This window comes from Phoxinus phoxinus, assembly GCF_949152265.1.
Source record: "Phoxinus phoxinus genome assembly, chromosome: 1".
NCBI classification, from domain to species: domain Eukaryota; kingdom Metazoa; phylum Chordata; class Actinopteri; order Cypriniformes; family Leuciscidae; genus Phoxinus; species Phoxinus phoxinus.
Genome location: NC_136876.1, coordinates 38,727,239 through 39,015,596, shown reverse-complemented (window position 1 = coordinate 39,015,596; position 288,358 = coordinate 38,727,239). Strand labels below are relative to the sequence as shown.

Sequence of the window (288,358 nt, the reverse complement as noted above, 5' to 3'; positions counted from 1 at the left end):
CACTTACAGCTCCTCGGCGGTGTCTGGATGTCGAATTCAGGTGCGGCAATGGCCAGTGTATGTCAACTGCGTTTGTGTGTGATGGTGAGATAGACTGTGACGACGGCAGTGATGAAGTCTCCTGTCCGCCCACCACGTGTAGCTCCACCTCTTTCAGGTGCAACAATGCACAGTGTGTGCCTCGATTGTGGGTCTGCGACGGAGATGCCGACTGTGTAGATGGCTCAGACGAACTGCCTCAGAAATGCAGTCAAGGGACGCCTAAACCTACCAAAAATCCATGCTCCTCTATGGAATTCCATTGCGGCAGTGGGGAATGCATACACAGTAGCTGGAAATGTGATGGGGGAGAAGACTGCATGGATCGCTCAGATGAGAAAAACTGCTGTAAGAAATAAGACTTGTTGATATTACATTTGCCAATTCATTCTGCTATTCTCAATGGAATGTTCCCGGGTCAATGCAAGTTGAGCGCTGTCGAACTGACATGCAGATAATCTTTGCATGGCACATAGCATGAAGGATCTGTTTGCATAGAGAAAAGACCCACACAAATTACCTTGAATAATAATAATGCATTACCAGTGTCTCATTCGTCCTAGATTAGTTTTACCACTACTAAAGGGATGATAAAGACAACTTCACAGTGCACATTTTGTATAGAAGGATAACTACGATTGACAAAAAACAATGCACATTTCTGTCCTCAAAAATGTCTTCCCCATAGAATTCCACTGTAAATGCAATTTTTGTTTCCAGTGATAATCTTTGTCTGTCCACAATGAATGCAAAATCAAAGTCATTCAGAAGATGTTTAGTGTACAGTTAGTGGGAGAAGGATTGTGGACCATTGAGATTTCACAGTGGGCAGGGCTACACAGAAGGAATTGAAACCAAGCCTTTAATAAAATGTTCCTCAAGACATCATGAAATATTTTACTTTTCCCATATGAACAGCCTTGCCCACATGCCGACCGGATGAGTTCCAATGTGGCGACGGATCTTGCATCCATGGCAGCCTGCAGTGCAACCACATAAATGACTGCAAAGATTTGAGTGATGAGCTAGGCTGTGTTAATGGTAAAACATACGAATTATGCCCTTTACATAATTAATATGCAAAACATATGCTTTAGGTGTTACTCTGATATGCATCACTTATTTTTCTCCTCTCTGAATTGCAGCAACCCATTGTGATCCACCACACAGGTTTAAGTGCCGCAGCGGTGAATGCATCGGCATGGAAAAAGTTTGCAACAAAAAACGAGACTGTAGAGATTGGTCCGATGAGCCATTGCGAGAGTGCGGTAAGTATCGCGGCATTCAAAGAGGCCCATTGCCTTTATAGACCTAGATCTTCTTGACAAGGTTTCAGAGCAAAAGCCAGTCTGTGATACAATTTGTGATTTTTAAATTCACAGATTCTAACGAGTGTCTTTACAACAACGGTGGTTGCTCTCATATCTGTAATGACCTGAAGATTGGTTATGAGTGTCTGTGTCCCACTGGCTTCCAATTGGTGAACAAGAGGCGCTGCGAAGGTAAGAATCTGAAATTGGTTCCCATACTGAAACAGATATTGAAAATCTGGCCATAGGATGTTTGACCTCTGATAAAAGACCTTGGTGCAGATCCAGTTCAAAGAATGATTTAATATGGACTTCATACTTATTTGCTTTTTCTGAGCTGGAAATAAGGTTAGAGTTTGTTCAGTAAGTCCATGCTGTCATGATTCAGTGCTTTTATGGACACTGTATTGATCCAGCAGAATGACTTCAAGCCCTCATTTTTGTTTGATTTCTTCAGACATCGATGAGTGTGCCAACCCAGACACCTGCAGCCAAATCTGTGTCAACCAGATTGGTAGTTACAAGTGTGAGTGTGAAGACGGCTACCAGGTGGACCCAGCCAGCAAGGCCTGCAAAGCTATTGGTACAGATTTTAAACTTTCAAATTGTCCTTTTCCATGGTCATATACTGACAAACTCATACTCACAAACATGGTTTTACAGGAACCATTGCCTACTTATTTTTCACTAATCGGCATGAGGTAAGGAATATGACCCTGGATCGTAGCGAGTATGCACGTGTTATTCCCCGCCTGAAGAACGTTGTGGCGCTGGACATAAATATTGCTTCCAGGGAGATCTACTGGTCGGATTTATCCCTCAAAAAGATATACAGGTAAAGAGAGGATCTTTGGACTCATGGTCAGTTTTGGGTCTCTGAGGATTGTTTGCTTGTTACCCAACAGACCGGTGCCTAGTGTCAAATTTTGTATTTCTTTCCCAGAGCACCAATGGATACTGCAGATAACTCCTCCCAACACAGCGTTGTGATTGGCAGTGGCTTAGATGCACCTGAAGGCATTGCTGTCGACTGGATCCATGGAAACATCTACTGGACGGACAGTATCAAAGGTGCCATATCTGTGGCAACAGCGGATGGAAGCAGACGCAAGACTCTCTTCAAAGACAACCTGGCTAAGCCGCGTGCTATAGTGGTCGACCCTATCCAAAAGTACGTCAAGTCCCAGAAACTCTAAAATGTAGGGGCAAACTATGTGGGCAAGTGATTTACTATGTTAAATCTTCTCCGATATGTTGTAGCTTCATGTTCTGGACTGATTGGGGCACACCAGCCAAGATCGAGAGAGGTGGTCTTAATGGAGGGGACCGCAGTGCTCTAGTTACGGATAACATTGTCTGGCCCAACGGAATAACCCTTGGTATGAACTTGTCCACTTGCATAACTGTTCAACTGTGTATAAGTGTACATTTGGTAACTTTGGTCTTTGGTCCTTTCTCATACATAGACCTTGTGAACCAGCGTCTGTACTGGGTGGACTCCAAACTTCATACTCTCTCCAGCATCAGTGTACAGGGAGGTGGTCGGCGTACACTAATCGTTGACCAAGACAAACTTGCTCACCCACTGGGTCTCACTGTTTTTGAGGTAATACTCCATTTGAACTTGTTGAAAGACCTTTCTTAGGAGGTTACCTCAATGCTCAATCAAGAATTCTTCATCTTCAGGAGAAAGTGTTTTGGACGGATGTGAGCAATAACGCAATTCTAAGTGCAAATCGTGTGACTGGAGGAGACATCACAAAAGTTGCCGAACACCTCTCATCCCCGGAGGACATTGTCCTGTACCACAACCTCAAACAGCCCACTGGTATGTTGGCTTTTATATAGCCATCAAAGTTACCCATTCAGTGACTTAGTATCCATCCAAAACTAAATTCTTCTGAACTCTGAATGTCCTCCCAGGAATCAACTGGTGCAAGGTCAACAACGGTCGCTGTGAGTTCCTGTGCCTTGCTGCCCCTCAAATCAATAGATTCTCACCCAAGTACACATGTGCCTGCCCAGACAACATGATGTTGGCCGAAGACATGAGAAAATGTATTCCAGGCAAGTCAGATTTGGTGCTTGTTGTCAGGACTGGGATTAGATTATTAATGTTATTCCTGTTGATTCCTAAATCCAACAACTGTGTTTTTATTTTGAACAGCTGTTGTCACACCAGCATCTCCTGTCAGGCCTGAAATAGTTACAACTAGTCATACTCAAGTACCTTCAAAGATGACACCAAAATCTGCTGGCCCGTCCACTACCAATGCGCAACCTTCAACCACTCCTGCTCCAGTGACCCCTAACCGACCCACACAAGCTGCCCCATTCAAGCCTTCCCAAACCACAACTAAACTTCCTTTATCCACCCAGACAGGTATGTCTTGCTTTATCCACCTAGACATTACCCTCTGTCCCGGTCTTCTCCTTTTCCTAGCAAAATCAGACAAACCTTAATCTCAAGACCCCAGAGATTCATCAAGATGATATTACAGTTTCGTTGAAATTTGTGAAAACTGTTTTCATTTTTTGTGTGATTTCTCCTTAGATGACAACTATGGTAATGTTAAAGCTGTCTCCGAACCATCATCTTCCACACCGTGGGCCTTGTACATTGTGGTTCCTCTCGGTGAGTGCTTTAGTCCGAATGCTAAGGCAAAGAAAAGATATGCTGTGTTATAAAACCTAGTGAGTTACCTACACATTTTAAGGGTTTATGAAGATGTGCTCTGGACATAGAGGCTGTTTCAATAGATAGGCGACTTAAAGTCGCGATGTAACGGAGGTATCAATAGATATTTTCCTCTGTATTGTGACATACACATCTAGGTAAACCGGAATTATCTAAAAGAAAGAAAAAATGTAGGGTGGGAACATGGTTCTATTCATCGGTTGTTGGTTGGATGGAGGCAGATCTCAATGCAAGCTTGCGGTCGAGAGGGGTGGGGTCTGTTATAAGTCTGTCGCCTTTACCGAAAGATCAAGTTGTGACATTTATGACAATTAACAATTACAATGTAAAAAAAGGGTAACATATACACAAATAAATAATTCACAAAAAAAATCAATAACATGCATTTAGAAAATGAATAAGATGAAATTCCATTTTATGTTTTTTGCCGCCTCCTAAGATTCATCCTTCTAAAGCAGCATCATATAAATCATTCACAACGAAGACCATCCCATAAAGCATTGCAATGAGCTCAGATTATTTTTTTTCATTCAAGATGGTGGACACAGCGAGTGAAATATTTATTATAAATATATTTCATTCAGTACTGACAAGGATTGAGTGTTGATTTTTTTATGCATATTAGAGCATTAGTTTAGCGACATGTTAATGGCATACTCTATTGAAATCAGTTGTGAGAGCTGTTTGTGTAGTGCGCAGTGTTGCTGCCAATGTAGAACATTATGATGCTACATGGACAGCAAAGCAACTCACTTGGTTTTGTAACGGTGCGATACTCTTCAAAACGAATCTATTCTATTCTCTTATCTTCACTTATCTTCCATCACTTTAAAACTCCTATTCTAATCTGAATGTCTTATTATCTTCTCAAAGCAATCCTGTGTTTGGTTGTGGGTGGTGCTGGGCTGTTCTGGAGAAAGTGGCGTCAAAAAAATACCAACAGCATCCACTTTGACAACCCGGTTTATCAAAAGACCACTGAGGACCAGGTGCACTTATGCAGAAACCGTAGTTCTGATGGCTATATTTACCCGCAGGTAAGATATTACAAATATCTACTGACTACTGAACACAATATTCATGATAGTAGCTTTAGCTAATGTCTTAGAACATCTAAGTTTACTAATATCCTATTTAGATGACTGTCTGGTATATAAGGTAACTGATGTGTCTAATAATAATGGTCTTATTTGGCTTATACAGAGACAGAGTGTGAATCTTGATGATGAAATATGACGATGATATAGAGGTCCATGCTGAAACTGACAACGTTTCGAGACTAGAGACATATTTGATGTCTTACCAACTTGGAAGTCAGTTCTTCAGCAAAACAACATTTGTGGAACAATGGAGATACAAACCGCCTTTCCACACAAGGCAATCAGTGCAAAAACAATCCAGGGCTGATGATTCAGGACAGACTCAAAAACACATGAAAACAAAGAAACCTCAAACAACAACAACCTCAGCTTATCGAGGCTGCTTAGCATTTCACTATATATAAATAATATAAAATTATATATAGAGATATATTTTAACAGCACTTACAAATCAAGGTTTTATTTTCATGAGATGTCCATGATAAGTTATTGTAAATAGAATATGTATTAGTATATTTTAAAGAGTTAAAATAATGTTGTCTTTTAAAAGTTTTTTTTTTTTGGAGGGATCAAAAATTACATTGCATACCATTAACGTTTTCCAAAATATTTGGTTCATATATTTTAATTAATTGAAGATACATTACATTTTAATATTTTATGCAAAAATAGACAATTTACTGTCATACGCGGTGTCAAGTTTGTGTTCCTAATGTTTTAGGCCATTGTTTACACCAATTGCAGTCGTCCTGCAAAAAAATGTTTGTGCTAAAATGGTCAACGTTACATATGAAACTGCTTGTTAACGATAAAAATACTTTCTCATATGCAGTATTGATATAGTTTCTGTTTATCTCAGCAATTGATTCCTTACCAAATTTATTGTGAATTGTCTGTGGTGAAAATGTGGAAGATTCATGATAAATAATGTTTGGGGAGTCAGGGAATTTTTATTTAAAACATATTGTAATCATGGGGATGTGACACATTTGTTTTACATTCTCTATGTGAATGTGTAAATAATTGATTTGTCTATGTAAATATGTTTAATATGTTGTATTGCATTTGTATTTTTAAGTATACAGTATTGTATATAAAGAAATGTTTTATTTATTTTTTTAACATCTAAAATCTTTGGATGATAATGAGCTTTCTTTGCTGTGTACTATATAAAATGTTTATTTGTAAGAAAAAAAAAAGTACATTCTGATTTATTAATTAATCTGATGCATTTTATAAAAAGTCAATCGCAACTGTTCTTGACCTGTGTGTAATCTTTACTTGAAATAAATATTTTGAAGATTTTACTATACCGTTTTTAATGTTGTAATTTTGTAATGACAAACATTTTCCAGGGCTGCTTAATATTACAAAATCCAATATATATCCAGTACACTTGATTGCTTCAGTAAAGTGAAGTTAGAATGAAAACTGAAAAGGCCTATGAGGATCAGTTTCAGCAGATGAGATGATCAAAATGGTCAAATCCTTGACATCAGCTAAATGTAAGCCTTCATATGGAGCACATGAGCCCCAGACTGAAAAATACTTCTGAAAAAAAAAAAGAAGCACATAACAAAGGCAGCTGTAAATGCGAACCTATAATGGACTTTTTTTTTCTTGTGACTGTGCTTATAAATGAGACCACTTTTCTTCTGGATGTATATATAATTCGGGTAGAGAGTGTCCTGTAAAACCACAAAGGAACTATAATAAAGCCATGACTTCTGGTATTCTAGGAAATGGGGTGATTTATTTCTAGGAAAAGCATTTCTAGGAAAGGCCCCACACAGCCCATGTCTCAGTTTTCAAAACACACTTGCCCCATGAGAACACCCCATGATTTACAGACATCCTGGGAAAAGTGGGCCACGGATTAGTTGGGGCCGGTGGGTAGGGGGGGACCTCCGTGACCTGTACATGTTTTTGACTACGGCAACTGCAAACAGTTCTACCTCCAACATGTTTTGTTATCGCTCACGTTTCTGGCGCTCCTTTGAGTACTGCGTGGGGCGACCAGAAAACAAGGCATGGAATGATGTAGGCGGGATTTCATGTGAATGTAGGCTACTACAGCTTTAGCATATTTTACAAGCAAAGTTCAAGGTGTGAATCGTGGTTACAGAAGATAAAAACACAATCATTTGTTTTAATCCTAATCTTTCAAATGTATCTAATCTATGTTTAGATTGGGGCTTAAAAAAAAAGTCTCTTATGTGGACTAAGGCGGTGTTTATTTGATTAAATATACAGTAAAAGCAGTAATATTGTGAAATATTTTTAGACTTTAAATTAACTGGTTTCTGTTGCAATATGTTTTGAAATGTAATTTATTCCTGAAGACTGTGATCAAAGCTGAATTTTTAGCATCCTTATTCCAGGCAGTGTCACATGATCCTTCAGAAATCATTCTAATGATTTGATGCTCAAGAAACATTTATTATAATTATCAATGTTGAAAACAGTGGTGCTGCTTCATATTTTTGTGGAAACCGTGATACTGTTTTTTTTTTTCAGGAGTCTTTGGTGAAAGTTCAAAAGAACAGATTTTATTTGAAACAGAAATCATTTGTAATGTTATACATTTCTAATGTGTCCTTGAATAATAATTTAAAAATATTGCCATATTTAGTTTATGCTCATTAAGTGTTCCAGTGTTTTAGTTCTTATTTTGCTTTAATCACAATCACAAGTGTGTCCAGAATGGCCTGTAATTGTTTTCTTCCCACCGACCTCCCAGAAAAATCGCATGTTCTGACATCACTAATGATTAGCCATAGATAATCTGGACACTCAGTTACTCGCAATGTTTGTGTGGCATATCTGTTGTGTTGCTCTGCTTTGGCAAAAAAAAAAAAAAAAAAAGGAGGGGGGGATGGCTATTTATATATTGCTTGTTTGTTATGTTTAATACTTTTAACTTCTCTTTTACTTTTATTGCGGTTAAATCGTCCTGAGTCAAAGTCAAGAATTTCACAAAACAGTTCAATGATTGAACGGTGCAACATATTCAGTGGACATAGTGATGGCCAGCCATTCACCTTACACAGCCTTTGTTGGTTTTGGTAGTTAAATACACTCAGATTTCAATTATTATTTACACAGCTGATCTCCCACTCGGTGGTGCGTTTCCCAAAAGCATCGTTAGCCAAAAAATGGTTGCAAGTTCCGTCGTTATCTTTAGTTCAACGAGTCGGTGTTTCCCGAAACCATAGTTCCAACGAACATTCGCAAACAGCATCGCAAAGTTGCGTGCAGGGAACGACCTGTGGTTAGAAGCAGTTTCTTGTTTGCATGACATGTGGACTCAATAAATCCTTATCTTGAGCCAAATAAGCAAGCTGAAATTCAGAACAATCTGTATCTTTTATTTAGAATAGCCTACATACAAATGTAATTTACGTCTTTTAGTTTGTCAAGAGATTTAAAATGGTGGTTGATGATTTCACTTTTCTAACTTTAGTTAGTGTGTAATGTTGCTGTTTGAGCATAAACAACATCTGCAAAGTTACAATGCTCAAAGCAACAGATATTACTTTTAAAGAAATTGCTTTTTAAGGAGGACTACAACAAACGGCTGGTAGCAACTACACGACATTCCTCCCGGGTAAGTGACATCACTAACCCTACATATAGGCCCTGTCCTAAATGGCACACTCCGGACTTGTGGACTTACTCAGAGTCCACACTTTAGGGACGTCATGTAGTGCAGACCTATAGGGCCCTTGGCGCGAGCACGAGGGCCCATTGAGAGGTATTTTTGGGACAGACTCGATCGTCACGCCGGAAATAGGAAGACGGTCCGGTTGTTGTTTAAATATTGTATTTCTACATTTACATATGACTCAGTAAAGCCCTGACATTCGGTTCTATTTATTTAATGAATCATAATGCGATCTTAGCCTATTATTCAGCAAGCTATTTATGTTAAATATAAATATATATTTATATTTATGTTTGAGACATCAACCACTGGTTGATGACCATAATGTTAGGTAACAACTGGTAAAATGTTCACCTAGGTCATACAAACCATAATGATATTTACCCTTGAATATTTTCTTCTCAGATGTTAACAATTGTCCGTGAGCGAAAGCTCCTCCCATCCGTTGTCTGATTGGCCTTTCGCAAGGATTCCAGGGTAGTTAAAGTGCGTGAAGCCTTCATCCATGCGGGCTTCGCGGAAGACCGCTTCAAGGGTACAAAGGGGGCGCTGCTGAGCACACTTCAGAGCGTTAAAATGATGAATGGTACGGCCTACGGACTCGTAGACTCAGCGAGCACGGCCAATTTAAGTCCACGAGACCGAAAATCCACATGAAGTGCGCCATTTGGGACAGGGCCATACATAAACATCGTCCCCGGGAACACGATTTATAGATTATCATGACAGAAAAATGCGAATTAATGACTAGAAGATAACTACACATAAGCTACATAAATTCATCAACTAACCATTCAGAAATGTCCTGTTGCTTCTACATGTTGTCAATTCTTCTTGAGTCTTTCCATCTTTGTCTCAGGTTTGAACATGATAAAAGGCTAAAAGTTTTTTCTTTGCATGTCTGTGTGAGGTAATCGTCGAGAGAAAGCAGCTCATTTGCATTTAAAGGGACACACACAAAAACGGCAGGTTTTTGCTCACCCCAGAGAATGTCTAATAAGGGGAGAAGGTTCACTCTCGCTACACTTCCGGCTTCTGACTGGTTGCAGTTCCACTCTGATTCCATATGAGGGCGCTCACAGGACGAGTGCAGGATGAATGGAGGTCTATGGAGCTATACCCCTCAAAATCCACTTTTCTCAAGATATAATTTTTTGTCTAGTAATTTGAATGTTGTATTCGAAAGGAGATGCAAAGAAATTGCACATTGCTGGGTGTTAGATTTTTTAGAGTCACTTATTTGCTTTAAAAAGTCTTTCAAAATGTCAATGACGTCATACACATCGTACGACCAGAGATACTGCTTTACGGCAATCCTTCAGTCACTTTGGTGCTTTCGCGCTCTGCACTTTATTTTCTCTCGAGGCATCGCCAGCACAGCTGACACAGGTAAACACACAACACAGCTGACACGGGTAAATACACGTGCTAGAAGAGTTTCTGCTAGAATACATTCTGGTCCCGCTTCGGATGCCATGATGCCATCAAGCGGTATCTCTGGTCGTAACCAGTCCTTCACTGACCAATCAGCGTTCATTAGCAGAATGCTAGCGTGTTATGAACAACAACAACTCAACCTGTAAGAAATCGAAAGGACATAAGTACTCGTTCATTCAATTTTTTGACCTATAACCCATGTTGAACTTGCCAAACCTACAATCAAATCTGAGATTTCTCAACAGCAATCGGGTGAAAGGGACAAATTTATCCGTCTAGCCCCATAGACTCCCATTCATTTTGCACTCGGGGGCGATCGCCCCCAGTGGAACTCTGGTGGAACTACAACCAAAATTCGGTACAATAGGACTTAATAGGGAGTGAACAGGCTCTCCGTAGACGGGCTCTGCTCACCCTCAAAAAGTGACAATTTTAACATGCTATATAAAAATATCTGTGAGGTATTTTGAGCTAAAACTTCACATACACACTCCGGGGACATCAAATACTTATTTTACATCTTGTGAAAAGGGCATTATACCACCCCTTTAAAGCACCATCTTTTAAGAGTGTGCATGTGCGAGCGTGCTCGAGTCTATGATTGAATCTGGAAATAAGGCAAAACTACTGAGAAAAATTAGAAATAGTCCTCAGATGTCATGTCCTGTCCATAATTTATAGCAAAATATCTAGCATTAATTCGATCTCGAACAGATTAATTTAAAGAAGTTATTACTCCAACACCTGCATGACATCATTAAAGGGATAGTTCACCCAAAAATGAAAATTATCCCATGATTTACTCACCCTCAAGCCATCCTAGGTGTATATGACATTCTTCTTTCAGACGAATACAATCGGAGTTATATTAAAAAATGTGGCTCTTCCTAGCTTTAATGGCAGTGAATGGGCAATTTTGTTTTGAAGTCCATAAAAGTGCATCCATCCATGATAAAAGTGCTCCACACAGCTCCGGGGGGTTAATAAAACCCTTCTGAAGCGAAGCGATGCATTCGTGTAAGAAAAATATCCATATTTAAAACTTTATCGACTAAAATAACTAGCTAGTGTCTGAAAGAAGAATGTCATATACTAGGATGGCTTGAGGGTATAAGTAAATTATGGGGTTATTTACATTTTTGGGTGAACTATCCCTTTAACCAACCTGAACGATTTGCGACAAACAGTCATGACTAGCTTCTCGATTTCTTCAACGATGCATCGCACTGTGGTAGTAAAGCAGCGAGTTCGTTGTACACCCAAGTGTAGGAGATAGAAAACATTGTTATGTATACTGTAGCCTATATATGAATGTGTAATTGTCAACCAATCAGGTACGTGTGAGTCGAGACTTACCTCAAACTTTGATCAATAGTTATAGGGGGTTCTACTCTTTACTTAACTATTTATTCTACATTTACAACTTTCGTCTTTCTATAGCTGCTGTCAAGTATTAAAGAAAGTAGGTCAGAGTCAAAGCCTAATCAACACTGAATGCTGACAGAGAACATCAAAGCAGTGAATAACAGGTAAAAGCTGAACTCTGAACTTATCCTTATGTTTTTTATGTACATTGGCCTCCTGCCATACCTATATGTAGTAAAGGGAATTGTTTACCTTTCTCCGTAATCGCAGTAGGTGCGACATTGAGTCAGATAGAGGCCAGGGGCGGCTGAGCGGATATGATACGCGTTTGTTTAGTATTGTGTAGTTAGTATAAGGCTACTAATATTACACTCATTATTGCATTAATATATATTGGTAGGTGAATTCAAGTTAATTGGGACACTTTTTCCAAGTCATCTCAATGGCAAAAAGTGTCCCAGTCACCCTGAATTCACCATATATTATAAATGTCGTTCATTATTAATAATATTGTTGTTATTATTATGTTACTAAATAAACTTTCTTAAAGCAACGTATTGTCTGAGACTAGGCTTGTAGACCTAAACGGTTATTCCATCCTCAGTATGGGCCCTGCCTGCACTACTTCCTGAACTTAAGCTGGCTCCTTTGTTTCCTGTCTGTCAGGATTGGCCAAACTGATTAATCCAGGTGTGTCTGATTATTGTTGTTGGTCAGACACACCTGGATTAATCAGTTTGGCCAATCCTGACAGACAGGAAACAAAGGAGCCAGCTTAAGTTCAGGAAGTATAGTGCAGCTGTGCACAGGGCCTATAGGCTATATAAAAACAGATTAAGATCACTGCACAGATTATAGAAGGTAGACTATAGAAGATAAAACGAAACTTTCAAAGACATCGAAAAACAATTTCTGTCATAGACGAACATTTCTTTGTTAGACAGGCTATTATTTCACATTATAGCTATACTGCCCTCTAGAGGTCTGAACCAAACACTGATCCCAAAACCACTGAACCCTTTTAATGTAGAACCTACTGAAACCCACTAAACCTTTTTTGTTGTTTTTCCCCCCACTAAACCTTTACGCCTGAAACCCCTTTCCCAGAGCCATTTTCGTTGTTCTGCCCTTTCCTATTGGACATGGGCGTGGCTTCTGACATCACACTTGGATGTGGGCGGAGTTGGATGTCCACTGCAGGATGCAGCCATAAGATGCAGCCATAGGATGCAGCCATAGACAGTATGGATGCAGCCAGGATGCAGCATGCAGCGAGCGAGCCTTACTTCCGCAACGAAGCCACCGGAAGAACAAAGACCCACGTTTTTAGCCAAAATCCAAAATATACGTTCTAAATCTTTGACAAAATAGATGGTTTAATTTCTACGAAGAAATAAATTGATAGTTAAAAACAAAACAAATCCACGATCGGAGAAGATATTTGAACTCTATGACGTTGGAGGGTCATAGGTCACGTGGCCATGCTGTTCAACAGCAGAGGAACATGTTTAACGTGATAACTACTCGACTTATTGAGATATTAATCTGATCTCAAAAAAGAAGATACTATTACTAATACAGGTGTAAACGATCATGTCGGACCTCAAGATTAATAAAAAGTTCGCAGAAAAATACGAGAAATATCGTCAGAAAGAAGAACTGCAGAGACGTAAGTTATCTAAACCTCCTACACTTGAAACACAAGCAAGGGCTGTTTACTAGACTTTCAGATATTAATAGTCTGCATTTTATAATGTGTATATTTTATGGGTTGAATATGGTGATCACTCCCTATCAATCTTAAACCTTAAATGTGCAATCGTTTATTTTTGTCTCCGTGTTGTTGTCGATTAGCTTAAGTTATGTTTATAACGATTAATATTAACGTTTGTTTGTCTTCATAAAGATAATCTAAGTAGACAATTCTTTGACTTTTCAAATAAGAAAATCCACCGTGGTAACCTTAAAGTTACTACAGTCAAACTGTGGTAAGTTATTATTACCCACAAATGTTAATAAACTAGAAAGTATATATTATGAAAGCTTGTTTTGTATATTAAATATGTATTTATATATCATAAGTTTACATTAACAACGAACAATGTTGTAGTATTTTCACAGACACTGAGATGCACAACTTGGGCTTCTGCTACATATCTCCTTTTGTGTCATACATTTCAATTTTGGAGCTAACTGTGCATTTGAATCTGTTCATTCAAATAAAGTTTAAATCTGTGTGTTTATTTTGAATGTTCCAGTGAAGGACCGTTACGGAGACCAGGATGAGGAGAATTCATCTGGCTCGTCCGACTCGGACTCTGATGAGAGCGAAGTGGTAAAATATTCAGCACTTTCTTGTTTGAAACCCCTTTGCCAACATCATACCCAGGTTTCCATGTCTTATACTCTTGATAAATGATTATATAGGAGCTGGACCCAAAGTTGGACAGGGATTTTTACAGAACGCTCTCGCTTCTGAAGAAGAAAGATCCAAAGATCTATCAGAAAGATGCAAAGTTCTACACCGAGGACAGTATGTAAAGTATCTTCACTTTATGATGTTCTACTCTGGTTAGAAAAGGAGACTGTACTGATTTCAGCTCACTGTGATTTTATCTGTGTCTTAATAAACAGCATCTGGATTAGGCAGCGATGAGCAACCGTCCACTTCGAAAAAGTCAGATAAACCCATGTTCTTGAAGGACTATGAGAGGAAGATTATCCTGGAAAGAGGAGGGTAAGAAATCATGTGTTTATAAATGATGATAGCTGTGGCTGTATATATATCTATATATATCTATATCTCTTTCAATAATTAAAGTGCAAATGGTTGGAAGCATTATGACAATCAATTATAGTATTTAGATAACTGATAGTCTTTTTCATGTTCTGATTGGGTGTATAATAAATATGATTGAAAATAATTCATTTTTTAGAAAATATGATGATGATGAGGATGAAAGTGCTGATGAAGAACTCTCCAAACAGATGCAGGAGGTAATTATAGTTAAGATATACTATGTTAAAAGCCAATGCAGAATAAAATGTTACTGATCTGATGTTATTGAGCACAATTAATCTATGCACAGTATGTCATGAAAAAAATAAAATAAATAAGTCTATCATTTTTAAGCATTTTTTTCTTGTTGAATGTTGTTTTATTTTGAAAATATTTTAATTTGCAGAAGCAAAATGGGTTGCGATTGTAGTTTAATGTTGACATTCAAATTCAGGGTTGGATGTCAAAGGGTCTGTGAAGATTTTTTTGTGTGTTAGGATCTTGTAGAATGACAGATAAAATTAAAGCGCAGTCCGTAGCGTTTGGCGCTCTAGCGGTTAATAAGCAGAACTGCCATGCGTCTTGCGGAAGAACATTGTAGCCGGAGCTAATTTTCTCTGTTTAAGTCTATGACGGGTCAAGCAGGTACTGTGCTCCTCCGCAGTGGTGCTGACCCAACCGGTCTAAAATAGTCTGAATATAAACACTTGTTATAGGTGTACCGTAGTGATTCAGGATAAGACAAAAACACGGTTTGGAAAATGGATTCATGATGCACTTGCTTATTATATAAATTTAGTACATTTTTAACACAAAGTTACGGACTGCAGCTTTAATTCAAATGGAAATTGGACTTTGTTTTTAAGATGTTTTTTCCACTCATCCAAGTGGCTTCTTCAGTATCTAAACCTGCTTCATGTCTAACATATAATACATAAGTGAATGTGTTTGTGTGTGTATTACAGAGAGCTGCATCTCCCACCTATATCCAAGAACAGAAGGATCTGCAGGAAAGGTAGATTGGAGATTGTCTCTGCACCATTATCTGTTTGGTTCAAGTTGCTGTATACAATAAGCATTGTCTTAGCTGTCTGTGTGTAATTTATACATTTGTAGAAAGAGGGGTTGTTCAGTCAAAGTGAAAATTATGTCATCCGTGTTTTAGGGTAACGCATTACAAGTAACACAAGTTACTTTTTCAAGTCATACCAATTCAACCATACTAATAAGAAAAATGACTTTAGATAAACGGCTCTTTTGTTTTTATTGCTGTGCCCTCTATTGTACAGATGTGAATTTGCATTTTCTTCAGCCTGAGACTTATTCATTTCACTTTTTGTGTGAAAGTGCCTTTACATTTGCCAAAAATAAAACTTTTTTTTATTTTTTGTAAATAAAAAAGTCCAGGCTAAGTCCAGCCCAGGTGAGAAAAGGTTATGCAAAAGTAACATAAAATTACTTTACTTAAAAAGTAACTAACACAATTAGTTACTTTTTTAGGGAGTAACGCAATATTGTAACGCATTACTTTTAATAGTAACTGTCCCTAACACTGGTCATTATTTACTTACCCTCAAGTCGTTCCAAATCTGTATGAAAATTTTCCCTTGTGAAAATGGAGAAAAGAAAGACATATGGATTGAAACTGCATGAGAGTAAATGATGACAGATGTTTCATTCATTCCATTACAACATGTTTTACTTGAGTCTGTACTTTCATTTGGCAGTTTGCGAAAGTTTGTGCAAGACAGTGATGAAGAGGATGGTGACGGACAGCTGCTGACGCGGAGAACCAAAACACAAGATGAGAAGGTGCGGAAACTGAAATTCACTTGCATGCTGTAGCTGATTTTCTGGATGTTAAAGTCAGATGTTGGATAATTGTGTAAAATAAAACAGTATCCAATCATAAACTTTTCTTTGTGCTTGTCTTTTCCTGCTTTCTGAAGGACAAAGAGGAAGCCGACTATGTGGATTGGCTGAAGGGTCAGGCAGAGCTGGACGGGCCGGAGGAAGTTAAGGACATGGTCAGTGCCTTGTTCTGGATTGAAGATGTTTTTAGGATGTAATAGTTGATAACTATAGGCTTTACTCACTCTTGCTCTTTTTTTTGATTGGATGTTGCCTTGGCTAATTTGGATATAAATCCAGAAATACCTGCGAGATTACTGGAACGACCCCCAGCTGGATGAGAAAGAGTCTTTCCTGCGAGACTACATGCTCAACAAGAGATACCTGGAGCAGGATGAAGAAGAAGAAGAGAGGTGGGTTTTGTTTGTAGTTTTGCAGAATTAAGTCAGTAAGGGTGCTTTCACACCTGCCTCATTTAGTTCGGTTGAATCGCACTAGAGTTCGTTGTCCCCCTTGGTGCGGTTCGTTTGGGCAGGTGTGAATGCAGCAATGCGCACCAAAAGCGGACCAATCAAGCGCACGCTTTCAAGCGAACTCTAGAGCGGTTCGTTTGTGGTGAGAACGTGATCCAGCCTCGAACAGACCCAACTGCCAAAGAACTGAGCATTTTTGGACTAAACCAGCTGCCGTAGTCAGCGGCGTGCCCATTATGTCACTGTTTAGCAACATTAATGTACGCGTCGCCTCCTCCTGAAGTGACTCGCCGCGTGCATTGCATAAAACTTGATTTTCAAGCTGCATCCTCGCTTCATTCTCAAATGTTATTGTTTGCCTATAGTGGTGTAGACAAACTATATAATAAACTATGACCAGGGATACAATCAGCCCACACAGTCGTCTCTCCATAGTAAAAAGAGGCGTGTTGTCTGTCGGGTTTTACTTCCGGGTGTTCTGTTGGAATTTACCCGCACGTTAATTCTGACCAATTGAAGTGCAGTTATGTAAATACGTTCAGGACACATCTGGCCAACGAGTGATGTGGATGGTGTCACGTGACTGCATTTTGGTTAGTTCATCAACTGATTCGGACCAGAGTGTGGTGTGAAAAGGAACCAAAATGCCTGAAAAATGCTACGAAGTATAATTTTTCTCCCTTGGTCCGGACCAAATGAACCAATCTACAGATGTGAAAGCACCCTAAGTAATGCAAATACATGAACAAATGATGAAAAGATGTGAGCTCTATGACAGTGTAATTCTATGTAAATGTACAGTACACTAATGTTCAAATGTTTGCGGTCGGTGCGATTTAAAAGAAAAAGAAAAAATGTTTTGCAAAACTCTTCTGCTCGCCAAGGCTGCATTTATTGGATCGTAAATAGTCAAAACAGTACTATTGTGAAATATTATCAATTTAAAATGACTAATTAGTGTTTTGAAGTGTTATTTCTGTGATTTTCAGCATCATTACTCCAGTGTTTAGTGTCACATGATCCTTTTGAAATCATTCTAATATTATGATTTTCTCAAACAACTTCTTATTATCAATGTTGAATCAACAGTTGCTTCATATTCTTTAATAAATTGAAAGTTAAAAAGAACAGCATTTAAAATGTATATATATATTTCTTTTGTAACATTATAAATGTCTTCACTGCCAATTTTAATCAATTTAATGTATAATTTCTGAATAAAAGTATTAATTTCTTTATTTTTTCAATCGTGCTGTTCCCAAAGGTTTGAACGGTAGTGTAAGTATCTCTATCTGTGAATGTTTTTAGGATCCCCACCTACAATGAGCTGATGGAGGATGATATGGATGACTCGGAGGATGAAGGAGAATCTTTCCTGCATAAACAGGAAGACTTCGAGAGGCAATACAACTTCCGCTTCGAGGAGCCTGATGCTGGAAAGGTAAAAGGATGTCAACAACATCAGCCTGATTTGTCTTTGTTCTGTTAAATGCCCATGTGAGAGTCTTCATGAAGAGCAAAGCTCTTTCTTGTGGTCATTACCCATCATCCGTCTATTTCTCCACAGGTCAAAACATATCCACGCAACATTGCCACATCTGTCCGAAGCAAAGATGACAGAAGAAAGAGGAAGAGGGAGGAGGTTAAAGAGAGGAAGAAAAAGGTAAAATGTTACTAAGTAAATGCATTACCATTTGAAACTTTGGGGTTTATTTTAAGTTTATTTTAATCATAAAAAAAGTCTCACACCGTGTCCTAACCACACGCGACACGAACCCAATAAAAGGCGTCTTTTCCATGTTAATCAGAGTTTTTGTCCTAACCAGCCGCGCCGGCTACACGTGATTTTCTAATTCTATTTTCTGCGACGTCGTGCTGGAACAACAAACACAAAGTGTGGCAAATATGATAATCGCAGGTACTGTTTATGTGCTTTATTTAATGTTCAAAGCGTGTAATGGGAATTTGAATATCATTTATTGCTCCAGCTTTGTAGCTGTAAAAGCAACAATGGATAATTAACCTCAGCAGATTCAGATCTTGAAATTAAATCTTGAAATTAAACAAATGGAAACAAGAACGTCCAAACTGTGAACAAACAAGTGTATTATTTGACAAAGATGGTTTTAGTTACTCAGTAGCCTATGTATTTTTAATGGTGTAATATTTGTGAATTTGATTATGTACTTATCCATTTTCTTGCGAGTGCCGTCAGGGTTACTCTCTGGTGCTGTGCACTCGCCGTGAGACTCCGCCCACACCCTGTTCTGATTGGCTGTGGGCTTTGATTGATTTTGACACATCGCGTCTGGTTAGCACACGGTGTCAGACTTACCAAGCCTGGATTTATTTTATCAAAAATACATTAAAAATTGTGAAATGTTATTATAATTTAAAATAACTGTTTTCTATTTGATTACCGGTATCTTTTAAAATGTAATTTTATTCCTGTTATTGTCAGAGCTGAATTTTCTGCATCCAGTCTGTTCATTTAAGTAGATTCAGAATCAGATTTGTTTAATTCCATACAATTCCCATTTCTAACATCCTGTAGGAGAAGGAACAGAAGCACCAACAGCTGAAGGAACTGAAGAACCTGAAGCGGGCAGAGATCATGGACAAACTGAAGCATCTGCAGGAACTGACAGGAAATGAGCAGCTGGCCTTCAATGACGTTGACCTGCAGGGAGACTTTGACCCCCAGCAACATGACCAACTTATGCAGGTGGGGCAGAAATTACCCATTAAATAAACTGTAGGTCTGGAACTTAACTTCATGTCAAGAGTCATCCAAAGTTACAGCTTATGATGAAAATAATTAGCATTTAGCTATTTGATATTTACATTGAGCTGCATGTACTTTCATGGACTTGATTTCTCACATTCTTCATTCTCATCTGCAGAAGTACTACGGGGATGAATACTATGGAGAGGAAGAGGAAGAGAAGCCACAGTTTGATGCTGATGATGATTTAGAAGGTAACATTGTGTCTCTTGGATGGATGTTCACATACATATTTCCTTTTTTGAAAGAAATTATTACTTTTATTCAGCAAGGACACATTAAATTGATCGAAACTGCAAGTAAAGACATTTATAACTTTTCATAAAGGTTTATGAACTTTCTATTTATTTAAGTATACTAGGTATCATATACATTTTTTATCACGGTTTCCACAAAAATATAACGAAGCAATGTTTCTTGAGCAGCAAATCAGCATATTAGAATGATTTCTGAAGGATCACGTGACATTGAAGACTGGAGTAATGATGCTGAAAATTCAGCTTTACCATCAGAGGAATACGTTACATTTTACATACCGGTAATATTAAAATAGAAAACGATACTTTTAAATACATTTTTCATATTACTGTTAGTACAGTATTTTGATCAAATAAATGCAGCATTGGTGAGCTTAAAAGTCTTCTTTCAAAAAAATCTTACTGACCCCAAACTTTTGAAACTGTTTTTGATGACGTTTTTTTTTTTTTGTGATGTGATTGTTGTTTTGTTAGAAAATTGGAACTGGGATACATGGGTGGGAAATGAGGAAGAGGATTTGGAAGAGGAAGAGAATACTATGGAGGAAGATAATCAGCCCAACTGCGAAGATCCTGACTTTATAGTAAGATTGTTTCTCACCGAGGCACACATGCAACAGCAAACTATTGTATGGTGTCCGTCAGCTTCTAATCACACTTGAATTTTTTTTAAATAGATGGATGCTGACTATGACCCAAGTCAACAGCCTGTTTCTAAAAAGAAGAGAAAGAAAGTTAGAGAGGAGAAGAAAAAGAAGACCAAAGAGGACGCCCCTCTCATGGGAAAGAAGAGGAAGAAGTCCCACTTTTCTGAGATCATCAGCAAAAACAAGCCCGTCTTTGATCCAAGTGAGTGTTTAAAACTGATGTAATGTCTAGTTTCCAGACAGGACACGCTGTCATTGGTCGAACCAAAAAAAAAAAAAATTACGCCCAAAATGTACACGCTTGTATTCATGTGTAATCCTAAAATCTTATTTGTCCTGGTCATGTTTCCAGAGGAGAAGACCTTTGAGCAGTATTTGGACGAGTACTATAAACTGGACTATGAGGACATCATTGATGACTTGCCATGCAGATTTCGCTACAGAGAAGTTGTAGCGAATGACTTCGGCCTGTCCACTGATGAGGTGAGGAGCTGCGAGCAACAGTAATGTCTGGATGATGACCGACTCTGAGTTCTGTGCTGATGAGCTGCGATTGTGTCTGACCTGGTATTGCTGTTCCTTCGGGGATAACTCTGACCAGGGTCTGAGGACTGTAATCTTCTCTCTGAGCAGATCTGCATTAAAGACCACCAGTGTAGATTAGCGTTCGTCTTACATTTAGACCGTAGAGGATTTGAGAGCTGTTTGTTTGAGCTTCAAGTAAATCTTTCATTGCTGGTGCTGGATTGTGATGAAGGATGCATAATTTATCTGGAGCATATGGTCAATTGACATTGCCAAAGCTATTGATTTAATATTAATGAATAATTACTGTGTTGGATTACTTATTATCAGTAAGATTTTTTTTTTTTGAAAGAAGAAATTGATACTTTTATTCAGCAAAGTAAAGTGACAGAAATCTTTTGTAAAATGTTCAACATCTTTACTATTTCAATTATAAATGCTTTTCTTCTGAACTTCCTATTAAACAAACACTCCTAAAAATGTATGACGTTTTCCACAACAATATTAAGCAGCAACTTTTTTTTAAACATTAATGATAAGAAATGTTTCTTGAGCATCAAATCAGCACATTAGACTGAGTTCTGAAGGATCGTGTGACACTGAAGACTTGAGTAATGATGCTGAAAATTCAGCTTTGCCATCACAGGAATAAAATATATTTTGTAATACCTTAACTGTTATTTTAAATTGGAATCATATCTCACAATTTTACTTTATTTATGATCAAATAAATGCAGCCTCAGAGCAAAAGAGACTTCTTTCAAAACATTGAACGGAAGTATTATTGGATTAAAAATCTCTCATTTATCTGTAATAAACATGAAAATCATTATTATGAGGCACAGAATTGTCTGATTTAATATAGATAACTTATCATAAATTATTCTCTGTGCCTTATTTACTAGTATCTTATTGAGGGGGGAAAAAAATCAGAAATCATCTGGCTAATATTCCATGTTGTTCTCACCTGAACCTCTTTCCATAGGTCCTGAAAGCTGATGAAAAGGAGTTGAACCGCTGGTGCTCGCTGAGGAAGACCTGCATGTACAGGTAGCGTACAGTAGTTTCTGTCATTGATATAGATAGCCAGGAACTGTTGTGAAGTTTTGGAATATATAGTGATGATAATTATTATGTGGGGGAAATACCTTCAGCTAAATAATGGGTCATAAATATTTTGAGTGCACTTTCCAATTATTTTCTTGTGATTTTATTCTTCTGCCCTGGAATACATTTTGATGCGTTTTGCTTTATTTTTCCTTGTTTAGGTCAGAGAGGGATGAACATTGTGACGTGAAGAACTTCCAGATCAAAGCAAAGAATATCAAGAAGAAACAGCAAGTGTTTGTGTCTCTGTATAATGAGTGAGTATCCCTTAAACATCCCTTTAAACCTCGACAACAAGGAATGCTTGATAGCCCGGGGCAAGCGTATACGCCGCTCGGGACAGTTGACGCATCTGTAGTGTGCCTGATTGGGCCAGTGATGCATCACGAAAGTTTATAATTTACACGTGTTCTTAAGCCTTGCCAATTTAAATATTCAAGCGCAAAAAGACGCAAAAGAGAACTCAATTCAATAGTGTGAGAAGTTTTGCTTGTGCACACATTTGAAGCTCACGCTTCTCAGACAGCGTGCGAATGCTGTCGTCTTGCGATTGACATATTCACACAAAATTGCAAAAAAAATTGCTTAAGTGAATAAACAGTTAAAAAATAAAATGCATGTGTAACATCATATTGGATCCCTGCAGCTCTTAAAGTGACAGCAGCCTAATAAACCTGTTGCGGTCTTTGCTTTAATGTTAATCGAACAACAAAAGACAAAGATAAAACATCACTCACTGCTCTTGACTGAATAACTTTAATAAGAATGAATCTATATTTAATTTATACAGTGAACACTGTATGCAGGACTATTTTACATTTGACTATTAATTTTTTCTATGTGAGAATTTCTGTAAGACTTATCTGAAAAACACGAAAAGCAGTGTTTATTTTATTTGTATTTTTTTTTCTATTCTTTTTGTTATTGCTCTTAATTTGATTATTTGTTATTTTCTTACTGACAGTTTACTTGTCTTTAACCATATTTTAAATTTATATAAGTTAGGCTAGTAGTTTTTGGTGTCACTACCTTATTTTTTAAGGTTATGGGTCAAAAACAACAAAGACAATAACTATTTTATTATAATTTTTTTGTGTTGGAGCCAGTGAAAATCTTGGCTGGGCAAGTAAAAATGAACCGCTGGGCCATAGAAAAAATTCTGAAAAAAGCCCTGAACCTCATACAAATGATACTGAGCATTGCACCAGTTTGCATTTTAAAATGCTTTTCTGAGAACCATGTTCTCCTTCCATCAAATAAGCACTTGTGTTTTAGTGTATCTGTGTTTTATTACCCAGGAACGCTGGTGAGGAGGAGCTGATGGAGTCTAAGGGGAAGGCAAGTAAGAAGACGAGGGATCGTCTAAAGCAGTCCGAGGTCAAGATGGAGAAGAGCGATCTGACAGACGAGACATCTGAAAGCCTTCCAGAGCAAGCAGACATCAAGGACCTCAAAGAAGTCACTGCAAAGGATGAAGGGGAGGATGACGAGGAGTTCCTGGTTCCTAAGAAAAAGATGAAGCCGGAAGAGACTGCAGTAACCCCGAAAGAGGGGGTGGCCAGTAAAAGGACAGAGAAACCTAAATGGCCTAAAAAGAAAACAAGGCGGCCAGGTGGACGCCTGATTTCCAGACCCATGACGGTGAAGATGGCTGGCCGAGAGTTCAGCAGACAGAGACTCCAAGCCTACGGGCTGAATCCAAAGAGACTCTACTTTAAAGAGCTGTACAGACAGAAACGGAAAGAACGAGAAAAAAAGGAAAAACAGCAGAAAAAGAGCAAACCATGAGGCTGACAATAAATGCCAGTTTGAGTTGTTCATGAAAAAAAAATGTTAATGAGTGAGACCAGAAACTGTCTTTCTAATTTGAACACTGCTTCAATCTGGAAAGTTTTCAGTTAATCATTGTTACCTGAATGTTTTATCTATATTATAAAAAAAATGTATTAAAGGGAGTTGTTGTGGTAATAAAGACAGTACTTTTAACAATCGTTTTTTCTTCATGTTTTGCTTTGGCCACTTTACTCTTGCAAATGGAAAAATATCGCACTTTAGTCTTCATCCTTCCTTCTTAAATTCCGAGTTATTTCAGACTCCCTTTTAAAATAAAGTTTCAAAGATCAATTTTATTTAAATGTATTTGATTCAATAAAGCTTTTTTGTGTGTTGGTAAAAATGAGGAATAAAACAAGTTTGCTTAGGGAAAAATTAAACCATGAAGTTGTAGCTAGCTGGTTATCCCCAGAGCCATAGAGAGATTCTCTTTCTCTCTATGGCTCTGGTTATCCCTATATCGCTTTGACAGACAAGACAAGAGGCTTTGGTGGGTTTGGGGTTTGACTTAACAAGCCATATTTAGGTGTCGCATACAGTTGCCTGACTGAAATTCTAGAGTCGCTTTGAAAAATAACCTTAAACGGTTTAGATGGGCACATAATTAATTTTATATAAGATCTTATTTTTTTATTATTTTTTAAATGATCGTGGTGAGGTGAAACAAATGCTTGAAGTGCGTAAAAGGTCTATTGAGGCTGGTTTTTATTCAGGCGCGGCTCGGGAAAGCGCGCCAAACAAGCCAGTTTGAAATCCGGATAAACAACGCGTGCATTGGGTGAGACTAGTATTTACTCTGAAATACATTGCAGAACATCGCTATATTGTACATTTTCATTGATATGTGTTTTGAGGATCAGTGTTTTAAACGGTAGACTGACTGAATAAAGAAAACATGTATTTTTGAACGCGTTATTGTGTGGTTGTTTTAGGCAGGTTTGTTTTTGAGTTGTTGTTTGTGTTTGCTCAATAACGTCTGTGGATTTTAATATAAACTAACTTTATACACCATTCGTATTAGACTATATATTTTAACACCCAACAGAGCTACTAACTAATGTTTTGTAGTGTTAAAACCACTCACTGATGTTGTACATCCAATTTGAATGCCTCACTAACTTAAATGTTTGGTTTTGTGTGAATTAAGTTATGCTTTACTACATTGTTTTTGTAAATTCTACCTATTTATGAGCATGGTTTGAATATATTTGTAAAAAATGATACTGAAATCATCAATAAGAGTTAGGCTAACTTACATTACATCTGTAGAATTTCCCACATGTTGCCAATTTTATGAAGAAACTTCGAGATTTAATGAAAAATATATATTTTTTCTAGAAAACGTACATTGCTAAAAGTAAAAACGTTAATTTTGTGGTAATGCCATGAACTGTAAAAAATCTGTAAAAAAAAAAAAAAAAAACTAAATAATACTGTTTACGAGCAAAACTGTTTATTGGCTTGGTTAAAAATACCTTTACTATTTACTTAGTCATTTTTTATTAACAGTATAACAGAGCTCTTTTTTTGTCATCTCTGCTCTAGTGTTTAATTTTTTATACATGACATTAATTGCATACTATGAGTATAGTTGACTCTATGACAAGTTGCTTGTTTTGTTCCTCATTTGTAAGTTTCTTTGGATGAAAGTGTCTGCTAAATGAATAAATGTTCTGTCATGGCATCCTATAGCTTCACCTCTTCTTTTTTTCCCCGCAGAAATATAATTAACGTAGACATGTCACAGAACGAAGAGATGCAAGATGACGTCCTTGAGAAATCCGGGGAAACATTGATCGAGTTCATCAAGAGCAGCAAGGCAGAGAACGTACTTCGAGGAGCAAGAGAAAAACTGCAGGAGTTCTTTGACCACCACATCAAGACCAAGAAGACTACAACCGAGATCTTAAATGGTATTTCTTCAGTGCTAATATTAACTTGCAATATTAACTGATGCAATTAATTAGCATTAAAAAGCAATTAATGAATATATGGTAGTCACTCGACCATGTTTGTCACATGTCCCAATCATGTTGCGTATTTAATTCCACAAGTGACATCCAGTTATCAGAAATAATTTATTTAATAAATTACTTTGTGTTTATAAAGTCACCATGAAATCAGATGACTGCACGTGAGATCGACCAATCGCAAACTATAACCATCCAATCAATTCCCCATTGACTAAATCAAGTCCCATCCGACTTTTTTTTCTTGTTCCATAAGCCGTTTCACTCGGATTTATGTAAAAATATAAAATAAGGTGGAAAAGTGTGCTGCAATTTTCATTCCATGCTGACTTTAATCTAGTTTTGATTATAATAAATCAAGGAAAAGATGATAAAAGTCATGCTAATATTACACCTCACTGGAAATGAAAGGTTTAAGCATGTTGCATTGTGGGATACTGTATTGCGCAATCCCAGTACAATGCTGAACATTTTGGCAAATGTAGGCATTCATTGTGGTTTAATGCGCACTAAACATTTGGATATTAATTTTTTTTTAAAACTTGAAACGTTTCTCTCTGTGTTTAAGATCTTGTGCATGCAGAGGAAGTGGTCGGCCACAAGCTTCTGGATTTAGAGCGGCAGAAGAGCCAGAGGGTGCAGGAGATCGAGAGGATGGAGCAGGAAGTGCAGCGGAGTCTGTCCAAAAGCCAAATCCTGGACTCAGAGCAGGAGTATCCTTCCCAAGACCTGAACCAGAACCTGCTCCCAGTATAACCACTGGCCATATTTATTTACATTACTGTAGATGTCAGGTGACCGAGAAACATTATACATTTGATGCACACAGACTTTTTGGTTGCTGAATGTGTTATTCTAGCGCATCACCAATCACACGCTCTAACTGCGTTTTTAGATAAAATCTTAATTTTTTTAAGGGATAGTTCACCCAATATGAATCTGTCATCATTTTCTCACCCTCAAGTTGTTCTAAACCTGTATAATTGGTTTATTCTGCTGAACACAAAAGAAGATATTTTAAAGAATGTCGGTGACCAAACAGTTGATGGATCCGATTGACTTCCATAGTATTTTCTCTCTCTCTATACAATGGAAGTCAATGGGCCCCTGGGCCTGTTTTGGTTACTCATGTTTTTCAAAATATCGTTTGTGTTCAACAGAAGAAAGAAACTCATACAGGTTTGGAACAACTTGAGGGCGAGCAAATGATGACGGATTCATTTTGGGGTCAACTATCCCTTTAATAAAGCATGAGTGAGTGTTGTTTCAGTTACTTTTCGATCATGCATGTTGTTTGTTTGGTTGTTCGCTGTGGTTTTTCCCCTTAACTGGTGGTCAGATTTTTACAGAAAGAGTTGGAAAGACTCAGAGATGCTGAGCAAGAAATTCAAACCCTGCAACAGGAAGTGGACGAGGACACAACTGAGGTCATTCCTTCAGCCATGTAAGCACTGGACTGGCTTTAGTTCACCTTGTGAGAGTGTATCTCTCAAGGTCTTGGTATAGTTGGGACAAAAATGGTAATCGTCTTAAAGATGTGTGTTTATAACGACAAAGGACTAGATAGTACAGGCTCTACCTGCTGAAATTGTCCAGTTCTCTACCTTTCTAAAGTTTGGGGTCGGTAATATTTCTAATATTCATGGAGGCTGCATTTATTTGACCAAAAATACTGTAAAATGTTGTGATATATTATTACTATTTAAAATAACTGTAATATAATTTATTCCTGTGATCAAAGCTGTATTTTAATCATCATTGCTCCAGTTTTTAAGTGTCACATGATCCTTCAGAAATAATAATATGATGATTTGATGCTCAAGAAATATTTTTTGTGTTATTTATTATTTATGAAATATTACAGTATTTATTATATATGATTTATCTGAGTTTATCTGTACATATTATTCATTTTTTTAAATGCATGGCCCTTGTAATCTTTAATCAAAGTAACTTCCCCTCTTGCAAGCTCATCTCTTCTCTGATGATGTGTTTACTGGCGTGAGGGCGGCCGGGGCAACCTGTCACTCACATGAGATCAACCAATAGCAAACCACAACCATCCAATCAATTCCCAATCGAATTTTTTCTTGTTCGAGAAGCCGTTTGTCTCGAATAGATGTCACAATAGGGAAGAAAAGACTATCACAACTTCCATTTCATGACAATTTTAATATTTTTGTTGAAACGGACCTTTTTCAGGATTCTTTGATGAATAGAACAGTATTTATTTGGAACATTTTTTTTGTAACATTATAAATGTCTCAACTGTCACTTTTGATCAATGTAATGCATCCACCTTGCTAAAAAGGTGTACATTTTATGCAAATAAAAAAAAAAATCTTACTGGGTTCAAACTTTCGAACGGTAGTGTATATTATTATGATAGTGACCAGGTTCACATGGTCATAGGAATTTCCAGGCTCAGAAAAGTCGGACATTTTGCAATCTTTATTATTATTGTATCAAGTCACGAACGAATGCAGAAGTCACGGAAAGTCATTGGTCCGATTGTGTGGTAGCCCTACAGTGATATGGTGAAGTCTGTATTGCCAGACTGCTTTGAAATCATGTCCACTAAAATAATTCTGTTTTGTGTTTTTTTTCCCCTGCCCATTTGATTTAGATATGTTGCTCAGCTCTATAATAAAGTAACCAAGATAAAGCTGGAGCTGGACCCAGAGCCGCACATACTCAGGGGAGGTAATCCTGACACATTTACTATATATGCGGATGATGAACATAGCAGCTTTATATTCTAGACTGAATGAAATCCCTTTTGTCTCTTGGCAGTTCACTACGGTGCGGACGTGGCAACCCCCATCAACATAGACACATCCACCCGTTCCCCCTGTGAGGTCAGCGATGACCTGTGGAGCCTGGTCAATACTGAATGGTAGACCTGGTGCACATGAACCGTGTTCGCTAATTTACTGTGTTTTTATATGTGTGTGTGTGTAACTGTGTATATATATGTGTGTGTGTGTGTCTATAGAAATTTGTTGTAAGACTGTTAATAAATTGGCCACAATCGCTGCCTTTTGCGTAACACACCACAAGATGTCACTATGCATTCACAATTTACCCCCCAGACACTGAAAATGCACTTTTTGCGCACCCAGAATGACATTTTATGATTTTTTTTAATTCATCCCTCGTTATAAGGATGTCCTGCTAATTCCATAGAGCAGAAAATCTGATCCTATGAAATGTAAAATCTTTTTTTTTTTTTTTTTTTGGAGATGTTGCACCGCACTGGTGGAAACATTACACTGAAAAGTATTGCAAAGAAGTCACAAAATTGACTCAAAATAATTGTCAAGGACACACAGCATGATTAAAAACACAGGTGTAGATGTGTTTTATCTGGCATTAAGGGAGTTATTTTTAGTTTATCTCTCGGTGTGAATAGGCATTTTGTTTGTAATTCGAACTGCCTTTTCATTTCAGTCTTGGTGTGCTCAATTTTTTAAAAGTGTTTTTATTGTACATTGTTGTAGATAGTATTGACATGTCAATAAAAACGGGTTAGAACTTTTTTTTTAACTCCTTCAGACCTGAATTATGTTTAAAGTTTCTGAAAAATATAAAAGTACATTTTCCCAGCTCATGAGGCTTCTATAAATGAGACCAAAAAAACTGTTTTGGCTTTAATTGGATTTTTTTTTTTTTTTTTTTGTCCATTTCAATGGACGTCAGGTCAAAACAGGTGTACTTCACAAAAATGTACCAACATAAAATTAATAAACATAAAAATTGTTGGTATATACTTAAAGCTTTTTCTCAAGGCCAAAAACTTTTCAACAGTATACCATTTCAACTTTAATTTTGAGGTTTTTGTTTTACAGAGTGCACATTGTTTGTAACAAACTAAATATCTTAGAATCAATCGATATGGTCATGTTAGAGTCATTTTATTTGTGCACCTTTCTTTTTTTAGATCAAAAACTTGAACATTTCAACTTTAATTGTAAGGTTTTTGCTTTATACATCGCACATTTGTTTATTCATAACAAAATAAACATAGGAATCAATCAATGCATTCACGTTAGAGTAATTTCCTGTGTGCATCTTTGAAACAATTTCTGTTAACGATTTACTTGTATTTTTACAGTACATTACTGGCAGCACGGTTGCCAGCAAGTTACTGTGTTTCGATTTCCAGTAACTGTACTGTAATTCACTTTACAGTACACAAGATCAGTACTGTAAACTTACTTTACTGTATCTCGTAATTTGGTCTGCTGTAATTATACGGTATTGTACTGTAATATCTATATTGATACATTACTGCTAAATATTATTATAATTTTCAAAATAATTACTAATAATGATAATATTATGTTATAATAATATAATATGTAGTTATTAGGAAAATATAGGCTATAGTAGGATAAATACTATGGAAGTCAATGGCTACTGTCAAGTTACCGCCATTCTTTACAATATCTTCTTTTGTGTTCAGCAGAATAAAGAAACTCATACAGATTTGGAACAACTAGAGGGTGAGTAAGTGATGACAAATATAATTTTTGGATGTACTATAGCTATAAAGGGATAGTTCACCCAAAAATTTTAATTAGCCCATCATTTACTCACCCTCAAGCCAGCCTAGGTTTATATGACATTCTTCTTTCAGTCGAATACAATCTCAAAGTTATATTAAAAAATGTCCTGGCTTCCAAGCTTTATAATGGCAGTGAATGGTTGTTTCTGTTTTGAAAGTCAATAAAAGTGCATCCATCCATGATAAAAGTGCTCCACGCGGCTCTGGGGGGTTAATAAATGCCTTCTTAAGCGAAGCGATGCGTTTGTGTAAGAAAAATATTAATATTCAAGTTACGCTTTAGATTTAAGTCAAATCTGTATGTTCATTTGGCTGGAAGCTAGTCATTTTACTTTATAAAGTTTTAAATCCGGATATTTTTCTTACATCTCCATCTTCCTCATCACTCCACATAAAGTCAACATCTGAGATATTTCCATCAGCTATATGTTCAAGCACTTCAAGAACTCTATATTCTGCATATGAACAAGTTTCAAAAATATATCGGTACTGTGATATAGATTTTTTATATAAAAAAAATTCAATCAGCATTACTGGACTTCAGTTACTGGAGTATGATTTCAGTGACAGGCTTTTGAACATTCTCTAATGGACCGACACATTTGAAAAAAATCCTGATTTAAAACGTGCAATTCTGCAATCGATTTTTAACTTATTAATAAGTTTAATCTTTCTACTTTACATACAAACTATAAAATACTGGCAAACTTATTATTATTTTTTAAATAAAACAATAGAACATTTTGCTTGCTTCTGTGTTTGGAGTGAAGTGCTGCCATGCTTCTCTTCAATGTAGTGTTTTTTTTTTTTTTTATAATTACTACATGCAGAGCTTTACTGCCATTTGATTGGATGACAAACGAAAAGGGGTTGACATGTGATGTCCATTGTAATGGATGAAGGGTCCGAGTGGGTTAAGATTAGTCATTTTATAAAGCTCCTGTCTAAATATAATTTAAATATACGTTAAATGTAAATATTTTAATAGATATTTTTAAATATATAATGTGTGAGGATGTGGGATATATAACATATATTCAGAAAAGGTTTCATTTTCATCCAGAATGATTTTATATAGTATTGCAGAGGTTTGTGCAAGTCATGTTGTTTCCTCATCTTTTCTTTACTTTTACCACACTACTTTCACTCTTTTTAAATATCACTATTTTGGGATATTTGATTTCTGTCAGTGCCTATGGATGGGTATTCTTTCAAAAGCCTAGTCATCCTACTCTGTTTCGTGAGCAATCGAACCTTTACTTGTCTAACTTCAAAAATGAGTCACATTGTGCCCTTGAGGTGCAGAGACGAGCCTTTTCAGCTTCAGTAAACATCCGGACTGGCACGAGCTTATGGCCTTTATTCTGTAGGGGTTTTCTGCAAAGACAGAGCAGTGAGAAAATGCTGTGTGGCTCATGTCTTGTGAAAGAAAGAAAAAACCACAAAATAGTTTAGTTTATGTTTGGTTAACATGTGGTGTGGGTGTGATTGAGGCAACTGGAAATCAGCTTGACTCACTTTGAGAAACTTTTTCATTTCACTTGAGCAGCATTTTTGTATTTACATACACTTACATATCTATATTTTGTGGCACTCTTGTTTTATTTTTCATGGGAAACAATGAAATATGTAGAAGCAAATTCAAATCTATGTAGCGCAACAAGTCACATTTGCTAAAAAAGACGAATTGCAAACATTCAAGAAAACACTAAGCTTTTAATTAATGCACTTATAAAAGATTTTTAAGGCTCATAATTTAGGATCAAGAAAAAAATACATTTAAACATACTAATGCATCGTTTTCCGTACAGACACATTTTTACAGAAATGCAATATTGCTTGAATGTCAGTGCTGTTTTTATCACTGCAGAGTCAGACTGCTACACATAAATGTTGGCATTCCATACAATAACATACAAAACTTTGATACAATATTTATAAAATATTCAATATTTATATAGCTGGTTCCACCTAATGTATTGCTCCAATTACTGTATAGGAAAATATAGACAAGTACAGCACACTGGTCAAAGAGAGCTTTAACATGAAAACAGTACTCTCTTAGAAAAAAAGGTTCAGCGGGCTTTAATATAGAACAATAGGGATCTTGACTCAATTTTAAAGAAACATTTATGACTAAAAGGTTCTAAATAAGGAGAAAACAATTGCATAATACATTCATGTTTAAAGTGTAGTTTCACTTTTTCTACTAACAAAGTATGTTTGAGCTGTTTAATTCATAAAATTTAATAGAAGTTAAAAATTAAAGTAATTCAAATTAGAACTCCTAAAAGGTTCTATGTATGAAGCACCTGACAGAACCCTTTAAGGTTCTATAGAACCTTTTCTTCTAAGAGTGTATTTCCCAAAAATACCATTGTAAGAGGAAACATCTTACAGATTAAAAATAGTCACTTGCCTTGCAGTTTTTTATTTGTGTGTATATGTATTCGTAAAAGTTCCCGAGCACTAACGTGCTTGTGTGTGGCGGCATCAACCCGTCATTTTCTTTGCGTCTTTTTACCACAAAGTCTCTGAACATTTCTTCTGTTATTTGGAGGTGAAAATGACTCGTTACGCAAGCTCATTATTTCTGGAAACGCACATACGAGGCTTGTATAACATCACAAGAGTTCTTTTCAAAGCATTTTCAGCTGTATAACTGTAATTTGCTGTTTAAAATCCTATTTTTAACAAGAGACCGTTGCTCTTGTCTTGCAGAACGTCCATTTTAAACATTGGTATTTGTCACAGTAAGAAAATAAATTCCACTTATCTGATCTACCACGCTCTCAGGCAACCTCATGTTTTGCTTTAATGCAACTGTGGAGGAAACCAAGCCCCAAACATGACATTTTTGAGTTCCATCTCTCCAACTTCTCCTGCTTTTATTTCTAAGCACCTCAGACTTGTTTACTTGGCAGTTTTATAAATATTCAAACCAGGAGAAGTTAGACTGTGTCCGATGGAACTTATTGCATTCTTCTTCCTCAGCTCTTTAATATCCTGGGGTAGATGGCTTTAATAGTGGATGGTGTGATGTTCCCAGAGGAGACCGTCGTCTCCAGGCCCTCAAGTCTGTGTGACGGCACCTCTGCCTTACTGGTGCTACAGTCCAGGAAAGGCATGCCGAATTTCTTCACTTGTCCGTCTTTTGTTAGCAGACAGTAGCTGCAGACGAGTCTCAGAATGGCTCTCCGCATGTCTTTACTAGTTAGGGTGTAAATGATGGGGTTTAGAAGCGAGTTGATCATGGCAATGCCCAGAAAGTAGTCCGCTTTGAACAGCACCTCGCATCTTTGAGCAGGGCAGCAGAAGTCCAGCAGGAGGAGCACAAAGAGTGGCAGCCAACAGGCGATGAAGACGCCGAGAACGATGGTGACCGTCTTCAGCAGAGCCAGATACTTCTGGGATTTCTTTGCCATACCTTTGCGCTGAGGAGCGCAGCCTAAGCGCTGGGTGTTGGATTTCACTATGCGGAAGATGCGCACGTAGAGCACCACGATGGCCAGCAGCACCAGGGTAAACACGGTAATGCAGAAGAGGATGAAGCTCTTGGCGTAGAGAGGCAGGACGGTGGAGCATTCGTCCAGGTTTCCTATGCAATTCCAGCCCATGATGGGGAGAATGCCGAGGAGCACCGACAGGACCCAACTTGCACCAATCAAAACGAACATTCGGCCACGCTTGGCCCCCTGATACGGCTTCATCCGGACCATCGTGACATGCCGCTCGATAGCTATAGCCAGGAGACTGATGACAGACGCAGAAAGAGTGATAAACACACCGCCTTCTCTAAGAAACCACAGTACTGGAGTCATTTTGAGAGTGTTTGCCCCCGAAGTTATGATGTTCACCATGTAAGTGAAGCCTGCTAGCAAGTCAGACAGCGTCAAGTTGCCCAGCAAGTAGTACATGGGCATGTGGAATTTTTTGTTCTTCCATATTGCCACCAGAACGATGCCATTTTCCACCACAATGAGAAGACAAATGATGAGAAACGCAATGGCCTCGGGTTTCAGTCCATCCTGGTATTTGTTCTCTTTCAGCTTTCCGGTGAAGTTGTAATGGGCCACGATGACGGCGTTGCTCTGATACTCCCGAAACCTTCGGAGCAGGTAACCTGGAGACGGGGTCATCGACGGCAGGGTTGGAGCAACGGCAGCGCTGGCAGCGTATGAAGCTTCCATTCTTCCTACTTCTTTTGCTGTCCTTAAAAACTTTCCTTACGGATCTCTGTTAAGCATGTAGTCCCTCTTATTGCCATATTCCACCAAAGCACATAAAATAACTCTCTGGAGGATTTAACATGGCAGTAATATATCCTGAAAGTGTGGCAGGCTCATTTGTGTTGAAATATTCACTTCTTTTACTTCGTGATGTTCAAATCACAGCTTTGCTATATCTTCCAAGGCCACCAGAGGGAACTGAAATAAAGCATTAGAAAATTGTTAAATACTTATGACATTAGAATTTTTATTTTATTTTAAATTAATAGTAAAAACAAAACAGTCGCAGATAAAACAATGCAGATGAACTGAATATTTAGCATTTATCATATTTCAAATTTGTATGATACTTTCATGGTCATCTTTATTTCAGTGTAGACAGTAGATACATTTTTATCTAAATTAATGTATTACGACTCTAGAATAGGAAGAAAACAGAAATAATTTAAATAATAAAGTAAATTGTGTGTATCACGGGAATGTCTGGTGGGGGTAGACAGTAAAAATCTTGTTTTTAACAGTAGACCTACTGTATTGTCTGCATACATGCAGTAAATATTGTTTAATGGTAATATAGCCTACCAACCTTTTTGTGCTATTGAAATAATTTTTTTTATTGTAAAATGTTGCCCTACTGATATTCAATTTTTACAGATATAAAAACATAATTTTAATATTTTACTGTAGAATTTTGTAAGAGTTAAATACACATTTCTAAAATATTTTCTCTTGTCTGTGCATTTACAAGTTAATCTTTCATAGTAGCCTATATGGCATCGAAACCTAGTAAAATAATTAAAAGGTTTACCGTAGCATTTTTCCACCGTTAAAATTATTAACATGTTTACATCGCAGTGGCCAATAGGACAATTCAAACGACCGCAAACATTTTCTGCGTAATAATCGCAATACTATTCAGCGTATTGACCTCGTTTACGCAATAGTAGGCTACACAGAAGCTTTACTCTAAATTATTATAAATAGCATATAGCTGCAGTTTTATAAAATGGCTTAATTTTAAGCAACAGTTCTGTGACTTCACGCAAAGTCCGCATCCATTCAAAACCATGCACGCGAGTTCACAGTAAACCCAGTTCTCCTAAACTGACTTAAATAGTCTCGCTAATCTATATTCACATGTAACCTCGCGTATTCGTGTAAATAAACGTACCTTTTATGTTCGTAGCTGTGTCTGTATCTGTAAGTGACAAATGCTCCTCTGCTCCACTATCCGCATGTCCTGCGCACTTCTGACAAGGCTTAAGCTTGGATCAAGACTTGTCTTGCAGTGGGCTGGTCTTGGCATTCAACTCTTCTCTTCTTCTGTCTGCTGATGCAGCACTTATCATGGGTAATGAATTGCTCTGCTAACTTGGAGGTAGGCTACTCTGACATTATAAATGGCTTTTTTTCTAGATCTTTATAAAATGCACAATTCAGCAAATGTGAATCATTTTCTTTTTCTGAATTAGAAGCATTTATTTATACTTTTGTTGGGCTTAATAATCAATGTTATGTGGAAAGAAATATTGAAAATAATGATTCAAGAATTAAGTGCATTTAGTACTTTTTACTTGGTGATGATTTTAAATGTGTGTGTGTGTGTGTGTGTGTGTGTGTGTGTGTGTGTGTGTGTGTGTGTGTGTGTGTGTGTGTGATTTAATACAAAGAAGGAGAATAAATAAATAAAATAATTATTTAATTTAATAAATAGAAACGCAAAATATGATGTTGTCTGAAACACATTAAGTTGATTTGATGTGTGATCTGGGGCCAGCATCCTTACTTGTTATGACCTATGGTTGGTGCTAATAGAAAGTTAAAATGAATAGTTTTGGTTTAATTTAAGAACTACTAAATTCTCAGAGTTTGTAATGCAGGATGCTGTATTGTCCAATGCAGTATTGCCTTCCTTCACTCTGACGTGCAAACAGGCACACAAACAAGTTGCATGACTAAATAAATAACCTTAGTCATTATAATTGTGATGCACACGCATGTAAAACATGAGCGGTCTTGCAATTGCATAGGAATTACATAAAGCACCGGAGAGTGTGAGTAAGCCAGAAGCCGGATCTTGCTTTCTTAAACAGGAAACTCTGTCATTGTACCTCGAAGGGAGAGGGATTTCCTTGAGAACCACCTATGAGGTCATACTGGGCCGTGCCGAACAAAGCACTCAAGAGGAACACTGTGTCCCCTCCGAGCAAACTATGGAATAGGACAGCCACTCGTTTTCCAAACAGAATAACTTGAAGAATGTATTATGCAATGCCTTTACACAGACGATGAAAACATATGGAAGATGGATTCTTTGTTTTACGACATGAAATAGGAAAAAGTAGCTAGCATTGCATTCTTTAATTTTTCCTGGCAGAAGTTAGGCATGTGGGAGAAGTCTGTCTTGTTCACCTGTTCACAGGGCAACAAGGGCACATATTTTCAGTGCTCTGCACATTCTGGTGCTTTCCAGTGGGTGGCCGGAGTGCCAGAAGTGAACGGAGACTTGCTTTATCAGTCCTTTTTTTTGCTTCTTGCCCTCAGGGTCCGCTAATGGCATTATCAGAAGGGCTCCACCTCCTTATGAGAAGCTCCAGCCAGCAGACAGACTCATCGCTCCTGCTGTGTCTGGATATCTTGGGCTCAGCATGTTACCTACATTTACACACAAAGGCCTGATAATCGAGCACTCAACTCTGATACTCCCCACGGAGACTGTTGGCTCACCCCGATTCTTGGCTCCTGTTTCAGACACTTGAATGTCTGGTGCTCCTGTGATGCAGATGTGATTGTGAAGGTATCCCGAGAAGAAGTAGGTGCAATTCAAGATGGAAGTTTATATCCCCCCCATTCATTCAGTGATCATTTCGGCAATTTGCAGTTCCCCTGTTGAGGCTACCAAACATGCATAACTCAGAAAGCATTTGCTTCAAGTAAAAACTTAAAACAACATATTTTTTTAGGTTTTAGTTTTTATTATAATAAAACACCCTCTTTAAAATGAATTAAAAAATAAAAATAAAATCCCTCTTGAATGCTTTGATAGATTCCGCTGGTGAAACTGCAATGCTACAGTTAAACTACATATACAATCTTGTTTGTTTGTTGTGCTTTCTTTTGTCTTTATTCGTCACTCATGCATTGTCATGGACTTCAATGGGCCATTCAGTTCTTTACTGTTGTGATGACTCTCTTATTCAATTGACTGAAATTTCATCAGTTAAGTGTTCAAATCATCAGTTAAGTGTTACAAAGCTTGAAATCACAAGTTTTAACCCACATGATCCAAATGAACTGTCGGGCACTTGCAGAGATGTTGCCTAAATCAATCAATTTGAACTTCATTCTCTCTGGCAAAATCGCATTAGCTGAATACACAAACTTTAAACAGCTCAGCCTTTTCTTCCAATTCATTTTATTGTTGTTATTTGTGGTTGAGTGTGATGGAAAGAAACTCCCTTAATTAAATGCTGCTATGGTGGTGTGGGAAAAAGGCATTTCAGTAATTAAACTCGCTGTGTTGTCGCACAGAGAGACTCATTGGCCACTAAAAAATTACTGAACTTGTGACAAACCAACAAACTTTTAGATGACCATTAAATAAATGCATTATTCCAGCTGTGCAGGCCTTATTTGACCCAGTTGTTTTTCCAACTTATGATGCATTTATGTATTTGATACGCCCTACATATTCAGACTGTGATCTCATCTGTGTATAATCAATGCTTATCATAGTTTCAATAAAATAGGTGATGTGTTTCCTGCTGGAGAGAGTTCAGTTCAGACGTTATATGCGTGTCTTCTTGACCTCGGCTTGGTGGAAAGGCTGGACCTATGAGGTCATGAGACTTCCTGTGTCCTATGAGGGGGTGGGTTTGACCCTGCCCAACTGTCTAAAGCCTAAGATACCAGAAATAACAACAGACCTGATATATTATGTTCTTGCAAGTAAGCATAACTTGTTCTTTTAAAGCAATAAATATGTGGATGAAACATTTGAATGTCTAAATTGAATTTGAAAAGTTCTTCATGGAACGGAAGAGGTCAAGATAAGTTTGAGTTATTTTTCTTTATTAAAAAAAATGAGTTATTAGTACCGTAATAATCAAGGAACTGTGCTGCCTTACCAGCAGGCGCAATGATATTACAAACTTAGTGCCGGTCATGTTGGAAGTTACCTAGCTGGGGACTATTTTCAGGCGCTGCGTAATATCATTGCACCAGCTGAACCCGTAATACGGCAGCACAGTTCCTTGATTGTTACGCAGGAATGAGAGAATAGTTCCTAGTCATATTGGCCTAGAAAATCGCAACTTTTCATTTTCCGTTGGTCTTAGTACACGATGTAACTACAGAAGAGTCAAGTTTTTAATAGGAAAAATATCAAAACTCTTTGGCCATTTTTTTGAGAGAGATGCTAACGGTCTAATCAGATTCAATGATCTATGCTAAGCTATGCTAATAGTGCTACCGCCAGACCCCGAGATCGGCTGAATGGATTCGAAACCAGTAAAACTCAACCGTTTAACTCTAGGGGAGTTAGAAAAAGAGCCTTTTTCCAAAAAAAATGGAGTGTTCCTTTAAAAGAAAATCTTGGATTCGTTTCTCTTCCGTTGCTTGTTGACTTTCGCTCTTTTGGGACTCATTTTGAGGCCACGTTGTCTGTCTCCAAAGCGACTCAACCATGTTGTATTCAGTAAACAGCCCTTGGCCAGAATGCTGGTTAAACACAGTGAGCCTATCACAGCCACAACCAACTTTGAATGACGGGTCCTTTTGTTATTCGAATTTGCCCCCTATCGTGACACTCAACTGTCGTCTGCTGATGGGGGGATTTTGTTTGACAGACAGTAACGCACAAAAACAAACCCTGTATGAAAATATATTGGTTTAGTCTGTCATTTTAGTGTTTGCAGCTTTCTGGAGTTGAATTGCCTTGCTTTAATAAAAAAAAACTTTCTTGAGAAGTTTGTAATCGAGAGAACGACGGCTTGTATCGACAGGTCTCAAGCTGTAAAATTTTGATGACAGTTGAATGCAGTTTTCATTGCCAAATCTGAATTTCCATTTCTGCAAAACAGAGGGAGACTAAAGAGAGCGTTTTGTGGCAATTGATGCTGTTGTGGTCAGCAGGGATTTCTGGAACAAATAAACACAGGAAGAAACGGCCATTTGGGAACATTTTGATTATACTCAAAGCCAACATGTATACTATAGACTTTATATAGTGCAACAAACCTCATCATTTCCTGCATGAACTTACTGACCAATTCTTCCCACTTGAGATTTGAAGTGAAACAACATAAACCTCCTGTTGTTGGTTACCGACTTTCATTGCGTTTTATTCAAGTTTTAAACATGTAGTCAGATACAGTCTTGGACACAACAGTGATAGGGAAAAAAAATCCTGTCATCATTTGTTCATTCCCTTGTTGTTATTCACTGTTACGCTCTGAAATGGACTATGTATGCATTACAAAAACATTCCAATGGTGGCACACACCATTGTTTCTCACATTTCTCAAGACCAAACGTAATTTTGGAGTTTTCCCTTTAATTATATGGAAAATAGTGTAAGTAAATGATGACAGGATGACAACACCTTCCCCCATTCTTTCTCTTTCTCCTCTTTTCTGCCTTGTTCTCTATCTAACACATTCTCTGATAAGCCCTGGAAGTCACTAGAGATAATGCGCAATTCCTTTCCCATAAATATACAATTGCCGCCCTTCTCCATTGACAGAATGTTTTCCCATTCTCCAGTATTTCTCCACCACATTGTCATTTTGGATTTACATGCTTGTTGACTTGAACTTCAACAGTAACGCAGTGGTCTATGACGCTGTGCAGTCCAGCAGCCCCACAGCTCCACACATCTGGGGGCTGATATGAAAGGCTGTTTTTTTATTTAGTCATTAGTCTGGGATTCAGTCCTATGAACGAAAGATGGAGGGAAATTTCGCTTTCCCACATTCAAAGCGGGGGATTACAGAAGTGGGATGGTTGTGACTCATGAGAAAGCTCTCTTTAAGAAGCCTATAAACCCCTCTGAAAAATCATGCCTGCCCTTGAAGTTGCAGCTTATGAAATGATGGTGTTTCTCTAGCTGTATTAAGTATACATTTGTTCCAGTTTGATGCTGTCACTGTACTTTATTTGTGTCATATAAATAGCATACTGTTTTATAAGAATATTTCAGTCTGTTTGGAAAAAAAGTTACATTTTGGTTATGGTTTGAGTAGACCTATGTTACCCACACAAACTTTTTCTTACAGTCTGTTAATCTTGACATTAAGAATAAATTAAAATTTTGTTGTGATTGAATATGCACCTTTAATTATATTGTCATATGAAAAACCAGCCAGGGGTGTCCTTTAACCTTTAACCCACGGAAAAATATGAACCCGTGGCTGCGGCAACAAATTAAAGTTAGCACAATTATAGTAGCCCAACTTGGCAACACTGGTTGATGGTTATTTTTGAATCGGTCAAAAATGAAAAAAGACTCTCGTTTCAATCAGGGAGTCAGTTTTGAACAGTAATGGCTTTGAACGATTCACTAAGCGAGTCTGATTTAAAACGTTAAATCGTGAGCGATTAAACATGCAAATGCGTAAGACCGGAAACGCAAGCTCATGCAAAAAAGTTTTGCATTTCGCTGCATTACAAAGAACAAGTTTGGTGAAATCTGACCTGCGAATTCACATCACAACCAGTAGAACATTGGCTAGAAGACTCTTAACTAAGTTAAAAGAATGCATATTTTTGCAGTCAAGTCGAGTAGATTGGATATTTGTACATTTTGAATGGATTACTATTTGTTTCATGTTGAAATCATGTTTATTAAAAAAACGCTGCAAAGCGTGAAGTCATATCAGTCACGACTGTTGCAGTGTCCGAAGAAATTTTGCATGCTCAAATTCTAGCCTGACCGCGGCTTTAGCCCAATGTATACTTCAGTTTTTACGCATAATCGAGGGTCCACCAGCATAGTACGCATGTATTGTATGTGCACCGCCCAATTTTTGTAACCATCGCACACGCGCATTGAATTTGTTTTGCACTAATCAGCTGTTCCACTAGCTGGCAACACTGGCCCGGGCCGTTGTTTTACAGTAGAAAACGAAACTAAAGAGACAGAACAACAACAACAACAACAAAATACTGGTGTGGCGAGATGCTCGCATTGACAAGCACTTGTGTGAGGGGGTTATAAGATAGCCGCAACTTTAGTTTAAAAGAATACGAAGACATTTTTTCAGTCATATAACTTCCGGAGAAAAACAGCGCAGACACTGGATAAAGATGAAACTTTCTAGAGCGCCATGTGTGGTAAAAAATGACGTATACTTATGCAGACTTGTCAACTAGATCTTATATTTGTGTCGGATATATATTTTTTTTGTCATGTTTGTGACACTTGTCGTGGTCTGTAGTCCTGCTAATCTCTGAATTTCTCTTTACGTGGTTGCTTATGGAATAAAAGAAGACACAAACTATGGGAAAAATCCATTACGCAATGTTTTTTTTTAGATATTAATGCCATCCACCCCCACAGAAGTGCTTGAAAGTTCACATGTTCACACATGGTCCTTCTCGTTTTTTGAGTAATTTCCTCATAATCAGATCCAGACGCCAAATGATTTGGCACTTGAGGCTGTTTCAGCTCCAATGACTAAGAATATCTCTAAAAAAGAATAGTTAATTCGAGAAGACAACTAGGGGGGTCTGATGTAGTAGAGAGATCAGATATAAACATTCTTGAGAGGACTGGTATATATACACATTGTGATCTAGAGTTTATTTGCTCAGAGAAATGAGAAATGAATCACAACAAAGATCCAAAATGACGTAGAAAGCGTTCACAGCTTTAAGCACTGTGAATATAAATTCACACAACATTAGGGGCCATAGATGGAGTTGAAATACACTGTTTAGGCTATTCTCATCCAAATATCCTGTTTTGTTTTAAAAAGATGGCAGCTCAAAGATGAAAACCTCTTCAAAGTGGTTATAAAGATTCTTGAGCGGAGCAGAAATGGGGTGGTTGGTAAGTTGTGGTTGGTTCAGAACACTGACTGCATGAATCAGTCAATATTAACAAATATAAACATTACATTCATTATCTAACATAATCACATCACTAGAAACTAACAATGTCCACAGGCTAGGTTAAAGAATGGACTGGTGCAGGTCCTCAATTTAATCGTTCTTTTAGTTTTAAAGTGTATGGTTATTAAAGAGACATTTTACTCCAATCAAGATGACAATCACAAAATTTTATTTTTATGATTTTTACAAGATGAGCTTTAAGCAATTACACAAGAGAGTCTCATTATCTGCCCTGAACCCCTTTCAAAGCATTTAAGGGCAGTTTGTAGGGTTGGTTCAATCAAGTTACATTTATTGGACTTCATGAAAGAAAGGTTGCAGACTGTGGCTTGATATTCCTCAACATAAACGCAGATTAAAAACATTTCTTTCCAATGCATTCTGATGGATCTTAAAATAGGCTATAACTTTTTTGAGCTAAGCCTTACAAATATTTTCAAAACTAAGCATGCAGTCAAATCCCCCAGTAATGCAAAAGTACAGACTTTTCTTGAGTAACAGTTGCCGTTCCAAATGAAAGTTTGGGAGGTCCATGTTCAAGTATTCCCGCCTTAAACTGCTTACCTCACCCTCCATTACCCAGTTTTACATTTAATTTTGGGTGGAAGAGTGGATTTATACATTGCTTGTGTCCCGCTGATCTGTACGTCAAGCCTTTACCCTGTCATAGATTATATGAACATATGAACTCTGTGTAAGAAACCTCATGATTGCCCATGCGGACTATGGACCAGGGCTCTATCCGGTCACAACAGCACTGCAGCAACAAGAAGTGAATTACTCTTCCTTTGGTGGCATTGATGTTATTGGCTGACTCAAGTGTGCCTCTGGAAATCATTAAACCTTGTAGTCTGAGTGAACTGTTCATTAACAAAGAAAAAAATAACTCCGCTGGTTTGCTATTTGGCCAATCTCTGCGACGAGGATAATGTGGGGAATTTTGTAAAATACACAAAAGGTGTGGGCCTACTCTCTCTAAACTCCTTTTCGGGACTTCTTTGACTTTAAAACTGGAATATTGCCCTACACTAGTGAGATCCTAGCCTGGCTCCGCCCTCCTACGTACTTCCACTCAATTTTCATTTTCCTTCAGTACTAGGTCTGGGATTGTGGTATATTCTTGTGTTTTCTCCAGTCAATTTTTTTTACCGGTCCAACCAGAGAACAGAGGGAGTGGCTGAAAACGATGACGTTGAGGTTGTGCGCTAGTTTGAGTCGTCATACGTCACTACCAAACGCTAGCGATTGGTTATGGCAGATCCAGAGTGACTCAGGGCATGATCCAATAGTTTTAAACTTCAACAGAGTACCCACCTTCAAGGAAGTTAACGCTTGTCAATGGAGAGAGGCCAGACTCTCTGTATGAATGAAATGTACGAGAGTCTGGTAAAACCAGGCTAGTGAGATCCAGCCTGGCCTTCTAAATCTCAAAAAAGTTTGTTTCATATGTTAAAAAGTGATACACAAGCCACTCACAATGCACACTTTTTAAGAAAAGGCCAAGTCTTAATTTGTGCTAAATCCTGAGATTATGCCGATTGCAGGGATTTATTGTGGTGACATTGCTTATCGTAAAAATGACTGTTTATCCTTTGATCATTAGGAAGTAAACTTTAAATGTGATCTCCCAGCAAACAAAAACATTGCTAACATTCCCATTAAGTTATGAACATCAAAATTGCCTGTTTTTAAATGTTTTAAAAATGCTTTTTCTTGGTTGCATGAACGTTAAGGAAGCCTTCTATTTGATCATTTTGCAGACATTATGGGATTGTTACTTTTTAATGTTCTCTGAACATCCTGAAACAAGCAGTACCGTTTAAAAAAAGTTTGAGCTAAAATGTTTCAGAAAAAAACGTATACAAAACAATGTCGAAATAACGGTTTTGGGCTAATGTTTTGAGAACATTATTAAAGATAACTTTGAACAACCGCCCCATTAACTTTACTGGAAGAGCATTTGTTTATAACTTAAAGAGAATCTTGCCAGAACGTTAGCTAAACGTGTGAGAATGTTCCCTGTTAGCTGGGCTATAGCCGGTGTGGGCTAACACATGCTAGTAGCTTAGCATACTTTGCCAAATAAAAAAGAATATATAGCCTAACCTGAAAAATACTGACCAAATTTAATTACATGCTAAATTAACATGCTTGATTCATAACATATACGTTGCTTACAGTTTCATTGTAACCAATAAAGACGAAAAGAATATGTAAAGATATTATTTCATAGTTCATTAGGAGCAGATGTGCTTTTCTGTGACTGCTGTGGGAGTGTTTACATTCGTACAGAGGCGAATTAGGAAATATACTCAGCTGGCAGACAGGACTGGAATGCTGAAGTCATTCACATAATGTCTTTATGTCAAACATGCTTTAAGATGGAATATAAACAAACTCCATTAGCTGAGAGGCTAACATTTCCTTGAATAAATTGCATTAGTGGAACAACAGACCGGGGCTAGTTGTCCCACTGGCAAATTGGGCTATATCTATTTAACTTTAAGGTTTTTAGTTTTTTTTTAGAATTGTATATATATTTTTTGTAAATGTCAGCTTGGGGCGAGTATTAATATTTTTGTTTGTTAGCTTTTATATTTTATGCAATTTCATTTTTTGTTTTGTGCTGAAAATTGTGCTGGAAAAAAATCGAATAAATAAAAAGCCAACAAAATGCTACTAAATTTCCTGGACGGTAGTTTTGTAGCCAAGATTTTGAGTTATGCCTTCTGAAATTTAGTTTAAACACAGTACAGTTCCCATCAAAATGTCTCTGAATGTTGTCTTGGCGTTAGACTTCCTCTGGCCACATGCCATGTTTATCATTTCTTTTTAACTTTTCTTTTTGCCAGTGGTTTCCAAGCTTATCTGGACTGTGTTAAGTTAATTGACCAGCTGGCCTCTGCTTAGATGCAGATGTGCATAGTGATGATGGGGGTCCTTATACAAAAATGTGAACCCAAGACTTTGGTCTTTCTTTCTCTTCTTCCTCCAAACTTCTGGGTCTTTAAATAGATGACCTATTTTTCTTATGAACCACATCACTCAAACCCACTATATCTTCATATGAATGGTTCTCAACTGGTGGGTCACATGTCTGTTCTCATGGGTTTGTAGACAGCAGGGTAAAACATTTATTAATTTTTTTTAAACAAATTTAACTATAAGCATGCATAGATTGTACATTAATATAAACAGGCTTTAAACCGGAGGAGAAAATAATAATAATAATCCAGATCTTTTGTTGTTGATGTCGAATGTCATGCATCCAGTCAAACTCTACTGTATGTTTATGTAATTTGATCTGTCAAACACGAGCGTGTCACCTGACATCGATCTTCATCGTAATGTTTGACCAAAAGACATTTTTGTTTTGGGTTGCCACTTGATGTCCATTGTAACATCTGAGTCCTGAAGCAAAACCACTAGATCATCCTTACCCTCAAATTGTTCTTCACAGCTAACCACTATGACAAAGATAAACCTTCAATAAGCAATAATAGTAATGGACACATTGACACTAAAAATACTAGTTAGTCTATTCTGTTGGCCATAGTATGTAAGCAAATGTAATTTTTCCTTTCCTAAAATGTATTTGTCCTTGGGGGGTTTAAATGGCAGTCAGACATGTTTAAAGTGAGCAGACAGAAGTGGCCCTGTAGGATTTCCTGAGGAAACCGAGAGAAATGGGGTCACTGAGTTTGTTGTTTTAAATTTTTGTGGACTGGCATCTGTTGACCGAATCTGTCAATTTCCGAAAAAATTAGGCACTCTTTACCTGAAACTGAACTTTCACCTTATGGTGTCTTTTCCAGCTTGTTTCTCAGATGGAAGTTTGCCTGTTGTCATACTTTTTTTATACGATATAAGTTTGGCTGTGAATTCTGGATATTTTTTAGATGGCACCTCGTTATAAAAATCAGAAACAATCAGATCTTTCTTCTCTCATCTCAGGTGTTATGAAGTGAAATTGCGCAGGCAACTTCCATTAGGTTAGTTGCCAATTGATGTACCAATTAATAGTTTGTATACGAATACTTGTTGCAATGACCAAAGAGCTCCAAGTGGAAACACAATTCTCATGTGTAACAGGTGAAGATGTGAAATCTATCACAAATGTGAAAGTTAGGTGCTATGAGAGTGTAATTCATTCTCACGTTTAGTTCAGGCTGAGGAACTGACAAACCATATTGTCCATGACCCAACACACATGGTGTGATCTAAACATCCAGTTCATCCTCATTTCGTTAAAGAACATACATTTTGCAAAAGCACACCAATTTTTGCCTATGGTGATTGTTTAGATTTGCACAGTGTTCCTCTTCATGTTTTGGTAAACCATATGCTTACAGGCTGCTAAGTGATCAAGGACTTTAATTACTCTCAAGGTTTTTATGTTGTTGTTTTTTTTTTTTCAGAATGACCATGACCAACTAACCGTATATTAATCTGCTTATATATAGCTACTTTCCATATAAATTGATAAATGGACATAATTTGATTTTACATACGTAATTGTTTTGTTAGGAGAACAAGTCCACATATTGATTAGAGAGACCTGAAACAAGCACAGCCATATATGTAATCAGTAAAAATATTAAATTCAGATTTTAGTATGAACAGATGTGAATGATTTAAATAGACACCATTATGTAGCTATATAGCTATTATCCCCGAGAGTACAAAGCGTGGGCAAAACAGTCCCCCCCTCCCATATAGATTTTCTGAGAAATAATGACAGAAATAAATGCACTGTTAACAACTTCTGCAAAAGCGACACACGTGATATAGGTGTCACAGTGCCTTAGCTTTAGATGCTAAATGCGCTTGTGTTCCACTAAATGCAACCTGTTACTGAGCACAGTTCTCACGTTTGTGTTTGCGACGCCGTGCTGCGAGTACTTGAACCTTTTGCTTTTTAAAACTGTGGTTTTCAGGGTGGAGTAGCTGTGACTTTCAGCACTCTTGCTGTGGCTAACTATTTTAGGTGCTAGCATTTAAGTTATGTTATGATTCTAAGTTATGATTCTTAGTGACTTAGTAACAATGTACTAAGCAACAACACTGGCATGATATAAAAAGCAAAAGCATTGTTTTGTGTTTTAACATAACATAAAATAATACCACTAAGATATAGAAAACTACTCCTTACTGGACAGTATTTCAAATTTTGCTTATCAGCATTAGGGAAACAGGGAGTCAGATGCTATCAGTCTCTGAGCTGATAGTGCTAACAGTGAGGATCTCCATACACCGCTGTTATCGAGTCTGTTATCAAGAACATCCTGTTATTTCTCAGATTTTTTTGTGTTTCCTTTTTTATCTGTGGCTGATTGTGTTTTGACCTCTTGTTTAGGCTCCTGCGCATACAAGGCTATTTCCTCAAGACTTACTAGATGCTGTACCCACAAGAAAGGTAATACTAATTTATAGAAGCTGCATTCACACAAACATTAAACACCATCATGGTAACACACATGAAATTTTAAACATGCAATAAACATTAATTTAACAACATTAAAGGGGTGGTAAAATGGCATTTTCAAAAGATGTAAAATAAATGTGTGTGTGTGTGTGTGTAAATCGCTCGTATAGGAACTGTTGTGAGATGCACACAGAGTGACTTTCTATTGTATGTGAAAAGATGGATGCTAAAGTTTGAGCAGACTCACAAATGTATATACATTTTAGGGTTCCTGATGTAACAAATGTCACATAAAACCTAATGCACATAAGTTAACTGATTAGAAGAAAACTATGAAGAAACAGTTATTTCAAGAAAAATACATCAAATGTGAAGGGTCACGCAGGGAATTGTGGGAATGTCAATTTACGTTTTTTCAATGTAAATTATAAAACGAGTTGTTCTTTTTCACTTTTCAAAACTGTAAATTTAACGGTATTTTATAGTAAAATTACATTAAATGTACCATTAGATCTATTACAGTTATTTACGTATGTAGTAAGGAAACTTTCTGTTAACCAATTAACAGTCTTTTACCGGTAAAATCACGATGTAGGCAATCTCTGAGTATAATGGAATAGATTTGCGTTCTATGTATAATGTTTCACAGCCCCATTTGTCACATCACAAGAGCTTGAAAATGCGGGCGCTCTTTAATGTGTCCACACGTTGAGTTATTTATAAAAACAGAATGCATTGTGAACTGCAGATGTGTTGGAGAAAGGTGTCGGCGCTTTCGCTATACTAAACACTAAATGTTGAAATTAGTGAGAACCACACATCGGTTCATTTCTTCTCAGCGTTATGCTGGCATTAACCTCTACGTAGCCAGTAATTTAGTAGACCCCGGGATCCCCCAGATATTCATCTCTGTCTTTAATGGGGCAATTTCCCAAACCAGTCTCCACCCTTTCCATCCTTCTCACCCCTCTTTTGTTCTCCTCCCTTTTCTCGGCCTCTTGCTCTCTCCTCCTTTTTCTTGGCCTTGCGTCTGTTCTGTTGGTTTTGGGGGGTTGTAGAATGAGGCCTGTCATTACATGATGTCTAACGGTCTCTAAGAAACCAATCCCTGCTGTGTCCTTTAAATTTGAGACGACTCTGAAACATATGGAAGCCTGGATGAGCGACAGGAAGCTCTTTTGAAAATAACTATAGAAATATTGCTTTGATGCCTGTGTCGCTTTTGTATCGCAGGAAACATTTACTTACCAATGAGACTTATTCCATTACAGACACAGAAAAAAAACAGACACTCCACATCACATACATTCCTGTACTTGCTTTGTTTGTTTCCAGAACCACAATCTGAAGGAGATCTTGACATGGTTCAAAAAGAGAGACTGTTTTTACAGTGCCATTTTTTTTTTTAAGTCTGTATATATCCTTATGTTTTACTACAGATTTTAGTCTTAACATGGTATAGGAAAATTTTCATCAGCATTGCGATGTTTTTCCCCTTTATGAAGTTCCCCTTTTCCATACAATGACAGATTTTAGTGACCAAGAAATGGCGCTGTAAAAGTGATCCATGCATTATATTCCAAGTCTCCTAAAGTCCCAAGACAGTTTTTTCTTTTTTTGTAAAGTAAGAATAAACTTTCATGCTGAATGCCGTAATTTCTCAAAATGGAAGTGCAAAAATAATGTCTGTTCCCAAACAGGTTTCCCCAAACACTCCCATCGTCTGCCATTAGATGTTTTGATTTTTCAGTCAGCAATTTTTTTGTGTAGCAATCAGCCGACAGTTTGTTTATTTACAGTTGTCTCTGCATGTTAAGGAGGTAAATGTCATTTTAAAATATTTTAACTTTAAAAAAAATACACAAGCTATCAGTTCTTATGCACATTTCTACATTTGCGCAAGTAAGAACTAATGTTAATTGTAGTTAAATGTCAAATCAGGCCATATTTGAATCTGTTAGGGAATTATTCATCATAAAAAGTTCATAAATGACATAAAATTTTGGTCTGTTCATTCGCTGTTATAAAGACACACAATACTTTTTTTAAAAACCTTGACAGCAAATATCCCCATTCACTTTCATTGTATGGAAAACCTGTAACGTCTCACTTCAAAGCTTTGTGAATTTCACTGCCAACTTCCTCATCCTTTTGTTTAGTAGAAGTAACATTGTAAATATCGAATAAGCCTGAGCTTTCAAAGGCCTTTGCTCGTTTCCACAGAAGACACTCTTATCTAAATTGCTCCTTATCCTCAATTGACATAGCAAGAATCCAGAATGCATTGTGCTGTAGAAAAGATGAGTTTGCAGACTGATAAAGTTCTTGTTCTGGATATGAGCTGCCACAGGATACTGGGGGGTCACATGGATTGTTCTCGACTTGGGTTTACTTCCTTTGATCCGAGGTGAAAGGCAGCTGTTGTGTCTTTCTTCAGGTATTGCAGCTGTTTGAATTCAACCTGGCTTTCTGTGGTTGAGTTTAAAAAAAAAAAAAAAAAAAAAAAAAACAGCCAACGATCCTTACATGTTACTTAATTTAGAGGAAGCAAATATCGATGTATAGAGTAAATAATAATGGCAAATGTTGAACATGTAATGAAAAACCCTACAGTCCGATTGAGGGAAACATCTTAATGTTGTTAATCCTGGTATTGTCTGTAGGGATAATAATGTAGGTCATATAATTATGTTGCTTTATGCTCTAAAATCTTGTCTGGACAGCTCTCCTGTCAGCAATCGTGGACACGGCTATCATTGATCATCTCAGGCATGTCACAACATAGAGAGATATCCATAGCTGGGTTTTCGATATCTGAACACTCTCAACCAAACCCTTCCACCGGATCTTATCATGTCTTGTAATCAAAAACTCATATCCTCAAATGGTCCCCACGCTTATGAGAAAAAGATTTCTGATGGTTTCATGCACCAAGTTGTTTTTTATATCAGTCCTGGCTCCACCCCAAGGCAAAATAAAACATGACTGAATCTGTCTGCAAATAATTCAAGAATTTTTAGCTTAAAGTGAACTAGAAGGTGTGACTTTGATATCCAATCAAGTCACCAAAAATAAAACATGACTGGCTATATATATATATATATATATATATATATATATTTATATTTATATTTATATATGTATTATACTCAGGATGCAAAACAAAACTGTAGAGAGAACAATGAAAAAATTAATTATTTCCTTATACACAAAAGCTACAAACTTACCATACAGTAAGTTAGTAAAGTATATAGTGTGTATATATTATAATTTATAATTTTATGTAATTCTAAAATTCCTATATATATAGTTTCATATCATTTTAAATAAATAAAAATAATATTTAATTTTATATATGTGTGTGAGTGGTGTTACGGTAACTAGTAAACATCACTTCTTGGTATAAGAAAAGAATTTATTTTTCATTGTTGTCTCTATAGTTTTGTGCACCCTGCATCCTGAGTAATTCAAATCTTGAAGGGCTGGGGTAAAAAAAGAAACATACTTTTCTGCATTTCACACAAATGCACAATCTCACCCAATCTGTGGGAAGCAGCTGTGGTTGTAGGCGAGTGGTGGCGAGGTCATAAGGTCAGAGGTGGTGGGCGCAGTGCCAGCGCGCAGGAGCGGACGCTCCAGTGCGTGTGGGGCGTCAGGATCTGACACAGCTGCTTTGCTGGAAATGAGCAGAGCACACTTGAGTTTCCCCGTCACGTCCTGACTCTTTGACACCACAGACCTTGTGCATCTTTAACCACTGTTTATGTATATATATATATATATATTTTAAACTCTGTTACTGACTAAAATTAAAGTTTTCCAAAAGGGGGTTTCACAGAAATTCCAGATGATCCATTTTGGGTTCCGCAAAGAAACTTTTAGTGATCAATTCTTACCAGAACAAGGTAAGTGACCGTTTTAGTGACCGTATTACATGATCTAATGTATGGAGGTTAATAAGCAGTGGTGAAGAAGCAGCACACACAACCAAAGGGGATTATAATTACACAACAGAAACAGGCGATGAGAAAGATTTTGGTGTGTGTGAATCACACATTTGAGATTTCTGACAGTCTCTTGAGTAAAGAAGGTGCTGCCACCCTCAGACCACTGCTCGGATCTTTCTGTGATGCTGACTTTGGTCATTTATTAATTAGACAATTTTGAAGTTATTTGTATTAGCTGGTTTGTTTGGCCACTTGGCTAATTAACAGAAGTAGTCAATGTGGAGTATGTATTGTAGTACATATAAATATTGTAAATGCTATTTTTTGCATTTACAATAGTTGTAAATATTGTATATATTGTAATACAATTGTAAGTAAATGAGTAAATATTGTAAATGCTATTTCAGAATTAATAAATCCTCTCATTTATTATTGTTAAATTATATTTCATTATATAATAGAACACATATTAGATATTGAAATCACATGTCATGGACCATTCATTTTGAAAAAAGACTGGTGTTGTTTTTTAGTTGTTTTTTTTGGTTACCACTCAGTTTTACACTTTTGCCCATTTTTCTTTCACCTCCGTGTTTTTATTTATTCTATTTCTGTCCATTTACTCTAGGCTAGCAAATGTTTGGGGTTGGTAAGTCTCTTATGCTCATCAAGGCTGCATTTATTTGATCAAAAATACAGTAAAAACTGATTTGTGTTATAATATTACAATTTTAAATAACTTTTCTATTGTAATATATTTTAAAATGTAATTTATTGATCAAAGCTGAATTTCAGCATCATTACTCCAGTCTTCAGTGTCACATGATCCTTCAGAAATCATTCTAATATGATTTGATGCACAATTATTATTATTTTTTCAGGAATCTTTGATGACTATAGAAAGTTTAAAAGAACAGCATTTATTTAAAACATTTTGTATAACATTATAAATGCCTTTACTGTCACCTTTGATCAATTTAATGCATCCTTGCTGAATAAAAGTAATAATTTCTTCAAACTTTTTGAACGGTAATGTACAACTGCACTTAACTTAATAATGCCTTAACACAAATTCAAAAAGAGATTTTTTTATGACGTAAATCTATAACACTATAAGACTAATCTTACTAAAGAGACAGCTAAGAAACATACTTTTAATATAATAAAAGAAAATATGATAGACTTCTCAATATCTAAGTTGGAAACTTTATGATTTTTCATGATGTGCAGTTACGGTAAGCACTATAAATAAGAACAGTATTTCCTGGCCAGTAAAACTGAAAGTGATGCTGATAGTGGAAACAGTGTGGAGATTCATTAAAACGCACTTGTCAGTTTCATCCATGCTATTTTCAGAATTGTGTGTGGTTGCTATGTCATTGCTTCTGAGTGGTTTTTACCTTGTTGCTATGTGGTTGCTAGGGCATTCTGGGTGGTCTCTAGGTGTTAAGTCAAAAGTTTTTGAGGCCTTGTGGTTTCTGAACTCAAACTTTTTAAATGATTTAAACTCAATTTAGAGTAGCCTTTACTCATTTGAAGAACTGTGACATACTAACTTTTGTCTTTTGTTTTCTCTTTAGTATGAATGTGAAAGTTTTCCTCTGCAGTGTCCTTCTTTAAGCCTTGGATTGGCCCTTTGACCCCCCCAAGCACCAGTTTGATTATAACCCGGACACATTTTAACGGCACTGTTGCGGTCAGCTGTTGGCTTCTGGGATTTCTCTGCGCAGAGCTGAAGGGAAGCAGCAGGATTTAACCATGTTGTGGTCAGGAGGAATGTGAGTGTAGTGCCTGGGGCCCCTGCTCAGGAATGCTGACCACTAAGAAGGACACTTATAGAATAACTATGGGGGAAAGAGCAGTGTTTAACATCTTATTCTAACACCTCTTTATGCTAAAAGTGACAGTCAACACAATTATAATGTTACAAAAGGGCTTCCATTTCAAACAAATGTTCTATGCATCAAAAAATCCTGAAAAAATCTATCACTCCGAGTCCTTACACAAAAATACAACCATTTTCAACATTGATATTAATCAGAAATGTTTCTTGAGCAGCAAATCAGCATATTAGAATGATTTCTGAAGGATCATGTGACACTGAAGTCTGGAGTAATAATGCTGAAAATACAGCTTTGATCACAGGAAATAAATGATATATTGTGTGTGCGTGCGAGTGTGTGTGAGAGTACTATGGCAATGGCTCCAACATCTTTTGACCTCTTCACTTATAATTTCTTATCAACCTATTGGCAACCTACCATTTTCATTATGTAACATGTTTCCAATTGAAAGAGAAAAGAAATGTACGACGGGGCTTAATTCTATTCACCTAAATTCATTGGATCAGTGAAAAGTGGGCGTTTTTCCCCCAGAATTGTGCCAGACTGAGTTTGCTAAAACAATGCTAGCTATGTGGCTATTAATTAACATGCTTTTGTTTATTTTCTTTTTTTGTCCTCATTAATGAGAAAGAGTAGCTTAAAAGCTCGATTTGTGTTTTATGCATGAGAGAGAAAGTCATAAAGGTTTGGAGCAACATGAGTGAGTAAATGACAAAACTTTTGATTAACTTTTTGAACTATTCAATTCTTGTTATGCAGGTTCAGGAATTTTCTCAGATTTCTGAAAACCAACACGTCCTATAAAGACAAACAACTCAAATTCACAGAGCTCAGATACTGTGTAGCTATCTTCTATCATTTCAGTAACTAGACCACCATCATCGTGCACTACGGCAGGCTTTACCACCGGCTAACCCTGGAGCAGAGGCTCACCGGTATTTAAAATATTTTTGCAGCTCCGTGAGCGATATGGCCCTGAACCTCAGACTTTCAACACAATAGAATTGAGTGTTTGTGTATCCGAGGCAGTTTTTCATCTGTGATTTTTCTGGAAATATGATTCCTACCTTACTGGCGGACAAACAGGCCCAGGCTGTTAGTTTTGAAGTGGTTGCTTTTTGCCAAGGCCTGGTAAGCCCGTGAAAGGATGTGTGGGCGGATGGAGAAAGAAAAAAAGAGTAATAAAGAAAAAGAGACTGAGAAAAGAAGGAGAGCGGAGCGCTGCCAAGGAAAGCTTCCAAACTCACTAGTCAACATCAGTCATTATTCTCAAGACTTTGATGTCATTTCTCCCTGTTTTCAGACTGTATAGGACAGGCGCCCGTGTCCACATGAATCAGGCTTGGCTCTGTAAAATAATCCTCAAATCATTTGTCATAACAATCCCAATGATTGTTTTCAAAGACAGAATCATAAGAACCAGCAGCAACAGCAAGAGTGATGAAAAGAGCTACTGGCGGCCCTCTACAAGTTAAACTAAGATCAGTAGGCTAATAATAAGGGTAGATCTTAGATTGGTTTCACAGTTTTAAAATGAGTATGAAGACTTCAGATGCAAAAGCCGTGCCATCTGAAATTTTCTTCTAGAATGATCATTTTTATCAAGCTTGTATGTTTATGTTCAGTTATTTCACTTTAATGGCAATGAAAATGGCCTTGTCATTAAAGTGAAATTACTGAACTTAAATATACGAGCTTGATAAAAATGCTAATTTTAGAAGAAATTTTCAGATGGCACTAGAGCCTTTTGCATCCGAAGTCTTCATATATATTCGTTCAGTTTTATCAGAAAAAGATGAACGTGAATCTGGCAACGCTTTCTTGCGTTGGTGCTATATCGCAGCAGATCGGAAATGGCGCTTAAATATTATCGCTCTGTCGCGTTTGAAATGAACGATCACCTTCACTAAACCTAACCGATAGTGTTAACCAAAGCAAACGTGAATTAAAAACACATTTGCTGTTGCAACTAATCAATTTTAGCTCCTTCTACAAGTCTTTGAGATCTTTATCGTGACTCGTTCACGAGCGCTCTGAATCTCAAGTGCTCTGTAGCCTACCAGGTGAGCTAACGAATAAGTTTACTAGCTGGTAATGTAATGCAAGTGTCAAAATGTATGAGTTTACAGAATATGAACTTTACTAAAAGTGTTTTGAGGTCTTTGTGCAAGGTTTTATTAATCGATAATCCTTCAGTGGGAGATATTTTCTCCTGTTTTATCTCCAACCAAGCAAAGTCTAGGCTACTATAAATATTATCACTCAGAAAAGCAATAGTGCACCTCTCAATAATAAGCTGCACGATTCCAGGTGTCGCTCATAGCTGTAGTATTAATGGTGCAAGATGAATTTCTCAGCACCATAGTGACACTTAAAAACTGCATCATGCATATTGAAGAGATTTCTAAGAGCTGATTACTCATATTACTCAGTCATATTTACAGTCATTCATCTGACTTAATCACATTTCTAGTATTTACTTAGAATCAAGTGTTGACACACTTGACATCTGCCATTGTTTGATGGTAAATATCTCAACAGTCAACAAAATCTGTTTTGAAATGGCCTTTGCTTTACATTTGCGTTATATTAGAGCATTTTAGTTAAAATATAGGAATTTGAGTATAACATGACTAAAATGTGAAATGTAACATGGTGCGTGATGAGTTACATGCTGAACTTTAACTGCGTAATGTTCCTGTTTGAGCTTCAACCACATCTGCAAAATTATGATGCTCAAAGTTTAATGCAAAGGGAGATTTTATTTTATTTTTATTTTACAGAGCTTCGAGACTACGACGAGCTTCTTCCCGGGTTGGTGACATCAAAAACCCAAAAATTTACATAAACCCTGACCCCGGGAAGTGAACACGCAACAAAGGGGATGAGGCCATATTGGGCTGCTTTAGAGAAGAGGAAGGGTTGCTGTCACTGTTTTTTACACCTCAGACATAGTTTGTCCTAAGGCTGACAAACTTTGAGAGGTTAAAATTAATTTGTAAATAATGTTCCTGAATATTATAACATCAATGTTTGTCGGTGCGCTGCACATTTTACGGAGAACAGCTTCCAGAAGAGAGTGTAATGCTATACACACAAAAGCTTCTCCTGAAAGATGGAGCGGCTCCCATTTTGACAGAAGACAGAAGTCTTATTATGTTAGCTGATGTAAACGAGGGCAAAGCCTTGCCTCCGCTACTCTGCTAACTAACAGTATTGATATAGTGTTTACTTTAGCTTTTGTAAGCTCTTGGTTTTGTGAGACTATTCACCGCCTCTTAGGAGATTATCCATGATTTTGTGATCAATTACTGTTAGTATTACCTAGTTTTCTGACAATAACGATCAAATGGTAGATAACGTCATGTTAGAAAAAACAACAACAACAACATACTACTCTGAAACGTCCTGTGAAGTGATCTGTGCTTGAAATCCATTCAGCACAATCATCGTTAATAAACATTGTCAGGGTCTGAATCGGGCTCGAAATGGTTAGAAATTTACGCCATCGCTCATATTTACATCTGAGTAGAGTTCACGGTTATGAAGGGGCGTGACATTTCCCGAACACGCGCTACGCGCTGCCAATCACAACACACTGGGCCAGGTAACCAATCACAGCATATTTTGTAAGGAGGGGCTTCATCAAAAACGATGCGTTCAACTAGAATGGGAAGAGAGGAGCTGTAATACATAAAAGATGTGAAAAATAATGTGTTTTTTTAACAATCAAGCATGAAAACATATAGTACACCCCAAAAACAAAACAAAGACTTTGTGAAAGGGCATAATGAGACCCCTTTAATAGCTGCTTAAGGTTAGGGGTTTGTTCCAATCACTAACCAACCATATGATCAATAGCTTTAGCAAGAGTTGTTTGCATTCGCATGCTTTTCAACAAGTGTGTGAAAGTTATGGGTTTCATTTGTTCTTCTAGGGTGAACATGATGAAATTCTCCTCTAACCAAAGCTACCCAGAATACCTCAGCACATGCTCAAAACACAATGAAGACACTGTGCGGTAGCTATATCCTGCCCTCATAAATCTGCCATTTGGCACATTGCAAATCTGCTGTGGACAGTTTAAGCCCATCTCAAAACTTCTAAACAAACTTTCTTTTTCTACTTCGCTGCCAGATCAATCCATTTGGATTTTAAGACGCTATTGTCTGGAATGATTTTGAAATCATTGTGAATGCTTGAGTGAAGCGTTTTGGCATGTTCACTCTTCATTATTTACTTCTAAAAAATGTGCCCACTCACTCATATCTGACAGGTCTTCCCACAATCCTCAGGCTCTTTCCAGAGAAATGTGTATATGCTGTAAAGTGAATGTGTGCAGTTTGCACCTCAAGGAGCCAATTTTGCCTTATTTGACCCTTTAAAAAACTCTTCTTGGTACTGTGAGGTTTTATTCAGTCAGTTAAGACATATCTTTGACAAAAAAACAAACAAGTTAACATACCAGGACAAAGCAGAAGAATGCCGCCTCAGATGTCTAAAAAAAGTTTTAATAAATGTTTGTTCACTGTAAAAAATGATTGTAATTTAATTGTAAAAGACTAAAAATGTGACAGTAAAAACCTGTTAATTGGTTAACAGCAAGTATACTAGGAAACTTTACATTTGTAACATTAAACATGTTTACATTAAACTTGTAATTTTACAGTAAAATACTATTAAGTGTACCATTTTTGAAAGTAAAGAGAACAAATCATCTTATAATTTGCAATGAAAACCCGTACACTGACATTCCCAGAATTCCCTGTGACACTTCACATTTGATAGTTTTTAAATGTAATAATTGTTTCTTCATAGTTTTTTTCAAATCAATTATGTATATCAGGGTTTTATGGTCCATCTTCAGTTGTTTAATGAATGTTTTAGCGCCATGTATGTTACCATGTTTTGTGTGCATGACACTGTGTGCAGCTTCTATATAATTACATCATCTTGTGGAAAAGTTGTATTAGATTCATCATGTGGTTTTCTCTTTTCCTCCTGTTATTATGGTGGATGTCAGTATTTGTAAAAAGTACATCGATTTTAGTGGCATTGTGGCCTTGCTAATTCAGCAGAAAAGGCTGTTGAATTTACCGGATTAAAATGTGTATATATTTTTTTAAATTTTAAAACAAGTTTTAAATTCTCAAATTTACCGGTTGTTCTGTAAATAGTTTTACATTTGTACTGTATTTTTTACAGAAATATTCTGGCAAACACTGCTGCCAGTTTTATTTTGTAAAAACGACAGATTGTTTACATGCTTTTTGATGCTTTTTTAATTAATGCATTAAAATGGAATCTAGAAATTTCATAGGGTCCTAAAAATGCATTTTTTGTCAGCTTAATAAGTTGTTGTTGAAATTTTTTTATCATTTCAGTTAATTACATGCTTTTTAATTACTAACATTTAATTTTAGTATTTAGGATTTTGAAGAAAAAAAATGCAATTTAGGAATAATTAAAACGTAGCCTATATAATAGGGCTTCACATGAAGTAGCCTACCTATTAAAAGGTTATCTAACAAAACATTTTTCCAGTATAATAGACCTTGATTTATATGACATGATTTGTTTGCTTTCTGGAGTTCACCATGTTCTTAACTTGTCAGCGCCGTCATGAAATTACAGGCTGGTGAAAACACATCTCTCTCCACGATTTCTCCTTCGCTGGAAGGCATGAGAAGAGACGCACTGCGATGAGACCATTGCGTCTGTTTTTGCCAGTGAGATGTTTTTGAGAGGCCCGATGCACTGAAAATGAATAGTAGTGGCCGTAGGAGGGCATCTGCACGACTGATTCATTTCAATTCACTTACGTGGGAGAAACGTGTTACCACTTTCCCACGTGCAGATATGCAAATTGTCATTTCAAACCTGTTTTCAATCGGCATAACCATGAGCTGCTGCCAGGAGGTTTTGTGTGAATTCCCATGAATAGCTGGAGAGTCGCTGGGCAAGTTGATTAAACAAAGCCTTGGATGAGATGGAGCTTTGCTTGTTCTGACCTGTCCCAGCTGTTCTGGGTAAAGATTAGATAAATTAAATCTGTCATGTGTCGATGTCTTTTGTGGTTTAAATGATAAGTGTATTAAGAGTAAGTTCTGCTTTGTGAAGAAGCTTGACATTTATAGTTGCACAGCAGGCTTAGCCCGATCTCATGAAAGTGCGTATCTATACCACGAATGTTATTTCTCGTGCCATTTGCGCCAAAAATATTTTTTGCGTGCATATGATATAGGCTACGCAGTTTTCGCGTGCATATGATTCGCACTTCATGGCGTGTAGTAGCCTACGCACGCACCCCCGAGCCCTAATCCTCGTAGCATAGGCCCATATGCACGCAAAAATTTTTTTTTGCCGTAGCCTATAAATGGCACGAGAAATAACATTCGTGGTATAGATACGCACTTTCATGAGATCGTGTTGGCAGGCTAAGAAATGTGGCCAGCGTGCTTTTCAACATTACATGAACATTGAATATACATTCACTCGTAATAACTGTCTAAATGTGATTGATTAATCGGTGCACATAATTCTAAAGAAAAACCTGCTTGCCTAATCTTTTAGCAATTCGCAACAACTCGTTCCACCTTTCTATTTTGTCTGACATCATCTAGGCCACGCAAGCGATTAGACCATGTTAACCAACGGCCGAATAATAAAACCTCACCTAAAGGTCCTGACCTCTTTTTTTTTTTTTTTTTTTAGATCCTGTCTCAGCTGGAAATACATTACATTATGAAAGTAAAGTGCAACATTTTGCGTTGGCATTGAAGACACAAGATTGACTCCATTTAATTGTGCAGTTAATCAATCTTATATTATATTATATTTAATTACATTAATATTTAAAAATATTTTTCCATAACAAGGAAATTCACATTTTAGTTGCAAGAGCAAATTTACTTTTTGGTCTGTTTTTCTCTCTTTAGAATACATTAGCTTGGCCAGTGTGACATATGCATTTGAGCTAAAAAAGCAATATTTATGAAATTGAATTGCTGAAATTAACCCATAATAAAAAAAAAAACTGCTTTTGAGATTTCAGTCTTTCCTCGTTAAAGCAGAAATTCTCAGGCATGGCTCAAGTTCCTCACTTTTTTAGTTTTTTTCCAGCCGGTAAACATACATTTTTTTACAAATGTTGCGTGATTTGAGGTATGAATCATGTCTGTGGCACAAATGGTGGAGGTGAGTTACATGGCAAAGTTTAATATACGGTTAGGAGTTTTTTTTCTTCAAACCACCAACTTGAACTATGAGCAATAGTAGTAATACTTGCCATAGCCACAAGTAAATGTAAAGGTCAAATAAGGTTGTTGGTTTTTTCAAACTTCTTCTGCTCTGTTCCCATGCAGCATAAGAACAAATCTTCTGACTCATAAAGAAACGCTGCAAAGTAAACTTCAATTAATCACACAGAAGCCAGACCGATTCATTTTCTCACACTGCAGAAGTGCCCGAAGGCCTCAAGACACTTTAATGAGTGAAGGTCAGTTCATGAGTTTGAAATGAAATGAATCAGACTGGTTACTTTAATAATTTGTGATTCCCCTGACTGCACAGATTCAGTGATGCACTCATAAATAGAGCACACGTGTGCAGCGTGAGTGGATCTTCCCGCAGGATAACAGTTGTGGGAGCGTTTCGGAAGCACAGGTGAACGGGGGTCAGGAGCAGTTGTTTTGGCCATGTGGAAACTATGCTGAGCTACGGAGAGAATCAACCAGACTCCAGTATCGGATACTGACCTCTGCACATCCACCCTGCCCTGGGGGTCGTGACCTTCGGCACACACTGATAGCAGCTGACACTCGTCCTTGTCAAGTGTTACACAGGCCACACTCACAATCATTGTTACATCAACAAATGTAAGTTTGTAAATGCACACTATAAGTTTTTTTTTTTTTTTTTTGCTTACATAAATACGTTATTGTGGCTCTCTGGAATACTTGATTCTGATTGGTCAATCGCTGCATTCTACAGTCAAATATTGCTTTATAATGATGCTAATCTGTGCAATTTACCACCATACAATAATAATAACATTATATTACATTATACATTATTTTATAATGTATACTAGGCTATATAAATGAAAAACGATTTATATAGTATAATAATGTTATCATCAATTTATATACTGAATATATATACAGTATATATATATATATATATATATATATTTCAGTTTAAAGCGTATAGTGTATATACATAATAGTTTTTGTATAAATTATTTTTTGATTTTATATATATATATATATATATATACAATAAATTATTATAGGTATAATAATAATAAATTATTATAGGTTTATTATATATATTATTTAATATGTTATGAAATTTTTTTTATGAAAAAATATATAGTATTAGTATATATATATATATATATAAAATATTATATACATATACATATATACATATATATATAATATTTTTGATAGTGCCATTGTCTATTCAACTGGACCAGCATGACAGATACATTTTTTTAGCCTGATTTGAGCCCAAAATATATATATATATATTTATGATACCATTGTTCATATTTTATTGCTACATAATGTAGAGAGATTCATTCTTTCCTCATTAAAGCAGGCATGGCTCAAGTTCCTCATTCAATGTAACTATATGTGATGTTTTCACTATGGTCTCTTTCTCCTCAAATAATAAAATCATTTCAACTGAAAACAGTATTTAATTTCCATTTATTTATTGTACTAAGTATTCGCTGTACAGCCAGATGTTCTTGTATCCGGGTCCTGATCACCCTGATAGGGTTTATTGTGCAATAACATCTGGTTCATTGCCGTATCTTTGTGGTTCATCAACATCAGAGTGCGTGTCCGATAAAGGTTAGGTTACCCACAACTGCTGTTATCGCGTCTTCTCTCGCAGCCCTGATGCTTTAATTCTGCTCCACCAGCGATGTTCTGAAGGTTTATATGATGGATCGGGGTTTTATTCCCTGAACTCAGACTCCACATGAAAGAGACGGTGGCTCAGGCCCTGCTGCCAGTGTTTGTTTACTGGAATGAGAATAGGACTCCACTGGATCTAGATTAAAGATAGAGCAAAGATTTTCTAAGAGTAAGCATTTCTAGTAGAAGAATAACATCTCTGAAGGCAAGAGATTCACAAAGAGTTTACAATAGCATATTACAATATTATACAATGTTAAACAATATTCAAATGTTTTGGACATTTTTATTGATGCATTGAAAGGTCAACCCCTTAAGCCTTTAGTTTCACAGAAAACTATTCATCCATCCATCCATCCATCCATCTATTTCATGCATGCATCGCTCTGTCCATCGACAGAGGTAACACTATCCTATAATCATTGCCCTGGACCTTCCTCTGGAACCAGGATCACAATAAACCATTGTATCTCATTACCAATCAGCAGTCCCTTGTCTTTTCACAATGACATCAAACCACATTTTACTCCGTTTTACCCCATTACAAAAATGAAGCATGTTTACGGAATTGTTGTAGTGTTTGCTGCATTCATGAATTTTCTTGAATTTATGTCATATAAAATTGATGGTGAATTTAGATGAGTTCACTATTAACTAGGAGTTTTCCCTCAATAAACTCCTACTTAGTAGTGGTTAAGTTTAGATATTGGGTAGGGTTAAGGGAAGAATATGATCATATAGAATAAGGCATTAATATCTGCTTTATAAATACTAATAAACAGCCAGTTTGCTCGTAATAAGCATGCTAATTTAATAGTGAATAAGTGTACCTAATCTAAAGTGTTACCCAATTTATTTCTACTATACATGCATATATAAATATATATATATATTGATGTTTTATTGCAAGAAAAATACAAACAAAATTATAAATATAGCTAAACTTATTAAATATTTAGTATTAGGTAACTAAAAATGTTTCATTTGTCTCCTTGAAGTGATTATCACAAGTAGGCTATCACAGCTTTGTTAAAAAAAAAAAATTTTAATGACTTTTAACAGTTATTTTCCAGGCCCTATTTTCTTCCATTATACCATTAAGTGCTTAGTATTTATGGTAAATACAATCCTGTGCAGGTGTGTCTCTGCAGTTACTGTGTGTGTGTGTGTGTGTGTGTGTGTGTGTGTGTGTGTGTGTGTGTGTGTGTGTGTGTGTGTGTGTGTGTGTGTGTGTGTGTGTGTGTGTGTGTGTGTGTGTGTGTGTGTGTGTGTGTGTGTGTGTGTGTGTGTGTGTGTGTGTGTGTGTGTGTGTGTGTGTGTGTGTGTGTGCGTGTGTGTGTGTGCGTGTGTGTGTGTGTGTGTGTGCGTGCGTGTGTGTGTAGATAATGCAAGACCACACGTCATAGTGACTGATGTCTGATTAAACACCCTCTTCTGCCCAGGAGCACTTTATAGTGAGCAACAATGGGAGAGTTCAGACGAGCAGACGAGAGCAGAAGTTTTTTTGTTAATTTTTTCTTTTTTAAATTACTTTTAACAGTTATTTTCCAGGCCCTTATTTTCTACCATTATACCATTAAGTGCTTAGTATGTTAAATACAATCCTCTTCAAGGTGCGTCTCAGTTACTAGTGTGTGTGTGTGTGTGTGTGTGTGTGTGTGTGTGTGTGTGTGTGTGTGTGTGTGTGTGTGTGTGTGTGTGTGTGTGTGTGTGTGTGTGTGTGTGTGTGTGTGTGTGTGTGTGTGTGTGTGTGTGTGTGTGTGTGGATAATGCAAGACCACACGTCATAGTGACTGATGTCTGTTTAAACTCTCTTCTACACTTTACAGTGAGCAACAATGGGTGAGTTCAGAGAGCAGCCGCGAGCGGAAGGTGAGTGTGTGTGTGTGTGGGCTGTTAACAGTTGTCAGGTAAATGAGGAAAAGCCTGAAGCAGCAAATCAAGAAGTGTGCACAGAGTTTAACAAGAAAATCCATCTGAAACTGTCACCTGTCACACTTGAATGTGAGTGTGAAAAGCACAGCTGTGGGATTCGTGTCATCTTTTCAAGTATGAAAACACCTGTTTCTCTGCTGATACTCTAGCATTGCATTTTTATGTTTTCCTCATCTAACACACTCCTTGAATTGGGTGGGTCAGATTAATAAGGCATGTGAGTGTGAATGCGCAGTGCAAGATCCTCCAGGAGCAGAATTCACAAATGCTAGTCAGTTTTTTTTGGATATATGACAAGGAAACTGTTGCTCTAAAACTATTGCAGACAGAGGTCAAGGTTTGGCTCACAAGAAACGCCAAGCTCGCCTCTGCTGGTGGATGTCGGAAGAACCTGACTATAGATATTTCATTTGTAAATATTTTTTAGTGTGTTATTTATTTATTATAAGTTTCATGGGAGCATATAAAGCAGAGTGCCAATTTGTTTCATTACTTTGATTTTGATTTCTTTTGAACGAGCACCTGGATGTGCATAAACTAAAGTAAAATACATCGTACAATTATTAACAAATAATCGCCTAGCAATACCATGTTGCAGCTAATGACTGTGGGTTCATTTTCTAGCTTCAAAATAATTCAATTATTCAATTGACTTCAAATAATATTGACTTCAAATAATAAGATACTGTTTAACATATGATCATGCCCTTTTGTTTTTAAACTCGAAGATATTATCACACATGATTGGTCGCAGACAAATCAGTCTGTAATTAATCAGATCGAATGTCTTTACAACAGAGCCTTGAAGATTTTAGATAGAAAGCGAATAAGAGACCATCATTGTCAGATCTTAAGTAGGCTAAATACAATATTTGAAGCGTTTCTCTTTTTGTCTTTCTCCACTATGTAAAGTTTGAGTTTAAATGTCTAAATGGTCTTGCACCTCAACCCTTATGTACATTTTCGGAGAGATTGAATGGCTACAGCAGATCCAGAGCGGCGTCTAGTGGAAATTGTAAAATTTTATTTTTGTAAAACATATTTTGCTGTCCTTTATCTCTCCTCTCAGTGAAAGGTGTAAAATTATGGAATTCATTACCTGAATATTTAAAATCTGCTGCAAGTTTTAATTAAAAGAAGAAGAAGCCACTAAGTCTTGGTTAATTCAGCAACAAACGTGTATGTTTAGTTTTCTTTTTTTTTCTCCGTTTTTCCCATTTTTCTCTTTGGATTTGTTGGCTGTTGTAACTGTAATTTATAAAAGCTCTTCTAAAGACAAGTGTTGCAAATGAGCTTTGCACTATGATAGGCTACACGCATTGGATGGCTTTTGTCACAGTTTCATCTATGTTTATTGTATCTGTCGCTATGCAAATAAAACATTAAATAAATAATATAACGATGTAATGTATTTTAAAATAAAACAGGAGTTTATAAAAAAAAAGTCCTACCAGGTATTTTAGCTGGAGCTGCATTATTGGATATTCATAGTATATTTTTTAGATCCATTATACCTATATAAAACTTCAGTTATGTCCTAAACATTTTAAAGTACCCGAAATAAAAATGTTTTAAAAAAATAATAAAAGTAAAGACTTTAGAAGGGCTCCTCAGTGCTCTTGTGATGGCGTCGGCCAGTAGTTTCAACGGTGGTGTTTTGGTGACACCTACTGGTCATTTTATTGAACAACATGAACGGGAAAACATTATCAACTAGTTAGACATTTGCTAAAGGAAATACCAGGATAAATAAATAAAACTGACAATCTTTTTGTGACAATGATCCAGAAAATGAGATTAACATAGTGTGTGTGGCCATACAAGTGACATTAGCAGACATCAGATATCCACATCATTAAATTTGAGTTCACATCTTAAACTTGTGGGTAAATGTAACAATATAAGTTGTTTCGTAACATGGGAGTTTATGAAAACCAAAGAAATAAATAGCATGCATTACGTCTTTATTTCAGTATAAGTATTTTAGCTGGAGCTGCATTAATGGATATTCATCAGTCACATTATACTTGCACTATGATAGGCTATCAATCTTCAGTTATGTCATTTTAAAGTACTCCATAGAAAAAACCCAAGACATAATAGTGCATACAAAATGTCAAGGGCTTGTTAACATTATTTGTTATTATTTGGTCACATTATATGATGTTACACCCATTTCCTTGTCTTTAAAAAGGTGTACAGAAGCCGTATGAAAAAGCTGGACAGGTTTGTCTGCTGTCTTCAGTAGCCCAGAGTGAGACATGATGTGACATGAATGACAAACAAGGCTATGCCTGTAATGTGGCATATATGAACATTTCTTCTTGGTTTTTATTAAAGGGATAGTTCACCCAAAAATGACAATTCTGTCAGAATTTACTCAACCTCAAGTTGTTTCAAACCTGCATGAATATCATTCTTCTGCTGGACCCAAAAGAGGATATTTTGAAGAATGTGGGTAAACAAACAGTTGATGGTTGATTGACTTCCATAGAAATAAATAAATAAATACAATGAAAGTCCACTGTTTGGACGTTCCTCAAAATATCCTCTTTTGTGTTCAGCAGAAGAAAGAAACTCATACAGGTTTAGAACAACTTAAGGGTGAGTAAATAATGACAGAATTATTATTTTTGGGTGAACTCCCTTTAAGAAATAAGACTCGTTTTGTCTCTATTCAGGTCCATTTCTTTTAACAAATTTGAGGTAGGTTGTCACAGAGGGAATGTGCTGGTTATTGACGCTGATTTGAGAAGAATAATCTTCCTTTTTATATGAAATAACTCAAATAAAATAAAAAATCATCTTGCACAGCAGCAGAACATCTTAATTGTGTCACAAGGTGGCGCTGTGTGTTTAGTCTGTGTGGAGTTTTTTCTTCAAGGCTTCCTTCACAGGGACGAGCAGTGAACGAGCTCCGAGGTGAGGTCAGCACTTGTATGATTCATACCATCTGCAAACAGACATATCTTTTGAGGGCAAGATTGGGCAACATGGTCTACGGTTAGTGGGCCTAAGTTATTTTTAACACAGTAACGTTAGCCTAAAAAAAAAAAGCCTAGGCTAGCCTACCTACCTACGTGCCGTCATTTCTGGCTAATCAAATTTTAGGCTAGTAAAATGACAATCATTCGTGTTGTGTTGTAATAAGAAAAACGTTAAACGAATCTGCCAAACAGAAAGTAGGCCTATATGCTAACTTTATAGCCTATAAAACTAACAGGTAGGCCTATAGGCCAGAGCCCGTCTACGGATTACTTAGTCTATTAACGTTAGACTTTCTCTAGTTAGGCCTATTCGGGAAAGACGCCATACTTTTTTGTTGTTTGATGTTTTATCCCGAATACAAACTTTTTCAGAAGGTTTTAATTTTGTAAATATGTATTTACAATGTTTACGTCAGTTGATGTTTCTGTCGACACCCTATAGCCTATTTGATAAACTTCCTTCAAGCCTCGTTTTCATTCGCGATTTTAGACCTAACATGGTTCCCGATACCGAGAAAGAATCCAACGAATTAGCCCTAGATGTCTGTATTTATAAAGTGGGATCTTGCTGTCACACTTTCTACTCCAATTAATTAATTTCTTTATGGTGTGTTTTTAAAAAGTATTTTTCTTTCAGTTAGGCTTATTAAATCATGTTTTATTTAAGGCTGCAATCCTGTATAACGTGGTGACAACTTAGGCTCATGTTCTGAGAATTTTGTTTTGTTGTTTTTACCCAGATATTTCAAAAAATATGATGAAATTGTATAATTTTGGAGGACAAAATTAGGTTGGTGTTAGAGTTAACACACCTTCGTGTAGGCTATAGACCTATGACTTTTGTCTCTGACTTTAGTTTAGAAGCTAACTTCTAAAGAAAACTTGAATATATAAATATATCAAACTAAAATATTGATCGTATTAATATCCCTTAAGTATATATCTTTTACAATCCCGTACATAGCATAAGTCGTGCCATTTGTAACCTATGCTATTGTCGTCTCTATATAGGCGAACAGGAACACCACACCATCATCACCACACCACCACATTAAAACACATTAGGCTATCTGTGGAACTGCGGCGTCGGGTTTGAATTATCCCGTTTTCGCGTCCAAAACCATCCTTCATTCATTTCTCTCACTCTCTCTTTCTCGCTGGGCCTGTTTCCAATCCGAGGACATGCGTGATAGATTTGTGAAATCATGCCCGCCCACCTCATCTCTACGCTCGGTGCAGGGCTCCGGTATCAATAAGATTATATGGGCAGGAAATGTAGAAATGCTCAACCAAGAGCTTCATCATTGAACAAACGGCCTTCAGCAGCCAAATGCGAGCGAAACATTGTCTCTCTTTCATCTGAACGACCCGACAGTTTTATATGATATAGGCCTACCTAATTTTCACCATGTCATTAAAGAAAACTACTTTTAAGTGCAATGGGAAATGCGAGATATTATTTGTAAAGAGCAAACATATGTGCGAAGATAATATAGCCTATTATAAATCTGTTTCTTATTTTAGCCTCGTTGCTTCAAAGCTGGGCGAGATTTCTTTTTATTTCTCTTTTTTTATGCTCTCTGTTCTAGCTTTCTTTATAGCCTATAGTTTCAATTATTAGCTATTAGCCTATTATTGTATTATAATACATTGCAATAATTTAACTAGCCTACCAGTTACACTGCAAAAAAAAGATCAATAAATTATGTTTACATTGCTTTCACACATCAAAATAAATTGAGCAATTTACATTTTTTTAAGTTATAAAATATTAAACTCAAGTTTTTTAAGTCAGTTTATTGCAATTTAAGTTTAAATGACTTAAACATCCAAGTTGATTGTACTTACAAATGTAATAACTTATACCACATTGGGCAGTGTGAAAAAAATACACGTTAGTATAGCCTACATGCATGTCAGGGATACATGTAACGTTATGAATTTATAGTGTCCTAATTAGACATTTTTCATTAAACTTATTCGATGTTCGTAAAAGCTAGTGAAAAGATAAATAATCATAGGCTAGACTATAATCTTTATGTGTTGGTGAATTGTGGTAATTTATTTCTAATAATTCCTTTCTGTTAATGAAAAAGAAAGAAATCTGTGCCCTTCAGTGACATGATATCAATCATGGATCTTTCTGCGGGCAGATCCTCTGGTAGAGTTGCCCTGTTTTCATTGGAGTGGAGCTTCTTCCTGAGAACTTCGTCATGACATCATCGTCATCTGATTCCCGAACAGCTGCAGGAATCCAGTTGCGTTGGAGTGGACGATGGACATTGCATGTGCGCGCAGCTCTCCAGACCTCCTGCGCTCGAAAATTGAGGATTCCTGTGTGGCCGGATTCAATTTGAGTTGTTAGCGTGCTCGTCTCTTTATAATCCATCTTCCAGAGTGATCTGAGGAACCAGGAACAGACCTTTCCGAGTGTGTGTGTGTGTGTGAGAGAGAGAGAGTTTAAGACTCGCGCGTGGCATCTGTTTGTTTAGAACCAATCTCGCGCCTCCAGCTCGTGGATTATGACCCTGGACACTGATTTAATGGATGACCTCTTTGTCGATGTGGTTGGAGAAGGTGGCAAGGAGTCTGGAGACGAACATCTTTCGACCTCCTCTCTTTCTGCCTCCGACCAGGTGCATAACAAGGGGGATAAGGACCACGTCCCCTCTTCCATATGTCCCTCAAGTTCGAGCAAAAGCCCTTCAGTGAAACCGCCCTATTCCTACATCGCTTTGATCACCATGGCGATCCTCCAGAGCCCGAAGAAGCGTCTCACCCTCAGCGAGATATGCGACTTCATCAGCCACCGCTTCGTGTACTACCGAGAGAAGTTCCCAGCCTGGCAGAACTCCATCCGACACAATCTCTCCCTAAACGACTGCTTCGTGAAAATGCCACGCGAGCCGGGTAATCCCGGGAAAGGGAATTACTGGACTCTGGATCCCAATTCATCGGATATGTTTGAGAACGGAAGTTTCCTGAGGAGGAGGAAGCGATTTAAACGGCAGCACTTCAAATTTGGGGTGTTCAGGGATCAAGCGCTGCAGCCGAGCGCTTTCCCGAACCTATACGGCGCGTACGGGCTCAGCGCGTCATGCACGCACTTAGTACCGGGTCTGGATGTCTACCCGTTCGGCTTCCATCAACCCATCGGGGTACCACCTGTTGGCGGCATTTTACCGGCTCTATCCACGCTTTTCTCGAGGAACTCTGTCGCAGCCAAGTCTTTCCCGCAGTCCCAAACAGTGGCCATCGAGCCTGTCTCCCCTGGCCTCGCCTGCGCATTGGCCCCGACCTCTCCATTCGCGTCCTCAGCACTGTTTAATCCAGTGGGCTTCCCTCGGGTCCTCAATTTTCAGTACGAGTACCAGAAGCTACAAAATGTACACAGCCACGTGGATTTGTCCACTAAACACAGACACCTGGCTAGTGTCAATGACTAATTCAGTGCATATTTGGACACGAAACTATAGGCCTATTTTTTTCTCAGGAATTACTTCATTTATCCAGAGCATCGCGTCGAATGTTTGCGAACATTTTAACGAACTTTTGAGTTTATTTTCTGTCAGGAAACCATTCAGTGAATGTATTTCTGTTACATGCTGAAAATGATTATTGATGCATGTTATTTTGTCGAAATGATTAAATGTCGAATGATTCTGCTTGCCTATTTAAATGACGAATTTCCTTTTCGCGTTTTGACGGAAATAAAACAGACATTTTTAAATGCACAGTAAACGTCGTGATTCTTTATTTATTAAATTAGGCAATTAAAGAAATGTTTATTTTCCTTATAAGCTACAACCAGAAAACGTCATGTCTTTTTTTTCTCATTATTAAATTAAATTGTGATTTACGTGCAAAATGTATGCTGTAAATCCTGCAGGGTAATTTTTCACTATTTTGCAGACGTGTCTCACGCAGGGTCAAACAATTAAATAAGCAACCACCCCAAAAAAGGTAAGATCAGGTAAGAAATCGATTGATAACATTTTGAATTTTTATTATGAATTTTTATTATGAATAATCTCATTCTCAGTAATATGAATTGTCATTCATAAAATAGGCAATTGAGACGCATATAGGCATACATTTAAACAACATTGTGTGTCAGAAATAAAACCAGGGCTTAGAAAGTGACAATGCCCCACTTATTTAAAAATATGAGGGTATGCCCTTAGAGCTCTCCTTTCAGTTTCGATACATAAAACTGACAATCAGGCCTGAAATATATAAAAAACATAATTATCAAAAGTGAATAATAGGAATGATTTAAAAGGGAATATGGGTTTGTATTATTTATTGGATGGTTTTTGTTATGGTGTATTTTGCATTATATAACACCTCCTGTATTTAATTTAGTAACAGCCATAATTATTTATATTTAGAATTTACTTTAATAAACTGATTTAATTTGGCGTTTGAAATAAATGGATGGCATGCTGTTTTCTATGGTTAAAATTATGACCTTATAGACGTAAAATTTCTCTGAAAATCATCTGCAGGGGGAAATTGTGTCATTTCTGACCAACCACAGAGACTGCATAAAATGAATGTTCATTTATAGCATATCTCCGTCATAAATAATCTAAAGAAGTTTAACACGTGTCCTCTCATGTCGGTTTATTTGTTTAAGCTTGTTAAACGGAAATAATCAACCAGATCAGTCTCAAATGCGCTTTACAAATACACAGTATACTCGCCTGAGCTTGAGCAGATTTCCATCTGAACACACACTGTAAATAATCATCTCCAAACGCTCAGCAGAGTCTTGACAGCTGCATGTGCCGATGTGCGCATGCTCAGGTGTATATTAGTCTGAAAAATCATTGGACCCTGTTAATTTTCAATTGTCGATTTCAAAGATTCTACACAACAAGCATACAGACAATGTAATCACATGACCGCATGTCTTCCTTTTATTTCTTGAAATTATTTAACAGATTTTTATTTTTTTTAATGATTTCATAATGATCAAATCATTTTATCATCAAATTCATAAAATGATTAAGAAGTTATATTTCTACCGGGAAACAATAGACCAGAAAAGACCAGGGAAATAGTTAAAACGAATAGTAGGCCTATGTGTTTATCTAAATACCAAAATATTTATTTATGAATGCTTCACATCTCGCTGAGTTTTAATTGTTTTATGCATTATAATGAATTTGACTGATATTACTATATAGGCCTATTATTATTATAACGTTAAGGAAATGGCACCTAATAATGAGTAGCCTATAGGCTAAAAAAAAAAAGCTCAAATTAAAATGGTCTATTTATAAAGTAGCTATATGCATTTTATGTTGCAGAATGGTGAATTCAAAATGAAATAATTATTTTTAGTTAAAAAGTCGAACTTTAATCGCCGATATTGACAAACGGTGTTTAGGCATGGCTCGGAATTTTTAAAATTGAACTGTGGTTTGGTGTTTGACATCTTCCAGCCTTTCTCTTTTAATTTAAATGATTGGACAAAGAGCTTGGTAACTAAATGCACTGGATTCATCTTAGAGAGAGCGAGAGAAAACAAGCGTTTAGAGCCAAAACCAAAGTTATAAGGCCAACCTGAGATTGAATTCCCTGCACCTGACAAAATAAAGGAAACAAAAGAGTGTGTCTTTGAGTTGTGTGAGCACAAGAAAATTCACCAGTGTAAATGTGTAGGCTAACAGCTGTCTTTAGATCGCCCACAGAGAGATTCCACTGTTGTTGGCTTTGAATAACTGCCTTTATTTAGCCGCGTCCCAGCAGAGATATAGAGACAAATATTTATTTCTACAATGACCATCACAGCATATGTGTGACCCAGCTCCCACATCTTGCTTAAGGCCTATCGTCTTTCCCATCTGTCAGTTTGTTTTTCTCAAAAACAGTCTGCAAGATTATATTTTCCCCAGTCAAGCAGTCGTCTAAGACCCATAACTTAAAACAAAATAAAGGCATTTCATGTACGAAGACAGAAATCATAATAAGCCCTGCGTTTGTGGTCTGAAATTGAATACGTCATCTGTGAAAACTCTGCTTCACGCTCCATCAGTGTCACATTAAGCATATTAATAATATTGTGATTGTGATGAATTGCTATTTATATGACACCCTCCAGCAGTGCTGCCAGCGCGATCGCTCGCATGAGTCCCGAGCTTATTAGCGATGATGTATTATAATTCATATTTTACCCCCCGATACGGTTTGCTTTTACAAGGGAAAGAACGAGCAGGTTCGGTTTAAAGGTCTGCTTGTACCTGACCCGAGAGGCGCTTTCCTCTGTTTCCTCATGCCAAGTTAAACAGGATGGTTAAAATCATTCCTCAAAGCCTGTACCAGCTCGTGCAGCTCTCCTCTCTTCTCCAATCACGCAAAGCAAAGACGCAGAGCTGCAGCGGTGCTCTGTGGGATATCCTAGTCTCCTTCCAACCAAGAAGCATCGTGAAGAGGCAAATTCTGTTCCCTCGACATTTTCCTGAGGTGTAGGCCTATTTTGTTTGCTGCAAAGGTAATAAATTGATTTAAGGGATGAAACTATAGGTCACTTCTTTAGATCACATTTAAATGTTAAAGTAGCCTACCCCTATAGGCATTTGTATCCATTAAAACTAATCTTTGATCACCAAAATTGCATATTTAAGGGACTGTTCGTTATTTATTTATGGGGCCACCGGAGGAGTTTTGAGATCAATAGTCAAAAAAGACTTGACCCTCCCTTCGCCAGCAATACATTTTTCTATGACCCTCCAAAATGATTGTGAAAAAAGGCATGACCCTCCCCGATCATTTATTGATTATTACTTCTGTACTGGTTTGCGCTTGGCAAAGATGTTCAGATATCTCTGCCTCTACACCAAACGTTCATTAAAAGACTCCTGCACACCCGCCTTTTTCAAACTGGCGCAGCGCTGACTCGCGGTAGAAACTGCATGATTTGATTTGTTAAACATGAGGATTATCCGACTGGCATCGCCGCTCACTCTAACGTTAACCTAGATAATTGTTCGCTGTTCTTAGGCGCATAACCAAGTGTGTGTGCGGAGTGTGTAGCGCGCACTGCATGACATGGAGGCGCCGATGCGATCAACAGTGGAAACAACTTAAAATACTCTATTTATGGCCATACAGAAAAGAATAGCCTAATGCATCAGTCGCAATACTTTTATTTGTGTAAACTCACAATAACAAGAAAACGTTTTGCTTTCGTAAAATAAAATAAAACAATCAGGGTCTTTCATGGTCTCCGTGAACTGTAGCGCGTCAAAAAAAAAAAAAAGCAGAAACATATCGTAGGCTATATAGCATAGGCTACTAGCCTCAAATATATGAAAAAAATATCTATATAAAGCTTGATATGTCCACTTTTAAAAACGAAAAAAATCAAATCGAAAGCAAATATCATCTGATGTAATCCGTATGAAAGATGCATTTCTCTTAAAGGCGCACTTTACAGCGGAGATGTATGGAGACACTGATTTAGAAAAAAAGAGTTTATTAATAAACAATTAAAATGCATCGTTATTTTTAAATACATATTTATTATCATTAGCCTGTTTTTGCGGCAAGATTATACATGCGCTTGAGCGCAGAATGGGCTATATAATATCCCATGCAGTATTTAAGCAGAAATTAACGTGCGACTAGTCAAATATTTAGTATATGGCAACAATACATTTACTATATTTGACATTATTTAATTAGTAAGTATCCAAAAGTATTTTGGAAACTATGATAGGCCTACATTTTTTCATGATTTTTTGATGAATAAAAAATTCAAAAGAAAAGCATTTATTTAAAAACGAAATATTTGGTAACATTACACATGTTTTAATGTCACCTTTGATAACTTTAATGCATCCTTACTGAAAAAAAATTCTGACTAGCCAAGTAAACCAACACATTTTTGAACGGCAGTGTACATTCAGTAGGTTATTATTTATTGCAATATAAACACTGTCAGATCAACAAGGTATCTCTTCATTTACCAGTCGAAGACGGAGCAACTTTCTGCTCTTATGTTTACTCCGTGCACTGTCAAGGTCTTCATCGTATTTATCGGTCTTTGCAGCAATTATTTTACCGCAAATACTGCATCGCACGCTGTTGGCATCGAGTCAGGAGAAATATACCATACTTTTGATCGACTTTTCCACATCTTTAAGGTAGCCTATTATGTGTGTGTATCGCGTCTCATATGAATATGTGCGCGGAGAGTTTGTGTGTGTGTGCTCGCGTCTCATATGAATATGTGCGCGGAGAGTTTGTGTGTGTGTGCGCTCGCGTCTCATATGAATATGTGCGCGGAGAGTTTGTGTGTGTGTGTGTCCTCGCGTCTCATACAAGTATGCGCGTCGAGTTTGTGCGTGCGCGCGCGTCTCATATGAGTATGTGCGCGGTATCGAAATCTGGAACCGAACAACATGCCATTTTTCGATACTCGATAGTATCGAGGCAATTCGGTCGATACCTAAAAACTATCGAGACTCGGTACCCAGCCCTAGAAAAGACCAGGTATAAATGCCCTCCGAAACGCATTCGAGACGGATTTGAATCCGATCGCTCAAACCACTTCAGGGGAGGTCTGGGCCACATTCCAGACAAAACTGAACAAGTGTAAATGCATCTGGTTGTTGAAACCACATATGTAAATTGTACTCCTCCCAAAAAATGCAATAAAATAAAAATAAACGTGAGAGCGTGTTATAGGCTTTATGTCATGTTATAGCCAGACATGACGACGCTACTGCAACACGCAACACTGCAGATGAGCCAACGTGCAAACTATTTGAAGAATTGAAGATAGGATTTAAATCCGTTTTGCAAAAACGCATTTATGCGACCACACCAGGTGTAAATGGAATCGTTTTGATAAATCAGATAGCTATCCGATCTGAGAAAACGCATGAAGTGGCCAGGTGTAAACAGCCCTAATGTAGCACGCGTTATTTGTGTTTGTTTTCAGACATGATAGCCTAACAGTTGTTTTATACTTGTCCTTATGCGATATCACAATTTTTGATCGTGGATGATTTAATATCTCCACGATCTGCTTTTGAAGAAATGTGGTAGTATCGCTATCACACACACTACAGCGCACATTCTATCAGCTGCAGTTCTGGCGCCTCAGTCTCAAACTCGACGTAGGCTACATCGACGTAGGACACACTCACAGGACACTGCTTGTGATTCGCAATCACAAAAGTTTATTATTTGCTCGTGGTAAACATTTCATTGGCGTTCTGTTCTGACATGATGCACTTTTTCTGAGCGCGCGCGCACTGTCAAACAGCGCCAAACTGGACTTGATCTTTCGCGTCTGATTTTTGTTGGGTCAGACCCATCTGCTAGCTATGGGGGGACCGAGACTGAGAGAGCTACATGGAAAAATATGCACAAAACAAGCCACTTTGAAAGTTTGTTGTTTTCATGAATACAAAAGTTGGGTGACCCTCCCCCTAGACTAAAAAAAGTTGGATGACCCTCCCCTCAACAAAGAATAAAAAGGCATGACCCTCCCCTATTTTCCTCCGGTGGCCCATTCCATAAATAACGAACGGTCCCTAAGCGTTTTTTACTTGAAAAAAAAAAATCATACCTTAAAATAGCGTGAATATACACCTTTACCTCATTTAGTAGGCCTATACACGGTTCTATGAATATGCAAATTATTCGCCCCGCCTCCACGCACTCACTCGATCACACGTTGACCTGATTGGTTACAAGGTTTGTGACGTCTGAAACACTCGTGATTTCGCACATGGTTTGTCTTAAAGCATATTAAAACACTATATACATATAAACCACATTAAAAGCTTGATTTTTTTCACCACAGCGGGACTTAAAGCAATGATATTCAACTTTTTTGCCAAATGGAACTGCACTAAGCTATTTTTTGCGGACACGTGAGACTTCAGATTTATTAGCTGCTATAGGTAGCCTAAATAACTAAGAATAACAAAGTGTAGTAAACGGTAAAACAATTTTGACATTCAGTCAGCATAATGGACTGTTTTTGTTCAGCGAAACTGTATGACACCAGAAGCCTCGCACATTCAAGAAAATTAAACCGGTATGTCTCTCACGTAAAAAATTATGAGGATATGCTTCTGTAAAAAAATTATATATTTTTTCTTAAATTCCCTCTGTGGAACTGCACATCCCATACTCCCATACAGCAAGATCCATCAGACAATTGAGTGCAACAGTCAGGTTCCAGAAGTAAAATCTTCATTCATTTTCTCCATAGGGAAATTGATTTTTAACTATAACTTCTAAACCTTTAAAGGCAGACTGCTCGAGAGCTATTAGGTTGTTAATTGATAGCATTTTCTTCTGCTGAAGCCTTCATCAACCATCAACACCCCCAAAGCTTGCACAGTCCTATTGCACGTCCTGGTCTATATTTCATTCAGTAACATTAGGCCGTTTTGATTTAAATGCTGTTTAATGTTCGCATTATTTTATATATGAATCCATTTACATTATGATATAGTTTTGTTTCTGCTTCTTCTTCGCCTGTGTTTTCATCAGGAGTTTCAGTACTCTTTCGGGAGATGCGTAATAGCGCCCCCCCCCCCTACCGTATAACAGTTAAAACACGGAAAGCTGGAAAATTCCTTCAGTGCCGGGAAGCTTCTCATAAATTATGGAAATTTTCGTCAATGGCGAGGAATTTTGTAGTTTAAAACCATGTGGTGAAAAACAATGGCAGTGAAATTTGTGGTGAAAAACTACATTACCCATGAAGCTATACAGAAAATTCCACCAATCAGAGAGTCAAAACAAGCAAAACGCTCCAAAATATCTCTTTGGCTCCGCCCACTCCCATGAAGCACTGCGAATGACGTAATGGAGTGTATAGATATGTATAGATGCCACATTCGACCGCTCTATAGACCAGTGTTGCCACTTATGTCGTCACTTACTGTGAGTGGCGACACGCTGACCGTTCCAACATGGCGGTCGCCGACGTGTCTCTGGAGCAGTCGAATGTGGCATCTACGTATACATATCTATGCTCCAGACCACCCACTCCCATGAAGCATATAAAACTGCAAAGCTTCATGGGATGTAGTTCATTAGCCTACTTAATAACACCTTGTATTGTTTAGTTTAAAATTAAAGTTTATAATCCAATATGATTCTTATGATTCTGAAAAGGGATAAACACTGCTTGTGTGGAATTAGGCAGGTCATTCCACCAGTGATCAGATTTGAGACTGGTTTTACAATGAAGGATTTTTGTTGTTGTTGCTGAAACTAATCTCAAATTTCACAAGATCCTTGTTCAAGCACAGAACACACTCTCTTTTGATCCATTAACATTACAATACAAATGCAGGTGCTCGCCTAAAAGCATTCCGACCGAAACAATAAAATAAAAGCAACAAAGTGTTGACTTTTGGCGCTTTATCAACTAGAAGCAACACACTGACATATTAAGTAAAATGTCCGAGACCCTCCCCTCAATGAAATCTGATCACAAGTGCACACAGGAGACACATTTGAGATGCATGAAAACACCCAGTGTAAACAGCAATCTGTCTCAGCTGTCCACTTATGATCGGCTCACCAGAGATGGATGTTAATACCGGGTGTAAACAAGTCTTTTTATAATCTGACACGGCAACATAATTGTCCTTTAAAGGGACAATAATGATCTACTACAAGAGACTAGGACAGAGTGATCAGAGCACATCCTTAATGACAGGGAAGACTAAGAAGATGTTGTGTGATGTCACACAAATGACCAGTTCCGCTCACACACACTTTCATGAGCACCACACACACACGCATGTGCTTTTCCTGGCAAAACGTATGCCGCTCTGCCTCTCCATTTGCTCTGAATTGAGTTATAAATCACCCCACACCTCCACCCTTCGCCTTTCGTCAGTGGGCTTGTATCCTTTTTCCAGAACCAAAGGGCCTCTGCTCACTGTTGAGCCAAACTTATCTGAGGGGTGACCAAGTAGTGCACATGCATTTGCGTGCACATGTATGCCAGTGTGTTTCAATGCGTATGTATGTGGGAAATGTGTGCATGCGTATGCCCCCTCCCCATTCCCACCCCAGCTGGTTTCTTTGCCAAAATCAATTTGCCAGTAGATGACAGTGAAATACTGCAGGAAAGCCACCCAGAAGGGGAATGAGCTAACACCTCAGCCATGCTGCTTCACCAATGGGCAGAGCAGATGAATGAACGGCAATGGGAAAGATGGAGAGAGAAAAAAGGAAGTGCAAATGGCCCATAGGGAAAGAAAATGAGAAATTTAATTAGGACTGCTTAATGTGTTCATGTTAAGAAGTGGTGTATGGTTGTCTGCTAACCTCTGAGGCACCCTGCTGCTTTCATGCACATGGAGACCTGATGCTCACGCTTAGTGCATACTGGGTCAAGAAACCTGCTGCTCTAAAAGAGCATATATCATACTAACACTGTAGATTTCGTTCTGCAATGCATAGTAAGCTGTGCACAATGAAATGTGCTCAAATATTTAAGTGTTATGCATAAATAAATATAGCAGTACTGTTTAAAAATGGTTTTTAGTCACTTTTTAAAATGTAAGTTCCATACACGTACATACAAATGGACAAACACAAATATGCGGAAAAAAATAATATACAGACAACTGACAGGCCATCTCAAATTTTACACACAGATTTAAAAAAGTTACATTTTAAGTCAAATGTCCTAACTTTATTCGGAACAATAAGATTACTGCAGAATCCATAATAGCACAGCATATTCACACTATTTCTAAATGGTAATGTTAGTGTTAATGTATGGACTGGCCAAAGCTAAAATTCAAATGTTAAGTTTTCTCAAGGTAAACAATTATTAAGTAATTGTTACTAAGTAACAAAATAAGAGGTCATGTGACAAAAATGTAATGAAAAAGATGATAAAATATAACCTACTGCACATGCAACATTCATTCATATATACTTTTATTTTATGAGATAGTTGATTTGTATAGTTTGCTGACTTCACTATTATTCTAAATCCTAAATCTAATATAGTAATATATAATATTTAATGAGTAGGTGTTTAATTTCTTAAAGGCACTGTCAATAATTTTAGCCTTTAAAACTAATCTTTGATCACCAAAATGACATTTAAAAGTTTTTTCCTGTGAAAAAAATTATTCATGCCATGAATGTAACTCTACACATATACGTGGAGCCATGAATATGCAAATGAGCCCCGCCTCCATTCACTCATACAGGCTCGTCTACAAGTCGATGTATCAGGATGGTAATGCATTATGTATCTCTCTACAACGTCAGACACATAACGGTAATTATTATGATTAGCCTTTGGCTTGACTACTAAACAGCTAATAATGTGTTGCTAATGTTACACAAACCATGTTCTCGTTCGCTATCTCAAAGTCAGACAGCTGCTTTCTAAAAGTCAGCATCCTTAAAAACCCTTTGAACAACTCAGAACGTAAGTGGAGAAAGACATATAGTTCATCATAACATCGTAATATACATTCACATATACATAATTCACCCGCTATATAGCTAAATATACCAGATTTTTCATATCAACAGAAAAATGTACCAGGATAACTTGGCTTCTCCTGAGACAATATGCTAAAGCCCGCCCCCCTCGTGATGTAATTAAGTTAAGTTTGTGACTTAAAGGATAATTCCGGTATTTAACACCTTGAGTCTATATTGTAGTTTGTTTTGGATGAACAAGAGTGGTGGACAAATTTTTTTTGACAATGGTTCCTCTCTCGAGTTTTTGACTATAATAGAATTGGCCATGGACCCATTTAACATTGGAGTCAATGGCCATGTCCGAAAATGTCATTAAAACAGCCAATAATGTTCGTTTACAAAACTGTTAAACTCACCGAGTGGTTAGTGGTGTTCGTTGATTATTATAAACAATATATCGTCGCAATATATGATTCCAATCCGTTTATTTTTGCTATAGTGGAACTATTTTTTCAGACACTTCACAACCGTGTAACTTCCGCTCAATATTTGAATCTGAAGCGTTAGCACACTTCCGACCACTTGATGGCGATAACCGATGTTTATGTCTCGCGGGACACTCACGGTCACAGTTGAGTTCAACTTCATATTGCACTGGTCAGTGGTCACGTCTTTCAATATGGTTAGAATTTGTGCGGTCAAAAACTGCGGTAAAGAGCTCTGCTCGCTAGCCTTATGAGAAACGGAGCAAAAAGACTACATCGACCAAATGTAAACAGCCCCCTTTCCGTTTCCGGTAGCGCATTTATATTAACGAGCACTCAGTCCTTCAACAAAATTCAATGGGATTTTACAAAATGACGAATAAAACACGACAGAAACTGTATTTCGCAACACTTTTTGTTTCTGGAACATCAACGAACACCACTAATCACTCGGTGAGTTTAACAGTTTTGTAAACGAACATTATTGGCTGTTTTAATGACATTTTCGGACATGCCCATTGACTCCAATGTTAAATGGGTCCATGGCCAATTCTTTTATAGTCAAAAACTCGAGAGAGGAACCATTGTCAAAAAAAATGTTGTCCACCACTCTTGTTCATCCAAACCAAACTACAATATAGACTCAAGGTGTTAAATACCGGAATTATCCTTTAAGAAACACCAGCAAACCGCCTTGTCTTTTTTCACTTCAGTTCTAAGGAGAAAGCACTCAGCAATGGTGTTGACTTACGAATTTGCACATGATTGGTTTTAAAATATATTAAAAACAACACACACACATATATATATATATATATAAACAACATTCAAACCTTTTTTTTACCACAAGATCACCACAAGGGGTCTTTTATCATTTTTGAAAAGTCTCACTGTGCAACAAAACAATGTGGCGTATCTTGAATGAAAAATGTTTCTCAACTAAAAATTTAACAAAAGCATAATAACATCCCATGATGCTTCCCCCCACCCCCTCCAACCAGAGTTGCACAATTAGCTGATTTCTTTGTGAATGAACTAAAAATCTGCTGTCATGTAATCAGGAAGAGAACAGGAAGTATAATTAACAAATGGGTCAGAGGCTACAGAACTGGGTTAATGTGCGTTGCAGTCTCTGGTTACTGTTGCCGTGTTTTTTCAACAGGCCCAAAGCTTGATTATGCCGACGTGGTGATGGTCAGGCTGCCTACGATCAGGTGGTTTATTCGAGATCTCCTTCACCCTCAGCCGCTGGGTGTTGCTATGGGAACGACATGAGGTTTGAGGACCACCAGCAGCGACTGGCTCTTAACCTCACCAATTCCTCAACCTTTGGTTTGGTTTTCCGCTCTTCTCCCGTTAATGTCTGCAGCGGCGTAGAAGAACTTGGACCTGGACTTTTTAAAAGGCATTGGAATGAGTTATGGAAGGGAAAAATCATGAGCTGGCATTCATAGTGGACACTTAGCCAAACCTCACGCTTTGTATCAGAAGAAAAAATGATGCTTATTCCCTTCTGATCCTTAATCCAATAGACCAAGCTCAAAGGAAGCTGCAGATGATTTGGTGTACAACATCTTTTCTCTGGTACAATCGGCCTCAATCCCTCATTTTTAAAAATGCCTGTTCTCCGTCGAGGCGTGATATTAATACGCCTGCTTTTCTCTCTCTAAGCGTGACCTCATTGAGTTGAAACATTACACCATGTTTTAGCGAATTGATTACTATGAGTATCAGCAAGTGCATGAAATGCCAAATGCCGCCCTGCCACCCAAACCGTCAGCAGGGCGAGCATGCACTTCATTTCTGCGCTGCCTGCCTTGGTGGTCTCTGGTGTAAGCTATATTTTACCCTCGCCTTTCTTTTCCCCATTTTTTATAGCAAACAGAAAATTGTTCCTAATTCGCTGTTGCTAGAGGGGGGTAATTTGTGGCTTTTGGCAGAGTGTCACAGGCCTAAAATTTGAAAAAGCTGCTGTGGGGAAGCTGTTTTTTACGGCCGTGCAGGACAAGTTTTGGCAGCGAGAGAGCCAATCACTTTTATATATCAAGGAAAAAACAGAATTAAGGAAAGGAAGCGCTGGGACTAAACAGAGGGCAACAAGACTGTATTGATCTCTGAGGAAGGAAGTAACCCTTGTCTAACATAGTTATCTCCTGTTTTATACGTACTGAGGAGGCTTTCGCAGCTGGCGCATTTGATCTTGAGATATTTCCGTGAAGTCTCTGAGGAGATCAAGAACATATGGGAGTTAAATAGCCTACAACATTAAGTGTAAATGAATGAATTTAAACTGTTGAACATGAAGTGTGCGGTAGCTCCAAACTAATTACATTTTCTGGGTCCTGTTGAAGACGATGGGAAAAGTGCAGGGAAACTGAACTTTTTTGATCATATTCTTTAGAATTCATAAAATGAGCTTCAACCTGTTCAATAGTTCTTCATTTTAATGTGAACACTCTCAGTGTTAACAACGGCAATGTTTCCAGTATAGGGCTGATACATTTGTTTTAATAGCGATGATCTCGATTCTTAAAATTCTTAAGATTCACGAACAAGTGACTCTTTTGAACCGGTTCTTTTTAGTGAATATCGATACTGTACAGCGCAACGACTGTAGTGCAACAAACTGTTATCTACAGGTCATTTTCATAAATCATTCAAAAAGACTCAGGAACGCAGGAGTTACAGTGTGAATCAGTATGACGAATCCTTATGAATCCTTATTATCCTTATGAATCCTGAATGAACTGAATTAGTGAGAGTGGTTATTGAATGAACATTAAATTTCCAGCGATGGACCATTTTAATATAATAGCCTATGATGGAGTATTGATATACTTATTAACGTGAATTAATAACTGAACTGTTGATGAGTTTAAAAGTTTACAATAATCTTTTATTAAAATATTATTGTAAAATACCAGTTTAACATAAGCGATAAAATGCAATTTAAAACTTTTAAACTTTAGACTTTAGTATATCTATTACATAAATTTGCACTCTAAAAAATTATGGGTTGGCTCAACAACAGAAAAATTAACCCAACAGTTTGCATCAATTTCTTTGAGTTATGACAACTTTGAGTGAATTTACGTTCAACCAACAAGCTACATTGAGTTAGAGGAACTTAATAAATTGTAGCATAAACAAAAAAATGTTAAGTTGATTACTCAAAAAATTTAAGTCGCTCCAACTACCAGAGTTGTAGCCCTGGAACCAAGTAATCTTATCTATTTCAGTTTAAATAAACAGCTATCATAGCACATACTAACATAACTTATTTAACCTGTATATTTAATGAACATGATATTACTTGTCACTCTTCAGCACAACCACAAAAACTACAGAAACTCTTTTAAATGTCAAACATTAAACACTAACAGGTATTTCCCTTCACTAAAAACAAATAGACCTATGCAAAGAATGCTGGGAACTAGAAATCCACTGACCAAATTTCATTAAGTTACTTCAACATTGAAAAAAGCCAATTAACGCAGAAATTTGAGTTTAAATTACAGACGATATTAAGTTGATGTAATGATCAACATTATTATGTCAACAGAACTCTACAAAATAATGTTTGCAACTTAAAAGGTTCAATTAAAACAATAAATTAAAATTTTTAACTTGCAACCATTCATTTATTCTGAATTACTTTTTAGAGTGATAAGTTGTTCTTATCATTTTAATAATTTATATTAAACTGTAAATGTAAACTGTAAAGTAATTTGTTATTTTAATCATTTCAATTTGGTTATGTGCCAAATGTTTGCAATTTACAGCAATAGCTGAAGGACAATTTATTTCATTGTAAATTAAATACACCTATAATGAACTGGAATCAAACTGAAATCAGAATTGATTTAAGAGGATTTCTTCATATCAGTGCCTATAGTTTGCAGAGGCTCTAAAAATGTCTTTATAGTTATTTTTGGTTTATTCTAACTCAATTTCCTTCTCTTTAAATACCTTGTTTTCCATTTTGTCTCCTCCTTGTTGTACTCTCTCCCCTATATTCACTTTCACTCTTCGGGGAATGCTGAAGCATTTCAACGTCTCCGACTGCAGCATGGTTTTTCACTTTCACAACACTACGTCATTACCCTGGGTGTTTAGTCACTTAAGGAAGGTTTAAAGAGAAAAGAGGGGGGAAAAAAACAGAAAGTTGTACATTAACTCTACATTACCCAAAGGCACTATAAAACCTGCACCCTGAGCAAAATGTGAATAAATAAAACCTGCGCCTGTCAAAGATCTGGAACAGAAGAGTGGATGCGAAGGAGGGGGGAGGGGGGGCACCATGTTGAAATTAGAAGCACTAAACTCGGAGGGTGTCTGCTGTAGACTGTGAGACCTTTAGACCAGTTGTTGTGTGCCAGTAACTAATGATGTTGGGTGTATTGCCTGCCAAGCCAAAAGTGTTTGAGTCTTAATAACTCATTTTGTTGAATGACACAACGCAGTTGCCATTCGGAATGGGAACACCATCATAGAATACGACACTCCCTGTTCCTATACAGTCATTGGAGGTCTTACAGCTGCGGAGAACATTCAAGAGTTGAGGAAAAGTCTTCATCTAATCTAATCAAAACTCGACTGATACGTCATGTTCAGTCATTCTCTGAAATATCACAGTTTCTTCACCGCGTTGAATTAAGCAACTGCACTGCCAAAATAATAGCAACTGTTTGTTGCATTCACACCCTCCAAACATCTGTTTCTGGTGGGAAATTCCATGGGAAAGTTATATCACATTCAGAAACTCGTTGGCCACAGCAGAAAGTTGGAAGAACCAATACCTTTTATATATCGTCTTTACACATAAAGCAGTTTTGTTCTACATTGTAGGCAGTTGAAGCTCTTTTGATGGATGGAAGCCCTGGAGGACGCCGCAGGTGTTGTGTGGGATACATCTATCACATGCCAAATCAAACCGAATTTGTTCCTCCTGGATTGAGATGGATGGAAAACAGCATTCCTAAAGTCGTGAAAGAGAGCGTGAGAGGGGGGCCTCCATGTAATAAAGGGGAACGTTTGACCTCCTTATCTGACTATTAGGTTTACCCGAGAGGTTGAGTGGAGGAGTGAAGACCAAGGAAAGGTGAAATATGCATTAAGCGTTCCATGTATATGGGGTGGCATTATAAACTACAGACTTTGCTGTGTCTTCTACTAGTGAGTTGTTAGAAATATCCTAATTGGACAGTAGCTTTAATGGCATTTTAAAATCTTAGAAGGCACACACACACATGCTGCAACTATTATTATTATAATATACTTTGGGTTTTAAACAAACCAACTGTGTCACATGACAACTCGCAATAATTCGCATGAGATGGTGAAAATTGTATGATATTGCACAAATTGCCTTTTACGAAAAGATGACTTTTACAGTTTTTTACAAAACCACTTGGACGTTTTCAACTCATCTCATGTAAATTATTATTTTCAAAGGGACAATAAAAGGGTGGATTGTTTTGATTTCATCTATCTATCTATCTATCTATCTATCTATCTATCTATCTATCTATCTATTTTTTTAATCTATCTATCTATCGTTACATTTAGAAATACATTTACATATTTTTATTTTTATTACATTGTACAATCTTTTTTTTCTTATTCAAAGTTAGCGTCACTGAATGTATTTCTCAGGGGCAGTAAATATATCCTCACAAATGTCTCGCGTTTACAAATCACAGAAAACCCCAATTCCTTCATGGCTCACCTCTTCTCTTTCTTTCAGTCCTTTCCTCCCTTTTAACCCCCCTTGGGGAGGTAAAAACCCAGACCTGAACCACGCTTCTCTCTTATTTAAGGGGGTCAGGTCGAGCTTATCGGTCTCCCGAGAGCTATAAAGCGGCCAGGCTCGTGTTTTCTCTGCGCGCCTCTGGATGAGTTGCGGCGCGTGAAAGGCTCGCGCTGTGGGCACGCGGAGGTCTCGCGCGCAGTTAAAATGAAACAGTGGCTGTGGAAAGAAAATATAAATACTTGTGCGGCCTTCGGAGTATTTGACTCCTGTGAACCTGTGAAGTTCCGGGAGGATATGCTCCGTAAATTTCCTTATTTTCGCTATTTTCCCTGTTAAAGCTGCGGTTCACACTGGTAAAGAACGTGCGCGCGCACACGTAAATACGGGCATGACAGGTGTCGAGCGCGCGGAAATGGATTGCAAATGTAACGTGTATGTTTCTGTTCTAGCTTCGACTTTTGACAACAAAATTTTAATTGTTCACAGAAGATTTAGCTAAATCTGAAAAAAAATCTGAAAAAAAGAGAATAAGTATAGTATATAATATATAAGTATATAGCCCTATACATTTTTTTTCTTCTGTAAAATGGACCTGGGTTCATGAGTAAATGCCTGCAAAATCATTTTAAATAAAATAATGGTCTAGTAGCAGTAGATCTCTGGTGGTCTTGAGGTATAATGATGGCTCTGCAAAAAACACGTCATTTAATGGCCATTTGAATGGTTTTAAAATTAGGGCTGGGGTTACTTTAGCAGGCAACATTTAAAATGTAATTTACCCTTTGAAAGTATAGCTCCTCTTTATTCCACCTCATTATGCAATGATGCTGCTCGATATAAAACACCTAGAAAAAAAAATTCCTAATTTACAAAAAGCTAAGCTTTCGCGAGAAAAAAACAAAACAAAAAAAAACACTGTGGTATCATTTCAATGTAGCCGAACTCTACGATTACAGATTTCGCAAATTGACTCAATTATTTATCAATTTCAAGCACGATTGGTAATGAGGATGGAAATGAGGATCTTTTTTTAATCCTTTAACTGTTATTTTCTTACATCATATAGGCTATGATAAGGATACGAGAAAACTGAATAAAATTGTAATTAAAGAAAATATTTATTTTATATAATTCTTTATGCATTTGTTTTATATATATATATATATATATATATATATATATATATATATGGGGGGAGAACAAGTATTTGATACACTGCCGATTTTGCAGGTTTTCCTGGCATGTAGAGGTCTGTAATTTTTATCATAGTACACTTCAACTGTGAGGGACGGAAAAAAATCCAGAAAATCACATTGTATGATTTTTAAATAATTCATTTGCATTTTATTGCATGAAATAAGTTGATCACCTACCAACCAGTAAGAATTATGGCTCTCACAGACCTGTTAGTTTTTCTTTAAGAAGCCCTCCTGTTCTCCACTCATTACCTGTATTAACTGCACCTGTTTGAACTCGTTACCTGTATAAAAGACACCTGTCCACACACTCAATCAAACAGACTCCAACCTCTCCACAATGGCCAAGACAAGAGAGGGATCAGAGATAAAATTGTAGACCTGCACAAGGCTGGGTTGGGCTACAGGACAATAGGCAAGCAGCTTGGTGAGAAGGCAACAACTGTTGGCGCAATTATTAGAAAATGGAAGAAGTTCTAGATGACGGTCAATCTCCCTCGGTCTGGGGAACCATGCAAGATCTCACATTGTGGGGCATCAATGATCATGAGGAAGGTGAGGGATCAGACCAGAACTACATGGCAGGACCTAGTCAATGACCTGAAGGGAGCTGGGACCACAGTCTCAAAGAAAACCATTAGTAACACAGGCCATCATGGATTAAAATCCTGCAGTACACGCAAGGTCCCCCTGCTCAAGCCAGCGCATGTACAGGCCCGTCTGAAGTCTGCCAATGACCATCTGGATGATCCAGAGGAGGAATGGGAGAAGGTCATGTGGTCTGATGAGACAAAAATAGAGCTTTTTGGTCTAAACTCCACTCGCTGTGGAGGAAAAAGGATGAGTACAACCCCAAGAACACCATCCCAACCGTGAAGATGGAGGTGGAAACATCATTCTTTGGGGATGCTTTTCTGCAAAGGGGACAGGACGACTGCACCGTATTGAGGGGAGGATGGGGCCATGTATCGCGAGATCTTGGCCAACAACCTCCTTCCCTCAGTAAGAGCATTGAACATGGGTCGTGGCTGGGTCTTCCAGCATGACAACGACCCGAAACACACAGCCAGGGCAACTAAGGAGTGGCTTCGTAAGAAGCATCTCAAGGTCCCGGAGTGGCCAAGCCAGTCTCCAGACCTGAACCCAATATAAAATCTTTGGAAGGATCTGAAAGTCCGTATTGCCCAGCGACAGCCCCGAAACCTGAAGGATCTGGAGAAGGTCTGTATGGAGGAGTGGGCCAAAATCCCTGCTGCAGTGTGTGCAAACCTGGTCAAGAACTACAGGAAACGTATGATCTCTGTAATTGCAAACAAAGGTTTCTGTACCAAATATTAAGTTCTGCTTTTCTGATGTATCAAATACTTATGTCATGCAATAAAATGTCATGCAACTTAAAAATCATACAATGTGATTTTCTGGATTTTTTTAGATTCCGTCACTCACAGTTGAAGAGTACCTATGATAAAAATTACAGACTTCTACATGCTTTGTAAGTGGGTAAACCAGCTAAATCTGCTGTGTATCAAATACTTGTTCTCCCCACAGTGTATATATATATATATAAATATATATATATATATATATATATATATATATTTATATATAGCCTACTTACATATCCCATAGAAAGAGCAATAGAGATATGGCCTGCCAGCCCGATCTCATGAAAGTGCGTATCTATACGACGAATGTTATTTCTCGTGCCATTTATTTGCCAAAAATAGTTTTTGCTTGCACTTTATGGCGTGTACGCAGCGTAGCATATGCAGACAAAAAACATTTTTGGCGTATAATTGGTACGAGAAATAACATTCGTGGTATAGATCCGCACTTTCATTAGATCGTGATGGGCCTGCTGGACCACAGAAACGTAGTGAGTGTAGGTTGGGAGTGTAGACATAAGATGTAAAGAGAGGAAATGTATGTGCTGATGAATGGGAGGGTGGTCAGGGAATGAGTGAACGAGGAGGTAGTTAGAAAGAGAGGTGTGGAAGGAGAGAAGGGGGGTGAGGGGGGGAGGGGGAGGGGGGGTTAGATAGCACATGTTGGGAGAAAGAGAATGTTTGGATAGAAGAGGGGAAAGTCACGCTAATTTATACTCGGCTAATTGGAACCAGGGCAGGCCCTGCACCTGAGATGCATTCCACACAACTGCATCACGGGAGAGGGACGGGGGGCAAGGGAGTCTACGTGTGTGTTTGAAAGCGTAGGGTGGTGTGTGTATCTCCGAGTGTTTTTGTTAAGTCAGAGGTCAGGTTTTTTTTAACATGGAGCAAAAGGTCAGCATCAATGGTGTCTTTGTTATCTAGCATCTCACAGCGGTCGGAGTGTGTCGAGAATCGTTCCGTCGTGACGGTCGCACAAAGCTACTCACAGTCAGACCACCCTGCTTTCGCACACACACACACGCTCATAAAGTTTCTCCAATCAGTTTGGAAAATCTGGAGCGCACAGTCACTATTATGATCTAACGACCAGGCCTTTATAGTGGCAGATGGACATCATCATGCTAAAATTCTCACTCAAACATGGATGCTTAAGTCATAAAGCAGATTGCCAGATGTTAAGAATAGGCTATATCACTGTATCAGTCCAGCTGGCATGAAATGAAGTGCCAACTTTGGTTTTTGTTTGCCATCTCGATGCTGAATAGAAGCGTCTGATAGCAATTTTAACCGTTGTACAGATGATCTATACAGTGGTGATGATGTGCCTCATATCTTGGCTGGCATTAGACATCTGTCAAGGAGGCTTTGAGTTGTGCATTAGTCAGTCTCGTCTCACACACGCAGCTATGCAACCTATCAATATCCTGAGCTGTGAACGGATGGCCCGGCAGCGTGTACACGCTCACTGAGTACACACATATAAATCCCAGGAGAATAAAAGTTAGATAAATAGATGTGTGGAAAAAAACCTAAATTCCATTAAAAATAAAAACATGAGCCGGGTTGAAAGACAGCGGCTGCAGTCAGACATATGGGGAGCATATTGGTCACAATGCTATATCCCCCTCTCCTTTTTTCTGCTTTTTTCACCTCTCTCTGGAAAGGGAAGAATTGAAACAGAGATTCAGATGTGGCGGAGAGTGTTTTGTTTCCTTTGAGAAGGGCTGCATCACTCAGGAAGTTCAACAGGTTTTTTTTTTCATGCTCTTTTGAAGCTATCTTTTCCAGTTTCATTGGCCATGACAGACAGCTCGGTAGTTTGACTTCAAATCACTGGAGAGTGAAGGAGCGTCGTGCTCGGTTCATTAGTGGTCGCTGCACAGACGCAAACTCTCTTCGTGTCTATTCCCAGTCTATTCCCGACTCAAAGTGCATCAAAGAGGCCGCAGCACGTCTGCTTTTTCTGCCTTTCATGACACACACACGTACGCACGCACAAACATGCCCATTTTGCCCCATTTCTGCACAATCACAGGACACTTTGAGAACAGGTGAAATAAAAACAGACTGTGAAGTCCAGATACATGAGGCCAGAAGGCCACCTTTGGATGCAAATTTGAAAAATAGCACAAATAACATAATTAATAAAATAATGTCAAATAATTCTATATATATTAAATTAAATTAATACAAAAAAAAAAAAAACATTATAAAAAATAATGTAGGCCTATATAATAAATAAATAATGTTGTAAAATCAAGCAAATAAATACATATAATTTTTTATCAGCCAATATGAAACAGGATTAAAGTCAATATGAAATTGTGTTCATAATCTACATTAGAAACAAAAATTTCAAAAGTAATTTCGGAGAGAATTTTTCTTTCATTAAACATTTGAAAAAAAATCTCACGTATAAAATATACCTATGAATTGTTCACCGAATAATGTGCATTAAAGTTGTGATGAACCAGAGAGCCAAATCATCCATACTGTGATGTACATCAGAGTGAAAAGATGAATAGGACGGGGTTTAATTAAATTAAATGATTGGATTTGGCGGAGTCAATCACTTCGCCAGAGTGAATCTGTCTTTTCACTGGAAGATTGAGTAATGACATTGATTTAAAAAAATGAAAAAATTCAACACCATTATGAATCAGTCATAATAAGACCAATAACATGCATTTAGAAAAAGAAGATTGAATTTGAATTTAATGCCAACATTAAGAAAAGTAATTTTTTAGCTGGGTTCGAGCTTTCTTACATAAATGAGGAACAGTACAGATGAAATTATCCTGAATTATTCCCCCAGGCAAATTGTAGCCATTCCTGTTTTCTATTTGTCCCTCCTCCCAGTCTTCTGCTGGATGCATGCTTTCAAAAGGACCACAGTAAAAAACCAGAGGTCTGGCCTTTAGGCCCAACTCACTGCCTTTCATTTGAGATTTCAGATGAAGGACGTAATTTTCTCTCTTTCTCTCTGCCTCCCTCTCATCATTTTCTGTCTTCCTTTTATTGGGTGAGGAAAAACTTGGGGTTTGGGGTTCTTGTATGATTAGTTCACGCAAAAATGAAAATTCAGTCGTTATTTACTCACCCTCATGTCGTTCCAAACCCCTTTCCTTCTGGAGCACAAAAGGAGATGGTTAAAGAATATTTACACAGCTATCTTGTGTCAAACACACACATTTTTGGGGCGAACTCTTCCTTTAAATGAAACCAAAACTGGTTTCAAACCCAATTGCAGTGTTTCTCTCTGCCTTGACACCAGATGATCGCTGTTTCATAGTACTCTTTAGCTCAAGGTCTCGCGTGTGCATGTCTTGCATTTGAAGTAACACAACTGGATAGTACTTCTGAACACAAGTTCTAAAGTATATAATAGCCAGAGCATCAAAGAAAATGTGTTTTACTGGCTTTGTTTCTTGTCACTTTTTTTTTTTTTTTTGGTTTCCTTACGGTACGGGTCAACAAGTGCTGTATCAGCCTCTCGATCAAACATATCCATTAAAAAACAAAGCCAGCCCTGGATGATGTAATTGCCCCATTAGCATTTCAGTCTCTCTGGTTGTCAGATTGACATTGGGTTACGAATTACATGACGGTATATCCTAACAGACCCGACTCTTCCATTACGCAAGTGTGCGGTCGGGCCAGGATTAAGGCCCTGATCCGCTGTGTTGGACAGGAGCAATCCTGGTCAGATCTGCATTGTATTAATTCATCCTTGAAGCGGGATCCAGATCTCTCGCTGTGTCTGGTAATGGGAGGAACAGTATGCTTGCTTTGGCTTGACCCCGAGCCGCGATCAGACCGCAGAGTGGTGTCCATTACAAAGAGCAGTGAGCTCTCTGTGCTATGTTCAAACACATCCCGCAAGCCTGCACTTCAAACGCGGGCCGTACCCACTCACCAGCAGCAGCATGTCAGTTAGTGAGGCCCGCGCAATTAATCAATTAAGGGCCTGTACGGAGCGCAGCGAGGCCCCCGTCCTGCTGTGATTTGAGGGAAGGATCATTAGTACTCGCTCTTGAGTCACTTTAAGATCACTCAAGTCTGCATTCGGATGAGGTATGTGCGGTAAAGCATTGCTTTTCATGGCATTAGGCTCTGTTAGAGGTTCTTAATGATCTGCATTGTTTCTGAGCAGTGTCAGGGTCTTGATCCAAGTAATTGGTTTGAATCAGTCTAATGTGCCACTTACTGAGTGAATCATTTTGATGACTCATTCAGCCAACCTTGATTCAGTGAATTGATTCAGTAAAATGATCAAGTGGAGACTTATAGAACCACATTTAGAAACCTAAATCATTCAAATTAATTGACTTCATCAATACATTCACAATATGAGGCAGATTGCAATAATTTTTTAAAATGTATTTAGTTATTTGGATGCAACATCATGACCTGATTCTTTAGGGTTAGTTCTGTCATTACTTACTCACCCTCAAGTCGTTCCAAACCCATAAGACTCACTAGGAACACAAATGAAGATCTTTTTGAGAGATTTCTGGACCTCAGTTCCGCAACTGCACTTTTACGCTTCAAAAAATTCATAAAGAGATTGTAAAACTAATCCATATGAATTGAGCGGTTAATTTTCTGAAGGGACACGATCGCTTTATGATGAACAAATTTAATTTAGGCTTTTATTCACATATAAACATTGATCAGAGAACATAAACAGAAGCTCAACCGGACCTGCTTGACGCGTGTGAACAAACCTCATGGTTCTTCCCTTTTATTTGTGCAGTTAAAAAAAACATGTTAAGGTTTCTAAAGACTTCAATTTACTTTACAGTCCAGCTGAATGTAGACACTGCAATGTAAAGGTAAAGTGCTTTTGAGAGCAATACCTCATAGCTATAGACTTCAGTTGTTCACAAATGTAATAAATAAACACCACCATTTTACGCACTGAAATGTTGCCAGTGCCCCATAAACATTAAAAGTTTGATTGTGTGCGTATAAAAAAAATAAGCACTCGACGTGCTATTATGAAAGCAAACTTTTGTTGGTCCATTTTTATTTTGTAATTTGGCCAGGGCTATTATCAATGCTTTATAGGTTGCCTGAAAGCCACACACACTGTTACATACTGACTCTAAACAATCACTGCTGTGCACACACACACACACACACACACACACACACACACGAAAACAGCACTAATAGGAAAAAGATGAGGGGACTGCAGTCGGGTGGAGCGCTCCCTCTCTCCTCCAGGGCTGGGCGCTGGACATCAGTGTTCTTCAGAAGATTCACGCTGTTTACAGTCAATCAGCAGTCGTGTGCTGTGGCTAAGCAGCGTGTGGTTCATCTCCAGCATCTCTTTGATTTATAGTATGTTACACATGTTTTATATTTTTTAAGGCTGTTTTCTTTTTTTTTAAATGAAGCATTTGAACAATTTTGATGCATGAAAAATAATTCCATCTAAAACCTGTTTTGGGTTAAACAAATTATTAGTACTCCTAATAAGCTACAATAGCATCCCCATAAAGGTTTATCCTATAGTTCTGAAGTTTTTCTCGATTTTTGTTTTCAGCACTACTTTTTTTTTTTACATGCCTGTTACATACTGAAACTCGAAAGATTACAATATCGTGCAAAAGTTCATTTATTTCAGTAATTCAACTTAAAAGGTTAAACTAATATATTATATAGACTCATTACATGCAAAGTGAGATATTTCAAGCCTTTATTTGTTATAATTGTGATGATTAACGCTTACAGCTTATGAAAACCTTTTCACCTTTTCTAATTTTGAATTTGGGGTTTTCAGAAACTGTAAGCCATAATTATCAAAATTATAACAAATAAAGGCTTGAAATATCTCACTTTGCATGTAATGAGTCAATATAATATATTAGTTTCACCTTTTAAGTTGAATTACTGAAATAAATGAACTTTTGCACCATATTCAAATTTTTCGAGTTTCAACCTGTACTTCTATCTGTATTTTCACAGTATTACAGTCAAGTTACCATTTTACTTTACTTGCCAAAACAGCATTTTATTAAATAAAATGTTTGAGGGCACGCACATATGATGTCATCTTAACAACAGTCTGTGTGGTTTATGTTAAAGAGAGAGTTCACCCTAAAAAGAAATTGAAGCCATCATTTACTCACCCTGGTGTTGTTAGCGGGGGTGTCCATTCAAAAGAAGAACAATGGCCAAGGTCAGATTTTTGTTAAATAATACATTTAAATAGTTTTTTCACCAATCCCTACTTCATAAAAAACGTGTTGCATCATTCGGTGATACTTTTGCATCTTTTTTTTAAAAGCTTGATGCTGGTCGCTATTCACTGCCATATGGACGAGTGCGAGGGGATGTTTCTCCTTAACTTTTCCTTAAGCCCTTAACTGTCAGTCCCATAAATCTCATAAAAATTATAAATCTTGAATACTTAAGTTTGGTCTCTCTTTTTAAAGGACACACTTGACAGATTATTGTAGAAGTATATATATATATATATATGAAAGTGAAAAAAAAAAAAGTTATAGTAGTTGAAGTTTATGAAAATGTAAAATAAATGTATTTTTATTTTATATAAAAAAAAATATATATATATATATATATATATATATATATATATATATATATATATATATATATATATATATAAAACATGTTTTACTCTAAAACTTAGTCCAAGCCATAAATATGTGTTCCAAATGTGAAGTTTATATCTCAAAAAATTTGCTTTAAGTGAAATTTTGTTTGGGCGCAGTATTAAACTTTCCACTAGATCCAACCAGACTCCTTTGGTGACTCTTCCATTTCAATATGGTTTGAGTGATGTGAACCATATATTTCCATAATTTTCATACTATTTATGAAGTAGACATCCTATTCAGAAATAATACGGGCAGTTTGGCAGTATATGATTTGAATTCGACCTCTAACAAACACATAAGACATACGGAAAAACACGGATACCTAGCTCACCACTGCATCACAAATGGAGAATCTATCATTTTTTCTTCATTTAAAATATTTTCAGACCTTTTTTTTTTCCTTCAAAAAATAGAATGGATGGTTTTGAACGCATGAAAACAAACTGAGGTTTCTATCAATATTTCATGATTTTTCATGTTCAATGCTATTTTTTAAACATGGAAATTTCTCGGGTAAAATTGTAATCTTACTGTATGTTATTAATTTAAAAATAGAAAGGACTAAAAAAAAATAGCTATATTTATAGGCTAATTGATCCTGCAGCGTCTCAGTCATTTGCAGTTTGCTTGTTTTCACATTTCCGGGTTTCTCAGAAGCGGAAGTCGTCATAGTTGGGTAAACTTAAAGCCTAAGTGAATGAGAGACTACATTAAATATATATATATATATATATATATTTGTGTTCCCATTTGCTCAAATAGCAAAAGAAAAACTCCACCATAGTGTTTTCATAACTTTCAAAAGGAGGGAAAAAAATAGGGAGAGATTGATAACTGGAAGTGAGAAAGATGTCAACTTCACCATCACTCCCACAGCCGCTATAAGTTAGCCTATTAGAAACACCTTCGCGTTAGCTAGCTAGTTTCTTGTAATTTGTTGCAATTGTAATTTAATACAAAGTATAGTGTTATATGTAGGCCTACATACATTTAAAAAAAACATTTAATAGAAAAAACTTAGCAGGATTTACGGTGCTGATGATGACCTTGAAAACATCAGTCATAGTCTGTGATTTTGAAAAACGGCTGCGCGAGCTAACGACTAAAAAAGATGACTTGCGCTCTGTGATAAAAAAAATTGTTATTCGGTTTCGTTCGCTTCGTCTTTCTCAGCCCACAGGCCGCGATCATCAGAGAGCAATGTCGAGGCGTCTGCAGTTTGCTTCTGCTCCTCATTGAGTGCACCACAAGGCCCTTTATCAACAATATCTCCGCTGAGGAGCGAGGCGGCTGCATAACTCATCCTTACTGTATTAATGATGGGCCAGTTGTGACTCCGCGAGACTTTGGCCAGTGTTACGCATACCGGCACAAATCATCACGGTGTCAGTTCTCAAGGGCATCGGGTAACTTTGAGAGCTAACCATATCACCACAGCATTCACGAAAAGAGCGTTCACAAGGTTTGTGGTGATTATTTAAATTATTATTATTTATTATGTGAGGGAACAAACTAGTTTTGGTATGTTTATATTACTTTCCCTCCATATTTCTAGTGTTTTTTTCTTCTTCATATTAATCCATAGTCCCCTCCTTTTCATTCTTTCCATTGCTTTCTTTTACACATTTCTTCCTCATTTTCTCATCTTTCTCTCTTCCTGTCCTCTTCCAGACGCATGTCCAATAGGACAGAATAATATTTGGACAGGTGTTCCTTTTTAAACACGTTATCCACAAGTCCAAGTACGCAGGGGACCGCACTACATAATTCCTGCGCCGTTTCTTTAAGAAGATGGATCTGAGGTTAAAACATACAGTACTGGCTGAGTCATACACAGCCTGCTATACTGTAATCTATAGAGCACTACATCCGTAATCCCTGACAATAAAAATCTGTTTAGCACCAATTTTCCTTTATTTTTTAAACGTTTTTTTCCCCCCCTGTTTCAAACAACTGCAAAACGCCACATCTGGAAGACAGATGTGCGTCCCACAGCAAGCTCTCTCTCTCTCTCTCTCTCTCTGCATAGAAACATGAGAGCAGGCTTGTGTCTCTCTCTCTCCCTGGGCGGACCACCCACATAAGGAAACGCCTTGCTGTACTGAAGGCAGAAATACAGGGATGGGTTTTTTTGATGGATGGGTTTAGCAGACTATCACTTATGTCAATGTCAAAAACACAAATCTGCTCTCGCAAAAGAGGGCGAGAGAGAGAGAGAGACGTCTCTGCATCTGTCTGTCTGACGTCTTTCTGCAGTGGCATAAAAGCCTTTTCACAATACTCTTGTCTGCGCGTAGCTTCTGAAGCTGTTAAAAGACTGAGTCTATGGACTGATTGGGTTTCTCGTAGGTCTTTTTTTCTTCTGTAAAGAGACAACTTTTCGGTTTAAGCTGATAAATCCCACACAGATGACATGTGGCAGACAATAGATGTATAATACATATATGGATATATGATACGGTGGCACCTAAACAGTTTTGGGACACATAAGCAGCACTTAGATGTGTATGAATATCTTCATATTAAATAACAAAACATGACATTAAATGGCATTTGTTTTGAAGAATGATATAGCACAAGCACATTTTTAGTCAAAACGTTTAATATATTAAACAGCTTTATTGCACACCTTCCAGCCAATCAGAATCGAGTATTCAGACAGACCATGGTGTAATCACAAATAAATATTGGAATCATTTTTTTTGTATATGCCTATATGGCCATGTGTGCGCATGGGATTTCATATTTGAAATATTTTTTCTTGACTCCAAACGAATGACTGAAACCTGTAATTGGAGACTCCAAATGTGTGTATAAATAAAACACGCAAATTAGTCACACCATCACTGATTGTTTCCATTATGCCGTTTTATTTTTCATACTCCAGAACAGCTGCAGAAATATTTGAACTGCAAACCAATTAAGTGACAAAAGTGCACATTAAAACGTATACGCTTATATGAGGAGCGTTATTCATTTATGATCATGCATTTGTTCCATAGCAGCTGATTAGTGCAGCAGTGACCTAATAAAAACACTTATGCACCTAGATCCAGAGACGTGTGCAGTCTGTAAACAAATTCGGACTTTATAGTGTGCTTCGAGTTCAGTCCTCACTTCAAAGGAAGCACTTCAGGATTAGTAGTGATACAGGGAGTTTAACTTGTGTACGTGTGGAATAAAGCTTTTTTTGGTGACAGTGTTAAGACAGTAATCTTCACACCATTCCTCTACAGAGCTCCGAAACAGATGCTTATTCAACTCATCCGGCTTTTAAGGCAAACAAGCTTTAGTGCAAAACGAAGGGTGCACACAATAAGAGAAGAATCTCAAAGACACATCTAAACCCTTCTCTTCGTTCACCGTTAAAAATAGTCTTGCTTTCGGACTCTTTAATCACTCAAATGTTTGGTAACACTTTAGAATATTTTTCATGAATAACATTAACAAACATTATTACATACGCCACGCTTAACAGATCAAGTTCGTGCACATTTATAGCTGGAATCCCTTGTATATTACTGTATTTTTATTAGATTTTTTCATTTATGCTTATATTACAACTTGTATATTGGACTTTATGCATTGGATTATTAATTAAAAAAATCCTACAGATAAACAAATAATTTATTTTATATAGACTGAAAAATCTGTCTAAAATGAACATTTAAGGATTTTGAAAATTAAAACGTAATAAGGTACAATTTTATTTAAAAACAATTATATCCTGCACTATTTCTGTATCAGAAATTAGTGTGACCCTAAGACTTTGAACTTCATGTTAATTTTTCAATTAACAAATTGTTAAGTTGTACTGGAGTTTGTTTTTATTCAACTAGAAGCATGCAAAAGCATTTCATAGTGTTCAGTACCCGATTATATATTCACATTGGAATGAATAAGAACAACTGATCTGTTTTTGAACGTTTCATGGTAATGAAAAATACAATAAGCTGTTACCAAAATTCAAGTGCTCAATTGGTCTTTCGTTTCCGCCTACCCATCTCCGTTGCCACAGAGCCCACCGTTGCTCCCATGGCCCCTCCTAAGGGCCCCCCGACGAACAACCCCACGAACGACCCCAGTAAAGCACTGCCCCTCACCATATTCGGGAGCCACAGAAGCCACCCGACCACGCTGTCCCACAGCCAGTGTAAGAGTGAGTCGTCAGGCGTGGAGACGCAGAGGTCTGCGATTCCCTCAACCACCAGATCGTCCACACTTCTCTCTGCTTCGGCCCTTATTCCCTCCGAATCGCCTTCCCCTCGTTCTCTTCTGCTTCTCAAGATCTCCTCCTCCTTCTCTTTCACTCTCCTCTCTGCCTCCTTCAAGAGAGGGCAGGTGTAGAATTGCGTCCCGCTGTCTTTGGCCATCTGGTCCACCTTTACCAGCAGCTCCTGCACTTCTGCGTTCGCTCCTGCCCGCAGCGGGTGATGTCGATCCCCGCACTTCTGTACGAGCTCCAGTAAGTCGACCCGTTCTGTGCTGAGATACTCATCCAGTGAAACGTCCTCGGGCAGGCGGTCCATGCGAGTGAAGAGCACCATTGCGTGTTTACTAACCGCTTCAGGACCAAACACCTTCTCGATGGTCTCCAAGATCTGGAGCTCCAGGTTGCTTGGCCGGTGAACAGGGACACAGAGCAGGAAAGCGTGGGGCCCCGGGGCCGATAAAGCCGCGCAGAGTGAAAACTGGCGGCGGACGTCCTCAGCGGGACGCTCCATGCACAGGCAGTCAGGTGTGTCCACGACAGCCACCTGCAAGGAAGAAACAGGACCTTTCAATAAACATAAGAGAAGAACACTATGTGGATACAGTCAAAAAATAATAGCAGAGTCCACACCACAACTATAACGATAATAACATCAAGAAACAATATCGTTGGAATCACTTTCAGAATGATTTTTTCCAGCTGATGATTGATAAAAACATTGACAGCCAATCAAAACCAATCTTGCTTGAAAAAGTTTAAGCATTTAAAGAAGCAGACAATAAAAGTGCAGTGTGCGCTTATAATAAACAGAGCAATATCGTCAGCTGGTGTGGACGCTTAGTTTATCGTTATTGGTGTGAACGGGCCTTTACAGTGATTTTACCATGGTAAAGGGATCTCAGAAGTACAAGGTGTAATATAGTTTAATAGATTAAGGCCACTTTCACTTGCATAAAATATTTTATATACTTTAAATATTTTAATTCTTTTAATATTTTTTACATACATTTTATTTATAATATATTTGGTAACACTTTGCAATAAGGTGCCATTAGTTAACATTAAAGCATTAACTAACATTAACTAAAAATGAGCAATATATTTGTTGCAGTATTTAATTATATCTGTTAACATTAGTTAATAAAAATGCAACTATTTATTGTTAGTTCACGGTAGCTCAGGTCCATCAAATAATAAACCAACAACTTTTAATATTAGTAAATGGTTAAATTAACATTAACTAAGATTAATAAATGTCTTAGAGGTATTTTTCATTGTTAGTTCATGTTAACTTATGTATAATAATGTAAGGGTACATTTTTATTAGTTTCTCATGATCTTTTTGAATCAAAGGTTTAATGGTACAAAGGTTTTATATTTGTAGACAATTATAAATAATGCTAACATGTGAAATTTATAAAACTAAAAATGTAAAATTTCATTGTAAAATTTCCCAGGTGGCATCTCAGTTTTCAAAACTATTGATTTTATAATTGCACTTTTCTAAAACAACCAACCAACCAAACAAAAGGCAGTTAAAGTTTGCTAAAAGTCAGTTACATTTGTATTATAACTGTTATGGTTTACGATGTGCATAATATATAAATATGAACAAACAAAAATGTTACACAGACATCATGTTATGAAATGTTTTTGATATGCCTAGTCACATAATAGGAAATCACATACTTGCCTAGATGCAACTTTATTTCTATGACATTTTTTAAAAACTACATGTGCAGGACTGAATAACCCACCTGTCGTCCTGCCAGCGTCCCGCGTCTCTTCTGACAGGCAGTGTCTGGAGTCTCAGGGCCAGGACAGTCGGACTCAGACGTCGGGCCGCCCAGGATGGCATCGACCGCAGTGCTTTTCCCCGCACCCGCTGAGCCCAGCAGCACCAGTCTCAACTCTAGAACCACAGACAGAAACAGACAAACCGAGTTATTATAGACAGCCATGAGTTTCAAAGAAACCACTGTCCTCTAATATAATAACTTACGATAATACTAGGACATTATTCAGTTTATTTATTTAGATTTTAGTTGTACTCTTGAATAAATAATGCGAGGGAAATGGGACCATGATCCCCTGTCGTGTTAGTGGTTTTATGAGTGTTAATGCAGCATCTCATCTATAAAATTAATACATTTAATTACTGAAAATTCCACCACAATACTGGCATTTTCAATCTTTTATAATTTATCATTGCATGCCAAATTCATTTTTACAATTTTTCTTGTCCGCATTTGCAATTATTTACAGCATTTTGAGTTTGATTTTAAAAATCTTCTTATTCAATATTATGCATGAATACATGTACATAATGTATCTTCACACTATATCTAATAATACAAACTGGATTGTTGTAATGTATAAGAAACATGCAGAAAATAGGAACAACATTAAAAGATAATTTAAAGCCTTGTAGGCCTACTGTTAAATAATTTTGATTTACAGATTTGTAATAATTTAATTATTACAAATCTGGTTTTAGCTAAGCAACAATAATTATTTTAATAATTATTTATACCAGTATATAATAATGTGAAAGCCAATATTGTTAGCATCACATAATTGATGCAATACCGCCACCTAAAGACTGACCTGATACATAACACCTTTCATGATACGAAACATCCGTAATGCAACTTAAAGGGATAGTTCAACCAAAAATGAACATTCTGGCATCATTTGCTCACCCTCATGTTGTTCCAAACCTGTATGTGTATGAGTTTCTTTCTTCTCCTGAACACAAAATTAGATATTTTTAAGAATATTGGTAACTAGACAGTTGACAGTAGCCATTGACTTCCTATGAAAAAAATACTATGGAAATCAATGGCTACCGCCAACTATCGTACAGGTTTGGAACAACATAAGGGAAATGATGACAGAATTTTCATTGTTGGATGAACTCTTCCTTTAAACTGCAAAATTGGATTTGCTAAAGGTTGTGAAAATTAAACGTTGTGATTGTGTTATAGTTACACCCGTTTCAAATCACAAATGAAGCTCTGTTGTCAGAATATAAAAGTGTGCTTTTTATTTTTAGTAAGGCCATTTTCTGAAAAGTATCTTCTAAAAAATTGGTTCCTTTTTACTTGGGATGGTGAAAAACACACTGTAAGATGCTTTTAGCAAGAGAAAAAAACATGTTTGTCTCAGTTTCAAGCATGCAAGTAAGAAACAATTAAAAGGACAAAATGACGTCGTCATGGCATATTAAGTGTGGCACAACTTAAAAACACTTTCAGTATCAGTTTACTTTATGCATTTACTACGGTATTTGCTTGTACTGCAAAAAAATAAAATAGCAACCTAACTTTTGTAATCTTGTTTTGTTTCAAGCAAAAAATATAATTTACCTAAGTGGCAATCTAAAAAAGTCACATTAGTTTATTTTTTACAGTGATACTTTAAAGTACTTTAAAAACATCATAGTAGGCACATGCCTAAAAGCAAAGTATCTGGTACCATGTCCACAAAAACCTTGGTGATTTGATTTAGTCAATCAGATTTTAAAAAAACATTATGCCAAACCTCGTTTCTTTGGATCCGTCCACCCTCCTTCACTGCTTTCTGGTGTTTCTTTCTCCTCCTGGTGAATTTCATCTTGTGTTGTAGTTCCCTCCATAGTCTGCACCTTGAAAGGACACAACAGAACATAATGTATTGTGCAGTATAGACTATATGAATTGTCATCTAATGGGAAAATAAGGGGGGTGATGGAGGACATCATTCCATCCACATGACTCAGCAGAGAGAAACTGCCAGAGAAGCGCACATTTCTCATACCTCAGCTGCAGTACAGCACCTTTCAAACTGCCTCATTTCAACTGACAGCTTAAAAACAGCCTAAAACTTAAGTGTTTAGCTTCAACTGAAAGTGTGGTGTCTGCTTTTGATTATGTGAAAGCTGATAAAGAAAACAAGCTTGAAAAGCTTACCTTAAACTGAGAAATTGATCTATTGTGTGTGTAGCGTGAGCTTATGAGCTGGCCTTGTCTGCACTTCCTGTTTCTCCTCCTGCTGTTCAGCCAAAACACTGCTGGTAGTGTGGCTCTGCCCGAACATGTGATGCCTACCCTCCTCCTCTCTGTCGAAACACACCTCTTTTAAAGAGACGTCTTAAAGGTGTGCCTGTTTTCATGAACATGGTGGATAAATGGCTAGTTTTGAAGCATTTTTATGGTCTGAAACCACAAACAGGAAGTTGAGCACTCTCACATACCTTATACTTCAAACATGTGCATGCTCAATGTTTTCCCTGTTTAGCTTCCGTCCTGTCATTTCACAGGGTTATTAAATTTTGCGGTAACAAACGGTTCTTTGGAAAGTGGCTGGACAGGAATTTCTGGGTTAAAAAGGCTAAATATGAACGTATCAAGTAACAAAAACTCCATTTGTGTTCTAGTAACACATGCAACGTATGTGCATAAATACAATAATAGGTATTTACATTGTAATAAACTGCCAAAGAACGAAATGTTCCAACTAACAGAAGACAAACAGTTAAATGTTTTAGTTTTTTTTAAATGGACCCCAGCATTTATTTGGACATGTAGCCTAGTCACATGCATGAATCTATTTACATTACAGAACAAAAATATAAAAACAAGCTGCATTTATTTTGAAGAAAAATAGCACAAGCTCACTTGTCATTCAGGGTTAAAATGATAAAACAGTGGATTAACTGTTTCAAAATATAGTCATGATGTGGGGGATAGTTCACCCAAAAACGAAAAATCTGTCATAATTTACTCACCCTATGAATTTCTTTGTTTAGCAGAACATACATTATATTTTGTAGAATTTTGGTAACTAAGTGGTTTCAGTTCCTATTGATTTCCATTGTAATGTTTGTCCATATATTTGAAGTCAATGGGAACTGAAACAGTTTTAAACAGCATTCTTCAAAATATCTTCTATGTTCTGCATAAGAAGGAATCTCATATTACAGGTTTGGAACAACATGAGGGTGATTAATGTCATTTTTTGGTGAACTATCCCTTTAATGGAAAAATATCATAGTCAATGTGATGAACTACACACATATAATTACTCTTGAAGTTTAAAATCTGATACAATCTAATACACTGAAATTCAGAAGTCTGGAAAAGTAATTTTTTGAAAGTAATCTCTTAATCTCACCAAGGCTGCATTTATTTGATAAAAAAAATACTGTAAAAAAGTAATAAAATTAAACATTATTACAATTCTGTTGTATTACAACAATTCTATTAATACAACTGTTGTAATATACTTTAAGATGTAGTTTATTCCTGTGACGACAAAGCTGAATTTTCAGTTGTTTTTTTTTAGTATTTTTGATCAAATAAATGCAGCCTTGGTGAGATTAAAAGAGACTACTTTCAAAAACATAAAAACAAAACTTTAATGTTTCCAAACTTTTGACTGGCACAGTACGTACAAATATTTTTACCGTATGTGCACATCAGGAAAATTCATTTATAAAAATATTTTATAACTACAAACCCACTTTAGATCTTTGAGATTTAATGGAAATAAATCGATGCAAAATGCAAATATATTGTACTTATTTTTCCATCTTCTAAAACTACCAACAATCACTTGTTTAAAATGATCACTTTAAAGGTGAACTAAATTGTTGGAGCAGCAAGTAATTATTTTATGGCTACTGATACCCATCAAGTTGGACACCGCATCAAGCAACACTTCAGTTGATGCCACTGTAAACTATATTTGATAAAGTTATTCAGCAACCGAAAGTGAGCTATAACTGGCAGGTTAGCAAGATGTGATAAGTATTAATCTGATCATGTGATTTCAAAATGAAGGCTACCATGTAGTGAGACCGGGGTCTTCATGTCATGTAAGTGTACATTATTATAAAAATATTTGTGAAATGAGCTATGGTTTCTTAAGGTATAAAACATTTCTAAAAGGAAAAAAAATAATACTTAGTGCACCTTTAAAAATTATTTTATACATGCTTGTCCTGTAAACGTGCCAGAACTTGAAAAGGGGTTGGACAATGAAACTGAAACACTGGCCAATATAGTGTTGGAGGTTTCATGGTGGCTAATCTTCACTGATTCCACATTCCATTAGTAAGAGCAGTGAAGAGAGTGAAGCTTGAATTAGCAGAGCAATAGCACAGCTGTACATAAAATATTGCAATACACACAACATAACGGGAGACATCAGAGTTCAAAAGAGCACTGATTGTTGGTGCGCGTCGTGCTCCCTCGTCTAATGTTGGTTTCAATGGTGCAGGCAGAGAACATCTTGGGCTGTGGACAACGTGAAACGTGTATTGTTCTCTGATGAGTCCTTGAGAGTTACGGTGTGGAGAAGCTTAACACCCAGTCGTGTTGCTTCCCAGAGTGAAGAACGGGGTGGATCAGGGTCAGTGATGGTTTGGGCTGCGATATCATGGCATTATCTACTGTGCTTGATGGGCGCACCACTGCCAAGGCCAAGCGAACCATTCTGGAGGACCGTGTGCACCGAATGTTTCAAACACTGTACCCTGAAGGGCAAGACTTGTGACAGAATGGTTTGATGAACATGAAAGTAAAGTTGAACATCTCCAATGGCCTGCACAATCACCAGATCTAAATATTTTGAGCCATTTTGAGGAGAAAGTCAGAAAACGTTTTCATCCAGCAACATCACATTGTGACCTGTCCACTGTTCTGGAAGAGGAATGACTCAAAATGCCTCTGGACACTGTGAAGGACTTGTGTCTGTCATTCCTAAGATGAACTGATTCTGTATTAGCTGCAAATAAAACAAATATTGCAGTCTAAAACTTTCATTGTCCAACCCCAGTATATTATTACAACATTTACATTACAAAAATACAATATGTAAGACATGAAATGATGATAGCGCAGTTAAACTGCAGTTGATATAAATTAAGTCAATGTTAAATTAGAAAACAACAACATTGGGCCATAAAACTAAACTGCATATATTTGTATAAAACATAAAAAGCATGTGAATTTGATCACATATACTCACAAACACATCTTTAAACAGACCTTGACATTTTGAGACGCCAACACAAACACGAACGGGAAACTTCAAAAGTGTCCTCTAAAATAGTATTTTTTTTTCTAACAACAATAAAAAAATTACTAACATTTTAAATACAATTTTTAAAAACATGTCAGAGATTATGAATGTCCTTTGATCAGAAAAAGTAAAAAAAATCCAACTCTGGTCCTCCGTTTGGTGCTTCTAGGAATATGTCCAAATGTAACCCAGTCTCTTTTAAGTGCCTTTTAAGAGATTCATAGTCCAGGCATTATGTAAGCGATGTTGTCCAAAGTGTTTGACTGCAAAAAAAAAAAAGTAAGTGAGTGTCAGCAGAAGAGTTGAAATCATAAACTGTGCATTTGAATCGCAAATAAGAAGCTTTTGTAAACATTTTGTAGAAAACAAGTGAATTGTTGGGGACCCCAAAATAAAAAAAACTGCAATGTGTGAAAGTGTGTCTCACCAGGACGTTGCGTGGACAGCCGTTGAGCTGGGGAACTTGTGCTGTCAGGCAGGTTAATGGACCAAGAGCACATAAAATAGAGTCCAACAGAACCGAAAGACTGCCAGACACCGCCACCATCCCCTGCAGGACGAACAGAGACGTTTATGAAGATGATCTACACTGATGAGACAAAACATTATGAACACATGCCTAATATGCCTGTCAGTCCTCTGTGTTGCCAAAACAGCACCGGCCCACTGAGGCATGGACTCTACAAGACCCCTGAAGGTGTCCTGTGGTATTTGACACCAAGACCTTAGCAGCAGGTCCTTCAAGTCCTGTAGGTCATTAGGTGGATCAAAGTGGTTGGTCCAGCACATCTCACAGATGATCCTGCTGAAAGAGACACTTCCTAGCCTGGTTGACACCAGAGCCTTCTCAGTTGTAACTGAGAGTGGGTCTGGGGAAGGTTAATTCACAGCCCATTTCCAAAGGGGTGTCACCAACGGGCGTCGTTTACATGCCTCTGGGCACAATTGGGTAGACCTAAAACCAATCAGAGCGATCGTCATCGTGTAAAGCTCGCCTCAACGTTTGCGATTGGTGTCTCGATTTGGAAAAATTGGAAATGGGCTTGAATGGGCTCTTGGCCAGACGGACTTGCAGAGCAAATCTCAAATTTGCCGGAAGTTGCCTACAATGTTTAGGTATGTGACACATGTCAAATTTACATCCACATGAATGGCCGGACTCAGGGTTTCCCAGCAGAACATTGCCCAGAGCGTCACACTCCCTCCATTGGCTTGACATCGTCCCACAGTGCATCACTTCCACACCAGGCAACCTTCTTCCACTGCTTTAAAGTCCAGTTCAGACATTCGCATGCCCATTGTAGGTGCTTTCGTCGGTGGACAAGGGTCATCATGGGCTCTCTGATTGGTCAGTGTCTATGCAGCAGAGTGTGTTGCCACTCTGGTTTGTGGTTCGTCCCTCCTCGAACACTGCTGATAAATCCTCATCACTGCTGACCAAGAGCGACACACACGCCTCTCCATTTCAGAGATACTCTGACCCAGTCGCCTTGCCAAAACTATTTGGCCCGTGTCAAAGTCGCTCAGATCTTTATTCCTGCCAATTCTCCAGCACCCAACATGTTGATTAGGAGAACTGATTGTTTGCTTTCTATCTAATCTAACCAGATCTTAATATGTGGCCTAGTTAGGAGTTGATCAACGATATTCGCTTCACCCGTGACTAGGGATGGGAATTGAAAACCGGTTCCACGCGAGAACCGGTTCAAAGATTTATGAACCATCGATATTGTATGCCCTCGACATTAACGAGTCCTCTTATCGATGCTCCTGCTCCGAATCCCAGCCATGGTATAAACAGACCGGCCGCCAAAGCGAATTTTTGTCCCGCCAAAGTCTTATTTGATCGGTGAGTAATGTAGATGAAAGAACGAGCAGAGAGAGAGCGCTCCGGTCGCGCGCGCGCACTCTTTCTCTTCGGTGCCAGGCGAAAGTATAAACAAGGCTTCACCATCTTGCTCTCTCTCCCGTATTACTCTCTCGCACACATATTAATCAAAATAAATCGACACGATGGTAAAAGGTCGGAAGACCAAAGTTTCATGTGGAGCATTCGGATATTTTTTCCCCCTGAATTAACGTTGCCGCTGGGTGTGAATTGTACTAAAATACCTTATCTTCTCTGAAAAGCGTTCCGCACATTCAGCTGACATAAACCACACTTTAAATAAACTAAAAAACCTATCCAGTGATGAAATCTTTTCTGTGTTGAGACAAATCTTGTGAGATGTCCTAACTGCCGGGATAATCACACAACGCGTACACGTCCGATAATGACACGTCCAATTCGCGAACTAATGACTCCTGAACCGATTCATTTTAATGAATGGTTAAAACAACTGATCTTTCCAACACTGAACTCACGAGACGTCTGAATTGGTGTATAACTAATCAGTAACACTTTACAATAAGGTTCCATTTATTACATAAAAAGTACAGTAAGCTTACTTAAGTGTAAGCTTTAAAACAAATAAAACCACTTGGGTTTTTTTGTCGAAAAAGCATATGACTACTTTTTTCTCCACACAGTGCTATCAGGAATCGTTAAAGAATCGCATCGATAAGCAGAATCGTCAGTGGCATTGATATTGATAAAATCTGTGACTGCTCATAATGTTTTGGCTCATCATCAGTGTATATGTGGAAAGCCCTCAAAAAGGGACATTTTTGTAACACAAACCTCCGTTTCCTGAAGTCGGTGTCCAATCAGAGACAGCGACTCACCCAACAGCTGCAGGTGAGCTGCTGCATCTATGGGGTCCACATCAGGCACCCGCACCGGAGACAACGACATACCCAGAGACGAGCGGCCCTGAGGGGCCAATCCTGCTCCTAAACTGACGCCTTTACTGGAGCCTGAGACAAACAGATACACAGATACACTAAAGAAAGGGCTCAAGAAATATGTCGATACATGAGAAAAAATGAAATGTGTAAGATAGATAGCTGAGAAAAACTGATCAGCTTTGGTCTCACTTTTACTTTTACTGTCTGAAGTTGTTAAGGTTTTCCGCTTGACCGTCATAGCTTCGGCTTTATTCTGCTTGTGCTGGAGATATTGAGCTTTCTGTCTCCAAACCTTCAGTGTCAGAAAGAGGACGGAAAGAGAGGATATGCAACACTGTCCCACATTTGACTGAAATTACCAAACGCTGCCATTAAGTGTTTAAAGTCAACATAAAATTACCCATTTTACTTGTTATTTCCTTCAGATTGTGTCAAGATGTGCCAAATTACTTGCTACTTTCAGTTTTGTTATTGTGACCTAAAACTATTAAAAATGGTTTTCGGAAATGTAAATAAAGCTGAAATAAAATATAAATATTAGATGAAAAATATTGCCCGTTTTGCAAAATGTTTAGAAATGCTGCCTGGACAACTAACTGAAATAAATGTAAGTTTAAGCTGATGTACTAAAATTAATTTAAATAAAATAAGTTTGATCAAATAAATTAAAGCTAAATATAAATAACACACACACACAAAAAAAAGACACAAAAGCACATACAATTAATACAACTATTAATAGCATATAAAAAATACTAAAATTACTCTGGCCTCTTTATGGGCATTAACCAGCATTACATATAAAATAAAATAAAAAGTTACTGACAACTTATACATTATCCATTACAATAGCCTAAAACATTGACTAAATGACCATTAGTTAACATTAACCAGTGGACAAGGAAAGAGATGGAGCAAGTTACATTTTGATAAAAGATACTAAAGACACAATAATACACACAATGCATAATAACAACAAGTCATTTTTTTATTTGAAATCTATAAAGTAAAGGTAAAAGGTGCTGACCAGTTTGTCTTTTTCAGGCAGCTGTTTCCACACCTCTGCGAGTTTCTTACTCAGCTCCCCGAAGACTGAGGCGGGAAAAAGAACAAATATTCAACCAATCACGAAACAGCACAGATGATTGACAGATCAGGTGCGGAGAACACCGGCACTCACCTAGTCCAGGCTGCTCTGCGTTGATATTGACCCTGTACTCTTTACAGAACACCTGATAGGCTGTCATGTTCTTCTTCTTCGGCTGACAGGATGGAGGACAGAACATTAAAATGACTGCCAAAACCAAACCTCAAGGTGGTTTCACTGGTGTAAGAAAGAGATTTAATTTACCTTGTCCTTGTCATGTTTCTCTTTCTCCTTTTCCTCCTTCTTCTTCTTCTTCTCGCCCATCAGTTCAATGCTTTGATGGTGATGGGATGAGGTGGGTGGAGCCATAGCGTACATGCCACCAGAAGTGCTGTGATTGGATGAGCTGTGAGAATGGGAGTGGCTTCTAGACTGATCACCTGATTAGCAGAGAGAGACGAGTTTAAATTCAGTAAAATCAGATTTAGAGTAACCACGGTGAAATAAAAAACAACAATCAATCAATTTTAGCTTTAAGGCAAGACACAAAAACATTCACTGCATCCAAAATCACAACTGTCTGAGTAGTTACTACATTTGAATTTGAATTTACTTCGCAACCGTTAAAAAAGTCTGTTCTGTATAGTATGAATATGGGTATTATGAATGAAATTTGGACGTACTACATCTGTCATGTAGTTACTGTCATGTGATCTCCCAGCGTCACTTCACTGTCATTCATAAATCATCTCCCGTGGCCTCATGGGATAGTAAAGTGTCCATCGTATGCACGCTTCAGAATCTCGCTGGAAGTAGTAGGTCATCCGGGGACTTTTCACCTACTGTTTTTTGAGTACTGTGTATTTGGACATACTACTCTGTTGGCGTACTGTTTTTATTTTCGCATACTATATAGTGGAGATTATGATTTCGGACATAGCAATTGTTTTTCATGCACTGGTACATTTTTAGATTTTGTGCTATCATAACATGTTTCAGACTCGTGGAAAGAAAACATCAACAATACACTTTTAAGTGTTTATTTTATTACACGTTATCTATTTGCATCTGAGTATTTTAATTACAATTCACATCTTGTAAATGCCATTTTCTCAAAAATGAGTTTTTTTTCCTTATGCACTGAGCCAGAAATCTCCAGCATTTACATACATCAAACTTTCCACAGAGGGTTAAACTTTGTTCATATTTTATTTGTCTAAATTTATACCTAAAAACATGATGAAAAGGTTTTTTTTTTTTTTCTGGCTTTTGACAGTATTTTCTGATGTATGGTGTGATAAAAACAGAAATCCCCTCAGTAAAACCCTTTTGACTCTAATATATGTAAACAAAATGAAACAAGAAGTTTGAACATGGCCTTATCCAGTGTTCAGATTTCTGTTCTGGACATTTATGCAAATTAGTGCACATTTAATTAACGCATATTTAGGGTGTGTTCACACTTGTAGTTCAGTTCTCTTAGTTCTTTTGGTCTGGACCAAAATAAAATAAAATTGGTGGTTCTGATGCCTGTACTGAACTCTGATGGGCAACATCGTGACTATGACAAGAAACAACAGTTATGCTTGAGCATTCTGTTCTTTTTAGGGACGCATCTTGTGACGTCACGTCCTGTTTTTGGTTCGTTTAGTTATCTTTGGTCCGTGTTTTGTTAACAATTCATTCGAACCGCACCAGAGTTAGTTTGAAAGCAGACCGAGACGCATCTTTTCAGGTCTCGGTCCGTTTGTTTGTTGCGCACCAGGGTTCAGATGGCAGCGTTCACATTCACACTATCAGAGCAATCGCACCAGTTCGTTTTAATCCAACCAAACATGCCAAGTGTAAATGTGAGTGTGAACACAATATTTCAGAAACTTGTAATACAAAAAATGGTTGCAGTTCTTAATGTAATCAAGCATCGGTCTAATCAACCAACTATATATTAGTTAAATGTTTTACCCGGTTCACCTGGGGTGTCTTGCCTTAAAGAGAGTCAAATGTGTCTCACCTGGACAGCTTTTCTTCCCTCCACTTCCTTTGCTGTGTTTCTTCTCCCTGGATCCTTTCTCTCTGTCTCGCTCTCTATCCTTTTTCTTTTTGCTCTTCTTGCTCTTTTTCTTCTTTTTTGAAAGATGTGTGTACGAGTCGTCAATCACCAGCTCGCCGGCCTCTAGTTCTCCTCCTGAAGATGAGCTGTCTCCTCCCATGCCTCCGTAATGACCTGATGAATACAAACAGAATAATGATTGGTTAGTGTCTGTGAGGGTTTCAGTTGTTTGTTTTTTGAAAGTTTCTCATTATACAGACACCATTAGTAAAGATTGACCAGTATTGGCTTTTTATGACTGATACCGACACAGATTATGTTTCAGTTAAAGAAAAATAGATACAGCAAAAAAAAAGAAAGAAAGAAATTGGTTAGGTTTTTATGCAGAACTGATTTTAAATGTTGTTTTATTTTTGTTTGTTTGATGCAATAATAAATACATGATCAGAATATATATTTTTAAAATATACAATAATAAAATCTATTACTTTATTTCCTTTAAATAAAAATTACTACTATTGTTGATATTTACGCCATTATATTTACAAGTTGTTGTTATTCATCTAAATCTAAACCAAGGCTGCATTTATTTGATCAATCGTACAGTAAAAACACTAATATTGTGAAATATCATTACAATTTAAAATATCGGTTGACTATTTGAATATATTTTAAAATGTAATTTACTCCAGTGATCAAAGCTGTATTTTCAGCATCATTACTGAAATCATTCTAATATGATGATTTGGTGCTCAATAAACATTTATTATTATTATCAATGTTAAAAAGAGTGATACATTTTTTTTTCAGGATTCTTTGATTCATAGAAAGTTCAAAATATGTTTTTACTGTCACTTTTGATCAATTTAATGCAATCTTGCTGAATAAAAGAATGATTATTTTTTCAAAAACAAATCTTACTGACCCAAAACTTTTGTCTACACATTTCTCACTTAAAGATAAATGGTTATTATTCAATTGTTATTATAATATTATCAAATATCATTTAATTTAATGAAACTATACATTGAATCAGTTACTATACATGTTATTGGGTGCTTTGCTTTAAAGATCCCCCAATCCCATATGAGTAGACCTGATATTAAAGAACAGATTAAACTGAGAAGTGTAATTCCCCACTCACCCACGACCTCCACCTCTTTCCCCACTACAGGCAACGGCTCTCGGCTGTGCTGCTTTTTCTTGGGTGGCTTCGGCATCATTTTGTCTTTGTCTTTCTCCTTCTTCATCCCTCCTTTCTTGGAGCTGGAGGACGAATGATGGCCTACCACGCCCGAAGAGGAAGAAGAATGGACCGGGAAGGACAATCCCTCGTTCGTCCCGACACCTTCGTTCTTCTCTTTTGAAGAAAGGATGAGCTTCATCTTCAGTCCTTCAGCTTCACAGAGCGTCAGCGGCTCTCCTTTTCCAGCTCCTCCGTGGAACAGCAGGGACTTCGAGGAGGAGGAATGCTTTTTCGACAAGGACGAGCCGGGCGGACGCGAGTGCGAAAAGGAGTGGCTGCTCTTGGAGCCGCCGTCCTGTTTGCGGTCTTTGGAGGAGTGCGAGGAGGCGTGGGGAGGGTAGGAGGGTTTTTTGTAGAAGTGCGGGGTGGGGTCGGTGCCCGTGGCCAGCGGGGAGGTAATGGCCTCCAGGAGGCCCATGGCTGTGTCTGTGGAGTGGGACGGGTGAGAGGACGCCGAGGAGGAGAGGGAGGGCGGGTGATCTGAAGATTTGCGCTTCTTCTTGTGGGGCGGCTGACCAGAGCTGTGATGGTCTGTGGGGAGGAGAGTTTAGAAACTATTTTAAAGCTGTTTTGAAGCTGAGCAAGTTCATAAGTCATCAGTGTTCAAAACTGTCTTCTTAGCTTACCCCAATTCGTAACGTACGCTTATAAATATGATTTGGTATTTGAGCTATAAGACACGTGCATTTCGATTTCGCTTATCGATTCCTGCGTGCGCATTTTAATATGACTTTAAACCATTCATGTGCAAGAAGACCCGCACGCTGTTTTCCAAAATGATGTGCGCACAGAAAGACGCCTGCCATACTGAATAGTGTGCGATACTGAACTGAGTTCTCTTCAACGTCTTTTTGTATTTGAACAGACAAATACAAACAAAAAATACGTTAAAATATCCTTGTAAACAGTCAGTTATGTCTTAAGTGAACATAAACAGCTGACAATGATAACGCATGTGTAAGGATCTGTGCAGCTCTTAAAGTGACAGTAGCCTAATATTCCTGCTGCCGTCTTTACAATAACATTAATCAAACAACTAAAGACAAAGCTGTTCTTGACTGAATAACTTTTGTAACTATATTTGTAATGTATATTTTATTTATAAAGTACAGTGATATTTTACATTTGATCACAGTTTCTGTACCTGACATTTTTTTTTTCTAATTGAAATCGATATTAGGAATCGATAAAAATCGGAATCGGTAAAATTCAAACGATACCTAAACCTATTAGTATATGGCGTGTGCTCAGTGTGGATGCAGTTGCTTAGAATTAAAACTTTTTAAAAATTTGCTTTAAATCGAGAAAGGACTAAACGGCAGTCATCGGGGAATCACCTGTTCAGTTCAGCACTGGAGCTTTAAGTATTTGAATTAGAAAAAGTACTAACAGTGATCATAGGCACGATCGAGCACCTACAGAAAAACACAGGATATTCTTCATTAATTTTAACCAATCAAAAAAAAAGATTGAGATTCGGGATCTCTCTGATTGGTGGATCCTACATTGGGTCCCAGCGGGTCAACAAACTGACACAAAAGCATGTGCTTTCTGTTTTTTTTTACACTCAAAGTAATTAACTACAAAATCATCAGCTATATCAGCGAGAGAGCGACTCACAACAAAACTCTTGGAAATAATACAGGGTATATGCAGGAATCCTGAAGTTAATTTCATTACCTTTTTAAGACTTTTTGAAGACCTTCTCAAAATATTTTAAGACCTCATCGCCACTTCAAGTTAGGGGTGGGCGATATGGCAAAAATATCATATCACGATTTTTTTCAGAAAATCACGATTCACGATTTTATCACGATTTCTTTTCATGTTGGTTTTACTATTTTTCAAGTGACTGAGCATTACAGACAAACTAATGGCCCTATTTTAAAAACAAAGCCTTAGGTAACAAAATAAAAAAGAATGACAGACATTTAGGCCAAAGTGGCGAAGATAAAAAATCTTTGTCATTATTTTCTGTTATTAAAAATTAAGAACAAAGATTTTTACAACTTAATACACAAATTAAATAAACAGTGCATTATTTTTTTCAGCTACAGGTGTATTTAACAGCATTGAAGAAAGTAATTAAATGAACAAATATAAAATTAAAACAACTTAGACTTCACTCTATAAATTGTACATTGATTCTTATTAAAGCTATTAAAGTTCTCAGTCAAGAGTGAGGGATTTGCTCTTTGTATTTTGTCGTTTTATTAACAGGGATAGTTCTCCCAAAAATATTAATTGTCATCATTTACTCTCTCAAGCCGTTTCAAACCCGAATAAGTCACCCTCTTCTGTTGAAAATACGTTATTTGGAAGAATGTGGGTAACCAAACAGTTGATGTACCCCAGTGACTTCCATAATAGTTTTTTTCCTACTATGGTCAATGGGGACCAGCAACCGCCTGGTTAGCCACACTCCTCAAAATATCTTCTTTTGTGTTCAGCACAAGAAAGAAATTAAAACAGGTATTGAACAACATTAGAGAGTGAGTAAATAATGACAGAATTTTTATTTTTGGATAACTGTCCCTTTAAGGACAAGCGGCAGCATGTTTACTATTAGGGCTACTGTCACTTTAAGATCTGCACGCAACGAGTCTAATATACACACATTTGACAAGCAGATTTTTTTCTTAATTTTTTCTACTGTTCTTTCACTTTAGACATAACCAACTTTGTTTATGTAAACCTTGAGTGTATTTGACAGTATTAGAGCAATAAGACTCGAAAGATAACTTAGTCCAGTAACCAGACGCTGTTAGACAGGCTTTTAGTGCATGTGCGCGTCGGGTGTTTGCGCTCAGAAAAGCGCTCGCTAGAACAGCGCATCAGCAGCGAATGACATGTTTAACCGGCAAGGCTTTAAAGCACATGCAAATAATACATTTTTATGAACTAGTGTCCAGTTCGTCTGCATTTCATGTGAATATACGTCGCGCTGTACAGTATGTTGAGACGGAGGCGCCAGAACTGCAAACTGATAGAATGCACGATCCTACGATATCTCTTCAAAAGCAGATCGTGGAGACATTTTAATCATCCAGGATAAAAGAATTGTGATATGGCACACCCCTACTTCAAGTTCTAATCGACAACAAACCTTTAACTTAATACAACAGTTGTAGTTTGTGCCATGTAGAGGACGATGACACATCACCTAATAGTTTTAGTTTTTTTATTTAACATCACCTAACCGCGCGTTTCGCAAAATACGTGACATCACCTGTATGCGGCGATCTGATCTCACTGACCGACTACGCCGTTGTTTTTTATTAGTAATGGGGAGAAAAATTAATATATTCGTGCATACTTTTTGGAGTCAAACTCTTTGGACAAAGCTTGAACAAAATTTAATACCTCATAAAATCGGGATTAAGACTTTTTAATACCTTTTAAGGGTCTTAATTTTCCCAAAATGGATTTATCAACTTTTAATACTTTTTAAGACCCCGCGGACACCCTGTAATATGTGTTTTTGCTTGGTTGGTAATGTATTTGCAGTCCATGTGTTTCTACTCACGAGAGATTAATTCATCAAGTACCTCGGTAGTCGGTACACAAATTTTCATCAAGTATGTAAAAGTATTCATACGGAAAAAGAAATCTGCACCTATAATAGTAAATTTGTTAATACGTTTATAAAATGATTAAAATTTTATACATAGTTATTATATTTGTGACCCTGGACTACAAAACCAGTCATAAGTCGAACGGGTTTATATAATAGCCAACAATACATTGTATGGGTCAAAATTATCGATTTTTCTTTTATGTCAAAAATCATCAGGATATAGAGTAAAGATCATGATCCATGAAGATATTTAGTAAATCTCCTACCTTAAATATAAAAAATATATATTTTTGTGAGTGAATGCAGCACAATCGCGAACATAAATGTACAACTTTAAAGGCGATTTTCTCAATGTATAGATTTTTTTGCACCCTCAGATTCCAGATTTTCAAATGGTTGTATCTCAGCCAAATATTGTCCTATCCTAACAAACCATACATAAATGCAAAGCGTATTTATTCAGCTTTCAGAATTTTTTTTAAACATTTACCCATAAGACTTTTGTGAAGGTTTTGTGGTCCGGGTCACATTTAATAATTATTAATATTTTTAATGTCATTTAAAAATGATTTAACAACAAACATTATATATATATATAATATTAGATTATTAATAAAATGTAACTTCTAAAAAGCAGCTAAATATAAAAACATGTACAATAATATAGAAACAAAAATATACAATTTTAACGTAATATAAAGATAAAAAAGGCATGAAATTGACTAAATCACCCAATTTTGTGTTGGCTGTTTATTTTTTTGTGCTTAGAAAACAAATATGCTAACGTAAGACTACTGGAATCAATGAACAACATTCAACGTAATACACTATTTTGCATAATACACACGAGAAGCCATTAACTAAGTAGCAGCCCATGAAGAATGTTTTATGTTTCTGTAGCTTTAGAGGCTTGATTTCATTTAGAATGATCCCTTAGAAAGTAACATCTTTTAATTTGGGATATGTTGGAACAGAGCTAATGCTGCCTATAAAACAAGACACAACTCCTCACCTCTGTGATAGTAGTCATCACTCAAGTGCTTCTTTTTTTTCTTGTGAGAATCTCCTCCTAATAGGAAAAGGTCAGAATCCTAAAAAGACAACAGTGCATGTTGAAACAGGCATGATATGTAATGTTAGTGAGGAAACAATCCACACATGGTTACTGATCTAATACTGCAGCTACAATGGGAATGCTCTGAGTAGGGATGCTCTGATCAGGGTTTTACAGACGATACAATTACTGATAATTGTTATCTAAATCGGCATACGGATTCCCAATTATTGAAAGGCGCACTGTGTAACTTTTGTGTCAATAGTGGTTAAAAGACAAAACTGCATGATTTTTGCATTAGAACATTGTTTTGGTTGTGGTCCGGCTCTGCATGACTAAGGATGATTATGATCCTTCACAATAGATAATGCTTTACAATGAACTCTACATATAGCAATTTATCGGTTCAATAAAACGAGTAATAAAAACACCATCTTCACATTTACAACATTTCAAATCCCTCAGTTCTCTCCATCTCTGAAAAGGAAAGCCAATGTTGATTCTTGTTTTATTACGAGCTCTGTAGCGTTCTCTTTTTGCTAGATGACTCTCCTCTGTTCAGAGTTTTTTTTTTTTTAACGGGGTGATTCGCCGGAGGTTGGAGATTTAGCTGCTGCATGTTCACCTTTCTCGCTCATTGTGACACCTAACCTTTCCACTCACACACCATACACACGTCAAATACACACGTAACCGGAACAACTTCCAGCGAAAACCATCCAGCCTGGTCTAAAATATAAACTTATAATAGACTTACTATAGTGAATCAGGGTGAGACAAAACGCATTTTGGAAAAAGGATTGTTGATGTATTGACTCATTATTTAAATGTTGTTAATTTTGAACAAAAAAAAGTTACATAGTGTAACTTTAATGAAATAAACAAAAATATACATTTTAAAAAATACATTTTTAAGAGGCTTAATAAAAACAAGTAGGCTTACACAAAATATGATCTATATTAAAATACATAACATTACGCAACTACCACTTTCAAGCCCCAGAAAGGTAGTAAAGGCATCATAACAGCATCTCCAACACACGTTCACGAGAGCACCATGACGCATGCGTGCCGTGTTGACGCGAGAGCAGATGTTGTAACGTGAATGTGTGTTGGAGACTAATATTTTGAAAATAAAGTGATAAATCATGTTTTTTTGTGCAAGCAAAGCACTGAAGTAACTTAATACAATTAAGGTTAAACCACTGGAGTCACAGTGGTCTTCAGTTTCATGATCTCTTCACTGCCTTTCTGGGGCTTGAAAGTGGTAGTTGCATAGACTGTCAATGGAGGGACAGAAAGCTCTCAGATTTCATTCAAAATACCTTCATTTGTGTTCTGAAGAAGAACGAATGTCTTACTGGTTTGGAACGACATGATGGTAAGTAATTAATTACACAATTTTTAATTTTGGGTGAACTAACGCTTTAATAAGGGGAAACAGATGCTACTGTTATGGGCGTTTTTTTATATAGATCTGCAAATTGTATCCCACTTTGTAACCAACATCATTATTATTTTACTTACACTTGCAGAAGACTACATTTTTCATCTTTTCTCGACACTTTTAATACTATCGCGCAGGTGATGACAGGAAGTGATGCTGAGGGCCTCACTTAAAGGGGTGGTTGATTATGATTTCACTTTTCTAACTTTAGTTAGTGTGTAATGTTGCTGTTTGAGCATAAGCAACATCTGCAAAGTTACAACGCTCAAAGTTCAAAGCAAAGGGAGATATTTTCTTTTAAAGAAATTGCTTTTTAAGGGCTACAACAAACGGCTGGTAGCGACTACACAACATTCCTCCAGGGTTAGTGACATCACCAACCCTAGAATTTACATAAACCCCGCCCCCGGGAACGCGATTTATAGATTATCAAGACAGAATATGCTAATCAATGACTAGAAGATAACTACACATAAACTACATAAATTCACCAACTAACCATTCAGAAATGCTGTCTACATGTTGTCACTTGTTCTTGAGTCTCTCCATCTTTGACTTCGTTTTGAACATAAAAGGCTAAAAGTTTTTGAAATTTTCAGTGCATGTGTGTGTGAGGTAAAAGGACAGCTGGGAGCAGCAGCTCATTTGCATTTAAAGGAACAGACACAAAAACTATGCGTTTTTGCTCACCCTCAAAAAGTGACAATTTTAACATGCTATATAAAAATATCTGTGGGGTATTTTGAGCTAAAACTTCACATACACACTCCGGGGACATCAAATACTTATTTTACATCTTGTGAAAAGGGCATTATACCACCCCTTTAATAGAAAATAGAAGGCTTTGTGTCAGTTTATCAGACAAGTTGCGAGTCATAGGAAGTGAGTATTAGCCGAGTGATCGCAGCATCCCTAAGCAAGAGTCAATGACAAGTACCCTGAGAGGGAAAAACACAGGTCCAAATCCTTCTCAGACCAGATGTCATATCTAGCTAGGTAACATAACATCAAGTTGTGTGTTTTATTAATATCATTAGAATCTACAAACGGCAACACAGTTACGGAACATATATACTGGTAAAATCAATGGATGGCAATAATTCTTGTCAACCCTTTTGTTAATAAGATGCAACTTGATGTTGGGTGTTACCGTAAGTCCCTGCTGTTACCTTGTGGTGTTTCTTGGAGGTTTTGAGCACCTGCGCTGCGATTTCTTCTTCCTCTCTCAACAGATCTTTATACGAGCGCCTCTTCTCTCTTTGGCTGCGACCAGCAACAAGACCGACCTCTCCTTCCATCCCCGAAATATCTACAAGAAATGCAGTTCCGCAAGAGGATTTCAATGCACATGTTTGAGTGTATTAACATGCTTTTGTCTGACAATCATTACCCATCATTCCTTTCTTCTTTATTTCCTCAAAGGCCATAGTCATTCTTGGTTCTTCAGGTGGGACTGGTCAGTCTTGTGACTCTAATGCACAAAAACAGATTAAAAACATCAAGCTCAGTCCAAAAAACACTCTTGACTAAAACAAAAGTATTTAAAAAACAAACTATCTTCAAAGACCTTTCCAGCTTAGGTAACTAATAATTCTGTCCATTAAACTTGCGCTTCGGTATGTACTAGTTATCTGCACTACTTTATTGCAGCCCAAATGTCAAACTATAGAATTGTTTTGCATGAAATTTGATTATAAATATTGTATTTTTCGGTTGGTCTTCGGGTTTAGTCTAATACTTGTATAATTATCTACCACTTTTAGAAGTCTTTTAGTAATAAAAGTGTATTCCACAATATATATTTACTTTTGTCGCTGACAGACAAAAGACAGAACAGGTAAGATTTTAATATAAAAATAAATTCTCAGCTTTCAAATTTTGTAAATTTTATTATGAAATTCAAACAATGCCATTTTGGCGTTCTTAAAGGGACAGTTCACCCAAAAATGAAAATTCTGTCATCATTTGCTCACCCTCAAGTTGTTCCAAACCTGTATGAATTTCTTTCTTCTGTTGAACACAAAATAAGATATTATGAAGAATATGGGTAACACCAAACAGATGATGGGCACCATTGACTTCCATAGTATGGCGAAAGAAAATACTAAGGAAGTCAATGGTGCCCAACAACTGTTTGGTAACACAAAGTATTCATAATAATGTTCTTTTATGTTCAGCAGTAGAATGAAATTCATACAGGTTTGCAACAACTTGAGGGTGTGTAAATGATGACAGAATTGTCATTTTTGGGTGAACTGACCCTTTAATGTGACGTGACAGATAGACAGACCTGCTGTTCAAGTGGCACATGAACCATCCATTTTACTACTATTTATTTACAGCACAAAATAAAAATGAATGAACATCAGAGGGTATGTTGAAAAATCCAGTAGGCCAACAACTTACTGAATGTATCACGTCTCAAGTAATCGCTCAATCAGTGTTTCAACCACGGATAAAACAATGTCACGTAAAGTTACATTTACCTCAGAAAAGCCATTCAGTATCCACAAACTGTAATTCAATATCGATACAAACCCCGTCCCCAATTCTCACTCCAAGCTGAACTCAAAAGTTGGCAGCCCAACTTTGTTAACACTTTATTTTGATGTCTTTGTTACACAAGTTACATGTAGTTACTATAGTAGGCTAATAGCTATAGATTCTGCATAATTTCATAATGTAACTAACCCTAAACCAAACCCTAACCCTATAGTAAGAACATGTAGTCAATTAATATTGCTCAGTAATTAAATCATGTATAATTACACTGTAACAAGGACACCTTAAAAAAAAGTGCAACCAAGATAATTTGATTATGGACTAAAAGCCACAAAAGTTTGCAATTACTACACAAATAAAACTGAATTCAATAATATGATGCTCAACATATTAAAGATGAAAAACCAAATCAATGAAAGGAACTAATACTGGAAAAACCATGGGGGGAAACAAAACTCATTACAAAAACAGTTCTTCGTCTTCTGATTACGATAAAAGGTTTCTTCTAATATAATAATGTCGCATGCAGAAGTGCTAAAAAACTCTGAAGATGTGCTACTGAGAGCACACACACTCATTAGTGACAGATCAGGCTCAGCAACACACATCAGCTTTCCTCCAGCCGCAACTTTAGTCAAGCTTCCAGTGACATTCGCCGGAATCCCAACAACACGAACGAGAAGATCTGCCTCCCTCAACACTCATTATTGCACATTTCCCGCCTACTTTTGAAGAAATGCACACTCACACACCCCCTTCCCCTCGCTTCATCAGGATCCAGCGCTTCCCCGTTTCAGCTCAAGTGTATTCGGGCAGCTGCGGACGTGTCGCGCGTCTCTGACGGATCGCCCAGCGCGCGCAGACCCGCGGCTGCGGTGCACATAGGCCGGTATCGGGTTACAACTCGATTAACGGAGCGTTCTCACCATGCAATTTTATGGGGGTTTTTCAGTACTGCAAAAATGGCACGGAATGCATGCAAGTTATATGCAGAAATCAGAAGTTTAGTGCAAAAATCAGTGAAATATTACCTCGGGTTGGTTGTGGGTTTAGTTGGCGCGCGACGCCATCTTTGATGGGAGTCAACAACAAAGCAGCCAAAGATGAGGAGGAGGGACTTTGAGACCAGAGAGTGTATCACAACAATGAAAGCCCTCTTTTTTTACTAACCAAAAAAACTGACAATAAAAGTATGAATTAGCGATATTTACTATATAAAAACGATATGTAAATTCACAGCTTATACTTCAGTGTGTATTGTTACATCATTGCATCAAAGACAAGAGTCCACATACACTCTTAACATTATGTAATTTATTTGGCTGTCTTTCAAATAGATATACAGTAAACCGTGACACAATAGGCTACCATAAAGGCATAACAGAAAGGAATTGTTCCAGGAACAAAAGTAAAAGGCAATTCATCATGTTCTCAGTCAAAATTGAATTTAAATAACCAGAATTACACAGTTGAGTTATACATGTAGGCATGTCATCATCATATATAAATAGTTTCTCCTATTTTCTAAACAAAAGCCACAGTTGTCCCATCCTCTCACGTCTTTTCTTCCATCCATCTCTACCTGTCTCCTATATTCTGCATCTGAATACTGAGAGACGTGAAGCTGGCCAGAAGGTCCGTCACCTCGTCCACCTGAGGATCACATGAAAGAATTACAACGTCCCTAAGATACAATGATATCAAAGACAGAACGGTACTTAAAATCACGAATTTGTCGGTTATCGGCCAGAACATGAATATAATGATCAGGCTCAGCGTATCGATATAGGCCAGAATTTCATTATCAATGCATTCCTTTAAAAGGGTTCATATTTATTATTTAATCTGTTTCCCTGAAGTAGAACCCTCAGAACGGAGCCGCTGACTTCTGAGTACATGCGCTCTCCAGCTTGACCTTAGATGTGTGTGAGCTGTACCTGCTTTCTGGTGCGGGTGTTCTGCAGCTGGTTTGAGATGTGCTCTAGTTTCTCTCTCTCCTCACTCTGTCCCATTATATTCAGATATTCCCGCAGCATTTGAATGATCTACAGACATATACGGAGATCACTGGTTCATTTTCCAATACAGCACATATACAAGCATGTACAGGAGCCTAGTATAATATATTATTATATTATATACTACATATTAGAAACCTTAGTCTGGCTCATTAATATTAATTAACATTATGTTTGCCATGTAGTCGTTAACAATTACATTTATGCATTCGGCAGAAGCTTTTACCCAAAGCGACATTCATGGTAGACAGCAAGACTTCAAGAAGAATCAATATGGCTTAGGACCATAATCAAATGAGATTTTGTAAATAAATGTATATAAGCAAATTATGCAAGGTCCGTAGGGCCCCCGAACCACCAGGGGGGCCCTTGCTCTCAAAGATTATTTAAGTAGCATATCACTTTATAATGTAAACATATTTTTTATAACATGCAAATATAAATGCAGATTCAACTAAATGCAGCGGAGTCAAGTGGATTATTTTTTTCTTCTAATACTTAATGATTTATACTTATTTAATAACTGTTTTGGACTCGGACATCATGCAGTGCGGCATATAAATGACATGCGTCTTGGTGCAGAAACAAATAAGAAAATGTGGCAAGAATTAATTTTTTAAAATGTTACAAAAATGCATATTTAGTCTTGACAAACCAATAAATTCATAAAACAACAACGCTCAAATCCAGATCTCCAGGTTCAATATTAAGTCAACTGTGTTTCGTTAGAAACCCCCCATGATGAAATGTAATTTTCAGTTTGTGTCAGTACCAATAATCAAAACGTTCTTGTGCGTGGTTTAATGCATAAGAAAAACACATTCCCGTACCTGTCCTGTGAGTTCTGTCCAGGCTTTAAAAGCAATGCCTATTAGTCAAAAGTTAGTACATTTAGATAATTATTGATGTATTTACATAGGTTTACTTAAACTTTCTTGAGTAAACTATATTTATCATGCTTTAGTTTAGTTATTGAATCATGAATTTGGAAAATCATTTCGACGGGGGCCCCTTCAGAGCGGTTCGGTTCTTCGTAAATGCTTCTCTTTAAGGGCTCCCTGAATTTTGAAAATTAAGAAATTTAACAGCCATAAATATTTGTTTTGAAACGTTACAGTTGTAATGTAAAATAAAACTATATTATTTTCATTAGATACATGTTTTTTTTATATTTCTTATATTTTGATTTAACTTTTTTTTTGTAATAATAACAATTATTATTATTATTTTTCTTAGCCATATTGATATATAATAAAACATTTTGGCTATATTGTGCATCCCTACAAACAAGCAGAGCAAACCAAGTTATGACAGCCACTATTTAAAAAAGCTAATTGGAGTACAAACATTGTCATTTTAAATTTTTTAGAAAAATTTGTCATTTACAGGTTTGTATACAATAATAATTGAAACTTTTAAAATCATAGTAATGTGCCAACTGACTGTAGTTAACCACATTAGTTGAGACATTTTTTGTCCTTGAGAAAATTTGCCATGTAATGTTCCCGATGTATATTTAAATGAATCGAATCGCAAGCTTGTGAATCGAAATCGCACTGAATCGTAACATTTGTGTCAATACCCAGCCCTAGCATTAAGTTAACAGACATGTGTTAATGACCTGTGTGACCTCTCCTCTGAGGGTTTCTAGACTACGCGAGTCTCCCTCTTGTAAGATGTTGAGCTTTGAACGGGCAAGATGAAGAGGAGTCCTTCCAGCGCGGTCCAGAGCATCAACACGGGCACCTGAGGGAACGTTCATAATGTACATTTATTAAGAAAGATCTCGGATGAATAAGATTTAGATCTATTGGTTTTTCCGTCATAGATAATCAATCGTACCTCCTCGCAGTAAGGTAGTGATGACAGGCACATGGTTGGTGCAGGCAGCTGTAAAAGTCACAGTAAGCTTATTTCTTACAGCTTTGAATATAGATTTAATTATACATAATGATGCAAATAAATATGTGACCAAACAAATTTGCTAATGCACATTCTTACCCAGATGCAGTGGTGTGTTTCCGAGGCTGTCTCTCTGGTTTGGGTTAGCACCATAACTCAGCAACAGCTGAACTACATAGTTAAAAGTGGAGATGGAAAGAGAAAATGGAAAATGTTTAAAGAGGACCTATTATGATTATTAAAGGGATAGTTCGGCCAAAAATTATATTAAACCCATGATTTACTCACCCTCAAGCCGTTCGAGATGCATATGTCAATCATTTTTCAGACGAACACATTTTCAGTTATTTTATAAAATGTCTTAGATTTTTCAGTGGTTATAATGTCATGTTATGGGGACCAACTCCTTCAAGTCCCAAACATGTGCATGCATTCTTCACAAAAGTAATCCATCCGGCTCCAGGGGGATAAACGAAGGCCTTCTGAGGGTAATCCGTGCGGTTTTGTTGTAAAAATATACATATTTAAAACTTTATAAATGATAATAACTGGCTTCCGGCAACGGTCGACGCCTGGAACTTCCGACGTAGGACGTAGCGTAGGAAGCGTCGTGACGTAGAACGAATGCTCCAGAGAGCAGAGCAAAGCAAAACTACACTCAGGATTTCCGCGATTTAAAAAACGTGTATTTAAAAGAAAATGTCGTTCGATATTAGAGAAGAGGATTTGAGTTCTACGTCACAACGCTTCCTACGCTACGTCCTACGTCGGCAACCATCTCCCGTGAACGCCCGTCGACCGTTGCCGGAAGCCAGTTATTTTAATTTATAAAGTTTTAAATATGTATATTTTTACAACAAAACCGCACGGATTACCCTCAGAAGGCCTTCGTTTATCCCCCTGGAGCCGGATGGATTACTTTTGTGAAGAATGCATGCACATGTTTGGGACTTGAAGGAGTTGGTCCCCATAACATGACATTATAACCACTGAAAGATCTAAGACATTTTATAAAATAACTGAAAATGTGTTCGTCTGAAAAATGATTGACATATGCATCTCGAACGGCTTGAGGGTGAGTAAATCATGGGTTTAATATAATTTTTGGCCGAACTATCCCTTTAAGTCTTCATTTTGTTTTAGGGGTCTATTAGAATCGATTTTCATGCTTCCATCCAAATTCTATACATCGCCTCTCTTTCAAATGGGCGCTGATTGGTCGACTGGACCAGAGTGTTGTGATTGGTCAACTGCTTAGAGTGTCTTTCAGAAATGCCACGCCCCTTATCATCACAGTGAGTTGCAACACTACTAACACAACTCAACCAGGTCTCGCCCCTTTATCTTGTCTATGCCTTGGGCGGGAATGATTTAAATGAGGAATATTGTGACGTGTTTGCTCCCGGAAGAAAACTTCATAGAAAACTACTCTCCATAATTAAGGTATTGGTACATTGGAGAATTGGTTGATATACCAAGGGGGGCTAGCTTCTCTATGGAGAGACAGAAAGCACTCAGATTTCATCAAATATTTTCATTTGTGTTTTGAAGATGAACAAAAGTCTTACGGGTTTGGAACGACATGAGGGTGAGTAAATTATGACATACTTTACATTTTTGGGTGAACTAACTTTAATATCAATCAGTTTTGTCTGATCTTACCAATACTCTCGTTGCCATTGCAGGAGGAGAAGTGTAAGGCCGTCCTGCCCTTGTCATCAGCAGCACAAGGATCAGTATCATCTTCCAGCAATCTACGAACTAGAAGGGGACAAAAGGGAACAGACTTTAATTTCACTGTGGATCAAATCTTAGCATCAAGTGTGTCCACTACTGTCACGCTGATGATTCTCACCCGTGTCAACATCATTGGAGTTGGCAGCTTCTCTGAGCCTCTTCACAGCTTGAAGGAGAAAACGATACAAAATTGGTTAACAGAACAGATCCCGGTGAAGACAACTGAATATAATAATAAAAACAATCTGTTTTGATGATTAATGCGTTCATAAAATCACACAAATGAGGATTTTAAACACTGAATTATAATATAGTTAATGTATATAATTATATAATTACACATGGAAAAATACAAACATCACAGAAAATAAAACAGCTTATATATAGGCTATATACACACACACATACATACAGTACCGGTCAAACGTTTGGAAATATTACTATTTTTAATGTTTTTGAAAGAGGTCTCTTATGCTCATCAAGCCTGCATTTCTATTTTAAATAAATTCTGTTCTTTTTTAGTTCTGATAAGTTTTTATCTATCAAAGAATATGTTTCCAACATTGAGAATCAAATCGGCATATTAGAATGATCTCTGAAGGATAATGTGACACTTAAAACTGGAGTAAGTAATCTGAAAATTCAGCTTGGCATCACAGAATTAAGTTATATCTTGCAGTATATTAAAATAGAGAACCATTATTTTAAATAGTAAAAAAATATTTCACAATATTCTGCGTTTTTTCTGTATTTTTAAATGCAGCCTTGATGAGCATTCCTGTTCCTTCCTGTTACCTATTTGTGTGGTACAAAATAGTCTGATAATTAACCAACATTTACATAATAGGATATAGCACCAAGAAAAAATATATCTTTATTATTAGATAAGATGTAACAATTGCAATGTGTTATTTTGTGACATTTCCGTTCATGCACACACACACACACCATACAGGTCTTTTCCAATGGGCCCCATGTTCCTCCGGGCTCTTCCCAGCCGCCTCACTCTGCTCGATGTGATCTTGCCCGGTGAACTCCGCCTCGCCATTAGCAGTTCTCCGGGCTTCCATAACAGGTGCAGATACCGGAGCTCCGCGGACGGTCGGGTTCGGTTGAGTCTCAGTGCGCTCAGCGTGTCCAGACGCGAGATACTGAACCCGACCGCACCTGCAGCAGCCTCCATCGGCGTCTCACCCTCGCTTCTCTCGGGGTCTCTCACCGCAGACCCGCTCGCGACCGTGTACTCGCCCTCCGAACTGGACCGCTCGCCGTCCGAGGCAGCGGCAACAAGTGGGCTCGACACGTCCATACCAATAAGGCGTTTACTCGACTAATGTCAGCATGTACCAACAGAATGTAACTGTATCTGTTGCACAAATCTAACGCAACATTGTCGCACAAGCGCTATTCTTCAAGACTGCATTTCAAGCGAGGTTTTTAAATAAAGAAACGGAGCTGCTTTTGCGTTCATTGCGATTTAATATTGTGATGTCGAAGATGAATCGTTCCGTGTTCTAAAAGGGAGTAAACTATGAGCCCAATTGAGCCAAAATGGCGAAGTTTCAATGTTTTGCGTTTGTATTTCAGTAAAACACGCCCGCATTGCTTAGTCTGCATTCATCCTGACCTAGATAGCCAATCAGCATCGATGTTGTTAAGGAACTCGTCCGTTCAGAGAACGTATGGTGGTAGCGACTTGATTTCCTTAAAAGGTGATTTCCTACTTTTTATTTTATAAAAACAAAGAATAGGGGTTTGAATTCAATGGCTTCAAATAATAAATAATAAATTTAAATAATTAAATGTTTATTAAAATATTTAAACAGGAGCAATATCATGAATTTTACATGCTTAGCTCTCATCTGACAGCATCCTACATTCATGAAACATTCGTCAGAAAATGTGGGATTTTTTTCTTATTACATATTTACTAATATTAGGTTTTATTTCAGAACCAATGTTTTCGATTTTGAAAACTTCTTTCCTAATACTCTTTTGTCTTTTCAATAACAAAATGACTACAATAATGCTTTTCTAAACTTGTTTTATTTTTTCATGATACAATGCAATGTTTATTTTTTATTATACGTTATATAATTTAGTTGTAATACTAAGGTAAGCACAAACACATACCTTTCTGGAATAAATTATTTAGAGATGGGATGTCTTTATTGTAGTTATAAATATATAAGTACATGCATGTCAACACATGAAAATACTTTATATAACTCTAACAATAGTATAAAAATATAAGTTATACATTGTACTGCAACACCAAACCCAACACCATAAAACAGTAAATAAAAGCTAAACTTTGGCTTATAAAAACTACGGCAAGGTAATACTCATTATTTCATTGTCATTTAACCGTATGTTTGATCATAGTCTGAGCGCGCTGGATGTGGGATGTTTTCTATAAAAATGTAAGTAGATTCCATGAGAAGTGGGAGGTAGATGAACAGATGATTTTAAAAGCAGAACAGATTCAGTCTTTGGTACCATTAACGCCCCTCAAAGGTCAAAGTTCATTGTAGAAACGACTGCAGCGGCAGCATGTTTCAGGTTTTCAGGAACTGATTCAGGAATATCTCCCTGATGATCTGCCATGAGTCCCGCCTCACGGGCATGTTTCCATAGGTGGCTGTTTCCCACAATGCCCTGCTTTCTTAAGTAACCTTGGCGGCAAAAGAGGGGTGGGGTACGACTGGTGAGGGACAGAAGGAAACAGGATTCTGAGGGAAAAGGACACATAGAAGCACATAATAAATGATTAAGTCTTGCAAGAACAGTTGCACATTTTTTTTTTCTGGCATTTACACTTCTATTAAAAAATTTTGGGTTGGTAAATTTTTTTTTTATGTTCTGAAAGTCTCTTATGCTCAGCAAGGCTAAATTTATTTGATAAAAAATACAGTAAAAACTGTAATATTGTGAAATATTATTACAATTTAAAATAACTGTTTTTGATTTGAATATATTGAATTTATTCTTGTGATTTAAAGCTGAATTTTCAGCAGCCATTATTGCAGACTTCAGTCACATGCTGAATAAAAACATTAATTTCTTTAAAAAAAAAAAAAAAAAAAAAACTTTACTGACCCCAAACTTTTAAACAGTGAGTTGCAATGTTCCTAAAACGTTAAAATGTCCAGTTTTCTTGTTGTGATTAGAACATCATTTAAGGTTATGGTAATGTTAGTACAGCATTCTCTTAACCTTATTTTTTACTTGCAATATAACATTCTTTGAAAAACCAAATACAAACTTTTGTATTGTAAAATATCCAGAATGTGTAAATTCAGTGAATTTTATTGGCACTCAAATGTCTGGCATTTGTGTACAGTACGTACTGACCAGCATAAAAGGCCCTGAGGTCAGTTTGGAGGCAGTGCTCGAGGAAGCGTCTGAGAGGTTGGCTGTGTGATATGGGCTGATCCCATTCAGTCAGGAAGTCCTCGACCATGTGATGGATGGCCCCGGGTCGCGGTAGAGGCCAGCCAACTGGACGCTGTCTCATATCTTTCTCTATAGAAACAGAAAGCACATTTATTTGAATATTCCAGTACATGGCTGTGGGACATCAAGAGAAAGTCCAAAATATTTTCTCAAAAACACCACAATTTCATACAATTCGATCAACAAAACATGCTCGAGAAGCTCTTCACCTGTAGGTAGTGTGTTGTAGTAATACAGGACGGGATGGAGGAAGTTGGACCTCCAGGCTTTGGTCCATTCTGACTCAGCCCGACCGGGCCCGAGCGTATCAGTGCGGTTCAGTCCATACTGCATGACCAAGACCAGAAGACCATGATCTGAGAGAGGCCGACCAGATAGAGCAGACAGCTGGGGCAGAGCCTGCAGGGGAAACTCCTCCAGATATTCACAGTACGACCTGTGGAAGGAGGATTCAGAGTAGCCATATTTCATTTGATATATAATTACAGCCCCTTCAATGCGTCATCGAGGATAGTTTTGATATTCCTTGAGTTTTGTGTCCACTGGGCGTTTAGAAAGACTTAAACTACTGTTCAAAGTTTGGGTTTGGAAAATAATACTTTGATTCAGGAAGATGCATTAAATTGATCAAAAGTGACAGAAATATTTTGTAACATCATAAATTTACTATTTCAAATAAATGCATGTTCTTTTGAACTTTCTATTTATTAAATATTCCTAAAAGAAAATGTATCATGGTTTCCAAAAAAAATGATATGAAGCAGCACAACTGTTTTTCAACATTGATAATAATAGTAAATGCTTGATCATTAAATGATTTCTGAAGGATCATGTGACACTGTGAAGACTAGAGTAATGATGCTGAAAATTCAGCTTTGACATCACAGGAATAAATTACATTTTAAAATATATTACAATAAAAAACAGCTATATTAAATTTTAATAATATTACACAATATTACTGATTTTGCTGTATTTTTAACCAAATAACTGCAGTTGAGCAAAAGTTAAAATCTAAAATCCAATTCCAAAATTTTGAACAGTAGGGTTAATTGAGTATTTCATCAGCTGAATGATTGACACCCAGATACGACATATTGTCTCTTGAAACATCTCTTACCCTCGCAGTAAAATAATGTCCCCAAGAACCGCAAACATTTGGTACGGTCCAGAGGCTTCGTTCACCCTCTTAAGGATCCAAGACTGCAGCTGACTGATGGGTAATGTTGTAGCAGGCCAAGCAATGTTATGGTAACGTTGCTCCAGGATTTTATGAACAGCACGCACTGTAGTAGCAAAACAGAAACTTTAATATGACCTCCTACATTCTTATGACGTGAAATGTTATGGTTAAAGGATAATTCCGGTATTTAACACCTTGAGTCTATATTGTAGTTTGTTTTGGATGAACAAGAGTGGTGGACAACATTTTTTTGACAATGGTTCCTCTCTCGAGTTTTTGACTATAAAAGAATTGGCCATGGTCCCATTTAACATTGGAGTCAATGGGCATGTCCGAAAATGTCATTAAAACAACCTTTAACATTAGTTTTCAAAACTGTGCAACTCACCGAGTGATTAGTGATGTTAGTTGATGTTCCAGAAACAAAAAGTGTTGCAAAATACAGTTTCTGTCGTGTTTTATTCGTCATTTTGTAAAATCCCATTGAATTCTGTTGAAGGACTGAGTGCTCGTTAATATAAATGCGCTACCGGAAACGGAAAGGGGGCTGTTTACATTTGGTTGATGTAACGTTAGTCTTTTTGCTCGCTTCCGTTTCTCATAAGACTAGCGAGCAGAGCAACTGTGCTCCGGGACAGTAAGCGAAATAAACAATCAAAACCTTGAAAATATTGAAAGACGTGACCACTGACCAGTGCAATATGAAGTTGAACTCGACTGTGACCGTGAGTGTCCCGCGAGACATAAACATCGGTTATCGCCATCAAGTGGTCGGGAGTGTGCTAACCATAGACATCATATATAATATCAGATTCAAATATTGAGCGGAAGTTACACGGTTGTGAAGTGTCTGAAAAAATAGTTCCACTATAGCAAAATAAACGGATTGGAATCTTATATTGCGACGATATATTGTTTATAATCATCAATGAACACCACTAACCACTCGGTGAGTTTAACAGTTTTGTAAACGAACATTATTGGCTGTTTTAATGACATTTTCGGACATGCCCATTGACTCCAATGTTAAATGGGTCCATGGCCAATTCTTTTATAGTCAAAAACTCGAGAGAGGAACCATTGTCAAAAAAAGGTTGTCCACCACTCTTGTTCATCCAAAACAAACTACAATATAGACTCAAGGTGTTAAATACCGGAATTATCCTTTAAGTAATGCTTACCGGTGTAGCGGAACCCATGAACAAATCCACCAGCAGACGATCGATAATCTCTGGAGTGGGCTGCCGTACCCAGGACAAACATGTTGGGCGTCCCTCTGCCTTCATACCAGGCCGTTACTCCTGGCAAGCGGCCTCGGGCACCGCTGCTTTGGGGCGGCCGCGCAGATCTGGATAAATAATGAAAACACTTTGCCAATCTGAAAATAATTCACATTCAGAAACGTAACTGTTCAAATCTTACCCATCAAAAATGGAGAAGTTAAAACGGAAGCCCAGGCAGCGGATCACGCGGTCGTACGGCTGTCTGAGGGAGAAGTTATCAGTGTGGTAACCAGGCAGATTTTGACCGGTGACCTCTGAAATGTTCTTGCCATTCTGGTCATCAAGCAGTTCAGTAAGAGTTAAATACAGCGGCTCCTTTCCCACCGCCGATGTTCGACTTCTTTTCTTTGCTGTTCTTCTTTTCCCACCATCTTTTCCTCTTCGGACAATGGCGATATCCTCCAGTCTTCCCTCTACTAGACCATCTAGAGATTTCAACTGGTACGTGTCTAATAGCTCATTATTCACTGCCCTAAAAAAACAGAAATGTTAAGGTCACCATGAAATCAAAATGGACAATACTTGAATTCAGAACGTTGCAGTGTTTATTATAAATGATTTATCCATGCAAGTCATAATTTAAAAAAAAAAAAAAACATCTTTTCTCTTCATGATGCGTGTCTCGATGGAGCCGTTTACACGACACCATTTTTAACTGAAAACATTCCGTGCGTTTTTGGCCGCTCATTTACACAACGTTGGCGTTTTGAGGGCCTGAAAACACAAACATTGGAAAATGGGTTTCAAAGTGCGAGTTCTTATAAACGATACCGCTACCGTCTCCATGTAAACTATAAAAACGTGTAATTTGTGAAAACGTGACGTCATGCGCATTACGTGTTCAGTAGGCGCACAGTGTTTCATGTGACACCGCCAACTACTGGCCTGGCAGCTTAATAAAGTGTTTTAATCGTTTTCCCGAATCCTTGTGAACTGGGATTGTTTTGACAACGTTGTTGCCTGAACGTTCTTTCTGATTCCAAAAGCCGTTTTACTTCGATATACTTCACAATATGGAAGAAAAGCCTATCGCAACTTCCATTTCATGCTGACTTTAATTTCAACTTAAAATGTGTAAATTTTGACTTAGGGTGCGGTAACATTAGCCAAATTCCGTGGGCAAAAAAAGGTCTATTGTAATAGTCAATAGTATAGCGATGTATGAAGTAGGAATGTGTGAGATACTGCAGCTAGCCGATATTGGAAATAAGTTTACATTTTTTATTTAGCACATTTATGTGTTGCTTTATTATTTTATTTGTCAAAGGCTATGTTCAAATTACTGTCATGTTAATGTTACATTTTTAAAAAAAAAACATTATTTTGAAAAGTGTATATCTGGAGCAGAAAACAAAATCATTTAATTTCGCCTCAGATTTTGCATTATGTGTTCACTCGCTGTGACAAGGTGAGAGAATATTTTGATTTAGAAGCAAATAGAAATAAAGTCCTAATTGTCCTATGAACTCACATTCATGAGGGGGAAAAGTCAGAATTATAAGAAGTTCATAAGAGGTAATTATAACACAGTGAATTTGAGAAGTTTTTGTTGGCTAAACATGAGCCAAGTACGGCATGTTCCTGGATTAACATTTTTTGGAATGTAACATTCATTGTAATCAGGGTTGGCAGGTTTGTGGCCAAGCAAAAAATAGCCCAATATGATTTTTTTTCATTAGGGGCTGAATTCTCCGCTGTTTTTGTATGTCTGGGGTGGGGTGGGGTGGGGGGATTAACCAACGAGAAAAATAAATAAATAAATCAACCCACAGCAGCAACTTATATGTAGCCCAATTCCACGGGACTTGGCAACACTGATTGTAATCATCCAATCAGTGCCCTCTGATTTTAGTGAAAGGGTCACGGATAGGTTTAGTGCTGTGATTAGTTGAGAAGAATAGAAGAATAGTTGGTTGCAGACTTGAAAACATTAATTTAATGCATTTTGCAAAAAGTTGGACAGAGCAGATTAAATACCTGAGGTCCCCAACGTAGTGTGTCTGCCATGCGAGACGTACTGGGCTGGGACTATACAAGTGAATCCGGCTCGCTCTTCCCAAGATGCTTTGGGCCGTCTCAAAGGCGGAGTTTCCTTTGCCGAGGATTAACACAGCTTGTTCTTTAAACTCCTCGGGATCAGTGGGAATAGACTCATAACCCTCCACCAGGTCAGAGCCAAGAAAATCCACCTGCTGAGGAACCCAAAGGCCTGTAGACACCAACAGGACACTATAGAGACCAAACATAATGAAATGACATAAAACATGTTATGAAGGCATATCAGAGAGCACTTGAAAACATTATTAAATAAATAAATGAATGTAGTTACTATACCTGCACTGATAATTGACACCATTCTGATCGGACAGGGTGTAGCCTCGGTTTCCATTCAATTCTGATGCTTTAATTTTCCCTATATCGGCTCCATATTTAACCTTCAGCCCCAGCTCTTTCTCAAACATTGAAAGGTAACGTGGGAAGTCATCAGCATTGGGGTAAAACTCCCGGCTTATTCGTTGAAACAGGAGGTCGGGCCTGTCACTCAACAGGGAGTTCCAATCATGACGCAAGTTGAATTCCTTGTTCCGCCTCCCAGTGTATATTTTATTAATGCTGATGAGCTTTCTGTGCCGAGGATATCTGAAAGGAATACAGTAAACAAAAAACAATGGTTCAGTTTCAAGAGAGAAAGTTATCTCTCTGGCTCCGGGACAGAAAGTAGCCCATCTGGAGCCCTGCAGGACCAGCTCCCAGCACACAGTACTCATGGCTCACGGTGTTGTTACGGCCATGAAGAGCAGCACCAGAAGTGGCCAGGGACAGGACACACAGGAGCCTGGAGAGAAGCTGAATCACACTCATGAGGCCTTGAGGGATGGAAATAAAAACAGCAGTTTATTAGAGCCATGTGCTCTATCTGTAATACAAGGTTCCCCTTTAAATCATTACTGATAATTAATCATGCATTTGTTCGGTTTTATTCAAACTAAATTAACTGCAGATGGTGATGATTATGGCTTACAGCTATGAAAACATTTTCACAATATCCTAATTTTGAATTTGGGGTTTTCATAAGCTGTAAGCCATAATCATCAAAATTATAACTAATAAAGGCTTGAAATATCTCACTTTGCATGTAATGAGTCTATATAATATATTATTTTCACCTTTTAAGTTGAATTACTGAAATAAATGAACTTTTGCACCATATTCTAATTTTTCGAGTTTCACCTGTATATTAGGAGAAATGTTTTAATACTTTCATGTTTAACAGGTTATTTAAAAAAAATTCCTAGTAATATATTATGTTTACACGCTGTTTAATTTGTAATGAAAATGAATTAAAAGTAAATCCATAAATAGATCCCATGATGAGAACCCCTAAAAGGTTCTATATATGAAGCGCCTGACAGAACCCTTTAAGGTTCTAGAACCTGTTCTTCTGAGAGTGTACTAACAGCTAACTCCATCTGTGTCATGTGTAATCATTTCAAGTTACTCTCCGTGTGTTTCCAGCTTCTGCTGTGTTCTCTGTATGAGATCTACCAAGCGCTAGAGGAAGAGCTGGACAGGAACGCTGACCATCCTTCCGTTCAGCCCATCTACTTCCCTCAGGAGCTGGCCAGACTGGAGTCTCTGGAGCTGGACCTGGAGCACTTCTTCGGTCCCCACTGGAGGAAGAGAATAACAGTGCCTTCCGCCACACACAGATACACACAGAGACTGAGAGAGGCGAGTGTGTCAATCGTCTCTTTACGTGGAATGCATGAGGATGTGAAATTTTAGCATTCAACGCTCTTGCGTTCCAGTGAATCTCATTCTAACTCAGCGCTCTCTGTTCCCTTTAGATTGGCAAGAACAGTCCGGATCTTCTGGTGGCACACGCCTACACGCGCTATCTCGGCGACCTCTCCGGAGGCCAAGTGCTGGGCAAAATTACCCAGAAGTCCTTGGGACTGAGCGGCATCAAGGGAATTGTATTCTTCTCGTTTCCCGGAGTGACGAGCCCCAACAGATTCAAGCAGCTGTACAGGAGCAGAATGAACAGCATTGAGTTAACAGAACAGCAGAGACGGGAAGTGCTGGATGAGGCGACCAGAGCTTTTGAGTTCAACATCGAGGTCAGCACTGATATCTTCTTTTATAAATAAATATATATATATATATATATATATATATTTAAATAGAGTGTGTGAGAGTTTTTGGGTCAGTTAATAAATAAATAAAAAAAAAATATATATATATATTATTTTATTCAGCAAGGATGCATTAGATTGATCAAAAGCAAGATATTTGTTATAGATGAAAATTCAGCTTTGCCGTCACAAGAATAAATTACATTTTAAAATATATTAAATTAGAAAAAATAAGAACATTTTAATATTTCACAATATTAGTTTTTATTGTATTTTTTGATCAAATTAATGCAGCCTTGGAGAGAATATATTTACTTCTTTGAAAAACATTAAAAAATATTATATGGATGGAGATAGAATGATAATCCAATAGATAGATAGATGGATGGATATAGAACAATAATCGATGGATGGATTATAGATAGATGGAGATTGAACGAGGGTTAGATAGATAGAACGAGGGTTAGATAGATTGAAAGAGGGATAGATAGATGGAGATAGAACGAGGGATATAAATAACGAGGGATAGATAGATGGAGATAAAACGAGGGATAGATAGATGGAGATAGAACGAGGGATAGAAATAACGAGGGATAGATAGATGGAGATAGAACGAGGGATAGATAGATGGAGATAGAACGAGGGATAGAAATAACGAGGGATAGATAGATGGAGATAGAACGAGGGATATAAATAACGAGGGATAGATAGATGGAGATAGAACGAGGGATAGAAATAACGAGGGATAGATAGATGGAGATAGAACGAGGGATAGATAGATGGAGATAGAACTAGGGATAGATAGATGGAGATAGAACGAGGGATAGAAATAATGAGGGATAAATAGATGGAGATAGAACGAGGGATAGAAATAACGAGGGATAGATAGATGGAGATAGAACGAGGGATAGATAGATGGAGATAGAACTAGGGATAGATAGATGGAGATAGAACGAGGGATAGAAATAACGAGGGATAGATAGATGGAGATAGAATTATAGATATAGAATAGATAGATCCAAAAGTAATTCAGTCTAGACATTCTTACAAGAAAATAAGGTTGAAAAAGAAAAGGCGCGACTTTAAAAGTGGATGCAATGTTTTTATTTGCCATTTCAAACAGGTTTTTGATGATCTTCAGAAAATGCTGAGCATCACAGAGGAAGCTTCAAGTGAGCATCAAAAAACAAGTCAACAATTGGGTAGAAATAGCACATGTATACGGTAATGTTTTGTTACAATCTTGCTTTTTGTTTGTTTAGGTGGAAAAGGAAATGACGCAGCATCCACAACTCCTACAACCTTCTTTAACTCTCCGATGCTCCAGTTTGCATTCGGTGTGGGAATCACTCTGGCAACTGTTGGAATGGGAGTTTATGCCTTTTGATTCAGAACATTTTATACTCGTCTGTGTGTAACATCTCAATGCCACGTCGAGGTCAAATCTAACCGAGATCTTTAACCAACACTAATCATGCAGATTATAAAACATGCACTCAGTCATAAATCAAGCACAATTAAGTTATCCAAATATTCATTTTTTTCACCCAAATAGTTTTAGACATAACTTAAAAGCATCATGTCAGCACAATTTTCCTTTAAAATATTTAACATTTTAAAACGTGCACTTACATTTACACATTTGGCAGATGCTTTTATACAAAATTTAGTGCATTCAATGATTTTATCAGTCCATCAATGTGATTTGTGTGTTTGTATTTGTGAAAAATGTAATAAAATTTAACTTAAAAATCAATACTGATTTGTGTTTTTTCTGCTAAAAGAGACCATAATATTAATTTCTTAAATTGCTTTATTGTTTCCATACAAAATTTCATATCTTTAGTTTGACAAGTGACATTAGATTTGTGGTGAACCATTTGTTTTCACTGAAAAACCACATTAAGACAGTAAAGCATAGTGTTGCTATGGTAGCATTTGAAATCATAGCAAGCTTTGACAGAGCAAGATGAGAATTACTCAGTAAGATTAATGAACAGGACATTTCAACAGCAAGAGTCTCCAACACAACTATGTACAATAAATCGGACTTGTATATCACTTCTGCGGAGGCTTCAGCCTGCACATCTGCGTTCAGATCAGATGTCCGCTTCTGCTGACAGGATTGTGTGTGACGCAAACACACGACGTCATCTCTCTACTTGACCCTGTAAAGAACCTTCCTCTGCATGCGGTGCTGCAGCTCACCCCTCCTCATCATCAGATGAAGGACCTTGTGAATGGCGTGCTCTGGGTATTTCTGTTCAGAGAAGAGGAGAATTTAACATTACACATGGACAGTGAAGAATGGTGATGTGAGAAGTTGAGCTTCAACTCGCCTGTTTGGTGAAATCCTGTATGATGCTGTGTTCAGACACCTGGGAGCCGATGGCGAAGCGTCTCTTCAGCTGTTTTTCTATGCGAGAGATCATCTCCTGATCCTCCTGAGTGGTGAATCCTTCCACACCTAACGTTACAGACATACAGCATTTATAGAGGCTAGAAAGGGCAGGGGCTCAATAACAGTAATCCGGCTGGTGTTCTGTGATTTATTGAACATTTTTGGTACAAATTCCACTGTTGTAAACAATGTACAACATTGTAAAGCTCGTGATCATTTATCTGGCCAACATAGTTGAGGGTTTGTCAACAGAGAATGATTTGAGTCTTAGGGCGCATCAGATACAACAGGCTGAAAATTACAATAGATATACCACTGTTTATCAACAAACATACTTTTGTGGATTTATAGCTGTAGTAGAGCTGTATTTCCAGCTATTAATGAAAAAAAGTACACGCACAATTATTCGCTGTAGCAATTTTTTAAATTAAAAATTATAATTCATTTTTTATACTGAAACTTTAGGTCTATAGGAAATATATGGAAAAAAAATCAATTACAAAAAAATCTTAAAATTGACAAAAATATAAGTGTATTTAAAAAAAAAAAGTGAAAAATTTATTTATAATTTTATTTGCGCCAAATTAGGAATGCCATATTAAAAACCTATTTATTATTTGTTAAATTTAACTACAACTTTAAACGAGTGGTTTAGAAAAGTTTTTTTGTGTCAATTCGAAAAGTGATTTATATATTAACATTCATTTACAATGTACATGATTTCTATATTATTTTTCAATTATTAAATTACATTATTTTTAGGGGCAGTCATAACCCTCCATAGGGATGTACTGTGATATGTAAGGCTGTCAAAATTAACGCCTTAACATGCGTTTGTTTAAAAGGTGTTAAACATAATTAACGCAATTAACACAGCATCCATTTTTTTCGTCATAATATGGCTACAGTTAGATTATATGATCACACGTTTATTCGTGGAAATGCTTTTAAACCATTCAAGCGCGACAAGACAAGGCGCCGTCAGTGACTCTCCTGTCTGTGTGACACACACGACTCGGCAGATAGGAAGGGTTTACGTGAAGATTGTTTCAAGTTCACTTAAATTAAAAGTTTTTAAAGCCTAATAAAAGCTTTCAATTATTCTGTAATGATGAATGGCTGTAATTAATGTTTTAAAAAAATCTATTTCATACAGACATCAGTATAGAGCATCACAGTCCCGCCCACAGCCCGAGAGGGCTTTGGTGCCGGAAGTAAATTTCCCATTCATTTCTCCCATTGACTTTTGGAAAAATCCGTATCTAAAGAGTTTTAGAGCATGTCTGAGGATAACCAGCTATGGCTGAACTCATAAGCATACAACATATCATTTCGAGTAAAAAAACAAAGAGAAAATCCAAAAAAAGGCAAAGGTACAAGACTGTGTACATATTTTCATTTCCGAGCGAAGGAACTACTCATCCCATAAACCACCGCGCCTCACTGAAGTCGACTGAAGCCAACCGCGAAAGAGCCTTTTGAGTGAATTTTATATAGTAAATGTGTAGTTAATAGCAGTTCTTTCAATAGTAATCGTGTAAATAAAAATAATAGTGTTTTATATAGGTATTGTGTATTGAATTTTATATTTATCATCGTGTATTTTATATTGTGTGCGTGTGTGAAAGCGGTTAACGATAACGTTAGCAACATGGTGCAGCTCAGTCGTCAACACATGTGTGTTCAGTCAGTGTGTAACGTTAGTTTGTGTGTTTATTTCAAAACTCTTTATGACACAGGACACTCTGCTGACAGGACAGGTTGAGGTCCATGCTCATTTTCATGAAGTTATAGTTCATCCTTAATTGTAATAATTTAATGTATTTTCTTAATATCCACAACAAGTGAAAATTAAAAAGTGATGGTCAGCAAACCAGAAAGTGCACAGCGCCACCGGTCTGATGCATGGACCGCTGCATGGTCGAGATATATCCAGCTGCAGACCCGCAGCACCACCAGTTTCAGAACCCCAGCGCCAGAACCCCAGCGCCAGAACCGGAAGTGAGAGTGAGTTATTTACAATGAGACAAGCATGTAAACGATGACAGAATTTTCACTAATTTGAAGAATGTTAACCCTTTCACACGTAAGTTTAAAATATTCTAATTGACTCCCCAGCGTGAGTTTTTCAAGGCGACCGTTATTTCGAATCTGTCACTTTATGGTTTCCAAGGTGACGCGTCACTGCTTGTCACGTGACACAGCGCAACCACGACACAGCGCAACCACAACACAGCGCTGAATGAATGATGATCTGCTTTTATGTAATTTTTCCTTTTTTATTCTAAATATTCATTACTTTAACTTACATATTTGTTGAGTCTCTTTTCTGTCTCTGCTTACTGAAAAAGGTGTATACATTTGATAAGCTACCATTGACTAAACATTGAGGATTAGTCTACAATAACTACAAATTAATTTAATATATATTCCTTCTGGAGATTCCCGAATGTTTTGTTCAAATATTTGACTTGCTGTATCCACATTATAATATAGGATCTACAGATGTACACTACTCTGCATTGTGAAAAGCAGTGTTAAGGTCCAGCACACTTCTGAATGATTGGTGACAGTTTTCATAATTACTTTAACAATGGTATGTGTCACTTTACAATAGTTTGTGGCATTTTCTCTCATGCTAGTTTACAATTATTTGAAATACCTGATTGGTAAGTGTCAATTTGTGGTGCACAAACAACATACTCCTGCTTGTAAGTAGTACCACTTTAATAAGAACATTTTACTAAAATAGCTAAATAGTTTCTATATTCTTGTATAGTTACAAATGACAGCTTAACTGTCCTATATACAAATAGAAATAAATGTGTTATCATAACAACTGTATTTACAATATGTAGGTAAATACATTGTAAAAATTATTATAAAAAAAGAACCATAGTAAATATAAATGCATACAACGGACCACGATATTAAAAATATGGTGAAGCCCAATGTTTCTGTACCTTAATGTATCATTATAACATACGTATTAAGTATGACGTTTCGTGTGTAATAAAAGTATACCGTTTCGTGTCTAAGCAAATTACGCTCCAAAACGCGCTACTCGGTTTAGAACGTAAGCTCCGCACCTCACTTCCGGTTCTGGCGCTGGTGTTAGAACGTAAGCTCCGCCCCTACTTCCGGTTCTGGCGCTGGGGTTCTGAAACTGGTGGTGCTGCGGGTCTGCAGCTGGATACTATAGGCATGGTCTGCTCTTGGACCATCATATTCAGTTTATTAACTTGCCATGAATTATTACACAAATGTTCAGTAAATGCATGAAGAGGTAACGTTATGCCTAGGCTTAATATTGTTTTGACAGTGGCATCATAAAATGCTTGATATGACTCATACCATATGAAGTCTACAGTAGCCTATCTACAGTGAACGATAAGTAAGGGATAATGTAATTAATATTTTGTGTCAAATGATTGATTTATTTGGTAGGTAGCCATGTAATAAGCGGGATAATGTAAAGCGAGGCGGTTGTTATAGCCTCCGCTTCGCGTCGGGCTCATAATCAGCCTTTCGCGAGTTGTATTCGCTATAACAACCAACTCGCTATACATTATCCCGCTTAATACATGGCTACCTACCAAATAAATCAATCATTTGACACAAAATATAAATTTAAAAAGGAATTTATTGATTTAAAAACGATTTATATGGCTTCCGCTAAAGAAAACAGTCTCTACTGTTAGAATCCTGCTTCCATGGCAACGCTCTGTTTTTTCACGGACCTTCGCGGGGTTTACATGACTTCCACCAATCAGATGCATCACTGTGGGATTGTGGGATTGTTCAGGATTGTGGGTAATGAAGTACTATCCAAGACATCGCGAATAAAAGGCATTTATCTCAAAACAAGGTTAGTGCCCCATGAACTTTTGGCGTTTATATGAGCATATACAATCGCTTAGTACAGCCGTTGCTGGTTTTAAGTCTACCATGTATGGTTATGTTTTTATGGCTTATATCCCAACTGTCAATGGAGAAATTGTATTGAATTCTTACTTCCGGCACCGGCTGTGGGCGGGACTGTGATGCTCTATTAGTATGATACTGGCCTTCATTCATAAAAAAAAGATGCCATTACAAGAACTATTTAACATGTCCTGTCTTTGTGTTGTTTCTACATTCATTTGAAGAGTAACTGTGAAATTATTACAAAATTAAAAACTCCAATGTTTACAATTGCGATTAATTACAGACAAATATGCAATTATTTAGTTCTATTCTCTGCTTTAGAGACCAACACACTTACCGGAGAGACTGCCGGACATAGCCGCGTCTAGCGTGGACACCTGGAAGAGTCTCAGAGCCTCGTCCACCTCTTCCTCTCCAGCGATGGGCTGCAGCTTCATCTTAGCCAGAGACTCTGCAATGCGCACCACGGCCTCCAGCTGCCTGCAGGACGACAAATGACCAACCACTTTATAATAACATAGCCAAATAAGCATACAGACTGGTGAATATGCCACTGGTCTCATGTATAGAAATATACATTTTGAGGGACAAAATAGGTAAAAACAGGTTCCATATTCCTGAATTGAGTTGTTACCTGACAGTGATGGGGATGGACGCGCGTCTGTCAATCTCTCTCTCGTGTTCCCTCGCTCCGCTTCTCATCACCACATATCTGTTCTTCAGTTTCTCTGCGGCGGCCGCAGACAGGCGGGGTCCACACTTCCTGTTTAAGAGTTGACAACGCATTTAATTCTGATGACAACACTAGTTATATTTCCATCCAAAGCTGTGAATTTAACTTGTGCAGAAAACGGGAATATGGCATAAAACAGGGAAAATGGCTCAAAACATCTGTAAAACAGAACTTGCTGCACTCTGGGAGGCCACTGTGGCTCTTTTACCTCCATCTTAAAGGATTAGTTCACTTTCAAAAAATGTTTTGCTGATAATTTACTCACCCCGATGTCATCCAAGATATTCATGTCTTTCTTTCTTCAGTCAAAAAGAAATTAAGGTTTTTGAGGAAAACATTCCAGGTTTTTTCTACACAATGGCCTTCAATGGCAACCATCAATCCCAATGTTCAAAATAAGGGTCAAATGTCCGTCTCAATGCAGCTTCAAATGCTGGACATGATCCCAGTCGAGATATAAGGGTCTTATCTAGCCAAACGATCGGTCATTTTCTAAAAAATAATAATAATGTATATACTTTTTAACCACAATTGTTCGTCTTGTGCTGGTCTGCGACGCACCACGTATTTCGTCATCACTTTGGAAAGGTCACGCAAAAAAAAATAATAATAATTAAAACAAAGATGTCGGACGATTTTGAAGTTGGAGGAGAGAGTTTTTCGCCCTTCCCTACTATTTTGAACCGGAGTACACAGACAAATAACTTAGATAGATGGCGTGAACGTGACCTTTCCAACGTGATTATGAAATGCGTGGCGCGTCACAGACCAGCACAAGACGGATTGTGGTTAAAAAGTAAAACATTTTTTAGAAAACGACCGATCGTTTGGCTAGATAAGACCCTTATTTCTCGACTGGGATCGTGTCCAGCATTTGAAGCTGCATTGAGACGGACATTTGAACCTTCTTTTGAACATTGGGATAGATGGTTGCCATTGAAGACCATTCTGTGTAGATAAATCCTGGAATGTTTTCCTTAAAAAACCTTCATTTCTTTTCGACTGAAGAAAGAAAGACATGGATATCTTGGATGACATCGGGGTGAGTAAATTATCAGCAACATTTTTTTAGAAAGTGAACTAATCCTTTAAATGACTTGCATCTCAGAGCACAGATGAAACGCAATAACATCTGCGTCTCACACGCACGTCACACACTCCCTCCGTCTGTGTCATGTTATCTTGCATTAAACCAAATCATTCTGATGACAGACTTTGGCTCAGGCATTTCAGAATGACCGAACCAACATTTGAGATGCTGTGCAATAAAATCGGTCGCTGGTTAGCCAAGTTATCCAATCACATCCACTGTTGAGGCAAAGTCACGTGAGTTTTCTGTTGAGCATCGAGGGATTTGTAATTCCATCATAGTTTATACGCATGTCTTAAATTGTCGGTCTCAATTGAGTGCATGTTTTTTATGCACATTTTTAGAATTTATGTGCATCTTCGCGTTTCCGTCCAGCGTTTTTTTTTTTGTGATATCCCAAAATTCCCATAAAAAAAAGTGGATGGAAACAGCTACTGATGAATGAGGCTTCATATTGCGTTTATGGACTTGGACCCAGACTTACACTCTCGCGTAGGCGACGTATTTCTTCAGCGTGGCCAGCGTAATCTCTCCCTCGACTCCCTCCGTCTGCGTCAGAGCGCTCAGGTGAACGTTCATCACATGCCGGGCCATAGTCTACATAAAAACACACAGGCATGTGCATTAGCTCACAGGAAATCATTTAAACATGTAAAACTCTTCAATGAACTTTAGTAGTCTATAAGCAGCACCATGTCTCGCTGTTGGTCGTGATGGTCTTTGATGATGAAGATCATGTCGAATCGAGACAGAATGGTGGGCATGAAGTCAATGTTGTCCTCTCCCTTCGTATCATCCCAGCGGCCGAACACAGAGTTGGCGGCGGCCAGTACCGAGCAACGGGAGTTCAGAGTGGTGGTGATGCCAGCCTTTGGGTGAAAACACAAAGAATTGATGAGTCTGTCTGTTTGAAGAGGCCGTAAGCTGAAGAAAGAGTGGATGTCTATTGGTGAGCACAATGCAGTGATTAATGTCTGGTACCTTTGCAATAGAGATGGTCTGCTGCTCCATGGCCTCATGGATGGCGACTCGGTCATCCTCTCTCATCTTTTGAAAAGAAAAACAGTCATAAGCATTTCATAAGACTGCATACACACAACATTTAAGTTCAGGAAATCCAGACTGTTAAGAGGAAGTCCAACCTTGTCAAACTCATCGATGCAGACCACTCCGCCATCCGCCAGCACCATGGCACCCCCCTCCATGATGAAACCACGAGTGTTGGGGTCTCGAAGAACCGAGGCCGTCAAACCAGCGGCACTGCTGCCTTTACCAGAGGTGTAGACCTAACCGACAGAGACAGACGCTTTAATCGGATTCTCACACACAGGAAACACTTTTATTCATGCATTTAGCAGACGCTTTTATTCAAAGACACTTGCAAGAGAGGAACAAAGCATAAAAAAAAGATTTATGTATATGAAAAGAAAATGAAGACAAATTGATTAATTTCAATTAAAATTGTTAAATATATAATGCATTCCATATTAAATGTTTCTATATAACATTAAATATAAATCGCTTACAATAGATTATAAAATATACTGTCATAATTCTCCATTAAAGGAAACAATTATGTGACTAAAAGACCAATGAATACTGATTACCTGCACATACATATATTATTTTTCATAATTTATAATAAATAAAAATGTTATCAATATATTTTAAATGGTAATATAATACATGTTGTGCATGTCATGCTATTTTAAATATACTTGAATTTAATAATATTGTAATATTATATACATAAATTATACAATACAATATTCCTCATGTCATATATATGCATGTCATGTAGTTTAAGAAAATATGAACATAACATTTAAGAATTTATATTAATTTATTATTAAATACATGACCTATAACAATAATAAAGAGTAATATTAATTATGTATTATTATTTACTGATTTTCATAATATACAAGTAAAAAAATAAAAAGATTTTTTATATTTATATAAAATCCATTTAAAATATTTTTTAACATACATACACATGCATACATGAATGTATAACTATTTAAAGATATCTGATATGTGCAGGGTGTTGTATAATATATTAATGTAAATAATTCCTTGGCCACAAATCTTTTATGACATGGCAAAGAGCTGCATGAACATTCTTAAAAAAAAATGCTCCTTTTATGTTTCACGTATAAAGAAAGTCATACGAACGAGATGAGGGCAAATAAATGATGGTCCATCTTTATCATAATCTTACCCCAATGGGAGAACATCTCTCCACAAACTTCAGCAACTGAGACTTGGCCGTGCCTGGATCTCCCAACATCAACAAGTTAATATCACCTCTGCGAGTCAGGCCATCAGGTAACCTGACAAAAGCCATTTTGAGCAAATTAGAAAGGTGGCGAAAAAACAAACTCAATGTGAAGAGGAGGCTTCTATGTTGTCTTACCTCTTCCTGGAGCCCCCAAACAGAAGACATGCTATGGCCTTCTTCAGGTCATCGCTCCCGTAGATGGACGGAGCGAGAGAGCGAGCGATGGAGTCGTAGACGGAGGGAGAGGAAGCCAGAGCCCTCAACTCCTCTTCCTCCTGAGGGGAGACTGAACCAGTGGCTCCACGGCCTGAAAGATGGCGAGAAGGTCATGAGAATGTCTAAAAAGAGATGCAGTTTCAACCCAAGACAAACGCTTTCCCATAAAGCTTTGCACATGCTCACCTGCTCCTTCAGTATCCACTTCAATGCCGACCACACGCAGGTACGCTGCTCGGATGCCCACACCTGCGCCCTTATCACGACCTTTGGATTTGGTTTGAGCCACCTTTTTGATGGAGTAGATGCCCATGACGGTTACTCTGTTGCCTGGCACTACACGGTCACACAAGTACCTGGGAGGTTAAAGTCAAGGATTAGACACTGCAGACAAAACAAGCATAAAGACAACATGAAGCTGTGGGCGCGTGCATCCACCTGTCGCAGTAGAGCTGCATGTGTCGTGGCATCTCCCCGTGGGGAACGGCGTCAGGTGCTTCCTGCAGACGCTGAGTCTGGAAATCCACACACACGCACCGGTCCGGAATGATGAAGTACGGATCCACAGGGCACTTGACACGGCCCGCCTGCTCGCTGCGGGACAAAAAAAAAGACAGGAAATTGGTATTAAACTGGGTGGTAAAATGCCATTTTCACAAGATGTAAAAAAAAAAAAAAAAAGTGAGTGTGTGAAGTTTTAGCACAAAATACCCCACAGATATTTGTATATAGCATGTTAAAGTTGTCACTTTTTGAGGGTTTGCAAAAACGCACTGTTTTGTGCCTGGCCCTTTAAATGCAAATGAGCTGCTGCAGAAGGTGGGGTTTCAAGAGCTTGTGTGTGTTAGCAGCTGCGATTACCTCACGCACACACACTAATATGACAGAAACTGTTCTGCCTTTAATGTTAAAACGGAGTCTGACAAAGATGGAGAGACTCAAGAAGAAGTGACATGTAGAAGCAACAGGACGTCTCTGAATGGTTAGTTGATGAATTTATGTTTCTGATGTGGAGTTAACTATCTTCAAATATGATATTCCGTCATGATAATCTATAAATCGCTCGTATAGGAACTGTTGTGAGATGCACACAGAGTGACTTTCTATTGCATTTGAAAAGACGGATGCTAAAGTTTGAGCAGACTCACAAATGTGCTCTTATACAACAACTTTTCCTCTTCTCAACATGGACTGGGTGTTCCCGGTTTATGTACATTTGAGGCTTGCTGATGTCACTAACCCCGGAGGAATGTCGTGTAGTCCCTACCAGCCGTTTGTTGTAGTCCTTTTCTTTAAAAGCAAATATCTTCCTTTGCTTTGAACTTTGTAAATTTGCAAATGTTGTTTATACTCAAACAGCAACACTACACACTAACTAAAGTTAGAAAAGTGAAATCATACTTTACCACCCCTTTAAAACATGCCCATTCTCTGTATTTTGTAGGGCTAGGTTGATAACATCAATTAATTTAAGCGTTACACATTATTTGTTGTGCACCTCCCACCCAAAATGCACAATCTTTGTACGTACTTTTGATAAAGTCACAGCTTCCAAATTCTGGAAATATCACGAAAATTCAAACAAATACCATTTCGGAGCTCTTTAAAGTGACATCGCTGTAGCCGCCTCATTTCAGGATGCAGTGCGATCTAAATGCGTGTTTAATTTAAGGGGCCGTTTGCACGACACCAACTACACTCGGAAAGCTTTTTATGCGTTTTGGCCGTTCATTTACACGAAAGTGACGTTTTGAGGGCCTGAAAACAGGCTTTAAAGTGCACATTCTTGAAAACGATAGCGTTATTGTCTGTGTAAACTATAAAAACGGTGACGTCATGCAAACACGCTTCACCTGTTCAGTCTATAGGCACGTAGTGTTTCTTTACAAAGTGACATCGCCAACTACTGGCCTGGCATGAGTAATACAGCGTTTTTAGTGGTTTACGACGTGGATCCGTGTGAACGGGATTGTTTTGACAACTTTGTCGTCAATGACATAAAATCTTTAACAGTCACTTGTATACACACACTACTGGTGTAATGATTTTATTGACGATCTTTATTTGAAGCATCAAGTCACTATTTTGATCACTTCATCAGTGTTTATATCCAAACAGAACGCGGTTTTCCTATTGGCTACATGCCAGCTTCTCTCTCTGGATCAGCGGCAGCACTAATGCAGATTTTAATATTCGCTGTGATCGTACTTGTCAAAGGCTTAAAAGACACAGGCAAATCGTTGTCATTTAGGAGTAAAATCACGTGGGTGTCAAGATTGCGATCTTTTAACGGTTAAACAGATCCTGCAGCTCTAATAACACATCTATAAGAGAATCAATAATACTCAGTACTTAAATGTATAATTACACTGTAACAAAGACACCTTAAAATAAAGTGTAAATGTCATACAGACCATCTTTGTACTGATAATAATTGGTCTCATGATATTTAAAATTATATGTAGGCCAAAAAGCTATATGTTTTACAGACAAGTTAGTGCAATAATATTTCTAAACAGAATGAAGTGTGTTAAAACTACACTGAGTATTTGGCAAGATACTCACGTGTTGCACTTGCGGGGCAGAGCGTAACCCTGCAGTCCCGGTGGCAGAGGGATGTTACTGATGACCGCTCTGCATCCGCGGCACTGAAGACACACTTTAGTGGCTTTGGCCCTCACGGCCGCAGAGGATATGATTATCCCGGGAATCTTCACGAGACGCGACACCTGCTCCGACTGCAAAAGATGATGGAGACAAGTAGAAAATAAACACTAAAATGTAAATAGTTTTCACTGTAGATGTATGGATGTTGCGCACTAAGGCACAAATTAAGAGTAAACAAATACTCCATATCCATCGGTTTTCATTTTTAATTGTCAAGTTAACAGGTTATTTTCTCACTTTCAGGTTGCGGATGGAGGACGGGTGGGCGTCACTCTTCAGCATGACCTGTATGTCCTGTACGGTCTCTTCTCCTAGTGGCCGTGGACGTGTGACCTCATCAGCCACTTCCTGCGCCGCCTCCTCCAACTGTCAATCACAGAGTAACATCATTAAAGGGAAATCCTTATAAACAACAATGTTAAACTAGTGCTTTTTTTTTTCCATTTCATAAATATAACACCGCACCCCGGAAAGTCACAATCACAATAGTAAATTAAAGTTTTATTTGTTATTTTATAACAATAATGTGTAAATAGACGATTATTAATGTATTACTGTAGTTTAAACTTCCTATTAAATATTTAATAAAAAATTGATTTGAATAATTACTTTAAATCGTATCCTAAAAACAAAAATCCAACTGAAGTCTTGCAACATTTCCAATAATTATATGAAAAGTTATTCTGTCCTTACCAAAGGCAAATTGTCAGTAGGAAGTTTGTAAAGACAGTCTGACAGATCTTCATCAAAACTAGACAAATCCTCCATCTCCACCTCAATCCAGTACTCTCCCAAAGTATAGTGCCTCTTGAGCTCATCTCTGAGGAAAAAATTCATTTAACAATGGATTAGAGTATTAGAATGATAGAAATAGCAGATGAAGATGATAAGCAAAAGCTCAAAAAGGTGCGTTTTATGTACACAGTTCACTATATTAGTGCAAATGCAAAGTAGCGTAAGGGAATCATTAATTTTAATCGATTTGATTCTTTCGAACGGTTCTGATCTATGGTTCTGATCACTGAACCGACTCAGAAACGATTCCGTCATACTAAACATGTTCCAAATCGGTTCTACTGAATCACTCAGAACAGAACGATGCATATCGCTCGATAACTCCCAAGATAAATATACAACAAAATGAATATGGATTATGGAAAAAGTGGATATAATAACGACATAAATATATAATGTGCAACGACTACACAGGGAAACGGTAACGTTAGTTACACATTGTGCAAAACGTATTGTGAAAAAAAAAAATCATCACCAGGACGCAAGCAAACACATCTGGTATCACAATAACGTTACCTGTATTTGTAGGTGAACCCAGTGCGATCGGTGCCGACCCTAAATTGTCTCAAGAACTCACGAAACTTCTTTTTGATCTGGCTGCGTTTCAGGACCCCCTCATCGCCAATGCCTTCCCCTCCACCGAAACTGTCACTATAGTAAACTCCTGGATCATCAAATCCCGACATTTTGCAAATGGTCTAGAGTTGACTCCTTGTAATAAACGATTAATAAGATATCACTTCAAAAAGTGCTGTGAAGTCTAACGTTTTGCTAATATTCTGTCGGTCAGAATCAACAATGTGTTTCCCTGACACACGCGCGCTGACTTTCGCGGCAAAACCTCTAGCCCTGCCTTGCGCTGAAGCCAGACTCCGCCCTCGGTGTCTTTTCCGTCCCGCTTATTGGTCCACAAGCAGCTATGACGAGTTGCGTCACGAAAAAGGCGCTAGCAAAGCGGGGCACTGGCGGGAAAAACACAAAGCAAAGTGTAGGGACCGGAACTAGTTGTCCTGCTTGGCGCGGAATATCAGCATGGTTGAAGACTTGTTAGTTTACGGTTAACAAAACCTTATTAATATGGTATTTATTAAATAAATGTTAATAATAATACATAGTCATGTCAAATAAAAAGTAACATAATGGCGAAATTATTGTTGTGTATAGTGGAGACCGGGCTAAAAAACCACAATGACATACATTCAGACAAGATCAACTATAAAAATAGATTTGTACTGTAATCTCAGAATAACAGTATTTGGCATTGAGGATGTAATATACATTTATTACAGTATTTATCAGCCAAAACATTGTTTTGACTATTGTAACCTTCGGCTATACATTTTTGTGGTTTCATGAATTGTTCAGTGTTCCTTAATTGCTTTATTATTTATAGAATAAAAAATCCTATATTAGGCTGCTGTGACAACATGCCCCACTCTTGGCCTGTTGCTTGAAGAAATTTTGTAAATGATAATAAAATGGGCTTTTTGTTTATTAAACGTCAAGAATTAGGTTTCATTTTATAAAACTAGAAGGGACAGATAATGTCTAAGATCTTGTAAATAGTTCATTAAAAGGTCATAATTCTGCAGGAAATAACTAAATGTTGTGTGCAAAAGTTTTAGATATAGCAGAGGAGACATTAAATGACATCATATTTTTATTTTCTTTACTATATTTTTATTGTAGCATAAGCATGATCTGTACATGATTTTGCAAACAACGTCTCAATTGAAAAAAGTCAAAGACACTTTTGGTATAAAGCTGCTGTACAAGACTGCTGTAAGGCCGTGTGTCCACCATGAGCGTAACGAGGCGCTGAGCGTTTTCAGCTGGCTAAAAACGCTTGGGTGGACACACGGCCTTAAAGTAGCAACTATTAATCAGAGAAAACATTTATTCTGCCAATACCGAAAATATACAAGTACCCCTTGACCTTCACTGATCTCAGTAGCATAAGAAGAATTTTAAGAATTTTTTTCTATGATATGTAACTTCAGCCTCACTCTAACAGTCAACCACTTTGTCCGTTCTGTCTCTGACATTAGGAAATGACCCCGTGCTTCCTTCCTGTCTGTATGAAGGCATCTACGGCACGATCAATGTCCTCATCAGTGTGAGCCGCAGAGATCTGGACTCGAATGCGGGCTTTTCCTTTGGGAACGACTGGGTAGGAGAAACCGATCACATACACTCCTGATGACAAGGAGAGAAAAACACTGTTTTAAACTGGGCTGCTGGACTATTCATTTAAATGGACATGACATAAATGCCCGAATTCTCACCCAGTTTTAGCATGTCGTCAGCCATGAGCGAAGCCAGCCGAGCATCCCCTAGCATCACAGGACAGATGGGATGAGCTGTGCCAGAAATGGTGAACCCTGCCCGGGTCATGTTGTTTCTAAACCTTTGGGACAGATGAAAAGATGCACAATAGACCATTGTGTTGAGAACTGCCATCATTAGCTCAGTGAACTCTAAAAATCCTTTCTTCTTAAAAGCATTCATACATTCATACTTTCATACTGAACCAGCAAAAGTCAGCTCATTTAGTTTTGACTGCAAGGCCGACTGCTGCTTTGAAAAGCATATTCTGTTAGTTTTAACCCTGCTTATCTCCTTTCCACAAACGATAGATACAGTGACACAACAGTGACACAAGCTAAAGGGTGTAACCGAATCTGCAGTACAAACATTGCGGAATGTCAACTCCCACCTCCAGTCCTACCTCATGGTCTTAGCGGCCATGGACTGAGCGATTTCATTGGATGCCAGCAGCAGCTCCACAGCACGGGTGGCACAGCCCACCACAGGAGGGGGGAGGGAGTTGGAGAAGAGATATGGGCGAGAACGCTGTCTCAGAAGCTCGATTAAAGCCTTGGGTCCGACGGTGTAACCACCTGACAGAGAATCAGAAAAATATATGTTTGAAAGCACTGAAATTGCTTCAGCCTTCTTAGCAAAGGAACATAGCTTATGTCGGGTAAAATCACAAATTAAATAGCAATGTTTTTGTTTTGATTTTTTTCTTTGATTTTTGAGTTAGATTCGCAACTTTGGGTGAAAACAGCTATTGTAGCTTGACTATGTAGGCTTAATTGTTTAGGTGATGTTTAATATCTAGAAATGCAAGACATACGCACCAGCTGCACCTCCCAGTGCTTTTCCCAGAGTGGAATTGACGATGTGCACTTTGTCCATCACACCCAGCAGCTCGTCGGTTCCTCTGTGGGAAATAAATGCACAGATGTCCACTTGTAAGATATTTGTGACCCTGGACCACAAAACCAGTCTTATGTGTAATTAAAAAAAAAAAAAGCTGAATAAATAAGCTTTCCGTTGATGTATGGTTTGTTAGGATAGGATAATATTTGGCCGAGATACAACTATTTGAAAATCGTGAATCTGAGGGTGCAAAAAAAAATCTAAATATTGAAAGAATAGCCTTTAAAGTTGTCCATTTATGTTCACGATTGTGCTGCATTCACTCACAAAAATACAATTTTGATACATCTACAGTAGGAAATGTACAAAATATCTTCATGAATCATGATATTTACTTAATATCCTAATGATGTTTCACATAAAAGAAAAAAAATCAATCATTTTGACCCATACAGTGTTTTGTTGGCTATTGCCACAAATATAACCGTGCGAATTATGACTGGTTTTGTGGTCCAGCGTCACTTATGACATGATATTTTCTCACACGGTTTAAATGAGTCTTTAAACATAAAAACATATAACTGCCTCAATATTTTAGGAGGAAGGTCTTTTTAAAGCAGTGGTTCTAAACCAGGGGGCCTCAACAAACTTCCAAGATAGCCTCAAGATAACGTAATTATTTAAAATAAGACAAAACAAGAATTTAAAAAAGCTAAAAACACACACAAAAAAAGATTTTCTTAGTATTTGGTTATTTTTATAATGAATATATTTTTCTAGTCTCTAAAATATTTTGTTGGGTAGAAATTGTGAGTGGGGGGCCTTGAAGTAAAAAATGTTGGCTTCAAGCAAAACGTATACCATCGATTAACAACCTCGTAGCTCGAAGTCGGCCTATTTTTAAAGGTTTATAGGTTATCGTTAAAAATCAATTCCCCTATGGAGAAGTGAATGCGATGTTTCCTTTAGGAATCAAACTGTTGCACTCTATTTTTGCAAGTGCGCTACAAAGTGTTTCTTCTGTCTACTCACCGGCCGCGAGCGCCCATGAATCCTGTGGCATGACACTCATCAATGAAAACCAAAGCTCCGTACTGCTCAGCCAGACCACAGATACCCTTCAGAGGAGCCACATCCCCATCCATGGAGAACACGCCGTCTGTGACCACCAACCTCAGACGAGAGGACTGTGGGGTAAAGTGAGAGAATCGACACTAAATTCTCCAAAAATGATCTAGCTCCCCTATATGAACATAAATCAAATGCAAAACTAAAAGTTATGCAATTTTTGATTACAATTACATCATGCAGTGTAATTGTTGACAAAAGTTGACTAAACATATCAAGCTGCCACAGTAATTTTATTACTAACTTTATTTTCAAATCACCATGACCTCTGATTTGCATGAAAGATATTTAAGGGATAGTTCACCCAAAATTGTTGTCCTCAAGTTGTTCCAAACCAGTGTGAGTTTCTTTCTTCTGCTGAACACGAAATAAGATATTTTGAAGAATATGGGTAATTGACGGCACCCATTGACTTCCATAGTATCTTTTTTTCCTACTATGGAAGTCAATGGGGTCCATCAACTGTCTGATTACCCATATTCTTCAAAATATCTTCTTTTGTCTTTGACAGAAGAAAGAAACTCACACTGGTTTGGAAAAACTTGAGGGTGAGTAAATGATGACAGAATTTTTATTTTTGGGTGAACTATCCCTTTAAGTCATGAGAAAAATCCAGTGATACCTGTGATTCTTTCAGCTTTTCTTCCAGGTCATTCAGGTCCATGTGCTTGTAGCGGAACCTCTTGGCACGGCACAATCGAATGCCGTCGATAATAGAGGCATGGTTAAGTTCATCAGACAGCACGGCATCATCAGGACCCAACAGGACCTAAAAAGAGCACCAATGTATTGAATTGGTGAAAATGCAACTGTAAAATGTTTACTTAGTATATAATATGAAGATTGGTTAAGTCACCTCAAACAGACCAGCATTGGCATCAAAGCAGCTTGCATACAGAATGCAATCTTCTCTTTCATGAAACTGGGCTAGCTTCTCTTCCAAGATCTTGTGGAGGCTCTAGAGAACAGAGATTAAAAACAAACATTAAGGCATCAATAAGCATTGCTATCGATGTCAAATACATTATTTTCCCTCACCTGGGTGCCGCAGATGAAGCGAACTGAACTAAGGCCAGCGCCATACTTCTGCAGGGCATCTATTCCAGCTTTCACCACCTCCGGATGACTGGATAAACCCAGGTAGTTATTTGCACAGAAATTCAAAATGTCTACAAAAGAAATAGGGAGGCGTGGGCCATCAGAAGATGAAGAGGAGCAAAAGATCAAATCCTATTTATTCACAGACATGTGCATATGCTGGACACTTGCTGGATGCTTTCCTTTACTATCCAGTCCGAAACATTTACAAGAATAACAATTAATTTAAAAAGGTTTGTCCACCCCAGTATTGAGGTACTAACATAGTTTGTATTATTAATATTTAAATTAGTTAGGTAAAACATTATTAAAACCAAAAGTTGTATTTGTTAACATTAGTTAATGCAATGTGAACTAACATGAACAAACAATGAACCGTTGGATTTTTTATGTTAACAAAGAATAATAAATACTGTAACATATGTATTGATCAGTTAGTTAATAAACTAATGTTAACAAATGAGACCTTATTGTAAAGTGTTACCGTTCATTTTTATTTAGACATTTTACAGTTTATTTTTGTCACTCTTTTGCCATTTTTAAAAATGTTTATATATTTTTTTATTAATTTTTATTTCAGGTTTAGTTATTTAGTACATCGAGATAAACTAAATGAAAATGCTCAATAGTTTCCCCCACATTTTAGTCAAGTCAAGTCAAGTCACCTTTATTTATATAGCGCTTTTTACAATACAGATTGTATCAAAGCAGCTTCACAGTGATAACATGAAAATAATACAAAAAACAATTTCATCATCGTCCACCTTAAGGCAGATCTATAATATTGTTGAATATTAAATGTCCCCAACTAAGCAAGTCCCCAACTAAGCAAGCCAGAAGGCAAGGCAACAGCGGCAAGGAACCAAAACTCCATCAGGTGACAGAATGGAGAAAAAAGCCTTGGGAGAACCCAGGCTCAGTCGGGGGCCAGTTCTCCTCTGGCCAATGAGTGAACAGTGTATGATTATGATTCAGGAGCATTACAGGTCAGAAGTTCAAAATGAATCAGAGTATTTGTCCAGTTCCGTTTGGTTGAAGTCGGAGTGGAGAGGAGGAGAGAGGATTTTAACCTCTATATGTGATTATAAATAAACCTAAATAAATAAAGTTTAATTTTGACAAGAATATATAGACATTTCCCCCACAGTTTAACCTCTATATGTGACTATATATAAACCTAAATAAATAATTTAATTTTGGCAAGGATAGATAGATAGATGATAGATAGATAGATCGATAGATATTTCCCCCACAGTTTAACCTCTATATGTGACTATTTATAAACCTAAATAAATAAAGTTTAATTTTGACAGAGAAAACAAGTGTGTAGCGTCCTAAGCATAGTCTTCTTTTATTTAGAGTAGGACATTTTTAAAATAATAAAGATTTAAATCCCCTTGCCAGGTTCCTACTATAGCAACGTACAACTAATCATAACATTCTGCCCTGAAGTATAAGTATTTGGCTCGGTCACCCAGGGTTGCCAAAAACCTGCTGCTCACCGCCTGTGCTGCCGTCCACGGAGATATGAGGGCCCTGTTTGGAGCTGATGACCCGCTCCCCCTTCCATGTGCCCGCGGCGCGGATAGAGTCCAGCTCGCTCTCCAGGACACACCGCGCTTGAGCCGCAGCCGCGTACGGTCTGCTCGCGTTAGCAGCGGCGCAGGGCTGCAAAACACTCCTCAACGGAGCCCTGAGGCCACGAACAGCTGTGCGAAGTGACATTTCTTCTCACACTATCACAGCAAGTAGTACAGTAAAAGTACGTGGACTGGACTTGACGGCGGATATATGTAATTCACATGGGCGTTGAAACATCAACCAATCAGACGCATTTGCGTAAGAGGGCGACACGCTCTTGATCCAATGGAAGAGCAGCTGAGGATTCTGCATTTTTAAAGAAACAGACTAGACTGACATATTGTGTAACATCTCAGTTCCCCTATAATGTAAAAAATAAATGGTTATTGTCGGGAACTACAATTGCAATGCATCTGATATGAATCACGTTTCAAAAAAGCTCAGAAAAATGCGAATGCGCTAAAACAGTAAAAGCAGAATTAAATAGATAAGACGAATTGTTAGCGGGAAAGAGGCGAACTATAACTTCCTGTTTGACCTCTACTGTATGTGCAACATGTCATATACGCGGGAATATATCTCCCATTTCCCGGCAAATGTCAGAGTTAGTCAGTCAGTCAGCTCTCTACAGTAGAGAGAGAGATATTTTTTTTTAAAACTCGTGTTATGAAAATGTTGTCAGGAACACCTTTTTAAGCTTTTTAAGACTGTCAATTACATTTTTTCAGTTTATTCAGTTTGGACCTTTGTTCAAAGTTTCTTTCTTTCTTTTCTTTTTCAGGCTTTAGCCTATATGACGGCTTGCAGTGGAGTGAGAGGGGAACACTTTAAAGGGTAAGTAATTATTCTGAAAATATTATGTTTTATCTTTATAACAAAAAGTCATGTACTTGTAGCCCACACATAAACAACACTGAGTAGTTATTTATTTCATCGTTTTGGTTATATTAAGTTTAGATTAATAGATTGAATACAAATTTTCGATTAATAAGTGCACCTCCTATAATGTTTCTTAATTAAAGTATAAAAATGTACATTGGGTAGACTGATGACGTGAAAGATATAATGTTTAATATCTCGGGAATTCAGCCAGCACAAATGTTCGTTTTGCAGTGTAACTCAAACAATGCACAAAATAAATAATTTTTTTGTTCATGATTACATGAAGCGCTACTTCACACAAATCAAACAAACCTCTTGTCGTAATCTGAAACGTCATAAAGTTCCGGGTTAGTTATTTTCTGTGAACGTTACGCAACACAGGAATACATTTGGATTTCCCGCGGATAGGGAACGCCCACCACCATTCGCGGGAAATCCAAATGTATGTGTTGTGTTCACAGGAAATAACTAACCCGGAACTTTAGAATCTAAAGTTTAGATAACAAATGCGAATGGAATTCTATATGGAAACCAATAACACAGGTCAGAATTATTCTGTTTCATCCACTTTTGTATTATCAATCTCAAACTATAATGGCTTTGATCACCCGGACTGTTTGCTTCTTGTAGCCTACCTGTATTTAACCAAATGGACGGCATTATTCATAACTTATAATCGCAATTTAAAGCGTTTTTATGCAACACAAAACGTGTAAACAATGAAATACATTAACGAATGTTGATTGAAGCAAGTATAACCCTGTAGATATAGATCAGAGCCATATTTGATAATGATTACACAAAATATGTCGTTTTCTAATAATTATCCTAATTTAAGTATTTCTTACCACAGATAGGCCTGCCATAATTAAATGCCTATGGACGGTTCTTTTAAGAAGAGCCTGGACATTCCTGTGCTGCGGCGGACATGATAACTCTGGTGTGTAACTATATTCTTGAATATATTTAAAAAGTTTATAAACGCATTGAAAGCATTGTGAAGTCAGGCAATGTACTTATATAATACATAAACAGAGATTCAGCTCTCAGTTGAAGAAACAGCGCCACCTCTTGGTTTGAGCACTGTACGACCATGGAATTACAGTGAAGATGGAGGTACAAGAAGAACGGTTTAGGTGAGACGCTTTCATTCACTAAATGGACAGGCTTTTATTTAAGTGAAATTAATTGCATATGAATTCATCAATTTTGAGTGATTCAAATTGATGACATTGACATCACGTTGAAGTGTTCCACTGTACAATGCTAATGGCCACTCCAATCATTCATTCCATACAGAATACTTGGATCAAGGAGATTAAGAGGATTGGCCCCCTTGAAATCATCGCTATCCCAGACACTTATGTCACAAATTCGTGAGAGGAGCCGATGTTAAGACGTGGGGCAGAGTTACTGGCGCTCTCGCCACGTGTGTGCACAAGGAGTTTTGTTGCGTTTGGTTTAGTCCAAGGCATCACAGGAACATAATCTTGTCTATTTGATGGAGATAGGGAGTCCTGCCAAGCTGTTGGGCCTAAGATTTAATTTGGCCAACAGTGAAAAATGAGATTTCTGTAGATAAATGAACCAACTATTCATGCACATGCACCTAACAAAATTCAACAAGATAATATTTAAGGCCAGTTAGTTAGTACATTTATTCTCTTCCAAAGAAAAAAGAAAATCTAAAGAAGCCAAAGTATCCAGCTTTCTTCTAGATCTGCTGTACAGCCGAAACAAACGTTGTTGCATTATTTTCCTGTTATCACTGTAAAGCTGGGTAACGCTTTAGATTACAGCCCGGAAAGCACTGTGTAATTAAGAGGATTTTACAGTGTAACTTTCTGTAATTATAGTGTACCTATAAAGTACTTGCATGTAAGTATAAGGGAACAATATGTAAAGTTTTGGGAATAAGGGGATAACAACCAGGAGAATTAAACAAATATTTATACTGTAAGGCCCAATCCCAATTCTACCCCTTTCCCCTTCGTCTACCCCTAACCCTTCGCCTTCCCCTTCCCCTTGACCCTTGAAACAGAGTGGCAAGGCGTAGGGGTGAAAATATTCCCCTAAGAAATGGGACACCACTACTACACCGTTACACGTCATTATAAGTCGTCGCCTACGTCACAGGAGATGCGCCGATGTTTATCACAAACTTCCAAGATGCACAGGACTTGTTTTCTGTGGTGTTGTATTAACACGTTGGAGGTACAGACCTATGTTTGTCCTATTTTGACCTATTTATTTATTTACTGTGTGAAACTGTGTGAAATACGACATTGTGTGGCGTTCATGTGCGTTCAACTCATAAATACGATCTTTACGAGATGACTTGAACGCACCAATAGCTTGTGTGCTTTGTTCGGGGGAGAAGAGATTTTTTTACAAACGTTTCTTTGAAGGAACTGACCGTAAATATGAACACAAGATTGAATGTAACATAAAGCAAATCATTATTTGTCGTTAAAATACTTATTAAAGTCAACAATTCTTACATTTATGGTTTAATTTTTTGCTTGGGCAGCCATTTTGCGTCTGTAGCCGGTGTATGCAGTGACACTTCTCATACCCCTTCGTTTGAAGTGTGGTCCCGAAAAATCTTCGTTTGAAGGGCTATCTGGCCCTTCCCCCTAGCCCTTCCCCTCCAGCCAAAAGAGAATCGAGACAGCCCTACCCCTCCACGTGCACGAGCAAAACAGAGGGGAAGGGGTAAGTGAAGGGGTAAGGGGTAGAATTGGGATTGGCCCTAAGTATTATAGAACTAAGGGGTACTTATTCTACTATTATGATACAACAATCTTACATTTGGAAGCAATTTAGCGAGAACAGACACTGCGTACCTTTTTGAAATAATGGTGAACCAGTACATACTGTATAGCCTTTAAAAAAATTACAGGGTACATATCTATGCAAATACAATAAAAAATAAATAAAAAAATTATAGCAAAAGTGCAGATGTTTAAGTTTGGCCTAACATGTTTCAAGGCAAGAAAAGCTAAGACTATTGCAATTTTTTTAAATACTGGGAAATATATCTTGTTTGATGTGGTTACAGGGCAAGTGGTGCTTGTATAATAAATAAAGGTTTCCGAGTCAGTGATATAAGATTGTGTATGCATTTTTATTGTACTTACCCTGTAACTACATGCAACAAGAGGGTAACAAGCACCACTTTAATTTACGGCCCGCAATGTCACATTTACCCTGTAACTACATGGAACAAGAGGGTAACAAGCACCACTACATGAAACAAGAGTATCTTTCCCCAATATTTAAGCAAAAGTTGCAATAGTTTTAGTTTTCAGTGCACTTTTGTTAAAAATATTACTTTATAAAATAAATGCATAGATATGTACCCTGTAATTTTTAAAAAGGCTATACAGTATGTACTGGTTCACCATTATTTCAAAAAGGTACGCAGTGTATGTTCTCGCTAAATTGCTCCCAAATGTAAGATTGTTGTATCATAATAGTAGAATAAGTACCCCTTAGTTCTATAATACTTGCAGTATAAATATTTGTTTAATTATCCTGGTTGTTACCCCTTTATTCCCCAAACTTAAAATATTGTTCCCTTATACTTATATTGTAAGTACGTTATAGGTACACTATAATTACCGAAGGTTACGCTGTAAAATCGCTTTAATTACGCAGTACTTTCCGGGCTGTAATCTAAAGCGTTACCTAAAGCTGCTTTGAAACAATCTGTATTGTAAAAAGTGCTATATAAATAAAGGTGACTTGACTTGACACAAGAATAAATGCTTTTGATGTTGGAGAATCCAGTCGCTTACACTTCCTCCTTCTAACACTTTCCCAGCCATACAGAAAATCAATCGGACCAAACCATTTCTGACCAAACATGAGTTCATATAACGGGAGTGCTGTGTTGACTGATGAACCGTGGTGTTATATGCAAACAAAAGCTGCTTAAGGAGTTGTAGTCACTTGCCTTTCTTATCTGGAGTCATTCACCGTCCTCAGGGTGATATCGGGTGGTACGACTCAACTGGATTCTATAAACGTCACATAGATGTTTAAACAACTCCTAATCAACGACCATAATGCTAGGTTTGTTCATGCATCATCAGCAACATGAAGAGGGCATTATAATGTCGAATTGCAATTGTGAGGAAAAAAAGGCAGAATTGTGAGAAAAGTCAGAATTATCTTTTAGTTTTTTCCATGGCTGAAACCAGCTTTAAACCTGTTTCACACATATGGGAGAGCGGGGCACAAGATAAAACTTTTTGACTTTCTCAGTTTGTGTTTATCCACTTGGGGTTCAGAGTATTTGTTTTTCCCCACATTAATTTCCCACATGTCTAGTACTCTATTTACCCTGAAATAGTGGAAGTGAAATAGGTGGGGCATGTTGTAAGAATGACCATATGAAAGCTTAAAATGCCCTCTGATCTAATCAAAGACAAACTAAGTATATTTTGTCAATAAAATACAAATAGTATAACTTTTTCATATAAAATAATGGCATTTTTTAATAATAAAAACAACGCAAAACACAGCTATAGGCTACAGCATATTAAAAACATAATAACATAATAAATAATATATGAACTATGGCTCTCAATCTGTATTCACCATTTCTCATGGTTTCTCAATAGAATTAATAAAAGTATAGAATAGTATATAGTTCTAATAAAATAGGGCCACGTGTTACTACATTCCCCCTGCGCAACTGAGATTCAAACTCTGAGGGACGGTTTCCCGGACAGAGATTAGGCCGAGTCCTAGACTAAAATGGCCCTTTAAACCACATTGACTGTGCGACAGAGAGTCGAGTGGTTATGACGCAATCGTTAGCCTATTTTTACAAAAACGGCTTCTACGGGGCCATAACGTAAGATACAAGGTAATGGAGCCTTTTATACATTGTCGTGTTTCTTTAGAAATAAATAATGGACAAACGGTGTCTTTAAACGCCTCAGATGTAAAGTTATTCGCTGTGACGCCAAAATGAATGGGAGTCAATGGAATGCTAACAGCAGGTGATGGCTTGTTAGGCAATGGCGGCCCCTGGGGAAGCTTCAGTTTCCGGCTGTTGGATTACCACCTTGGGTGGACACACAGTATATGGCTGAGGGGCGGAAATATGCTAATAGGGGATTGTCCGTCAGCGGGCTGAGGGTGAGCAATATGACATCATATTGCTCAGAAAATCCAAATGGCTTGATTATTGAGTGTTTAGACTTTTTGAGGATAAAAAAAAAGGTGTGAATGTTTTTTTTTTCATGGTATGGTGGTTGTGTCCAGACTGTCCACACACTGCAAAAACATTTAGATTTAACATTTAGATTTAGATTTAACCTTTAGATTTAACATTTAGATTTAGCATTTAGATTTAACATTTAATATCTAGATTTAACTATTTTAAATATCTTTAAGTTGACAAATATTGTTGTAAATGTGCTAAAAAGTGACGGTCAAAAATTCATGCCAGTTTTTTAAACATTGTTTGAAGCTAAATGTGACAAAATGTTGCAGTTATTTTCAGCGTGAGCCGCTTTACAAACGGCGCCCTAGTGGTGTAGTCTACGTGATACGCAGGTATACGCCGTATACCCACTAGGAAATGCCAAGTATTTCCGTATACCCACTAAAAAAAGCGTGAGGATACGTAACAACTTCGTTTTGTGACAGAACTTTCACACTTTCATTCATAAATTCACCGCGTCTGTGTTTGCAATGGACATAGATCAAATCGCGTGAATATTAAAAACTCAAAGAGACTGCAGTTGTTCAACGCGTCTCTGGGAATGAGCGCTCAATGTGTGCTCTACACACACACACACACTGAAGCAAGCGCGTGCTTGTGTCAGCGCTTCACTGTAGCTATGAGGACATGATGTAGCTACACATGACACATGAACTTCATCACAGAGCTGCTATGAGAGTCACTTCATGAGAATTTCACCATTTGATTTGATAAAACTATCGCCATTCATTCGTATCACACACACACAGAAACTGTGATGTCTTTACGACAACCTGTCAAAATAAAAGTTCGGTATAAACTCAAAGAAATTATGAAAGAAATTGCACAGTAAAATGTACTGTAAAATAATAATAATGATGAAATATATCAAAACTTATTTTAAAAAGGAATATCACACAAGTTTTCATACATGTTTTAATTTAAACAGTAAACTTGCCAAAACAATAACACCATTTTCTTTCAAAAGCACCATTTCTAAAAGTAAATTTGTATTTGTGCCTATAATGTTTTTTTATTTTTTATTTTTATTGTCAGCTGATAAAACCTGTGCTTCAGGGACCATATTCATATAACATCTAAGGCTAAATGTAGAAAATCAGTCCAGTCTCCTCAGCTGTAAATGTCATTGGCTGTTAAAGTCTTGTGTTGCTTATAATAAATTGACATGTTGATAACACTTAGTCTCATAATGCTCTCAATTACATGTCGTTGCATACTGTATGCATTAGTGAGTGTGGTGGTGCTTATGGGGTGATGAGACGGGTTCGGGGGGGGGGGGGGGGGGGGGGGGGGGGACGGGTCACAGTATACTCACTACAAAAAACTAGACTACACCACTGCTGTCTTGCAGGATATGGAGCAGGGTTACACAGGCGGCTAAACCCGGTTTTACCAACACATTCTCACTCCCAAGTCGTCACATATGGACGCTTGGCCAGGACCCCTTGGCGTCACTTTTTAACGACCTGGGCGTACCCTTAGCGTCAATTTTCAACGTGCAGGGTAGTCCTATAGACTTCTATTGATCTATCAACTGGAGCCTGCGGCGTTGAAATTTGACGTCTTGGGTAAGCATAACGCAGCCCGTTGTCTGCGGTGAATGGGTCGAGACTACAATAAATAAAAAATTAAAAGGAATAGGCTACAATAAATGATCTATGGCAGGGCTAATCAAATGGCAGATCCCAGATCATCTTTATATGGCCCTCCAACTGGTTTTTGATGTTTAAAACCTCTCGCAATCTGATATCAAACTGCCCTCTGCTCAAAGGTTTAGCGCGATTATAGGCAACAGCATTCAGCGATGAGTTTAACAACGCTCATTTTGGCGAGCAACAGCTTTCAGCGGTGAGTTTAACAACGCACATGGTGAGCAACAGCATTCAGCGGTGAGTTTAACAACGCTAATTTTGGCGAGCAACAGCTTTCAGCGGTGAGTTTAACAACGCACATGGTGAGCAACAGCATTCAGCGATGAGTTTAACAACGCTCATTTTGGCGAGCAACAGCTTTCAGCGGTGAGTTTAACAACGCACATGGTGAGCAACAGCATTCAGCGATGAGTTTAACAACGCTCATTTTGACACTGCTTTAAGTAGAGCATGCTGGATAACGTATTTTTATCGAGTTTTGTTGATGTTAATAAATAAATATAATATGCTACGATTGTGTTCAATTAATCAAAGTTTTGTTTATTTATTGATTTATATTTATTAAATCCTCTTAATTAATAACGCTGACGTCACTGTATGGGGCGATCCCAAGGTCCATTGCGATTTACCACTCGGTAAGTATAAGAGTTAATTAATAGAGATGGATACTATTCTTAAATGTACACATTAAAAACTTTTGAATCAGGACAATAACTTGTGTTTAGAACATTTAGACGTGTAAGGTGACAATTATTTATCATGACGGTAAATTATAGAAGACATTATTAAAAATATAGCTTGCTAACGTTACACCAAATGTGCAGGCTAGCAAAGTTAGCTAATCAAATACTGAAAGTTAATTTTTGTTCAAGTTCATGCATGCAAGGTACAATTCTAAGGGAATGTAAGATTTCCAGTATTACATTAGCCCACAACTATTATCCAACATTATAACGTTAAATGTTCAGATGAAGAACGGTGTTGCCAGATTGGTTTGTTTTACAGCCCAGTAATTGTTTAAAATCCACACAAAATGATATAATAAACACCCAAATAAATCTATAATAAACTATACAAATTAATTCATAACTACAACCTTGTGGCTCATCACAAGTTTTCAATACGAAATAAAAAAATGTGTATAATTAATGTAATAAGTAATGCTGTCATAACGTATTGACTGATTCATATATAATATATATTTTATATATTTAAAAGTTCTACTGTGGCTTTGGCTTTTTTTGGGGGGCGAAATAGAGCAAAACTTGCATTATTCATTGTTCTGGTCTAAAATGTAATTAACAATATTAACTTCTTGTTTATTAAACTGTATAAAATAAAATCAATATCACATACACTCTAGCCCATTCTGGCAACACAGATGAAGAGAATACTGGTGTAAAATGTTCAAATCTGTTTGTTTTTTTCTTCCTTTAGGTCCTTCAAATTTGGCAGCTTCAATTTTGTTTTATTCTAACCCCCACCACATACACACACAGTCACACACACACTCAAACAAAGGCACTTTTAAGAGCCACGTCCGTCTTGTTAACCTCTCTCTCTCTCTCTCTCTCTCTCTCTCTCTCTCTCTCTCTCTCTCTCTCTCTCTCTCTCTCTCCATATATATATTTGTTTTATCTGTCCATCTCTTCGTTGTGAGTCTTTCTGTCTGTTTGTGTTTCTGTCCATCACAATGTCCAAGATTGATTCAGAAATCCAAGAACAACTCATGATCTTGGATAACCTGGTTGATGATCAAGAACTGAAGGATGAGCTTCAAAGTCTTGATGACCTTATTGGTGAGCTGCAAGAAGAGGAGGCAGCAGCACCAGTGAAGATACCTGAGCCGAGGGTGGAATGGAGAAAAAGAGACATTACTGGAAATATTGTCTATGCGAGGCCAAGATCAAGCAGGAATCAGTCAAATAAGGGTCAGTATTGTTTTTCATTCAAGATATTTTGAAGACCTACATTGTTTAGGCACTTACTGTATGAGTGTATCAAATCAAGGAATGTATGTATAGCTTGATATGTCAGGAAAACAATCAAACCAGAACCAATCATTTGATTTTTTTTTACATAAAAAGTAGATTTATTAAATATGTCACTAGTCTTGGATAAAGTGAAAGAGACACATTAAGGCTTATATATATTTGTGTAAAGCAGTAAAAAACTAGCAAGTTAGCGCATAAAAATAAGTTTTATTGTGGGCTTTATTGACATTGTCAGGAAATCTTGTCAATATGGTTATGATGTCAAACGAGCTAGCCTGCACTAAATCTCTTGCAAGTTATTGGTATTGGCAAGGCTGTGTTTGAAACAGTTTGTTCTTCAGAGTGTGTTGTCAATGGCCAGCCAGCTTGTTTCTTTTTAATCTGCTTCTATATAAGCATTCCTATTTGCTGTCATCATCTAGTGACACCTACAATAAATGTACAATAAATATGTGAGCACTTCAGCACTTTACTTACGATCTCGGTGCAATAGGACAACGTGCAATATACATACTAGCACCTTAGCTTAGGCACTATGCACTTTATACAAATTTCAGTGCAATGGAGTAATGTGCAACAACCACACTAGCACTTTAGGACTTGCATTTTAATCCATGGAATTGTGTTGTCAACAATGTCCTTTGTATGTTTTGTGATTGTGATGTCTTTGGTGATGTTTTTATTTATTTACTTATTTTTATGAAGCAACTCTGCACTGTGCCCAAGCTGAATTTCCCCTTGGGGACAATAAAGTTAACCAACCAACCAACCAACCAACCAACCACCTTGTATGCAGATAACTGACAGTAATTGGACTGTCTCAGTTAGGGTTTGGGAAATAAAAAGTGTACTAGTATTTCTCTCTAGCTATATGTTAAACAGTGACCTTGCACCAATTTAGGCTGGTAACCAGGCCTTGGGACAAGTTGTAAATTTGAATGTTATAAATGTTGATTTGTGTTGTGTTTATCCTCTACAGCTGATCACATTCGGAAGACTAATCCCCCCTTCATTGCTCCTGACACAAACTGTGAAGTGGCCTTTACTCCAGAGACTGTTGGTGTGTACTTCATTGTTTCCATTAGCCCTTGCATCTGTGTATATATATATATATATATATATATATGACAGTGGGTTAGAATGTAAATAAATGTTTCTATTTTAAAATTGGCTAGAATACTGATCCTTTCACAGCCAAACGCACTTTAATACAGAGTACGCAGAGTACACTTTAATATTGTAAAAATATATATGTACATAGAAGGAAATTATTGTTTTTTAATATTCCTTACCATTTACAGAGTGTTTTCTACAAGATCTCCAGCACTCACTAAGTGAATCCTCAGGTGATGAGGCATCACCTCTTGAAACCCCCAAACTTCTGGCTTCCTCGAACTGGAGCACACGACAAAGTCTCTTTTTAGAGAGGTGGAGGGCAGAGAGACCCCGTCTGGTGAACACTGCTGCGGCACAAGAAAATGTGGCAACACACATCTGCCAACAGTGTGGGAGAAATCCAGCTGCTGTCCGGTGTTGTGACTGTCGACCACGTCCCTATCTCTGTGCTGAATGTGACGTCAGCATGCACACCAGACATGTCCTCCACAACAGAGATGCCATGACTGCTGGATTCTTCCAGCCATTGCCTCCAACAACTTTCGTGGTGGATAAGGCTCTTTCCCATTGTGGTAAGTTCTGGTTTGTGTGTGTACAACATATATCTCATTCTCAGAATAGTTATATTTAAATGATGCCTTTTTGTCTGATGATAATGATGATTATTGTTTTATCTTGAATATATGTGGATACTCTGTGTTTTCAGTCCGGCTTGTACCTGTGGAGATGCCTGACAAAATCTGTGGTTGTTCACCAGAGTCATTGAGGGTTAGTCCAGGAAAGATTGTTGCTTTGGTCACAATGAATGGTAAGAATGTGAAGAACTTTATTTTGTCCTGTTTGAGAAGCATCTTAAAAAATAAATATCTATCCATACGCGACTCCCTACACGTTTGACATAGATATAAAACTTAAAAATATATATATGAAGTATACAAAGTAATGTATAAATTCTACAAAGAACCCAAACCCTGATTAATCAGCTAAGGTTTACATTACAGTTGATGTGTTTTTGATATTTCCAGGACGACATGATCTAAGTATGCCAGAGTTAATTTGTGAGGCATGCCAAGCCACTTGGACTGCTGGAGTCGCTGACCTAAACCGAAGTGACTACTGGCCTGCAACCCTTCAATTTGCCACAGTTTATGCCACAGATGTCTTTTTTTCATTTGAAGAAATGAAGATGGCGGCACCAGGACTGTCCTGCCAAGCATTTCTAAGAATGCTGAATCAGCGAACTGTCCGCTTTGGTCGTGTGAGTATTGAATGTACAGTATCAATCCTGCAGTGTTGGTGATATCTTTGAGTTGTGGTTTGATAAGCTGTTTGATGCTAATGTATTTGTTGTACATTATTAGCTGTTTGTTTCCTTATTTTTAATAGACTGGCCAGATCTCAGCAGACAGTTTTCAGAAAAGTTTTTTTGAGTGGGAGGCTGTGCGATTTGAGGTGGACAATATATGCAAGGAAGAACCCTTCAACTGTCCTGCATGCACCCCAGATATGCTTGCAGTTTCAGTTGATGGAAACCGCAAGCATTACCGTTTCAAGAATGCTGCTAGGTACACCAAACTGTGTATCACAGTGTTTGTATTAATAAGAAAAAATAGCTGTGAACCAAGTAATCTCAGATTATAAATTATCATAAATTGTTGTCCATCATCAATTGTTGTTTTTTGTTGTTTTTTTTTAGATCTGAGGAACAGGCCATCTTTGAAGGCGTCTTCATAGCCAAGGACGAAGACGTGAAAAGATTTGTGGACCACATTCACAACACAACCAAACATGTAAAATTATAGATGATAATTAGACTACAGGACTATAATAACCTCTTTCTGAAGAGTTTGTTTAGGAGAGTCTTATTTTCGTCAACCATTTTCCATATTGTAGGTCAGTGGAAGAGGTGTTTGTGGAGGGGAGTGGTCAGCAGCCAGAGAGACCTCCCAAAGATCTGCCAGCAAGGTAGACGAGGAGGGATTGGAGCTTGCGGTGTGTCGGCACGGAGTCCTGCTCTGTGCCTTAAATATGTATAGGGGGGAAATTTTTGCCTATCCCCTGTACCTGCAAGAAAAGCTGGCCAGTAGGCAAATCACTTTTTTTTGTATGGATGTGACCTGCAAATATTGGCCTTACCTCCAAAGAGTTGCAAAAAGCTGTCCAGAGCTCCAGCACCTTCTTAACATGAAGCCATTCCTTTCGGTATTTCATGCCAAAGCCCATGATTTTAAATGCGAGGTAAAGAAATGTTGCTATGTGATAAATGGTAAATGGACTGCATTTATATAGCGCTTTAACAGACCCATGGCCAACAAAGCGCTTTATATATTGCCTCACATTCACCCATTTATTCACTCATTCATACACTGACGGTGTCAGCCATGCAAGGCGACATCCAGCTCGTAAGGAGCAGCTGGGGTTCGGTGTCTTGTTCATGGACATTTTCATTTTATTCTTAACCAGGTGAAATGGAGTGGGGCATATCAGGACGGTGCTGGTTTAACACTAGGGGAGGAGGTGGAACAGTGCAATGCCTTCCTCTCTAGGATTGCAGTAACCACAAAGCATATGTCAAAAGCAGGTAAGATGACCACATACTGCACTAGTTACATCCTTACATAATAATAGGGGGATATGGTAACATCATATTTTCTGTGTTTGCAGGACGCACAGACATGCTGACTCTCATGGCCATGCGCTGGAATCAGCAAAAGTTCAAAAATTTGGCTATCTCACTGACCCGCCGATATCAAAAGGTAATGACATCAGTAGAATTCATTTTAGATGTCCAGTATTGCATGTTAGCAGTGTATGAAGCTGTGCATTGAACATTTGGTTCTTGTTTCTTACTATTGTTTGTTATTGTAGACCACAAAATCTCTGCAAAGCCAGTTACAAAACCTAGAGTCCATGAAAGCCGAATTGGCAGTGACAGCGAGCCAATTGGAAGACTGGGTGAATGATGTAAAGGATTGGGCTGACGGTGAGGAAATTATTACTTGTAATACATTTAGTCACAAATAATTGTAATTGTTACTGGTATTGTAAAGTGCAAACCACACCTATTTATTCTCAGCATCAACAACAACAACTACAAATGATGCTGATGCTTTGGCCAGCAAAATTGAGGTGCTGGTAGCCAGTATCAAGAGACGTTCCCAGCGTCTCTACAAAGATACCGATGGCAACAAAGGTCGTGCCAGAATACGCCGCAAGATCAGGGAGGAGAAGGGACATCTGACATCTGTTGTGGAGAAATACAACAGAATGGTTCCAATCACAGAAACTCTTTGCCTGGAAACCATTCTGTCTGGTGAGACCGCTTGGCCATGGCAGCTTCCACACAGTGGTACAGTATGTACACTACTCTGTTGACTGCTTCTGACAAATCTGATACATAATGACACATAACCCACAATGCTTTAAATCTCATTCCGTAACCCCATACAATTTCAGAGATGCTTTTAAGGTTGATGTTTAATACAAATTATTTATTTATCATAAATGCATCCCAGACTCTGTCGATCTCAGGACAAAGAGAAGGGCGTTTGACATCATCATGTCAGTAAGAAGACTTGAGGAGGAGCAGAAGATTCTTGTTGCAGAGATGGACCACCATTGGAAATCTCTTTCAACTCGTTCCAATACCCTCAGAGAGCTGTCCTGCTTGTGTTCTAGTGAGACAATGAAAAGTATGTATTTGTAATAAATTACATAAACATAGGGTTGCCCTGACCAAAGATTACTATTAGGGGGCAGCCCTAATAAGTATACACAAAAATGATGACTGTTTATACATTTTCCAAGGCTGGTCTTATATATATGTGTTCCTCTTTTAAGATTCGCAATGTGGCCTAAGTGAAGAGGGTTTGAAAGGTCTGCAGAGCATCATCCTCAGAAAGCGGCATCAAATCAGACAAATGAAGGTGCAAGCAAGAGACTGTTACCTGCAAGTTTTGTCTGGAGCAGAGAGCATCAACTTTTTGTACAGTGCTTCAGCTGATGAGTACGACAGTGACTACGAAATATCTGATGATGGACTGTAATCTACAAGACTGTAACACCTTTCATACTTCTGGACAATTACCTTAACTATGAATATAAAGCAATTAACAACATCTGCTGTGTGGGGTACTTTATTTCAACTTTTTAGTAGAACTCTATGGTGCTGTATAACAATTGAGGCATGGGTGAAGCAGATTATGAGGAAGACATTTTTTTCCCCAACATAATATTCAATGTGCTTTCTGTATAATCTAGTACAGGTTTCATAGTCAACTGATGGGATTCTCTGGTACTCAAAACATTTCACCACTCAATTGTGTAGATTCATCAGCTGTGACCTGATTAACAGTATAATGTTACAGTTTTTCTGAATTGCTAAAACACATTTCTTGAAACCATCACTCACATTCTCTAAACCTTAAACACAAAACCACATTTTCAAACCACATTCAGAGAACCTCTGACTCCAATGCAAAATCAAACAATTGCCTCAAAACCATAAATTAAACAATGCTCTCAATCATAGACACAGTGAGTCAATATTATAAACACTACAGATCATTCGTTAGACACTACAGTACATCAAAAAATTAAGAACACAGAATCCAAAGCATGCAGTTACTGAAAAAAGTATATTTTGTAACTAAGTAAACAAATTTTGCAATTACATAGTAAAAGTATAGTAATTACAACTTACAGTAGTAAGGTGAATAATTTGTATACTGTATGCACTGCAAGTATTGTATTGTACTGAATATTGTATAGTATTGAATGTCTGTATATTCAGTACTTGCATACTGTGAAAATACAGTGACCCGACTGCAAAAGACAAAAAGGTTACAGTAAAAAACTAAATGAAAAGCATTATAGTCACTCAGAAGAGATGTGCAACTGCAGAATCAAGGTCAGTGAGAGAGATTTATTCTGCTTCAGATTCATGTCTTCATGTTGCGTTCAGATTGAGGACTTTATTCACATCACAGACAATATCATCTCTGCAGGCAAAGGGAAAAACCCTAAAGCAGATCCAGCCTTGACAACATTCTCCACACCTTCCCATATTCCTCCTTGTTCACCACCTCTTACACTCATACTCTTCTTCCTCTCCCTCTTATATTGTTTCCATCCATTGTTAGTATCAACATTCAGTGCAACATTTTGAGTCAATTTTGCCACTCTGAACTGACTTGTATTATGTACAGTCCAACAAATTAGATTAGGCTATTGAGAATTTGGGGGTATAGTGTTTTAGCAATACAGAAAAAGTGTATTTTACAAATTTTGTAAAATATTACTGTAATTTTGTATTAATGTTTATATAAATGTGCCTCAATACAGTTTGTTGTCCATGATGAAGAGAGTATCTGTATAGGTTTTACTGCCCTTCCCACCCCCAGGGGTCCCGTAGTACCCATGAAAGAGCAAAAAAAAAAAAAAAAAAGCACATTCTTCAAAGTCTGCAAATGCAAAGTCTGATAAGCGTATCAAAGTGAAACTTGGTAGGACAATTATTTAGGCTATGTTTAATACATAATGTTGGACAGAGATGTCTGGCATACATGGAAAGGTGTTATAAAAACATTTTTAAAAGTGCCCACAGTAAAATACCAAATTTCAGCCTGGCTCTCAAATATGTCAAAGAGGTTTGTATAATGAACATATTTGGATGTCCCTTTGTTCATTAAAGATTGTATTTATTTAATTATATTACTAGACGTTTTTAAACTACATTACCCATAAGCCTCTATCATTGTGTCGATGGGATGTGCGCTGTAAATTGTAGTTCATTGAAGTGTGAAGTTACACTATAGGGTTAGGTTTAGGATCTCGGTAAACGTGTACTTTCTTTCAATATAGCAATACCTCATTGTTAACTGACAGTATTACTGTCGTCAAAACGACAGCAAAACATAGGTTGCGATATGGAGCGCTTTTTATTCTGACCTAAACATTAGTCCAACCACAGCTTGTCCTGCTGGCGCCAAGGAAACGTTAAAGCCACGTCACACTGTCCATATATGGAATTTACAAGCTCTTCCTACTTTTGATGTAAGCAAATCCAGGATTTTTTTTCACTGAAAGAAATACAACAACGCTTAATTTCCCTGATCATGTATGTATAAGTTCTGCAATAAAAAAATAATAACAATTAATTAATTAATTAATAAATAAAAACAGGCTCTTCCGACCGAAGATAGGCTATGTAACCCTACAGGGATGTTATAATTACAAAAAGAAAAGTAGCCTACTCTTTATAGTTATTCCAGCATGCAGTATTTTGTTTTAAACAGATTAAAATGCGTCTGTAACATTTAAAGATGATTGCACACACTTTGTACTATTTCCCCAAATGTATTGATATGCCAAACTATTTAAAGACTTTAATTTTTATTTTCTTTAAAAAAAAAAAAAAACAACCCAGGAGCCACCAGAAAATACATTATTTTCTTTCCTTTGAAGAACACATTGCCCCCAAAAATAAAAAACAATATATATATTTACATGATTCATTTGAAATTATTTTGCTGTGAATAAATGCAAGGCAAATATAAATAGTTAATAACAATTATAAGTATAAATGTTAAAGGAATTAATATATAATATTGTAATTGAACATTTCAAACAGGACTACAACATTTAAGTGACATTTTAATAGCTTTAGTAGTATTCTGTGGTATTTATTCATGGCTGGCATACCAGACCAATAGTTCAAGTAGACTGACTTATACTAAAACAACAAAAAAAGCAAAAATAATGTCTTTGGGAAAGCCATTATGACAAACAGTACTAACTTTGTCCCTTTTGATCTCACACTTCCTGGCTGTTGTGCAGTTCTACCAGAAAGACTCGGGAGGCAAAATAGTGTAACAAGCATGCATTTATTAACAGCCCAGCAAGCAAGTATTGAGATATAAAGTTCTTTGGCATTGGCCCCGTGCATAGCTCGCAATCCGAGGGTACGGAATCTGCATTTCCTGCCTAAAGACGAAGGCAGGGGCGCAGCCGACCCCCTGTGAGGTATGGGGAGGGACCATCCTGGTGGAGGTGGGGAGGATGAAGGTGAATGTATGTGTAAGCATCTGCGAACTCAGACATGTGTACACATTTTTCTTACTACAAGTTTTAGAACACGATTGGATAGATGAGAAGGTAATAAGTGACGTAACAATTGAGTCTTCCCGGCAGAACTTACGCTAAAGCTTTCATTTCATGAAAATTTTAAACACCATTAAGAAAATAAACACAAAAAGAGACTGGGTATTGGACAAAAAACTTTAATGAACAAAAGCAATGAAAAACAAAAACAAAAAAACCCTCAAAAATAAACTTCCAGGTGAGAGTCCAGGTGACTAGGCTGTCATGCTGAAAGCTGGTTGGGATCTGGGGACTTAGGCATAACATGTTGGAATTCACTGGCAGGCTCCCATGTGTCATCCCAGGTTTTGCCACTGTAAAATATCATAAGTGCACAAAATTTCATTAGAACACAGAGGAAAAAAATAAAAAATAAAATCACTGTTGGGTTAAATTTAGAGAGTTCATTGAAATGTATTGATGCTTGTTAAAGTAGCATTAACCCTGGTAAAGCCCAGTGGTGGAATGTAACTGAGTACATTTACCGGTACTCAATTTACTTAACCCTTCAAAGTCTAAGGGGTTTTAAGTCCGCCTGGCACTATGTTGACATTTTGGCTTCTGGAATGGTCAATATTCATAGCAGAGTGAAGAGAGACATATTTCTGGATTCTATAGATTCTCAGCTACAATGTGGATGCATTGACAACACACTTCTTGAGACACTTGTATGTGTTCTAATGTGATATATCATCAAGAAATACAAAAACAGAAGTTAAATATTTTTGTTTTTATTATATAAAAATATAAAAAATAAATTAATAAAGGATTTTACAACAAATATTTATTCCTCAAAGGCTTTAGAACACCTGCAAAAAAAATTGGGTGAAAAAAAATATTGGTATAAAAATATAGGCCTAAGCGGTGCTGGGTGGAAAAGGGCGAGCGGTCGGGGTCCTGGGTTCAGCAGATGTACTCGGCTGCTCTGTGGTTTCCGGATTTAGACTAAAACACACAGATTTTGTCATTAGTTTAGATTACCACATATCAAAAGTTGTACAGCCTTTCTTATAATGAAATAAAGATTAGCTAGTCATCATCATGTGTGCATTTTTTACATCCAAGTCATAGGACTTCTAACTACAAAATTATTACTGGAGCCTTCATCATAGTATTATATGCACAGAGTAAATACAATGTCTAAACCAACCAAACCCCCTCCCATGTAGACACATAGTACAGGCCTTAGATAAGGCTTACTGCACCATTATTTATAAAAAGCTACAATAAAATTTTACCTAAAAAACATTACAATAAAATGCACAGAGTAAATACAATGTCTAAACCAACCAAACCCCCTCCCCATGTAGACAAATAGTACAGGCCTTAGATAAGGCTTACTGCACCATTATTTCTGAAAAACTACAATAAAATTTCCCTAAAAAACATTACAATAAAATAGACAAGCAAAGTAAACGAAATAGCTTATAAATGAAGATGGACTAACGTTACATGCGGCCAAAACGCACACATTATTTGATGGCACTCATTATTTGATTACTGCTCCGTTATTTCTGAAAAGCTAAAATAAAATAATTCTACTAAAAAAACGATACAATATATAGGCTATTAGACAATATATTATCAGCAATATAGCATTCATAATACTTACTCCTCAAATGGATCGATTCCGTCCAAGATTTGATCCTCTTCCTCCGAATCAAACCGATCTGGATCAGATCCATTCTCACTCTCATCGCTGTCGGCAAAAAGCATTTCAGCAACTTGCTCGGCAGAGACTCTTCGTTGTGCCATGTTTTCTTTGAAAATAATCTTGCCAAGTACAAATAAGCGTATCTGATATATCTCCAAATGTGCGCGTCCAAAGACCGTGTATAAAAAAGTTGCGTCAGCAAACAATCCGGCTATCACAGGTGGAATTGATTTCAAACCCCTCCCCTTTTTTACGTTCCTGGCCCATCTGACAACGTCATTTTTTGTTTTTGGTCTGTGATTGGTTCACACACAGATCTGTGATTGGTTCACACACACCAACAGCATTTTATATCATTAGATAGAATAAAGTACAATTTCCTTGTTTTGCGGTAAAATGCTATAGATTTGCACTAAAATACGGAAGGCTTATCATTCGCGAAAGTCAACACTGTCTATGCAGACGAATGTCAGCTTTTTCATAAAAAAAAAAGTAAGTTAATACCTTAATCCATTCCAAAGTTATTAATAGATATGTCAGGGGTGCGCACTTTGACGCTCTAGAGCGTCAGTCGACTTTGAAGGGTTAATAACAAATTTGAGGTACTTGGACTTAATTGGTGTATTTTCATTTAGCACTTTTTTATACAACATTGCATCTCACAGGAAAATATGGTACTTTTTCCTAAACTACAATTGTCTGGCAGCTCTAGTTACACAATTTTCCATACAGTTTCTGTACATTGTGAAAGCCATGTATTTCCAAATTTACTGATTTCAAAATGTTTCTGATTAAGTTGTCATTAGCGGGATGAGGAAAATTTTATGTCATATACGACAGTTTAGAACACAGATCTTATGTTTGATGTTCTTATGTTCCTTTGAAAATAAAATTTCCAGCACATACAACAGGATTCTCCATCGTAGAAAAACTAAATTATGACACATAAACACAAAGAGTTTCAGATGCTGAAAGATAAATTTATGTGTGCATGAATCACTGCTACTTTTGTAATGCATTACAGAGTGGATGTCCTGCAGGCTCAATAATAAGCTAGTTCAGAGCTAGAGCTAGCCGCTAGAGTACTTACTAGAAACAGAAAACATGATCACATCAGGACTATTTTATTGTCCATACATTGGCTGTCTGTCAGCTAATTTGAGAATTCTATTAATTACTCAGAAAGTACTGAATGGTCCAGCTCCTCATTACCTATAATCCATTGTGTTAATCACAAAATTCCAGGAACTTACAAATATAATATTCTAAATGAAAACAAGGAGGTAGATCATTCTCCCATTTGTCTTTAAAATGATGGAATAGTCTTCCGAGCATTCCAAATTAGGACACACTCTCTCAGTCCAGACTAAAGACAGTCCAGATATTTGTCTTTAGTCTGGACTGAGAGAGTGTGTCTGAATTTGGAATGCCCCGAAGACTATTCCATCATTTTTCATCATCGGAATGCATGTCCTAAAGGTTACAAGGGCCTACCTGATGGATCTAGCTCTTCCAAATGCCTTCACCTCATTGCTATTTTCTTCTGAGTACTGACAATCAACCTCACTCCAGTTTCTCTAAAGACTACCTCAGAGGATGATTTACTGATGGGATCAACTACAGGACCAGGGAGTTTTCTCTTGCCACAGACAACACTGACATGAACTTCCATGCTGCTTGCAAGAAACCAGTTGTACTTTGCCTACATTGTATTAGTCATGGAATGGACTAATTTGCATTGCAATGGAATTAAATAATTAATAAAACATAACTTACCACACAGTGCAAGGCAACCAGTGGACTCTCAATTCGGCTTTCCCCTAGACACACAAACACAAGTAATAAGTATTCTAACTGTTTAAGCAATCAATGCATAGGCCATATTGTTGTATTATCTTTGAAAGGTCAGAATCAGTCATTGAGATAAGAAAGCAGCCTAACAGAACATATTTTACCTCATTTATCCGTTCCCCTGTTATACAATCAAAAAGGAACACCTTCTGCCTACTACATTTTCGGCAACCTGAAATAATGAAAAAACAAGGAAAGTTTATTAAGCCATGAATGCCATGCTTTGTAGCTGAATCAGTCCATATTTATAATTTCACATGTGAGGCGATATGCAGTCCTTTCCATTCATGTCAAAGTGAATTTGTCCCTGTTTATGTCAATAAAGCAAAAAGTACAGGATTGGTTTTCCCAAAGTCCTCTTAGCTTAGGTCAGGGTTTGACATTAACCAACGCCCTTGGACATTGGCCACAACTAAATAACTAGATACTGTGAACTGGCTACCAATGATTCGGTAAGCCGATGAATCTAATTTACATTAAGTCAACTGTGACTGGGAGCAAATTTATTAACAGTGTAGAGAAAGTATGTACTATGCAAAAATTTACCTTTTCTTCTGTTCTTCACACATGGCCCCTCCAGACTCAAAGACGTGGGAATGGAAGAGGCAGATGGAGGAGAGACAGAGGCAGAATAGTGTGAAGAGGTAGAGGTGTTTTTCCTTTTCATTTGTCGCAAAGACAGTGGAGGTGGGGAAGAAACTGAAGGAAGAATAGTTGTAAAAGTAGAAGAGGAAGTAGGAAAGAGAGAGGTTGGAGAGAGTTGGGAAGACAGAGGAACAAGGTCAAGAACAAATACTGTCTCAGACTCCTTGAGAGTCGCGGTTTGATTCTCCTCCTCCGCGGTTTGACTCTCCTCCTCCGCGGTTTGATTCTCCTCCTCCGCGGTTTGACTCTCCTCCTCCGCGGTTTGATTCTCCTCCTCCGCGGTTTGACTCTCCTCCTCCGCGGTTTGACTCTCCTCCTCCGCGGTTTGATTCTCCTCCTCCGCGGTTTGACTCTCCTCCTCCGCGGTTTGATTCTCCTCCTCCGCGGTTTGACTCTCCTCCTCCGCGGTTTGATTCTCCTCCTCCGCGGTTTGACTCTCCTCCTCCGCGGTTTGACTCTCCTCCTCCGCGGTTTGATTCTCCTCCTCCGCGGTTTGACTCTCCTCCTCCGCGGTTTGATTCTCCTCCTCCGCGGTTTGACTCTCCTCCTCCGCGGTTTGATTCTCCTCCTCCGCGGTTTGACTCTCCTCCTCCGCGGTTTGACTCTCCTCCTCCGCGGTTTGATTCTCCTCCTCCGCGGTTTGACTCTCCTCCTCCGCGGTTTGATTCTCCTCCTCCGCGGTTTGACTCTCCTCCGCAGTTTGACTCTCCTCCTCCACGGTTTGACTCTCCTCCGCGGTTTGATTTTCTGGTTGCTGTGCTGCTGAGGTTGCTATAATACAAGTTTACGTTCATTTAAAATCTGTACATATTAACAAAGAAATATAGATGTATTCTAAATATTCATAATTTCTAAACCAAAACATTACTTACATTTTGTCAAGATAAATTCATAGGCCCTCCGCATCTTTTCCAAAAAATTTTTAGTGACAGGAGTGGGGTGCAGATGAGTAATTACTTCTGCAACCCATTTATTCGAAGCCCTTTTATCTGGCTTGCCAATAAATAAAATCGGCTTGTATCCCACAGCTTCAAGTTTACTCACCTGAAATGAACAAAAGCAGTAATAACACATTAGTTAAACCCACTGAATTATTCGAAACATCAGTACAATTTTAAACAAGCAATTTTAATTTAAGAACATTTAATGGAGTTGGAGTACAATGCAAGAAAATGTGTCGTAACATGTTTCATTATGATTATTTTAGAAGAAACATTACTCTTGAACTGAATTCAATCAATGGCCAGTTTCAGATAAAGTCAGAGGTACTCCTGCAGTTTCTGCCATTGCCATCATGACTTACTTGACAGAGAACACAACTTATTGTTACTCTTTAGCACAATTTATAGGTAAAGATGGATTCTTCTATGTATTCAATAATAAGATGTTTTTAAAGGCCAGATCACATTGGTACTTGTCTGATATTCAGTATGAGAAAAACACAGGCTTTCAACTTCACTTCACGTAACACTAATTTATGAAATATTAACATTTTTACTTACTGCAATACGGGCAGAATCAATTATACGCCCAGCATTTCTGCTTTTGAGGACAGATTTCCCCCACTGGCCATCCAGGGACACCAATTTTTCTTTTATTTTATTTTTGGTGGACAGGCTTGCAAAACAGACATGGCAAGTTTTCCTGCTTGCCTGATTGGGAGTCTTGCAGAAAGGGCAGGGCCTGAATTTGGGCCTTGTCATGACTAGACACCAAATATACACGAACACAAACAGACAGAAAGACTCACAACAAAGAGATGGACATATAAAACAAATATATATATATGTAAAGAGAGAGAGAGAGAGAGAGAGAGAGAGAGAGAGAGAGAGAGAGAGAGAGAGAGAGAGAGAGAGAGAGAGAGAGAGAGAGAGAGGTTAACAAGACGGACGTGGCTCTTAAAAGTGCCTTTGTTTGAGTGTGTGTGTGACTGTGTGTGTATGTGGTGGGGGTTAGAATAAAACAAAATTGAAGCTGCCAAATTTGAAGGACCTAAAGGAAGAAAAAAACAAACAGATTTGAACATTTTACACCAGTATTCTCTTCATCTGTGTTGCCAGAATGGGCTAGAGTGTATGTGATATTGATTTTATTTTATACAGTTTAATAAACAAGAAGTTAATATTGTTAATTACATTTTAGACCAGAACAATGAATAATGCAAGTTTTGCTCTATTTCGCCCCCCAAAAAAAGCCAAAGCCACAGTAGAACTTTTAAATATATAAAATATATATTATATATGAATCAGTCAATACGTTATGACAGCATTACTTATTACATTAATTATACACATTTTTTTATTTCGTATTGAAAACTTGTGATGAGCCACAAGGTTGTAGTTATGAATTAATTTGTATAGTTTATTATAGATTTATTTGGGTGTTTATTATATCATTTTGTGTGGATTTTAAACAATTACTGGGCTGTAAAACAAACCAATCTGGCAACACCGTTCTTCATCTGAACATTTAACGTTATAATGTTGGATAATAGTTGTGGGCTAATGTAATACTGGAAATCTTACATTCCCTTAGAATTGTACCTTGCATGCATGAACTTGAACAAAAATTAACTTTCAGTATTTGATTAGCTAACTTTGCTAGCCTGCACATTTGGTGTAACGTTAGCAAGCTATATTTTTAATAATGTCTTCTATAATTTACCGTCATGATAAATAATTGTCACCTTACACGTCTAAATGTTCTAAACACAAGTTATTGTCCTGATTCAAAAGTTTTTAATGTGTACATTTAAGAATAGTATCCATCTCTATTAATTAACTCTTATACTTACCGAGTGGTAAATCGCAATGGACCTTGGGATCGCCCCATACAGTGACGTCAGCGTTATTAATTAAGAGGATTTAATAAATATAAATCAATAAATAAACAAAACTTTGATTAATTGAACACAATCGTAGCATATTATATTTATTTATTAACATCAACAAAACTCGATAAAAATACGTTATCCAGCATGCTCTACTTAAAGCAGTGTCAAAATGAGCGTTGTTAAACTCATCGCTGAATGCTGTTGCTCACCATGTGCGTTGTTAAACTCACCGCTGAATGCTGTTGCTCACCATGTGCGTTGTTAAACTCACCGCTGAAAGCTGTTGCTCGCCAAAATGAGCGTTGTTAAACTCATCGCTGAATGCTGTTGCTCACCATGTGCGTTGTTAAACTCACCGCTGAAAGCTGTTGCTCGCCAAAATTAGCGTTGTTAAACTCACCGCTGAATGCTGTTGCTCACCATGTGCGTTGTTAAACTCACCGCTGAAAGCTGTTGCTCGCCAAAATGAGCGTTGTTAAACTCATCGCTGAATGCTGTTGCCTATAATCGCGCTAAACCTTTGAGCAGAGGGCAGTTTGATATCAGATTGCGAGAGGTTTTAAACATCAAAAACCAGTTGGAGGGCCATATAAAGATGATCTGGGGTCTGCCATTTGATTAGCCCTGCCATAGATCATTTATTGTAGCCTATTCCTTTTAATTTTTTATTTATTGTAGTCTCGACCCATTTACCGCAGACAACGGGCTGCGTTATGCTTACCCAAGACGTCAAATTTCAACGCCGCAGGCTCCAGTTGATAGATCAATAGAAGTCTATAGGACTACCCTGCACGTTGAAAATTGACGCTAAGGGTACGCCCAGGTCGTTAAAAAGTGACGCCAAGGGGTCCTGGCCAAGCGTCCATATGTGACGACTTGGGAGTGAGAATGTGTTGGTTTTACAGTCTATATATGGTTTCACCACAGATTGTTTGAGTCAGATTCACAATCGAAACTCACAGATCTTCACCGCGAGCATAACAAGTTGATAAATTACACCATCAGACACTTTTGACCGATTTTAATTTTAATATCGATTTTATTAATATCTAATATTGGTATAATCTTGATTATACATACTTTGTCTTCTGGGTGAATTCAATCTTCATAAAACAAGAACCATAGCCTAATCCCATTTCATTTAGAAATGTCTTATCGGATATAAAGTCCCTTTTTAATTTCTTTAAGAAAATGTCAAACCCTTTGAACTCAAAGGCGAAATATCATCTGTTGTGAGGAACCTTTGATATTTCATGATGACAAAAAGTTATGTTGTGTTGATTTGTGTAAATCTTGTAACCTCTTTCTGGTTGAGTGTGTGGTGGATTTGGTTTGACACTCTCCATGTCTGATTAAACTTTTTAAACAGGAACCTCACTCAACCAGAAACTCCCCTGTCAAGAGACTACCCCTTATAAGTCTTCATTGGTTCACACACACAATCGACATAACTTTCCACCAACAGCAGAACTTTTCACACGCCAGCTCCTCCTTCAGTCAAGTCAACCGGGACATTTTTAATTCTGCACGGCAGAATTCGGAATTCGGAATTCAGTCAAAGACAATGACTGACATGGAAAGCAATAACGAAGGTGAGAATTTTGTATACTTTTTACTGCAGCATCTTTATAAACTCTTGTCACATGGGCACTTTGGCATGATGGCACTTGACATTTTTTTCTGCTTTAGTCTTGATGTGGTGAGTTTAAAGGTAGCCTAGGTAGGTTATATCATTGCATATGTGAGTACGAAGAAGTCAACATTTTTTTGGAAAGGTGTGAAAGAAATGATAGAGAAGGTCCTTGATTCTTTTTCTTTTACATTTATTTCCTAAGGAGATCAAGTAAAAAAAAAAAAGAAAGAAAGAGAATTTAAATATATGTATTCTTCAAGCAAAACGGCTTATTTCTTTAAATTGGAAACGTATTTGTGCACCAAGTAGCCTATAGGACGTTGGCTAAAAGAAATGGTAACAAATATGTCACTGGAAAAGAAAAGTTTGGGGACCTTTCAGATCGTTCTTAAAATGTGGTGGACTTGGAAAGGTGTTAATAAAAGATGAGGTATAGAATAAATGTAAAATACTGAGAGGCTGCATGTTTCTTTTCTCTTTTTTCCCTTTTTTTTTAAACTTCTATTTTTCTGTTACATGGAAATGTATATGTTCATGTGTAGCCTATAGTTAAAATGGCAAAAAACACATTAAGTGGGCTATTTAAAAAGTGTTAGGACTATTTATATGTTAAATTATGTTTTTTTAAACTTATGCGCAGAGTGTGGCGTCATATTGTGTGTGTGCGTGTATAGCACAAAACCCCACTTGCAAGAAAAGAAAAGAAAAAAAGAAACACCACTCGCAGCCGCTCTACCACCGTCAGTGTTACTAAGTACAGACAGGCACAAGACACTAGTTTTTTTTTTTTTTTTTTTTTTTCATTTCTATTTCCTGTTGCTGTGAAGGCTCATGACACTAGTTTTTTTCATTTTTTTTATTTCTATTTCCTGTTGCTGTGAAGGCTCTCCAGTGGCCCACATTATAGAACTTCCACATATGATCAGCAACATATGAACCAGATTTGGTTTTACATCAATCACTTTTTGCGGATAACAAAAAAAAAAAAATAGGGAATCAAAACAAAAATCTCAGTGACTTCTCTTAGCCTATACAGCATTTCAAAATGTCCAAAAACCTGTCACTATGTTGAATGTTAAGCATGTTGAAGATTAGCGGACAGGCTCACAAATTATAAAGTGATCAGCTGTTTCCTCAGAAAAGCAGAATGCATGGGTTCAGTCTTTAGCTGGCTGGCACGCTGCCACTGGCATCATGTCACGTGACCCCCTGGTATCACCTTTTCTATCTGAACTGTAACTATTTGCACACTCAGACTTGAGTATTACATGTGATGAAAATTTCCTAAAATGGAATGTGGAGAAGACCAGGAGTTGATAATTGATTTGAGAAGAAATGAAGAAGTGATACTAACAGACATTTAAAGGCCAGAAAATATTTGGGTGTCCTGTCCATTTGGACAGTAAATTTAACTGTAAGAAGAACAGTTAAGTTTTAACAGTTAGTTTTTAACTGAACTAAAATCAAGATTATTATTTTTGAGGAAGTTGAGTTAAATTGGCATTAAGATGCTTCTTAATTTTTAATCATTTTTAATATTCCCCTTGTTCTCTTTTCCACAATAACCTCAGGTGAATCAGGAGTAAGGCCAATACCCGCCTTTCTGATTAATGTATTATATTTTCGTCAGTGATACTACATCCCCAGCAGAGCACTGCATAACAAAACACTGACCGATTCCCTGATAGAAGACAGACATTATGTCTTCTGAAGGTCATCCACTGTATTTCTAGTGGACTTAAAAGTTAAGATTAGTGATCCCTCAGTGTTCTATACAGAGCGTTTTAGAGGTTTAGAGTTAGTTTAGACAGCAAAGCATTGGCCAAGAGCAGAAAGGCCCTCCCTCCAGGCTTTTTTTTAAGTTGCGAGGTTGCGAAGCTTCATTTTTTCGCTCAGTCTGAGTTTCAGAGTTTCAGAGCAGAGCTGCGTGACATCGCTGCTAACAATCACGCGAGTCGCACGCTCGCAACTGTGTGCGCGTATCTCCGCAAAGTGGGTGTTGTAAACTCAGCTCTGAAAAAATAGTCTGCAATAGGAGTGCAAATTTAATGTAATGTAATAAGTTTCGCCCTTTCGAACCTCAGTTTTCAGAGTTTCAAAACTTTTTTTCACCTATTCGCACACCCGTTTTCAGATCACGGGTTTCAAGGTTTCAAATCTGGAAAACAAACTATACAGTGGGAGAACACTGACAGATTTGAAACTCTGAAAAATTGCGCAACATCGTAAAAAATGTTTTGCAGTTCTGAAGAAGGAAATCTCAAAAACAACATAATGTTTGCAGAGATATTCTTATTTTTTTACATTTTGCAAGCTTGCAAATCTTATTTTTCGATCTTGCAAAACTTTTTTTTTTAAGATTTTGAGTTTTCGAACACTTAGTTTCAACCTTTCAGAACTTTATTTTCAGTTTTGAATCATGGCAGGATATTATCCCATAGTTGGTGGTGGCTGCCGAGTCATTTCGCCGTTGACAGAAATGCATAAATCCGAGTCTGGGGACGTGAACAGCAGGAGGACCTGTAAAAGGCGGCTGCTGTTTGTTCGGAGTTCGGTGACTGTCTACACTGTTACCCCTTACTGTAGAAAAAGCCCAAATTCTTACAATATCATACCATTTTCCATTAAAACAGTAATATACAGGAATATACCTACAGGAATATACTGTGAATTAACAGTGCTCAAAGTCGACACTCAGAGGCTGTTTTCCCAATCTCACCCTATACCCTCATTCACTATTGCCTACACTAGTTCACTAGTCCACTTGAATGAAAAGAAGTGAGTGAATTGAGACACTGATGAACACCTGATAAGCAGAATCACTGAAGGACAGAGAAACAAGAACAGAAAAAAGAGAAACACAAGAACTACAACTGACTTCCAGCCACACTGAGTGTGAAACCAGTTTAACATTATTTATTTCAAGTTATTGTTGAGAATGAACAGGGATTTAGTTGATAATAAAGTTTGTTGTCACCATGATGGAGATCAGTATTTGCTTTAGTTGGTGTCTTGTACCTTGACTCTAAAACTTTGTCCATTCATCTCTCTCTGGCTGTTGTAACAGTGAGTTTATAAAGCTCATTTGCTACAGCAAGAAAAGGTCAAGGGGAAGTTGATCAGTTGTTAATGGATTTGTGATGATGTCATAATCATTTATGAAATTTTGCTTTTTTTTATGTAAGCTTTGAATTTATGGATTTAATACCATATATCTGGTTATCTACAACATGAAATCCAGCAATATTTCTTAAATCAGGTCAATTGAAGAATTTTGTAATAATATAGTGCATTAAAATTGTAGTAACTCCTGCTTAACTCAGGCACATACAGACATCAACAATCAGCGTATGAATCTCAACAATGGTGACGATCAAAAGTTTAATATCACAATGCATGCTGGGTACCAGGATAGTATAAAACTCCCAGCATGCTCTGCTGCATGCTTAATAATTTAAAAAATATATATTCCCACCATTGTTGAGATGCATGTTCTAATTTGTGATATCTCTGTGTTTCTACAAGACTGCGTAGCTCTTTTCTTTTTGGTTATGCATGTGTTAAAAATAAATTAGTCATTGTTGCTGTTGTTTTACAGTGGTGGTAACGTAACACTTTTAATTAACAATTAAATTTTGAATGAGTGAGAATTAACTCCTTAGTGAATGCCTATATCTTGATTTTGTCATGATAGTAAATCTAACCGCAAACATTCACAAATTGTGTGTGTGCACAAGTGTGACTTGCAAAAACACAGCTCAGGTAGCAAGAGAATAACTAATGTGTTGGCATCAGCAACCTAACTAAAGCAAACACTGATCTCTATAATGTTAACTTCAAATCAAACATTTTCAATTAAACATCTCAATAACTACTTCTGTAGATGTATGACAGAAATAAAGTCAAACTGGTTAATAATACGTGTAATAATGTGTAATGGCTGGAAGTCAGTTGTAGTTCTTGTGTTTCTCTATTTTCTGTTCTTGTGTTCCTCTTTCCTTCAGTGATTCTGCTTGTTAACAGCAGGTGTTCATCACTAATGCTCAACAATCACTTACATATTCACTTCATTATCTCACTGCAACACTGCGTCAATGTTACTTTTTACTCTTTGTAGTGTGGATTTTCCTGTGGGGTTGAAAGGGTTAACAGTGTAAGATAAAAAGACACACCCACGAAGAGTATTTAAACAGTAATAAACTGTAAGTTATATAACAGGTTTATACTGGCAACACTGTTGCCAGTAGTTTACTGTAAAATGTAGTTTTTTGGGTCACCATTGAGCTGAAGAATAGAGCCTGTGCTTCAGTCCAGCAGAATATCTAGAAACATTGATGATACGCTGTATGTTGCTTTATTTAACAGGCGGTGACTGTGTAATTGCTGGTCAAGTGGAAATCTTTTTTTGTACTTAAGTTTTTTAGTGGTTTCTAATGAAAGTTCTTAACTCTTTTCTGACATTATTAATGCATTACACATTTTAGTTAATACATTTAATGACAGTTGGTCAATTTAAGGCAGTCGGTTTCTGCAAGTGCATGAAATTAGTTTTAACTCGAGTTTTAATTTATTGCATTTTACAGTAACAAACTGTATATTACAGTAAAGAACTGTACAATTAACAGTAAATTACTGGCAACAGTGTTGCCAGTATTTTACTGTAAAAAAACCCGGTAAGGTCTAACAGTGTAGGCTACTACTCTGCATAGCCTCATGAAACACGCTGATGATGCATGATGTCTGTGTGAGCAGTTGTGCGGCGTTATGGACATTTTGACAGGCAGGTCACAGGTGGATGAACATTTTTGGTCCTGAGACTTACAGAAGATATTTAATATTTTTCAGAAGATATTATATTTTAATATTTAAACCACTTCTATTGGTTGCTATCAGGATGTGAAGAGAGTTTCAACCAGAATAACAATATAAAAATTGCCTACCGCTTTAAATGGAAAACAAACAATGTGAGTGGCGCGGCAGGATTTTGAGCAGCTTTGTTGCCGTAGCTGTGCGTTCACTTCACCCATAGAAAACATGTAGGGATTTAAATATTAAACACGTGGAGCGTCTTGTCGAGTGTGCGACCCTCTTTATGCTTTGTTTTGCTCATTTTGGAGGCACCTGGTTAAAGGATATTAAAAAAAATCTTACCACACAGGTATATTTGAATGTCTCTGGAGGCCTCTAATAAGAGTCTGGAGACTCCTGTGCTGCCATGAGACTGGTATGTATCTGGGTTTCCAAAATATAATTTCATATATAAATTATATAAGCATTACAGATCAGTTAACTTGCAATGTTTGTTCATATTACTCTTTTATAAACACCATGAAAATGAATTCTGTATGTGATGTCTTAGGAATAAAACTATCAGAGGAAGAAACACAACTAATGCCCATCATCAGTGATGTTCCTAGCTCTGCCCATCCTTGGTTTTGAATTGAGGAGAAGATGATGGAGTTTCGGGTAAATACACGATTATTTCTACATACAACAAATGGTTCTTTGGGTCATTGCTCATGGGCACCTATCCATCTGTCCCCACATGTCATTAGGAGCACCTGTTTTCACTTTCTGGAACAGCTCTCATGGAAAAGACCTTCCCCAAAGATCCACCTCCGGTTCATTCATTTCACTTGAAATGGAAAATTGAGTCAAGTACTAGTAAACCTCAATTTAAAAAAGAAAAGAAAAGAAAGAAAGAACAAAAGAATGGCACTGTTATTCTGATAATACTTAGCTGTAATTTCATGAGTATTCAAACTTGATGAGTTTTTTTTTTAAATTAAAGTTTAATGTTAAACTTTTTTTTACACATGAGAACAGATTTTCATTTTTAGCCCTACTGTATTTGTGAAAGGCCCCAGCAATGTGCATTTTAAAAATCTGGGTATCACGTTTGGTGAGCAGGTTAATAATGTTGTGAGTAACTTCTTCCCGTCTTTGGGCTGTTAGCACACTGAAATCTCAGGTACTGATCTGGAGCATTGCACATGCTTCTTTTTGTTTTATTTACTCTGACACTTAATGCCTGGGTATTGCCTAGCACTATTAAGAGGGACCATATTTCATCTACACTGTTTCCTCTTTACTGGTTACCACTCCAGTTAGAGTTAAAGGATAGTGTTGCGAAATACAGTTTCTGTCGTGTTTTATTCAAAATGATGAATAAAACACGACAGAAACTGTATTTCGCAACACTTTTTGTTTCTGGAACATCAACTAACATCACTAATCACTCGGTGAGTTGCACAGTTTTGAAAACTAATGTTTAAGGTTGTTTTAATGACATTTTCGGACATGACCATTGACTCCAATGTTAAATGGGTCCATGGCCAATTCTTTTATAGTCAAAAACTCGAGAGAGGAACCATTGTCAAAAAAATGTTGTCCACCACTCTTGTTCATCCAAACCAAACTACAATAGACTCAAGGTGTTAAATACCGGAATTATCCTTTAAGGTCTTGTGTTACAGGGATGACATATTTTTGTATAGGGCAATCTGGAAGTTAGGATTTTTCCATTGGCTTTTAAATTATTGTAGAAAATAACAACAAAAGTGAGAGTGTAAAATTCTGAAGCCTAACCGACAGAAGTAAACATGTAAGCTATAAACAAACTACAGCATGGTGACATATGACTTCCAAAACTTTACACATGACTTCCAACAACAGTCTTTATTTCAAAAGCAGAGTTAGAATAGCTTGCAAAATTATGATTATAAAGACAATGAGGCTGTAAAAGTGGAAAAGTGCATAAATTAGTTTACATGATGACTTTTTACATTTAATGTTGAAAACCTTAAGATATTTTTATACAGTTTATTTTGTTTTATGCTTTATGTCTAGGCCTATCTAATGTTATTGTGCACAAATTTTGTAAGCACATTTTATTTTTGTATTAAAATCTTATGTAATGAGATTTGTAAAAAGATATACTTCTGAAACTGAATGCATAATAGAGCCAGTGACAGATAATCAGGGTAGTGTGGTTTGATTTGCAACTCATGTGGTAACAAAACACCCACACAGTGTTTGAGTTGGTTCAGCAACTTATTTCTTACTTTGTTGAATGGCGGTTGAAACTGCAAACTTCCGTTTGAATAAAAATGAAATGAAAGACGTTTCTTTTTTTTTTCCATCTCATAACAGCTACACTAATTTGACTCTGAAGTCATCAAAACACCTAGGAGTACATTTGAAATATCGTGGAAGCCATAATACACGGGAATCTCTTCTTTGATGGTCAAAGGATGTATGTCATTAATTCAAGGCTTGATGAAGGTCATGAGACCGAAATGTTTGATACTTTTTACAAGTATTGATAGTGTACGGGATTTCCTTTTGTTTTTTAGATTGATAATTCCAAATATCCTGCATATTCTCATTGGATTTTATTTTGCAAGTACATGCAGCACTTCCCAAAAGCCTACTGTCACATGACTCATTATTTTAAAAAATCGCTGCATTGACATTCAGAGTAAGCCAAACAGTTCTTTAAATGTGAATTAACATTTACATAATTAAATTACATAATTACATTTACGCAGTTCAGTTCATTCAGCCTTTGTGGTTTTGTTGTTATTGTCAGTGCAGTCAGCAATAGTGGTGTTCGAATTTCTTGCACATATTACATCCACTTAGGTCCATTTAATATTCATAACAGGTTGAAAAACGCCATATTTTATGATCCTATGATCTCCTCAGGAAAAGATTAGCCTACTTATAAGATAAAAACCTTTGCAAATTATGGATTGTGTTGTATTCACATGCTGTTTTCCTACAGATTCATGCATTCATTTAAGGTCGTTTAACATTTTTATTCATGTCCGTTTATTTTATACTGCACTGAAAATGGCATTCAGAGCATACTTCTACATGCTTTGTTGTTCATTTAATAAACTTTGGAGTTGAAACAGCATAAACCATAGACTGTGGGATAAACAGGTGTTATACGCAAAGTTTTAAAAGATTGTTGGGAGTACAAAAATAATGGAGGAAATAGCTTTGGATGGAAATATGAAGAGTGGATCAGGGAATGTGGTATGGAGAATGAAAACATAAGCTCTAATATACCATTACATGGTGTGTCAGTGTGGAACTTTCCTGATCCTATCGTTGAAATGAGATTATTAGAGGCTAGAGAAAAAGCAGAAGGGTATCAAAGCAGTAATGAAATCAATGTGTTTTTGAGAGAAAGATTTTATTCTTTTATGCAGATATTTACAGATGGATCTAAAGATCCAATAAATCAAACAGTCGGTATAGGAGTATATATCCCGAGATTTAAGACCAAAATTAGTCTAAGATTAACTGATAAACTGTCTGTATATTCTACAGAGTTAATTGCAATAATAGAAGGACTACAATGGATTGAACAGACTAAGCCAATTAGGACTGTGATCTGCTCTGATTCATCGTCAGCTCTTAAAAGTATAATATCTACAAGAAGTGACAGAGAAGATTTAATGATGGAATTATATACATTATTGTACAGATTGGAAACAGAGGGTATTACAGTGTACTTTTGTTGGATACCGGCACACATTGGAATAGTAGGGAATGAAATCGCTGACAAATTAGCAAAAAAGGCATTAATGAAAAACTTAGTGGATATAAAAGTTCCATTGGGGAAAAGAGAGATAAAATCAGTGATTAAAAAGGAACTAGTAAACAAATGGCAACATAGGTGAGGAAATAGCAGAACAGGGAGATGGTATTATAATATTGAAAAATTTGTAGGAAAAGAAAAGTTTTATGGAAGGTACAGAAAGGAAGAAGTAATGATATCTAGATTAAGATTAGGACACACAGGATTAAATTCAACACTTGCAATAATGGGTAAGCATGAAAATGGTATGTGTGATGAATGTGATGTTTTAGAAACAGTAGCATGTATTTTTTAAATGTAATACGACGAGCAACGAAGTCAGTTATTTAAATAATATAAAGGATAGACCAGTAAATGTCACGGATCTATTGGGAAAGGGACTGAGGGATGCTCATATATATGGGGCTGTTTTAACTTTTTTAAAGAGTAGCCTACAGGATTAGAGCATAGGATATAATGGGGATTGTGATGCTTTTGCTCAACTTGAAGGCTGAGGATCCCAGGGCGGAAGTTGGAGGAGCTGAACACGCAGCGCCAGCAGAAGGTGGGTGAGGCATTACATCCACAAATAAAAGGAGAGAAAAAGGGAAGGATGGTATATAAAATAAAAAGGAATATATAGATGCATCACCCATGTAGGATGTACAGTAGGTGGCGGTAATACTCCTATGGAGTGAGCGGCCAGTAACAAGAAGAAGAAGAAGAAGAAGAAGAAGAAGAAACAGGTGTTATCAACAGGGGGCGCGATGCTGCATATTCCCTCTCAACCAAAAAGCAACCAAAGAAGAGCGACGCCCAAACATGCGCGGGAAAATCCGTTTCTCAGCAACAGGCAACGTGGTCATCTCTCTCTTCAGGACTTATTAAAACAACGATATTTAACTATTATAATGGCGCTCTTGATAAAAACACAGAAGAAAATAAGATGCCGAGTAAGGCCATTTAATTCTGCCGATATTTTCACAAAAAGAAGAGAAGGGAATGAGTGGAGTTCATTCATTTCCTTATTGCAACAGCTGGCAGAACTGAGAAGGGGGAATTAAAAAGGTAAGCATTTATTAAACATAATTACGTTTTTCCATTATTGGATTTATTCAATTAAAAAGACATACAGACACTGTGAGCACGTGTTGAACTTGAAGTTTAGCAGAAATGTAACTTAGGTCATAACTTGTTTGTGATTTTTATTTATTAACTATGTCCTCTTTAATAATGTAAATATCTTAACAAATCAGTGTTTCTCAATGGGACTTGTATGGGCAGGCTATGCAATTCTTTGGACGTTGATTGTTACATACATATAGAATAAATGTTGCGGAAGCGCATATTCGTTAGATCTCGGAAGAGAAACCGGCAACTTGAAGAAACAAGTGCAATGTATGCATTTTTCCAAACTATAAACACAGATTAACTCTAAACTGCAATTTGCAGCAAAATATCTGTTCCCCACCAATATATGCTTTTACGTAAATATTTTCCGTGGCAGCGAACGTTATTCTGGCCAGTGAAAACATTTCTTCATAAAATGCATTTAGTCATTTTAGATTTTTGATGACATAAAAAGTTAAGTGCCGTTTGATTGGTTGTATGTAAAGTCATCTCCGATTGGTCAATGTGAAACGTTTGGCTTGATTCGGAATAGGGCGCTATTTCTCTTTTATCTTTATATGTTAGAATGGTAGGAGTAAGTTAACGTTCGTAGGATACTAATAAGAACTAAGCCTTTATCTTTCGCGGTGTGTGTCACTCACTACTAGCTGCTGCACACTCGTGCACGAGTTTTTTCTACTGTTGGTTGCCATGTGTATGCAAATCCCCCAAACAGTGCACGCACCAGGAAATGGAAAACTGCGAGCTTTGACGTATTATAGTGGGGTAGGGGCTCGAGCCTGGTAAAGACAGAAACACATGGAGGAAGGAAAACAGCCATGCCGAATAATGACATTCTGCAGGGCGTAACTCAATTTAATAAAAACTGAGGACATGGCAACCTCAGACGTCAGAGCGAAGTACAAAACCAATTTATCCCTCCCCATTCGAATTTGACGCGCGATCGGGAAAAGTTAGCTTGGACCTGTCGCCTTTGTAAATTAAGTTTATAAAGGACACATTGACACAACGATGGCTTCGCCAAATACTAATAGTATGGAAACCAACACCAGAGGTGAGAAATGCGTTGTTTTACTGTAAGCGCTCTTCTGATGAAACACCGGCGCGCGCCCGCTGCTCATCTTCCAACCTGTTTCGTACTGGAGATTCTCCGATGTTGCTTAGATCAAATTATCGTCCACTATAACGATTTCGGAGTTGATGTTGCGATTTCACAGTTGATGTTGCGATTTCACACTATTAAAAGCAACATGAACATCGATAAAGAAGTGACTTGTGGACATTAGCGAGCAAACGTCTCGAGTTGTCTGTGCCAAAACACGACGACGCCGCCTTGATGGATTCCGTTAAATAGAAGTTATTATAACCTAGTTTAAGTCTAGTTCATGGTTTAATCTATTTTAGAGATGTTTAGTAACAAACAGTGGTCAGTGCTCAGATATAATTATGATCTTGTTGTATCGCAGGTGGCGTGTTTGAGTGTGTCTGGAGGCCTCTGCGAAGAGCCTGGAGGCTCCTGTGCTGCAGGGGACATGAGGAGTCTGGTGTGTATCTAAAGGATTTCTACAGTACCATTAGGAAACACTTCATAATAACTTCATTAACTAATATTGTATAGACTATATGCTGAATAGATCAGCAGTTAATGAATGAGAATAACAAGTAACAATTTGTAAGTAAGTAACAATTTGTAAGTAAGTAACAATTTTAATATTATGTCAATATATTTAATGTGTGGTATTGTATAAAGTGTTATATATTAAGATCCCACTTTATAAGTGTCTTTAACTACTATGTACTAAAATTTCAATTAATCATTTGATACAACGAATACACTTTTTGTGTAAACTTTGGGTTGTCCACTGGTGAAGGATAGGATGATTATCTCCCTGTTTTTTTTAATGAGAAATATTTCAGTGTCTAGAGTTCCTAATGTCCTGTACTGTCAACTTTTGTGTATTAGAATTGGTCATAATTTTAATATGCAGCATGCATCAAAAGGGTGTTTTTTACTTCCTGTTTAAAAAAGCAATGCAAAGCAATGTACTGTAATGTATAGAGGAATGAAAATATGGAATGATTTACCATCGGATATATTTTTTAACAAGTAAAATGAGATTTTAAAAAATCTTTAAATTGGGGTCCGGGGCATACCCCTCGTAAAAAAAATTATGTACATTTTAAAGATAAATTCATCAATCTGGTCCACTTTGAGTCCCCCGAATCCGCTGTTAAAAATAACTAATCCAACTGCCCGAACCTATGATAGTCTCTGATTTAAATATCTGCATTTGATCATTACACTTATTAAAATCCTCAGTGTTAAAGCTAGGGTAGGTAATCCTGTTCAGAAACATTTTTTTTATGGGTGAAATGGTCCTTCCATTCTGATAGTAGTCAATACATTATGTGTTCAGAAAAAGAAATGAAAAAAAAACTCTGACCAATCACTGCCATTCGGTGCGAATGTAAAGAACCAATCCGATGCCTTCATGTCTCGTGCCCGAGCACCACTGCGTGCACAGCCCTGCGTGCACTAATCATATGTCACCGTTTCCGGAAACATTTAGCTCACTACACCGACTAAGCAGGAGTTTGCGGCACAATGGCAGAAAAAATGCAGCCAAAACTACCAATACCAGCTTTGCTTGTAACTACTCGCCGTGACAAAAAGGCTAAAAAAAGAAAGTCAGAGGCAGAAAAGGCTGCAACGAAACTGGCACTTGATAAAGCCAGAGGACAAACTCGTGTCAACATTGGTTCAGCATTTGAACGGTGGAGACAACTAAGGAAGCTGAAGGGCCTAAAAAGCGATGCCGAGGTTGCGGTCTTTCTGCTGGACAGGTAATTATTTGTTTTGTGAATGTGGAATGACGTAGCACTGACAGGAGGGGGCGGAGCTTAGAAGAGGTGCCACTTTCAAATCTGTCTAGCTCTCCAACATTACCTACCCTAGCTTTAAGCATAATAATAGGGTAAAATATCACTCTGAAGTAGGCTGCTTTAAAAATAATATTTATTTAAAATAAGTTATTCTTTTGGCAAAATTACATTTCCTTAATAGCCTAAACAGAATCCCTTCAAACTTAAATTGTCAATGTTTCATTACATCACTGTTGGAAAACACTCCTTTAAAGGTAAATTTGACGGAGGCGGCCGCCTCATAATTCTTTATGCAGGAAAGACCCTGATGTAATTAAAGCTAGAATACATTTCTCGAATTACATCTATAATTACACTGTTGACCTTCCCTTAAACCTAACCAGACCACCAAACCTGTCCCTAACCTTACCCGCTCACTAGCCTAGCAGCGTTTTGCAAAACAACATGAACACAATAAACACATTGGCCCTCATTTATGAAAAGTGCGTACACCAAATTTCCAGCGTACACCTGGCGTACACCCAAAACCACGGTGATTTTGCGATTTATCAATATGGACGTTGGCGTACGGCACGCTCAAATCCTACGCCAGCTCAGGAGGTGGTGTACATGTACAAAATGCACTGACAAACTAAAGATATGATATATTATGACCCACTAAAAAAAACAACAACATAGAAATTATAAACTTCAGTGTTTATTTTTGTGAGTTAAGCCCGGCAGGTGCGCACGGACTGGGTTCAGTAATGAAAGGCTTTCAATGACCAAAAAATAATTCAGACTGACAAAATAATTAAAATGACATTCTTCTTCTTTTAAATAATAATAATAATACAAATAATAATAATAATAACAAAGACATTCTTCTTCTAAATAACAAGCGCCATTAATAATAAAAATCATAATACTAATAATAAGAATATTACAAATTGTCATGCAATTATTCACATCATCATCACTTGTACACCCCATTACATGTGACGTCATGCGAAATTCAACACTAATAGTTTCAAAACACGTGCTGTAAAATAATGCATTGTGATAGGTAATTTGCTCAACCAACCAGCGATTTAAACTGGATTTCCACCGGAGAAGTTTCTCCTCTTTGCCGTCTTCCGTGTGTCCATGGCGTAAAATGAGGGCGTGGGGGAGGCAGAGACGTGAATATATAGGGGCGTGTTAATCTAATGACGATCGTTTTCAGCCGCGGCATTTATCAAGAGGCAGGTATTGTTCAGCCCGATCTCATCCCAAGGCGTCATATACTGACGCTTTGACAAATCGTCTACATCCAACGCACATGGCACCCTTTAACGTAATTATGAGACGCAGATAGAAATGGGCCAGAAGGCGCCTCCTAGCGGTCTAACCCTAACCCTACCCCAGACCTAAACCCAACCATAACTGTGCGTGTCATATTGACGCTAAAGGGTGCCATGTGCGTTGGATGTAGACGATTTGTCACAAGTGTCAGTATATGACGCACTAGGATGAGAATGTGTTGGTATTGCGTACACCTGAATTTCAAAGGTACGCACAGCTTCATAAATCAGGCGGTGAAAGGAGTGTAAGCATAATCTTACGCCAACATATTAGAGGTCTGCTACCCGACCCGAGCCCGACGGGTCCCGAAAAATGTGCGGGTTTCGGGTCGGGTTCGGGTTAATGTTTATGAACAGCCTCGGGTTCGGGTCGGGTTCAGGTTTAACTAAGAAAAACTAAATAGGCTATATAGTTTGCGTGCCGTGTGCTTTGCCTGCTTGCTGTGTTGTGGTGACCGGCACGCGAGAGAGAGAAAGTACATACGTGCGCAGATGTGCAATATGTGCATACACACAGACACACAGGCTCTCTCTCTCAAATATAATGATAAATAATAAATATATATATATAAATTAAATTATTTGTTTTATTTTATCATAATCATTTATATCACAAAACTGCATGTGCTACCGCTCTCGCGCGCTATTTCAATCACAATACAGACAGACAGCAGACGACAACAAGCAAACCATGAGTCTGATAAAGCAAAAAATTACTGAGGGAAAACTTATGACAGTTCCAAATGATGCAGGAAAAGAGTTTGAGGAGTGGGTGCCGGTGAACGTGCCCCTCGGTGAAACCGCAGATGGAAGTTATGCAATACTCCAGCCGCAACCACGACATGGAAGAAGAGCGGGATCTCTTGGGTTGGTGGAAAAACAACAGCGGTGTTTTCCCCTTACTGTCAAAACGGGCCCGTAGTATCCTCAGCATCCCTGCAAGTGGCAGCAGCAGCAGCGAGAGGAACTTCAGTGCAGCTGGACTAACTTTCAATCAGAGGAGGACGGCGGTGAAACCATCAACTGTCGATGCTGTTCTCTTCCTTCATAACTCATACTGAGAAGCAAAAATGGTATTTGCTGTGAGAAACAGAATGGACCTCGGGTTCGGGCTTAATATTGTAAGAGCCGCGCTATATTGGTCCAATGAGGGTTTCCAATAACACGGGAAGGTTTCTTGCGCGTTCCGTCTTTCCAGCATCTCAAAGTAATTTGGGTTAAATGCAATACATTTCTCATATGTATTTACTCGTTATTTCATCTGACTCCATAAATGAAAGGTTTTGATAATATCTATGCATCACTAAAAGTGAGCGAATGTTTGATTATTACTTTTAGACTTATTAAATGAACAAGGTCAAAATCAGTTTGAATAATCAAATGTAACAATTTATTAAATCAGGTATCAGGTCAATTGTATAATCAATTCAAAGATAATCAATATAAAACATGAATAAAAAGAAGAGATGCGAACCCAACCTGATGCAAATTACATGAGGCTGGAAGTTTCGGTCACTTCCAGCCATCACGGGCCAGTCTAGATACAGAAAAGCCCTGATTCCTCTGCCGCATTCCATTAAATAGCCAAAACCTCTTTCATATGTTAACAATGGGAATTTACATTCAGAGTTGACACCTTTTGGGGGTAGGAGACCATTTGCCAGAGACAACCTTCTTTTGTGTGCCAGTTTCTCTAAACTTCTCAAAACCTGATTTCTTTTTGTTTAATTTAGTTGGAAATGAGACATTTGTACCACTCACTCTGAGACATTTTAAATGATACTAAACATAATAATCATTCACATTAAACCACATATATATTCTTGTGTGAGTCTTTGGTGTGAGAGGGAGTGAAACTGTATGGGGTAGGTCAGATGGTAATTTCCAGCAAGGTCCTTTGTCCAGACCAGTCTATCTCTCTAACCAGTTTCTCCAGCCTTACAGTCCCTCCTTGGCCCCGTGGGTCACATTCGGATGAACACTTACGGGGTCACAGTAAGGCGTTTGTTGTAATCCTTGAGATGTAACTCAAAAAGTGTCTTTGCAATGTTAGCATCTGTAGAAGCTCAGCGGGCTGTGTTCACCTGCAGAACACCTGGTCTCACCAGGTGTATGTAACTTGAGTTCAGCAGGTGGATGAATGCGTTCAGTTTTTTCTTCTTGTAATCCTGTGATGTAAGCAAAGTTCATAGAGTCAATCTGGATATTTGTGACTTGTTCAGTTCAGTGTCATTCCTCCATGGAGAAACTTCTGCTTCCCTGGCACCTTCTCCACAATGATGATCTGACCCTTCTTGACCAACCCTGTCACCTCCAGCGGTACGGTGGTCTGGGCAGACCTCAGTGGATGAAGGGGTTCTCCTTCGATCCACACTGCTTTGTGTGAGACACCTGAAAAGCATCTTAAATGTCCGCTTCACAATTGAGCACATATGAACTTACAGTCGTAGGGAAATGCATAGGAACGCATAATGCAATAAAGCAAAATCATGTCATGTTCAATGTAAAATACCATGTTCATGTCAGCAAATGTGAGTGGTACATCTGGTCTCAAGTGTTCCTCAAGGTCAGGTAGGGTGGTCCCATTTTAAATATCCAATTCTTCACTACCCCCGTGATGATATTAAATGGTAGTGGAATTTAAATATTCTTGGTCTGCCTTACTCAACGGAAATGCAGCAAGAGGTCGGTGTAATCTAAATAATAAAATCGATGGTACGCATCAACAAACCTTGTATTCACAGTAATAATATCTAATCAAAATCATGAATCAATACATATATAATAATCATAGTTTGTTCAGTAATCAGTAATCTTCCAATGCATAATACAAGAATGGAGATTGTTCATTTCTTGTAATAGTGTTTGTGTGTTTGTGTGTTTAGTCATTCAACAGTTTGGTGTTTGTGTGTGTGTCCTTGGGTGTGTGTATGTGTGGTTTTGTGTGTGTGTGTGTGTGTGTGTGTGTGTTTCTGTGTGTGTGTGTGTTTCTGTGTGTGTGTGTGTGTGGTTGGCTAAGTCACAGGACAGGGTTGAATTGTAACTTTTTGTAATTGATTGAAGCGTTCACACTTCAGATCTAGTTTGTTTTTTATAATGTGTCTGTTATTAGAGGCATTGTTGAGAAATCATGGGCCCTATGATTTTCCAACCACACCAATAACAATCAGTTAAACATTTTGAATTTTAATAGCAGGTCTGTCTTTGCTTTAGAATTTGTATTATCAATTTGTGACTGTAGCCATTCATGTGTACGTTATAGTGTTTTCCCATGAGTTAGTAGTGTGTACTGTCATCATGGGATCAGCTTTGCCATCCTATGTGTGTGAAGCTGTCTGGATCTGTTCAGTGTGATGATGGACAATAGATCATTAGTGAAGTGTCACTTTTGGGCTCTTTGCCATCTTTATCTTCCTATGTGTAGTGTTCAGCGGTAAATGGAGGTGTGTGTTCAGTGTTCATGCCTAAGAGATGGGTGGAATCTAATCTGACAATTGTGTTGTAAATTTAGATCCAGTTCTAACTGGGAGGCCATAGTTATGCAGTAGTGTGTTACTGTGATGTGTGAGTGGCCTCTTGAGTTGTCTTTTCACCCATCTCCAGAATTTCAGGTTATATTCTACAATCCCGCTGTCCTGCTTTTGGTGCAGGTGGAGTCCGGTCCGTCCTGGCGTCCGTCCTCCGAGGAATTTCAGTGTTAAAACCTGAGACAGAAACAAATGCAGAGAGAACCACAGTTAATTCAGATATTTTCAATGGTTTCAAATTTTTAATTCCTGTTTTCACATGAAACCGAGTTTCATTGACCAGGTCTAAATTGTTGCTGTTGTTTCAGCGCAGTGTGTGACACCAAGGCTGCTCTTGGAGTTCAGTCTTCACAGTCTGCTTGTGTCATGAGCATTAGAGATCCCAGTTCTGCTGGGGAAATCTTCTGGATTCATCTGAGTTTTTATCCCTCATATTGTCATTGTAAGTTGCTCTCATTACAATCAGATCTGTGGGCAGAAATTTGTTCACCTGGATCGGTGTTGCCTGTTTTATGGTGTCATTCACACATTCGGTTAGTGCAGATATTTTTTTGACCTGCAAGAATCTGTGGTACCCATCTGCTGTTTAGCATTTCACACCCTCCTCGTAAATGTACTTCTCTGATCAGATTAAATTTTATTTGGCTGTTACCTGTGCCACACTTCTAGTCGTGTTTGCAGTGGTAAAGGCAAAAATAAAGATATACCCCCCTCCGGTTTGGCACTGGGGAGCCCACAAATGAAATTCAATTTTAAGGATGATATTATATTTCGAGTTATAATACAATCGCTATATTTAAAAGAATTCAGATGTTAACCTATTAAGCCATTTGCTATTGAGCTGCTACCCGACTAGCAAATGACGCTAATAGCTGAAGACCTTGAGTAATCAAAGTTGTCAGCTCAGTGAGCGTTTTAGATGCTTTTGAGCTTTGGTTATTTGCAGAGTGCTGTTTTCTGTCAGAGTGTGGTTGTCTGCGTTTTTTGAAATAGGGTGGAGGTCTGCCTCTGTCCAGGGACCAACACTTTTCCTCTGTATGGCCTGTTTTGTGACAGGAATTACAGAATCTGCTCAGTTTGCCACAGTGTGGCTTCCTGGATTCTCCTGCAGACGGATGATTTTCATGACATTCTAACACCGCTACCTCACAATGCATTTGTTTTCGTGACTCAATTCGTGTTGCCCAGCCAACTATACCTTCAAATGTATTTTGAGCTGGAGAAGCACCATACGTGAGCGATTGCTGTATACGCGGACCTGCATTTGTAAGCAGTAAATCAAGGAGAGTTACATTGTTGTGGTTAACATTTTCAATTCCAGCATACTCCTCAAAAAGTTCAAACATATTTTCTGCATATGTCTCAAACGATTCTTCAGGATTCTGTTTCCGATTGAAAATCAGTTCCCATCCAACAGGACTACAACCACGCAGATCACGAAGGCATTGTTTGAGTCTATTAAAGATTTCACTCTCAGGCTCATTTTGACACGTTGACTGCACAATGGTGCCTGTCATCAAAACCTGTGGTATCTTGTAGATCAAAACATCTGGAATTGAGCTGATTACAATTTGCCAAATATCTTTTGGTTCGAGTTGAAATGCATGTTTTAGACTTACAATGCGTCGCCACCAGGGTTCGAATGGCCCTTTCAAAGGGAATGGTCCGATCTCTGCTTTAAACAAGTTACATTCAGTTACCGTTAAAGGACGTCGGATGCTTGACTCTGTGCCGTTTGGGTGCTGTATCACCTTAAGGGCTGAGACAGGCACTCTTTTCAAAATTTGATCACGTGCTTCATCTGTCTGAAAAGATACACGATTGTTAGAGCAGGCTGCCTCATCTAAGAAGTGCACATTTTTTGTCCCATCGCTGTTGAGCGTTATGGGAGACTTGGACTTTTTAGCATTTAGCTTAGCCTTAAGATCTGCAATGGTGTCTTTGTGATTTTTACACTTTTTAGTCAGGGCTAACTGTTCAGATAGTAATCTATCTAGCTGTGTTTGAAGATCTTGAATCTTTGCCTCTGACATTTGTGCCTCCGCATTTTTTGAATGCACTTCTTCACATTTAACCTCCATAAGCGAAGATAGAAATTTGGTTGACTTATGTAGCTGTTTATAACTTATGAAGTTTAAAGCCTCAATTATCTCACCATGTTTTGATTTCTTCTGCTTACTACCCACTGTTTTCCACCAAGTGAAAATTTCATTGTCAATAGTGTCTATGGTAAGACCTTTTCTACTGAGTTTGCACAGTGTAGGCTCGACCTTTTCGGCCCATAGTTTAAACAGGACATGTTTATTATCCATGTTCCAATTTATATTTGCTTAATTTCACAATGATGGAAAGGGTTTTTCGTTATAGAATTAATGAGAAGCGCGTTCGCTGTTTCTCTTTTTAGATTTCAAATGCCTATTCTTTCATTTTTAGTCTCTTTAAAGACTACGTGTAGGTAAAATTATTATTTTAATGTTTAATTATTCTCTTTTGACTCTTTAATAATATTTTATCCGCTTAGATTTAGGAGACTATATCACTTAGAGGTCCTGGTCTTTCGCAGGTCTCTCGACACAAACTCGCCAGTCCTGGTCATCAATCAGAGGTAATTGGTTATATATCTAGGATTTGCCGTAATTCACACGTACACAATAAAAGATACTTTTTCATAACCTTCTTGAATGCCCCCTCAGGAACTTAATCCAATCATTTACTTTAGTAGACAATTATCTAAAGTAACATTAAACTACGAACAGAGGTATGAGCGTACCCACATTTAGATTGATCAAATAGCTTTTGCTATTTCTAAACGGAAATTAACCCGCTCCTGCATTCAAGTATACTTGCAATGATGCCAGGTCTCAGCCTGTTGCTGATCTGGTCGCAGAATTGTGGAAATATACGAATCCAATAATATATTTAGGAAAAAACAACCTCAGAGTCATTTAGAATGAATTCAAACGTAACAATGCATAAATTTTGTTCAAGATTCAGAGTTACTGAACCCTAATGCGCAACGTTCTCTGGAACTTTGAATATGAGAGTTTTGTTGTTTCCGGATTAATAAGATGCGCGTTCGCTGTTTCTGATTTTCAAATTCATTGCGAATCACATCATAGCATGGCATAGACACACGTGTTTAATTCAGTTCAACACAGGACACATGGCCTAGAGGATATCTACAGCCTTTACCTAAGTGTTTCAAGTACACTTACAGTAAAGCAATCCCGTGTTTAAAGAATAAACTTAAATTTAGCCTATGCACATTGTTGTACAAACGACTAAATTGTGTTCTATGAGCATAATGCGTTCATACAATTTCCAATTTGAAAATTAACAGAATTATTGCATGCTTTTTAATCTCATATGTGTTAAAGTTCAAGCTTTCAAATGTAGTTTATCAAGATTAGTTTAGGTTTAGTATAGGATATTAATGCTTTCAATGTGACTTTGGGCCTAAACCGGTGGGCCGGCAACACAAAGGGTTAAGCGTTTGGAAGCAGCATGGACATATTTAGCTTAGCCTAAAACTGATTTTTAGCCTGTAAACCATGTCATCCTATTTTTTCCAAACTTCTTTGCTTTTCATAAACAATTAATCGACCTGCCTTTTTATTTATAAAACGCGTTTTTCGATCGTTTATAAACTTAGATTTTTATTTCTGTTGTTTGCTCATTCTCTGTGTTGCTGGTTTGTTTACAAGCCAATGCAACAATGGCAAAAAACATGCGGCTGGTTTTAAAACGTTTAGGCATTATTTTTTTTCGGTTCTTCGTCGAGTTATTCATTATTTGGAAGATGTTATTCCAATTTTAGGTTTTGTTTCTTGTTGCTTAGGCAAACAAGGAGATCTTTAAAATCTATTCAAGTGTTTTCATTCTTCGTCTGCGCTGCTAATCTAATCACGTCCTCACACGTGTTTCTAGACAAAGAACCTTCCGACCTGTAACAATGCAAACATTTTCTCAAACACTTCTAAAAAGGGCAGAAAAAGTTGACTTACCACAGCGGCGGAAGAAAGAGAAGATGTTCAAACCTCTGTGTTGATTTTAGATTCCCAAAACTTTTCTGGAAAAGACTTTGCTCGCGAAATCCATCTGAGATCACGTCTCGGGGTCACCAATTTGTAAGAGCCGCGCTATATTGGTCCAATGAGGGTTTCCAATAACACGGGAAGGTTTCTTGCGCGTTCCGTCTTTCCAGCATCTCAAAGTAATTTGGGTTAAATGCAATACATTTCTCATATGTATTTACTCGTTATTTCATCTGACTCCATAAATGAAAGGTTTTGATAATATCTATGCATCACTAAAAGTGAGCGAATGTTTGATTATTACTTTTAGACTTATTAAATGAACAAGGTCAAAATCAGTTTGAATAATCAAATGTAACAATTTATTAAATCAGGTATCAGGTCAATTGTATAATCAATTCAAAGATAATCAATATAAAACATGAATAAAAAGAAGAGATGCGAACCCAACCTGATGCAAATTACATGAGGCTGGAAGTTTCGGTCACTTCCAGCCATCACGGGCCAGTCTAGATACAGAAAAGCCCTGATTCCTCTGCCGCATTCCATTAAATAGCCAAAACCTCTTTCATATGTTAACAATGGGAATTTACATTCAGAGTTGACACCTTTTGGGGGTAGGAGACCATTTGCCAGAGACAACCTTCTTTTGTGTGCCAGTTTCTCTAAACTTCTCAAAACCTGATTTCTTTTTGTTTAATTTAGTTGGAAATGAGACATTTGTACCACTCACTCTGAGACATTTTAAATGATACTAAACATAATAATCATTCACATTAAACCACATATATATTCTTGTGTGAGTCTTTGGTGTGAGAGGGAGTGAAACTGTATGGGGTAGGTCAGATGGTAATTTCCAGCAAGGTCCTTTGTCCAGACCAGTCTATCTCTCTAACCAGTTTCTCCAGCCTTACAATATGTAAATGTAATTGTCGGGTCGGGTTAAATGATCGCGGGTACGGGCCGGGTTCAGGCTTCAGTTTAAAGCCTGTGCAGACCTCTACAACATATACACCCGTTTCAAAGCAAGATTGATAAATGAGGGCCATTGTTCCTAAAAATGGAAAAATGTTTATGCAAGTGCATAGTAGTTAAAGACACCTAAAATACAGTGTGACCCATATTCATTCTAAACGCGTTGAAAAACTGTGGCAAAAAGTAATTGATATGTAATGTTTTACCAGGAATAAAACTTTCAGTGGAAGAAACGTCACCAATGTTTAATGGCCAAAGCTCCGTCCGTCCATGGTGAAGATCCTGATGTTGTTTTCTTCACAGAGGTGAGACAAATGAATTGTGACCTAGATTTCATTTGCATGCAGTAATGTGAATGTATCTGTTAGAACAGTCACTGTGCTTTTCAAACCTGTCCTGGGAACCCCCTACAAGATGTCTTCCTCATCTAACACACCTGATTCAAGTCATTAACCCTATAGCAGAGGCCGTAAGACTGGAATTGGGTGTGTCTGATGAAGGAGACATAGGAAAAAGTGCAGTGGGATTCCCCAAGAGAGGTTAGAGAAGCACTCAAGGGCTGTAACTAGTATTCGAATGATCACTAATCTATTGATTATTTTTTTACGATTAATCTAATTATTTTCTGATCAGTCAATTAAGCTTACTTATACTACAGGGCCGTTGAATGCTTGAATCTGATTGGTTGACGAACGTTCTGAGGTGTGCAATTATTTTCAGGGAACCGCACGGCTAAAGTAGTTCCGGCAGGTCTTGACCGCATTACAGTTCCATATCACTTCGCGTAGTCAACTGTAATAACGGAAAAGAGGATACAATTCATAACAAGAGACACTGCAGCCCCGTGCGCTTGATCTGCAATTTTCAATGTCTAACTTCACAATCAATGGAAACATGCAGTTTAATTTTAATAAATAAAGTAGGCTATACAGTCCTATACATAATGAATAAAAAAATAAACTGAATATTTAAATAAATTGATAGTCCTGTTGCACGGGTTTTCGTAATTATTGAAGATAATATAACAAATAAATAAAATTGATAGGCCTATAGCCTACTTGTTAAAAGGGCTTTGTGTTTCATTTATTAGTCTAGTCTACTGTCACTAATAGAAAAAAAGAATGAACGAATTAATTAAAACGAATTGAATTAATAAATAAATAATAATATTGACGCACATGCTTCTCTCTAAGGCCGGTTATGAATGTAATTTGATACTTATGACTGATCATGCACGCGTTTTCAGCGCGTTCAGTCTGTGTTCACAGCGGTGTTTAAAATCTGCTGCATTCACAGTCAGAGAATGTTTCTAGTCGTTAAGTGTGTGTCCAGCATTACTCTGCTATCAGCGGCTCAAACCTCCGTTACTAACTCTAAAATGACGTTTTGGAATTAGCAACGGAGCATGGGTTTAGATGCGCAAGGAATTAGTCCTACATACAAGAGCGTTTTAATGACAAAAACTTTACAAACGTCTTGAAATACATAATCTGAACAATATTTCGAGGTGTGGTAACTGTAGTATAAGCGGAATAATTGACTCCAGGCCGTTGAATTATTATAAAAATAATGCAAACCCGAGGTGTAACGGCCACTCCGCTTCGCGTCGTGACCGCATTACCACCTCGGGTGTGCATTATTTTTATAATAATTCAACGGCCTGTCGTCAATTATTCCTTACATAAAGTATGTAAAAGAAAAAAGACACTCATTATGGAGTAGGGCTTCAACATTGACAAATCAGTATTGTTGATAATTTCTCTATTGTAATGATTATTATTATTAACTGTTGAGTATAGAATGCATAAGAACTAGTGCTGTTTAATTAATCTCACACTTTTTCTGTGATTAATCGCGATTTAAAAACATTAAAGTTAATATATTTTTTATAATGTAGTAATTTCACAGATAATCTCCAAATTAATTTAGAAACAACAAAAAGACTATGTTTTGAATCTTTGTTTAATGACATCTTTTTATTTTTGAATTGAATCACTGATGCCAATCCTGCTATTGATGTCTCTATGAAATAGATTATTTTATTTTAAACGATTACAGCCATTCGTCATTGCACAATAATTGAAAGCTATCAAGTTTAACCTATTAGGCTTTAAAAAATACAATGACTCTTAATTTAAGTGAGCTTAAAACAATCTTCACATAAACCCATTATAATAAATGTAATATTTACTTGTGCCCTTCCTACCTGTCAGGTAGGAAATTTACAGAAATTGAATAAAGCTATCAAACGGTCTGCACTGTATAAATGATAAATATTATATTGTATTATTAATCCTTAATAAAGCTACAAGCTTTTTGTTTTTGTTTTTTTGTTTAGTTTTTTGATTAACATTAATGACATATCAGAGCAGCAGGTTTACAACACCGGTATAATGTAAACGTTATTTAACTCATTTAAGACTGCTTTTATAAAAATACTGGACAAAACGGGCATTTGGCATAATTGTGTTTGTGTTATTGTTCGTTCAAGCGCGAAAGATAACTCCATACTATTGGATGTCTTTCTGTGCGCTCGAGCCGTGTGTGTCACATGGCCTCGTTTACACTGCAGGTCTTGATGTCCAATTCTGATTTGTTGCCTATATCCTATTTTTTTTTCAACCATCCGTTTACACGTTCTTTCAATTGTGACCCATATCCGATTCACGTGTTTACACAAGGGGTGGGAATCTTTTACCATCTCACGATTCAATTCGATTCCGATTCTTGAGGTCACGATTCGATTCAAAATCGATTTTCGATTCAAAAAGATTTTCGATTCAAAACGATTCGATTTTATCCATAATGATTTCTAATCATGTTTCGGATCATGATCTACTCTCATCTGCTTTGCTATACAGAATGACAAACGGAGACATTAAAGTGTCTTTTTCACATTTATTAAGTTAAATTCTCAGGGAAGTGCCTTTTATCAAAAACATTGTTTGGTTCTCAATTGCTACTCATTAGTAGCTAGCTATAAAATAAGTTGGAACAAAAATAAAGTGCTTCTTCATAATACAAAATGGTTGAAAATAGATGCATTTCCCAGGAAAGTTGCAGTTTACCACAAATATCATGTAGAACACAACTTGTGAAGACAAAAAAACATCTATATTTCACAGTCAGACTATATAGTGAAAATAAAGATAGTATAGAAAATAAAGTGCTTCTTTCAAAATGAAAAATAGTACCCCTAAGCTACCTGGCGATGAAGCAGCGATAGGCCGAGTTATTTTTTTTTGCCCTCTCGGAGTTGGCAGGGAGTTTTGTGAAGCACTGCAGTGTGCGTTGTCCTGCAGCTGGCGCCTGACTGTACGTTCACACTGCCGCCGACAGCTGCAAAAAAAGCTATGGCCGCCCAGTCAAGGATGCTTGTCAAAAAGTTGACGTCTCTTGTGGCTGTTCAAACACATGAGCGTTAACACTACGAAAACACAATGTTTTCGACTACATCTGGAAGTGGTCGAAAGTAGACAAACTCAAAGTTTTAGACCCTGTTTAGTGCTGTCCCATTGTTATCCGATAGACCAAAGTGTCTCTGCTCGTTCTTATATATGCCCTGTCAAGCGCGCCCTGTTAAACTGACAGGACTTAAAAACACATGCAAATGATACACTTTCACTCTATGATGGTTAAACTGTGCAATGAATAATTTTTTCTCGGAACTAATGTTTTGGTAGGAACGAAAGATCTCCCTCTCATCCATATTTGCTTCCTCTTTGTTTTAGTGATTTGCCGCTCACGTTCAAAAACCGGCTGCGTGGTGACGTCCCGTATAGGCTAGTTACAAAAATGGAGGCGAACAGCCAGCTGATTTTATTTATTAATTAAATCGATTCTTGGACATTTCAGATCGATTCTGGATCGTTGCAAATGAGAATCTAGATTCTTCTGTGAATCGATTTTTTGGCACACCCCTAGTTTACACTTGCCATACTATCTGAAAGATCGTGCATGCTTAAAGGGGGTTCTTGCACAGATGGACGAACGTGAAATATGCTTGATGCTAGGGATGGGCAAGAGTGATCGAGTACTCGATAGCCCTGACTTAAAAAAAAAAAAAAAAAATATTTTTTCTGATTGTTTATTGCGGCATTTGGGCCGGTTCCTGAGGTCTGATTGGTTACCGTTAGAGAGCACGCCTTCCAGACCAGCGAAATAAAGTGAAACTGGATTTGAAAATGCGCCAATCTATACATAACATTATACTGAGAACACTATTGTAATAGAATTTTGTAAATTCGTTGAGCTTTAGTTTTTCAACGCTGTTAAAGGAAGCTCGCTCACATGTTACGCATCAGACTAGAACGGTCAAGTTCATGTGCACATTCGCGTCCTTTTGTGCAGATGTAAGTTGCAAGATTAGCCTACTTTTATGTTGTCTATATCTGATTAATCACAAATACAAGATTTTTAATTTAGTTTAATAACCAGCTAGCAAAAAACTGCAGTTTACCGACCGTACATTCACTCTTCAGTCTCAGCTCCATTGCCAGATGGAAGATGGTTGTTTCTAGTTATGGTTTGAAAACGCGCAGTGATGACTGCAATCACTTTCTATCATGCAAAATAAAATTAAGTGCAAGATGTGCAGCGCCAACAAAAATCTTGTTGGCAAGTTTAATTTGCTATTATTCAGTGCAAATACAACAGGCCAAACCTCCAAACAAATACAGTATTGTATTAATTTATAAATAATCCAATAATAAACTGTTAATAATGTAACTATTAATAATGTTAACATTTCTTAATAAAATTCATTTGAAATTTAGGGGAAAATATAGGAGAAACTGGAACCACACGTACATACGGCCTTATAATCGTGTTAAGAAGTTATATTTCATCCTAACATTAATATAATTAGTCAAGTATGTTGCATTAATTGTATTAGGCTATATAATCCATATATACTTAAAACAATAAGTATATAATAAAATGATTAAATACAATTTAATTTAATCTTCAATGCATTCTATCATATACAGTTAAAGAGTAAGAAAAGCAGTATTATATCTTCAGCTGCAAGCTTTCTCTGAATAACGCAGAGATACAAGTGTGTACATCTGGCTCATGAGACAGCGCGTTTATATTAAACAATTTTATTGTTTGTTGGCGTGGACGCTAATATATTTATTTTATAGTTATCTTTGTAACACTTAACACTAAGGTTTAATTTGTTAACATTAATAAATGATGTGGCGTATTGTTCATTGTTTGTTCATCTTCGCTAATGTTAATCTCATTAAGATCAAAATTTGTATCCGTTTACAGTAATTAATGCACTGTTAATAAATGCTGTAAAAATATATTGTTCATGTTAGTTAATGCATTAACAAATGTTAACAAATGAGACATTTTTATAAAATGTTGCAGTGTTACAGTTATCGTTCTTGGATTGAATGGGTCGTAATGCCCATGTTCTTATTGCTCATGATCTCTTCACCTCTTTTCTATATAGATAATCATTTTTGATGAATTGATGACCAGTAAAACTGCAGAATTCTTGGACGAACATTTGAAGCCAAGTTTAAAGACTGAAGATGGATGTACTTCCCCTCAAATCTGCTCGACATGTCCGTCCCACTGACAGAATGTGATGTGTGCTGGTCAAGGTACTTTATTACTACTGTGCACTCAGGAGAACACACCATGCACAAGCTTTTCAGTGACTGACCTTCCGCTTCGAACCTCTGGACAGCGCAATCTTCACTTTTGCCAAACTGACAAAGGCTGTGTATACTTTTGGATCACCTTGAATGTCCAGAACACTTGTTTGAGCCAAGAGGGAGTTTGATCTAGTGCACAAAACAGACCCAAGTTTGTTTAGATCAACAGCCGCTCAACTTGAAGAGAACAAAGCACTGTACAAGTGAAGTGTCCTTAAGATATAGACGGGTACTATTGTTTTAAGTATTGCTTATTGTTAATAACTTATTTTGATTAGCTTATGCACATTGGTGCATAAAAAAAACTGCATGATTTTTTTCACACAGAAATCATGATTCATCCATAAGTTCATGCTTTTGATAATTTTTTACCTGTTCTATCTCCCTGCAGCATATATTCTCTGACATTGTTTTACATCTTGTAAAAAGGGGCATAATATGTGACCTTTAAGATGCATTTTGTTTGAACGGATCACAAGTAGACGAGGGAGACATTCCTGTTTACACGTGCTGTCAGCGCCGCCGCTCCCACCAGGCGCATCACGCCTCATGGTAGGGCACCAAGTGCTGAGGGGGCACCAAAAAAAATAGCCTAATGAAAAATCAATAATTATAATGCCGATATTGTTTCAGTATAGAAATACAGACATCCCAAGTTCTTGGAGTCTCCCGCATATTGATACTGGCTCACTGATCCCCGGCTCACTTTTGTGGCTGTTCAAACACATGAGCGTTTACACTACGAAAACAATCCGGCCAAATGCGTTTTCGACTACATCTGGAAGTGGTCGAAAGTGGACAAACTCAAAGTTTTAGACCCTGTTTAGTGCCGTCCCATTGTTATCCGATAGACCAAAACGCATCTTAATACCAGGTGTAAAGAGCCCTAGAGAGCGAGCTTGAGCAAAAACCCTTATGGAGATGTTTTATGTATATCATTTCCTGCATATAATAATAAACATTCTCTACATTAATCTCTTAAAGGGATAATTCTGTCATTTACCTTTTTTTGTGTTTGTGGAACATTTAAATATTTAACCCTTTTGGTTAACATTCACTTTCACTGTATGAAAAAAAATAAAAAAAATAATTTGTTGTACGCAAGTCGCCAAACAAGGTTTTTACCAAACATATCCCGATTTAAAAGAGCAAAACAGGAGTAAGAGTTTATCTGTTTCTCAAATCTAATGTAATTTCTCAAAATATATGTTATGTTAATACAGAAGAAAGTCATACAGGTTTGTAATGACATGCAGGCTGAACTGTCCCTGAGTCACTCAGAGCATGACGGTTTACGTTCCACCTCAGGATTGGCAATGTAGTTTATATGTGGAAATATCTATCTTCTGAAACTTGAGATCTAAAATAATGCCTCCAAGTAGGATTTTAGGTGAATCCCTAAAACCTGAAGTTGCTAGAGGCATGTGATTTTTTTTTTTTCTTTTTTTTTTTTCAGGGGTGTTGCAACAATCATTTGCTCACATTATCTGAGTTTATAAAGAAGGCATGCGGTTTAGTGTCTGTCATGACATGAAGTGTTTTGATTTCTCACTAAGTGCCTACACTGGAAGCTAGTAACAAAGCAGTCTACACAGCAAATCAGCAACATTGCATGCCCATTCGCTATCAGTGATGACAGGTAATGAGTTTTTAAAAATTATTTTATTATATGGGGGTTTCTTAACTAAACTGGTTGTTTTGTTGGATTCAGCTACAAAATATGACAAGCAGATTAAAGGGATACTTCACTTTAAAATGAAAATTATGTCATCATATAATCACCCTCAAGTTGTTTCAAACCTGTATGAATGTCTTTCTTCTGCTGAACACAAAGGAAGATATTGAAGAATGTCGGTAACCAAATAGTTAACTGGTCCCATTGACTTCCATAGTATTTTTTTCCTACTATGGAAGTCAATGGGACCTGGTAACTGTTTGGTTATTGACTCTTCAAAATATCTTCCTTTGTGTTCAGCAGAAGAAAGAAATTCATACAGGTTTGAAACAACTTGAGGGTGAGTAAATGATGACAGAATTTTCATTTTAAAGTGAAGTATCCCTTTAATTTTGTTGTGAAAATCAATTTTACAGTATGAATAGTGGCTCATGCTCTCTCCCATTGGTTTAGATCTATTAGCACTTATCCTTTACATGCACTTAAGCTTCATTGTGCCGCCTTTTGCTAATATTTATTTAGACAGAAAACTAACATGACCACTGGTTAATGTGACTGTTTTTTTTGTGAAGTATTTAATCTAGTATATATATATTTAATTAAGTTGCTAATTATTTAGGTAAATTATTTTCCAAAAAGAAATGCGTTAATGAAATACTGTGATATCCTTTAAGAAGTTGGCGTTAAAGTCTTGTATTGTGTGGAATGGTGTTTGTTTTATTTAAATTTTTTTTGTCTGCAATGTGGATTTTGCAGCCTGAGTATGTTACATGTTTTGAACAATAAAGTAAAATGATCCGAATCAATTGTGGCTTTTATTTATATTGCACTAGAGGTCAAGCAGCACATGCAAATCTTTTCTAACAGGCTTGCCTCAGGTTATGTTCGCAAAACATGCTCAGTTGGACTTATTCAGCAATTCGTTAGTGTACTTATACAAATATACAGGTGGTAGGTACTGTGCAAACGCCGAAGACTCCTCAGACAATTGCTGAAGAGACAGAATATCATTGCTGCATTGGTTACCTTTACTTTTATACTTTATTGTCAGACAAGTCTGAAATCTCTTGCATAACGGTGTCTGTTTACAACAACCAAACATACATTCGACATACACTTAAACCTCCCACATTATACATTCAATACTTACAATACTCTTGATTTCTGATTAAGTGTTCTGTTCAACGTTAAAAGCCTGATGCACAAAAGAGGGTTTCAGCCTCACTTTGTCGAATCTTGGAACTATGTACCTCCGCTTTGATGGTAGTAATTCGAACTCATTATGCAGGACATGATTAGGGTTAGAAGCCATATTATTAGCCAGCCTTAGCAAATTGTTATAATAAGCTGACTCAAAAAGCTTTTCAAGAGGCTGACCAATCTTTGAACAGATTTTAAATTGGAGTAAACAACTTTGTTTTTAGCATTACAGACTTCTATACCAAATAGTTGCAATATTGCAGTACACATTACCACTGACCTAAAGAACAACATAAGAAACTGTTTTCTTACTCCGAATTACCTAAGACGACGAAGTAGATTCTCTCCTTTGTTTTTTTTACAGAGTATTGATAAGATCTTCCCAGGATAACATATCTACAATCACTCCAAAATAGTTGTATGTCTTAACCAATCTGATTTTCTCATTATGAATAAAAACAGGCATTATATCAAATGTTGACCCAATTACAATCTCATTATTACAGAGCATTAATCTCACACCACTCATTTCAGACTTGTCTGACAATAAAGTATAAAAGTTTCACTAATAGATTAGAAGTCATTAACAGAACATTCTCGAGCACTATTCAAGTACGTTTTAACAAAATAATTATACACACCAAAAGATAAAGGTGACTTGTATGTGTACCAGTACTCCATATACAGAAAACATGCTGTGTGTGAATATATAGTTAAACACATTTCAAAATAACCTTAATTTTATTAAATATATTTTAACATAGCCCCTAAAATGAGCTGTTTAAGGTTGATTACAAACACTAATAGCTCATATACTAGAGCAAGGGTGGCGAACGTAGGTCCTGGAGTTGAACTTTGTTAAGCCCTAATCAAACGAACCTGAACAAGGTCTGAAGTTACTAGAAAGCTAAAGACAAGTGAGTTTTATTAGGGTTAGAGCAAAACTCTCCAGAACTGATGTTCGCCACCCCTTCTCTAGAGACATACAGAGACGGCAGGTTTGCAGACGGAAACCACAATTACTGTAAGAAAGAAACGTAAACCTACAAACTTCCATTTTTCTATCTGTAAGAGCCACTTCCTTAAAACAGTCTAATATAATACATTTAGTCTATACACACAACGTCTTTAACCTCAACGATCAAGTTCATGTGTGAGACCGTGGAGGCTTTCTCCATTAAAGGGTGAGAAAATTACCTCTACAACTGAAATGACTGTACTGAAGAAATATTTCATAAGATGGCATCTGTAAAATTAAAATTAGTGTAATATGAAACATCCACATAACCCGCACCTAAAGTTAGGTTCCTAACATGGTTAGAAATAAACCCAAAATATACACAAACTGAAAAGTAAGCACATGGTTATTAACTGAAACGCAACTGTTTTATCCAATCCAGAGCTACAGCTGTGAACGGCCGGGGTCGTGGGGTGACGCTTTTACTGAAGGAAGACGTTCGGCTGCTTTCGCTCTCTCCGCTAGGAACTTATCGAACTCTGAGGGCGAGAAAGAGATGAGACACTGAAATTATGTCATGTCATTCACACATCTGTTGTAAGAAACGCTGCTTGTCTAGATTTAAATAGGACTTGAGACAATAGGAAATGCCATATGAAGAAATGCATTTATGAAGTCTAGAGGCAGATTTGCTGGGTTTGGAAAGTACCAGAAAGTGAGAAAAGATGAATCACCGAGCTAAGCGTTTTCAGATTGCCACTAAAAGTTAAGATGCTACACAGAACGTACTAAAACCACAAGCAGAACCAACAATCCCACAAACTTCCGTTAAATAGGAAGTAAAGATCACGAGTGTGTAGGTGTACAGTAGGTGACTAAAGGACATTCGGCAGGTCTGACACGAGCTGCAGCGACTGAAACTCTGACAAGAGGAAGACTGGATCATACAAGACAGAATGGGGTTGGGGGGAAAAAAACATTAGAAGTTGGCCACTGATATAACTTAGCATGCAGAAGAAAAGATGAGTGAACATGCAAATTTAATCTTGGCATGTTGCCCAGATGGACTGAAGTTTTCTTTTTACACATTGTCTCTGTTCATTTAAATCTGCGTTGATTTAAATGTGGCAAAATGCATTACTTGCTGCTTATAGTATACGGGATATTGATCCCATAATTGTACTAGTCTTATTTGTAGCTGAAAGCATTATCATATTAGCCATACTATTTCATAAGCATACAAAAAGAAGAGTACCTTCACTAGTCACTCCCTCTGAGTCATCTTCCTGCAACACAAAGATTTCAATACAGTAAACAATAATCGGTGTTTTAAGATTTCACTTTCTTCATAAATTTCTCTGGTTTTATTGCTAGTTTCAGTGCAACATTTCGTGACATTCACAAATCTTTCAATTATATATAAAATAAATAAAAAGTAAACAAGATTCAAGTCTTTGATTAATAGCATAGCATATTCAAAAGAACAGCATTTATTTTAAATAGAAATCTTTTGTAACATTATAAATGTCTTTACTGTCATTTTAGATACATTTAATGCATATTACCAATTAAAAGTATTAATTTCTTTCAAAATAAAAAAATCATCGTACTGACTCCAAACTTTTGAACAGTAGGTTTATAAGAATTTTGATATTTCAAATGTTGTTTTTAAACATTACTTATATATATATATATATATATATATATATCCGATTCCACTTAACATACACATACACCATATACACACACAATTGTTAAGTGGAATCAGAATTACAACTGTTATATCTTTCAATTCCCATTCTTAAAGCGTTTAAGAGCGCTTCACTCACATCATCCATGTGAAGCCATTGTTCAATGTCATCCATCACTTCATTCTGATTGACAGGGATCTGACAGCAGAAGAAAAAATATGAATTTATTCACTTTAGCATAATAAAGTACAGCTATCAGTTCCAAACCACACCCATCTCAAACAAGCTTTACGCTACTTTAAAGTATGAACGAAAAATATTTATGTTTCGGTTCTGAGACTAGGAAATAAATATGGGAATGGGCACATCAAAAATAAGTCACTGAGCAGGAATGGATCGGTCAGGATCCAGGCCTGAAGAACAGAATGAACTAAACACCAAAAAGTCCCACAGAACCTTAAGCAAAAAAAGATAATAAAGCTCAAAACATGCAGGCGACACAAAAGCAAGACAGCAGACACTCATCGTTTACCGAAGGAGAAAAAACATTGACATGCTGAAAGAAAAAAAAAAACAAGCCCAAAACAACAGGGTACACAAGCTCAACCAACAGCACGTCACACACTGCAGTGACTGTCCGTCTCATCAGCCAATCAGACCCACCATTCCCTTTTCAAGCATCCAATGTAACTGAGGTGAGCTGCCGAGGGAGGTGGAGTCTAGGCTTTCGTCCTTAACATAGACAGACAACCGTTTTAGGTGATGGACACATATCGTGGAATCCAGTGGCAGGTGAAAACAATCACAGGAACATCCTGACTGCTCTCTCATACATTAAAGAGTATGTGTGTGTGTCATAATCTCTTATAATACAAAGAGGTGCTATTTGAACACCATTTCAAACATGAAATCCTTTCTGTAGGATTCAATAATTCAAAGACACTTACCGCTTCAGTGTCCTGTCGCTGTCTTTGTGTGGCTGCCAGTCCCTCGAGAGCTGCACAGCTTTCTGGACTATCAATAAATCACAATTGTAAATTGCTTTGGATATAACAAAAAAAAGTAATCTCAAATCATGCAAAATGAGCTTCAGAAACTTTCTATAAAACACACTCTTTATTTAAATCGCCCCCTATTATGCTTTTTACGGATTTTACCTTTCATGTAGTGTGTAAAATAGCGGTTTGTGAATGTAAAAGGTCTGCAGAATAACAAAGATCAAAGTGCATGTCAAATAAAGTTATTGTCCCGCAAAAGAAACTGCCTGAAATGAGTCGTCAGTAATTCCAGTCTTACTTCCTGCATGAACTCACATAGGTTTGTAACAAATTTGCATAATGCCAGTCTATGGTTTTTATTGGCTGCATGTAGGGTTGGGAATCGGACACTTGTTATAAAATTAAAATTTCGATTCCTCTTATCGATTCCTTTGTGAGCATTTCAATATGACTTTTCAAGCGTGAGTTGACTTGGCAAATGTGTTTTCTTTAACACATCCAAAGCGCATTCACAGAAAATTTAATTTTTATTTGATTTTAAAACATTAAATCGCAACACGACTCGCGCGCTGTTTTCTGTGCTGCAGGCATGTGTAACTATATTGGACAAGTCTTAAGTCTTATAGCCCCTTTCACACAGCGCATTGATCTTGGGAAATTGCTAGAGTGCACGCAAACACGTCCCGGGACTGATGCCGGGATGGGGACCTAGTAACATTGCCGGGATCAGTCCCGGAACGCGCCCTGTCATGTGAACAAAAGCCAGGATCAATGCCGTAAGGGGTGTGTCGTAGTGATGACGCACGTGCCATCGCGCGATTCTGTTGTTCTTAGAAGAAAGTTTTTGTTCGTCATCAACAAAGAAAGAACGAAAAAATGTCTGCATGATGGTACGCGATGCGTTAGTGTCTCATAGACCGTAAAAGAAATGGACACAGCGACCCCATAGGTTTCAACGGAGAAAAGTGAAGCCCATTAGAAGCACTCACTTCCTGATCGCTGAGCGAACTGTGCAGTCTCAAACTGAGCTTGACGACGTAGATGTGACGTGAGCAACCTGTCTGACAGCTGTAGGTCTTCTAGTAGCTGTGCCGAGAGAAATCTGAATCATTCCCTTCCGAATCTCGCAGAGACGGAGAGCGTGAGTATTAGCTGTCCATGAGCTAGCAGCAGGAGCAACTTTATGACTCTCTATGGGCTTCTCCCTTGACTTTATCGGACTTTATGCCTCCACGTCCCCCCGATTGCTTGCGAGCTTCTCCGCCTGTCTATACGGTAATTTCTCGACTGTGCGACAGAGTCGCGTGGTTATGACGCAATCGTTAGCCTATTTTTACAAAAACGGCTTCTACGGGGCCATAACGTAAGATACAAAGTAATGGAGCCTTTTATACATTGTCGTGTTTCTTTAAAAATAAATAATGGACAAATGGAGTCTTTATACGCCTCAGATGTAAAGTTATTTGCTGTCAAAGTGACGCAAAAATGAATGGGAGTCAATGGAATGCTAACAGCAGGGGATGTTCTGCTACAATGGCGGCCCCCGGGGAGCCTTCAGTTTCCGGCTGATGGATTACCCCCTTGCTTAGTCTACATGTTTTAGACGCGTATCATGTTTTAGACACGTGTCATTACGGGATGTGTGTGACCGCACTCACAGATTCCGGAAAATCACTGACAGTGTGAATTCTTTGGTATTTTCAAACCACAGACAAACGTTCCCTGTGTAAGGGTTCTTTTAGCCTGTTGAGTTTTGATCATGGTATTCAGCTACAATGAAATGTTTTGCAATAAGACTAAATGTGAATGATAACTAAGGTTGTTGTTTTTTTTGGCTTATTGGAATCGAAATTAGGAATAGATGAGCAGAATCGAAATAGGAACCGGAATCGTTAAAATTCAAACGACACCCAACCCTCGCTGCATGCAAACAGCGTTTACTTTGACCCTCAAACACTGTAGTTGTAGCTGAGGCCTGGAAGAGTTTTGTCGAAATGTTGAGAAGATGCCGTTTTCAGCAGCAGCAAAAAAAAGGAAAATCAACTTTGCACACATTTCCAAAGGACAATGACTCGTGCTGTAATTTATACAGTAATACAGACGCCATTATTAACTTTCATATGTTGTAGAAAGTCTTTTCTCTTTAAAAAAAAAATCCCTCAAATCAGGGAGTTCCAGATCCCAAAACGTATTGGTCAAGACAATAAAGCCGAGATCCCTGCAGAACATCCAACAATGCCAGTCGCAGCTTCCACTTTTAAACCGTTCATAACCAATGTAGTCCAGTCATTTTATGAAAAAAGGTAGGACAAATTGCAACAGAAGCAAACTCAACTGATTTTGTATCCTAGATATGTCCTGAGTAAGGAAAAAAAAAAGCCCAGAAGAATCCCATTAGGGGAATGTTTCGAAAAAGACCCAAATAAAAAGTGTCTGGATCAAACAATCAAATTAATCCATGTAGGAGAAACAAAAGGAAATCTTTCTTACCTGAGTGACAGTTGATTGACAGTTGAGTGGACCTTGAATGAATGACTGAATCTCTGCCCCTTATGGTGACATTTGTTTGTCTCTATAGTCTTTTACTGTTATATGTCAACATTTTCACCTGGCTGTACTCAATGTTTAGATATGTTGTGTTATTTATGCAAATTAGCACATGCATAATTAGATTATGCTCCATTTGCCCATGTTAACAAACATTTTAAAAAAACTTGTAATACAATTTTGTTTGTCTTGATGCAAGTAATCAACTCAGTAATTTTCATGGTGATATCTAAAAGTTAAAATTTCTACCCTATTCACGTGAGAACAAGAATGAATAGGCTACATTTGTGTCTTTTTCAAAACTTTCCCCTAATGGGATTCTTCTGGGCTTTTTTCCCCTTACTCGGGACATATCTAGGATACAAAAACAGTTGAGTTTGCTTCTGTTGCAATTTTAAGGTTGACCCCCATTTTGTCTTAAAATGACTGGACTAATGATCTCAATCCCCTTTCTTTTTGGCTCATCTTCAAACTCTTGCTACAATTATTTATCTTCTCACAGTCACTTTCACAAACACACTACCCACTAGTCTATTTTTATGTGTCAAACAAGGATATACAACTTGGCTAATGTTTCCTGGTTTTGCTCATATTATTTCTAATAAAAATATACTATAATCACTGTGTATCCAGTGCTGAGGAAGCCTCCAGAGATGCAATTCAAATACGGTTATTATGGCCGTTTGGTTTCTGACATGCGCTGTAACCCATAGACCAAATCACAACAGACTGAGCCGTCTGACCAATCAGAGCAGAGTAGACCAATCACAATAGATCTGACTAATCAGAGCAGAGTAAACCAATCACAGCAGAATAGACCAATCACAACAGACTGGGTCATCTGACCAATCACAGCAGAGTGGCCCAATCACAACAGACTGGGCAACAGATCTGACCAATCAGAGCAGAGTAGCTCTCGGAGAGGAGGGGTTTAGAGAGAGATCGAATCCTTTATCCAATAATTTCAGACATTGTGAGAAAAGAGGTGATGCTGCAATGTATATTATGAGAAAATGAAAGTGTTTTTTAACGTTGGACAAATGTACATCTATTGTAGGAGACTTCCAAAACAAAGTTAGGAACCTTTAAAATAGCATAATAGGGGCAATCAATTTAAACAATCAAGTTCACTTTATTGCCAATAACTTCACTTCCTAAAAATATCACAAACATTTGCTCACAGCTCTAGTTTTTAATGCTGTTTTATAAAATTATACATATAAACTGCTTTAATTCTTACCTTTTTTGTAATGAACTGCTTTTATTTACTTTTAGCGCATCAGCTTTTGTGCCTGTAGCAAATCACGCAACAAAATTGCATTATTAACTGAAGATTGAGAATAAAATGTGAACAAAATATAAATATAAGCAAAATGGGCACTTACTCAATCCTGCCATCTGATTGGATAGTGTGGTCACTGTTGATTGGCTGACTGCATTGTGAGCACCATTTGCTGCCTTTGATTGGTTGGGAGTACCCAAGTCAATGAGGTTTGCATTCGCTGGATTCTGAAATATAACAATAAATCAAGTAAGGAATCTGCGTTTTCACCGAAATTACCCAGAACAATTTGTCCCAGGAACTTTTTTCCCAGGAACTTTTTTTGCCCCAGACCAGTTGCTTTCTGCGTTTACACCACGGTCTAAAGTACGTTACCGGGAAGATTATAAACTGCGCGCGACTGCTCCTCCCAGTCTGCGACGGACAGTAATCAGTTTTGAGCGCCACAGTTACAATAAGTATGGAGGAGATTCAAACTGTACTGCAGTTGTTTGTGATGTATTGGTTTACTAACGAGGCAATTAACAAAACGGAAGAAAAGAGACGAGCACTGCGTGTTCAGAAAGCTCGTAATGCTATAAAATTAGACGATGCGGACATTGACCGTGAGATGGCTGGGACGAACGCGCAGAAAATTTCCTGTTAAACAAATACGCTTAAAGTGTTATGTCAGGTTAAATTTGACATTAACCTGACATACACACTTTAATAAAGCTTGCACCTCGTCGTTGGTCCAGCTGTGTGTGTTTTTTTTAATTAAATTCCATATTTGCAGACAGACAACTCTTACTGCATGAAGCCACGAACCGATAGATTTTGAAAAATGCCGGTTAAAATCAAAATAAAATGCTGCGTGGAGTCATCCAATCAAAATGCGGCGTGAACACAACCAACCAGCATGTTCAGCGCACAAGTCCCACCCCCGAAAGTTCCTGAACTTTGAAAAAGTACTACCTCGCCAGCAGCAGAGCCCGTCTACGGAGAGCCTGTTCACTCCCTATTAAGTCCTATTGTACCGAATTTTGGTTGTAGTTCCACCAGAGCTCCACTGGGGGCGATCGCCCCCGAGTGCAAAATGAATGGGAGTCTATGGGGCTAGACGGCTAAATTTGTCCCTTTCAGCCGATTGCCGTTGAGAAATCTCAGATTTGATTGTAGATTTGGCAAGTTCAACATGGGTTATAGGTCGAAAATTGAATGAACGAGTACTTATGTCCTTTCGATTTCTTACAGGTTGAGTTGTTGTTGCCCATAACACGCTAGCATTCTGCTAATGAACGCTGATTGGTCAGTGAAGGACTGGTTACGACCAGAGATACCGCTTGATGGCATCGTGGCATCTGAAGCGGGAACAGAATGTATTCTAGCAGAAACTCTTCTAGCACGTGTGTTTACCTGTGTCGGCTGTGCTGGCGACGCCTCGAGAGAAAAGAAAGTGCAGAGCGCGAAAGCACCACAGTGACTGAAGGATTGCCGTAAAGCAGTATCTCTGGTCGTACGATGTGTATGACGTCATTGACATTTTGAAAGACTTTTTAAAGCAAATAAGTGACTCTAAAAAATCTAACACCCAGCAATGTGCAATTTCTTTGCATCTCCTTTCGAATACAACATTCAAATTACTAGACAAAAAATTATATCTTGAGAAAAGTGGATTTTGAGGGGTATAGCTCCATAGACCTCCATTCATTCTGCACTCGTCCTGTGAGCGCCCTCATGTGGAATCAGAGTGGAACTGCAACCAGTCAGAAGCCGGAAGTGTAGCGAGAGTGAACCTTCTCCCCTTATTAGACATTCTCTGCCAGCAGGGACTTTCCATAGGGACTTTCGGAGGGGGAAATATTTACCCGGAACTTCATTTAGACCCTGGTTCCTGCGGTGTAAACACACCGAGTACCACCCCACAGTTCCTAGGGAAAGTTCCCGCGGTGGAAGCGGTATAGATGAAACCAGCAATATTTAATATTAAATTGATAAATTCTTACAGACTGTGCAGTGCTCTGTCGGTTGAGATGTCTTTCAAATCTGAAAAAAAGAAGGGTAACACTGATAAGTTATTAAATTAAACTAATTTGATGTGGGATACACACCTTTCAAAGAATTAATTTTCATGAGTTCTACAGTCGGTCATGCTTGGTGTACAAGGATTTTTTAAATATATTTGTAATATATTTACAGAAATTTATATTTACTATGAATAATTAATTCTTTCCTAATAATATTTTTTTTTGTCTCTGATATGCCTAGGTTTTCCATGATTGTGGGAACCCTATCATTCTAAATATATATATGACATTTCATAATTCCCATAATTCCCAGTATTAATTAGGATCATCTAGGAAAATTCATTTTAATTATTTTTCATCTCTCAAAATATTTTTTTTGTTATTATAATTTTTTTGTTATGTGCTTTTGTCATTTGAATTATTATTATTATTACATATTTTTTTATATGACTATTTAGGTTTAATTAATTTTTATAACAGTTTTTATTCATTTCCAGTTAGTCATTTTAGTGCTTAAACTTATTAAACTTATTTCAGTTAGTTGCAGAGCCAATCTTTTTTCCATCTAACATTTGTATTTTATTTTATCAGATTTATTTCAATGAACAAAAAAGCTTTTACTAGTTTTAATGGTTTACACTTTACAATACGGTTTCATTAGTTAACATCAGTTAACTACATTAGGGAAAATGAACTAAGAATGAACGGCCTATAAGCTAATATCACAACAGACATCCATGCCTATTGTGAGATGCATCCAAGCATTGTTCTACTAACTAATACAAATGTGAGATTTGTTAAACGTGAACATTTTTATTATCTAACATTAACAAAGGGTAATTCATGCTGTACAAATATACTGTTCACTGTTAGTCAATGCATTAGCTAATGCTAACAAATGAGACCTTATTGTAAAGTGTTACCATTATAATTAGCATAACATCCCAGGCCAATGCAATGATTTTGTTGTCCACTGGGTGGCAGTACACCGGCAGATAAATATAGTGCCTGAGGTCAGGAGGAGGTCAAGTTTCTTGGTAATCGGGCATGTGCACACACAGTTTTTGGTTAGATGTAGCATACTATTCTTACTATTTCTAAGATAAAGTAGTATACTATTTGGAATTGGTGTTTATAGTGTGTGAAATTCTGTCAGACATGCAAAGAAAAAAGCACTTCATGATGGAATTGAAAACCTAAAAAAACGATGTGTATTTTACCTAGTTTTAATATAATAAAGAAAGACCTTTTAAAAGGAATGTTTGGATCATCTATAATCCTTTTTATACACTTTTTTAAAACATTTTTTACACTTTGCAGGTCTCCATGTGCATGACATGAAAGTTGACACATGAAATATTCTCAAACATCATCCCTCTAACCTGTGATATTGTGCAAACGTGGTGTTAACGTCATCATTGGCAGTGAGTAACTGCTCTATGAGCTTCTCCTCGGTCAGTCGGGGAATGAGCTCCACCATCCGGCCCTGCATGTCCTTGCTCATGGAGTACAGCTGCTACTGACCGCCAGACGGAGAGGATGAGAGGGCACATATATACACTGGAGGATGAGTGTGTACATGCAGGAGAAAGTAAGGGTGTGTGTTTGTGTCCGTGTCTGATTCCAACCTGTAGTAGCTCTGTGTCCGTCGGCTCGAGACTTCCAGGCTCCATCTGACTCATCATGTCTGACATCACAGATATATTATTACGCACCACCTCCAGTTCGGCCTTCAATGTCTTCATCTGAAACACAGACACACTTGAAACCAGCAGTATTCAATGCTATAGTAATAAAAACAACACTTTTACAGCATTCACATACTTATCTTGGTTGACTTGACGTTCATTTCTACATGTACTAATAGATTTTTAACATTTCAAGTTGTATAAATTAACATTAGTTAGAAGAACAAACATGAATTACAATGAGCAATAGTATATTTATTTATAAATTAACATGAACCCAGTTTGATAAATGCTAAAAAGTTACTTCATGATACATTAATTAATGGCAACGAATGAATATTAATTTAATATGTAACCACCATAATTCTTCATTGGTCAGTCACATAATTCATAATCATAAGAGTGCATAACACACACACATTATATATATATATATATATATATACACACACATTTCAAATTAGCTTTATGAGCATAACTGGGTATCACAATGTTGCCAAAGCATTAACATGTATATATATATATATATATATAAACATGTATAGATCATGTCGTGTAGCATAGTAAATAAATAAATAAAATCCATCTAAATAACCTGGTTGGAGATTATGTTTGCATTAACCATCATACCATGTAATATGCAAATTACTATATATATATATATAGTATTTTTTTTCCTACTAATGGAAGTCAATGGGATCCATCAACTGTTGGTTACAGACATTCTTCAAAATATCTTATTTTGTGTTCAGCAGAAGAAAGAACTTAATACAGGTTTGAAACCACTTTAGAGTGAGTAAATGATGACCGAATTTTCATTTTGAAGTGAACTATTCCTTTAAGCGTGACATGGTAGTTAGCTTTGCTATGTGTGTGTGTGTGTGTTACCTGTTGAGGTGACAGCGTGACGGGCGTCTCTGCGTTCTGTGGCTGTGAGGAATTGACGGAGTGACTTTCTGTACGCGCCGTTACCGAAGGCATGGACTCGACAGTCTGTTGGCATCAAGCATTAATTAATAAATCAAAGACAAGCAAAAGCAGTGTATCCTAACACTCTAGAGAGGATCTACTGTGTGCAGCTTTTTTTAACAGTTGTGCATTGCACATTTTTTTATGCATTTATAATTGTTTATACAAAGCTGGTTCAACAAGTATTTGACAATGCCGCAGTTATACCCTGTTGGGAGTGTGAATAGGGGAATAACCATTCAGTTCAGTCATGGGAAACTCCAGGCCTTTTCTCCTGAGATCCTCATACACGGTTACAATACCCGTCAAATCTGGAGAGCTGCGGAAGGCATCGGACCACGCCTAGAGAGTGAGACACACACACGCACACACACACACACACTTTTCAATGCCAGTAAAAAAGTTTTCTTTGAAAGAAATGAATACTTTTATTCAGCAAGGATGCATTAAATTGATCAAAAGTGACCGTAAAGACATTTGTATATAAATAATAATTATGTTGCAAATAAATGCTGTTCTGTCATGAAAACTCTCAGAGTGTTTGGCATGGTAATGGATATGTTTGGTTTTTGGCCTGCTATTGGGACTTGCTACTACCAATACACACAAAGACACGCTGCTGTGAGCAAGTAATGCCCGGTACACAATGTACAATGATTTTGGGCTGACCCAGATGAAAGAGGACCAATCGTGGCGATTTTTGAGGTCGTGGCTCCTGAACGGTGGTTCTACGTTGTCGTTGTTACGGTCTTGCGACAAAAGATAGTCTGCAATCATTTTCTGACGGTGTCGATTCATCTTGTTCTATTTGTTTACCACTAGCGCATGCCGATGACAAATGCATCAACAAAAACTTGACAAATGCATTCTCAACCTTGCAACTACGCTATTGAACTTTAATACATAAAGTAATGCATCCTTTCCATTCAACTTTTGGCCTGCAGCATTAGTATAATAACAAACAAATACAAAAATTGTTTAGCATTTAACACCTTTTACATGACGATACGGTTTCTTTTCATGGCCATAGGTTAAAATAAAATTAAAATTATTTTTTTATTTTATTTCCAGAAGAAAATGTGAATGGTGCTTGCAGTGGCAAAACTCACCACTCGCTGCTAGAGTGTGGTACATGATTGCATACGAGCCAAAAACCGTGTCTGTACGATGTTCTGGTGGTGAGATGTGGCTTATTCATGTTGTTCAGGTGGTTGCTAGGGCGTTCTGGGTGGTTGCTAGGAAGTTGCTAGGGTGTTTTGGGTGGTTGCTAGGCGGTTGCTAGGGTGTTCTGGGTGGTTGCTAGGGTGTTCTGGGTGGTTGCTAGGGTGTTCTGGGTGGTTGCTAGACGGTTGCTAGGGTGTTGCTAGGCGGTTGCTATGGTGTTCTGGGTGGTTGCTAGGGCGTTGCTAGACGGTTGCTAGGGTATTCTGGGTGGTTGCTATGGTGTTCTGGGTGGTTGCTAGGGTGTTATAGGTGGTTGCTAGGGCGTTGCTAGGGTGTTCTGGGTGGTTGCTAAGTGGGTGCTAGGGTATTTTTTGTTGTTGCCATGAAGTTTCTAGGCGGTTGCTAGGCAGTTGCTAGGGTATTCTGGGTAGTTGCTATGGTGTTACTAGGTGCTTGGTAGTTTTCACAGATGGTTACTTTGGGGTTAGGGTTAAGGTTAGGTAAAAACGAGTTTTTATAGAGTATTTAAAATCTCTATTAAACGAGTGCATTATAACGAGTGTTATTAAATTCCTGTTCTCTTATATACTTTCCTTATGTGGGCTTCTAGGTTGCTAGCACCTTTATTTGACACGTTCTACCAGCTTTGCAGGTCATGCAATCGGCTTCACACGGATCCCGACCAAGACGAAAACACGGGAATTTTTTTTGTGCTGTTCAGGAGCCGCGCTGCTCTGTCTCCTGTGCCACTGTTGACAAGCAAGCGCTGCTCTGTCTCTTGGCTGTTGCCGTGGTGCTGAGGGTAATGATTGAGATGCGGTTTGACCAACGTTTGCGTTACGTACAATGTACATGACCGACCGACCAATGGTGGCGTGCAAAGCAAAAACGCACACAATGAATGGCGACTGTAGAAAGCAAAAGCCGAATCCCGGACATTTTGGGCGATCTAGAAATCCCGGCCGCATTTTTTTAGGTCCAAAAAGAGGACATGTCAGGGACAAAAAAAAGGACATATGGTCACTATATTTATACTAACTTGCATCATAGCCTATGATTCAATAGGTATCATCATCGTACAGTCTACATACATGTCGTTTATTAGATCCATGTCGTACAGTGTGATTTCTAATGGTCTTATAGGATTGGTGAAATCGCACAGTCTGTAGCAGACATAAGACATGCTGCTGCTGCACAATGTAACATGTATGAATAACCCGTGGCAGATCTATACAGGTGGAGCTGGGGAAGGTGGAGGGTTTCTGAAGCCGCGCCACAACTGCTACAGCAAATCCTAACCAAGTATTTGAAGGTTGAGCAGCGAGCTCATTGGCTACTGATACAGCAAGAACCAATCAGCTGTGCCCTATAGAGAATGATGTGATTGCAACCAGATTGAGTTAAAGGATAATTCCGGTATTTAACACCTTGAGTCTATATTGTAGTTTGTTTTGGATGAACAAGAGTGGTGGACAACATTTTTTTGACAATGGTTCCTCTCTCGAGTTTTTGACTATAATAGAATTGGCCATGGACCCATTTAACATTGGAGTCAATGGTCATGTCCGAAAATGTCATTAAAACAGCCAATAATGTTCGTTTACAAAACTGTTAAACTCACCGAGTGGTTAGTGGTGTTCGTTGATGATTATAAACAATATATCGTCGCAATATATGATTCCAATCCGTTTATTTTGCTATAGTGGAACTATTTTTTCAGACACTTCAACCGTGTAACTTCCGCTCAATATTTGAATCTGAAGCGTTAGCACACTCCCGACCACTTGATGGCGATAACCGATGTTTATGTCTCGCGGGACACTCACGGTCACAGTCGAGTTCAACTTCATATTACAAGTAACAATTAATGAAGGTTTTGTTTGTTTATTTCGCTTACTCTCCCGGAGCACAGTTGCTCTGCTCGCTAGCCTTATGAGAAACGGAAGCGAGCAAAAAGACTACATCGACCAAATGTAAACAGCCCCCTTTCCGTTTCCGGTAGCGCATTTATATTAACGAGCACTCAGTCCTTCAACAGAATTCAATGGGATTTTACAAAATGACGAATAAAACACGACAGAAACTGTATTTCGCAACACTTTTTGTTACTGGAACATCAACTAACATCACTAATCACTCGGTGAGTTGCACAGTTTTGAAAACTAATGTTTAAGGTTGTTTTAATGACATTTTCGGACATGACCATTGACTCCAATGTTAAATGGGTCCATGGCCAATTCTATTATAGTCAAAAACTCGAGAGAGGAACCATTGTCAAAAAAATGTTGTCCACCACTCTTGTTCATCCAAAACAAACTACAATATAGACTCAAGGTGTTAAATACCGGAATTATCCTTTAAAGTCAGCCTGCGCCATTTTCATGTCAGTTTCATGACAGAACTTTGTATTTGTTATTTTTTTTAACCTTCTATTGATAAAAGGATCCTGAAAAAATATATCACAGTTTCCACACAAAAATTAAACTGCTGTTTTTAACAATAAAAATAAATGTTTCTTGAGCAGCAAATTAGCATATTAGAATGGTTTCTAAAGGATCATGTGACACTATTTACTCTGAGCACTAGCTGTGTTGACAAAGGGTTTATTTGCACCTGTATCATGCTCAAGACTCTGTCCTGAAGAGCCACTGGTGCGTTGTTTTTAGGCAGGATCGTTTGGACCAAAACGTTCTCCACAAAGTCTCTGGTGGACACGTAGATGTGGAACTTGTGCCCGCAGTTCTTCACACAGGCCTCCAACACCTGCAGCGAAACCAAAGCGGATACTGAAGAATGCACAATTCAAAACGTAATGTGAATTATTAATGTGCATACATGAGGAAGAGGCTTTGATGGTATTGACAATATGTTTGACACTTACACTCAAAGCCAGCATGACCTCTTTGAAATTCCTATTACCCAGAATTCTCTTCTTTATTGCCCTGACTGCATCTTTAGGTCTGCAAACAGAGCATCATAACAAAAATTATGTTAAACAATGTATGTTATACAATCTAGAAACTCAAAGCACCATACAGTTGAATGAACTATTCAGATTTGGACACTATTATTTTATGCAAATAATGACAGCAAAACGAGAGCTTTTAAATGTTAAAACAATACAGCTCGAAATAAGACATACTGTATTTGTGGTTGTGAAACATTAGCTTGTTATTGTGACTTATTAAATATCCACTGATTTATAATGGATCAAAGTACAGAATGCTGCTAGTTCAATCAAAATAAAACACTTTAATGAAATATTTTAATTTAATTTTATACTTTAATTAAATGTAATATTTTATTAGTTTACCTGCATGTCATGTGAGCATTAACCGACATCACAGAACCGTGAATATGTGCATGTGTTAAATTTTCAAAATGTCTACCTGAAAATCTCGGACAACAATTTTGGGAATCCTTGGTCTTATACAACATTCAGATGCTTTAAGTGTGCATTACGTGTCCATTTAGGTGTCCAAATACATTTGGGGAAGACAATCTATTGTCATGACTATATAAACAGAAATCTGTCGTCTCCGACAACATACACACCCTTCATCCGTTTCATTGACAATGTCACAGATCTCCATGTTGAGGCCCCAGTCCTCTGACGGGAGAGAAGAACTGGTGGCATGTTCTGAGAAAGAAACCAAGAAACTCAAAGCAATTATGTAGATGTTTGCAAGCTAACTAGTGCTGTTCTTTATCAACAGAATCCACAACACAAAATAAACTTTAGGTTAAAATCACTGAACTGACTGCCCTGCTATTACACCAGGACATTATTGTTATCTTACTCATCAGCCGAGTGCTTTATGATTCACAGCAACACTATCAAAGTTACAAGCACTGAACTTGTGTTGACATAATAGCTGCTTATTGTCATGAAGAGCCCAGACTAACTTTACAAAGAGGTCTAATACTTAAACTCCACTCATACTGGATTAGTGAAATCCCACCCATATGCTGAACCGGACATTTTAACTAGCTAACTAGTTAGTTTAGTAACTAACAAGCTAGTTTAACATGACTTGTCGTATTGTTTATAATGCGTAAGGTTACGCCCCTGGGTAGGGAAAACAGGCTTTTCAACAGTTTGAAAGGGCAAGTTCCATCAAAAGCTCCCTCCTTACACTGCTTGTGTCATTCCATAAGGTGATCTTTAAAGTCACCATGAAATCAAAATGTACAATTCTTTTTTTAAAAATGGAATATTGCAGTATTTATTATAAATGATTTATCCATGCATATGGTTTATCATACTTAGATTCATGAGCCCTCATAATCTTTAATCGAAATAACTTTGCCTCCCTCTTGTAATGGCATCTCTTCTCTGATGACGTGTTCACTGGCGCGAAGGCGGGGCCAACCTGTCATTCACATGACATCACAGAAATCGCAAACCACAACCATCCAATCAATTCCCGCTGGACAAAATCAAGTCCCGCCCTACATTTTTCTTGTTTGAGAAGCCATCACTCGGATTTACATCACAATAGGGAAGAAAAGATTTTCGCATCTTCCATTTCATGGCAAGCTGACTTACTAAACGCTAAAGGAGATGATGATGATGATGATGTGGATTACAATTCTAAAAAATGTTCCACAGAAACAAAATAACACCATTATTTGAGTTAATATTTAGGCAATCTGACCATTCAAGGATAAATCTGGGATGAGCAGAATATGGTAAAGAAAATTTTGCTGCTAATGCATAATTATGGCGTTCGGCTGGAACAAACAGTTCTTCCCCAACTAGTTGATCTGAGCTGAGATGAGACTAGTCTCGCTGCAACGACACTATCAAGCGCACAGCAAGAGGCCACCCATTAAAATGAATGAAAAGTACACCTATTCTTGTATTTCTTTGGAAAACAGCATTCATATCTGGACTAGGTTACATATAATCGTTTTAATTCTCAGATGTAAATAGTTATTTTCTAAACAAGAGCCTCAAAGAAATGGGTCAAAACGTTATTAGGATGCACTGACTGAGACGTGCACCTAGCAACTTCCAACAAACCTCCTCGTCCCTATTTGCAGTGGCGTTTGATTGACACGCAGCTCCGCCAATCACGAACGCGTTGATGGGGCGCCTCCGATTCTGGTTTGCACGAACGAGGTGTCAATCTTAGCGTAATCGTATCATTTCATTTCATTTGCTGTCATCCGCAATTAAACGAGGTATACGTGTTCTGTTCATGTGTGTCTTGCAAGATAACAAGGAGCGAGTATACAGATATATGTGATGTAACGTTAGGCTAAATATCAAGCAGTCGTATTTCATACATCAAGTAGCCTACACTTGCTGATCTGTGCTAAACTGACGCCCGCTTAAACGTAGGCTACTGCGAGTTATTTGCGACCTCATCCAGCGTGTTACTCACCTATAAGTTGACCCACGGTTGAAGAAAAAGGGTTTCCTATGAAAAACTCCATCCTCTCTGTCTCTGCTGCTCAGTGTTTCGGCTTCGGACTGACCAGCTGGAGAGCCAAACAAACTTAACCGGTTACATCATCTCTTAAAGTGACAGTAGCACTATGAGAAAACGGGGCTTTACCATGTATTCACTGTATTCTGCGTACTGTTTTCATTTGTATGCAAAACAGAATGCGTTATGCAACAATAAAGTTTTAAACCGTCTTAAACAGTTTACAGCAAGCATCATTTTGCATGTTTAGTTCAAGTAGGCATGTTCTTATCTTTCTTAAAGGGACAGTTCACCCAAAAATAAATGTTATCATTTCATTTGTTTAGTCATCATTTACTCGCCCTCAAGTTATTGCAGACCTGTATGAATTTCTTTATTATGCTGAACATAAAATAATATATACTGTTTGGTTATCAAATATCTTTATATGTTGAACAGAAGAACTTGTTTGGATACTTTAGTGTGAGTAAATGATGACAGAATTGTCATTTTTGGGTGAATTGTTTAAAAAAAAAAAAGGATTTAAACTTTTGTATTGTTTTAATCTAATTAAATAATTAACAATGAAAATTGCCACTGATATTACTCACCGATCACACTGGAAATTGAAAGATGTCACGCATTGCATTGTGGGATGCATGATTTAAGCTCTTTAAATATGTTGTCATCCAGATATTCAATGCATACAAAAAACAAAAACAAGGATTCTTGTCATTTGGAACGTCATAAATGATAAGGTGTGGTGCTCTTCAAACCAACTAAAATACAGGCCCTGCCCTATGTGTTGCCCACATGATTTGATTTGACAGTGCATAACAAGCAGTCTGGTGACCTGTCATGGTGTGTGTGTGTGTACTCTACACCACAAAAAACATTGATTCCTTTGGTGTATGAGATGCACTTTTTGGTCTAATCAAATGATTTATAGGATCTATTGTAAAAGTAGAAGGGGGTCAAGCTAAATTTTGATGCATGTCAGACTTTATCATATCTGAAATACTGCCTCCATAATATTAGTCTTTTAGTCTCTAAAGGTCAACCGCTTTCTGTTGTAAACACTACATTAAACAGGCCACAAAACTGATCCCAATCCACGCCAGGTCTTTCTGTTTAATCAAGGACAGATGTAAGAGATTTTTCTATATTAGTTTTGGGAAATGGGGCTATACGGGTTAGAAATCATCATATTTAGAAGAGTGTGTTACTAAGTCTATTATGCTCACCAAGACTCACTAAAAATGTCAATTTGAAATATTCAATTTGAGTATATTTTAAAATGTAATTTATTCCTGTGATGCAAACCTGCATTTTCAGCATTACTCCAGTCTTCAGTGTCACATGACCCTTCAGAAATCAGTCTAATATGATGATTTAATACTGAAGAAACATAGCCTTTTTTTAATTATCAGTGTTTTTAAACAGTTGTGCTGCTTAATATTTTGTGGAAACCATGATTAACCACCATTTGGGGTATAAAAAAAAAATATATATATATATTCAGCAAGATGCATTCAATTGATCAGAAGTAACAGTAAAGACATTTATAATGCAAAATATTTTAAATTGTAATACTTCACAATATAACAGCTTTTTTTTTTTTATTGTATTTTTGATCGATTAAAATAAATGCAGCCTTGTTGGGCAGAAGACACCAATTACTCAAACTTGCGCCCAGTAATAAACAACTCTTACACTGGTTGTATAGTGAAACCTCCTTCTGTGAACTGGTTAACTTTCATGGTCAACCACATGGTGGCGTATGTCTCTGTGTATTGTCTACTGAACATTTAAGGCATGCAAACTAACACCTACTGGCGTTTAAAATACTGCGGTCGGTCGTAAAGGTGAGAAATTCACATAACACGTCAATGAGATAGCCTACTATTAATGACGGATTAATAGACGTCATTTGTTCATTTCATGGTCTTATTTTTCCTTGAATACATTGTAATTTCAGATAATTACAGTGGCAAGAAAATGACAACTGAACTGTAATCGGTTTTTTTTTTTTTTTTTTTTGGCACGTATACCTGGTAAAATCTCAAAGCTTTTCGCAGTTCTCTATTGGAGTCAGAACTCCTCCTGTAATTAAACTGGTCACGAATGAGTCAGTTATGATGACTCACGGCTCATTTCTCGGTGTGAGATGCAGATCAACTGAGGAAAATGTGGATTTTTTTTGTCGTTGAAATAAATAAATACTTTTATTCATTAAGGATGCATTAAATTAGTAAAGTGACAGTAAAGACATTTAAAATGTTTAAAAAAAAGATTTCATTTAAACTTTCTATTCTGTCCTGAAAACTGTATCGGTTTCCACAAAAATATAGGGTAATGATTTAATGCAGCCTTGGTGAGTATAAGAGACATTTTTTTTGAAAAACATTTAAAAAAAAAATGTTCCAACCCCAAACTTTTAAATAGTACTGTGTATATCTTCAAACTTCAAACAGTTTTAGGAGCTCAAAAGAAAATGTAAGAAAAAAAACAAATCCTCCATGAATCCACAGTCAATAACTAACACACACACACACACACACACACACACACACACACACACACACACACACACACACACACACACACACACACACACACACACACACACACACACACACACACACACACACACACACACACACACACGAAATGAGCTGGATTTCCCTACAGCTGTGGACAGTCTTCAGCCAATCAACACAAATGTCACGGACGCTGCATCCTTCTGCCAGAGCTTGATGAAGAAGAGAAATAATCACCATCTAAACAAAATCCTGATTATGCTGTCCAGAGCGAGAGACTGGACATTCAAAATACCAGGAGATTTGATTTAATCAGCCATTTAATTCCCCGGTTCCTTCCTGCCTGTATAAGGAACCTGTCAATAAAGCCACACACGCAGGGACCTGATGCACAAGATGAGATTTGTTGGCACTTTTCCTGGGCTATGGAGACTTCACTAATGTGAAATCAGCATAAAATCAGAACATTTTTTCAATCAATTTTCATATTCAAACTTAAAAGTGCAGACTATTCTACAAGATGTGTTATCGTTTTATTCATTTTATATTTGCAACCTGGGTTTCATAATTCTGTTATTTGTATATGAATAAAATATGATTTTACCAATCTGTATAATCTAAAAGGCAATGAAGCATTTGTTCATTCATCAGAATTCCTTTTTATTCATAAGTGGAAAAATATCATTTAGAGGCATGAAAATAACAATAAGCATCAGCACACATAAAATCCTTCACAACTAAGCGGCATAACACGTCAAGTGTCTGTGAGCATTATATTAATACACATTTCTCAGTTTCACAATTTTATTTCTTTTGTAAAGATAAAATACTTTCATATATATATATATATATATATATATATATTGCATAAACACTATTTAGTTAAAACGGTGCATCACAAATACACTACCATTTGAAAGTTTAAGGTCAGCAATTTAAAAAAATTTTTTTATAAAATAGTTTCTTCAACAAGACTGCATTAAAGGAGAACTCTGGTCAATTTTAACATTGAGCTCAATTTTTAGTAAATTTGGAGTGCTGTCAATACAGAGAACAATGACAAAAATCGGTGTTGCCTACACTGTGTTATCCTATTTTTAAAATTTGCACCCTATTGACTTGAATGGGGCAAGTTTTAAACCTGCTTTTATCCTCTTATCATCATTGATGTGTCATTACAAGTGCCCAGCCATGTTGAGTGATTCCTTAAGAGTGAACACGAGTGAATCTGACTGCAGTAGATGTGAAAGATATGAATAAAAATGATGTTATATCAGCCAGCGCAAATACCTGTTTTTAGTTCCTGTTTTCGGTGGAAGTCCAAAGTAGTCGATTGTCGAGTTCACGCGCGTGATCATAGTAACTAAACCTATGCGCGTGAACTCGACAATCGACTACTTTGGACTTCGACCGAAAACAGGAACTAAATACAGGTATTTGCGCTGGCTGATATAACATCATTTTTATTCATATCTTTCACATCTACTACAGTCAGATTCACTCGTGTTCACTCTGAAGGAATCACTCAACATGGCTGGGCACTTGTAATGACACATCAAGGATGATAAGACTAAGAACTGGTTAAGTTTAAAATTTGCCCCATTCAAGTCAATAGGGTGTAAATTTTAAAAAGAGGATAACACAGTGTAGGCAACACCGATTTTTGTCGTTGTTTTCTGTATTGACAGCACTCCAAATTTACTAAAAATTGAGCTCAATGTTAAAATTGACCGGAGTTCTCCTTTAATCTAAATGCAGTAAAAAATACAGTGAAAGCAGTAATATTGTGAAATAACATAATTTTAAATAACTGTTTTCTATTTTAATATGTACTTTATTCCTGATAGCAAAGCTGAATTTTAAGCATCATTACATCATCTTCAGTGTCACATGATCCTTCAGAAATCATTCTGATATGATGTTTTGATGCTCAAGAAACATTTCTGATTATTTTTGAAAAGCTTCATATTTTTTTGGGAAACTGTGATACGTTTTTATTCAGGAATCTTTAATGAATGTAAAGTTCAAAAGACCATGCAGCATTTATTTGAAATATCTTTTGTAATATTATAAAAGTTTATACTGTCACTTTAGATCAATTCAGTGCATCTTGTTGTATAAAAGTATTAATTCCTGAAAACATATTACTGACCCCAAACTTTGAAACAGCAGTGAACATGATTTATAGCCTAAATAATATGCTAAAGCACTTTACAGTGTGGAAAGATAAACAAACTAAAGTGACAATATAAATATATCTAACTTTCAAACTGCATTTATATTGTGTCAAGCTGGGCACCACAAAACTATACCGCTTTCATCAACATTGAAGTTAAAAATGCAGATGTTAAATGTGAAAGTACACATCAGAAGCAATGGTGCATATTCACCTGGTATGCAGATCTTCTGGCTGTCTCTGTTGTTCAATTATATGGCGTCATTTTGCTAATACTCTTCAGTAGATCTAAATTTATGAAACATTTGGTAAGGTTTATTACAGTATCTCTCGTCACTTCCTGTATTACTTCAGACGATGCATAACAGCGCTCCCTACCGTTAAACAGTGAAACCTGGGAAGGCCGGAAAAACTGCATCTGAAATCGCACACTTCCCCACTATATAGACGAAAAACAGTATGTGACAGAGGAATGTCTGAATTCACAGTACTCATAAAAGAGTAAGCAAAAAGTATCCGGATGACCTACTTCCAGCGAGAATCTAAAGTGCGCATATGATGGATTGGACATAAGGATTGGACGATGGACATATCTCATGAGGCCACGGGAGACGATTTGTGATTAGGCTCGTTTGAGATGAGCAAAATCTGCAAATCTGAATCTTTTCAAATTCAAACATTTTAAAAGAGAACAATACATCACGGTTGTTTAAACAAATGAGCATTAAGCCGTGTCGTCAGCAAGTCGTTTCCCATCGCGCTCTTGATCAGCGCAGTCGGTGGAGAGCAACTGCGCTCGGACTGCAGAATCCGACACGTGCGCCTTGCGATCGCAAGAGTGTTTTGGCATACGTCAGCATGACATCAGAGCAAGGCGGACCGCACTCGGACACTTTTCTAACCGGCATGCATCTCACGCTGATCACCGGTGATCTCAAACAAGCCTAATCATACTACACACATGCATATAGAACGTAGGCTACTTTTCTATAAATAATCGAAAAGTATATATCTATCTAGTAGTCGTGAATAACTTATTCAAAGTAAGGACCTACTCAAGAGAGTATGCGATTTTAATTATAATTGATGAAAATATTTTGTATTTTATTTTTCCATTTTCAATTAATCTTAGTTAAAGTTTTAGTAATTAAGTTGTGTGAAATGTGTTTAATGAAAATGAGAAATGTCACCTTGGTTTAAATAAATAATATTAACTACGTTTAGGTTTTTTATAGTTTATTGGATTTAACATTTATTTTATTTTAAGTAGCCTAAATGTTTTGTTTATCAATTCTCAAAGCTTGACTGGTGATTTATTGTCATTTTTGGGTGAACTATTCCTTAAAAACCCAAGGACAATGTCAGTGTTTTTGGTGACACACACTGTGGTTGGCAGGTGGAGCAACCCCACAACAGATAATTTGCTCTTTTGCAAGAAGGAAGGGAGAAAATAATGTGCTAGCAAGAGAAAGAGTTACAATTTAACAACTGCTCATGGGAATACAGCACTTGAGTCTGGCGTTAGCCTTGTGCTTTTAGACAGCTCAGTGTTAATTGTGGAAATGAGGAACCGTACCATCTAATCACACTCCTCATTTTGGATATCTTCTGCATATAATACTTCATAATGTGCACATCGGTTGGTTGGGCACCCATGTACTGCCGTCTGTTATGAAATTAATGTGAAAGAGTGTTTGAAAATATTGTGCTGAATCACGGGTCTGAGGGCTTGTTTTCTTGTCACTCTGCTGCGCTACTCTCTCCTGTTTTACACCGGCGTTATCTACATGACGGAGCAGGTGAAGCCGCAGCACTCTTTCAGCAGGGTGACGCCTGTCTTTGTCACATAAGGAGACGACGTCTGCTGGGCTCTGGACGTCATTCTCTTGTCCTTGGTTTGACCTGAAAACAGAGAGAGAGAGAGAGAAATGCAGTGACCTTCTCTGAATCATTCTCAGCGTCTCTGAATACCATCGAGCACGAGCGCTGAGGTGTTTGCTGAGAACATTTGCAAATACACTGTATTGTGCTGAAATCCATCATCCAGTTGTTGTTTTTTTTTTTTTTAATTTACAAAAATAACTAGCTGTGTTCCAATCATCTGTGTATAGGGAAAAGTGCTACACAAATACATCTGAATTTAACTGAGGAACAGAGTTGAGTTGAGTCAAGTTCACTTTAGTAAAATTGAATTGAATTTAGAAGTCAGAAGAACAGACAGAGTTGAATTGAACCGGACTGATTTGAGGAGCACAGTTAAAGGTGCAGTAAGCGATTTCTGAGAAACGCTGTTGAAAGTGGATCGGACTGAGCAGCACAACACACTTGTAGCCAATCAGCAGCAAGGTGCGTATACACTCATTAGGGGGGAGGTGCTTGTGTTGCAAAGCATGTTTGTGAGTTTGGGGCGGGGCTATCAAGATAGGGGTGTGATCCTTTTGGGACCACATCCTTTTTTGTTTTTGGTGATTTCAAATATCAACAGCATTTTTCAGAAATCGCTCAGTCTGGTTTTTTGAAGCATCGAAAATACATTTTTGTCCAAAAATAACACAAAATAAGACTTTATTCAGCATTGTATTCTCTCCCGGGTCTGTTGTCAATCCGCATTCACGACTCCACAGTGACACTGCTGACGTAAGACGATGGTGACGTTATCTGGTGCGCCCGAGCTTCGTTTACTGTCTGAGGACGCGTCGCTTGGTTTACAGTCTGAGGGAGACGCGTCAGCAGCGTCTCACGTCAGCAGCGTCTTAAATGCTGAATAAAGTCGTAGTTTTTGTTATTTTTAGACAAAAATGTATTTTCGATGCTTCAAAAACTTCTAACTAACCCACTGATGTCACATGGACTACTTTGATGATGTCTTTATTACCTTTCTGGACATGGGCAGTATACCGTTCATACATCTTCAATGGAGGGACAGAAAGCTCTCGGACTAAATCTAAAATATCTTAAACTGTGATCCGAAGATGAACGGAGGTCTTACGGGCTTGGAACGACATGAGGGTGAGTCATTAATGACATCATTTTCATTTTTGGGTGAACTAACCCTTAAAGATAAAAAGCACATTTGTGACTTTTATTGCTAAATAGTATTAAACTTTCTTCTCCTGGGTCATATTCTTCAGTGATCCAGAATGGCAGGACGGCTGAAAGATTTGTTGAGCTGCGCCCTCTACTGTACAGGAGTGAATTTGCATTTCCATCAGCCTGAGGCTTATTCATTTCACTTTTGGTGTGAAAGTGCCTTTACATTTGACAAATATACATATTTTTGATATTACAAAACAAACAAGCAAGCCCAGCCCAGGTGAGAAAGTAACGCAAAAGTAACACAATGCATTATTTTCCATAAAAAGTAACAAAGTAACGCAACTAGTTAATTTATGGAGCAATGCTGTACCTTTATTTTTAAGTGTGGTAGAAAATCTGAACAGCTTGATATTTTACTGAAAAATGTAAACAATATTATCGCCCAACGATATATGAAAAGTCCTGCATACATAAATCTATAATATGTTTATTTGGGTGGAAAGCTCAGTTTGTACACTTTTATAAAGCAGCACTAAAGATTATGAAAGATTTTAGTGAGAAGTTTCAAATTCTCACCATAACACTAATTAGTATTTGACCGCTCTTTCTAAGTTAGTCAAACATTCCCAATTCTATTGACATGCATGTACTTTTGCACTATTTATTCCAGTTCTGAATTAGCTCATTAGTTGTAAACTAAAAGAAAACAAATGAAGACAGCTTATTAACACCCTGAGAACAGAATTAACATTCACACAGGTTCCTTAAATTCTCTAGTTTCCATTTTTATCAAACTTGAACAAACACTGAGTAAAACAATTATGGAGATGCTCAAAGAATGTATTATTATGTTAATTCGTGTAGAGGTTTAAGAGACTGGCCTTGAGCTTGCTCACACACACACACACACACACACGCACACACACACACTTATACATACTTTTCATGCGGCACCTGTTGGGGAATTTTGTCTGTAGGAAGTCAGCCATCTCGTTGTCTTCCTCTCGCTCTCTGCGTGAAGAATAGCATGTATCAGGGAGGCAAAAGCACAAACATAAGTCAGTATTCAATGTCAAGTGTACACAACTGTTCAGAAGTTTGAGATCGGTAAGATTTTTTTTTTTTTGGAAAAAAGTTTCTAAAGCGCACTATATATTTTTTTATAAAAAAAACAGTGATATTGTGAAATAATATTACAGGATATTTTATTTTTAAATATATTTTAAAATGTAATTTATTACTGTGATGTCAAAGCTGAATTTCAGCATCATTACTTCAGTCTTCAGTGTCACATGATCCGTCAGAAATTATTCTGATATGACGATTTGCTGCTCATTTATTATTAGTGCTAAATTATTAATGTTTCGTTTTTGCAACTCATTATTTTTGTGGAAACTGCAACACATTTTTCTTTCATTGATGAATAGCAAGTTCAAAATAGCACCTTTTTTTTATAACATTATAAATTACTTTACTTTCTCTTTTGATCAATTTAATGCACCCATGAGGAATAAAAGTATAATTTTCAAAAAAATTTAAATATCTTGCTGACACCGAACCATTACACATAAGCTTTATGCATATTTTTTATTTTCTTTAAGATATTATTTTGTATTTTTATTTAAGCCATTTTTCTTGTTCAGTTGTTGTTTGTTCCACAAAATGCAGCAAGATTCACCATTTTTTCCAGTCCCTGCAATGCAATGCAAAACTAAACAAACAAACAACTGTGAAGTGGGACACTGAACATTCACACCCAAACTCCAAACAATCAATTATTCTCTTAGCACATGGGTTTAGTGTGCAAACTAAGAGTGTTTGACAGTTTTTTGCGGTCTCTCTCTCTCTCTCTCTCTCTCTCTCTCTCTCTCTCTCCTGCTCCACCATCCACCCGTGTAATAGCAGCTTGTCATGCGGGTGACAGTGGCTCATTTATCCCATGAATAAACTGTGAGGACTTCATTCGCGTTGAGTTCTGATGCGTGCGTCACCCACACCCACACCCACACCCACACCCACACCCACACCCACACACACACACACACACACACACACACACACACACACACACACACACACACACACACACACACACACACACACACACACACACACATTTTCTTCTTTCCATTTCTTTCTTGCCTGCAAATCAATCTCTCGTTTCTCAGAATCAGAGCCGCTGGGACCGTCTGTGAGTGTGATGTGAGGTGTGTGTGTGTGTGTGTGACAGCCGTGCTGAGGTAAGGGTGGATTATTGGCTTCAAGAGGAGGGTAATTGGATTGCAGTGTCTTCACAGATGAGGGAACAGCCACAAGAGGGACAAAAAACACATTCTTGGGGCAGATAGTCACGCATGCTAGCCGGGTCGTGGCCCACGTTCCTGTCCCTGAAGGCTGGCGGCTCTTTAAAACTTACCTGAGCCTCTCAAACTCCAGGTCATCCACTAGAAAGTCCCGCGTCTCCACCAGCTTCTGGATCTGTTGAAGTAGTTCCTCCTCACGCTGTCTGTCCTCCTTTGACTTGTCTTTGTCTGCAGAAAGGAGACACGTGTGGAACGGTTAACCCAAAATCAAAATGATCATTCACAAATCTTTTTGTCATTCCAAACCCGTATGATGCTCATCCATGCAACACAAAGAAGATATTTTACAGAATATCCTGACAGCTTTCGACCTCAAACCTGGTCTGACACTAGAATATACATATTTAATATAATGCAACCGAGTCAGTAAGATTTTTATTTTAATATATTAATACTTTTATTCATTAAGGACGCATTCAATTGGTCAGAAGTGACAGTAAAGACATTTATAATGTTACAAACTATTTCTATATCATATTAATGCTGTTCATTTGAACTTTCTATTCGTCAAAGAATATTAAATAAAAAAGGTTTAATGGTTCCCACAAAAACATTAAGCAGCACAACTGTTTTCAACGTTGATAATAATCAGAAATGATTCTTGAGAATCAAATCATCATATTAGACTGATTTCTGAAGGATCATGTGACACTGAAGACTAATGTAGCTTTGCATTTCAGAAATAAATATAAGTAAGTATATTTTCAAATAGATTATAATTTTATTTTATAAACCATTATTTTAAATTGAAATATTATTTCACAATAATGCTGGTTTTTTTTTTTTTTACTGTATTTTTGATTAAATAAATGCAGCCTTGCTGAGACTTCTTACAAAAAAACAAAGACAAATTTCAGAGAATATAATTTTTTTTGTCTTTTGTGGAGATTTTCAATATCAATGTCTGCTATTTTGCTATATGGAAAATAAGAACATTCTTCAAAATATCAGTTTTTGCGAGATGGTCCTCACTGCAGAACATGAAATGCAGATCCAACTCCTCCCACCTTACATGTACCTAAACCTACCAATCTCCACCCCTTAGATCTGGATCCAACTCCGCCCCCTGGATCTCGTGTACTGCAGTGAGGTGCTACAGGTTTTTGCTGTTACACTGAAGAAAGGAAATCATTCTGGTTTGGATTAACATGAATACATGATGACAGATATGAGTTAATACCGAGGTATATCAAAATCCTGACTGCAGAGATGAACCTAACAGAACCTGAAGGTCTCAGAATAAATGGACATCACACCAGTACTGGAATGTATAAGTAACAGTATAAGACAATATTATCTGCCGCTTTGGATAAATAACCTCTTCTGTGAGTGCAAGCTTTGTATGCACTTGCGAAATGAGGTTTCATCAGTAAACAAAACGTGGTGTACGCTTCATTCGTGCATCTCCTTGGAAACAGGAGACCTATAGTGAAGTATGTCACAGCATGTGCTGAAAAGAGGCTGACATGAAAGAAGGAACTATAAACAATGCCATTAAAGAGAGGCAATTTTTATTTTTATTTTTTGGTTTCTCGGATTAGCTGAATCAATTTATTATACGCTTACTGTCCAAAAGTTTGAGCTTGATAAGAAAGAACTCTCTTATGCTAACCAAGGCTGCATTTATTTGATAAAAAAATACAGTAAATAAAAAAATAACTGATTTCTATGTGAATATTCAGTGTCACATGATCCTTCAGTAATGATCCTTCAAAATATGCTGATTTGATGGGTCACAAAGGACCTTTAATATTTGCTTTGCACCACTGAGAATGAGATCTATGTCATCTTCTGGCAATATATTAATGCTTCAGGTACAGCATCTTTTTGAGAACATACCTGGGATGGAAACCAATCTCTGGAGTTCTTTTTTGAGCCTTGTGATCTCCTTACACAACTGGATGTCATCCATCCTGAGGAATGAGGAATAAAACGAAGACAAACTTTCGAGATTTTTCTTTAAACCACCAGTCAAAATTTCTCTCTATGGAAAATAAATGCAAAAATGACCTCAAAAGCATGTATTTCACGCTCTTAGATCCACAGTATTGCATTTCGCAAAACATTTTCCAGTCAAGTGCATGTGAATACCATATTATATCAAAACAAATTTCACTGGTTGATGCCAAAGTAGTCTCTGTTCGGCAATGAAATAACAGATAATATGTTTTGCTAGGTAGTATTCACTTTGCTATTATACATACACACACAAATAACAACACAGACACATACATTTGCAGTTGTTGTCTAACTCCAGCAGAACTATATTACTGCCATAACACACAAATTTCACTTGCAGGGCTTGCGACATACTCCCATCAGAAGCTATTGTTGTAAATAAGTGAATCCCTTTATCAATACATTTCTTCAACAATTTCCCCTGCTTTTATTTAGTCTCTGCCTGTATCTCATATCTGCACAGATCTTTGCAACATTTATTTTTGTTCAAACTGTTATTGAACAAAAAACAAACCGTGGAATGACAATTATAGTGACACTTTCTCTGATTTTGCTTCAAGGCATATCTCACCCAAAAAAAAAAAACATTTTGCAGAATGTCCAAGATGCGTTTTTTCAATCCATATAATGAATGTGAATGGTGACCAGAGCTGTTTCACTTCCATTAGCTAGTTCTGTGGAATTAATGTGCATTGTGGGTAAAATTTGCTAAAATGTAGGCTACTTCTTGCTCCATGGTCTCAGGCTGCTAATAAAATCCGTTGTATCCAAGTATATCCGTGGAAATACTTTTAAATGGCAGGAATATTGTTTCACTGTTTCAGAAATGTTATTCATGCTATTTTCATGTTTAGTTCTGTTTATCTCAGAAAATACCTCATTGAGATTTTTAATTGTTGACAGAAAGTGTATGTCAGTTGCCCCATAATTACTTGATGATATTCACACACTGTAAAAAATATTGTTGGTTTAACTTTTTAAAAAAAGCAAGTAAGCTGGTTGCCTTACAATTTTAAGTTCATTGAAATGAATAAAATTGAGTTAATACAATGAAGGAGATTGGTTTAATCAACAGAAACTAAAAATATTATGATATCTGAACCACATAAATGATCCAAGTTGATTTGACAAAATAAAAAAATGGATAAATCATGAAAATAATGCATAGTATGGTATGTTTTATTGGGTTATGTCAGCTTACACTGCATTATGTGATACTATGTTGCATCGAATTATGGAACATTTACTTATCTTTTCTGTTGATGTCTAATGTATTGAACAGAAGGAATGAATGCACTGATGCAACACAGTAAAGGATACATGATATCCCATGATGCAGTGCAAGCTAACATTTTGTATGATACTGAACAACACCATTGTACTTTTGACCTCCTAAAGGAGCCACCTCAGGTTCTACCATAAAACACCTCACTCACATATATCTGAGCTCAGACTCTTTCCGGACCAGCGCATCCTTTATCCGCTCGATTTTGAACAGCTCCCCCTCGATGTCCTCCACAGTGATGGTGGAGTCAGCCATGGACACCACATCCTCTTCAGCTGTGAGGAACAACACATGAACTGTGAGTGAGGTATGGCTCACATCAAGCACATAATTACATTATGCCCATCTAAAGAAGCTATTTCGGAAACATGCAACCAATCGCTGTTACTACCCACTAGATACATTTCTCTGATTTAAATCCCATTTTTTTGTTGAATGAATATGAATATGCAAATTAGCCCCGCCTCCACTCACTCACACCAGCTCAGAATACCTGATCCACTCTGTCAACTTTGCTGTAGTAAACGCTGCACAATAGCAAACTGTGGAAATACTGGTTATTAATTCAGCCATATATTTTTTTAACCAGAAACAGATTCAGAAAATGAAGAGGAAAAGTGAATTATACAGGCTAGACTACAAGTCGATGTATCAGACTGGTAATGCGTTTTATGTATATCTCACTACATTGTCGGACAAATAACGGTAATTCATATGATTAGCCTTTTGCTTGACTATGTTAACAATTAATAATGTGTTGCTAATGTCCCGTTCGCCATCTCAGAGTCAGACAGCTGCCTTCAAACAATCAGCATCCTTAAAAATATTTGATAGGAAAAGCACCGCCCTGTTCATTGACGGGATGGGTTACATCTTTGTGACGGTAGGAGAGAGGGACGGTTTCAAACTGTGTTTTTTGAGGCAGGCTTTTGTTCATTTCAGTTTTAAGGAGAAACCAGTCAGCAATGGTGTTGTTTTTTGAATTTCGCACCAGGTTTGTCTTAAAGCATATTAAAAACACCACATAAAGATATAAAAAACTTGATTTGTTGTTGTCAACGTACTTCCTTATATACCCACGAGGTAAGGCGGAGTTACGCTATGCAAATTCCGCAGACCCATGGCATTTCTTTGCCATTGGCTCGTTTTTAAATTCTCGAAGATGATAGGCTTTCAAAGCCAAACCCCATTCGTCGTCACGATGTAACGTCTCCGTTCCCTACTCAGGGAGCGAGGGTTACATACGTAACCAAGACTGTCCCTGTTATAGGCTAACCTGCAATTTTGTCAATTTCCAGTTTATTTCCATGTAATTGTTTCCAACTTTAAAAATTCCTGGTTTGAATTTAAGCATAATTGAACTGAAATAAAATAAAAAATGTATGTGAATTGCATATTTGTAACAACAAGAAATGTAACAATGAAGTTTGTCATTTTTGTGAAATAAAAAGAAAATCCATGTAAAAAAAAAAAAAAGAATAATATAATGTAATATAATAAATTAGCATTTCAGGACATGCATGATGATATGCAGATAAACTGACAGCAAACACTTTGCATTAGATAGTGTAATATTGTTATTGTTTTTCCAATTTTGTGCCCTTGAAGACAAAAATGAAAAGCAGCATCACACATTTGTTCAGAAGCAGGGCTTCTCTTATCTGCAATCAGCTAACAAGCACCCCAGCCACTCTTCAAACCAGGCTGAAACCAGTGAGTTGGTAGTCGTGCAGCGTGTGTTGTGTATATGACGCTCGACGCTGTGCTAATTGGGCTCGTGTTATCATCACTGAACTCGGCATGAATCCGAGGGTGGGTGAGAATGTTCTGGTCACTCAGTCTGTGACAGACCAACATCTTTCATCGCATGCAGCATTTAATCAGAGGATCAGTGCTCTCGCTATTTATAGTAAGTCTCCATGATTTGTGACTTAATTGTGTGTATACAAAACAGTACAGGATGAATCTGAAAAATCAAACACTAATAAAACAAAGAAAGAACATCTACAAAATTTAACAAATTGGGCAAAAGAGTCAATTCTGACCTTGAATTCCATATTATACATTAAAGACTGTTATTTTAGAAACTGTTTTAATTAGTTTGTTTCAGTTCATAAAAAAACTTTTTTTTTTTGGTGAATAATTTCATTTGTATTCTATTTGCACAGGGATTGCTCATTCATTTTTTAACATTTCAAGGTGTTTTAGCCTTGAAAAGAACAGCAGAAAAAGCCAAGTATTTTTTGCACCCTTAAAAAGCAAGGCAGTCCGTATCCTCCGATGACTCATTTGGCCTGTCCTATGGTGCGTTCAACAACTGCAATGCCTCATACAATAATGTTCTGTCTCTATGGCAACAACACAGGCCTTCAGTTTTACACAGTTATTGGATTTCAAAACTATGGGATTGCCCCCCAAACCCAGTGGCGTCCTGGTTTAAGCCACTGTGATCCCAGATCGACAAAGAAAACACACACCTTGACAACAGCACAACACAACCATTTCTCTTATTTTACACCTTTGCATGGTAAAGTAAACAACACTAAAATGAATATGAACCACATAGTAAGCTAGTTTTCAGATATATTTACCAGAATCATATATGGGTTGTTGGTTTTGTTCAATATTTGTCATTGCTGTCCTTTTCAAAAAATACAAAAAGCATAAAATGAGTTAGAGGAACATTACTGTTATTATGATTTCTTTTTTGCACATGCAAGCTTAAAAAAGGCATGTGTAAGCATCCGGTTCATTTCCTTTGGGTAACATATTGCATCTATTAAGAGAGTCTGCTGTTATAATACTCAATACTTATCAGGTTATCATGATTTAAGAGTCCCCTGTGAACAATATCTCTCTGATATAATAGACAAACCTGATTTATGTTTGATCTTGAACAGATTTACTTACCAAAGGGTTAGTGCAATATTACTCGGCGTTACGGAGTCAACGAGAGCCAAAGTAAAGGTGATTTAGATCAGGGATTTTCAAACTAGGGTCATCGGGCAACAATGGGGGAGCTTATTAATTAATTTAGAAATATTATATTCTAGAAAATATCGACAGATGATATTTTAATTGGTTTGGGTTTTAATAACATAAAAGGCAGCATGTTGTCTTAATATTTTTCACACAGAATAAATGGGTTTGTATACACCTTTCAAAAGTTTGGGGTCGGTTTTTAACGTTTTTGAAATAAATATCTTATGCTCACCAAAGCTGCATTTATTGATCAAAAATGTTCAACTACTATTGTGAAATATTATTATTTACAATTTAAAATAACCGTTTTCTATATTTCATTACTCAAGTCTTCAGTGTCACGTGATTCTTCAGAAATCATTCGGATATGCTGATTTTATGTTCAAAAAACATTTATTATTATTACCAATGTTGTAAACATTCCATATTTTTGTGGAATTTTTTCAGAATTCTTTGAAGTATATAAAGTTAAAAAGTGCAGAATTTATTTGAAATAGAAATCTTTTGTAACATTATAAATGTCTTTAATGTCATTTTTTCCATGTCACTTTTGAGCAATTTAATGTGTCCATGCTGAATAAAAGTGTCAATAAAACAGATGAAAAACAAAAAAAATCGGCAGTGATCTTTAAGGGGTAAACTTTATATCCAGCGGTTACCAGACGTTCCTCATGGCTTCAGAGGGTTTTATCTGTGTTTACCCGCAGGCAGCTGACACCGACACCTTTCTAAGGCTGTGAAGAGCGAAAGAGATTGTTCCGATATAAAGTACATCTTATCCCTCCAATGCTTGGGCTGCTATCTCTCTCTGCCCTCGGAAACACTACAAGCTATGACTCACCTCAGCGCTGAGCAGATATTGGCTTTTAATTGCCTGACAGTCAGGGAGAACAGACGTCTAAACAAACCACATCCTCGTCCACCAGGGGAAAACAACAGGCTACTAAATCAAGAGAAGGGTTATGAGATATGTGGATTGGTCAGTGTGCTGACAGACATCGCCCCCCTGCACCCAAACGTTTTCAGATCAGTCCTGACAGTTTTATTCTCATGTGTCAGTTCACCACAGTCTCAGACATGAATTCACAGCTTCATGAATAAAAGCAACAGTGATACTCTGAGAGGGCACAGGTAAGGTGTCAGAGAGGATTCAGATGGAGATGGATGAAATGCTGCATCCCCACGAGGCTAGACTGTGTGCAAGACTGTGAACTTGAACTTGATAAGGACTATTCATATTTTTTTTTTTGCACCGTAAAATTATTTTCACGACAACTAGCACTTTTAAATCTCCTTTCTCCTTTCAATTCTCAGTATATACAAATATGTTTTTTCCTGAAATCCAAATTTAAGTTTTTTATCTTTTAGTATAAATATGTTAGGTTATGAATAAGCTGGTGTGTTCCAAAACAATGACAAAATTCACATTTAGGAGAAATAAGCATTCAAAACGTGCAATTTCTCACTTCCGCTAAAATGGATCATGGATTTTTATGACATCACCGTGGACTTCAGCTTCTCATCACATCTTCTGTCCAATCAAATGCTCAGAATCTAAATCGCCCCGCCCCCTATGCTATAAAAACCACCTGGCCAAAGCGACCGCTGACACGTCACGGAGCAATATGGGTCGAAGATGTGTGTTCGGTTGCTCAAACGCTCAAGTTTTATTTCGTTTTCCAACTGTACGTTGGTTAAGAATGAAATGGCTAGAATTTATTCACACGTCTACCATTGAATCCAACGTATCATCAGCGCTCGGATTCGCTTCGGTGCTGTCAAGTAGGATTGCTGTCTGTGAGGTAAACTAAACGCTATTGGCTATTTGAAAAGGGGGAGGAGCCTCACCTTCCGGTTTCAGTGGAAATTACGTCAAAGCATCAAACAAAGCTGCGCGTTCCAAGGCACTTCAGTGGGGCTTTAAGAGTCCTGGAAATACTATTTTGGCCCAAGATTATTTCAGATTATACAGATTATTTCCTAAAAATTTCTAAACAAGATTCCCCTGTGAACCAACAAGGAAATTCATTCTTGTCTAAGCTGTTCTTATCAGCAGTGTCTGAACTATAGCAAAATGAAAATAACGGTTCTTGAATACATAATACATTTAAATTATGATAGTAGGGGGATCAACAGCTTTAAACATTAATGCGACAACAACAGATGAGGTTGGCACATCTCCTACGCTCGAGAATCCCTTAAACCTGGAGATTGTAAATCTACGTCAATCCCTGTTGGAACAGTGGAGGCGTTGGGATCTCACACTAACTCACAGTGTCAATCAATCTTCACAGTTTTAGTCACAATGCCTGGAGACACTCCAACACCAGCTCACGCGGTCTGACCACACACACACACACAAAATTACAATTCAACCCTGTCATCGACTGTGACTTAGCCACACACACACACACACACACACACACACACACACACACACACACACACACACACACACACACACACACACACACACACACACACACACACACACACACACACACACACACACACACACACACACACACACACACACACACACACACACACACACACACACACACACACACACACACACACACACACACACACACACACACACACACACACACACACACAAAAAGTTTATCTAAAACACAATAGATCTGTTCGACCAATGGTTAAAGGAGGGGAGAAAACAGGAAAACTGTTAGTTTAATTATTTATGTAAATGGTGAGATGCAAGGATTTTTTTATTTTTTTTTATTTAAAGGTACACTGTGTAGGAATTTCTCCCATCTAGCGGTGAAATTGTATTTTGCATTCAAATTAATAGTGCTCTCTAGCGCCTCGCTTTTTTAAATGCATGTTGCAACTACGGTAGACATTATGTACCAAGAAGCTGTCTTCCAATAACACTTCCAATAACATCAAGTTTAATTTTGTTCTTCTGTTATGCTGCCTATATAATGAATGACACAACCAAGCAATGAAAAAAAAGCTTGTAATTTAGACTGTAACATTGACTTACCTGTCGAGAAGAAAGTGGGCAACTTCAGCCTCCCTTTCAAAGTCTTTCTCCTTCATTAGCTCTTTCCACCTGGGAAAAGCCATCCCCATATTTACCCTCGTTTTTTTGCTTTTTTGGCGACGAGGATTCCTTCTCCTGTGGCTCGGCATAATTATGATCCTGCATTATGAAGTACCGTGCAGTGCAGCCGTCTCAGCTGGTTTCAGTCACGTGACGCTGGCTCTGACTGAAAACGCGCTGAGGTAGGCTAGTCCTTTTTGTCCCCCTCTGCTATTATAGTTTTTCAAGATGACGGAACGACATGGATCTTGGGGAAAACAGCAGGCCAGATATATGTCATAATATTAAGTTTCTTAAAGAAACTGATTTAGATAAGAGTTACATTTTTATTTTATTTATTTATTTCCTGCTTAATCTCTCATTCCACACTCCAGTCCAGTTGGTGGCGGTAATGCACTGTTAAACTGGTTTGCCAACCGCCATTAAACCCTAAAGAAGAAGAAGAAGAAGAAGAAGAAGAAGAAGAAGAAGAAGAAGAAGGAACGACATGGAAGCCTCCATGGACTTACCCGTCCCATGTAAGAAATTCTTCGCTTACGAGGATAAGTCAGATCATTGGCAGAGGTAATTTTACACCAATGAGGACATAGTTATGAATAAAGACATTGATTTTAGCTAATACAATAAAAAAACTACACAGTGTACCTTTAAAGCATAATTTAGCTCTCCATCTCGCAGTTTCCCTGTCACTCTTGTTTAATCCTCCTCATGAGCAAAGCTGGTCACCGGATCATTGTAACCAACCCTCAGCGTTTAGATCATTTAAACCACATGTATTTTCCGCCCGCACACCCGCTGCGCAAACAGCATCAAAGTACTACGTAACATGGACTCTGGCCTTGTTGCAGCTAAACCCAAGAGATGTGAGGAAAACAGCACTTTTTATCTCATTATTTGTATTTAATATGTCTAAAGGTGAACCCTATAACCGTTAATGTCATTCATTGCATCTAAATAATGAGTCAGATTTAAAGTATTATTGTGCCCAAGGATTGGAGGAGCTTCTTACACTTTTCTATGCAGATTCTGTCAAGATCTGACAGATTTCATGTGAACGGCGGTCTTCGGATCTTACCACAGATTTTTGATATGGGTTAAAGTTACCGCTGTACTCTGAAACCCTCAGAGGCTTGTCTAAAAAAACACATTTACATTTTTTTTTATCTTTTCAGCTGGATTTTTCTGAAAGTCAGAGCTCTTTTGTAGCTGACACATGCCAAAGTATTGGAGTGGAAGTGGATTTGCATGATTCTGCCTGGAGCGAAGAGCGTTTGTTTGGAGCGAAGTCAGTGGTGTTTTATCTCTCTCTTAGACTGCAACGATACAGCTCCTTCACGAGAATAACACTAGTCTACACACTCTTAAAAATAAAGGTTCTTTCTTGGCGTCGATGGATCCATGGATTCCATCATGGAATCTTTCCATTGCACAAAAGATTACAATATTTTCACTATTGTTTAGTCTGTTACTGATCGTTTGATTTGTACTCATTTAACTGAAAGTTCATTCACTTTTATTTTACTGAAAATTATGAACGATGAATGTAAGAACGTCAGTGCGACAAACACGAAACACAAGTTGTTATTTGTCAACTACACTGTAAAAAAAAGTTTGCTGTCTTACATTTTAAAGCACAATCAACTTGGATGTTTAAGTCATTCAACTTAAATTACGTTAAACTGACTTAAAAATGTGTTAAATCTTGCTTGACTTATTTTGATGAGTTTGATGAGCAATGTAAAAATAACTTATTGATAATTTCATTTTTCACAGTGTATAACTTATAAGTACTTATGCTTTATAAGTCCTGGTTGTGGCAAATAAAGTTTATGTAACATGTCTTCTGATTCGGGATCAGACTAGAATTTCACTGGTTGCCATTTTTCAACATCGAAAGTTTTTTAATATGCACAATTATAATATGAAAATTATTTAATATGTAAAACTGTTACCCAATCATAGCAGTGGGTGTTTACTTGAATGCGGCATGCCCATCAAAAAGGAGTGTTTCAAAGAGAGGGTTAAAAACAGGATAAAATATGCATTTTACTTCTAAATTGTTTTTTGATGTAAAAACTTGATAACATTATAAGTGGACCTCAGTGAACATTATAAAAAAAAATGAAGTTCATCACCCCTTCAAACTTAAAGAGTAACCCCAGAGTGCAGTCTGGACGATTGGGGCGGGGCGACACATTAAGCCGACTCTATTAGCCTGAAGTACACTGAGGTGCTGTCAACAAGCGTTCGTTTTTAAACAATAACTTCATCTATTCTGTGTCTTAACAATAAAACATTAGCCAATAGATCTTAACTAAAATTACCATGGTAAACCGATAATAAGATACGATTTAGTTAGCATTTAATATTTCTTTAATACGGACAAATCATTCACAAAAATAGTACATAAAGGAATGCGCATGCTCAGGCTTGAATAGTCTAGGCTAGGCCAATAAGAATGCTGTATAATAGCAATTAAATTGGAGGTGGGCGGAGCGACACGTGTCCAGACTGCACTCTCGGGTACTACAACATAAAGGGGTGATTGATTATGATTTCACTTTTCTAACTTTAGTTAGTGTGTAATGTTGCTGTTTGAGCATAAGCAACATCTGCAAAGTTATGAAGCTCAAAGTTCAAAGCAAAGGGAGATATTTTCTTTTGAAGAAATTGCTTTTTAAGGACTACAAACGGCTGGTAGCGACTACACCACATTCCTCCCGGGTTAGTGACATCACAAACCCTAAAATATACATAAACATCGCCCCCGGGAACGCGATTTATAGATTATCATGACAGAATATGCTTATCAATGGCTAGAAGATAACTACACATAAGTTACCTAAATTCATCAAAACCATTCAGAAATGTTGTCTACATGTTGTCACTTCTTCTTGAGTCTCTCCATCATTGTCTGACTCCAGTTTGAACATAAAAGGCTGAAAGTTTTTGAAATTTTCAGTGCATGTCTGTGTGAGGTAAAAGAACAGGAGCTCTTGAAGCTCCGCCCCCCGTGTCGGGAGCAGCAGCTCATTTGCATTTAAAGGGACAGACAAAAAACGGTGAGTTTTTGGTAACCCTCAAAAATTGACAATTTTATCATGCTATATAAACATATCTGTGGGGTATTTTGCTAAAACTTCACATACACACTCTGGGGACATCAAAGACTTATTTTACATCTTGTGAAAAGGGCATTATACCACCCCTTTAAAAAGACATGACGAAAAAACAATGAAGTGGACTTAAACTACAGATGTGTTAAACCATGCGTTTTGTGCTTGTTTTTGTCAGAATCACAATGGAGCGCCTTACTTAAGCTGTGCATGACGGTTTGGCTAACAGTTGAGACTCCACAGACCACATTAGATTAAACGGAAAGCCGTTAACAGACTCGTACATCTGCGATGAGCCTCCTCTGACATCTCTTATTCAATTTACTCAAAAGATATTCAGTTATGTCATGCAGAAAAGCTGAATCACAAAGACAGTTTCCAATTTGCTCGGTCGCTTTGCATAAAAATCTCTAGTGCAGCGCACTCTGATTTAAACATTCCCACGGCTGTTTGCTGAGCCTTATTGTCATGCGGAGAACTGAATTCTTTCAGTCAATGAAGTTGAATGTTTCTCTAACAGTTTTAATTGCATGATCCAGATTTAACGTCTTGCCATATTGTGCCTCATGATTAAAAATATAATGATGGGATTTTAACAGAATGGTGTTGGCATCATCACATTATACTGTAGGGACCCCATCTGTCTTATGACTACTTTCTCATTATATGATACACAATCATCTCAAATCCTTCCAACGAGTCATGCAGTTGATCTAGTTTACAAATCAGACTGTTCTAAAGTTCAACTCACTGACATCCCATGGAGAAGATCATCAGTAAATAATCGCTTCTATTTAGCTTTGTTCTTCACACAAAGCTACAAGGTTGCATGTACCACATTTATAGCGTGTTTGTGTCTTTTTTGAAGTTTCCTCCGTCTGAACAAGAGAGACTACAATTCTTCAAAATATTATATTGTTTCAGAGAAGGTAATAAAGTCATTTGGATTTGGAATGAATCTGTGATGTGGAATGTGCAATTGCTTTTATCTTCCATCACTAATTATAACTTCAGATCTAATGGCCTTTAGTTAAATAAACTGAACACACCCCGAGTAAAAAACACATTATGCTTAAGTATAATTGACCAGTAATCCTTTAGCAAGCATTCCTGGGGTGAAAGCGATACTGGGACCTGACAGGAAAAATGACTTTAAAATGTAATCTACTGTTAAACGAGGGACAAATCATGCCCATTAGGCTACTAGTCCTAAGAAATGTTAGTACACTTCAGATTGAAACAAAAAGTAATTGAGCAGTCTTTCTAACATTAAGATCCAAATAATATTCACTAAAGAAAAAAGCAGCTAGTGAATTTTTCATAATTAATAATAAAGTTATACAAATGTATCCTGTTGTCTATTTGTATGAGTCAATTGCACTCTCAAAATATTTAATTAAATTAATGTCTTTACGTTGCATTGCTTGTAGCTTTCTGTAACTATTAGTGGCACTATAAATAACTTTATTTCTAAGCAAGTTGACAATGTTAAAGAGAACTGCATCAATGTAAAAGTAAGTTCTTTCGTGCATACAGTATAGGCTACGTCAAAATGAAGTCAAGTAGCCTATGCAATGTGAACGCACTCAAACAACTTCATAAACGCAGAGACGGAAGAATTTATTCATAACATTCTTCTCACCTTGTTTTCCTGTTTCTTCGCAGAGCTCTGTTTGATCCAGAGATCCGTATTGTTTCGGGGTGCTTCGCCCTTTCTCCATTCTGTGAAGCTCCACCACACACTTGAAGTTTGAGCTGGAGCAGGATTCCGCTGCTTTGCTCCTCGGCCGGTGAATTAAAGCGCAGTTTGACTGATGGAGGGTTTTAACTCCATGTCATCGGTGATGCTGAGTGATGCGCGCGCTCGCACCTGCTGCCGATCGATGCTGCTGCTGTGAGTGTGACACGTTGTAGAGATGCTCAACACGATTATTCTCCCATTACCTGAAAGCGCCACCCTGTGAATAACGAGAAAACTGACGGTAAGTTAAATGGTCAAGAATTGAGATCAAATATGAGCTACCTTGCTTTTAATATTAAACATATCACAAAACATTTTATTGTTACTTCACCCGTTTAAGTTAAAAATAATATGCTAACTAGACGGCATCTCATTAAACACGTTTGCATATTAGGCTATAAAAAACGAATATGACTCCACTGAAAATTCCACAAATTTGTCTGTTTTTTTATTTTAGTAAACTTGAAGGTAGGGCAGGCGATTTTGGAGCGGCTAGCAATAGCAAGCTAGCTTTGTTGGAAATGTCTAAGTATCATAGAAGCTCAAAGTTATCGTATTTGGAAGAAAATGATCGGACACGAGCCAAACGTAGCCTACAGAATACAACTAAGTTATCTAGACCAACAACTTTTTGACATGACTTGCAAATTACTTTATTGCTAAACTATATCGACCTCAGCTTGGAAACAAATGGCCTAACGTTATAGGTCCGCTGCGACAAGAATGTTAGCTTGTGCTCGAGAGAATCACGATGATTGACCGAGGAGACTTTTTTTTTTTTTTGGCCGAGAAGATGTAACAAGAGATGAGATGAAAGACATATGCGTACCAGTTCTCCTCACAATCATGATAGTAGACGTATACAGCTAGAGAATCATAGGGCTTCTATACTCAATGATTAGGCTATATAAAGCATGATTAACGACCATCATTTGAAGTGTCATACATAGGCCTAATGGGATTTTTTCATTATTGATCGTACACATACAGATGTCAAAATAATCATTCAAATACAATAATTGTCTAGCAACACTGCTTTGAAAGCATATCCCATTCCCACCCTCCCTTCAGAGTCTCCAAAGCCACGCCTCCTCCAAAACACGTGAACGAGCACAGCTTAATATAATGTCTTTAAGTAAAAAAATAATAATTTATGTAAACAACTATAACTACAGTCTGGCTGTGTCCAAAATTGCCCCCTGGCTATACCACCCTTCATTCACTAATCCCTTCATTACTCCACTAATAAAGTCCACTTGAAGGAGTGAATGACAACGAATTCGGACACTGCCCGATGCACCCGTCTATGGATGCACCTGGTGGTGTCTAATAATTATTTAAATCTTATCAAACTATAGCAGCTCCAATAGTAATAAAAAGATTAATCCTGGACTCTGTCGTGGAAACTTGTTTAAAACTATTTAAAAATCAATCAAAAAGAAATGTATACCTGCATGATATTACGCTGTAGTCACATTGGACCAGCAGTTTGGAAAATGGACGGATGGTTGATTGAGCTGCGGCCGCCATCTTCTGGTCAGATGAGGGAATTCACAGTGCCTTGTGGGTATAAAATAAAATTCTTGGCATATGTATTATATGGTGCATGGCTTAAAATGCCAGTTAAAATATTTTTTAAATCCCTTTAATTACCAATTAGCAATACCCAACAATATCACTTGAGAAGCAAAATGGAAAATACCACTTTAAAAAAAAAAGCCTCCTATTAGCTACTTATTTACTTGCTAGAGGTATAAATTCACATAAAACCATGTTGTTTTTTCTGTTAGCTCAAGTTGACAATTATGGAAAGTCAAAATTAACACATCTAAAATAACACAACTGTAGTATATACCTTTAAAATGTGAAACGCTCTCAGCTTTTGGGTCATTTGACTTGATGCCTTTGTCATGTTCATATTCATAAAAACCCGACAAGTACTGTAACATTAACGCATCTCCAGTTTCATTACAAAAGCTGTAAGACTGGCTATACAATTTCAACACTGTCCCTGTCTGTAAAAGAATGATCCATGATCCACAAAAAAAGAGAGCAAACTAACGTAAATCTATCATCCACATGATGCAGGCTTTCCTCTATGTGTGAATGTGAACATGCGTGTAAATCATTTTGAATTGCAAATCAAGTGGTTTAAAAGTCAGGACATACAAGTTAAACATACATACTTTTGCACTGGGAATGAGGCCTACAGAAAACTTTGGGATTCAGCTAAATTAATACCATAATATTCAGCAGTATGAAGCAAGGCATCTATTGCTGACCCATTAACAGCCTTGTTGCATTGAGATTATGCTTTTGAAGCCGCAATTGAGGAGAAAACACTTTTAGCTATGTGGTCTGACCCTTGTGTCAATGCTTGCTGTTATATTAAAGCAGCATCAGTTCCGATCCAAAGGAAATGACATCAACACAGAGTCTGGCACACAATGCTATACCATTAAATGTTAACACGGCAAATTCAAGGTTATTGATTCCATTACATAATAATGTCATAAAACTGTTAATGCTGGACAAACAGGATCAAAGTACACCACTTTTTACGATGCAGGGCTTATCAAGACATTTTATAAGAAAAAAACACAACACTTGACTATGTATTTGTTGAAAGTAGAAATAATCATTTAATAGATGTTCTTGATTTCAAATATATGAAATGTAAAGAATATTTATTCCAATCCTTCCTCACATTAAAAAAAAAAAGAAAAAAAAAAAGAGTTGTCAGTCACAATTAGACCGCTCTGCAGTCAGACTAGCTCTACAGGAACATTTACTCAAGAGCGAGTTTGGGAAGCTTCCCCACACCCCGATACAAGCTTGTCAAACCTCACATCTAAGCCAAGCACCTCTTTCTCAATCCCTTAATCTGTAAACATGACACAAATTATGATTATCTTCAATAAAACCTCTCCCCTTTTAGCGACACCTAATAGTGCAAAACGTGAGTGCCTTCATGCACAATAAATAAAAAAAAGTTTCTGAGGTCTCAGGTAACTGAGGCTTACCTTCAGATCACACATCTTTTCAAAACATAAGAATGAGTGGGAAAGAAAGGGTGTGAAGAATGTTAAACAATAGGCACTATTTGCTCATGACACGCTTACTGTAAGCAAATAAACCAGTTCAGCTCGTCTCCAGTCATAGTCCATCAGTTTACCAGTTAAGAGCTGGCGTATATAACATCTGAAATCTTCACAAAAGAATGATGATGTACATTTTAGGATGTTCAAGTGTTATACTGGTATTGGAGCTGCTTCCCTCAAAGCCTTAGGTGATCCCAGAAAGAGATTTAGCTGGCTTGAAAGAGTTCTGATGTAACTTCATCCCTGATGGACTTCATGATGATTCATCTCAAAGTCTTGCAATGCAAACAAATATTTTCTTCCTTGGTATTTTTGTCTCGTTTTCCATCACAAATATCAAGACATTCTTAAATCAAGATGCATTTCCTTGAGAAGGAAAATTACTTATGATATTACTATAAGTCTTGTTTTCTGAAAACTGCGAAAAATGCGGTAAGAAAATTAAGTTTATATTTATGACCTCATTTACATATTTTTGTCTTGTTTTAAGCAAAAATGTGCTTAAATTTGATCAGTTTTACAGAAACAAGTCTTAATATCTTAAGTCATTTTCTTTTCTCAAGTAAACGTATCTCGATTTAAGAGTATTTTGATATTTGATATATGAAAAACCAGACAAAAAATACTGAGTACGATTTTTACAGTTAGAGTTTAATGAACAATTTTAGTGTAATTTTACTCTCAGTTCTTTTAAATTGCTCTCTGTAGATGTTAACAAGTCACTCTTTACTTTACTTTCCATTGTCCACTTATTTTCCCTCTGTCATCTTCCATTGCCGTCTCCAGCCAATCTTTCTCCTGGTCCGACTCGGACTCACTGATCTCGGTGTCGGCGGCCAGCAGCCGCGAGTAGTTTATCCGCCGCTGCCGAGGAATCTTCCACTTGAGTAAAGCAAGAGTGCTACTCCACAAAGCCAAAACCACCCCCGCGCCTTGGAAAAGCAACATGACCCCAAACTTTTGCACAACGAACCCGGCCGCCAGACTGCCAAATGCAGCTCCCAGCTCCAGAGAAAGTGCCTCAAACAGCCTTAAAATGGTCTTTTCGGTGCCAGGAGTGGCGATGTCTTCGCTTTGCGATGTTACGGACCACCAGAGGGCGCCGGTGCTGAATCCCGCCATCAGTTGAGCGGGTATTACGGCCCACGGGCTCCGCAAGAAGGAATAATAAAGGCATTGCAGGGCTAAAATGACGACGGCGAGTACTAGTGCCCAACCGTGGTACTTAAGAAACCGGGAGAGATGACCAGAAAGTGGCGCAAAGGCAGCCTGGCTTAGGTGCACCAGGGCTAAAGAGATTCCCATGTGGATTTCCGTAGCACCGCAGTCCTGCATCTGCCAGAGGAGGAAATCCGACACAGCTGAGCTCACCATGCCCATCAAAACCACAGTGATGGCACAAAGTATCGCCTGTGAGTTCCCATGCACCAATTGCAGTGCCTTAAAGCCGCCACTAGTGAGGCGCTCACGCTTTCGGAGGTAGATTGGTAGTAGGGCGGCAGTAGGTATGGTTAGGATCATGAGTGCGGTGTAGGAATAAAACTCCACTGAAGTCCCTGTAAGACAAAACAGGCTGGTTACTAGAACACCAACTGCACAGTTGCCAAAAGCGGCCCCAAGTTGCTTCCAGACCTTCACGCCACTATAGCGGTCGGTGGCATCTACGAAATCCAAGTATTCATACAGTCCATCATCTGCCGTCCATTCCAACGGGGCGGCCATGCACTCCCACAAAACCATCACTATGAGAACCAGAAAGAACATCTGGTGTTGGGCATCCATAGCTTTCAGGCTCCCCAGGAACTCAGTATGAAGACCTTCTTCCTGTTTCAAAGATCTCAATCCTCTTGCTGACCAGTTCGAACTTACAAATGTGTCAACTTCGACAGGTTGTTCGGTACTTAAAGAAGTTTGGTTCACTGAATAAACAGTAGCGTTTGATTGCGTTGAGTAATGTTGTAATGTTGTAGTAATAGTAATGTTGAGACCGTCATCATCTAGAGTGGCTAGAAGCGCGGTAGGATAAGCATCGGGTTGACTAGTAGCGTTACACCGTCCGCTTTCAGCTTGGATTCCTGCGGAGGGGAAGAGCAGAAGAGTCAAAACCACCAGTGCCGAGCTGAGCAATGAGCCCACTATGACCGCCCGCCGTTTGTCGTACTGCCTGGCGAGGACACTGGAGAACGGCCGCCACACCAGGGCGAGCAGGTGCTTGGACGCCATGATGATTCCGATCATGGCGGCGTTGAGACCCAGGTGCCGGAAGTAGAGCGTCAGGAAGGGAAGGAGGCAACTGGAGCCACAGGAATGGAGGAAGTGAAAGATGCCAGCCATACGCAAGGCTCCCTTCACGTTCCACTGCTTGCTCTTCTGCATTGCTCCCTTCTTCATGTTTGCCGACTTGAGTTAGCGTTCTGTGTGTTTTAAAGAAAAACAAAACAACAACACTGAAATTTAAAAAATATTGGCAACTTTATAGGCTAACTGAATGATTGACACATTCACTGAATTCTCATACCGTAATACTTCCTAAAAATAACACAGTATGTTATTATGGTAATAGATTGGTAGCCTACTTCTTGTGGAATGTTTAGAATTTTTGCTACATATATGATGTAACTGCATATTTTTAATTTGATATTATTTATTATGTTCCAAAAACGTGGTGCTAGTTTTAAAAGTTTAATAGTAATATTATAATGGTACCTTTTCTTAGTTGAAATTATTATACTTTACATTATACATTTTATATTTTTAATGGGTCACATGGACTGTCACAAAAGACAACAATAGGCTTCTATAGAATTGAATGGTACTTCGAGGCGCTTCATAGAATTCCATGATATGAAATCGTCACGTAACATAATGGGTTAATAAATTCCATATGGAACAAGACTGATTTCTTTAGTCCAGTAAATGGCCTTTTAGTCATATGTACACATCCTGTCATCATGATTTCTTTAAACAGGACAGGACATTTATAGAAAACGAAACATATCATCTCAAATGAGAGCAAAAAAATAATTTAAAATAATTTTTAAAAGTAGGCTATAAAATACGGAAGAGAACGTGCAGTCAGTATCGACATTTCATAAAATGAAACCTATACATAAGAATTATAACAGAGTTTAAGCCGATGTTTTCTAATAAGTCTGTAAAACTTCGCGTGTGTTGGTTTAAAGAAAAAAACTTCACTTTTCAATATCTAGAAGTACACGACACACTCCAGGAACAGGTTAATCGTGCACCTGTTGTAAGTAACACGTCATGGTGTTGCTGTGCGTTTAGCTATTATTTACCTGAGATCTGTCGTATCCGTAAAAGCATGGTTTGCTTGACAAAATATCGTCGATTAAAGTTTTCTTTGACTTCTCATGTCCATAACCGTAACCAGTTGAGGTGTAAAAAGTTTTCCTTCTCTTTGACAAACAACCAATGGCCGACCTCCGATATGCAACAAACTGAGCAAATTCTATTTTTTGAGATTGCAGCGCCATCTGTTGGTGAGGAGATGCACGCACAGTTAGAACGGCACGGTGACATGAGCGCTTTTTAATCTCATTTAAAGATAACATTGCAGTTGAATATATATATATATATATATATATATATATATATATATATATATATATGTATTTCGAGCATGACGTTCTTCATAAATGCCGAATGTCAAGTCTTTGTATTAGGTTTTCTGTAACGAACTGGCTCTGTTGATGAAGTCACTTCAGGCTGTGAAAAATGTAAACGGCACATCTATTGTAAAATATTATAAATTTGTATAGTGCCTATTTTATATAACCTAATGTTTTCTTTAGTTCTTAAAAAAAAATGTATTGGGTGTCCGATCAAATCATGAGTCAAGAAGAAAATGTTAAACAAAACTCTATTAGCTCAGGTTCGTCTTAATAAAAATCGAGAACATTGTTGTGAAATTCAACATCCCACATATGATACTGCACAATTTTGGCAAACGTAACAGGTTTCCAAACTTGCATACTGCACAAAGTGTTTAGGCCTATAGGCTACTGCAGAAAAACCCAATAATAACCGGCTGCAGAACCGCAGAACCATGACGTCATGACAGTGTGAGGATGACAGCGCCAGCCTGACAGTCTGAGGCCGGAAGTGGGCGCGCCAAGGCATTACGCTACTTCCGCGTTTAGGAAACGTTATTATAAAGCCTTTGTTTTAAACTATTTAATTGAAAATATATATTTAAGATTGATTAACAATATGATACGTTAAATAAACCTTAAAACATAAAATAAATACTACAATGAAAACAAAACTTAAGAGTTTGAACATTTTATTCAATTGAAAATTACAATTCACAATAATATGATGGACTGAAAACCATGCTGAAAACACAAAAAATATTAATTTCAATAAAACGAGTTTTTTCCTCTGAAATATACAAATAAATCACACACTACCTGTTTTCTAATTAAATAAAAATACAAACTCAAACTAAATAAATAAATTATATAAAACAAAATCAAACCAAATAAAATAAATCTTATAAAAAGGTATACAGGCACACATTTAACAAACAATAATTTTCAAGAGAAAAATAAATAAATTAAAACTCCATACAATACACATGGAGTTTATGCTGAGGTGCCATTCGGTTGATTCGCAGCAGACTTTTTGTTGTTCTCCCCATGTTTTGAATTGGACATGAAGAGGACTACTCTGACCAACTGCAACTTTACGCACTGTGTAAATTCCATTTGATTTGTCCACACATTGGCTTGCAAGGTGAAATCTGGCATTAATGTCCTGAATTGGATTTTTTGTGTGTTTACGGTCAATATGTTTTTTTTATATTTTTTTTATTCATGATGTTATTGCAGATTGGGCATTTCTGTTTAATAACAGGCCGTGCGCGAACCGTGCCTGGCATATTAAATGCTGTGTTGGAGGCTGATGGTGTCCCAGTAGTAGGTGGCATGTTACAAACATTGCTGGAGGCTGATGGTGTCCCAGTAGTAGGTGGTATGGTCACAACCTCTGGGACAGTAAATGTATCACTAGTATTAGTGGACAGTGGCTTCTCTTTACATAATTCTAAATGATTAAGAAAAACATCTCTCCTCAGAATTGTGGCTGTACAATAGAGACAGTGGAAATGCAGAGATTGTCTGCAGCCCAAACCACATCTGTGAAATGTGAAATCTGAAATATAACAGGAAAAAAAGGAAACAATTAGTTCCTGTGCTTCAAAGTGTAACTCAAACCTACCCCTGATGGTTTAAATGTTTAATGGGATGCATTTATATACATGAAATATTACTATAACAAAATACAAATACACAAATATATAATTCTTTGTTTTTTTTTAGCTCAAGTTTCAGTGTGCAAACTTTAGACGTTAATGAAGACAATATTAATATTCTCTGTCTCGCTAATAAATAATATTTGATGCCTAAATCATGCAGAATACCATCTACATCTAACTAATTCCAAAGGGAATACTATTAAATATGTGTACCTTAAAATGTAATGCAAATCGCTTTGGATAAAAGTGCATAAATGTAAAATAATATCTATTGCCACTGTATATTAAAAAATAACTCAATATGTTCATACCTCCATGAACAACAGCCTTTTTTACGTGGACTTTCATATGATTGGTCAATTTGTCCAGTCTTGTTGGTTTGAAGATACTGGCATCACAAAATGGGCAGTGATAATTTGTGCAACATGTTGTGCATTGGTTCAGATGTGGTACCGCTGACCCTCTCTGAATCGTTATGTGCTTCTATAGGTGAAATAAAATACAATTAATGCAATTTTCATGGTCATAAAATGTAACAAATATTGTAAAAATGCCACGCCAGTTTAACAAATTAAATCACAAACCATCAATATATAATCCAACAAAGTGATACTGTGTTATTGTTAAAGATTATCTTATAATACAAAATAGGCCTACTTCGTTTCAAAATACTTCGTTTAAAAAACAGTTCAGTACAGAGCCGTTTAGTATAGTTAAGCGTAACGTTATAACGTTAAGTTTGTTGCATCCATCAAAGAACCTACCTCTTTCTCCTCTTTTTCTTTTTTTACAGTGTGCTCCGCCATATTTCAACAATTTACTGTGTAACCATAGACTGGTCTCTAAACCCATAGTAACACATGTCTAAACATAAACTCCGTACACTTCCGGCATCAGACTTCTACCCCGCCCACTTCCGGCCTCAGACTGTCAGGCTGGCGCTGTCATCCTCACACTGTCATGACGTCATGGTTCTGCGGTTCTGCAGTCAGACCTATCTCGAAAAACTGGGGTAGTAGCATGCTATTCTGATCCAAAATTCCCACAACAAAATAATCCAAACGTTTTTTTTCTATCACATCAATTATTGGCAAGTGTCACATGAAAGTCTAAGTGCTTCCAAAGTGTTAAATTACATGTCCAAAGTAATATACAAACACATTATTGTCATGCATGAAAGTATAAAAGTAGTGTAAACATGACATCAAAATGTGCAGACTGCAGGGCGTTTTACAAAAATCATGCATTTTAGATCAAGATGAATCCTCTCCGACACTAACTCAGTACACATTCACACAGTCTATATAAACAGCATGTGTTCACAGTTCAGCAGGAAGTCATGGCCTTGAGGTTACATGTATTTTTGACAACACAGTAGAGGCAAAAAGAGGAAATTAACACGTACAAACACTAAAAGCCCCAGAGAGGTATAAGGTTTCAGTTAGTCTCTGACTCAAGCGGTCATATCACGAATTGGAGTCATTATGTCATTGCTCGTTGCCACAGAAGGTGTTGATTGGTAGCGTGAGGGTTTTATTCAGATATTTGCTCAGTGATTCGCCTCCCTCTCCAAGACTGTACTTGGACTTGGCAGTCGGCTGATGGCAGTATCCCGGGTCCAAGCATGGAGAAACTTCAATGCTGTAAGCAAAATATCACACATAATGGCTCTGGAATATGGTTTAAGGTAAAACACGTTAATAGTTTATGTATAGAAAGACATAATCTGACTGTTCACCTCTGGACATTCTTGAATGTTTTATGTGGGTCTTTATCCAAACACACGCTGAATGGTCTTTCCTCCAGAACCCTGATATTGGCACTGACAGCTCTGAGTGAAGCCTAGAGAGAACATATAGTTTTTATACTTTATTATTTCATTCAAGATTACTAAACACGACATCTAGAATGTAACAGAGAAATCAATATTTTATAAGCGCTGTATAAATGTTCTCTCACCATGCTAGGCCTTGTGGGATTCATATCTTTGAAACTTATGCTGACACTATGTAGACCTGTAAAACCAAAGCGCCAGATTACAAACGAGGAAACTAACATCATTATTTCTCGTACTCATCTAAAATATGTAGCAGTACCTTATTTTTGATGAAAGTACATTTGATAAGTCTTTAATAAATATTGTCAGCCATGAACCAATGTTGTTATTGCTAACTTAAACATATATATATTCAAAGAAATTAAATTGTAATTTAGAAATGAAGTAAAAAAAACTAAACAAAACAAAAAACAAAAAAACACACAACAGAATGAAACAGAAAATAAAACATATTATATACTACATACTAATGATACTAAAATAAAATAAAATAAAATCTAAGAGTTTTCCCATAAATGAAAAGAATATTGTAGTATTTTAAATATGTGACGTACTTTTGGCTCTGCAGGACGGTGTGACCCTCATCAACATGCCAGTGGTTGACAAAGACATTCCCTTCTCAACTTCTCGGTCACTTATTGAGGCCTAAGGGAAATGTTAACAACAAACCTGTCATTACATAGATATCTATTCAAAAGTTTGGGGTCAGTAAGATGATTTAATGTTTTTGAAAGAAGTCTCTTAAGTTCACCAGGCCTACATTTACTGAATCAAAAATGCTGTAAAATTGGTAATTTCATAAAATATACAATTTCAAATAACTTGTCTATTGTAATATATTGTAAAATGTCATTTATTCCTGTGACGGTAAAGCTGTATTTTTAGCATCATTACTCCAGTCTTCAGTGTCACATGATCCTTCAGAAATCATTCTGATATGCTGATTTGATGCTCAAGAAATAGTTCTTATTATTATCAATGTTTAAAACTGTTGTGCTACTTCATATTTGGGAGGAAACTGTTCTAAAAAATGTTAAAAAGAAAAACGTTGAAAACAGATTTTATTTGAAATATAATAAAAAAGTATTTGCTCTCACATTTGATCAATTTAATGCATTCTTACTAAACGTTGCTTTAAAACTTTCTTAAAACAGATTTTATTTTAAATATAATAAAAAAAGTATTTGTTCTCACATTTGATCAATTTAATGCATCCTTACTAAACGTTGCTTTAAAAAAATTAAATAAAAATATTTACCCCAAACTTTTGATTGGTAGTGTTTAAAATACTAAAACATTGGATTAAATCTTTACATTCTTTTATATGATTTGCAAAATAATGTTAGCTAGTTAGCTTCCCTTATATTCAGAGTCAATAGTTTGAGAGGAAACTCACCTTTCTATAATTTATTGACACAACGGCACCATTAAATTCTTGTAGGTTGTATTTTTTGTAACGCACTGAACCTTCAAGGCAAAATGTTATGACAAACATTTAGTACAAGCAGATAAAACATATATATATATATATATTGTCCGGTAAAACCCCCCCTGTGGTGAAAATAAAGTTTTTAATGGTTTCATATCTCTATGTGGTGTTTTTAATATGCTTAAAGACAAACCATATGCAAATTCATGTCAACACCATTGCAGAGTATTTCCTCCTTAAAACTGCAGTGAACCGAAGACGGTATAAAAAATGCGGGTTGAAATCGCTGGCGTTTCTGACGTCACAAACTACCTTGTAACCAATCACATCAACGTGTGATCGTCCACGAGTGGATCTCTGAGCTGGTGTGAGTGAATGGAGGCGGGGATCATTTGCATATTTATAGAACTGCGTATAAACTATAAATGAGGCAAGGGTGTAGAGTTACATTCGAGCTGTTTTAAGGCATAAGGAAAAAATGGTTAAATATGTAATTTTGCTGATCAAAGATGAGTTTTAAGGGATACAATTATTGACCACAGGGGGACTTTAAAACATTACAATGGCATGAGCACCTTTAATTGTGTCTTTAAAAGTAGCTCTGTAGCGTTTGACCTCGGGGAAGTCCATCGCGAGCTGAGCCACAAACACTTCCTCCACCGTGTGGGTGCTGAGGCCCGAGAAGCAGATCTAGATGTGACAGCATACAGATATTCAGCTTTTGTCATTGACAACAACCCGCAATTTATACAATATTGACAAACTTTTGGTAAAAACAAGGGCAATGTCCTTTTCACACAAGTATTAATTCATTGGTTTGCATGATTGAACGTAACCTTGACAGAGTAGATGGGAAGGTGCACCGGATGCTGGCCGACACGCGTGTAGTACGAGATGATATCTAGCAGGAAGGTGTTGGGGTCTGAAGATTCGCTCTGACTGATACTCTGCTACAATGAAACCAATTAAGAGGAAGCTTAAAAAACAACAACGCCCGTATTCAAACTGCTCTTGAATATGTCATATTTATACATGCATCAAAACAATGTCAGGCAAGCAAGTGAAAAAGGGTGTTTTTAATACTCAATACATTCATATAGTAATCAACTCTCAGGGCCAGAACATTTACACATGTATTTTTTTATTCCAAATGTTGTCAATGTAATGCAAGTCACAGGTAATGAAAGTCAACATATTGAAACTCAAAAGGCGAGAGTTGAAAATAGCAAAAAAAATGTTTTTACTCCATTCTTCAAACACCAAGACAGTACAGCCTACTTTCTCTATTGCTGCACAGAAGCTTTGGAGCTGTCAATCTTTTTCTTGCACTTAAAAACACTGTTATGCTCTCACTTTAAGTTATATAATTATGCAAATGTACCGTTATGAAAGTAACTGTACAGAAAAGACAGAGGATGATTTATGACTGTGGGTTGGAATCGAGAACCGGTTTGATTACAGAAAAAATGACTCTTATGAGCCGATTCTTTTCAGTGAATCAAAAATACAGCACAACTAGTGAAGTTTAAAGGATTAGTTCACTTCAAAATGAAAATTCTGTCATCATTTACTCACCATCAAGTTGTTTCAAACAAACTTCCATAGTAGGCTATATATTTTTCGTACTAAGTCAATGGGGTCCATCAACTGTCTGATTACCGATATTCTTTAAATTCTTTTGTGTTCAGCAGAAGAAAGAAATTCATACAGGTTTGAAACAACTTGAGGGGGAGTAAATGATGACAGAATTTTCATTTTGAAATGAACCATTCCTTTAACTTGCGAATTAATGACTCTTATGAGATGGTTGCTTAGTGAATCAAATTTATACGGTGCTCCCAGTGTAGTCCAACTCCTGAACGAATGACTTTTATGAGCCGATTCTTTTAAGTTAGTCACGTGTACAACTAACAGCGAGACATTCAGTGTTGTTTCTGACCTGTTGTTCATATAACAAAAAGATATGCATTATGCACTTATGCCAGTATAAATGAAAGAAAATAAAATAATATTTTTTTGTCTCAGTACTAGAATATTTAGTTAAAGCTGCAGTCCCTAGTTTTTCCTCTTTGTCGCCATCTCTGTTTGAAATCTGCAATTGCAGTTATTCGCAGAATTGTCAACTTAAAGTGGGTTGTGCCTCGGCACGGCACAGCGCGGATGAATCCAATGTTTTAAGGAGAATGTGCCGCTGTCAGTCACCGCGCCGGTGTGGATACTGTCATTCACAATCACAGAATCTACTTTTTGGAAGTATGACCACCCTAATAATTTTCACCGGAAAATGTCATCTGAACAAGTAATAACATCCACTTTTGTTCTGACCAACTAAGGGTAAAATTAAATCTAACCATCACTTATCATATCACGTCAAACCGTGCAAATTATACTTTGTTCTCAAATTGTTAATGTTAACAACATCAGCATTGCGTGACTACATTTAATGCCCTTCCGATATTTATCCTTGTTTTCGCATGGGCCCGGTTGCAGTCTCTTTTTTTCTGTAGCCACTCCGAAGTCTTTTGCACCACTGGAATTAAAAACATTATTACCGTTTTTGAATCGAGCTAAGGCAAGCAAATAGTTTTGAACACTGGCTGGTTATGAACTTGCTCAAAAATTTATTTTGGATCATTTTTAACCCAAAAAAGTTACGGACTGCAGCTTTAAGTTCAATTATTAGATACACTTTTGTTGTATCTAAAAACCTGTCTAGAATTTTTACATTAAATATGTAAACATACCTTTTGCACTGATTGTTTTAAATGTATTTATTATTGAAATGATATAATCATTTACCAGTGGAATGTATTTTTCCATATATTTATCCCATAAAAGCGATTAAAAGACTGTTAATGGAACCACTAAAAAACTGGAATAGATAAGAGGAATTGGAACCGGAATGTAATAATTACCATTTGGGCCAGTTTTAGAATCATGGCCCCCAAACCGGTGATGTTACAGTCATACCACAGATCCACGCTTCCCAAGTACCTTGCCAGTGTCAGCATGTCTTCAGGAAGATGCCCCTGGTAAAGACATGCATTACAATGAAACACTGTTGAGATGTCATTGCTAGTGTATTTTTAAAGGAACACGAAGCATCTAAAAGCACAAAATCTATTACCTGAATGGAAGGCGGCGACTGGTCAGTGACTGGAATGTAATACATCTCCAGATTCACTCTCTTTGTCAGCAGCAGATGTCGTGCCTCCCTTTTCCTGAGCACAAACACAGCAAGACGAAATCATTAAACTCGACTTTTTCAAATGCAAATGAAACGTGTATCCATGCAGACATCTTACCGTATAGTGTGGAGAGTCTTGGCTAGCCGCCCTAGCGTTCGGTCGTCACCCATAACAACAATACGAGCCGTGAGGTTCCTTTCCTCTTTATTGAGGACGTATCCTCCGTTTCCCTTAATGGCCTCCATCATGAGCGTCATTCTGTTCCCAGCTTTAGGCCACCGCACACACGGCCTCCTGTAGAAGGACTGGGAGCTGCTCTGTTCCTCTGGGCCGCCCTGAGGCTCTATCATTATAGAGGAGAACTCACTGATGGGCATGTCTCCCTCGATGCCACTGTCTGTGGACACGGTGGACACGACAGAGTCACGTTTCAGGACATCCTCGTCCATGTAAGCAGAGTTTCCGTCTGCAGGAACCATCAGTGCAAAGTTAACCAGCTCATTCCCTGTTTAAAAGAAAAGATAAAACAATCAAACTACGTCCAATGTCAGATTTGTACAGGCATTAGTTGAAATAACAGCAGTTGAGCTCACATATCTCATCCTCTTTGGTCCAGACATGGAAGCTGACCTCAGGACAGGGCAGCTGAGTTTCCACTTTCGAGGCTGGACGTGTTGGATCTGAACAGACCAAAAGTGTGAATATTAAAAGACTAACCCCCCCCAGTTTCACAGACCAGACTAAAATGCATCTTTGAACTTTTAATTGGAAGCAACTTATCTTAAAATATGTCAATGCCATTGTTTTGTCTAAAAGGGTAACTGTCGGCAAAATTGAACCTAGGCTATTTTTGTTAATCTATCCGAGTCAAACATTCGTGTAAAAGCATAATTAGAATGGAAACGCCACTTTTAAGATTGACCGCATTTTCATTTTAGCTCAAAATGCCTTTTGAATGGGAGTGCTAGGGGCATTTCTATGATAGCATCAAAATCGCTATTTTTTGAAACACAAAGGCGGCTCGAAACAACATGAAACTGTGCTCGAAGTATCACCAGGGGCTCTACACACGAACTCGAGCATTGACACCATTGTTTGTGTACACACAGTTTAGTAAAAAGAAAGGTTTTGTACGACTCACTTTATCACTTAGTGTTTCCACAAAAAGAGCCTAAGTTCAAATTTGGCCTTTTAAGATGCACACCAGTCATGTTTTTTTTTCTAAGGTACGTTTATAAAAGCTACTTATATGTCCTAACTGAATTGAAGGCCTAATCCAGGGTTAATTTAAGCCCTGTCTGTGAAACCGGGCCTATATGTTTGAGTCTGTCTATTTGTGTCTATAAATAGTGTCTTATTGGATTGTGGCGAGGACATTTCTACCTTTTGCAGCAGTCAGGATGTCTTGGTAGATCTTTTGTAATCTTGCTTTGTACTGGTTATCATCAGAAGCTCCATCTTCTGTTCTCTGCTCTAAGATGGTGACAACATTCTGGAAGTGGAGCTCCAGGTCTTCACCTAAATGCTGAAAGAAACAAAAGACTTAGGGCCAGATTGACTAAACAGGGCAAATTAGTGTGAGAGCGCAATCCCATAAAAGCGTTGATGGAAGTGGAAAGTTCTGTGCGTGATTGCTGAGAACAGATCATATCTATAATCACCAACGCAGTCTACACAGTAAAAAATATTTGTTATCACAACTTTTTATCTTTTGTCAAAGCAACTTCGATAACTAATGTGGTGAAGATAACATACTATTTTGAGATTCTGTTTATTAAACCATTCTTCTTCATTGTATTAACAAAATTTTTTAATTACAACGAACTAAAATTTTAAGGCAACAAGGTAACTTGCTTTTTTAAGTTAAACCAACATTTTTTTTTACAGTGTACCAAGAGCAGCGCAAATTAGCGTCTGGTTTAAGACGTGCTTTTTTTGGGAGGCATTTAAAGCTGCAAATACCAGTAAATTGACGAGCACAAACCTTAGTAAATCAACTTGCGTGATTCATTTAAAGGGGACATATCATGAAAACCTGACTTTTTCCGCGTTTAAGTTCTATAATTGTGTTCCCGGTGCATCCAACCCAGAAAACGTGAAAAAAATACAATCCAGTCACTTTGCTTTGGTAAGGCTTTCTCTGCAACATGTACAAAATAAGCCGATCAGATATCAGACGTGGAATATCTTCCCCCTTCTGACGTAGAAGGGGGATCTTATCTTATTAGATATTATTATATCACTACTGCTTATTTCGGAGATTTTGGATGAGAGATTATTCGCGTGTTTTGTTATTGCCAGAGTATCCGAAGTTTAAGATTTGAAAAAGATCGAAAGATTGAAATTGAAGATTAAGATTGAAAAAGATCAGCCCTCTTCTGAACGGAGGCGGGGAGCAGCAGCTCATTTGCATTTAAACGGCACGTTTTTGCTCGGACCCAAAAAGGGGGAAATTTGACAAGCTTTAATAAATTATCTTTTGGGTATTTTGAGCATAAACTTCATTCTGGGGATATTTATATTACATCTTGTGGAAAGGGGCATAATATGTCACCTATATATACTCTCCTCCCATAAATTTAGCGTCTGAAAGTGAAACTCAAAAAAACTACAAATGCATATGCCATAATTTCATCCGCAAAAATAACCCTGACCATGCCTTTTCAGCGTTTATTTTTCACTGCATGTCTTTAGTAAATCCTGACTATTGTTTTTAACACCAAATCAGGGTTTGCGCAGGCGTCAGCTGTTAGTAAATCTGGGCCATAGTGTTCTTTAGAGCAGGAGATTTCAATCTTTTAGATGCCAAGGGCCCTCAAATATGAGCATCCTCGTGTGAGGGACCCCCATCCTGAAAGGCATCTTTTATAAAAACTTATACACTGAAAAATGTCTACTATAAATCTAAAATTAGTTTCTATTAAGCTACGTTATTGTATATTTTGCATCCTCACTATACTGTTAAATGTCAAACTTTGATCAAATTAGTATTTATTTTTATTATTCAAACATTTTATTTGTTTATTTTAATCTAATTGAATTATAATTGTATAGATTAATAACCCCTGTGTCATAACATGTTCCGTGGAGATCAAGGGGAGGTGGTAGATAGGCTCAGGACTCAGATATCATCCAAAGAGGATTTTATTAAATGCCAGTGGTGAAGTAGGGGTGAACATATTCACAATGATGTGTCAAAGGAAAAATAAATCAAAATAAATATACACTTGACTATCAACAAGCAAAGAAAAATAAATTGCTACAGGCAGCAAAACTCTTCAGGAATACATTCAGCAATATGACCCCATCTTTACCTTCCAAGGTTCAGTTTAGACTGTCTTATATAGCCTAGGACAGGCTCATTACACTCAAGACCGTACCAACTGCAGGGGCATCAATACAAAAACCTTTGTAGCAAAATAACTTCCAAAAATAACTTCCAACAATAATTTAAATAAACTCATTCAGCAACTTAAACTAAATGTAAACACCATAAGGCATTTCTCCATGCCTACATTATCAAGGGTTAAGTTACCTTCCCTATTAATAGCAATGGTTTAACCCAACACAAGAAAAAGGGAAGCTGTGGTCCCGCCCCCTCCTCTGAGGAGTCACAGGAACAGGAAATGGTGAGTAGACCGCATGTAGGATAACTATTTGCAATATGGAAATACAGATTTGAAATAATAAATAACAAAAACGTATAGCCTAACTACAAACTTGTCTCTGTGTGGTTAATGAGAAAAAACAAAGGAAAACTAGAGTAGACATAACATGTTGTGATGAACGCTGATATGTGCACCTATCCGCAATCAACTCCAACAGCATATCTTAAACTTATTATAAATGAATGTTATAGAATAATGAACCTAAGGGACTGCACCATAGTCAACAAAAAACACAAAACCATAAATAACAAATGTAAAGAAAAAGAAACATAAGCCCATAAACAGTTTGTAATGACTTTGGCAGTGATGACGTCATCTTAGCACCCGTCATCACACCCTGCTTTAGAGTATAGTTTTTTTTCTTTAAATACTTTATGTACATCTTAGAGGATTAAAAGGTTTAAACCTGACTATACAGTATATACATGTTTTTTTTTTTTTTTTTTTTACACCCGTTTACACCTATTGTTGTTATTATCCCTTTTTCAAAAGTTTGGAACCAGTGAGTTAAAAAATAAAATAATAATAATAATTTTTTAAAAGGAACTTTTCATTTGCAAGCATTTAATTGACCAAAAGTGACAGTAAAGACTTTTACATTGTTACAAAAAAATCTATTAAAAATAAATAATTTTGAACTTTAAATTCCCTAAATATTCCATATATATCCTAAAAAATGTATCATTGTTTCTACAATTTTTTTCAACATTGATAATTATTAGAAATGTCTCTTGAGCATCAAATCAGCACATTAGAATGATTTCTGAAGGATCATGTGACACTAAAGGAATGATGCTGATTTTTTTTTTTACTGTATTATTGATCAAATAAATGCAGCCTTGCTGAGCATAAGAGACTTCTTTCAAAAAATCTTACAGACTCTAAAGTTTTAAAACAGTACAGTATATATATATAAATGTAATCATTTGAAATCCCATGGGATGTGTTGTGAATATAGATGTTTTTAATGCAAGAGGTTTTGATGCACAAACCTCTATAGCATGTCTGAGCTGGTCAACATGGACCTGCTTTCCCAATCCAGCTATCACTGTGTGCAGCAAAACCCTGCGTTTGCAGACCAACGGGTCTCCGCCACCAGCGTCCGCGGACTCCACGTCCGCCTTGAGCGCATTCAGCAGAGACAGAGGAAACACAGCGGGATCTATGAACACAAACACCCTGATCAAAGAAACACAGAGAGTTGCACACAGTCAATACAAAGACCATAAAGTGCATTCATAAAAACATGAAATCAGTAAAACTTCCCTCTTGTAAAAAAGGCACGGTAGCACGTTAATTTCATACGCCTGAAATAAAAAGAGGAATGCACACTACAAGTGAGGTGAACATTTCTGTTATTTAAAAAAAAAAGTGTGACAAAGTCATAAATGAGTCACTACGATTTGACTTGGGCAGATCACATGGGTTGGATTTAAATATGTAGCTATTCATCAGTTAAATTCAAAGTCTTCACTGTCCCTTTTGACCACTTAAATGCATCCTTTCTAAATAAAGGTTTTAGTTCATTTCAAAATCGTACCGACCCCAAACTTTTTGAACGGCGGTGTGTAAAAAAAGTACAGGAGAATTAATAGACTGGCATCATACTTCTCATGAAGTGGATAAAGATCATTACGTAGGCTGTGTTCAGCAATGACTCTCCTCTGAAACCGTATTCCTGGAACAGATTGAAAACAGCACCTTGAAAACTGCTGCAGGATTGGGATTTCCACAGAATCAAATACACATTTTCTTTGGTACATCTTTTAAATGCCGTAAATATGATTTAGATTAACTACATCCAAACTTGCCATCTCCTCGCATGAGTTACAGGTGCACCACTGGTGGTTAGTAAGACATACCCATGCAAACCAAACGTGGTTAAATGAGTGTGTGCTAGTAACAATGTTACCAGAAATGAAACTGAAAAATACTCCACAGTTTAACAATTAGTTCGATACATAGACCGCATCCCAGTTTAATTCTGATCAAAAGCACAACACATACAGATTAACACCAGAAATGCTTTTATTGCTTTAGGGCCCTATTTTAACGTTCTGAAACGCAAGTATCAAACGCGAAACGCAAGTAACTTTGTGGGCGGATCCCGGGCGTTGTTGCTATTATACCGGCGGGATAAATGACTATTGGTCAAACAGGTTTAATCCGTCATTGCTATAATTAGCCTGAATAATTTGGGTAAATGAGTAAGCTAGATGTATGCCTATTTTTTTCACATCTTCATGGACACCACAATGGTTTCCCTCGTGTTGTAATATTTTTCTTTGTAATTGTGTATGGTTTGCAAAAATGGGAACTGCTGCGTCTATGAGAGAAGCAAAGTGTATGTGCGTTGTGAACATGCTACATTATGGCCAAGCATGCGCCCTTAAAATAACATCTGAATAACGCGGAATTGTTTTCTGAAACTGCAGAATAGCACCAGGGAACGTTTGCATTACCTGGTGCAATTTGCTCCATTTTCATCTGTCTTGCATAGTTGAGTGCAATTGCACAGTAAGGTACAGGTAATGTAACTAAACTTTTCAGGCAGATGTAGATCCTTCGATAGAGGTCTTCTGGAATAAATACAGACTGAAATAAAGCAGAGAACCTGATGAGCAACATGTATCACACATGGCTAAAAAAAACAAACCAATCACGCTGATTTCCAGTTAAGCAACAAGGAACTGTTCCTACAATAACAAATCTGCCAGGAACCTGTTTGCAGACGTGTTCCACATCCCTGACTAGAAACAATAACTAAACAAAAGCATTCACAGAAATCTGACCTGTAGGACTGCGTAGGCAAGCGTGTGAAGTAAAGGAATGATGCGAATCTTGGAATCGATTCTCTCCGCCTGGAATAAATCATATAAAAAGGAGAGAAATCACTCTCAGAAATCATCATTGACAGTGAAAATGGCACGACTGCAACTCTTTGATGGTAAAATCGTTGTGTGTTCCGCACAGACCTTTGACATATTGAACTTTAAAGAAACAAACCTTTTCGAGCTCTTTTATCAGAACCCTCACCAGTGGGACACTGATAGATGGGCTTCTGTCCACCCTGTTATGCAGAGTCCATCTCAACATGCCTAAACAAAACAACATGACATATCAACTTAAAGCGTATACTTGGTTGGCCTTTTCAGATGTGATTAGCATAAACTATAACATCGAGCTGCAAGAAAAGTCGTCAAAAATGCGTAGGTTTGGAACAATTGAGGATTTTTGGGTGACCTGTTCCATTAACCCTCTGAATAATGATGATGACGACCTTTGACCCTTTCCCATAATTCTATGTGTCTGTCCTGTTTATATTATATTGTGAATTGTAAATAACAACATTCTATGCAATATTTGAAAATTTAGAACATTTTGGGAAAATTCGTTTTTTTGGTTATAAAAATACTATGTTAAAAGAAGGTTCCACAAATGTTATCATCATCATCATCAACAAAGCTTTATTAAGGACACACATGGTCCAACCACAAACAGTAACAAAACACAAATAGTAACAGACAAATACAAAAAAATACTAAACACAATATCACATGTTTACATATAGGCTAAAACGCCAATGGTTCCACATGATATGATATTATGATTTGGTTCCCAAAGAAATAACCATAAGGAAACCCAAACCCAGAATACACTATTTTGATGGAATAAAAACATTATTCATTATTGTTTTGAAGTAAAATGCATCAGAGGGTTTAATCTTCACATCTTGGACGAGGAAATAGCACATTATGGATCATTCAGGGTGAAACGCATGACATCTCAAGGCACACTTTGGAGATTTAACATGCATAGATTTTTAGTTTTGCGTCTGTACCTTTATTGCAGGATGATCCAGCTTGAGGTTCACAGTCCAGTTCTCTGAGGATGGAATGGACATTGTGGTAAAGACTAGACTCCACGACTGAGGAGACGCCACCGACTGCAAAACAGTTCACACAACCTCATGAAACATCGACAATACAGATGTTTGAAAACTTCAGTCTTCAATTAGCAGATTTAGACTTATACGAAATGAAACGTGTAAAGATACACAGTACACTACCCTTCAAAAGTGTGTGGTCGGTAAGATTTTTTCATGTTTTTTGAAAGAAGTCTCTTAAGCTCACCAAGGCTGCATTTTTTCCAATTAAAAATATAGTATAAACAGTAATATTGAGAGATATTATTCCAATTTTAAAAAAGTGGGTTTCTATTTGACTTCATTTTAAAATGTAATTTATTTCTGTGATTCAAAGCTGATCATTTCTTCAGTCTTCAGTGTCACATGATCCTCCAGAAATCAGTCTAATATGATGATTTGATGCTCAAGAAACATTTCTGTTGTATTATCAATGTTGAAAACAGTTGTGCTGCTTCATATTTGGAATCCGATATACATTTTGTAAGGATTCTTTTGATGAATAAAAAAGTTCTAAAGAATAGCATTTATTTGAAACAAAAGCAAACTTGACTTGAAAGTACTACAGTAATATATGGCAGTACTATACTCCCATTGCATACACACACTACTAAATAAATATTGTGCTATGGTAAAATAATTGAAATTGAAACAGTAAATTTAGACTATAAAATACAACTGAAATACAATCAAGCCTTCAGATGTTCCCGTGCAATAATAAAACTAACATAATGTATAAAATGAAAGTGAGTCTATAGCAATAAAGCAAGAGTGTGTTTTAAGAGTGTTTTAGTACATGTTTCATCCATGGTGGGGTTCACAGCTCAGATAATATCCACATGTCATTGAGGGTTCTTCATGTCTGCAAGCACAAAATAAAGAAAACACGCTTTTGTGTGAGCGCATACACACATAAATATATTGCATTTATGCCCATTTCCTGCATTGAGGTTACAGATTGTAAATTTAGAGAGCACAACACGGAAGCAGAAAAGACCCCGCAGTTCTCGGCACAGGAAGCAGATTTCAAAGGGGTGAAAACCTCACGGGTTTTCATGTTGCGAGAGAAATGTTGTTAGTTCTCATAAATCATGTGTTAGACATAATTACATATTTGCATTTTAAAAAATGAATGAGCTTAACATGCACTAAACCAGCGGTTCTCAACTGGTTTCTTCTTATAGGGTCGCCGACAGCAGGGAAAAGACTACGTGAAATACACATAATATAAAACGCAATTAATCGTATATTCTTAGGATGGCAAAATAAATAGGCCACTTTTAAAAAGAAGAAGAAAAGACTTCCAGGATATTTAGTCATTCACGTCAAAGGATGTAGGCCTACGGCACTTTGCCACAAATGAATTCATCATTTGATAATATGAATGATGCTGATACAATACTTAAAGGGATAGTTCACTTTAAAATTCAAATTCTGTCATCATTTACTCACCCTCAAGTTGTTTCAAACCTGTATTAATTTATTTCTTCTGCTGAACACAAAGAAAGATATTTTGAAGAATGTCAGTAACCAAACAGTAGTCTGTACCCATTGACTTCCATAGTATTTTTTTTCCCTACTATGGAAGTCAATGGGTACAGACTACTGTTTGGTTACTGACATTCTTCAAAATATCTTTCTTTGTGTTCAGCAGAAGAAATAAATTAATACAGGTTTGAAACAACTTGAGGGTGAGTAAATGATGACAGAATTTGAATTTTAAAGTGAACTATCCCTTTAACCTAGTGTTTGTTCCATGTGTTAGGCTAGCACATCGTAAAATCAAAATATTAATACATTTGTGATTTTAACGTTACTTTTCTATACTAAACTATTTGGACCTTGTGTTGGCCATTTCATCCCAGCTAAAAAAATATGTTCCTGGAATAAGTTTTGGATTTTTTTTTTTTTGGAATGTCCTCTGAACGTTCAAAAGTCCAGTTTTTTTAAATAAATGTACTAAAAACCTTTATTTTTTTCCTGCACATGTTAAGGGAACATTCTTATATTTTGTTACTTTTGAAACTAAAAAAACTAAAAAAAACTAAAAAAACAACGCTCAATGAATGTTGCATATAGATAACGTTTTAGTGCTAATGTTTTGTAGAACACCATAACTTTGAACGAAACATTATTAATGTTGCTGGAAGAATGTTTGTTCATAACTTTGCCATAACGTTAGCTACAACTGCATTTTTTAAATAATAAGACTAAAACATATGCTGCTGCTTTCATCCTATACCTAAAAACAATACATTTTAATAAATCATTCTTTGCTTATTATTGTATTATCCACGCAAAAAATTATGGGCAAAACAGAAATACACAGTAAATTTACATTACACAAGCCTACCTTCCATGCATAAAACTGCTGTTCCTAGAAGGAACAGTGAAAATGTGATAATCCCAGTCCTCGAGCAGAAGGTATTTGAATAATCTTGACAACAATCGTGCTCATAAGGAAGTCTCTTTTCCTCAGTCTGATCATCTGTGTGAACGCCTGCCTGTGATAAAAGGAAGAAACGATCTCTTGACTGCCGAGATGCTCAAATGCTGTCTTTCTCTCTCGAACACAGACAGACTGAAGACTAGAGTCAGTTGGTTTCCTGCCATACCAATGTGTGGCTAAATGAAGCTAAGCGGATATATTTTTAGCACTGTCATTTTTTTTCACCTTTCGTCCAGACAGGCCCACAACATCACTCAAAACCTCATGCTCTTCACACATAGCCTTCGGTGTTTTTATCTCCTTTATTGTGCAAATATAACCGGACATCACACTTTTTTTTCCCCAGAGACAAAAACCTGAGCTCCACCCCTGTTTGATCTTGCGAAGAAAAGGGAACTGTCAGTAGATATACTGATCCAGATTGTGATCTATAGCATTCATAACCAATATAGATGATTTACAGGCCCAACTTATGCAGATGTTTCTGGAAAAACAAAAAAACTAATAAATAACTTTCAGCACATTCAGACATTCATCAAAAAAGGATGTGGTCATTCTGGTTTTACATTACCGACCAATTAAATCTTTACAGAAACAGAATGAGGACAACCGTGGTTTAAAGAATTACCCACATGGGGTTTTCAAACATCTGAACCTACTGTAACAGGTTTCAGCCAGAAAGTCATGTAATATTTAAACATGATCATCTTTCCTTACTTATTAACGACAATAAAAAATATCTCTCCTACGCCTTGACCAAGCTAAATGCCCCTACATGATGTCTGTGTTTAACGTTCGTAAACTTGGTTCAGTTTTGATTAGGAGCTGTTTATATTTAACATTTTGGGTTACACTTTGTTTTAAGGTGTCTTTGTTACACTGTAATTATACATTTAAGTGCTGAGTAATATTGAGTAACATGTATTTACTATAGGGTTAGGATCAGCGTTTGGATTAGGGTTAGTTGCATGTAATTATGCATAATTTATAGTTATTCCTATAGTAACTACAAGTAATGTAACAATGATACAAAAATAAAGTGTTACATTGTGCTTAATCATTAATTTCTATATATTAATTAGACTTTTTAAAAATCATGTCTAATGTATTTGTTATAGCCTACTTCTTTCCTAATTTTCTCTGAACGAGTGATTCAAAAATGATTGTGAGCAACACTTTTACATAACTATGAAATTGTATAAGCGTAAGTTAATAGGCGTAAAGTTAATAGCATTGATTTTGAATCACTATAGCTACAAATGTCAACAATAATCAGCAAGATTTTTAGATCTATTACGTTGACATCATGTAAGCATCTTGACTGAGGCAAACATCATTATCAACAACAACAACAACAACATCAACAACAACAAATACATTTGCATCGCTGTTATTTGAACTCTTCTCATACGTCGGATCTTAAAAGTATCCTACTACACAACACACAAGAATGAAAGTTATAATAACCGTGACAACATAACCGAAGTAGGAAACAGATTTTTGAGCCATGAGATTCACAAAAAGCTACTTATGAAAATTCACAGAACATTTTCAATCGACCTACCTCATCTCGTGCTTGTCTTATGCAGATCCGCTTCAGTTCATTCACACTTTACAGATGACAGACGAGCGCAGCGTTTGTGTAGCCCCGCCCACATCGACACGTCACTTCCCATTGGAGCACCCTCATTACAATCAAAAATAAATAAAAATGTTTTATATATATAGCATATTAAAAAACATAATAAAAATATAAAATACAAACCAATCCAATATGCATATCTGCTTTCTGAGATTACAGACTCCGCAAACCCCTCTATACACGAGTCAGACATAAAAGGGAAAGTAAAAGGGACTTTTGTACACAGTTATATTTGCACACACACAGCTCTCTTTGTGTGCGAGGAAACAGTCTAGGCTACCCTACTTCCTATTAATATACCACAACCCCGCTTTGCACTCAGAGAACACCTCACATGTGGCTTTTAATTCTCAAAACGAGATGATAAGATGCTTGATGAATGACCATCTATCGTGCTTTTTACATGCACAAATGTTGCAGTTACAATGACAACCATAATACCAGACCCTGCTCTTAAAAATCCATTCATAGCACATGGGAACTAACACTGCACTAAGTAACAAATAACTTCCACCTGAGGTAGGCAGAGTTATGACATTATCACCAAAGGTAAAATAAGAAGTTAATTTGCGACATTAACCTTTGCTGATGTAAAAGAGGACATGAGAAACCTGACACTGCCTTGCATGCACATGCATTTCCTCATTTCAGTGGTTTTAAACGGACATATGTTCTGTATT

At 37.4% G+C, this 288,358-nt stretch overlaps 18 protein-coding genes and 3 long non-coding RNA genes across 36 annotated transcripts in view; 9 read left to right on the top strand and 12 right to left on the bottom strand.

The window, feature by feature from the left end:
• Nucleotides 1–6,455, top strand: part of ldlra (low density lipoprotein receptor a) — a 10,189-nt gene extending 3,734 nt beyond the window's left edge. The window contains exons 4-18 of the mRNA XM_079602741.1: nucleotides 10–387; nucleotides 958–1,080; nucleotides 1,185–1,307; nucleotides 1,422–1,541; nucleotides 1,807–1,932; nucleotides 2,013–2,184; nucleotides 2,293–2,520; nucleotides 2,610–2,728; nucleotides 2,816–2,955; nucleotides 3,036–3,177; nucleotides 3,273–3,416; nucleotides 3,517–3,732; nucleotides 3,904–3,984; nucleotides 4,921–5,084; nucleotides 5,251–6,455. Coding sequence (XP_079458867.1) covers nucleotides 10–387; nucleotides 958–1,080; nucleotides 1,185–1,307; nucleotides 1,422–1,541; nucleotides 1,807–1,932; nucleotides 2,013–2,184; nucleotides 2,293–2,520; nucleotides 2,610–2,728; nucleotides 2,816–2,955; nucleotides 3,036–3,177; nucleotides 3,273–3,416; nucleotides 3,517–3,732; nucleotides 3,904–3,984; nucleotides 4,921–5,084; nucleotides 5,251–5,283 — 2,309 coding nt within the window. The 3' untranslated portion in view covers nucleotides 5,284–6,455. The remainder of the gene's footprint in view (nucleotides 1–9; nucleotides 388–957; nucleotides 1,081–1,184; nucleotides 1,308–1,421; nucleotides 1,542–1,806; nucleotides 1,933–2,012; nucleotides 2,185–2,292; nucleotides 2,521–2,609; nucleotides 2,729–2,815; nucleotides 2,956–3,035; nucleotides 3,178–3,272; nucleotides 3,417–3,516; nucleotides 3,733–3,903; nucleotides 3,985–4,920; nucleotides 5,085–5,250) is intronic.
• Nucleotides 6,456–11,134: 4,679 nt separating this feature from the next.
• kri1 (KRI1 homolog) lies at nucleotides 11,135–24,026 on the top strand. 2 transcript variants are annotated; one of them, XM_079628188.1, is made up of 20 exons: nucleotides 11,135–11,777; nucleotides 12,721–13,282; nucleotides 13,872–13,948; nucleotides 14,041–14,146; nucleotides 14,248–14,350; nucleotides 14,550–14,610; nucleotides 15,358–15,407; nucleotides 16,120–16,204; nucleotides 16,342–16,419; nucleotides 16,544–16,656; nucleotides 18,025–18,157; nucleotides 18,284–18,379; nucleotides 19,271–19,441; nucleotides 19,620–19,695; nucleotides 20,233–20,342; nucleotides 20,436–20,607; nucleotides 20,758–20,888; nucleotides 21,916–21,980; nucleotides 22,199–22,294; nucleotides 23,336–24,026. In XM_079628188.1, the coding sequence occupies exons 2-20, from the start codon at nucleotides 13,207–13,209 to the stop codon at nucleotides 23,823–23,825; spliced, it is 2,289 nt and encodes a 762-aa protein (XP_079484314.1). In that variant the 5' UTR covers nucleotides 11,135–11,777; nucleotides 12,721–13,206; the 3' UTR covers nucleotides 23,826–24,026. The 2 variants fall into 2 exon arrangements, with proteins under 2 accessions (XP_079484314.1, XP_079484315.1); XM_079628189.1 differs by lacking the exon at nucleotides 11,135–11,777 and adding an exon at nucleotides 12,398–12,474.
• Nucleotides 24,027–24,375: 349 nt separating this feature from the next.
• On the top strand, nucleotides 24,376–29,885 carry spc24 (SPC24 component of NDC80 kinetochore complex). Its single transcript, XM_079624548.1, has 6 exons — nucleotides 24,376–24,648; nucleotides 25,590–25,783; nucleotides 26,409–26,553; nucleotides 27,180–27,284; nucleotides 28,467–28,543; nucleotides 28,634–29,885. Exons 2-6 carry the CDS (start codon nucleotides 25,609–25,611, stop codon nucleotides 28,738–28,740), a joined length of 609 nt encoding a protein of 202 aa, XP_079480674.1. The 5' UTR covers nucleotides 24,376–24,648; nucleotides 25,590–25,608; the 3' UTR covers nucleotides 28,741–29,885.
• A 2,218-nt stretch (nucleotides 29,886–32,103) lies between these two features.
• On the bottom strand, nucleotides 32,104–35,960 carry s1pr5a (sphingosine-1-phosphate receptor 5a). Its single transcript, XM_079620044.1, has 2 exons — nucleotides 35,808–35,960; nucleotides 32,104–34,834 (listed from the first exon to the last, which is right to left on the bottom strand). The coding sequence occupies exon 2, from the start codon at nucleotides 34,595–34,597 to the stop codon at nucleotides 33,398–33,400; it is 1,200 nt and encodes a 399-aa protein (XP_079476170.1). The 5' UTR covers nucleotides 34,598–34,834; nucleotides 35,808–35,960; the 3' UTR covers nucleotides 32,104–33,397.
• A 21,207-nt stretch (nucleotides 35,961–57,167) lies between these two features.
• Nucleotides 57,168–61,852, top strand: LOC307005909. The gene is made up of 3 exons (XR_013799357.1): nucleotides 57,168–59,993; nucleotides 61,329–61,462; nucleotides 61,537–61,852. It is a non-coding gene; the product is annotated as an uncharacterized lncRNA (long non-coding RNA).
• A 5,828-nt stretch (nucleotides 61,853–67,680) lies between these two features.
• foxd7 (forkhead box D7) lies at nucleotides 67,681–72,228 on the top strand. 5 transcript variants are annotated; one of them, XM_079614359.1, is made up of 2 exons: nucleotides 67,681–67,748; nucleotides 69,967–72,228. In XM_079614359.1, the coding sequence occupies exon 2, from the start codon at nucleotides 70,336–70,338 to the stop codon at nucleotides 71,257–71,259; it is 924 nt and encodes a 307-aa protein (XP_079470485.1). In that variant the 5' UTR covers nucleotides 67,681–67,748; nucleotides 69,967–70,335; the 3' UTR covers nucleotides 71,260–72,228. The 5 variants fall into 5 exon arrangements, with proteins under 5 accessions (XP_079470485.1, XP_079470483.1, XP_079470484.1 ...); XM_079614357.1 differs by having other exon boundaries at nucleotides 67,685–67,748; nucleotides 69,931–72,228; XM_079614358.1 differs by having other exon boundaries at nucleotides 67,735–67,829.
• Nucleotides 72,229–99,295: 27,067 nt separating this feature from the next.
• LOC306999078 (GTPase IMAP family member 7) lies at nucleotides 99,296–105,173 on the bottom strand. The gene is made up of 4 exons (XM_079613522.1): nucleotides 104,870–105,173; nucleotides 104,463–104,565; nucleotides 102,677–102,831; nucleotides 99,296–101,463 (listed from the first exon to the last, which is right to left on the bottom strand). The coding sequence occupies exons 2-4, from the start codon at nucleotides 104,554–104,556 to the stop codon at nucleotides 100,681–100,683; spliced, it is 1,032 nt and encodes a 343-aa protein (XP_079469648.1). The 5' UTR covers nucleotides 104,557–104,565; nucleotides 104,870–105,173; the 3' UTR covers nucleotides 99,296–100,680.
• Nucleotides 105,174–106,869: 1,696 nt separating this feature from the next.
• On the bottom strand, nucleotides 106,870–124,912 carry hmgxb4a (HMG box domain containing 4a). 4 transcript variants are annotated; one of them, XM_079613855.1, is made up of 13 exons: nucleotides 124,766–124,912; nucleotides 122,623–122,703; nucleotides 122,402–122,541; nucleotides 119,744–119,822; nucleotides 115,053–115,685; nucleotides 113,870–114,082; nucleotides 112,123–112,298; nucleotides 111,952–112,033; nucleotides 111,799–111,863; nucleotides 110,961–111,063; nucleotides 110,665–110,840; nucleotides 108,412–108,534; nucleotides 106,870–108,247 (listed from the first exon to the last, which is right to left on the bottom strand). In XM_079613855.1, exons 2-13 carry the CDS (start codon nucleotides 122,663–122,665, stop codon nucleotides 108,203–108,205), a joined length of 1,878 nt encoding a protein of 625 aa, XP_079469981.1. In that variant the 5' UTR covers nucleotides 122,666–122,703; nucleotides 124,766–124,912; the 3' UTR covers nucleotides 106,870–108,202. The 4 variants fall into 4 exon arrangements, with proteins under 4 accessions (XP_079469981.1, XP_079469982.1, XP_079469983.1 ...); XM_079613856.1 differs by lacking the exon at nucleotides 124,766–124,912 and adding an exon at nucleotides 124,487–124,573; XM_079613857.1 differs by lacking the exon at nucleotides 124,766–124,912 and adding an exon at nucleotides 124,483–124,568.
• Nucleotides 124,899–131,098, bottom strand: ankrd54 (ankyrin repeat domain 54). The gene is made up of 8 exons (XM_079614221.1): nucleotides 130,340–131,098; nucleotides 129,510–129,557; nucleotides 129,317–129,415; nucleotides 127,754–127,825; nucleotides 127,595–127,642; nucleotides 127,374–127,498; nucleotides 125,672–125,779; nucleotides 124,899–125,387 (listed from the first exon to the last, which is right to left on the bottom strand). Exons 1-8 carry the CDS (start codon nucleotides 130,698–130,700, stop codon nucleotides 125,313–125,315), a joined length of 936 nt encoding a protein of 311 aa, XP_079470347.1. The 5' UTR covers nucleotides 130,701–131,098; the 3' UTR covers nucleotides 124,899–125,312.
• Nucleotides 131,099–131,425: 327 nt separating this feature from the next.
• foxred2 (FAD-dependent oxidoreductase domain containing 2) lies at nucleotides 131,426–138,175 on the bottom strand (the record flags this gene model as incomplete). The annotated part of the gene is given in 9 exon segments (XM_079613747.1): nucleotides 131,426–132,123; nucleotides 132,746–132,916; nucleotides 133,057–133,283; nucleotides 133,968–134,133; nucleotides 135,212–135,378; nucleotides 135,453–135,785; nucleotides 137,291–137,542; nucleotides 137,648–137,997; nucleotides 137,999–138,175. Coding segments are annotated over 9 exon segments (2,064 nt in total). The 3' UTR covers nucleotides 131,426–131,902.
• Nucleotides 138,176–138,790: 615 nt separating this feature from the next.
• hmox1a (heme oxygenase 1a) lies at nucleotides 138,791–140,980 on the top strand (the record flags this gene model as incomplete). The annotated part of the gene is made up of 4 exons (XM_079634630.1): nucleotides 138,791–139,045; nucleotides 139,162–139,434; nucleotides 140,573–140,621; nucleotides 140,712–140,980. The coding sequence occupies 4 exons, from the start codon at nucleotides 138,791–138,793 to the stop codon at nucleotides 140,834–140,836; spliced, it is 702 nt and encodes a 233-aa protein (XP_079490756.1). The 3' UTR covers nucleotides 140,837–140,980.
• Nucleotides 140,981–141,244: 264 nt separating this feature from the next.
• On the bottom strand, nucleotides 141,245–154,454 carry mcm5 (minichromosome maintenance complex component 5). The gene is made up of 16 exons (XM_079633313.1): nucleotides 154,076–154,454; nucleotides 153,458–153,584; nucleotides 153,002–153,130; nucleotides 152,663–152,835; nucleotides 150,536–150,691; nucleotides 150,284–150,453; nucleotides 150,017–150,188; nucleotides 149,822–149,933; nucleotides 148,743–148,886; nucleotides 148,582–148,647; nucleotides 148,293–148,469; nucleotides 148,085–148,197; nucleotides 146,412–146,540; nucleotides 146,115–146,257; nucleotides 141,789–141,916; nucleotides 141,245–141,709 (listed from the first exon to the last, which is right to left on the bottom strand). Exons 1-16 carry the CDS (start codon nucleotides 154,243–154,245, stop codon nucleotides 141,608–141,610), a joined length of 2,211 nt encoding a protein of 736 aa, XP_079489439.1. The 5' UTR covers nucleotides 154,246–154,454; the 3' UTR covers nucleotides 141,245–141,607.
• A 753-nt stretch (nucleotides 154,455–155,207) lies between these two features.
• On the bottom strand, nucleotides 155,208–160,783 carry gcat (glycine C-acetyltransferase). The gene is made up of 9 exons (XM_079613496.1): nucleotides 160,453–160,783; nucleotides 158,891–159,021; nucleotides 158,709–158,810; nucleotides 158,475–158,621; nucleotides 157,757–157,911; nucleotides 156,703–156,785; nucleotides 156,288–156,459; nucleotides 155,845–155,966; nucleotides 155,208–155,755 (listed from the first exon to the last, which is right to left on the bottom strand). The coding sequence occupies exons 1-9, from the start codon at nucleotides 160,673–160,675 to the stop codon at nucleotides 155,604–155,606; spliced, it is 1,287 nt and encodes a 428-aa protein (XP_079469622.1). The 5' UTR covers nucleotides 160,676–160,783; the 3' UTR covers nucleotides 155,208–155,603.
• A 336-nt stretch (nucleotides 160,784–161,119) lies between these two features.
• On the top strand, nucleotides 161,120–164,330 carry LOC306999073. Its single transcript, XR_013797721.1, has 4 exons — nucleotides 161,120–161,365; nucleotides 162,267–162,353; nucleotides 162,449–162,549; nucleotides 162,713–164,330. It is a non-coding gene; the product is annotated as an uncharacterized lncRNA (long non-coding RNA).
• Nucleotides 164,331–169,889: 5,559 nt separating this feature from the next.
• On the top strand, nucleotides 169,890–175,523 carry LOC307006601 (uncharacterized protein). Of its 2 annotated transcripts, none has more exons than XM_079627743.1 (14): nucleotides 169,890–170,235; nucleotides 171,278–171,358; nucleotides 171,600–171,986; nucleotides 172,121–172,222; nucleotides 172,440–172,672; nucleotides 172,801–172,979; nucleotides 173,111–173,204; nucleotides 173,308–173,379; nucleotides 173,878–173,995; nucleotides 174,079–174,170; nucleotides 174,283–174,397; nucleotides 174,491–174,763; nucleotides 174,930–175,106; nucleotides 175,255–175,523. In XM_079627743.1, the coding sequence occupies exons 1-14, from the start codon at nucleotides 169,998–170,000 to the stop codon at nucleotides 175,458–175,460; spliced, it is 2,367 nt and encodes a 788-aa protein (XP_079483869.1). In that variant the 5' UTR covers nucleotides 169,890–169,997; the 3' UTR covers nucleotides 175,461–175,523. The 2 variants fall into 2 exon arrangements, with proteins under 2 accessions (XP_079483869.1, XP_079483868.1); XM_079627742.1 differs by having other exon boundaries at nucleotides 173,308–173,652.
• Nucleotides 175,524–178,729: 3,206 nt separating this feature from the next.
• On the bottom strand, nucleotides 178,730–185,716 carry LOC307010172 (uncharacterized protein). The gene is made up of 6 exons (XM_079634616.1): nucleotides 184,207–185,716; nucleotides 183,577–183,748; nucleotides 182,606–183,475; nucleotides 182,164–182,231; nucleotides 181,985–182,028; nucleotides 178,730–178,868 (listed from the first exon to the last, which is right to left on the bottom strand). Exons 1-6 carry the CDS (start codon nucleotides 184,405–184,407, stop codon nucleotides 178,778–178,780), a joined length of 1,446 nt encoding a protein of 481 aa, XP_079490742.1. The 5' UTR covers nucleotides 184,408–185,716; the 3' UTR covers nucleotides 178,730–178,777.
• Nucleotides 185,717–196,540: 10,824 nt separating this feature from the next.
• On the top strand, nucleotides 196,541–217,069 carry LOC306997591. The gene is made up of 4 exons (XR_013797393.1): nucleotides 196,541–196,828; nucleotides 198,358–198,435; nucleotides 209,842–209,937; nucleotides 215,094–217,069. It is a non-coding gene; the product is annotated as an uncharacterized lncRNA (long non-coding RNA).
• A 703-nt stretch (nucleotides 217,070–217,772) lies between these two features.
• tom1 (target of myb1 membrane trafficking protein) lies at nucleotides 217,773–237,670 on the bottom strand. Of its 4 annotated transcripts, XM_079610897.1 has the most exons (17): nucleotides 237,505–237,670; nucleotides 236,870–236,966; nucleotides 235,035–235,119; nucleotides 234,361–234,439; nucleotides 234,093–234,242; nucleotides 230,523–230,657; nucleotides 230,235–230,339; nucleotides 229,287–229,403; nucleotides 229,041–229,174; nucleotides 227,638–227,677; nucleotides 225,756–225,879; nucleotides 225,611–225,662; nucleotides 221,773–221,839; nucleotides 221,489–221,557; nucleotides 220,964–221,023; nucleotides 220,390–220,420; nucleotides 217,773–219,673 (listed from the first exon to the last, which is right to left on the bottom strand). In XM_079610897.1, the coding sequence occupies exons 2-17, from the start codon at nucleotides 236,919–236,921 to the stop codon at nucleotides 219,579–219,581; spliced, it is 1,395 nt and encodes a 464-aa protein (XP_079467023.1). In that variant the 5' UTR covers nucleotides 236,922–236,966; nucleotides 237,505–237,670; the 3' UTR covers nucleotides 217,773–219,578. The 4 variants fall into 4 exon arrangements, 3 of the variants coding, with proteins under 3 accessions (XP_079467023.1, XP_079467025.1, XP_079467024.1); XM_079610899.1 differs by lacking the exon at nucleotides 221,489–221,557; XM_079610898.1 differs by lacking the exons at nucleotides 221,489–221,557; nucleotides 237,505–237,670 and having other exon boundaries at nucleotides 236,870–237,177.
• A 5,058-nt stretch (nucleotides 237,671–242,728) lies between these two features.
• LOC307004300 (bMERB domain-containing protein 1) lies at nucleotides 242,729–261,273 on the bottom strand. Its single transcript, XM_079623414.1, has 6 exons — nucleotides 261,063–261,273; nucleotides 250,404–250,527; nucleotides 248,848–248,921; nucleotides 247,062–247,176; nucleotides 245,586–245,656; nucleotides 242,729–243,511 (listed from the first exon to the last, which is right to left on the bottom strand). Exons 1-6 carry the CDS (start codon nucleotides 261,139–261,141, stop codon nucleotides 243,393–243,395), a joined length of 582 nt encoding a protein of 193 aa, XP_079479540.1. The 5' UTR covers nucleotides 261,142–261,273; the 3' UTR covers nucleotides 242,729–243,392.
• A 2,327-nt stretch (nucleotides 261,274–263,600) lies between these two features.
• Nucleotides 263,601–267,791, bottom strand: mfsd6l (major facilitator superfamily domain containing 6-like). Its single transcript, XM_079623406.1, has 2 exons — nucleotides 267,562–267,791; nucleotides 263,601–266,676 (listed from the first exon to the last, which is right to left on the bottom strand). Exon 2 carries the CDS (start codon nucleotides 266,651–266,653, stop codon nucleotides 264,989–264,991), a length of 1,665 nt encoding a protein of 554 aa, XP_079479532.1. The 5' UTR covers nucleotides 266,654–266,676; nucleotides 267,562–267,791; the 3' UTR covers nucleotides 263,601–264,988.
• Nucleotides 267,792–268,553: 762 nt separating this feature from the next.
• On the bottom strand, nucleotides 268,554–287,722 carry pik3r6b (phosphoinositide-3-kinase, regulatory subunit 6b). 4 transcript variants are annotated; one of them, XM_079623380.1, is made up of 23 exons: nucleotides 287,601–287,722; nucleotides 285,941–286,091; nucleotides 284,384–284,449; nucleotides 283,504–283,608; nucleotides 282,669–282,760; nucleotides 282,455–282,523; nucleotides 282,125–282,257; nucleotides 281,271–281,340; nucleotides 280,655–280,841; nucleotides 277,378–277,519; nucleotides 276,588–276,674; nucleotides 276,112–276,499; nucleotides 275,934–276,027; nucleotides 275,722–275,835; nucleotides 273,643–273,756; nucleotides 273,382–273,496; nucleotides 272,774–272,844; nucleotides 271,932–272,022; nucleotides 271,500–271,555; nucleotides 271,279–271,382; nucleotides 270,305–271,181; nucleotides 269,852–270,023; nucleotides 268,554–269,437 (listed from the first exon to the last, which is right to left on the bottom strand). In XM_079623380.1, the coding sequence occupies exons 3-21, from the start codon at nucleotides 284,394–284,396 to the stop codon at nucleotides 271,028–271,030; spliced, it is 2,199 nt and encodes a 732-aa protein (XP_079479506.1). In that variant the 5' UTR covers nucleotides 284,397–284,449; nucleotides 285,941–286,091; nucleotides 287,601–287,722; the 3' UTR covers nucleotides 268,554–269,437; nucleotides 269,852–270,023; nucleotides 270,305–271,027. The 4 variants fall into 4 exon arrangements, with proteins under 4 accessions (XP_079479506.1, XP_079479508.1, XP_079479507.1 ...); XM_079623382.1 differs by having other exon boundaries at nucleotides 273,643–273,753; XM_079623381.1 differs by lacking the exon at nucleotides 287,601–287,722 and having other exon boundaries at nucleotides 285,941–286,170.
• Nucleotides 287,723–288,358: the final 636 nt, after the last annotated feature.

What these genes read in the sequence shown, in the direction of transcription:
- LOC307010172 (XM_079634616.1), bottom strand. Translation starts at nt 184,407, where the DNA reads ATGACAAGGCCCAAATTCAGGCCCTGCCCTTTCTGCAAGACTCCCAAT. An exon ending in TTGATTCTGCCCGTATTGCA is followed by an intron (nt 183,749 to 184,206) that starts GTAAGTAAAAAT and finishes TGTTCATTTCAG; the next exon opens with GTGAGTAAACTTGAAGCTGT. An exon ending in CAGGGGAACGGATAAATGAG is followed by an intron (nt 182,029 to 182,163) that starts GTAAAATATGTT and finishes TTGTGTGTCTAG; the next exon opens with GGGAAAGCCGAATTGAGAGT.
- s1pr5a (XM_079620044.1), bottom strand. Translation starts at nt 34,597, where the DNA reads ATGGAAGCTTCATACGCTGCCAGCGCTGCCGTTGCTCCAACCCTGCCG.
- ankrd54 (XM_079614221.1), bottom strand. Translation starts at nt 130,700, where the DNA reads ATGGACGTGTCGAGCCCACTTGTTGCCGCTGCCTCGGACGGCGAGCGG. An exon ending in AAACACACCACTGCATCTGG is followed by an intron (nt 127,643 to 127,753) that starts GTAAGAATGTGC and finishes TGACTTTTACAG; the next exon opens with CTGCCTGCACCAACCATGTG. An exon ending in ACACCCGCACCAGAAAGCAG is followed by an intron (nt 125,388 to 125,671) that starts GTACAGCTCACA and finishes TGTGATCCTCAG; the next exon opens with GTGGACGAGGTGACGGACCT.
- kri1 (XM_079628188.1), top strand. Translation starts at nt 13,207, where the DNA reads ATGTCGGACCTCAAGATTAATAAAAAGTTCGCAGAAAAATACGAGAAA. An exon ending in CCAAAACACAAGATGAGAAG is followed by an intron (nt 16,205 to 16,341) that starts GTGCGGAAACTG and finishes TGCTTTCTGAAG; the next exon opens with GACAAAGAGGAAGCCGACTA. An exon ending in TCGGCCTGTCCACTGATGAG is followed by an intron (nt 20,889 to 21,915) that starts GTGAGGAGCTGC and finishes CTCTTTCCATAG; the next exon opens with GTCCTGAAAGCTGATGAAAA.
- LOC306999078 (XM_079613522.1), bottom strand. Translation starts at nt 104,556, where the DNA reads ATGGAGGGAACTACAACACAAGATGAAATTCACCAGGAGGAGAAAGAA. An exon ending in GACGGATCCAAAGAAACGAG is followed by an intron (nt 102,832 to 104,462) that starts GTTTGGCATAAT and finishes CTGTGGTTCTAG; the next exon opens with AGTTGAGACTGGTGCTGCTG. An exon ending in GGACGCTGGCAGGACGACAG is followed by an intron (nt 101,464 to 102,676) that starts GTGGGTTATTCA and finishes TCTTCCTTGCAG; the next exon opens with GTGGCTGTCGTGGACACACC.
- mcm5 (XM_079633313.1), bottom strand. Translation starts at nt 154,245, where the DNA reads ATGTCGGGATTTGATGATCCAGGAGTTTACTATAGTGACAGTTTCGGT. An exon ending in CTACTGACAATTTGCCTTTG is followed by an intron (nt 153,131 to 153,457) that starts GTAAGGACAGAA and finishes TGTGATTGACAG; the next exon opens with TTGGAGGAGGCGGCGCAGGA. An exon ending in TTTGGGGGCTCCAGGAAGAG is followed by an intron (nt 149,934 to 150,016) that starts GTAAGACAACAT and finishes GGCTTTTGTCAG; the next exon opens with GTTACCTGATGGCCTGACTC.
- foxd7 (XM_079614359.1), top strand. Translation starts at nt 70,336, where the DNA reads ATGACCCTGGACACTGATTTAATGGATGACCTCTTTGTCGATGTGGTT.
- pik3r6b (XM_079623380.1), bottom strand. An exon ending in TTCTAAAACTGGCCCAAATG is followed by an intron (nt 273,757 to 275,721) that starts GTAATTATTACA and finishes GTTTCATTGTAG; the next exon opens with CAGAGTATCAGTCAGAGCGA. An exon ending in TTTTAAAGACACAATTAAAG is followed by an intron (nt 272,845 to 273,381) that starts GTGCTCATGCCA and finishes TTTGCCTTGAAG; the next exon opens with GTTCAGTGCGTTACAAAAAA.
- LOC307006601 (XM_079627742.1), top strand. Translation starts at nt 169,998, where the DNA reads ATGTCCAAGATTGATTCAGAAATCCAAGAACAACTCATGATCTTGGAT. An exon ending in TAAGGCTCTTTCCCATTGTG is followed by an intron (nt 171,987 to 172,120) that starts GTAAGTTCTGGT and finishes CTGTGTTTTCAG; the next exon opens with TCCGGCTTGTACCTGTGGAG. An exon ending in GAACTGTCCGCTTTGGTCGT is followed by an intron (nt 172,673 to 172,800) that starts GTGAGTATTGAA and finishes TATTTTTAATAG; the next exon opens with ACTGGCCAGATCTCAGCAGA.
- tom1 (XM_079610897.1), bottom strand. Translation starts at nt 236,921, where the DNA reads ATGGAGTTTTTCATAGGAAACCCTTTTTCTTCAACCGTGGGTCAACTT. An exon ending in AGGTCATGCTGGCTTTGAGT is followed by an intron (nt 234,243 to 234,360) that starts GTAAGTGTCAAA and finishes GTTTCGCTGCAG; the next exon opens with GTGTTGGAGGCCTGTGTGAA. An exon ending in CAATCAGATGGCAGGATTGA is followed by an intron (nt 225,663 to 225,755) that starts GTAAGTGCCCAT and finishes GATTTGCTACAG; the next exon opens with GCACAAAAGCTGATGCGCTA.
- mfsd6l (XM_079623406.1), bottom strand. Translation starts at nt 266,653, where the DNA reads ATGAAGAAGGGAGCAATGCAGAAGAGCAAGCAGTGGAACGTGAAGGGA.
- gcat (XM_079613496.1), bottom strand. Translation starts at nt 160,675, where the DNA reads ATGTCACTTCGCACAGCTGTTCGTGGCCTCAGGGCTCCGTTGAGGAGT. An exon ending in AAAAGCTGAAAGAATCACAG is followed by an intron (nt 157,912 to 158,474) that starts GTATCACTGGAT and finishes TTTACCCCACAG; the next exon opens with TCCTCTCGTCTGAGGTTGGT. An exon ending in ATGGCCGCTAAGACCATGAG is followed by an intron (nt 155,967 to 156,287) that starts GTAGGACTGGAG and finishes TCTGTCCCAAAG; the next exon opens with GTTTAGAAACAACATGACCC.
- hmgxb4a (XM_079613855.1), bottom strand. Translation starts at nt 122,665, where the DNA reads ATGACTATGGCCTTTGAGGAAATAAAGAAGAAAGGAATGATGG. An exon ending in TGATGACTACTATCACAGAG is followed by an intron (nt 115,686 to 119,743) that starts GTGAGGAGTTGT and finishes TCCTCCCCACAG; the next exon opens with ACCATCACAGCTCTGGTCAG. An exon ending in AGAAACATGACAAGGACAAG is followed by an intron (nt 112,034 to 112,122) that starts GTAAATTAAATC and finishes CCATCCTGTCAG; the next exon opens with CCGAAGAAGAAGAACATGAC.
- LOC307004300 (XM_079623414.1), bottom strand. Translation starts at nt 261,141, where the DNA reads ATGGAGAAAGGGCGAAGCACCCCGAAACAATACGGATCTCTGGATCAA. An exon ending in GAGTCTGAGCTCAGATATAT is followed by an intron (nt 248,922 to 250,403) that starts GTGAGTGAGGTG and finishes CTCATTCCTCAG; the next exon opens with GATGGATGACATCCAGTTGT. An exon ending in GAGATTGGTTTCCATCCCAG is followed by an intron (nt 247,177 to 248,847) that starts GTATGTTCTCAA and finishes TCCTTTCTGCAG; the next exon opens with ACAAAGACAAGTCAAAGGAG.
- spc24 (XM_079624548.1), top strand. Translation starts at nt 25,609, where the DNA reads ATGTCACAGAACGAAGAGATGCAAGATGACGTCCTTGAGAAATCCGGG. An exon ending in TACAACCGAGATCTTAAATG is followed by an intron (nt 25,784 to 26,408) that starts GTATTTCTTCAG and finishes TCTGTGTTTAAG; the next exon opens with ATCTTGTGCATGCAGAGGAA. An exon ending in ATCCTGGACTCAGAGCAGGA is followed by an intron (nt 26,554 to 27,179) that starts GTATCCTTCCCA and finishes ACTGGTGGTCAG; the next exon opens with ATTTTTACAGAAAGAGTTGG.